This window comes from Leopardus geoffroyi, chromosome A1 (assembly GCF_018350155.1).
Source record: "Leopardus geoffroyi isolate Oge1 chromosome A1, O.geoffroyi_Oge1_pat1.0, whole genome shotgun sequence".
Classification (NCBI taxonomy): domain Eukaryota; kingdom Metazoa; phylum Chordata; class Mammalia; order Carnivora; family Felidae; genus Leopardus; species Leopardus geoffroyi.
Genome location: NC_059326.1, coordinates 161,762,157 through 162,050,514, shown reverse-complemented (window position 1 = coordinate 162,050,514; position 288,358 = coordinate 161,762,157). Strand labels below are relative to the sequence as shown.

Sequence of the window (288,358 nt, the reverse complement as noted above, 5' to 3'; positions counted from 1 at the left end):
TATTAACCTTGACGAGTTGCTGTGAGAATTAAACATAATGTATATTAAGCACCTAACAGATCTAACTCTTGGTATGTACTTGATGAATGGCACTAAAATTTCTTCATGCATTTAGTTTTTTGATTAGTTAAGTATATATTTAGGTATATATGCAAGTTCATTTATGTATTCCCTTATTCATCATGGATACATTTGTTTGACATAAAACATGGGAACAACAATAAAGAATACATGTATTTCTCACTACTACCTTTACAGTGATGTTTGCTTTTTGTTCTTCAAAGAAATCCCTAATGTCTAATGGAAATCTAAAAGGAAAATGGAAAAGAAAAAAATGAGCTTGTTAAAGATTACTCATCAAACACTGCATGAATGACAATCTCCCTGCTATAATTCTGGATGAAAGCTGATATAAGACTTCTTAAAATTAAATTATAAATGTGATTAAGCCAATGGTCATTATAAGAATATTAATTAAATCTGCCACTTTGGGCCACATGATCAAATTTTTCTTTAATAAGTTTCATAGGTCAAAACCTCTCAAATGAGCTAACCAGAAATTCTTGAGCAAGTGATCACATGAACACTCAAAGTCAATCAAGCAGTGCAATATGAAATTAAACTCCATATTTACACACACATCTTTTATTAGACATGTATTTACTCAAATTACAGAAAATAGTGAAAAGCTTTAATGAATCCATGCATGTTATCTCTGCTTAAAGAATACCTTCATGAATTTTTGTGGCAAGAATGCTGTTTTTCTGAGCTCAAGTAACTTCAAATTTTGGCAAGATGTTGTTGCTTACTACTAATCTTTCAATGTCTTGCTCATTGACTAAAGAAAATCACATTTTTACAGGTGCTTATCTAGTGAGTTGTGTATATATTAAACCTATACTCTGAGATAGTTGGGAAATATTGAAAAACAGAGATGTTAGTTGTATTAAGTGGATTCAGAGGGAAGGGTGCATGAACGTCCTAAAATATACTTTCATTTTTGAGGATTGTTTTTTTGTGTCACTTCATATTGTCTCCATTTCTATCCCATATCAGTTCATGCTTAACCTTATGACTAAATATAGTTTAAAAAATACAGTTTTAGTAATTCATCTGGAAAAAAATAGCACTATTTGGTAAATGAGTTAAAAGCTTAAGTTAAAGAATAAGCAAGTTTCATCGCATACATACTACACTCTCCGCTAGCTGAAGCCAAGGGGCTAAAACTATAGGTGAGAATAGCGGGTGCTCAGTTAATATTTTTTATTAATTAACATTTAATTAGTTGTCTTTCAAAATGTCATATTGATTACTTTTTTCTTTTTTGCATTATCAAAATGACAAATTCTGTGTTAAAGTGTTGAGGAAATGTTTAAAATAAGTTAAAAGTTCATCAAATAAAATATAAACTCTCAATATGTTGAAGATTTTTTTTACTCCAAGGTGCTCTGATTATAAGAATATTTAATTTCTTTTTTTTTAATTTTTTAAATGTTTATTTTTGAGACAGAGAAAGACGGATCATAGTGGGGGAGGGGCAGACAGAGAGGGAGACACAGAATTTGAAGCAGATCCAGGCTCTGAGCTGTTGGCACACAGCCTGATGCAGGGCTCAGGCTCACAAACCGTGAGATTATGACCTGAGCCAAAGTCAAACGCTTAATGGATTGAGCCACCCAGACATGTCTATTTAATTTCTTAATTTTAGAAGTTTGCATGGGTTTCAGTAATCACAATTTATAAAACATTAGTAAAAATAAGAAAAGTATAGAAAGAAGATTTGTAAGTAATTTTAGAGATCTTATGACTTTCAAATAAAAATTAACTTGATAATTTCTACCTTTTTTCTTCAGTTTTTAAATGTCTTAGGGCTTAATATTTTGAATCTTATAGACTCAACACCTAATATTTCTCCTTGGTTTTATACTGTCTCTGTTGTGGCCACCAGGGGATATCTGTATCTCCATATCTTTTTTTTTTTTTTTTTTCATGTTTATTTATTTTGAGAGAGAGAGAAGGAGAGTTAGTGGGGGCAGAGGCAGCAGGAGAGAGAGAATCCCAAGCAGACTCCAGGCTACTAGTGCAGAGCCTGACATGGGGTTCCATCTCATGAACCCTGAGATCATGACCTGAGCCAAAATCAGGAGTAGGATCCTTAACTGACTGAGTCACCCAGACACACCTATATCTCCATAGCTCTATAAGCATAGTGCCCAAAAAAAGCAGGGTAAGTCACTCTGGATAATAATCAGGGTGCAAATTATATTTAACAACAAATTCCAACAGCACAATTCATTTTTTGTGTTTTGTTGTTGTTTGTTTTTTTTTGTTTGTTTGTTTGTTTGTTTGTTTCTTTGGTTTTGTTTTTGCTACTTAAATTCCAAATTACATTTTAGGATAGAAATCTTGCTCAGTCACTATGGAATATTCTACCAAAATTCACTGATGAAATATTCATTCAAGCCTAAATCTTTGGGGAGCAGTGGCCTTTCTTAAATGCACTGAGGCTCCTTTAGCAGCAAAAGAAAGTCTAAGGACACCTCCAATGTACCATTATTAGTACACTTTCCTTCCATTGCTCAGCAATCAAGTTGAAGTTCTTAGACACTGATCTACCAGAGTAATCCTCAGTTTTAGATTTTTCTCTGTATTTTAGTCATAAGCACTTGTGAAGAACTAGGTGGTTCAAAACACCAAGTCTATAATGCTTTAGAAATCATGTTGGGAACCAAAGCAATTTTAAGAAAGAATTAAAATTGCATAAATTATAAAGCAGTATCAGTTCAGTCTTTTAGTAGGAAACTGGATCAGAACAGTAAAGGTTGGTTGATACTGGGATTTACTCCATGTATTTAAATAGTTTTACTTAGCAATTGAGTTCTATAAATATGCTTAGGTTAAGTTTACTAAACTATTTATGACAAGAAAAAGTTTTTTTTTAATTTTTTTTTTCAACGTTTATTTATTTTTGGGACAGAGAGAGACAGAGCATGAACGGGGGAGGGGCAGAGAGAGAGGGAGACACAGAATCGGAAACAGGCTCCAGGCTCTGAGCCATCAGCCCAGAGCCCGACACGGGGCTCGAACTCACGGACTGCGAGATCGTGACCTGGCTGAAGTCGGATGCTTAACCGACTGCGCCACCTAGGCTCCCCAAGAAAAAGTTTTCAAGTACTTTAGGAAATTATAAAGAGATAAATACAGCATATGAGATTCACTAATAAATACAATTACTTTGAAAATTATATTCAAATATTTTATAAATTATAGCTTTTAGAGTAATGGATTTTTATGGCTTGTTTTCAGTTATATTAACTATATTGTCTACCTTTACAATGTAATATATTTCATTTTACCAACTGATGGAATCATAATTCATTCATTTTATTTATGTGATGTGTACATTTGAAAATTATTTAAAAAGAAAAAAATAATTCATCATACAACACAAAGCAATATAAAAAATTATTACATTTGATTCAGTAGATTCCTAAGGAAATATGTTCATAGAATATATTATGTCTCTATCTAAGAATATAGCAGAAGATACCAATTATTTAACAGCAAAGCTTCTGTAGCTTACTCTGCAATTTATTAACCTATTGTTAGGAAGAGACTAGTTCTTTGATATTAATTCATGAAACTTAATTTGAATAATTCTTTTGCTAATTTATTCATAAAACAGAAAGATAATAATGATGAATTCTGCTTAGTGTTTTCCACGTGTCATTCAATACTTTGATGTACTTAAAAAGTAACTATGAAAATGGATACATATTCATTCAGGTTTTTGATCTCTTTAATACAGACATTTTCAGATCATTTTGAAAAAAACTTTAGAAAAATAACTGTGACTTTAGTCTACTTGGATTTTTCTAACTTAAAGTAAATTTAAAATAATATGTAACTATAAAAAGGCCTAAGAATTTCCCCTGAGAAATGAAGTAAAACTGTAGTTAAAACAAAAAAACTGTTAGACTTTGAAGAAAAGCCAAAAGTTTGTATTAGGGTGACCCAGTAAAGTACAGAGGTAATCAGAAATGACTTAAATCATCAAATAGGTGTATTTTTCTGCCATATTCCCATAAAACTCTCTAGATTTTTAACTGATTACTTAAAAGTGGGCAGTGGCCTCAGTTAGTGCATGTCATGTTTTGAGCAGCCTTCAAAATCAACCCAGGGTAAACCTCAAAGGAGTGACTTCTTTCTCTTTGATCTTTGTCTGTGGTACATATTTCACTCCTTTTGAACTACACATCTCATCACTCAGCTACATGGCTGCTATGGCAGTTCATGCACCAGGCCTTCAAGGAGATTGGCCAGTCAGTAAATTAAAACTAGCTGGCCCAAACCAACCTCTTCCTTGTTTTGTAAATAAAGTTTTATTAGATCATAGTCACACCCTTCTGTTTACATATGGTCTAAGGTTGTTTTTGTGCCACAACAGCAGAGTTGAGTAAGTACAACAGAACCTGTATGGCTTACAAATCATAAAACAAAACAAAAAAAACAAAAAAACTAATAACTGGTCCTTTGCAAAAACAGGTTTGCTAACCTCTGCTATACAGCACTGAGGAATAACTAATTATTGCTCTACAACAACATGATTTAATTTCAAAAACAATATTAACTAAACAGAGCTTGATATTGTGAGATTTCCTTTCCTTTCCTTTCCTTTCCTTTCCTTTCCTTTCCTTTCCTTTCCTTTCCTTAAAATTCAAAAAAAGAGGCAAATCTAATGGGTGGTGTTCCAGTCAGTTTGGGATTATTTTGGGGAGAGGGGGAAGGGTTAACTAGAGGCATATGAGCAACACTGTTAGTGTAATGAGAATATTCAACTTCTTGTTTTTGTTGGAAGTTACCTGAATGTGTTTACTTTTTTGAGTTGTGATTTGTGCATTTTCAGGTATGTATGCTGTACATTTCAATAAAAAGTTGAAAAGGAAAGGAAGTAAATCGCCATGGAAAGAGGACTTGAATCTATTCATGCCATTATACTTTTAAAGTGAGAATAAGTCCTAAGGGATAACCTGTATAGAAATTGGTAGCATCATGAACTTCATGAGTTGTTCTGTTTCAACTGCATGAGGGTAGTCCCATTTGTACATTGGTTTAAGTGGTCCATAGTAACATCAATGATCTCTGTCTTCTTCTATACAACGAGTACAATGGTTAGTACGGATGCAAAACCATTTTTAGCAAGAAGTACCCTCAGCTATATGTGGAAAATCTTTAGATGGGGATGTGCTCTGATTAAGAAATATCAAAGTTACCTGGCTTGCATTCATGACTTGGGTAACCAGGAAACACTGAACCCAGGCTTCAGGGAAAAAAAGAAAATAAACTAACAAAGGCTTCCACATTGTAACTGTCAGTCAAGCAAGAATGGAAAATCTGTGACGCAGGATTTACTCACAGGAGGAGTGACTAGACAAAATGTAGGTCCTGGAACTGGCCTATGACCTTAGAGAAAACGGTAAATACAAACTGTATAAGTAGATTCTGGAACCACTAGGAAAAGGCCAACATGTTAAATACAGAACCCACTGAACATACAGAGAAAAACAACTTCCCAAAGCAAATATTCACCAATTGAGGTCACTAGAAAATATTACAGTTGGGGGCAGAAGGCAAAGTGAAGAAATAGAAGTGCACAAAGGGAAAAGTCTTTTATAGCACACTTGTGAATACTCCTAAGAGCAAAATTGTATCTGCTAAGGGAACTGAACCAACTTTGACAATAATTTGCTTCAGTCATTATTATTAGTGTATTAGCGTCCTGTGTGTTAAGAGCAAAGGAATATTTCAAAATACATATTTCACTTCTGAAGATGTATGCTCATTTTAATATTTTAGTACACAGTAACTGAGGTAGCAACTAAGCTGTGGACAACTAGAGGAGAAAAATACATATCCACATGATAAAATCAGAAATATTTATAGCCCACTCAAATAGTTGTAGGAAATTTCAAAAACAATAGCTATGCACAAAAAGAATTAATTTTCTCCTACCAAAAGTAATTATGTATTTAAGTAATAATTTACTTAATAAATATATTACATTCTAATGTGTTCCAATTCCAACAGACAAAGCTGCATGGAAATAGCTAACTGCAGAAAAATGCCTGAATGAAGAGACAGACACATAGCACATTATAACAGTTCTTAAGTTTTCCCTGGCGTGACATCAAACATAAGGACTAAAATCAAAAAGATGTGCAACACCAACTGTTAGTGAGGTTGTAAAGCAAATGGAATCCTCATATATCACAGCTGGGAATGTGGAAAGGGCACTACACTTTGGAGAAGACTTTGGCAGTTTCTTTTGGATATGTATTTACACCGTACTCTGCAATTAATCCCCGTGAAAAAGCACGCTCATAAAAAGACTTGTATAAGTATATTCATAGAAGTATTATTCATGCTGCTAGGCACTAAACAAGCAAAGACAAAACAGAACAAAACATTACCAGGAGAATGGCCAGATGTGTATGGTTCAGCCATACAAAGAAATACTATTGACTGATATAGAAGAATGAATTTCTGATTAATGAACCTCACGACTGTAAGGCATAATTTTGGATGAAGGAAGCCAAACATGAGAAAACAAGTAAAATTAATTACTGGTGATAGAGGTTAGAAAGTTGCCACCACTGGGTACACCAGGGTGGCGAAAGTAACTCTAAAGATACATTGAGGAAATTCTGGAGTGATGCAAATAGTTTATATGTTGTTTTGCATGATAGATGGATGGGGGTATGAAACTGTCAATGTCACCAAACTGAACACAGGACCTGTGCATCTTATTGCTTGAAAATAGATCTTTATTGGAAAGTTTACTAAAGTTTGGAATACAAAGGCATTTTGTGATTTTTGAAAAATAATTTGGATCAGAAAAGTAATCTCACTGATTCTTGTATCCATGTTTATATATTTTAGGACTCTAAGGAGATACTTAGCTTTGGGCTTTATAGCTAATTTCTTTCCTTTTCCTTCAAAAAGGACAGCTATAGTGGAAACATAATTAAACCATTTCCTTGAAGTGAATTGACAAAGTAGACTTATTTTTCCTTGAGCTGATGGAGGATATATTATTTAACTTTACCTACTGTTGTTAGCTATTTTAAAGAAATATTGCCCTATTTTAGTGTTCAATGGTCTGTAAAGGTTTCAAGGTTGGGGAATAATAATTTTCTCAACCAAATTTAGTTTCTCAATATAATTTGGCCATATGCCAACATTATATCATTCAGGTACACTTTATTGGCAAATTGTTTTGATATATCTTTGTAATCTATTGGAAGAAAAAGCAGTGTTGCTTATGAACAGAGGCAGAAAGCTGTTTGTGTGGGATTGCTCCTTCCCGCCTCACTCACCATAGAATTTTATCAGCTGATAAATATTTTGAATTTCATTTAGCATATAACAGTCTGATGTAAATAAATGAGCCAAACAGATAATAGATTTTAGAGAGAGATTTTAAAAAGTAAAATCTAGTAAATCTAGATGAATTAGTGTTTTCTACACACAAAAAAATATATATTAATGACTACAAAAATTATGAAATACTATCAACCTTGACCTAACAGATCACTAATTCTAAATTGATGACAGTTGGGGTATGAAAAGACTTCAGGTGCTTTGACTATGGAACCTTAACTCTAAATTTTATTTTAATGTTTATTTATTTATTTTTGAGAGAGAGCTAGCACATGTGCATGCACATACCAGGGAGAGGCAGAGAAAGATAGAGACAGACAATCCCAAGCAGGGTCTGTGCTGTCTGTGCAGAGCCTGACCCAGGGCTCAAACTCACAAACCATGAGATCATGACCTGAGCTAAAATCAAGAGTCAGATGCTTAACCAACTGAGCCACCCATGTAAATTTTAGAGAAACACAGAGAGCTTTTGAAATACATGGATACATTGGTCTCACTCCACAATAACAATTTCAGGAAGTAGGACCAATCACACATATCCTGAAGTGGTTCTAATATGCAACCAGGTTGTAGAACCCCTGGTGGCTGTGAGGGCCTTTCAAGAATCAATTCTAAATCCAAGATAGGATAAAGGGAGCTATAATTGGGGTGCCTGGATAGCTCAGTCAGTTACATGTTGGAGTCTTTATTTCAGCTCAGGTCATGATCTGAGGGTTCCTGAAATCAAGCTGACAGCCAGGATCCTGCTTGGGATTCTCTGTCTCCTTTCTCTCTGCCTCTCCCTTTCTCACTCTCATTCTCTCTCTCTCTCTCTCTCTCTCTCTCTCTCTCTCAAAATAAATAAATAAACATTAAAAAAATAAAGTGATGGAGTGCCTGGGTGACTCAGTCGGTTGAGCGTCCAACTTCAGCTGAGGTCATGATTTCACAGTTCCTGAGTTGGAACCCTGCGTCGGGCTCTGTACTAATGGCTCAGAGCCTGGAGCCTGCTTCAGATTCTATGTCTCCCTCTCTCTCCGCCCCTGCGCTGCTTACATTCTGACTCTCTCAAAAATAAATAAACATTAAAAAAAATTAAAAAAATAAAGTGAGCTATGATAAAATTTGGATGCTGTAGTTGTTAATTCTAACATTTCTAAGTATTTTTTGATGACTCTTGGTCTTCTTGTTTTCCTCATATGCAAATCAAAGCATTGAACATATTGGTCATTGGATTTCTCCCCAGCTCTAAAATTCTTTCATGAAGTCTCTCTTGATGATCTCCCATGACAGGTGAGTACGTTTAGCTTCTTTCCAGACTTCCTGTCATTTGGTATTGACTTAGCTTATTATTATTATGTTACCTGTCCTTGGGAAAACAGTACCAGAAAACCAAAATTATCAGGTGTCAGTCCTTTCACATAGAATGCCTGGTTTCAATTTTTCTGTTCTTATTAACTGCAACAGAAATAAAATAAAATGTCTAAATATAATGAATGTGTTTCCAACAGTTACTATGTCTACACTACATCTTACTTAAGATTCTAACAGCTGAATCTGTGAAGGTTCCCCATTTTTATGTTTGGGGGCAGTAGTCACATTGAAGAATTAAATGCCAAGGTTATGCTTCTATATCCAAAAATATAATTTACTTTTATGTTTCCTGCTGTTTGCATCATTGATGGTAAACAATGGTCTTCAAAGACTAGAAACAAACAATATTACATATAGTCTGCTTGACCACATGATTGAGGGACAACTCTCCTAGTAGCTTTGCTGAGAAACTAGCTTTTATAAGTTTCAAGGGCATAGTCTCTCTCATGGAATAGACAATATCCAGAGAAAGACATTTACACACACATTTTCTGTATCACTGAAGCTAATGGTAAAAATGTCAAAAGTGGAGTCTTAGGAATGGACCAAGAGAGGGAAAGGATGAAGTAGCAACTGTGACAGGCAGCATCAGCAGCAAAATGGATAGACAGAAAGCAAGCTTGTTATAGTCTGAAAGCTAACAAGAGAAGCAAAAGCTAATCAAAACACTGTATTTGTGAGTATTTAAAAATCATAGTAAAAGACAGCCAGTAGGAGAAAAAGAAATGAGTCCAAAAGGATACAAAGAAAGATAATAATGTCTTAATAGAAATAAATATGGACATACAGCTACCAAAAAAAAAAAAAAGTCCAGAAGAGGACAGAAGGATGAAGGCATGGAAGGAAAAAAGGAAATGAAACACCAACTTTGCCATTTCTCACTAAAGAATATTCAGTTTAGCAATGTTGCCTCTACTCTTGTCAAAGAAATATCTTTTTCTTTTTTTATAATCCCCAATTTTATAACTCTATATATGATATTTTGCATGTGGGTTCTTTCCTTTTATTGCAGGATTCCACAATACCCGAGATTCACTGTCTCACCACTTTGAAGAAATGAAGAGGCCGACACAAAATGAGCAGTACGCAAAAGTCTATTAGAGTATAAGATCAGAAAGCAAGAATAATAGGAAAGCTCTCTTTACAGAGAGCGTCCTTGTTATAAGGTTCTGGTGACCCTCCCCTTTCCCTTCCCCCTTGTTCCTTCTCAGGTTCTACCCTTATTGACTTGATAGCTCTGGGTGCTGGGTTATCCATTCCTGACTGGCTCTTTTTCATTGTATGAGGGCTGGTCTATGGCCATACTTAGGTCTTTTGTCAAAGTCCTGAGGGAGACATGAGGGTGGAGTAGGTGGAGTCTGTTACATTCTTGAGAGGAACCTTACATCTGAGAGGGTTTGCTGTGGTCAGACACTCCCAGCATTGTTCTAAAATAGGTGTTTTTCCCCACTCAGGGACCTCAGGTCCCATCTTTCCCTCTCTTCCTACTGAATCCTATCTTCTCCTATCATACTTTGAAGGGTCATTGTTCACATGTAATGAAACAAATGCCAGGTAAAATAGAAGGCTTTATACTCTTGGGGGAAAAGTGTAATGAATATAAATGTGAACTCCCAACAAATGCTAAATTTAAACATTATAATCTTTAAGTGAACTTTTAGGTTAAAAATTGTGTTGATTTAAAGAGAAAGTATTGTTTGCATGTTTACTTTTGGTTTTCTTCTATACATTCATGCTTTCTCAGTGCTTTTTCCAGATGCTAGAGGTGAGACTGAAAGTTCCAACCCTCTAAGGACTCTAAAGGTGTGGTTGGTTCTTCTGGCCACCAGCCTGTACCCTCAGGTGAGTCCCAAAGTCACTCATTAACATAACAAAACACCTTTCTAGCTCTCATCACTTTTATGGCACTTTTATACAATAGAATTTTATGCAGCTATGAAACATCACATTAAAAAAATAATGGCCTAGGCCAATTGTTTACACTATAATATTATATAGAAATTGAGAATACAAATAATGATTCTATTAGTTGATATTAAAATGTTGAAACTTAGAAAAATATCAAAGGGAACACACTAACCTATTAATAGTTCCTGCCACCAGATAATGGGATTATATTTGATTTTTTACTATTCCCTACTCTTTTCTCTTTTTCAACAATGAACATATATTGCTTTTGTAATAAGAAAATAATTCACTTTATTTAAAATCCTCTGGTGATTAAAAAGCAATCTAAGCTTTACAAAAGGAACACATAGTTCACTTGTTCTTACTAAAAATAATCAAAAGAGGGCACTGGATTATATTCCCAAACTGTTTTTAGACAAAAATGTTAATGAAAGTCTCTTTATTTGTTTTTCTTAAAAAAGTGTCAGTTTCTATTCAATTAAAGAGCAAATGTAAAATACCCAAATTCAAGACAGTTTAGTATCGAGTAAAACTCCTCTTTTGTCTCATATATTATTCCTCTAGTCCCCAAGTGCTTTCTCCAGTTGAAGCTGCAAAATTGTCCTGGTATTTAAGATACCATCCAACTGGCAGGAACTTTTGATTATTACAACTATATTTTGTCATCTTTTGGTCTAGCGGATTCAATTATTTTTAGTTCATACATTTATTATATGCACATGATAAGCGCCTTAAACAGATTGTAGGTGATGATGGACTGAAAAATCAGCCCATCTTTTCTGTCTGGATAGAAGTGGTAGAATCATTTCACTGTGAGCTAGTGAAATTCATACAGTTAAGCCACAACATTTACTTAGCTCCTATGTGTCAACCGATGTTCCAATCAAAATAGGAAGATACTCGAGAAATGAATAATATTCTTTACAGGTTGTTTTAGCTATCGTTTGTAGAGTTCCTAACAGAAGATGACAGGAACTACACTAAATGATTTACAGAACTCTGAGTAAGTATTATCATCATTTTAGAGACTGGATTTTGGGGTTTAGAACTGGGTGATTACAAAGCTTGCGCAAGGTAACAAGAATAAACAGAACAAGCTGTTGGTCTGTTGGGATTAAAATCCTATGCCTTTAAGTTCTGTTGGGGTGAAGGATGCCATAAGAATAAATTTTATAAAAAGCTAAGAATGTAACAAAATCTTCAGTCTTTTTTAGTCTATTTTCAGAATTGATCTGTGACTCAGAATATGTTGGGCCTGTGGATACTTGCAAGGTTGTGTGAGTAAATGGTACTGAAGTTTGAGAAGGGGAATGGGACAATATAATGTAACTGTTTAGAGAAGAATTATAAAATCCTGGTCCTCACGTAACTATAGCGTGAACTTGAGAAAAATCAGTTTTCCTCCTCTGTTCTTCAGTTTACTCAATGGTAACAAAACAGTGAAAACAGCACATTTCTCATAAGGTTGTTCAGGGTTAAGTTAGATATCACAGTACTTAATCGAACATTTGGCAGATTGTGAACAGTAAATAAATGTAGCTCTTTGAGACATGAAGATTCTCTTCGATATGGAGAAGATAAATCCTATAGCTAAATCCTAAAGTTGCCACTATTTTTTTCGAATTATGGCAAAATATAAACAACATAAAATTTACCATTTTAACTGTATATATGTGATATTAAATATATTCACACTCTTGTGCAACCATTACTGCTATATATCTCAAGAAATTTCTAATCATTCCAAACTGAAACTCTGTGCCCATCAAACAATAACTCCCCATTTCCTCTCCCCTATCCCCTGATAAACTCTGTTCTACCTTCTGTTTCTATCTTACTATTCTAGGAATTATACAACACCTGTAAACACATATGTCTCTTCATATATTGGTAGGTAGGTAGATATTTATTCGGTTTACCTGTTTTATATGGACATTTCCACTAGAATGCAAGCCACTACAGTGGAAATATTTTGTCTATTATTTTATTAATAATTCTTTAGCTCCCCAAACGGTTTATGACATATAGTTGGTGCATAAGAAATATTAGTAAAACAAGAGAGTAAAGAATAGGTGTTAACCTTTCTTTTTATGTATGTTCCAAAGTTCCTTGGTAATAACCACTTTGTCTTTTCCTTTTTCCCCACCTTCACATCATTAAAATTAAATCCCTCTCGAAAGTAGAATTATTTAGAATAGTCACTATTATGAAAAAGTCAATACCCACTGTGGACAGCTCAAACCCTCATGCATTACTAGTAGGAGTAAAAATCACTCAAACATTTTGGAAAACTGCTTGATGCTGCCTACTAAAAGTAAATATATGCAGTACTAAGAACATCTATTTCATTTATACACACATAAACATTCACTTCTACCAAATAATCTATACAATAATTCTCATAGCAACATTATTCCCAGGGTGTGAAAACAGGAAATAACCTAAATGACATTACAGTGGAATGGATAAAGGGATGGTGGTATAGCTACATAACTGAATACTCTTCAGCAAGTAGAATGAACAAACTATAAACACATGTGGCAAAAGTATCATCACATAAAATAAGTCAGAGAAAGAAAGAGTGCTTACTAAATTTTTCTATATAAATGTTAACAGTAAGTAAAACTAATGTACGGTGTTAGAATTCAGGACAAAGTTTGCCCTTGGAAGGGTAGGCTGGGTAGTGACTGATACATGGTAGGTGAGGGCTTCTCATATTTTAGTAATGTAGTGTTTCTTTATCTGTATTTTGGTTACGTGGGAGTGTTGACTTTGTGGACATTCCACAAACTATCCATGTCAAAAAAAAAATATTTAACTTGTCTTTGCGTATATATCAATACAAATGTTTACATTAAAAAATGACAGATTTTACAAATTTCTTCATAACAAAAATGCCGTTGATGCTTAGGTGACCTAGTAAGTTCTACCATTATTTGATTTTGGTTTGATAATTCCATTCTATATTGTCACTTTCCCATCATCTAAGAAGGAGGCATTTTACGTTTCTTTCACATTTTTAGTTCTTGTCAACTTAAAGATTAGTCTAGATAACTAGTACTGCAGCCAAATTAAACAGTTATATAAAAACTGAACAAACTGAGGTATCTATGGAATACAAAAGCATCGTACGCTAAGAGAAATTTATAGATTAGATTTTTCTGAGACTGTTATATTTTTATTTTAGGCTATATTTTATTCAGACTATATCAGACTCTGCAGAATTGCATTGCTAACTTGAGATTTGGATAGCACATTTCCAATAATATAACTATATAAAAGGCACTAATATCAACAATTTCATACCTAATTATTATGCTTTTTGCTGAATACTTACATTTTCAGTAGTCATCATTGGAAAAGTAAATAAACACCATTATGCTGATTCTGTATTAATGACCGTACATAGTTGATAATTTAATAATAGATCAAGAGCAATTATCTTTCATGGTTGGGAGAGTTTTTTTATGCTTATTATATATGTTAAAGTATGAAATATAAGAGCCACTTTCAAAAATATGTTATTGGAAATATTTTATGTCCAGTAGTAATCTTTTAAATGACACTTTGTATACTTAACAAAGAGAATATGAATCTAGGAATACGATTTTTGTTTTGTTTTGTTTTTTAATTTTTTAACATTTATTTATTGTTGACAGACAGAGAGAGACAGAATACGACTAGGGGAGGGGCAGAGAGTGAGCAAGACACAGAATCTGAAGCAGGCTCCAGGCTCTGAGCTGTCAGCACAGAGCCCAACACAGGACTCAAAACCACAAACCGCGAGGTCATGACCTGAGCCAAAGTCGGACTCTTAACCGACTGAGTCACCCAGGTTCCCTAACATGCAGGTCTTCCTAAAAATCCATTTTAATAATTAAAGTTTTTCCCAATATTACAGAGTTCTGTTTTGGCAAAAATCAAATCAAGAGGCAATTCATGCATACTCAAAAATATCCATAAAAAGGACACACAGAATGAAAATCTTTTCTGTATATTAATAAGCATATTCAGAAATGATTATATTTTCAGATAGCATTTAACTTTCAAAGAGTTGAGTTAATTTCTTCAATTCCTTATTGTAAATTGCCTAATTTCCTCTGTTTTGTTTCACCAGTGGAGAAATTAGAATTGTTTAAGGTATAGAACACAAATTCATTGTTTGGATTTCCAAGCTTAGAGTGTGTTACATTAAAAAAGAAAAAAAATTAACCCAAATACAATCTTGTACCAAAATCATCATTTGAAGAGTAGAGTTTGATGAGCTTTAACAAATGTTCAGAGGCTTGTAAATGGCCTATAAATCAAGATAGGGAATATTTAATTCACCTGAAAAAGTTCTGAGGACACTTTGTAGTGATTTTTTTTTCACACACAGCCCTAGAACTTACCAACCATTACTTTGATTTTTATTCCTATAATTTGAACTTTACTAGAATGCCATATAAGTAGACACATACAGTATGTAGTCTCAGTGTCTGGATTTTCTATTTTGGATAATGATATTAGGTTTATACTTGGTGTTGCATGTACCTGCAGCCATTATTTATTACTGCTAAGTACTAAGCCATTACACTATGCCATTTATTACTGCAGAATACTATGCCACATTTTGTTCATCCATTTACCTGTTGATGGACATTTAGGTTCTTTGCAAGTTGGATATTATTAGTAATGCTGCTATAAATATTTGTGTACAGTCTCTGTGAATTTGTTTTCATTTCTCAGCCAAATGCTTAGGTGTGGAATTGCTGCGGAGGCATGATGATAAATGTAACAACAAGCTTTCTAGATGGCCGTGGGAGGAGAAAACTTTGATTTGTAGTATTTGCTGATTGCCATAGTGCAAATATTTCCATCATGACTAAAGTCACACTACAAACATTACAGCCTGAAGGCAAAGTTGAGAAGAGGTATGCACAGAAAGCTCTTGTGAGGCCAGTGTCAGCAAGGTCTAAAACGCCCATCATACAACTGCATATTTCAAAGAATTAACTGCATATTTAACTATAGGAAACTGCAAAGGGATGCCTGGGTGGCTCAGTCAGTTGAGCATCTGACTTCGGCTCAGGTCATGATCTTGCCGTCTGTGAGTTCAAGCCCTGGGTCGGGCTCTGTGCTGACAGTTCAGAGCCTGGAGCCTGCTTCAGATTCTGTCTCCCTTTCTCTCTCTATCTGTCCTTCCCCAACTTGTTTTCTGTCTCTTTCTCTCTCAAAAATAAATTAAAACATTTTAAAAAGTGCCAACAGGCCTTGGGAAAAACAAAAACAAAAACTGCCAAACTGTTAAATGAGTTGTCCATTTTTATATTTTCACCAGAATTATATTAGAATTCCATTAATACCTGGTCATACTTTTTAAATGTTAGTCATACTTTTTAAATGTTAGCCATTCTAGTATTGGTAATATCTCATGGTGATTTCAATTTGTCTTTGCCTGATGACTAATGATAGTGAGCATCTTTTCATGTGCCTATTAACCACTTGTATATCATCTTTGGTTCAATGTCTATTCATATTTTTTGCTCATTATTTACTCAAATTGTTTGTATTTTACTCCTGAGTTACAAAAATTCTTGTGGAGTGGTTCTAAACCTTAGTCAAAAACTAAGCCAAGACCAATTAATATAAAGCCAAAGCATAGAATCCCACCTGATTCCAGTCTTGATTGGCTGACTGACTAGTCTTTTGCAGATCCGTGAGTGAAATATAAATACTTGTTTATCCTTGTGATATTTGAAGTTGTTTATTACACAGGTTATTTTTGCAGCAACAAATTCTTCAAACAGGATTTGGTATCTACAAATGACATATTATAATAACCAAAAAATATTAGCTTTGCCACTGAGTGGGAGATAACAAGGAAACTGTTATAAGAAATTGCAAAATGGTTACTTATATTTGGTGAATGCATACATTTCATAGTAGTGAAACATTTGGTGAAAATATTACCTGTGATAACTTGGAAGGAATAAAAATGCATTTAATAAAGTTGAACCAGTGGGCAAAAAAGTTTTGAGGCAAATTATTGGGTGGGAGTTGACTTTCATTACCTGATTGTGTAGAACATTACAAGAAAAAAAAGAGCTCTGTTTTTGTAAATGTAATTAATATAAAATAGTTTATTCATTCCTCAAATGTCAGTATTAAAAATGAAAATGCTTCTCACCAATTAAACTTGCTGTCATGAAGACAGCTTTGGGACGAAGATGAAATCCAGTGTAGTGCCACAAAAGAAAGCCTCAGGGCAAAAGCCATGTTACGTGAATGCTTTAACCTTATTGTTAAAACGTTTGAAAGAATTATTTTACCACGTCATCAATTTTTTAAGCTTTTCAAAGAGACTCTAATAAAATTGAGAGTCTATGTACCCAAAGTACCTGCAATTACACACAGAAAATGGGGAGATAAAAAGAGAGAGAGATTAAAAAAAATTGTATGCATGCCTTCTGACAGAATTAACTGAAATCAAATGAGAAAACTGAATTGACAAAAGTGTTGCAGCTTAGAGTAATACCGGCTATAGTTAGAAAAAAATGAAAAATACATGAAAACAAACAAAACAAAATAAAACAAAACAAAACAAAAAACGCTTTAGGCCTCTATGGAAGGTAGCAGGTTAAGAAAGTTTCCAGCCTTACAAATAGGTGATTTCTCTAATATAATCTTCAAGTGTGGTCCACGAGGATAATATAAAAGCAAGTACCTCTTAGAGGGTAAAAGCAAGAGCTAAGAGAAATAGAATTGGGAACTACTATGATAGGAAAAGATAGGATTCAGTAGGCAGAGAGGGAAAGATTAGGACCTGAGGTGCCCAGGTGGGGAAAAACACATATGTTGAAACAATGCTGGGAGCAGCTGACCGCAGCAAACCCCCACAGGAATAAAGTTCATCTTAAGAATGTAACAGACCCCATTTACTTCCCCTCAGGTTCCCCTCAGGAATTTGACAAAAGATCTAACTAAAAATAAGAAATAGACCATCCCTCATACAATGGAAATGAGCCAATCAGGAGTGGACAACCACGAACCTAGAGCTACAAAGCCAACGAGGGTAGGGCTCAAGAAGGACAAGGGGGAAAGAGGGGTGGGGAGGAGTTCACAACCAGAACCTTATAGAACAAGGACCCCTGACTATAGTTGGTGGGCATTCACTTTCGAATGCCCTCTCTCTGTAAAGAGAGCTTTCATACTATTCTTCTTTTCTGATCTTATACTCTACTTTGCCTGCTGCTCATTTTGTGTCCACCTATTCATTCTTCAAAGAACCCCAGGTATTGAGGTAAAAAAAAATCCTGCAGCACTATTTCCAGGGAATGGAACTCAGGTTTACCTCTGGTATAAGGGATTCTCTCTATACTGTTTAATGAGATTTCAGAATTTGTAGGAAGCCATGGTTTCTGTGTACCTCTATTTCTCACATTTTGACTGAGAGTGTTTATTGTGTTTATCTTATTGGGTTCATCTGTTACCAATGTAAATTGGAAGTGTGGGGCCACATAACAACTTTTTGGTTCATAGGTCTCTAGACCAAGAAGAGCTTACAACACACTTACCACAGGTCACCATTTCTGTACGTGGAGCCTGAGAAATGACTGGATGAGATTTTAGTGGTAAGTTGGTAAAAGAGTAGTTTGCACGAAGAGAAATATATTTTTGAACAAAAAATGTAAGGGGAAAATGAATTTTTTTGTGCTAATGGAAATGTTCCATATCTTGATTGAGGTGGTAGTTACAAGGTATATATACCTTTGTCAAAACTTATCAGCTGTACTATTAATATATTTAATATAAATTATGTCTTAATAAAGCTATTTTTAAATGCATATTAAATACAAAAAATTAAGGATTTGGTAACTGGAAGAAAAATTAGAAAATATATAGAGAAATATACACACAGGAAGAATGGAAACTAAAGAAAAAGGCATAAAGATGTGTGTGGGACAGAGTGTGAAGATTTAACATATATGTTAGATACTGAATTGTGTCCCTAGGCTCCAAATTCATATGTTGAAGCCCTAACTTTAAGTGTCTTAGAATGTGACTGTATTTGGAGATAGGACCTATGAACAGGTAATTACATAAGAAATGAAGCCATTAGGATGGGCTCTAATCTAATCTGACTGCTGTCTCTCTAAAAAGAGAAGATTAGAACAAATAGGAAGAGACAGCAGGGATGGGTATACCCAGAGAAAAGGACATGTGAGGATACAGCAAAAAGGCAACCATCTGCAAGTCAAGGACAGAGGCATCAGCAGAAACCAAATTGGCCTTGATCTCAGATTATTAGCATCCAGAAGTGAGAGAAAATAAACTTTTGTTATTTGAGCTATCCAGTCTGTGGCATTTTGTTATGGTAGTCCTAGCAGACTAATACAATGTATGATTTAGAATCCTAGGGGAAAGGAAAAGAAAAATAAGCAGTCACAAAAATAAAAATGACGAACATCTGGCAAAACTCCTATAAACCAAAAGAAGAAAACAAATTATCAGGACCAAAATAAAGTACAAAATAAAGTACTACAGATACTCTAACAAATGTATTTTTTTTAAAGGATATCAAGGACTACTGACTTCAGAAAGTATGACAATTTGGACAAAAAACTAATCCAGGAAAACTATAATATAAGAAATTTGATCTAGGTGAATTATTTTAATATCTAAAAATTAAATCTATTTATTAAAACATACCCACAGAAAAAAAATTTAGGCCCTGATGGCTTACCTATGAGTTTCAAGCATTCATTTTTGTTTAAATTTAGTATTTGTTTATTTTTGTGCATTAGTGGGAGAGGGACAGAGAGACAGAGGGAGACACAGAGTCCAAAGCAGGCTCCAGGCTCTGAGCTGTCAGCAGAGCCCAATGCAGGGCTTGAACTTGTGAATTACCATATCATGACCTGAGCCAGGTCAGAGGCTTAACCCACTGAGACACTGAGGCACCCCTCTTTCAAATGTTTAAAGAAAACATATCAAGGTCACTGAAAACTCTTGCAGGAATTTAAATAAAGTAAGTATTTCCCAAATAATTTTATGAATCCAACATAATCTCGATATTTAAATAGGATTAAGATTAGAGCACCTGGGTGTTTCAGTTGGTTAGGCCTCCGACTTGGGCTCAGGTCATGATCTCATGGTTCATAGATTTGAGCCCTGCATTGGGCTCTGTGCTGAGAGTGCGGAGCCTGGAGCCTGCTTCAGATTCTGTGTCTTCCCCTCTCTTTCTGCACCTCTCTCACTTGTTCTTTCTCTTTCTCTCTCTCTCTCTCTCTCTCAAAAATAAATAAGCAAACATTAAAAAAATAGGATGATGATATACAAAGAAAACACTCAGGAACATAAATATAAATATTATATGGAAAATATTATCAAATCAATATTAGTAATAAATAAAAAATTATATTACACCAAGACTAAATTGGGCATAACCTCAAAATGCCGTTTGTTAAATATAAAAAAATTCAAACAATATATTTCAACATATTAATGCAAGGGAAGAAAAAAAACATATATATATAATCAAATTGATAAAATAATAAATAGCATGTAAAAGTTCAAATATGTTTACTGTGAAAATTTTACAAATCAGTAATCTGAAGAAATTTCCTTGATTTGATAACAGGAAACCTGAAGCTACCTTTTATTTATTTATTTATTTGTTTATTTTTAAATGTATTTATTTATTTATTTTGAGAGAGAGTGAGGGAGTGAGAGCAGGGGAGGGACAGAGAAAGAGGGGGAATCTCAAAGAGGCTCTCTGCTGTCAGTGCTGAGCCCATGTAGGGCTGGAACTCAAGAAATCAAGATCATGACCTGACCTGGAATCAATAATCCAATGCTCAACTGAGTAAGCCACCCAGGTGCCTGTACTGTATATTTAACAGTGAAATAATGAATGCTGAGACTGAAAAGGAGACAAAATCTTTTTTTTTTTTTTTTTTTTTTACATTATACTGGAAATCCTAGTGAGGGATCTCCTGCCTGGGGGAAAAATAAAGGAAACAAAAGAATAAGCATTATGATTAGAAAGGAGGAAAAGTTCTTAGTTTCTGAAGAGATTTTAAACATGGTAAATACAAAAGTATCTATACAATAATAAAAATTAAGAATTTAGCAGGATGGTGAATGAATCATTAATTTACTTCTATATAAGTACAAGAAAAATAAAATTGAAATAAACTGCAATAATCAGAAAACACTGTATTCTTTGGAATAAATTTGGCAAATATGTATACAATATTTATATTTAAAAACTACAAAATATTATTGAGAAAAATTAGGAAAGAACTAAATAATGGAGGAATGTACCAAATTTTTAAATTGAAAGATTTAGTATTATGGTGATATTAACTCTCTCCAAATTGATATTCAGATCCAATGCAATTCTAATCTAGATCTCAGAATATTTTTTTCATGGAAATTGATAAGTTAATTTAAACTGTATATGGAAACATGAAAGGCAAAAAAATGCCAAGACAGTCTTGAGGAAGGACAACATGGAGTACTTGCACTATCAAATAACAAAACCTACAGTAAAGAAAACTATACTATATATACATAACATATTATAGAACCAGCAATTTTATTCCTTGGTATATGTCCAAGAATAATGCATTTATTCAAAAATATTACATATCGAATTACTAAGAGCAGCACTATTAATAAGTGCAAAAGTATAGGGGCAGCTGGTATAGGCTCAGTCAGTTAAACCTCCATCTCTTCATAATTTCAGTTTCATGAATTCAAGCCCCATGTCAGGCTCTGTGCTGACAGTGTAGAACCTGCTTGGGATTCTCTCTCTCTCCCTCTCTCTGTGCCCCTGCCCCATTTGCATTATTTCTGTCTCTTTCAAAATAAATAAATAAAGTTAAAAAAGTAAGCGCAAAAATATAAGTTATCCAATATCTATCAACAATAGAAAGAAAAACACATTTTGGTGCATTCACAAAATGGAACACTATGCAGCAATGAAAAGGAATAAATTACAACTACATAAAACAATATGGATGAATCTCACAAACATAATGGTGAGTGAAAGAAACAAAACAGAAAAGAATCCTTAATTTACGATTCCACTTTGGTACATTTCATAGTCCACAACAGTGTTAGATATTAGGATAGTCAATTCTCTTGGGGTATAAGGGAGTGTGGTAATAATGTTTAGAAGGGGACACAAGAGGTGATTCAAGTAGCCCACATTCTTGTTCTTAATCTCAGTGTTAGCTACATAGCTCTTTTTTTCTTTTTAAAAGCTTGCCGATGTGCATATTTATGCAATGTGCACTTTCCATGTGTAAAGAAAAACACAAAGTAGTACATCTGGAAACAGACACAGGCAGAGATTTGTGGCATGACATTAATAGAAGTTTCTACATTACCACAGAGAAGATCTAAAAAATATTTGCTCCCAAGGTATCTAGAGCTTCAGTTTAAAGGGGACATCATCTATGGATTCATTTAGTGGATACATATGCGTTGATTTTTTTCACTGTATTTTACAAATGTTCACTATACATATGCAATTTAAGTGGATTATTCTATCATTTTATAATCTACTAGGCCTAAAGAATCTAATAATTAATGACCTAAGATAGAAATGTAAGATAGTAATTGAGCAAATAGAGAGAAAAGTTACCATAGAATTAAATTCGTCATTTGAATAAGTCTTGCCATGAAAAAGAATATTGCCAAATTCACAAATAGTTGCATAATTTTATTATATATGATAAACATATGCCAAAAACCCCATTAATAACTTATAAGATCATTGGAAATTAATATTCAGTAAGCTTTTGCATAGTGGGATTATTGAAAGATTTTAATTGCTTGGGTTGGCAGAGGGTGGGAAGATTATATATAGTTCTTCAAAAAAGCATAGATATGTATGAAGATTCTCAAAGACCTCTGTCAACTCTATGAATCTGTAATGTGATGCTTTGTTTTTGAAAACACCGGTGACAAATTATTCCCAACAAACCACTATACATAAATAGAAGTCTTGACTGTTAAGTAGCAAAACTGATTATGTTTGTCACTTGTATACTCTTTGCAATGTCATTTTTTATATCTTAAAAAGTCACATCCTAGCATTCTAACCATATCATTACATATTTTCTACTGAATTAACAAATTTTATTTTTTAAATATCAGATATTTGTATGTATATATATGCATGTATATATCTTTATTCCTTACATGTGTGTATATGTGTATCAGAGTACGATAATCTGTTAGTCATAAGTGAGTGATAGGATATCTAATTTTTTGTGATGTTTTAGTGAGAAATATGTAGTCTGAAATGTTTTCTATCAGCCACCAAACAGATATACAGAAAAACAGACACCCAAACAGAAAAAGAATTAAAAATAGTGTTTTGGTAACCTTGTGCTGGGTAACAAACTATCCCAACGCTCTATACCTTAAAAACAGCCATTTTATTTGTTTGTTCACAATTATATAAATTTGTCAGGGTTCCATGGAAATATCTTGTCTTTGTCTCACTTTGTACTAACAGGGGCGGCTCAAATGGAGTTGGAAGATCCACTTCCAAAATGAGTTCACCATATATTGGCAAGTTGGTTCTGTGTGATGGCTGAGACCTCACTTGGGACTTGGTCTGGGCTTCATTTCTTTTGCATAAGGCCCATAAATGTGTATAAATGAGCTCTTCACAGCATAGTGTTCCTTTATATTCATTACATGTTGACTGGTTTCTGATTGCAAGCAAAAGCAGAAGCTGCCAGACCTTCTTTCTTAAGACTTGGTTCAGAAACTGGTACAATGTTGCCTAAACAAGTCAGAGGGCCAGTCCTTATTCAAAGGGACAGTTGACACAATTATGTGAATATCAAGAAGCATGTCTCTTTAGGTGTCAATAAAGCAACAGTTTGTTGTAGACTGGGAAACAGCCCCTAATGATTCATGTTTCACTCATCTCCTTTCCAGTGTCCCAAAGTACCTACCATCCAATTATGGCATCAGATCAAGCTTGAAGCCTGTGATCTCAATCAGGTCTATGTATACAAATTAAGCTCGTCAGATAGATTACCTTGCACTAAAGGTCAGTAAATTTAAGAGACAAACACCTTCTAGAAATCCAAAATATAGTGCTGGTCCAATGGCAAGAACAACAAACTATGTATTTCTACTAAAAAGGACAGATAATAGAATGTATGTAGCAGTTTGGTCCATCACGATTCTGTAAAGCAATCTGTCACCAGTTTTTTGATTCAGGTCTGTTCCATTTCCAGAGAACTGTTCTTCAAGGTTCCCAGCTCTAACCTCTTAAAGAAATGACCCATGCTTCCACGTGAATAGCTTTCTGGGTTTTTTTGCCTATATAAATGTTTTTTGCCTATCTAGGTGATCTTAGGTTTGGCAATGCATTTACATGTGCATCATTAAAAGTGTGATTATGAGAGAAAAAAATAATGAATTGGCCTTTATTAAAATTTAAAATTTGTGCTCTGATAAACACTGTTAATAGAATGAAAAGACAAGCCCAGGGGTGGGAGAAAATATTTGAAAAACATGTATCTGATAAAGAACTTGTAGCAAAAATAGAAAAAAAATGCACTTAAAGCTTAACAATAATAAATCAACCAACTCATTTTAAAAAATGATGAAATATTTTAATGGACTCCTCACCAAACAAGATGTTCAGACAATAAATAGTCATATGAGAAGTGCTAAACATTTTTATTAATAGGGCATTACAAATTAAAACATTAGTGAGATACCACTATACTCCCAATTGAATGGCTAAAAGTAAAGAAACTGATCATACCAATTTCTGGTGAGGATATAGAACAATCTTTCTGGTCACAATAATAAAAGCATATAAATAAATAAATAAATAAATAAATAAATAAATAAATAAATATCAAGTCCCAAAGGAAAGCAACTAATTATCTGACAGAAGGTAAAATGCAGCATCTAAAACAAAATTTCTATCCTTACCTCCTCATATTATATGCACACATCAACTTGAAACAGACCATGAGTCTAAGTGTACAACCTAAAATAATAAAACTCCTAGAAGGAAACATAGAAAAAAAAATATGTGTAATCTTGAGAAATGCAAACATTTCTTAAGAGAACTCAATAAACATAGAACACAAATTCTCTGGGTTCCAGATATGTGGTTGAATAGTTCAAAGTAATGTATCAGTGACTACTTCTCTCACTCTTGTTGAAAAATTTTAGGATATCCTACTGTATTCAGGAATATCAGTGTCATGATTCAATATGGATCTATTTTCACACATTATGATGCATTGAATGGATCCTTTCAATCTAAAAATATATGTCCTTCAAATCTGGAAAACTTTCTTGATTTTTTTCTTTGATTAATTCTTTCCCTTCATTTTTTCTGTTCTTTCTAGAATTCCCACTAGTAGGGTATTTGACTTTGTGAATAATTCTCTTTTGCTACTCTTTCCTCTATTGTTTTCCTTTTCTTCATTTTCTATTTTTTGAGAGCTTTTCTCCAACTTTTCTTTTGAGTTATTTTTTCATACTAATTTACAAAATATATTTCATGTTGTCAGACTGTCTCCCCCCCCATACTATCTAGTTGTTTAATGGATGCAATCTTTTCCTATCTTCCTGAGAAAATAGTTAATTATTTTTTGATTTTTTTTTTCCTTTTCTCTGTATAGCCTGTGACCTTTCCCAGTTTTACCTTCTTACTGTTTGTTGTGGTTGCTTTTAGGTTGTCAGTGTTGGAGGTTTTTCTCAAATATTTAGTGGCCTTGATTTGTGCTCATATTACAATTACAGTACTCAGTGAGGTGCTTGGGTGACTCAGTTAAGTGTCCAACTTCAGCTCAGGTCATGATCTCACAGCTTGTGGGTGCGAGTCTGTCTGTGCTGACAGCTCAGAGCCTGGAGACCTACTTTGAACTGTCTCCCTCTCTCTGCCCCTCCCCCACTAACTCTCTCTCTCTCTCTCTCTCTCTCTCTCTCTCTCTCTCTCTCTTTCTAAAACATAAATAAACATCAAAAAGAATTTTTTAAATAAAATTACAGTACTTAAGTGTTATCTTAAATTCTCTGTGTATAATGAAGGGGAGCATAAGAGGTTGTGCAGGGAACCATATGCTTATTTGAGCAGGCCATTTCATGGGCAGTCTTCTAACATTAGTGCTCTTTCTTTTAGTGGTTGGAGCCCCCATGGAAGAATCCACACATTTCCTACTTGGATAATTTGTCAAACTACCAGGACTCTTTAGCTGCGGTGGAAGTGGGGCTTAAGCATTTGACACATACTTTCCTATAATTTCATTTTTTTGGTATGACAAGGCTGCCCTCAAAATTTTATGTTGTCTTCTGGAAAATGACCTTCTGTTTTACCCTTTCTAGTTAGTAACCAGAATTCTTCTGCAAACCATCTTCTGATATTTTCAATTAACAACTTGTCCTCTATTTTTTTTCCTTTCAAATTTATCCCTTTAATGTGTCTATTGTTATTTTTGTTGATACTGAAAGGAGTTGGTGTAAATATGTATATTCATTCCATCAATTTCAAGTAGAGACTTGAATATTCAAACCAGATATGAGAAAAAAACAGAAGAAGAAAACAGATGTGAGAAAATAAATAGAGGAATGGAAAAGGATAAAATTAAATTACATTTAGCAAAAATAAACTTATTTTTAAATCAAACGATAAATAGAAGCTTACTTCTAAGTAGAGGCACTTATTCCTGCAATTCATCAAGTGCTGAAGATGTTACAGTCATTTAGTGAGACAAAATTAAAAGGAAATTACTCAAGACAAGACAAATTCTAACAAATGATAAAACAGTTTTCACTCTTTACAAATGTCATGAGAATTTTTTTGATGTGGATCTATTTCTTTCAACAGTGATTTCCAAAAAGAAGTGCTGAAATCTTTTCTAACAACCAGAACAATCTGCAAATGTTAATATGCTTACTTTTGGGTATATTGAAAAGAAAATCAAAATGAAAATCTGCCCATACAAATCTGTTTTTTAAAAATGCCCAAAAGACCTTTAAAATTTTATAATTTGAGGTTTTTTAAAACATATTTACTGACCGGTATATTTTGATGCTGACATGTATAACGTATATATGCTATATTGATATTAATATATTAATTAATAATATATGATAGGTAATGTAACAGCAAGATATGGAGCTCTCAATACTCAATTTTGTGCATTCAGGAGAAAGACCACACAGTATGTCTATAATTACTATATTACTATAGAATAAGTAGACAACCAAAATGCATTGCTATTTGGAAGGCTATGTATTAATTCATAAAAATGAATTTTAACAATTTTAGTTCATTTTATATATTAATGATATATAGCATTTTAATTCTTACATTTTAATTAAAGTCAATAATGAGACTCAAACTTAATTAAATTATCTCTATTTCTAATATAATTAAATTCTACACTTTAGTAATAAAATTGTTTTCATTCTTCAATCCATAAAATATTTTCCCCCTCAGACCAGTGAATACAATCACTTTATAAAGGCAAAGGGAAATAATTATATATGATTACTATATATATAGAGAGAGAGAAATGGATTATATATACATATATATATAAATTCACCTAGCTTAGTAATTGAATTCAGAAATATTTACCTTATCATTTCTACCTGGAGGGATATATTTCCATGACTCAATAAAGAAAAAATCCTCAGTAGAGTACTGTTCTTAAAAATGTCCATGGAATGGAGAAGGATTTTTTTCCACTCCCATAGCCAATAAAAAAAAAAACAAAACAAAACAACGAAACAAAGGAAAGCAAACAAACCAAAAAACTATGCACAAACTTCTCTTAAGATTTATTTTTTTTACTAATTATTCCAACGTTTCAGTTATTCTAAGGATACTCTTCATTAGGATTATACTCAGTGTTTCTTGGGATCTCCACATGCTAATTGCTGCTCATTTCTTACAAACAATTGTTTTAAACAAGGGCCTCTGAATCAAGTCAAAAAAGGGACTAAGTTTGTATAAAAGCTATAGGAAATGGCATCGCTCAGAAGGGCCTAAAATCTCTGGCAACAAATGTATAAGATTTATTTTATGAGATTTAAACTAAGAAGGAAGTATAATGGGGTCTAAAGCAGAAGTTACAAGGTTATTAGAATATAAGACGAAATAACTTTAAACTTACTATGATATTGTTCACGTATCTAAAGAAAAGATTAAGTTATTGAGAAATCGACTGGAGTTGGTCAGAAAAAGAAGCACAAAGGAGGCTGAGTCAGCGCTCCTAAGCACTGTGTAGAGAGGCTGTGTACAGTCCTGTGCAGCAAACAGGACTTTAACTGAGAACATTTGGTTGTTGTAGCTTGCTGTCACTCTACATTAAAATTACCCTCACTAAATCCTCTTGTTCTGATTTTATGCTCACCACACTGTCAGCTGCAAGTAAAAGAAATTTAATTCAAACTATTTTTTTTTTTTTTTGCTTGTTTGTTTAAAAAAAGGGAAACAGAATATCTCACGTAACAGAAAATCTGAGTCATAGCCGTTAGGAACAGCTGGATCCAGCTGACTATTCTCTAACTGGCTCCCTTCAAGCAGCCTCTCATGTAGCAGCAAGAACACAGTTTTTGGTTTTGTTTTGTTTTTCTTTCTGTCTTATAAACACTGAGTAGAATGGCTAAGATCATTTCATTTTCCCATATTTCCATCAGAAATCCCAGGGCTTCATCTCATTTGCTTACTTTCAATCACATGCCCATCCTTGGATTCCATGGCTAGGACTAGCAGAAGAAGAGTAAAATATAAATGTATTATATCACAATGTAATCTTAAAGAAATTGATGCCCTTGTCAGTCTTATTATATCACTAAATTCCCAGCAACATAAAACACTGTTACATTAGAAGTACTCTATAAATATTTGTATAACAGCTGAAAAAAAACATTTTTTTTTTAGGTTTGAAAAGAAAGTTTAAATTTATTGTCCAAGCCGAGGTCAAAAACTCACTCCTGGATCTGGAAAATGGAATTGGTTGCTCTTATAATAACTTAATAAAAATTGCTTAAAGATTCAAAAAATTATTATGAAAGGCAAAAAAAAGTTCCAGTTTTATAGAAACGAAATAACAAAAAGTCCATTAAAGCAAGCACACCCTGGGGCGCCTGGCTGGCGCAGTCGGTTAAGCGTCCGACTTCAGCCAGGTCACGATCTCACGGTCCGTGAGTTCGAGCCCCGGTCAGGCTCTGGGCTGATGGCTCAGAGCCTGGAGCCTGTTTCCGATTCTGTGTCTCCCTTTCTCTCTGCCCCTCCCCCATTCATGCTCTATTTCTCTCTGTCCCCCAAAAAATAAATAAACATTGAAAAAAAAATTTTTTTTAAATTAAAAAAAAAAAAAAAAAAGCAAGCACACCCTATAGAAATTATAGTATGCAGAGAGAATGGACTGGTTACTGTCCATTACTTACATTTTTAAAATTATTTTCATTAAAGTGCAAAAAAAATCAAATTTTTTCTTTGTCAGCTGGCGCTTGAATAATCTGGAGTTAGGGACACCAACCCCCAGGCAGTCAAAATTCTAGGTATGACTTTTGGCTCCTCCAAAACTTAACTACTAACAGCCTAATGTTGACTGGAAGCTTTATTGATAACACAGTCGATTTAACAGATATTTTGTATAACTATTATATGCTGTATTCTTACAGTAAATGCTAGAGGAAAATATTTTTAAGAAAATGTTAGGGAAGAGAAATACATTTACAATATTGTACTGAAAAAATATCCTTGTATAAGGGGACCTGAGCAATTCATACTCATGTCATTTGAGGGTCAACTTTACATCACATAGTTATTTTTTAGATCGATTAAGCTTAAATCAGTTCCCAAGAACTCCGTTACCTAGGAATATATCAATGATCAAATATTTAGTCTATATTTCTTCTAACACAATTGAGACTCTCACACTGGACTACAATAAGCACACCAAGGATGTGCAATAATGACTAGGTAAAGACCAAAGTCACTAAGTGCTTTATAATTCAACATATATAAGGAAATAGGAGACATCTGAAAGAAGTTCGATATGAGTTCCAAAGAATTGTAGTAAGTTTTAAAAATTATTTATGCATTAATGCTGAAAATAAAATTGCCATTGAGACCAATTTCTCCTTTTGATTTAAACAATGTTCAAGTAGATTGCCTCAAGAAAGGAAGGAAAAACAAAAAAAGAAAATTAATTTTATAGTAATTATTTAGGTAAACATATGTGTCTTTATATATGTATTATACTAAATACAATTATACAGTAGAGTAGAAGCATTATGGATATCTTTAAAGCCCATATTGGAGCTTTATTTGTAAAGTTTAATGATGTTGTCAGTATAACCCCTAATGTGATGGTATTTAGAGGCAGAGATGTGGGGAGGTAATTAGGTTTAGATGAGGCCATGAGAACAGAAGAACTCTTTTTCTCTAGACACACACACACAAAGAAGAGGTCATGTGAACATACAGTTAGATGGTCGCCATCTACAATCTATAAAAGGGTCCTCACAAGAATCAAATCTGCCAGGAGCTTGGTCTGGGACTTCCCAGAATTCAGAATGGTGATAAGTAAATGTCTGTTAAGACAGACACTCTACAGTATTGTATTATTGCAACACCAGTAGACTAAAATGCTCATCAAGTGTGTTCAAGAAGCACATAGCTCTGATTGCTATAAGCACCCATTGGGAACCATAAGGGAAGACAGTCTCATGATAAGATTAACATATAAAAGAGGGGCACCTGGGTGGCTCAGTCAGTTTAGTTTCTGACTTTGGCTCATGACATGGCTCATGAGTTCGAGTCCCATGTCAGGCTCTGTGTTGACAGCTCAGAGCCTGGAGTCTGCTTCGGATTCTGTGTCCCTCTCTCTCTCTCTGCCCTTCCCTTGCTCATGGTCTGTCTCTCTCTCTCAAGAATAAATGAAACATTAAAAAAAATTTTTTTAAACATATAAACGAGAGAAAATTGAAATTATTGGGAAAAAAAGACATAGAAGTTCTGATTGAAACTTCCTGACATTTGTACCACTTTTAGACTTTATGTCACAAACTAATACATTCACATATTTTTAAGACATTTTTTATTAATTCTGTGAAATTCATTTCAGACTATCCCAGCCTAAGGACTTCTATCTCTCTACCAAAGCTCTCTTATGAATTTGTTTGCAACATTTTGCACTTACTTATTTAGATAATCTCAACATATGGGAACTTCCAAGGGTCATTGTTATCATGGTGGTTGATTTTTACAAAATCTTTTTAGTGGGAATTGCTATAATTTCCTGAAAGAACTTTTAATTCTCCTTCCATACAACTCAACAGAAGACATTAATTGTTGCTAGATATGCATCATTTTCTAGCATGCCTCCTCTAATACCATAATATTCTACTTGACTCTATTTTGTCACCTGGTAATTGGTTCTTTCACATCATTGTACAAATTCCAGTTTGGATCAGCTACTTATATTTTTGTTTTGTTTTGTTTATATTAACCAATCAGTTTATAACTCCTTTTAACTATAGCAATCTATACCTTTTGTTTCTGTTTTTAAAGGTTCCTAAAATTTTCTCCAGTCACACATTTCAAAATACATTTTGTGGAAGATTACTTTTAAAGATGTTTGAAAAAGTTACTCCCATGAGCCTCTACAATGTGACTTTGCCACATTTCTGTCAAGAAGACTAATCTACCTAACTTCCCCTTGAATTTGAAATGGTCTTTTGACTTTGTTCAATAACTGAATGTCATGACTGAAGTCATACTTTCTGGGTCTAGGCCTTAAGATAAACTTGTAGCTTCTCTATTTGACCTCTTGCAAGGCTACACTGAGAGTGTTGTGTAAGGAGAGCGGCTGGCCTGCTGGATAGTGACAGACCACATAAAGCAGGACCAATCCTGACCATTTGATAACCAGCATCAACTGCCAGACAGGTGCATGAGGCCATCAGAAACTCTTCAGTTAAGCTGACCCTCTGAAAAATTCAGTTAAACTGACCCTCTAAAACAGCCCAAAGAATCATCCAACTAATCCTCAGAATCATGAAAAAAAGCCAATTATTGTTATCCCAAGCCACAGCTGCTGATATCTGAAACAAAAATATTAAACACAAATATCACACCAACCCAAAAGACACATTGATATTTGTGAACCTAATGGGTTTAAATATGCATTTTCATATGAACATTTACTTAATTGTTAAAGGATAAAAAATTTTAAGTAAATAAGATATTTTTAAACATTCTATTTTTATTAGTATATATTAAATTTAAGTTACTCTAAATTAAATTCAGAAAAACAAGTAAAAAAGAATTGATAAATATCAGATAATTGAGTCTATTGTACATTTTTAAAAATACACTTTTATAAATTAATTTTTTACTAAAGCATACCCTATTTACAAAAAAAGCATACTGCTCAAAGACAATATATTTTAGAGCTATTTTTGATAATGTTAATTAATCTTTTGTTCTCAAGAGACCCTGAGATAGGCATAAGCTCTATTTATCCTTGTTTATTCTTTTTCTAGCAAAATAGTCCACATTGGGTTAATTAATTAAATATACTACAGTCAGTTTTCCCATAACTCTACGTATGGATGCCTAAAAATTACTGGTTATGAAAAATAGAGCAATAAAATAAACTGGAGTTTCAGGGTGGGTGGAGTAGTAACTTAATAAAAGTGGTAGCACAGTTTCATATACATTAAACCATTAAGTACTACATAAATACTACAATATAAATGTCACTTTGCCTTGAAAAAGACCTGAGGTGTAGTTGCAGAAGGGGCATCAGAAAGGATGAAGCTCCTGAGTTATTATGAAGTGGTGGAAGGAGAATCAGCTGAAATTGGACTGCAGGTTGTAGTACCAGCTGTGGATGGGTGGGGTTCATAGCACATGGAGAACTGAGATAGCTGGCAGATGGGTATTTGTGTCTATTGCTACGCTGTTGGGCTCAGTTTGTCGCAGTTTTCTGCGTCCATCTCATGTCTCTCACAGAGATATCACACATAAGCAAACATAAAATTTATTCTATGCTTAAATTGTTCCAAATACATCAATTGCATTGGAACAAGTTCCATTTTCAAAACAAAGATGAGTACCTTCAATTACTCATCTTTTGAAACTCTATTGGTTTATTTACTGAGTTTGGACAAAACTTCATTTCTTGTTTGTTTTGTTGTTGATGTTGTATTTTGTGTGTGTGTGTGTGTGTGTGTGTGTGTGTGTGTGTGTGCCTGTAACATATTTGAACTGTTATTTTCAATATTGAGTAAGATTCAGAATCTGCACTTCAAGAGTAGATTATAAATCCACTATCAATCCCTTCTTCAAATTAATGGAAACTTACTAAAAGAAAACTGTCTTGCTATTCCAGACTGTTTCAGATCATATAATTTTAATTTATCCTCTAGGGAACAAATCTTGGAAATAGAATAAAAGAAGATATACTAAATAAGAGGTAATTGTTGGAACTCATGTTCTAATACCCTCTGGAAATAAGAACCACAGCATCCTAAAAGGATCCTTTGTTAACTTGCTTTAATTATTTATCTGCAAATAGAAACCTTAGTCATTGTCTCAAGCTTCTAATTCTCTGAATGGCAGATTTGAAATGTCTGAAACTTACTGCATAAAATAAAGAGAGTCCAGGTTAAAAATCAGTTGATGTCAACTCTTCACTAGAAAATGGGTGATGAGAAGAGATTAAAGGAAGTCTTGACCATTTACTGTAGGCATCCAGTTTATAATTGCCCACTATTCTTTGAAAGGTGAATAGCAAACCAATTATTTTAATAAATTCATTTCAACAAATAAATAATGTTAAACATAATAAAGGTTTCATGAAACTTGATTCCTTCTATTCACAATTGTTAGTTCTTGCCAGAATCTAAAGGTAAATTATGAATATATACTGTCAGCACCCTCCACTGTTCGTAACAATTGATTGCAAAGAGCAATGAAGTTCTTCATGATAGATGCTTTAGAATTCAAATTTGTTCTGATATCTGGATAAAGAAAAGCAAATAAAACATCAAACAGCATCAATATTTTGTGTATATATGTTTTTTTAATTATTGCTTTATTTCAGGGTCATAGGCAAGAATTATAAGGCTCTAGCACTTTAACAGGTTTTCTCCCCCACTCAATTATCTAGCCTAATCAGCTGAAAGTTTGGTGTTTATCTACTCAAAGATTATGAATTCAATTCTCTAAAATAAAGGAATTTAGAACATACCAAAATATATCCAGTATTTCTTTCCTAAATATGATAGATGAAGTTTCAAATGGATAGCTGGTCTGGTATAGATTGAATGTCTGCGTCCCCCCCCCCACCCCCCCCGCCGACACACACCAGTTCAAGGCAGCCATGTTAGGGGATCTCCCAGAGCCCTGAAGACACCAATAAAGGAACACACTCCAGCAGCTCCAGGTTGTTCTGCATGTGAAAGAGCCTTTGCGAATGGCACTTCATTTCTTTATTTTGGAGAGACAGAGAAAGACCTAGCACAGGTGGGAGAGGGGCTGAGAGAGAATGAGATACAGAATCTGAAGCAGGCTCCAGGCTCTGAGCTGTCAGCACAGAGCCTGACACGGGGCTCAAACTCACAAACCGAGAGACCATGACCTGAGCCGAAGTCGGATATCCAATCGACTAAGCCATCTAGGTGCCCCACATTCTGCTCAGGTTGTGGTCCTATGGATGGAGCAGCAGCAGGAGCATGGCTCAGAAACCCCATGGCCCAGATGCTTGACTGGATGTCCAGCATGGCATCATGAGCATTCTTCAGTTTATCCTAAGTCTCACCTTAAATGTGGTCAGCGAAGCCTTCCTTCATCCCACAATCTTTTTACATCAGAACCTTTCTTTTTTAAGCATGTACCATACCAAATACAAGAGAGCAACAGTTAATTCTCCTTTGTTCATCACCTTATTACTGGCCCCAAAGAGTACCTAGAACAGTCACTATTTGTTGGATTAATAGAATGGGGTCACTAATTATTGAACAACTAGAAGGGAACACCCAGGATGATTTCTTAGTGATATCAGTCATTCTAAGATATAAATGACAATGGTTACTCATTATAGACTGAATTGTATCCCCCTAAATTCATATGTTGAAGCTCTAACCACTCCTCACCCTGTGTGACTAGAGCTCCCCATGGAGTTCTGATCTGATATAATTAGTATCCTTACAAGAAGAGACACCAAAGACTTTGCTCTCTCTGTGTCTCAACAGAAACACACATAAAGGAAAGGCCCTGTGAGCACACAGTGAGAGAAGGTGGCTATTTGCAAGTCAGGAAGAGAGACAGCTCTCAACAGAACGGAACCATACTGGTATGCTGATCTCAGACTTCTAGCCTTTAGAACTGAGAAGAAATAAATTTCTGTTGTTTAAGCTGCCTACACTATTTTGTTATGGCAGCCAAGCTAAGACATTGTCGTGTGTCAGTGGAAATCCTCTAGGCTCTAGCAGATAGTATTTTTAAGATGATTTGAAGAGATAAGTGATTTGAAGAGATTTTTATCTTTGGGAAAGTAGGTTAAGCTTCCTCACCTTTCAAATGATTTATAGGAGCATCATAAGGAAAAATAACACAAAATACCTGTAATGAAAATAAAAGAGCATAAAGCTTAATGAACTGCATTCAGCAGACATAAGAATTAGGTAAAGCCATTAATTTAATGAGAGATGTTAGTTCATAACCACCTAGTTACCTTTTATTCCCAAGATTAAAAGTGAAGTTGTTATGCATGTTTTCTCATTTTAGATACAGAATAATGTTGAATCTTAAAACTGTATTTGTCAGCTATCTGCTATGATTATTTTTTAAAAAGTAGTCAACATAGGAAATGTCAGATGTAATATTTTGTAAGTTTAAGTAAGATAAGCTAAATATAAATGATACTTGAAATGGGATTTATTTCTGAATAATTTTCTGGACTTAAAATAAATCAGCATGTTTGGTGTTTAAATTCTAATGAATTCAAGCATTTCTGATGAAAGTTATTACCTTGTGTTATTCCTCACTTCCTTGATCATACCCAGGTGACAAAAAGAAATTATAGGTGATGCTATGCATAAGTTTTTTTTTTTTTTTTGAGAGGAGAGCATAAGCGAGAGAGAGAGAAAGAGAGAGGGAGAGAGAGAATCCCAAGCAGTCTCTGCACTGCCAGCACAGAGCCCTATGTGGGGCTCCAACTCAAACCTGTGAGATCATGACCTGAGCAAATCAAGAGTCTGATGCTTAATCAACTGAGCCACCCCGGCACCTATCAGGTTCGTTCTTTCTTTCTTTCTTTCTTTCTTTCTTTCTTTCTTTCTTTCTTTCTTTCTTTCTTTCTATCTCTCTTTCTGTTTTTTTTTAACGTTTATTTTATTTTTTTTTTTTTGAGAGAGAGTGTGCAAGTGAACAGGGGAGGGGCAGAGAGAGGGAGAGAGATAATCCCAAGCAGGCTCTGAACTGTTAGCACAGAGCCCAATGTGAGGCTGGATCTTAAGAATCACGAGATCATGACCTGAGCCAAAATCAAGAGTCACACACTTAACTGACTGAGCCACCCAAGCACACCAATTTTTTTGTTTCTTAAGGCGCATTTGTAATACAAATTTGAGAAGGCAGGAATATATTACATTGCATGTGTGCAGTGCTTTGTTATAGGAATACATTCATCTTTAAGCACATTAAATGATTTTAGTTTTCATCAATTTATTAATCTTGCATTACGCAAAGATGATGTTATTAAACATTAACACCTAGAAAAAGGTTTAGAGTGCTATATCCAGTGGTGATATCTGATTTGTTTTGGGTCTCTTGCCCTTGATTAATCATTGGCCAGGTTGAAAAGTTAACTAACCTATAAAAAGGGTTTGTTCCTTTTTTTTTTCTTTTTTTTTTTTTTTTTGCCAGCATGTTACAGAGTCATTTTCTTGCCATCCTAACATGGCACCAAATAGTTCAACAATGTAATAGGAGTATATTCTAACCAAAAAAAAAAAAAAAAAAAAGGAAAAGAAAGAAAAAAACACACCTTGAAAGGATGTTAAAAGAAGGCAATATTCAATATATGTATGGACTAGAGTGAGGTATGTACAGGGACTAGTAGTGTGACCAGCCATCTGCTGTTGGTGAACTATCTCACTGCTTTTACCTAGTTTTCCTATTGCCTAATTGAGTAGAAATTTCAGATCAACCAAGCTTTTTAGTAGAATTTAATACAGTAGAAAATCACCTTATTTATTTTATCTTATTTTTTAATTTATTTTTGAAAAAACACTATTTTTTAAGTGATATGATACTGAAAGCAATTTTCACAACTTAGCTACTATTTCCAACTGAAGCGCCCCACTGATCAAATAATACATATTATCAATTCCGTAAAGAACATTTAAGTCACTTCTCTCAACTACCTTATTTCAATCCCTCAACTGTTTACTTTCCACCAGATGATACAGATGATACAGACAGACATAAATAGAGATAGAAATAGAGATAGAGATAGAGATAGAGATAGAGATAGAGATAGAGATAGAGATATATGCTTTTTCATCCAGTAATGCTTAGATTTCTCTCCCCTGCTATCAGATGTCTCCCTTACACACCTCAAATTATCTTTTAGTTTTATTACTTTCACATTTCGTTCATATATCTCTTCTTCCTTCTGACCTCTGGCCAAGGTCCTTAACAGAGCTGTGAACAAAATTATCTAAATATGCCATGTTGGATTAAGGCTACTTGCTACCAAAAGCAACTGTCATGCCAAGTTGGCTCACACCACAGAAGGTGTTAAAAAGCCACTGAATAAATCACAATTTTGCATTTATAAATAAGTTCCTTTCCTATTTTTTTCTTGTTAGTTATGTAATAATATTGACTCTCCTCTTAACTTCAAGAATTTCCCTCATTTAGTATGTGTTATGGCCTCTATTTGTCAGCATGTTGCCTACTTGACCACCCTTCACATCCATAGCTCTCAATTTTTCAAATTTCTATCCATAAATTCCCCCTGTGGCATCTGTTAAAATTCTGATTCAAGACACACTCCTAGTAATTCCTATAATTCTTATATACTCATTCTTTTCTGATTAATGCTTAGCAATTTTTACCTCAAGTACTTCAACTTGGTTCTTTGAATTAGGAATAAAGAGAAATCTTAATTCTATAATCTAATCTCAGGGGAAGATCTGCTTATGCAAAAGACAAAAGGGACAGTCATATATACTATATATTTTAGATCACTGAGTCTAATACATACACAATTTTATACGGTATGAGCATATTTTCTTAAAAAAACAATGTATAGAGAGTATATGGATAGAAACTGAAATTATGCCTCTGAATAGATGAAACAACATAAGTCTAATCTGAAATAGACAATGTAATCAGAATATATTATAGCAAGAAATGGGGAATGTTATTTCTATACAGGTTCTTCTCAATATTCAAGTAGACTTGCAGTATATTCCAGCAATAAAAAATTATTGGATATTATTCAAATACCAAAAATAAATATATAGAGTAGCCTCACGAAGTCAGTTCTATAAAGCTGCTGAGATATTAGGAAATTAAAATAGCTGTCATACACTGGGTGGGATAAAATATTGCACCTTCTTTCTTACTTGGTAAATGAGCAGGACAAATTTCATAAAATATTTCTTTACTTATGAGACCTTAGTTAGTGTTTTTTTCTGCATAGCCTCCTATTGCTCCATTATGTCTCTGACAATGTCCATTTAATTTGATGAGCATACTTTTTGTTCAATGCAAAAGAGCTGAAATAACCTAAAATTCCTAATCCTCCTGATGTGCTCTGAATTTACAAAAGTTTCTAAAGAAACAATGGATGAAGCCAGGGATATTCTGTGGAATTGAAACTGTCAAAATACAGAGTTGGAGTTTATTTGGCTATTGGAATAAAGGAATGGAGTACCACCATTGAAAAATATAATACATCCATCTATATATATCTGCCCCTTTTTGGAAACCTTACTGGGAATGAAAATGGAAGCATTACAATAACTGAGAAAAGAAACAGTGAAATGTAGATATAAAATTCATTCAATAACAGATGGTCAAGAGAATGATTATTGAACCCAATATGAGAAATAATGGTATCTATTATAATACTTAAAATACAACAGGCAGAGAGAAAATGACATAGTCTATTTTAAATTCCATAATTCACATAAGAGGAATTTTCTTTGCCATTTATAAAAGAAATAGGAGAAAGATTACAGTATATAAATAAGAGTTCTAGCAGCTATTCATTTAATTGTTTTTCAACAAATATTTATTAAGTATGCACTATGCATTTTAAACACAGAGAAGGCACAAAGGCTATAAACATGACTAGGATATAGTTCCACTTCTTGAAGAATTGAACTAATTTATGAAGAACAGAAAAGTAAAAAGGCAAATATAGATATAGATGTGAGATAAATATAGGTAGATAATTAGATAGATAGATAGATAGATAGATAGAACACACACATTGTCAAAATTAGATGTTGGAGGGACTCTTCCATTCAGACAGAGGGAACAGGGATCAGAAAGCCTTTTGCGGGTGATACTTAAACTAAATATTGAAGAATAAATAGATGCCAATGAGGACCATTCATTTGAGGTTGAGGCAAGTGCAAGGACAGAGAAATATCAAAAGCATGAAGCATTCATAAGTGAATAGTTCAATGAAGCCAGAATAGATTGCAAATGTCAGTAAAATAATTCTTGGCTTTTATCCTATCTCTCACCTTGAAACATTTACTTAGCTGTATTTGGCGTACTCATGTCCTTCTCTAGAAAATGATAAGGCTAAATAAACTTTTTAGAGGTTTTTCCATTTCCAACTTCTCACCATCTTATTCAATTTCAAAATGTTTGCAAAAAATTCTACCACAGAGTAAATACTGTCCCTTTAATGCTTATAAAAATATGTAATACATAAATGGCATATAATTATATGTAAATTAATATAAAATGTATATATTATATATTAACATATTAATCATATACAGAATATAAAAATATAATTCAAATATATTTGCATTTGTATATGTGCACTCACCTAGGTTAATACTAGGCAGAATTTTAAGGTCTATATATATTATCCTCAACATTCTTTCCCATGCTTTTCATTAATTTTTCTCCTCCTGACAAGAGCTTGATGTTTTTCAGGTGCCTCTTTCACAAAACTTCACTTTGATAGTACTAGCCCCAAATCCTGACCTAACTTTATTCCTTTCTATCATAACATACATGTCCTATAACCCAGTCTTTCAAATCATTGCTAAATTAGTAACTGATTCCTATCAACTTAGAGGAATCAAATTGATAAAGGTTCTTTGCCAAGTGACTTAACAAGGGATTTATGGAACAATTAATTTATTCAACTGCACATTTGCCAATAATGGAATAAGCTCCAGTCAGGGGTGATAGAAAATATTTAAAATGTCAAAGTCTTTCATGGGTTCTCTCTTATATTCCATGGAAACACCCATTTATCTAACTGAAAGGAAAGTCTTTACATACATAACATTAAGTTGACAGGGGAAATAAAGATCTGCATAAGTCAGATCATCAGAATATTGAGATAAAATATCTAAATTTTAGGAGCTCTGGGACCTAACGTAGGTTAGTTCACTTTTCAGATCCTCAGTTTATCTGAGGAGGAAATTCCAAATTGAGGTGGAAATTCCAAAACAAACTATAGATTTAATGTGAGAAATACATTAGGAAATGCATTTGAAAGCACCATACAAACTTATGGTACTATACAAATGAGACTTATTTTATTTTATTTTTTAAGTCACTTTTTTTTTTCAACGTTTATTTATTTTTTTTTGGGACAGAGAGAGACAGAGCATGAACGGGGGAGGGGCAGAGAGAGAGGGAGACACAGAATCAGAAACAGGCTCCAGGCTCTGAGCCATCAGCCCAGAGCCTGACGCGGGGCTCGAACTCACGGACCGCGAGATCGTGACCTGGCTGAAGTCGGACGCTTAACCGACTGCGCCACCCAGGCGCCCCTATTTTATTTTTTAATTCACAGAGAAAGAGAGAGAGAGAGAGAGAGAGAAAGAGAGAGCACCTCAGCAGAGGAGAAGAACAGAGGGCGATGGAGAGAGATTGAGAGAGAATTTTAAGCAGGGTCCACACTCAGTACAAAGCCTGATAAGAGGCTCAATCCCACTGACCCTTGGATGATGATCTGAGCCAAAATCAAGAGCCATATACTCACCTGATTAAGCCACAGGTGTCCCGTAGCTTATTTTCATATTTAGTAATACAGTACAACTGTATTAAAACTTAAAAATATAAGGGAATGTAGCACAGAGGCAATTGTATCTGACTGAGCCACCCAGGGGCCCTGATAGTAATGGGGTTTTAAAAAGAGTTGCATTAGTTTATGACCAATGTTATTATCTGTCAGAATATAAACTGAGATTACTACTAATAATTTTATTGAAGTTCAACTTTGATTCCTTATGTCACAGAATTAGTTATTTTTTAGTGATATATACTATATATTTTTTTAATTGTTATAAGCACACATTTTGGCTATTGATGAAATATAAGTAACTTAGTGGTTTTAGCCAGGAGAAATAAACCAATCTTCACAAATTAAAAACAAAAATCGTTGTAGTCATAAGAAAACAAAATAATAATTGTTCACTGGGCAGGAAGAGCAGAAAGGACAAGAGGTTTTTGTTTTTGTTTTTGTTTGGCTTGATTTTTTGTTTTTAGAAGCAGCAGTAAAAATTTTACCTAATAAAATATAAGACCTTTTGGCCTGGCATGCAGAGTTTAGAAGTTGTTATTCCATCTTAAGAAGTAAAAAGTTGAAGAAACTAGAAAATCAACAACTCTTCTTAGATCCATCACTGAAGTGAAGTTACAGGGAAAAACACTGTCCTCAAAATTGGAGGAAAACTGGCACATACTGAGAAGAATAACTTACTAGAGAAGAAACGCAGGAGTAAAAACCTTCATGGGAATTAGTGCTGGGGTCGGAAGCCTGAACTGTGATGGACAGTATACATTCTGAATACAAGTTCACTGTCAGTCAGGCACATGGATTATAAATATGGCTTAAGTTTTCATTTTATTAATGCAGTCATTCAATAACCAGTTTTAATTTTTTTTTAATTTTTTCAGTTCTTCTCCAGGTTTATTGATATAACTGACATATAACATTGCATATGTTTAATTTATACAATATAAATTATGATATATGTTGTAAAATAATTACCACCATAAATTTAGTTAACCTACATCCCATCACGAAGTTACAATTTTTTTCTTGTGGTGACTCTTAAGATCTATACTCTTAGCAACTTCCAAATGTACAAAACCATACTGTTAGCTACAGTCATCATGAATAACCAGTTGTTTTTAATGTTAATCAGATCTAATTATTTTTCTTTATGGCTAATGCTTTTACCATTTTATTTAAGAAATCCTGAACACAAGTTCACAAATATAGTCATATGTTTAAGAGGCCTTATGATTTTAGCTTTTACATTTAGAGTTATATTTTATCTGCCATCATTGTGGGTGTGTGTGTGTGTGACTTGAAGAAGAGATCAAAGTTTATTTTTGCAGTATGGGGTATCTAGCTGTTGCAGTAACATTTGTTGGGAAAAAAAACACCTTTCCTTCCCCCACAAAAATTGCATTGACACCTTTACTATATGCATTAGACCAATTTTGAACCTTTGCTTGGGTTTCAAAGATCTATATATTCATCCCTTTACCTGCTTCCCATTGTCATTTTTACAGTATCTTAAAAGAGGGTCTTAAAACCAGTTTCTGGGATTCAAACTAGTATCCCAACTTTCCATGTGTGTGGACACCATGGAGTCCAGGAAAACATCTTTCCACAGATTCTGACATTCATTTGTCTATCCCTGCTTTTATTCTCTGTCATATTTTTAAGAGTTATTCTTGAACTGTAACAGGAAAAATAAATTGAAATATATGAACATGGATTTACCCTTTCATTGCTGTTACTTGATCATCTCTCTGAGTATCATCGTTTAACTTCTTCAGGAGGTGTGCTGCCATTATTTTAGTTGTTATGGCAGAAATAGAAAAAGAGAGAATGGGTCAAATTTTAAATTTGATTACATAAAAAAAGAGATATTTGAATAGTCTCAAAAGTAATATTTAATGGAGAGAAGTATTATCTAAATGCTTTATGCTACTTAGCCCAGCAAGAACCAGGACTGGAAGTATAAAAGAGAAAATTATATTATAGTCACGATTAGGAGTCTGGTTTTAAAACATGCCTGCAAACTCCTTTATATTTGTCTATCAGATAGTGGAATTTATTTTTCTTCCACTTAAATATAGGCTAGCCTGTGTGAACCTCTGCTAATAAGTAGAATTAACAAAAGAGAAACTGTTTGACTGTTGATACTAGATTAGGAAAGGTCTAATTCTTTCTTTTAGGACATTCATGTTGGCAACCCAACCATGTTGCAAGGTGCCCATGCCACACAGAGAGGTCACGTGTCATATTACACTGTAGTACAAGCTTTGTTAATAATTTACAGCCAACATCGACCAGGAGATACGTGACGAATCAGGCTTCAGATCATTCCTGCATCCATCTTCTAGCATCCAGTAATTCCAACCTAATGCTGAAGGAAGCAAAATAAGCTGTATCCTCAAAGCCCTGCTCAAATTGAAGATCTGTGATTTTAAAAAAGCAAATGGGGCACCAGGGTGGCTCAGTCAGTTAAGCACCAGACTTCAGCTCGGGTCATGATCTCATGGTTTGTGGGTTTGAGCCCCACGTTGGGCTCTGTGTTGACAGGTCAGAGCCTGGAGCCTGCTTTGGATTCTGTGTCTCCCTCTATCTCTCCCCCCACTCCTGTTGTGCTCTGTCTCTCTATCCCTAAAAAAATAAGTAAACAGTTTTTAAAGATTTAAAAATAATTCCTCCAAACACTCAATATTGCACTAGTTTGCCTCACAGAAATACATACCCAGAATGAATTTAGTTACCAGGAGTGGTGCTATAATAGCGAAACACTTTGAATGGGAGAGAGTGGCTTAGGCCCAGGTGGTGGGAGAAAATAAAAGGACACTGAGAGTCACAGACACTGTGAACAGAGGCTTGGTGGCCCTTAAGAAGGATGTTATTGGGAGACAAAAGGAACATGAGAAAAATGTTATTGGAAGGTGGGAAGTTTAATGATAGTCACCTTTGTTAACATGAAAAATTAAAAAAAAAATGAACTTGATGATCTAATTAAGAATATTCCAGATAGAGTGTTAAAATTACCATCTGGTTTCTTCTAGTTGCTCACATTAAAACATAAAAGAAGACAGCATAAAGAAAACTTTTGTTTTTGTTTTTTTTTTTGTTTGTTTTTTTGCATAAAGGAATCAGAACTCTCAGGTTTTGGTTTGACAATAAAACCATTTGGCATTTACATACTCTGCAGTTAGCAAATGATTCTAAAAAATTAAAAATGTTTTTTGAGCTGATATCAAATTCAAGGCATTATCAGGAAAATACAGTCTACAGAAGATTCTCAGGGCAAGACCGTAAGTATATCACAGATATACTTATTGTGGTTTCAAATAGACAACAGTCCCTCTAAACATCTTACTGCCATGTTCCACTCATGTTCTTTATTACATAATAGAGCCTGTCCTCACAACCGTACAGGAAGCCAAAGATAGTGTTAAAGAATTAAACAAGGAGGCCGTTAGACAAGTGACTCTAACATCTTGGTAGCCTATATAAGCAAACGTAAGTCAGAGTCAATATGCTCAAATCCAAGAAAGTGAAAATTAAGAACAACCAATTGTAGCCAACAAGGCTGTCTCAAATAAGGCGACTGCTTACACTAGAACGAATCAAATAATTGCTTTGTTTTGCTTCTGTGTGTTCTCTATAGCAAACTTGTTCCTAGCTCTTGTCAGTGGAGCACCCCTAACAACTTTCTGTTGGGCAATGCCCAATTCAAATCAATGTTTGATTTGAATGTTTATTTTTTATGTTTTTTTAATATTTATTTATTTTTGGGAGACAGAGAGAGAGAGAGAGTGTGTGAGCAGGGGAGGGGCAGAGAGAGAGGGAGACACAGAATCCAAAGCAGATTTCAGGTTCCAAGCTGTCAGCACAGAGCTGGACTCAGGGCTCAAATTCAAGAGCCATGGAAACTCTAACCATTTTAATGCACCTCAGTTTACTTTTTAACAATAGGAATGAACTTATGTTGATGAGATTGGTGAGTGCAGCTTTTGTTTGCGGGAACAAATGCTATTGATACAGAAAACCTGCAAGAATTTTGAGAGAACATATTGGTGAAACATTACCAGCTTGAACTAAGACAGAGGCAAAACAAAATAGTCTATTGACCTTTAACTAGTATGGGCGTGGCACATGCTGAGAAAACTGTTCAACTCCAAATCCTAATCATTTCTTTTTTTTTTTCTAAAGATGTATTTATTTGGGGGAGCACACAGGTGGGGGAGGGGCAGAGAGAGGGGGACAGAGGATCTGAAGCAGACTCTACACTGACAGGCTGACAGCAATGAGCCTGATGTGGGGCTCAAGCCCACTAACCATGAGATATGACCGGAAAGGAAGTCAGATGCTCAACCCACTGAGCCACCCAGGTGCCCCATGCAAATACTAATCATTTCTAATGGAAAAGAAATGAGAATGCAGATAGTAGAATCAAGAACTTGAAGGTGCATCCAAGAGCCATCCAGAATCACTCCCAGGCCATAGAATTGAGCCCTAATCAAAAAGCATGCAGCATGGTCTTGGCTGGATTTTAAATTTGTTGTATGTATATAATCTGTGGGTGTTCCCCTTTTTGAATGGGATGGTCCATAATAGCCAATCCTAGGCCAACCTCACCATCTTAATATTATTTGGCCAGGGTTGGGGGGGAGCAGTGGCAGGAGGTGGTGGTGCTGCAAAGGAGTACATCATTTGTCTTTAAAGTTACCAGGTCTTCAGACACAGGGGCATTGTTTCTGGAGGGGCTGCACTGAAGGTATTGTACCTGAAAAGACTCATGTACATCTGGATAAATTTAGATGATGAAATGTTGAGCTTTAAGCTGAACATTATTCCATAATAAATGAGACTTTCCTGGGGTCATGAGAGATGGGTTAGTAAACTTCACATGTGGGAAGAATAGAAATAGATGATAGATTATGGCAAACTCATTGGCATTTCTCTCCATCAAAAGATGGATTCTAATTTCCCTTCTTTAAAATATGACCTGACCTGGGGTTCCTGGGTGGCTCAGTCGGTTGAGGGTCCGACTTTGGCTCAGGTCATGATCTCACAGTTCATGGGTTTGAGTCCCACATTGGGCTCTGTGCTGACAGCTCAGAGCCTGGAGCCTACTTCAGATTCTGTGTCTCCCTCTCTCTCTACCCCTGTCTCGCGTGTGCTCTCTCTTGCTCTCAAAAATAAAGAAATAAACATTAAAAAATTTTTTTAAAAATATGACCTGGCCTTAATGACTTATTTCTAATTAATCAATGTCATGTAAATGATGATTGATGAATTGCAAAGATAGTTTCAAAAAGGCAAAGCCACTTTTACCTTCCCATTTCCCTCTCAGAATATTTAAACTTTGTACACAGTCACCTAATTGAAAGGAATCCAGGACAATGTGGAGAGGGCAGGTGTAGATGCTTTGACTGGCATCCCCTCCACTTAATCCCAGGCTATAGTCAGGACCAATCACTAGTCATGTGATTCACTTAATATATCTATCTATCATTTTTCCTCTTAATTTCTCAGGCTATAGTCAGGACCAATCACTAGTCATGTGATTCACTTCATATATCTATCTGTCATTTTGGAGAAATGGAAACGATGGAACTCTGAAGGATTAACTACATATCTAGTTATCCAAAAGAATCATTTATAATGAAAGAAGAATATTTCAATCAAAAGATTATTTAAAATGGTAAAGACTCATTTCTCTACTAATAGAGCTCTGTGATGGCTCATAAAAGAGATCGGCTCAGCTCTTAAGGAAAGAAAATTTTCTTTTTCTGTATATATCTGAGTTCATTTCAGTAAACTGCAATCCCACTACAATTTTTGAATCCATATTTTAAATGTTCAGTGAAGAGTCACAAATACATTTTGCAAAAATAAGCCTGCCTATACCTTATGCTATTCAAGATTTTATAATTCATTAAACCAAAACTGTGTTATAATTGTGCAACATAAAGATTAAAGTTATGTCTTTAGTTAAATATATGTGCTCCATATTACTGAAATAAGGAATGAAAGGTTGAGGACATTTATAGATCTGAGGAATATAAACAGGCTATTAAGAACAGAATATTGGGGCGCCTGGGTGGCGCAGTTGGTTAAGCGTCCGACTTCAGCCAGGTCACGATCTCGCGGTCCGTGAGTTCGAGCCCCGCGTCAGGCTCTGGGCTGATGGCTCAGAGCCTGGAGCCTGTGTCCGATTCTGTGTCTCCTTCTCTCTCTGCCCCTCCCCCGTTCATGCTCTGTCTCTCTCTGTCCCAAAAATAAATAAACGTTGAAAAAAAAATTTTTTTTTTAAAAAGAACAGAATATTAACATGGAAATAAAGAATCCCTGTCTCTTCTGATGAAGTGAGGGAAATATCTAGAAGGATATAACAGCCTGTAACATAGAAATAAAAGTACTGAAAATGACTTCTTGTAAACCACTAAATAGTTTTCAAGCTCTTTGAGACTTGCCTTTTACTTCTTGTATATGTTAAAATAGTAGACAGCTTTCTGTTCCATTGGAAAAATATGAAGACTGCCATGCAAACTGCTGAAAACTCTTTCTTTTTAAATATCTTTCTCTTTGTCTTCCCTGCCTTTTACCTAATTTGTGGACCCTCATTCTCTTTCTCTGTTGCCGTTTTAAGTTTGTGTGGGAACAGGATAAAATATGTAGGGTAACTGGTATAACATGTACATTTAATCTCATTGTAAACTCACTTAAATTCTAAATGCCTAATGCCTTCTATTCCTATTTTTGTTGTTATTGATTGTTAATGAAAGGGTGATGGGTTTCAGGGATCCCTAAACAGTTGTACCCTATTGTTTGAAGAAAACTAAGTACATAAGTAGGGAAGATACTTGACTGGCTTTAAAAAGGATATTTAAATTTCAGATTATGAGGGAAATGAAAGCATTATCCTAAAGTGAACAAAATTTCACTGGCCCCCAAATGTCTAAGTGTTCCCTCTTCCCTCTGTGGGTTTCCCTGTGCTGCCTCCTCTTGCTTCCCTGTGTACTCAGAACTTGAATTATGGGGAATGTTACTAGGAATGCTATGAATTTCTTTACCATTATATAGTTCTTAGGAAGCATTGCATTTCAGATTCTCTAGATTCAGATTCTGTAAAGAAGAAAAGAACAATCAACAAAACTGCTGAACTTAAAAGAAAAAAAATGCTAATTAGTAAAGAGTTGTAAATGGGTTTGTTTACTTTAGGACCCTTGATTTCTTCCTGTTGTTCTTGAGTTTTCCCACTCTGATTTCTACATCCATCATATTTCATTTCTCTGAAATCAGCTTATGCGCTTAATGGTCCAGACTGGGCAATCAATGTTGATTGAAATCAACTTTCAAATTGATGCAAGAGGTCCACTGCTGCTCTAAGAACCAGCTGTGTAAATCTAAGAGAAAGAGAGCTGTCAGCTTTTTCCTTATGTATTTTTACATTTTCTTAAGCATACTGCTATTATAATGACCAAGTAAGCACTTATATCTAGAAAAGAAATCGTTGTTGTAAACACCAAAGGTTATACCTTCAAATCCCTCCACTCTTACATGATGTTAGACAAAAATAAAAATTACTGCTGGCTTGTTAGCAACCACTTAGAAACTATTTGATTTCTTGGATACAAGGATAGGGTGCATGTTGCTGTGGTGCTTATTGAGAATATGCTATTTCCAAGGTATACTCATGGAAAGAGTGCCTTTTGTGTTGCTATGGAAGAAGGGCCCTATTTTCAAAGTCATCCAACCTAGGGTACTTCTAATTACAACTTGATGTTGGTTTTACAGAGAGAAGGCTCACAGCAGGGCAAGGCGAGATTGTTTCATTTCTCTCCCAATGGGATATCTATGTTTGGCCTTCAGAATTGAAACCAGGGAGGCTGCATTATATGCTTTCACTTGGTTGCCCTGGGGTGAATATAAGACATCATCTTTTTCTGTGAGAGATTTTTATTTGCTCTGTGTGATTTCTTCTCCTTTACCTTGGCCTCCATGAAATCCCTCACTTTTTGCTACCCAAAACAGGTGACAAATCTCTTATTAAAATATAATCATTATTTGCCTCTGTAGTTTTAGTTCAATTTTTTAAAACATTGTTTTGGCTTTATGTCATACATTTTTTAATAGACTTTGTATTTTAGGGCAGTTTTAAGTTCATAGCAAAATTGAGCGGAAGGTGTAGAGATTTCCCATTGTCCTGGTTGTCCACATAGATGCAGGCTCTCCCACTGTCAAAATCCCCCACCAGAACAGTACCCTTGTTACATCTTATCAACCCATACTGGCATATCACCATCACCCAAAATCCATAGTTTACATTAGAGTTCTCTCCTGGTGTTGTATCTCTATGAGTTTTGATAAATGTATAATGACAAGTACCCAACATTATAATATTGTACAGAGTAGTTCCACTGCATAAAAATGTTTTATGCTCCACTAATTTATCCTTCTCTCCTCCCTAACACGTAGCAACCACTGATCCTTTTTCTTGTCTCAATAGTTTTGCCTTTTCCAAGATGTCATATATTTGGAGTCATACAGAAGGCTTTTCAGATTGCCTTCTTGAACTTGGTAATATGTATTTAATATTTACCCATGACCTTGCTCACATACCTCTTTATGCTGTTGCTGTCACAAATTACATCTTTATATATTACTTTCACATTATCATAGATTTATAACATTAGTTTATGTATTTATCATTTACATTATGTAGAAAATAAAGAAAACAGTTACAAACCAAAAACACAATAATACCAGACTTTATATTTATTATGTAGTTACATTTACCAGAGTTCTTTATTTCTTTATATGGCTTCAAATTAGTCTATTATCCTTTCGTTTAAGTCTGAAGGACAAACTTTAGCATTTCTTGTAGGACAGGTCTACTTGCAAGGAATTCCTTCAGCTTTTTTTTTTTTTTCTTTAATCTGGATGTCTTAATTTCATCTTCATTTTTGAAGGATAGTTTGGCATCATACAGAATTCTTGACAGTTCTTTTTCCTACTTTTCTTTCAACACTTTAAGCATTCCATCCCACTCCTTTCTAGCCTCCATGGCTTCTGATGAGAAATCTGCAATTAATCTTATTAAGGATTCCACCCACCCCCCACGCCCCATCCCCCACCCCGGTACATGATGAGTCACTGTTCTCACACTGCTTCTTCTTTTGTCCTTGACCGTCAATAATTTGATTATAATGTACCTTGGCATGGATCTCTTTGTATTTATCCTTTTTGGATTTCATTTAGCTTCCTGAAAGAATAGATACATGTCTTTGATCATATCTTAGTCATTTCTTGGAATATTCGTTCTACCCTACTCTTTCTCTTCTTTCCTTCGGGGATTGTGATTATGCTACTCTTGGTTTACTAACAGTATCTCACAAGTCTTTATTCATCATTTTTATATTTTCTTTCTGTTCCCAAGGCCAGATAATTTCAATTCACCATCATCAAGTCACTGATTCTTTCTTCTGTCTGCTCAAATTGGCTATTGAAATCCTCTAGTAGTGAATTTCATTTGTCAAACTTTTAAGGCCCAGAAATTCTATTTGGTTTGCTTTCTCTTTATTGATGTTCTCTATTTGATCATACATTTTCCTTCCGGTTGCCTATACATCTTTATCTAGGATCTCCTTAGCTCTTTGAACATATTTAAGACATTGATTTAACGTTTTTGTATAATAATTCTGATCTATCTTCCTTCAGGGACAGTTTCTTCTGTATATGGGCCATGTATTCTTCATTCTTCGTTATTCATATTTTTTGTTTAAACTAGAAATTTGAGTATTTTGATATGGAGACTCTAGAAATCATATTCTCCTCTTCTTCAGTGTTTGTTTTGTTGTTTGCTGTAGGCTATGGCTGTTTCCTTGTTAAGTAATTTTCATAAAGAATTTTTTTAATGTTTATGTATTTATTTTTCAGAGACAGCACGTGCACAAGTGGGTGGGGGGCAGAGAGACACAGAATGTGAAGCAGGTTACAGGCTTTGAACTGTCAATGCAGAGCTTGATGTGGGGCTCGAACCCACAACTGTGAGATCATGACCTGAGCCAAAGTTGGATTCTCAACTGACTGAGCCACCCAAGTGTCCCAATTTCATAAAATATTTTTGTAAAGTCTGTATTCATTTCAATGCATGGTCTCTGAAGTATCTATTCCTTTAGCTTTGTGTTCAGCCTGTGTTTTCACAGATCTTTTCTTGTACTTGAAGAGCTGAGACAGAGAGGAAAAGAGAGAGAGAACACATACACAAAAAGTTTGACAGAGATTTCTTTGAATACCTATTGCAAAATAAATGAAAGCAAAGGTAAGAGTTTTTGCAGATTGGCTTTTTGTTGGGACACTCCTTCAACACTTAGCCATGCTCATTAAACTCTGCCTTAGAGGCATCTGCATGGCTCAGTAGGTTAACCATCCAACTTCTGCTCAGGTCATGATGTCATGGCCTGTGGGTTTGAGCCCCGTGTTGAGTCCTGTGCTGATAGCTCAGAGACTGGAGCCTGCTTCACATTCTGTGTCTCCCTCTCTTTCTGTCCCTTACCCACTCACACTCTGTCTCTCTCTCTCAAAAATAAATAGACATTAAAAAAATTTTAAGAGGGGCGCCTGGGTGGCGCAGTCGGTTAAGCGTCCGACTTCAGCCAGGTCACGATCTCGCGGTCCGTGAGTTCGAGCCCCGCGTCAGGCTCTGGGCTGATGGCTCAGAGCCTGGAGCCTGTTTCTGATTCTGTGTCTCCCTCTCTCTCTGCCCCTCCCCCGTTCATGCTCTGTCTCTCTCTGTCCCAAAAATAAATAAACGTTGAAAAAAAATTTTTTTAAGAAAATAAAATTCTGCCTTAGTCTTCATTTTCCACTTGCATCGAGACTAGAGATCAGCTAGAGGTGAATGCTTCGGTTCGTCTAAGGGCTTTCTGCACATGTGTCTTATTTTCGTCACAATAATTAAAGTAGCATTTTAACTGTGAAAGAACTTGAACTTTTTTTTTTGACAGATCTTGAAGTCTGACTTTCTCTATATTAAAATTTATACTGAACAACCCAAGCAGATTTTAAATTAGTAAATGCTAAAACATCAACCAGTTTCATGATAATTCATGATTTGTATTGGTGTAATAATTAAACATACACTAATTCAAGAGAGTTTGTGGATCAATAGAAGAATGTGTAACACTCTTCTGTGTATAGGACTTGAGACTCCAAAAGTTTTTACTACACACTATTTAAAAACTGTATGAACTGTGTTAGTTTATAAAGATATAAAGATTATATCTTTAATCAAATGTACAGAGTTGTACTCATTTTAGTTACATAGTAGTCAATATAACAAACATCATGTTAACAAAGAATATTTTAATACTATTTCTGGAGAAATTAATGGGTCTACATTCTCACCAATATAAACTCCATACACACAGAAATGTAGGCATATTAAATACACACATTATTCAAGTACATTGCCCCACAAACTAGTAACAATTCAAGTATTTGCTCATTTTCTTTACAATTATTTTACTATTTAAAAGTTACATGAATCGGGACACTTGAGTGGCTCAGTTGGTTGGGCATCTGACTTCAGCTCAGGTCATGATCTCACAGTCCGTGAGTTTGAACCCTGTGTAGGGATCTGTGCTGACAGCTCAGACCCTGGAGCCTGTTTCAGATTCAGTGTCTCCCTCTCTCTCTGCCCCTCCCCAATTCACGCTCTATCTCTGTCTCTCTCAAAAATACTCATTAAAAAGTTTTTTTAAAAGTTACATGAATCAAAATACCAAATCCCTGAATATCATAAATGCAAAAATGCCAAATAAGTTACTTTCAAATAAGTTAAACCTGATGATTTTGAAAAGGCAGATATATTCATAATAGAGAGCACTTGTATTGCAACATTTAAACACAGGTAAGAATCAGCTAGTTGGTTTCTGTATGTTTGGCACTAAGGCATACTTATATTATACATATATGTGCATGTGTGTGTGTGTGTGTGTGTGTGTGTATACTGCATATATACTGTATTTATACAGTATATATACAGTAAAACCTTGGTATGCGAGCATAATTCATTCCAGAAACATGCTTGTAATCCATAGCACTTGTATATCAAAGAGAATTTCAAGAACCATTGACTCAGTTGTGATCATGTGACATTCGTTGTCACATACTACTCAGATTGCAAGACATCGTTCATTTATCAAGTTAAATTTTCTTAGAAATGTTTGCTCATCTTGCAGAACAGTGACAGAACAAGTTACTCATAATCCAAGGTTTATGAATATATATATATACACACAGTATATAAACTCAGGAGTGTTGTACTGGCAACATTTTGTTAAGATCACCAAGAAGCATAATAGTGCAATCATAATGTGTAGAAAGAAAAAAGAAAGAAGTCAAAAAGCAGAGAGAAAATACCTCCAATGTTTCTGATTACTTTACATCTATCTGGAGGAAAGACTCATTCCTGCCCTTATATTCCAGAAAGTAGCTCTCTGCTAATCTAATAACTCTTGTGGTTTTGGTTTAAGCCAGCTTCACTATCTTCTCTAATAGTAACTAAAGGAGTCTTAATAAGACAAAATACTTTTCAAAGTAATAAATTATGACTGGCCCGGGAAACTCTTGTTTATCTGTGTGCTCTGTGATTTGACCCTTATGTTTCTAGGACACTCTGTTCTTTCAAAGTAGGGAAAATTCACCTACTTTGAATGATCAACACTGAGATAATCTCAAATTTATTTCAGAAACTAAAAAAGGTTATGATCTAAAATAAAATAATAGCAAGACAACATATATTTTGAGTAGCTATAGAATTGCTGATGTGGGCTCAAAGGCTATTTAGTTTTTGCCATCCAATTCAGTAATAAAATGATGAGCCAAGGGAAAAGGAAAGCGATGGAAATATACTCTGAGTGCATATTTGCTATTACTCTTTCACTGACTTTACCTCATTAGTAAATCAAGATGAGTACTGTATTAGCTCAGCATCTAAAGGATGCATTCCTGTATATAATGTTTCAATTGCAAATCTTCTTGAGTTTTCTATGTTATCCCATAGGGCTACAAGATGACCAAGTAACTGGCAGGAAATTTTATACTCCTGTTATTGATCATAGTATGAAAAGAAAACAATAAAGACATCAATAATACATGATACCTGATGACATCTTTATATCATGGCTAATAAAGATGATTTGGAATAGCCCATTGACATTTTCTATGCCCAGAACCCAGAGTAAATATATAATTTAATCATGCTATATGAGTTGAGGGCATTTTCTTTTTTGAAATTGTGACATTATTCATGTTGCTAAAGATAAGGCCTGCCCTAGCTTTCAGATTTTAAAGCTTAGTTATTAAATTTGGCTTCAAGGTGAAGTGTGGGGAGGTAAATGGGAGTGATTGAGAGACTGCAGATGACAGTTTGGGTCTCTGATTACAGAACTGAAAGAAATCAAAATGTGGAGCCAAAGAAATATGGCAGTTGCACTTTGCAGGTAGTGAACTTTAATTGTAACCCCCACTATTTGGTGAAGTGGTTTTACTTAATTATTCAACAAATAAGTAGTCACTGGCAAAAAAAAAAAAAACAGCTTTTTTGACATTTATTTGATGAGTTTTTTATTAAGAGATATTTAGTTTTGTTTGTCAGGTATTTATTACACACTTGGTACTTGTCCAATATAGATTTCTGTGGTGACAAGAAACTATAAATATACAATCTATATTAAAAAAAAATACTGGCCTGCTCTATGACAGTGAATTTTTGCCTAGTGACATTCTATTCTTAAAGTCATCATTAAATAAAAGAATATTTTACACTGTTTCTTAAAATAAAAGGATATTTAAAGAAAGGAAAGCATCACAGGTAGAGAATTCTCAAATTTATGAAATAAAAATTTACATATATTCTATAAAAGTTCAGCATATGTTTAATACTATGAAGGTTCATTTTCTTATTGTGTAGCATACCTTGATGCAATCAAAAGTATAATAATAAATAAACTACATGAATACAGTAGTAATAGTATTACTATTACTGTTAGTAATTAGTATTACTAATACTATAACTATTAATAGTAGTAATAGTTAATAAATAAACTACATGAATACTCACAGAAAAATGTGGCAAAACATAAACACTCTAGATTGTTTTGGAAAAGCAATCCATTGAGATAAGATGAGAGAGATGATGAACAAATGAGGGCAAAATAGCTTTGTTTTAGTCTGTTTGGCTTTAGGGAGAGCTGAATAATAGGGGAAGATATCCTTAATTTGTATACCACACTAGAGAAAACCAGTTCTTCCTCCATGTTTCTCATTTACTCTCACACTACTGGCATATTCACAACATTTCTGGTGCCAGGTGTGTGTCCCCCACCCCAAGAAGCCTGAAACAGCAGCTGGGTTTCCTACACTTCAACTTAATTCCAACAATACCTTGGAGATACTGTCAGATCACACAGGTTAAGGACTCAGTCCCACAAGCCTGCCCCCCACTTCAGATATCAATCACACATAGTAGGTCTCCAGATTGCCCACAACTTCTCTCCAAGTTGTCTATAAATCAGAGGTTCCCATGACATCCTTCTCCCTGGATTCAATTAATTGTTAGAATAGTTCACAAAACTCAGACAAACACTTACTTACATTTAACTAGTTTAGTAAAGGATATGATAAAGGATAAATGAAGAGCCAGATGAAGAGAGATACGTTTATGGAGGTCTCATAATGTAGACATAATTGATCATTAACTTCATTCCCAGCCCCTCACTCTCCTCCAGAAAAGTGAGGGTGATGGAAGTTGACTATTCTAACTTCTAATTATGTCTTGGTCTTCAAGGAGGGTAGCCCCACCCTGTAGCCCATATAGTTACCTCACTAGAACAGAAGATACTCCTAGTGCTCTTATCCCTCAGGAATTTGCAAGCCTTGTGGAGCTCTGTGTCAGAAAGGGGTGGGGGCAGAGACCCATATATTATAATTTTAAATATACTATTACGCACATGCTAATGTATGATGGTAGTGATGGAGAGGTCAAGTAATTTGGTATTTTATAGCTTACAGAAGAATGTAAGAATATTCTTCATTTACCTAAAATATGTTTTAACTTAGATTATCAACAAAAGCTTAGCAATTCTTAAAATTCTAATTCAATCTCACTTCTGTTTCCCTGACAGCTTGACCCACAGAGAGCTCCTTTTCCTTTTAATTGTTCCTATTACTATTTGATGATTATCATATACTGTCTTATGCTGGAAACACCCTTCATGTGGTGCCTGGGTGGTTCAGTTGGTTAAGCATCCAACTTTGGCTCAGGTCATGATCATGGTTTGTGAGTTCAAGCCCTGTGTTCGTCTCTCTGCTATCAGATCAGAACCTGCTTTGGATCCTCAATCCCCCTCTCTCTCTGCCCCTCCCTTGCTCGTTCTCTCTCAAAAATAACATTACAAAAAATGCCCTTCATTGTTTTTATTCTATTGTCCCTACTTAATACAATGTGATATATCACCTCTGTGTAATCACGTGGTTTCACATTTATACCACACCTTGTGCCTTATATCTTGCACATCAAATAGTAATTGCTTTATGAATACATAAAATGATTGATTTCCTTGTTTTGACTAGTGAAGTTATGACTAGACAGATGAGTTCTGAAGTCTCTTTCCTCTTTAGGTTTCTAAGTTAATATAACTTCACAGGAAATCATTTATAAATTTTGATGAATGCTATTTATTCTAATTTCCTAGAGAAGCATTTAACCTTGAAATTAGCCTGAATTGTACACAAATAAACTATGAATTTTACATTTATTGCCAGATTGAATGAATATCCTGGGGATCAATTTGTGAATTTACATATACTCTTTGCTTTGGACTTCTTCCTTTATATCTGCTATATCTTTTACATAAATTTAGAAATGCTTCATCACCAAAACAAAACAAAACAACACGTTTCACACAGCAACGCATAGTAAACCTTTAATAAACATTATTTTATTATTACAAAAAAAGGAAAGAAGGAAGAAAAATAAGAATAAGATAGGAAGGAAGTAAAGATTGAATGAAGGTTAGATGAAAGGAAAGAAGGAAAGGAGGAAGTATTAAAGAAAAAAATTATTCATGATACTTGTTAAAGATGATAAGGCAGACTTTATTTAGGGGAGCTATCAGGATAGGTGTAGGGACCAATGTAATGTGCCTTGCAGTGAGGGAGAGAGTTTGGGCTCAATACTGAATACAACAAGGAAAAGTAGGAATTTATAGCCAAAGAATAGGAGTGTGTGTGCAATGGATAGAAAATTAAGTAAGAGAAAATATCATAAGTAAGGGAGGGATTCTAGCTAAACAGACCCACAGGATTCTTACTGAAGACAGGCCATGGTGTTTGGATATCCCCTGGGGGATGTTGGAGGATAGGGAATCTGATCATATATCAAGGACTATTAGCTTTCCAGGGTGGAGAATTCTGGTTAAACTAAGTTAGCAGGAATTTTGCTAAAATTGGACAGTACAGAAGTGAACACAGAAGTCCAAAACTTGATGGATAGTTGTTAAAGAGCTCAGAAGAGCCTGATTAGAATTTGGTCAAGGAAGAAGGAAGGAAGACAGATATGATTATGAAGCTTCTTTACAAATGGCATCCATGAGGTGTATAATCTTCCCAGAAGCAACAAGCTGCTTAAAGAAAAAGAGAAAAGTCTAAATTGGGCAATTTTAAATTTGAGGATATTTGTAGAACCATGATTTTGTGAATTTTGTTCTGCTAGCAGAAATTCCCAATGAACTTGCACCTGCAAAACTGCATACTGCAAAACACATTCAGCATGTCATTCTGTGTGCACAAAAGATCAGGTTACACATTTAAGAGGTTTTAGGGTTTAAAGATATTATCATTAACATTATAAGTGTCTTGAAAAGCGTAAAATCGGACTTGGAATTCTGGGAGTTAGAAAAGTACTGTACATTGTATGTTGCTTTTCTTGATAGGCTTTCTATCGGTTATTTCTATCAGCATACATGCACTCCAAAATTGAAAAAAATTTCAGAAATTAATATTTCCCACCAGAATATATCTTCTTTTTCTTAATATTAGACACTTATCTCTAAAAACTACACTAAGGACATTTCTGTGATCCTGAGATCTGTATTCTATAATAGCTCAAATACTTCGGGAGCAGGGAGCTATTACATTGTTGATTCTTTGCCAAGTTTCTTGGAAATATTAGCATATATAAACCCTAGCCTTAGGATTATAAATGGATTATATCCTCTGTTGTTTGCACTTTTATTTAACTCCCCCCACTAATAGGTCACTTTTCAGGCAAATAGCACTAAACCCACTGTAGGCATTATAATATAGTTTTGCCTTTCTCAAAGCTTGTGAAACCGGCCCAGCTGGCCTGAATATTTATGGAATATTACAACACCCCTCAGGATTTTAAATCTATTTTTTTCCTGATTTTCAGTAGCTAATATAATTATTTTTTGCATAGCAGAGGAAGATTAATAACAGATGTGCAGAATATTTTAAATACAGTAGTATCCAATATGTTTTTGCATATATGTATTTCCTTTTTGGCATATTTTCAAAAGTTCTTCCTTTCCATTGCACTAAAATTGATATTTCTATCTGTGAGATATATGATGATCATATGGCATTGTGTTATTTTATCCATTGATTCCTAGTATAAGTACTGTCAAAACTTAGCATAAAAAAACAGTGGAAACTCTGCCTTCCTGGGGCGCAGATGGAAATGAATTTTTATTATAAGGAAACAGGAAGACAAACTTTGCCTTTGGATTTCTATGACCATGTATAATATATGGAATTAGTAGGCAATTTGCCTTTATTATAAATGATAGTATGCTGAGTCACTGCCAGAATGGAAAGTGGTAAATTTTTGTTGCTAAGTTTGTCTTTGGTAAGAGCTAATCAAACAGAATTATGCTCCCATAGAAAGATTTCTGTTGCCTTCCAGTTTAATGTATTTTTTAAGTTTTCAGAGATTTTTTTTAAAACTAAGTTTTTAGGCTGATAATTTCTTAAAAGCAACTATTAAGGAGGAGAATATGTGAGAACCATACATTCTGTCCCAGCTTGACTTTGTGCTCACTCACCCTCTCTTAAAATAACCTAAATAACACACACACACACACACACACACACACACACACACACACACACAGGCTGAGGATAAGGGAAAATCTTTGATGGTGTATTGCACCTGAATAGGTGTCATGAGCTGAATCATGTCCCCTCACAATTCATTTGCTGAGGTCCTAACCCCCAGTTACTCACAATGTGACCTGATTTGAAGATCTTTTCAGAGGTCATTAGAATCTAAGGCCTCTTGTGGGTTCCTGGGCATAATTCCAACATGGGGTGTGGGGTGGGTTATACTAATATATATATATATATATATATATATATATATATATATATATATATACAGATTTATTTTATTTCTGCTCTACTTATATGTATATTATATATTTAAAAAAAACAAGAGTTCATACAGATAACTCTAACTCTCATCTAGCCCCACATGGTTCATTCTAGGCTTACTCCAGTTCTTTCACCCTCTCTCTCTCTCCCCCCTCTCTTTCTGCCTCTTTCTCTCTCTAGCTTATTTCTCTAAGAGTAAGAAACCTGGCTGCCATTATCTACATTTTACTTATTGTTCCACCCTGGTATATACACACATTGGTTTCTAAATGTCAGTACACATTATATGGGAAACTAACCTACCAACTAGAGTACAATGTGATGTATAGTTCTTTTAGTCATTTTCCTTACAGTATCCAAGCAAAACTGTTACCCAAAAATTACTTAGGTGAAATACTTTTTAGTTGAATTTGTTTCATAGAGTCTGAATTCAATCCTGATAACAATTATTTATTTATTTATTCTTGAGAGAGAGAGAGAGAGAGAGAGAGAGAGCATGCACATACATGTGAGTGAGGGAGGGACAAAGGGACATGGAGAGAGACAGAATCCCAAGCAGGCTCCACATCTAGCACAGAGCCTGATGCAGGGCTTGATCACATGACCATGAGATCATAACCTGAGATGAAATCAAGAGTCAAACACTTAACTGACTGAGCCACCCAGGTGCCCCGATTAGAATTTTTAATCAAAAAAGTTTGGGTCATTCAGGTCTCACATTTCTTTTTCTTTTTTTTTAAGAAATTTTCTTTTCTTTTCTTTTCTTTTCTTTTCTTTTCTTTTCTTTTTTTCTTTCTTTCTTTCTTTCTTTCTTTCTTTCTTTCTTTCTTTCTTTAGAAGGGGGGAGAGAGAGAGACAGAGAGACAGAGAGAGAGAGAGAGAGAGAGAGAGAGAGAGAGAAGGAGCACAAACACAGGAGGGGCAGAGAGAGAGAGAGAGAAGGAGAGAGAATCCCAAGCAGATTCCATGTTGTCAGCACAAAGCTGGATGTGGGGCTCGAACTCACAAACCATGAGATCATGACCTGAGCTGAAATCAAGAGTCAAGCTTTTCACAGACTGAGCTACCCAGATGCCCACTCAGGTCTCACATTTCAATACTGAGGTATCTTATTAGAAACAACTCTGTGGAAGAATGGAATGCTTTATATAATGTAGTTGCATGGACAATAAGGAGATAACGCCCTATCATTCAGAATCCCAGGAAATACCATGTTATGTTGTTGTTTCAATATAGCCACCATACTGATCTGCATTGTATTGCAGATGGTTGTATTGTATTGCAATGGGTTAATGACTTAGGAAAAAATAAAGCCTGCGAGTAAGATCTGGGTTTCTCAGTTGTAAGGAAAATGCACAAACCATAGCATCTGTAGTGACAATAAATAGCTTTTAGCTTTAAAATAATAAACGGTCTGGTTGTTTACATAATTTGGTATAAAGACATTTTCTCATGAAATAAACACCTAAACAGAAACCAAAGTGTGGTATGAAGTATGTAACACACAAAATATTCATATGCAGATCAAAATGTTCTAGTCTCTCTGGCAATTAGGTTGGTTCTGGCCAATAGATCTGGCCAATAGACTACAAGAGGAAGTGACTTGCGTCAACTAAAAACTAATATGCATCTTCTATTCCTACCTTCTCTGCCAATTACATTCAAGTTACAAGAAAAAGAAAGGCTATCTGAATTGCTTTAGACTTGATAAAAGTAAGAAATAAGCCTTTATTAATGCGGTTAGAAAAGCTAGTGTAATTCTACTATAAAAGATAATTGTGTGTTTCATTCCAGAATCATTCAAACAATTGCTTCAAATATTTTCATGGTTTGCTTATGGTATACAATGTGTTATCCCAGCCTGTTGTGTTGTCCAAGTGGATGATCAGTTAGTGATGTGTATGAGAACATTCTTTTTTTTAATGTTTATCCATTTTGAGAGAGAGGGAGCACAAGTGAGTGAGAGGCAGAGAGGGAGAGAGACAGAAGATTCAAAGAGTGCTCTGTCCTGACAGCAGCAATTCAGGGCTCAAACTCACGAATTGTGAGATCATGACTTGAGCCGAACTCGGACGCTTAACCCACTGAGCCATTCAGGCGCCCCTATATGAGAACATTCTTAAATGCCTCCTACTAACTGCCACTGGATTATGACATCTTTTTCAGTATTCCCTGTTCAGTTAAGTCTTGTGTCTCCAAAACTAGAGAGGTAGTTGTGTAACTGAAAGTCTTTAGACAGGCATTGGAGAGTGACAAATTTGACCTTGTGCTCTACACCAGCAATTACTTTTGATGTGTCTTTCGCCAAAGATTTAATCTTACTTGACAGTGCTTTTGAGGATTACAGGTAATAGATTTATAAAATTGCTGTCAGAGGGCAGGCACTCTGACCTCATAATTATTTTTTTATTATTATTTATTCTTGTTCTTATTCTTACTTTCATTCCTATATCTCACTTAGGATAAAACAGGAGGCTAGTATTTTCTCAGCACCAACTCATTCACTTTAGGCTGGGAGTTAACTTAGCACAATAAAAGATGTCATATGCATTTCTTCTATGGTAAAATGCTCAGTGGAGAACCAGTCTGATTAAGTCTGAGGATTGCAGGAATCTGGGGTACGTATAGGGATCAAGTGTTACAAAAAAATCAAGGGACTCATACAGCAAGGTATTAGCTAAATACTAATTACTATCATCTATTATTAGAGATTTATGTTGGCATTTATTTTTGTATATAGTTATTTGATTAATATAGCTCTGTAAATGTCTTTAACTTGTCCTCTTTCAAACTTAAAACAATCCAAGATCTATGGCAGGTAAACAAAGAGACTAGCTCTTCTGATTCCAGAACCAGATGCTTCCTTTGCATAATGATATTACTCTGGGGGAAAATATTACACAGATAGATATAGATCAGATATAGATATAGATGATATAGATATAGATAGATATAGATATAGATGATATAGATAGATAGATATAGATATAGACATAGATATAGATATAGATATAGATATAGATATAGATATAGATATGTATATATAGATAGATGGTTGGCCAAATACTTCTGTGTTGAAGGCCAGACATGAATTTCCCCACAGAGATACAGCAAGTTGGTATGTATACATCAATCAATTGATAGATCAATAGATAGATAAATAGTCACCTCCTGAAAATGTTTGCTGAAGGCCAGCGTACCCACATACCTAGTATATGGGATCTCAGTATTACTCAGGAAAAATGAATTTCTCACAGTTTACCTCGTCCTGCTGCTTTTTTTCCCACCAGGGATTTGTATCTAACTAATAAAATAAGCATGAACGTGCATGTCAAAGAGCTGCTTAAAGACATTGATCTGTATGAGGAAAGAGAGGATGTAAGAAATAACGGCATCAAGTTCTAACACAGAATGTTTGGAATCTGTGGGTTAAGCTAACAGTATCCACTTTTTTTTTTCCTGAAATGTTGGGTTTTTTATTTTTGTTTCTCAGAAAGATGGTTTTCAAGATGTGCAGTTCAGGGAAGGATTCTGTGTCTGTTTGAGGTAATAAGTAATGAAAGTACTGCTCTGTGTGTGGTGTGCAGCAATGCACGTGAAGGTATTTGTTATTTCATCAACATGAAGATCATGGGTCCAAGGATGTGGTAGGGAATAAGAAGGCATTGATTTTCATTTATGAGGTCAATTAACACAATGGGTTTTCTTCTAGCCTATTGTGTTGATGAATTAATTACCTCCTTCTCTGATACAGACATTTCATATTAGGCAGCATGATATGCTTAATGTTGGAGCCAGTCTACTCAGCTAGATGCCAATTTTCCATTTATGCCTTTTAACTGCTACACCAGTGAAATCATATCTTCATGTTGAGATTTCTTGCTGATGGAAACATAAGAATTTCTATGAACTAAAGCAAAATAAATACAAATAACCTATTAGGGCAATACTCTGTATTCTGTCAGCTCCCCTTTAGTGGAAGTGGTCAATGGTATGAACAATTAGAAAAGAGAAGTAAGTAGTTCAACCGTAATATGTTAAAAAGTACTGTGACTATCACTGGTGTGCACTTTAACATCAGAAGTAGCACGCCCCTTTTGGTAAGATTATCATTTATAGACTGGTTCAACATGAGACAATAGTTGAGAAGAGAAGGAAGAGAAAATGAGTTTATAATGAGAATGCCACATATGTTGGGCCAAGACCGGGGGCAGACCTGAGGGTGGAGATGCACCTACTGTAATAATGAGAACACAGTTAGTCACTACCCTTAGACACTCACGGAGACAAGCAGGTCACCAAATGACCTGACCTGGGTCAGGTATTACAGTAACAGGTGGGTTAAATGGGTGAAAGGACAATAATTGTCACACTAAAGGGGGCAAAGATTACTTATTTCAAACCATAGGAAAACATACCCATATGTCCAGATGTTTTTCACAAGATACCAGGAATATAGATTTTTATTCAAAACCTCCAAGTTAATGATTTTAAGTTATTATGAATTCCAAGGAAACTTTCCTGTGACCTTGTTTTGAACCAGTAGCTGCTAGTTTGCCACTTATATCAACTATGCTTGAGAGCTTTCTTCCCAGCCCCCCACAAATTTGTAGTTTCACCAACTTTGTATTTCCAAAATTTGTGTACTTAGTAATGCAGGCATAAGCTTACTGAGAGTTTAGGCAGCTGATATTTAAATCAAATCTACTGCCCAGAATATGCATTGCAATGAAAACTTTTCTAGTGGTGGGTATAATAAATTTGTAGAAGTGCGAATGCTTGTGAAGTAAGTAAAGGAATTGCTAAGGAGGTTCTGGCACTAAGCCTGCAGGCATGATTTTTGCAAAAGTCCTAGAGTGCCCTCTTTGACCTCATATTCATCAAAACCTTTGGAAACATACCTTATGAATGTCAAAGATCTGGTGTTACCAGATCCTTTAAGTGTCATTAAGATATTTGAGGTTATAATGGTTAGAAATGTGAGATGGGGGAAAACACTAAGTTCATAAAGATGCTCTGAAAATTGAAAAATAATGTCGTCTAAATCATGTTTGAATCCCTTGTAAAACCAAAGGTCTTAACAGAACTTTAAGACATTCCTATGCCAGTGTTTGTCTACCATCAGAGAATCTCTGCCATCCAATCATCCATCCTTTGTTCTGATTTCTATAAGGGCAGTCACATAGGCATTTAATGAAACATGCAAATTATGATTTATAAGCCTTTTTTTTGGAAGTCACATTATATAGTCCATCTCTTTAGAGCACAGTTAACTCTGGAATATAGATCTATGGATCTGTTTCTGTAACTTAGAAAAAATATGACTGGCATATAGAAAGGTTAGAATAAATATTAGTTAAGTTTATTATGCATACCCTCATTATCTATTGTAAGGATGTATTTGATTTGCTAATTTGTCCTTTATACAGCTTTTGAGTGTAATCAAAAGGTATGGGAAAACTAGCTAGTTAAATAGAGATTTAGCTGTTTTTGTTTTCCCTTTTTCTTTTTTCTTTTCTTTTTTTTTTTTTTACTTGCCATTAAAGTCCTTCCTGATTGGTAAGAAAACTTTACATCCATCTTCTTTAGCTTAAGAGTCTTTAGTGTAACCATGATTTATGATCTACAATGGAATAGTAGCCAATATCTGAAAACATCTGTACTTGAGCCATCTGTTTATGTCTAAATACCAGATGCTATATATGTTGAAAATTTATATTTACTGAAATTGCCTTAATACATGTACTTAGCCTGCTAACAACACTGCAGCTAACAAAAAACACAGACTAGAAATGTTTTTGAGTCATGGATAGATTAAATGAATCTCATCATGTCTCTCAAGACATTGAATATAATGCCCTAGTAGGTAATAGAGGAAATATAACAGAACTTTATCTAAGCACTTAAAAGGTTTGTGGCCGGTGAAAATAATTGGGTTCTGTGATTAGGTAAATGTTTCCTCAAAGAGAAAAACAGGGAAGACTCTGTATTACTAGTGGCCATAGAATTAATGAGAACCCTGATAAATATTTTCAATATATCTATAGGCATTCTGGGGTTGGGGGAAGATGCTGTATTAGACCCATTAAAAATTCAAAAATTATTTACCATGAAAATGACAATTAATATTTATATAAGAAAACAAAATAAATATTTAATTCCCCCTTCAAATTTTCTCACACATATTTGATCACAGAATTCACTTTCTCCCCTAGTTTCCTGGACAGCATCTTAAGCCATTGATCGCTAAAGTGTTGATCTCAGGGCATCTGTATCTTACCATTTAAATTTTGAATAAGTCTGTTTTACTGTCAGATTTGAAAAGCTCCTACATAGATGATGAAACTGGAGGGAAGGGGGCACCTGGGTGACTCAGTCAGCTAAGCATCTGACTCTTGATTTCGGTTCAGGTCATGGTCTCATGGTTCGTGAGATTGAGCCCCACATTGGGCTCCATGTGCTGACAGCATGGAGTCTGCTTGTGATTCTCTCTCTCCTTCTCCCTCTGCCCCTCCCTTGCTCATGCTCTCTCTCTCTCTCAGTCTGTCTCAAAACAAAACAAACAAACAAAAAGAAACTGGAGGGAGGAAAAGCAGAAACTATGGAACAAAGGCATATTTGATAATGTCTTCAGGCTTTACATTGTACATAAGAAAGTTAACTAACCTCTACACAAAAGACTTTGAGTTTGCAATATTCTCAGGAGAACTATCCGTCAAAATAGATTATTTCATGCATGTGTCATTGTTTAAAACTGGAGATTTACTTCTTTTACTTAGAGAGCTAGGTCCAATTAATCTATAACTCCCTTAGAAATGAATTCATTAGGTGTGCCTGGGTGGCTCAGTCAGTTAAATGTCTGACTTCGGCTCAGGTCATGATCTCACAGTTTGTGGGTTCAAGCCCCGCATCGGGCTCTGTGGTGACAGCTCAGAGCCTGGAGCCTGCTTCGGATTCTGTGTCTCCCTCTCTCTCTGCCCCTTCCCTGCTCACACACTCTTTCTCTCTCTTTCTCTCAAAAATAAAATAAGAACATAAATTAAAGAAAAATTTAAATAAAAAAAAGAAATGAACTGATTAACAAGTATTACACCTTAGGATGCCTCTGAGAAAAGCCTGGTGTCCTTAATAATATAATAAAGCAAATAAGCAGCAATAATTATGTATTATAAACTATATATATATATATATCATACATACATATGTACATATACACAATATATATAACACAAATACAGATATTTGTTGTTGTTGTTGTTATATATTGGAAGCAGGCAAAATTCATTTGTTCCAGTTTCATCTCTTGGATTTCATATAAATACAAAATTAATCTGTGTTACCTGAAGTGTAGCTTAACTTCTGCGAGACTCTGGCACAATAAACTATAAACCATGGCTCACCAAGTTGGTTGAACAACACTCTTCCTTCACTCACCTTACTCTGTGTTTATACAGGAATGTGTGTTATTATGATCATGTACACACTAACATTTTTCTATATACTCCAGGCTCAAGGGTTGTAATTGAATAGAATGAAAAACTGAGACAAAATACCCTGAAGAAATTTAGAAATATTCCATTTTAAAATAGAAAGAGCAAGAAACAAACTTGAAAATAATTTGATTTCAAGCCCGATGGATTAAAAATAAGGAAGGATAACAAATAAACCTGCTAACTCATGGATTGAACACTGTATTCAGAGAAGCCAGAGAAAACCACTACACTATGCATTTTCCTTAACTCTGACATCTTATCTCCTGCCAAGTCATTTCACTTCCAGTTGGATAGAGAATAAAATAGCATATGACCAGGAAAATGATTTTTTTTAGCCTTTCTTCAGTTGTGTAGCTGAGAAATAAAAAGTGCAAATATTTGAATTTTGTATCTTCAGAAATGGACTTTTTCCTAAGTGGAAAACTTATGAATAAAATTAAATACAAATTATTTTTAAATTGTCACAATAGATTTTTCTACTTATTAAAATAAACACAACTGGTGACATGAATGCTCAGTTCTGCTTTATGTAGCTATTTATTTTAGGAAAATAAAAATTCAAAACTCTACATTTCTTGATGTTATCACAGTGAATTTCCTTTCAATCATTAACAAATAAAGTGGAACTCTTAGCAATAATTCTGTCTTTTAGCTGTTTGTACTGTCACTATGATGGCAGCTGAATACACCATTTGTTTTCAGGAAAATGATGCCTTCCTTGCAACAAACTGGCTTAAAGCCTGCTTTCCTACTGTATTAATGTGTTTGTGTTTGTACAAAAATCTCCATTAATGTGGTTGCTTTCAATATTTCAAGTGTCAAACTTTAGACACTTATAAATTGACCAAAAATAAAAATATTTCACTATGTGAGTAGAACACAAATAATATAAAAATCTGATTTTAAAATACTGTATTCAGCATCAGATACAAGGTGCTGTTATTTATATATCAAAGCAGCACAGCTCTGAGATATTTCAGGGGAAATGACAGTGTCAGGGTGAGAAAAGTCTTACTCATATCAGAGAAGGAATATGTTACTCCAGATTTCAAAACCTATATGGCATTGTCATCAACAATTAAGTTATCAGCAAAACAATCTCAAATATTTAGTTGAGAAATGACAGATCTTCTTTGATTTAAATATATCTTTTGTAAAGAAATCAATTCCTTCAGAGGGCACAGGATATTGGCTCAACTGGTCAGGTACAAATATAAGAAATACTTTGATAATCAGTCCATTACACAGGCATGGGCACTTCCATGAGAACTCATTTTCTGTCCTTGTCTAACTTAGGCAATCTGTCAAAGTAGTTTAAAATTTTAATCATAGAATTTTTTTTAATAACTGAAAAATCCTCAAAGAGGTTCAACTCCAACCGATTAGAAAATTGTGGCAGAACATGAATAATGGTGGAGATTTTGCACTCTAACAGCATCTGGCAGGTTAGTGAAAGAAGTTTGGTACAGCAAGCAGTAGAGAAAGCTGACTCCTCCAAAAAATCCCAGTTTATTGCTGGGCCTTCCTATTAATAGTAAAGGGAAGAGTTTTTTTTTTTTTTTTTTTTTTTTTTTTTTATTGTTGGTGTTTGTTTGTTTTGGTTTGGTTTGGTTTGGTTGTTTATTTGTTTTTGTTTTTATTTAGAGCCCAGAGAGAGACAATCTCATTGGTGAAAAGAGAGAGTGAAGTAGTACTCATATTGTAGACCTTGGGTAAGTGTGTCAAGAATAAGTTAAAACACACACACACACACACACACACACACATCATAGTATCAACATCATTAAAACAACCCTGTCTAGTCAACGCTTCCATTTTTACACTTTGAGAATATTTTAGGGAAGCCAAGATTGTAATATTGCCCTTGTAGTACAAAACAAGAATGCATCTAGAACAACTATTTTTCTCTCTTTTCAAACTGGACCTGCATCCCTCATGACATACTATCTCCCTTATCCATTTGAAGGATTAAAGGGACAAATTAAACCATGTGTGTTTTATACATATAGAGATAGAGCTAGAGACAGGGAGAATATATCAGGCATAGAGAAGAGTTAAAGAAAAATCCCTAAAGTAGGAGTTAACTATAATAATTGAGGAAGAGATAGGAGGCTGATGTGTCCACAGTGAAAAGGAGTAGGAGTAGTCACAATTATGGTGCAGACATTATGAAAAACAACTCATGTCAGTATTTGCCTATTTTCATTACATATTCAGAATAGGGGTTTGCCTGATAGTCAAACATACAATATTTGGCCTCTGTGACAAAGCAACACTTCAAGTGGTGTCATCTGCAACATCACATAAGGAAAATATAACACAAAATGGAAAAGTTCCTATAAGAAAAATGTAGGTTTTGCATTTGACAGGGATCACCATTGGATAAAGGACTTTACTATGTTTGTCCTAAAATAAATTGTCATGAAGTTTCAAGCTACTTTCTGTCCTGCATCCAAATTTCTGCTGCATGGTATTGGCAATAAGTGAGCATGGTAGCACAGTTAACAATACATCTGTCAACGTCAATTTTAATGATTTTTTTTTTAAATTTTTTTTCAACGTTTTATTTATTTTTGGGACAGAGAGAGACAGAGCATGAACGGGGGAGGGGCAGAGAGAGAGGGAGACACAGAATCGGAAACAGGCTCCAGGCTCCGAGCCATCAGCCCAGAGCCCGACGCGGGGCTCAAACTCACGGACCGCGAGATCGTGACCTGGCTGAAGTCGGACGCTTAACCGACTGCGCCACCCAGGCGCCCCAATGATTTTTTTAAAAAATGTTTTACACAGCATGAAAAATTTACAAGAATATGAATGTTCTTGTAGAAGTGAGTTTGGATCTGTTTTATTTTGTAGGAATGATCTGGAATTTCTTCAGGTTGTAGTATTTTGTCCTCAACAATGTACCTGTGAGAATTGATCTGAAATGTTGCCCTTAGACATAAGACATTTAATTTAGTAAAGTAAAGGCCTTATGGAACCTTAAAAAGTGTTCCCTCTGCAGGACTCCTGGGTAGCTAAGTAGGTTAAGCACCTGACTCTTGATTTCAGCTCAGGTCATGACCTTAAGGTTCGAGACTTTGAGCCCCACATGGCGCTCTGAGCTGACAGATCAGAGCCTGCTTGGGATTCTCTCTCTCTCCCTCTTTCTGCCCCTTCCCCACTGTGCTCTCACTCCCTCTCTCTTTCTCTCTCTCTCACTTTCAAAATGAATAAGTAAACATTTCTAAAAAAAAGTGTTGGGGTGTCTCGGTGACTCGGTCAGTTAAGCGTCTGACTCTTGGTTTCAGCTCAGGTCATGATCTCAAGGTTTTGTGATTTCAAGTCCCACATTGCTTGGGATTCTTTCTCTCTCTCTGCCTCTCCCTCTGTCCCTCCTCCACTTGTACTGTCTCTGTCTCTCTCAAAAATAAACTTAAAAAATAATAAAAATAAATAAAAATAAAAATAGAGTGTTCCCTTTGCATCATCAAATTTTTCTTTGGTGTATTTAGGGCCTAAAATTTTTATCTTTCATTCTCCTAATGTCATTGCATCCAGACTCACAATAATCTCTGCTAATAAAGTTTCCTGAATTTTCATTTTATATGGTAAGAATTCCATTTCCCATCATAGCTTGCACATACTGTAAAGCAAAGCTTTTAATATTTTAGATTTTTTAGGACTCAATAACATAATATATGCATGCAAAATCTAAAACATAACCTATCTAATCTGTATATGAACTTCCTGGAAAAAAAATGGCCAATGAAATAAATTATTCTGCACACCTGAATTAATGAACATAGGGAAGTTAAGGTTAATAGTATTGTAGAAATAAAGCTATTGGTGTTTGGTTAAGCTATTAATACTCTGATATATTTAAATTAGCGATTTAAATCTACTGATTTCACTTTGAAACCAGATAAGAAACATTAAGAACAGAAGGTGGCAAGGCTGTCTTTGCAATATTTCCTGCCAATAAGTGCTTGTATTGCCCTTAGATTCTTTTCCACATAATATACGTAAAAAAGTTCAGATTTTCATGTTCAGGGCTGTAAGACATTGAAGTGACATTTTAACATCACTAGATCAATTATGTCAGTGTCACCATAACTTTTTTATTCTTTTATTTTTATTTTTTTAATTTAAATTTTAGTTAGTTAATAATTTAATTAGTTAATATACAGTGCAATGTTGGTTTTTGAAGTAGAATTCAGTGATTCATCACTTACATTCAATACCCAGTGCTCATCACAAGTACCCTCCTTAATACCAATCACCCATCTAGCCCATCTCTCACCTAACTCCCTCTATCAACCCCTCAATCTGTTCTCTATTGTTAAGAGACTCTTATGGTACATTTTTGTTCAAGGACCATCACCTCCCACCTCACTAATGTGTAGTGTATGTTGACAGGAGTTTTAGTCTGTTTTTCTTACTTTTATTTATTTTTATTTTTTATTTTACTTTATTTGTTTAAATTCAAGTTAGTTAATACATAGTTTCAGTGATCCATCACTTACATGTAACACCCAATGCTCATCCCAACAAGTGCCTTCCTTATTGCCCACCAACCATTTAGCCCATCCTCCACCTACCTCCCCTCCTGCAACCCTCAGTTTGTTCTCTGTATTTAAGAGTCTCTTAAACTCTTTGCCTCCCTGCTTTTATCTTATTTTTTTCCTTCCCTTCCCTTATGTTCATCTGTTTTGTTTCTTAAATCCTATATATGAGTGAAATCATATATTTGCCTTTCTTGGACTTATTTCGTATAGCATAATACACTCTAGTTCCACCCACATTGTTGCAAATGGCAAGATTTCATTCTTTCATTTTGTAATTCTAAGACATATATTTTCCAAGGTTTAAGCTATTAGAAACAAACAAACAAAATCTTATTTTAAGTATTGAAAATATTTGGCAGGGATGGCTTCATACTTGTGTTAGAATGACTTACCATGTGAACATTTTTCCTTAAAAACTTCTTAATGTTCATTTTGTAAACTTTGACAAAATGATACTTTTTAAATTAATGACTGTATTTATTTTGGGTAGCAAGATGGTGGATTCCTTCTAACTTAATAGGTATAAAATAGGTTTACCATGAAAATATTCTTGTGCCACTGGAACTTGTATTTTAGTATAATCAGAGAAAGGTTTCTAGCTTTACAATAGCTAAATAGGTGGTGTAAAATGATTTTAAAGAAGGCTACATGGAATTAAGTCCTAGATGGGTTATTAAATATTACAGCTAAAGTAAAGACACAGATGTTAATCCAAACAGTCTTTCTATTCATTCCAAAATAAAAAAAAATAAAGAGGAAAAAGTGACAAAAATTATAATGTAGTTTTCATTAAGCAGATAATTAGCCACTGCTTTCAAAGATAGGCAGTTCATTTTCCCTTGATGTTTGTTTAAAACCAAAATATTTCCTTATAAACTACTCAAAACGGCCATGCTTCCTATAAATTACTGATCGTTTCTTTAATGGCATTACACTTCAAGATAAAAATAAAATAAAATAAAAACTCCTGCTTCTTACATGAGATAGTTCTAAATATCTAAGTCTTAGAGAGAATGCCATCTTAATATTTGGATCTACATATGATTTATTTATTCTCCAATTTTGTTCACTCACTTCACCAATATCCTTCTCCTATTGCCACTGTTGGAAACAATTTTATACACTACCTAAAGCTATAATTTAAATTGAGTTATTACATAAATTTGTTTTGATATTGAAAAGTAAACAAAATTGATAAAGTTTGTCACCTCCCAGAAACTGTACATCTCTCTTACCCAAGAAGGCACCCAAGAAAAATCCAGACATACCACAATCAGATGATTATTAATGCCTAAGAATATCTGAAAGATTGAGGGAAAAACGTAAACAATGATTTATGTTTATAAGAGATGATTCTCATATCAATACATTGAAAGATTTGCAAAAAAAGGCTGTTTATAAAAACAGTTGTGAATTTGAGTTTGAATATCAAATATATTTTTTAATTTTTATGTATTTATAAAAGTAAAATGTCGACATGGGAAATGTGCAAAATTATTATCAGCCTTAAAAAGTAATAAGAATTAATTGCTATCTTGCCAGAGCATAACCTACTTTTAATAATATCTATTTTTTTTTACATTTATTTGAGAGACAGAGACAGAGCACTAGTCAGGGAGGGATAGAGACAGAGGGAGACACAGAATCTGAAGCAGGCTTCAGGCTCTGAGCTGTTAGCACAGAGCCCGATGTGGAGCTCGAACTCATGAACCATGAGATCATGACCAGAGCTCATGACCTGAGTCAGATGCCCAACTGACTGAGCCACCCAGGTGCCCCAAATTTAATATCTTTTTTATTCCACTTTATTAACATTTTCACTAATCTCTAATTTTAATAAAAATAGAATGATTTGGGGGGCGCCTGGGTGGCTCAGTCGGTTAAGCGTCCGACTTCGGCTCAGGTCACGATCTCACTGTTCGTGAGTTCGAGCCCCGCATCGGGCTCTGTGCTGACTGCTCAGAGCCTGGAGCCTGTTTCCGATTCTGTGTCTCCCTCTCTCTCTGACCCTCCCCCGTTCATGCTCTGTCTCTCCCTGTCTCATAAATAAAACGTTAAAAAAAATTTAAAAAAAAAAAAATAGAATGATTTGGAGGTGCCATATGCTGTGTAACATATATGTAATTATTATAACAATTTTATAGTATATATGATTATTTCCACTATTATATAGAAAAGGAGAGTGATATAAAGGGAGAGTAAATTACATAACCATGGTTACTGAGTTGTAAGAAGTTGAAGGCAGCTCTGAACCAAGATAAAAGTCTTTCTTTTTTTTTTTTTTTTTTTTTTTTTTTAAATTTTTTTTTTTTCAACGTTTATTTATTTTTGGGACAGAGAGAGACAGAGCATGAACGGGGGAGGGGCAGAGAGAGAGGGAGACACAGAATCGGAAACAGGCTCCAGGCTCTGAGCCATCAGCCCAGAGCCTGATGCGGGGCTCGAACTCACGGACTGCGAGATCGTGACCTGGCTGAAGTCGGACGCTTAACCGACTGCGCCACCCAGGCGCCCCTAAAAGTCTTTCTTTAAGAACAGTCTGATCACTTGTTCTGAGTCACAGGAACCTAACAAGAGCAAAAATAACTTTCAGAAGTACCCAGTGCTGGTCAGAATTAATAATTAGAAAATATGCCAATAAGATGGAAATTCTTAAAATAATGATAAAAACTTTAAAAAAAACAATGGCTTGCTTATGGCCATTTAAGAGTTTAGGGGGGCGCCTGGGTGGCTCAGTCGGTTGCACGTCCGACTTCAGCTCGGGTCATGATCTCATGGTCTGTGAGTTCGAGCCCCGCGTTGGGCTCTGTGCTGACAGCTCAGACCCTGGAGCCTGCTTCGGATTCTGTGTCTCCCTCTCTCTCTGCCCCTCTCCTACTCATGCTCTGTCTCTCTCTCTCTCTCTGTCAAGAATAAATAAACATTAAAAAAAATTTTTTTTAAAACAGTTTAGGTATAGCAGAGAAATATGTTTTCAACACAGAAAGAAATGGTAATTATGTGACATGACAGCGGTATTGGTGAATGGTCTAGTGATAATTATTTTGTACCTTAAACACATACAATGTTATATGTCAATTTTATCTTGATTAAGAAAAAGAAGAAAACAGCATACATTTCACAGTGTTTGGCATACTTTATTGCTCATCTTAGTTACCCTCTAAGTACTACTTTGTATAAAATATTTTTCAAACAAAATCCCAACTTGTCCTTTTACTGTATTGAAGAAAATATTTGATTCCAATAAATATCATACTTAATTTTACCTACTCTTTTCATCAATAGCTTTCACTCAGCCATGCTTAACTATGCCAAGGCTGTGTTCTCTGTTGTCTGCTCTGGTCAAGTCTCAAAAACTGTGCAGGTCTGCAGCAAAACCCCTTGTTACTATAAAAACATCCAGTTTTGAGGCTTATTTTCCACAAAGAAAGGAAACATTACTGTGTAAATGTGTATTGATACATCATGACATTATTTTTTCCAAGGACACTATGTTTCTGAAAAAATTCAAACTTTTCTTTTTAATGTTCAATGTTAACCACAGTATCAGTTCTTTATTTCCAGCAGTTAGAACATTTTGTAACTTCAACCCCCAATTTCATTGTTTTTCAAAATGTATTTTTATCTTTCTTTCATCCTGAAACAGCTATTCCCCAGCCCCCACATAGCTCCAGTAATTGGGTAGAATATCTTATTTAACCTGTTTCTCTTTGTGAATGTCTGCTTAAGCAATGTTACTTTCATCATTTCCTTTTAAAAGTGTCCTTTCTTTCTCTGGGTCTTTTCTGAATCTAAAAACACAAGAAAGCTTCTTGCTTTAGCTAACTAAATTTATAGTTGACGTCCTGAAGTTTTACTTCTTAGTTCTGCTGCAAGTGAAGGAAAATAATCATTGCATTTCATATTTGGATAGCACTCTGGGATTTCAAAATATTTTCAATGGCTCATTCAAAACAGTCTAGATAACTGTGTGTATTTATATCCTTTCTCTTATTGTTTTACCAATGTGATAAGTAAGACTCAGAAAGATAAAGTGACATTTGCATGACCTCATATACTAAAAGTGAGATATTATTACTCTTTCTCCAGTGTGCCTTCCCTCCAATCACATCTGACAGCTTTTATAAAAATACATAATACGAAAAGACTTTGATGTACTGAGATCAGATGCATGTCAAGGTTGCCTCCAACCACAAGATGATATAATTGCAACTGTGTCTAGAGAAAGTGAGACAAATATGCCAGGAATTATTATTATTTAAAGTATTTGTTTATACTTGGTCTTTCCTATTTCCCCCCTATACTCACTTCCTCTCCTTTTTTCTCACACAAGAGCCAGGGGATGGAACTATGAACATCAAGGGGGTCACATTCTGCACACTGCCTTTCTTTCATATGGAGACTTAGATGCTCAGTTTTAAATAACAGTCATAATGTTTTTGGTATTTTGATGAGAAAGTTTGTGGGAATTTGAGTCCCCTTTTCAATGGTGATTCTAACATCTATGGGGCACACTACACTGGACTCCAGAGCATGATTTCTCTGTTGGACTTAGATCTTAGAGCTTAGGTTATGTTCAGTAGTGTCCAACTGCTAGGAGATAGCAACTTAACACATTCGTAAAAGTTTAGAATTATAGAAAATTTGGCAAGGTGTAACTCTTCTCCTTTCTACATTTGAGAAAAAGGACATTTTGTTGGAATTCCACTGGGTACTATTAAAAAATTCAATTTTCCTGGGGTTTAGAGTAAGTCATTCTCAGAAGATTAGTAATAAGTAATACATTTTTGATGATATCTCCAAATTTATCAATATGTAGTGTAATATCATTGCTTGTGTATAGGGATTTATAGGTTTCATGGTGTTTTTTTTGAAATTTTTAGTTATTATATTTTCCATCTTTTAGTTTTATTTATATGAACATAGTAGATGACTAAACCAATAAGTTTTTGAGTGATCATAAACAGAAAACACAGACGGCAAAATTGACATAAAGCATAGATCTATTGTGAATTGAATGGCATTGGTCAAACTCCTTCAGAGTAAGGAATTTTGTTCCATTCCCTAGATGGCCAATGAAAGTTAAATCGTTACCAAAAAAGCAAATTCTAATGTCTTATATACAGTGCCAGCTCTCTACAAAAATACATTTTAGTGCCACAATTACAGTTTGATGATGCTTAAGAAATATCTACATTAACTTTTTAAAATCTGAGGAGAATTGATTCTGCAATAACTTGGAATTTTTATGTTAATAAAAATTTCCCAGATGTAACTTCACTCTAAGGCCATAAGCAGGTCATAGTTATGACTATATCTATAATTTTCTCTGTAGATTTTCCTAAAAGGACCACTGGGTAAGCCTATAAATAAGTGTATAACAAATTTAAATCTCCCTAATTAATACGTATATGCCAAAGGGATCACCTTGAGCTCAAATTTTAAAGAAAGCATGAGAAGTACATAATATAAAAGAAAGATTTAAAAAGTAGTTGTCATAACCGATCAGTAAATTGAAAAATGAGGTGACCATTTGTACCAATTTTATCAACAATGTTATAGTTCTTGATTATCACTATTGTGTGCTAACTGACCATGAGAGGTAAGCGGCATGGAAACTTCAGGCATATTCTAAATCTAGGTCAAAGAGACCTTGAAAAATCTGAAGCAAACAAAAAAGTGTACCAGGACATTGGTTTATAATTTACCTTTTCTGAGCAAATATCCAGATGATGTTTCAGTGTCTTTCTAAGGAGTAAGATAGGAATCATGAGATCAAAGCAAGCTTCCTCTAACTATCCTTTTGGCAAAGCAGAATGCAAACATTTAAGAAAAGACTGGATATGGTGACAATTACTAGTGTGTTCTTATTCTATCATACTTGACTAATTGGTGAACACTGTTACTGTCCTCAGATAAATTTATGAAACAAACTTGGAAATTTATTGCAGCAAGTTTTAAAAGGCTGAAAAACATTGAAAAAAAATAATAAATGGCCAGTACAAAACCAGACCATCCATAAATCCCTTATTATTCTATCACACAGGGCATTGTTATCTAGGTGTAATTAACAGGTTGGCCATGATTGAAGACCTCCTGCTAAGTCTCTTAACCAGCTGCCAAAGTAAACTTTCCTATATGAGAGTTCAGTTACGATTCTATCCCAGTTTGGTTTTTTGCTACTCTGTGATTTCAAAATTATCTCCTTCTACCTATTGACTTATGTTTCAGTCCTAACTACATTCCCATAAGTTTTCATATTCTGATAAAAAAAAAAAAAAACAGTGGTATGCCACTTCCAAGTATACTTAGTACTTATACATATATTAATTTAAATGCACTTTATTAATGTGGGTAGGGAAAGTATTATTGACATATCAGTTCCTTTTTATACTTGAACCAAATCCATGGAGAACAGATCTTGCCCATGAAATCACATAGCTGGTAAGTGGTAGAACTAAAACTCAAATCAATGGTTTCCAGGTCCAATTCTCATTTTCTTTTCATTGGTCTATTAATACCCCTAGCAAAAAAAAACAAAAAACAAAAAACAAAAAAAAAACAAAAAAACACGGGGTCGTTCTCTTGTACCTAGGCATATATAAAGAAATGTATTTCCATGGGGTGCTTCGGTGGCTCAGTTGGTTAAATGTCTGACTTTGGCTCAGGTCATGATCTCACAGTCCATGAGTTTGAGCCCCACGTCTGGCTCTGTGCTAAGAGGTTGGAGCTTGGAGCCCAGGTTCTGTGTGTCTCTCTCTCTCTGTGCCCCTCCCCTGCTCATGTTCTCTCTCTCTATCTGTCTCAAAAATAAATAAATATAAAAATTTAAAAACAAGAATTGTATTTCCTAAGATTCTAAAATAAGAATATTTCAATTTAAGAAAATGTTTTATTTTCCAGGATTTAACATTAAATTTTCATGAATGTAGGGAAAGAAAGCTTATACATTTAATATAATTGTCATTATTAACATAGATATTTTTAACTGCTCATGTAAAGCATAATTTAGTGCTGAACCCTAAAATAACTCTTCACATTATGGTCTATTCATTCTATTCTTTTTTTTTTTTTTTTTTTTTTTTGTAAGTAGGCTTTATACCCAGCACAGACTCCAATGTGGGGCTTGAACTCACGACCCTGAGATCAAGACCTGAGCTGAGATCAAGAGTCAGACACTTAACCGACTAAACCACCCAATACATTCATTTTATTAATGCAGCTAAATGATATTATTCCTTTGACATTTTTACCTAAGTAAATTATATATATATATATATATATATATATATATATATATATATATGGAAATAATAATAGGGCTGAAAAGAAACACCATTAAAGTCTTCAGATTCAGGGTCTTTTAGAGAAAGGAAAAATAAAGACCTCAAAGACAAGATAACTGAAAATGAAGTTGAAGTCGAAAAAATAAAATAAAATAAAAAAGGACAAATTAGCAGGTGGAACTACATGCGGTTTTGTCATCACTTACTGTGATTCGTACAGCTTCCCTGACCTTTGTGTCAGGAAAACAGCTGTTTTGGGTAGTCAGTCGACTATTCAGGATATAAACAAAGTACTGAGAAAAGGCAGAAATTGAAGCTTAGCCATTTTAAATTTCACTAAAGTTAGACACTCCCATTTCCCTATTGTCATTGCTTCCTAAGAGCCCAAATAAATCTGAATGGAAATGGTAATTAAGTTAAACAAAGAAAGCTGTACACACATATTGTACATAAATATTTCTGCTTGTGGCAAGGGTGGAAAGGTGGGAAAGTGGTGAGAGTTCCTTGAGTCTCCTAGGTTTATAAATTTGTTTTTGGACATATGTTGGAGAATTCTACGAATACTTTTGACCAATATGAAGGTGGTTGATAAAGGTGGCTTTCCTCCTCTTTATCAAAATCTAAAACAAGGTTAAATGGGTGACGGGTATTAAGGAAGGCACTTGTGATGAGCACTAGGTGTTGTATGTAAATACTGAATCCTTAAATTCTACACCTGAAACTAATATTACATTGTATGCTAACTAACTAGAATTTAAATAAAAACCTGAAAAAGAAAAAAGAAGTAAGATAAAATGAGATGAAGCATGGGAAGGGAATGGAGTAGGCAAGGGGCAGTCTGATAAGTTATATGACAAAGATTCAAGAAGATGAAAGGAGAAATTTTCTTTTTAACATTCTTCAGAGGACCACACAAATAAGCATTCTCATTAAAATATTTTCATATGGTTTGATTTTTCACAAACTTTTCCAGCTGTTCCATAGTCTCCTACAAGAATATGCTTGAGTAGCATAAGATGATAGATATCATTTACTTGAAAAGAATTCTATGTTATAAGTATTTTTATAAAAACTATAAAAAGTGATTCTATTTGAGCTAAGTCAAATATGAGTCTATATTTTCAAAAATACGTACAGTAATACATTAGGAAAATGTGCTGTTATGTGCTGAAAATTGCACCTGTAAAGATTTAGAACTTTAAGTGATATCTTACCATTCTAAATTTCTACATTTCTTGGAAATATAGCACAAGATATTCATAACAGATAATAGCTTAAAAATATTATTCCTTGATAGTAACATTGGGTCAAATTTTAGATTTTTGAAAACAATTGAAAACTACAGTTACGGTCAGACCATATAAAAAGAACATTAGAAATATACATTTGAACTGCATTATCGTTCATGCTTCATACCTAAAGCTAATAATTTTAAGCAATACTCAATCACCTAATTCTGGATGTATCTAAAGAAGTTAGAGGGGTTTTGTATTTTTTCTCAGACTTTCTTTTCTCTGTCAAAGACACAATAGCTTATAATTAGTTTTGTGGTTTTAGTCCTTAACAGTAGAGTCTGGAAATGCTTGTATCTCTACCATAAAAATTACTGGTGAAAGAAAAGCATTGAATGATAAACCTCTTCTCCCTGTATTCTTGATAACTCTTATAATCTATTCTATACTTTCCTCTTATTTCCTAGGGATATAGAGCTTTGTGACATTGCTTAAAGTATCTCCCCAAGCCTACATTTTTTTTCCTACTCTTTTGCAATGATTTATCTCTTCATTATAAAATGACTCTCACGTGCTTCTTAGTGCAGTGTTTAAATATTGTACACAAAATACACTTTTTGTAAAGAACATTAATAGGTGAAACAAATTGTTGATTCTTTTGTGAAATGAGTTTATAAAATATGAAGAAAGACTGAACAGATTTCCTGACTCCAGGTACCTCAGTGTATATAATATACTAATGAGGAATGTAACTTCCAAGAGAAAGGTACAACATACCAGTATGTGAATCATTCATTGAAATTTGCTGCGTAATTAAAAGCAGAAATAAGAAGCCTAGTCTTGGGATTTCTAGGCCACTATTTTGTTGTTGTTATTCTTTATACTCAGTTAACAGAATCAAGTACACTTTAAGTTCTGATTCGTTTTTCAGTTTTGCTGTGTTTTAATAGTCAGTATTTTAAGGGATTATTTCTTAGATTTTTTAAATAATTTTTTTAACGTTTATTATTGAGAGACAGAGAGAGACAGAGCATGAGCATGGGAGGGGCAAAGAGAGAGGGAGAAACAGAATCCGAAGCAGGCTCCAGGCTCCGAGCTGTCAGCACAGAGCCCGACACCGGGCTTGAACTCACAAACCGCAAGATCATGACCTGAACCAAAGTCGGAGGCCTAACCAACCAAGCCACCCAGGCGCCCTAGGATTACTTCTTAGATTTTATCAGTAACATCAAACAAAAGGTACTGAGTATTCCACAAGGTACAGGGTGCTGCCAAGCACCTTAGAAAATTTACATGACTTGGAGAAAATGTGGTTCTAATTATGTTTTGGTCAGATAAACTGTATGTGTAAAAACAAATAGGTACTATTATTAAAAAGGCTTAATTAGCTATTAATCAAAGACGAGAGGTTGAGATTATTTAATTCTACTGAGAAATGTACAGTGTTCTAGATAAATTCTACAAATGTAAAGAGACTTGAAACAACTTGTGTCTTCAAGGTAATCTAGTAAAAATACGAATTGTACGTAACATGACTTTAAGTTTTTTTTTTTTTTTCAACGTTTATTTATTTTTGGGACAGAGAGAGACAGAGCATGAACGGGGGAGGGGCAGAGAGAGAGGGAGACACAGAATCAGAAACAGGCTCCAGGCTCTGAGCCATCAGCCCAGAGCCTGACGCGGGGCTCGAACTCACGGACCACGAGATCGTGACCTGGCTGAAGTCGGACGCTTAACCGACTGCGCCACCCAGGCGCCCCAACATGACTTTAGGTTAAACAAATAGCTCCTGGCCCCAAAATGTAAATTTCATGATATATAGTTTTCAGCAGGATTTGTAAAAGGTTAGTAAACTGGACAACTCTAGAACTTATAAATTTATCTTTTTTTTTTTAAGGTTTATTTATTTTGAGGGGAGGAGAGGCAGAGAGGGAGGGAGAGAGGGAATTCCAAGCAGGATCCCCACTGTTAGCACAGAGCCCGAAGAGGGGCTCAATCTCACAAAACGTGAGATCATGATCTGGTCTGAGATCAACAGTTGGACATTTAACCAAATAAGGCACCCAGGCATCCCTACTGCTGTTAATATTGTGAAATTGCAACCTAACTACCCATTTCTGATGTATTATTTAAATTACTTTGAAAAACAGTTTGCTTCTTGAAAAGTTTACACAGGGAAGCTTTTGTTTTGTTTTGTTTTTAGTTTTTATTTAAATTCCAGTTAATTAACATATGGGCATATTAGCTTCAGGTGATTCAACACTTACATACAATACTGGTGTTCATCACAAGTGCACTACAGAGTTTTTCTTTTTTTAAAAACAATACATTGCAGTAGTGATCATCTATTTTGTTTTCAAAGTACAAGAAAATAAAATAAAATGGTAAAACATGATTTTTCGTATACTAGTTTATATTCCCTCACCAATTTCTATCTGTCAGTTGCATAAAGTAAGTTGTTATAGGCTACAACACTCCCTTTCTAGATCTCAGCCTGGGATTTTACCCCTAGGTGGAGCTCTGGTTTCTTGCTGAGCCAGGAATCACTACTATCTGATTTTCTGGGGACACCACAAAAGTAAAAATATCACCAGAATGATGAATAACTGAAGAGAAGCTGGTCTAAGGAACTTTAAGCTATTAACATTTTCATACAGTTACATCACTGCTACACTCTACTGATTATTATAAATACATTTCTAATTTAGTTCTCTTGTAGTTTTATACAAGACCTTTTACAGGGAAACTAATGGAAGAATATCTTGTCTGTAATTTTACACTCCAGCATACTCTATCGGAAAACATGAAAATATAAAAAAATGAGGGGCGCCTGGGTGGCTCAGTCGGCTAGGCGTCCGACTTCGGCTCAGGTCACGCGGCCAGTGAGTTCGAGCCCCGCGTCTGGCTCTGTGCTGACAGCTCAGAGCCTGGAGCCTGTTTCAGATTCTGTGTCTCCCTCTCTCTCTGACCCACCCTGTTCATGCTCTATCTCTCTCTGTCTCAAAAATAAATAAACGTTAAAAAAATTAAAAAAAAATGAAAATGGCATTCTAAAAAAAACTAAGTATGATATAAGTGAAAACTGAATAAAGAAACATATCTGAAATTGAATCTAACATTGAATGTTGGTTGTATGTATTATTTCTTGTGTATGTGTATTATTGCTATTAACATTAAAATGATCTGTGATGGGGCACCTGGGTGGCGCAGTCGGTTAAGCCTCCGACTTCAGCGGGGTCACGATCTCGCGGTCCGTGGGTTCGAGCCCCGCGTCAGGCTCTGGGCTGATGGCTCAGAGCCTGGAGCCTGTTTCCGATTCTGTGTCTCCCTCTCTCTCTGCCCCTCCCCCGTTCATGCTCTGTCTCTCTCTGTCCCAAAAATAAATAAACGTTGAAGAAAAAAATATTAAAAAAAAAAAAAATGATCTGTGACTATTTCGTAGGAGATATATTAGAATAATTACTTGATATACCTATACTATATTAAGTTCATATAGATTTATTATGTCAGATAATGGATATATTAGATATAGGTTATATATATATTAAATAGTTATATATGGATATATATTCTAGATATGTATATTTTAAAAAGTAAATTAGAGATAGATTAAAATAAAATATTTTTGTGTTGTTATTTGACTACATTAAAAGAAAATCAGTGTATTAGGATCTTGATGCTATAACAGTAGTCAAAAGATAAGCATCAGCATCACCTGGCAGACTTTGAGAAATGCAGAATGCCCACCTCAGACCTACTGAATTGAACAATTGAACTGCAATTGAACAATCCCCACGTGACGTTTGTAGATTAAATATTTTCTCAGCTTTTTTGAGGTGTTACCAGCAAAAAAATTTACCAAAGCCCAGTCTATCAGTTCTTTTTTACATATAAAGTTTGTGTCATTTTGATCAATGTAATAATTACTTATCTGTCTAAAAATTATATTTGCTACTGAGCTACTTATATTATTTCTAGTTCTTTCGTATTGATACAGTCCAATTTACTACTAGCTGTGTGTAATTAAGGCACATTTTTCTAGTATATTCTACCAGAATATGGCTCACTGATAACAAGCTTAGTCTTGTTTATTGAATATTCCCAGTGAAATAACCAGGAACAAGAATGAAACTAGGCTGGGAGAGTGGCAGATCTGAGAATAGCAAAACAGAATAATAAAATAATCAGAAAAAAATGATTCACAAAAAGATTTAGGGTACTAATCTTGGAGAGTCCTTGAACTGATGAACATATATGCACATCCATCTTATTTAATGCCTACCACCTCATCAGTATGTGAATGAGACTTCCTGAAAGAGTTAAGGTGGTTCACAAAAACATGTAACACAGAGGAGTTAGTAGAGATTTCAGGGGATTAGGTAATTTCTGGCAAATCAAATAAATGACTACTCTCATTTACATGTTCATTCATATTATTCCATCATTGCACAACTATTTTTATCGCTGTAGTATCAATCACCTTGACGGTTACCAAAGATTCAAAAATGACAGGTGTAGGGAGGGCTCTGCTACTAAAGGTATTATTGTCTTAAAAGGGTACATCTTTTTAAGACAAACATGATTTAAAATTTTTTGAAAATGGACATTTTGAGAGTGGAGAAATAGGTGGTTATGACATTTTACAGGAAAAGAAGAGAAAAAAATTGCATTATACAAGAGCACTTTAGATGGCCCTATGTACTGTGGCCCATGTTCTGAATAGTTTGGTTGAATGGATAAGTCATGGGTCTGTCCTTCAAAGAAGCGTGAAACAAAACATGGCTATTCCTTTGTTCAGTCAAATATTACTGAAAAATATAATCAAAATGTGAACCTTATTCTGATCATGAAATAAAGAGGAGTCTATAGTATAAGTCCATTTTCTCACAGCTATGCAACTTCAAGTAAAGTTAATATTTGACTATGTATGGTGTGTTGTTGATCATCTGAAATTCAGCCCAAGCTTCATGTGAAGATACAAAAAAAGTCAAATCCTCTCACAGAGTCTGAAGGTGATAGGGTTACAATTTTGGTTTTAGAGAGAAGAAATACTGATCCACCAAAAATGCAACTCTTGCAAAATTCCACATTAATTTTTTCCATGTTCAAACTATGCATGGTTGTGATGTTCAGACAATTTACAATCCACAATTATAGATGCTGGCTCAGAGCAGGGTAAAAGGAAGTTAGGGATGGTCAATATCTATTTTGGAATTTCAACATTCCTATGAAGCAAGTAAGTAGTCCTTTGAAGTCCTATCTGTAAACTTTCCAAAATTAATACTTTTGAGTTTAACTCTCAGTGTGTTTCATATAGAGTTGGCAGTTTTTAATATTGTAATGGCTTGTACATTTAAAACACAATCAACATCTTATTATACTTTCTAAGTACTAAATTATCCTTTTCATTAGATTTAGCCCATATGTTAAAACAAAGTCATTGCACATATGAATAATAAAATTACAGAGTGATTTCTAACTTAAATTTGTACCACAGATATTTCCCACTCCTTGAGTGCTTATTTTTTAGCCTCTTAATATATTTAAATTATCTTGGTATAAAGCATTATTCATATTAGTAATGTCATATGTCTCAATAAATGAGGACACATCAAATGAAATGTATCTCTCTAAAGAAAATTTATAGAAAGGTAATAATTATTTAAAACCGCTTTATCGTGACTGTATCAGATCAGTCAGAGTTCATCTAGAGACTAGTAGGAGATATCACAGGATTTGTTACAGAGAATTGGTTTACACAGTTGAGAAAGTTAGTTAAGAGAACTTTGTAAGGCCGTTGTCTCAGCATCAGATAAGGAAGCTTGAAATACACAGGACACGCAATAAGGAAAGAAAAATTACTAAGGACTGGAACCCACTGGCAGTAGCTGGCACTCAAGGATGGACTAAAATCTGTGTCCCTTATTATTGCCTTTACCCAGAGTGACAAGCTTATTCTGAAGAAATCACTGTCCAGAGTCTTTTACCATAAAACTAAACATATACATGGCCGAGTAGTTAGAGAAAGTAAAAGAGGATCTAGGTAAGAGAGTGATTGCAGGCCCACTGCTGCTTCATGTCAACAAAGTGAATCAGCAAATACACAAAGTGCATGTGTGCACATAGATGGGTGCTCCATGAAATAAAATTAAATAGCTATTGCTCCCTTTATCCTCCAAATCTAACAATGTGTCCAACCCCCCAAATGGAAACATATAAGAAATGCATTCTGGGAAATGTAGTTCAGTCTAGCCGATTTGATGTATTTCAAAGTTATCACAGTGATTCTGACATTTAACAAATTTGTATGGCCTACGGCAAAGTAATAGTTTCTACAAACAATGATCTGTTCTATTGATTAATGTTCCATCTATGGTTCATGTAATTAGCCAAGCCTAGTTATGACTCTGATAGTATCCTTATCACTGATTCTACGGGGTGGGGGGGTGGGGAGGGGAAGGAACCAAAAAAAAAAAAAAAAAGGAAATATAAGAAAAAGAATTATGTTCATGTCTCATGACAATTATTTTTCTGAAAATTATATTTGGAAAGAATTCCTGGTTTTCATAATAAAAGTAACATTAAAATACATGTGATTAATTTAATTACTTGTTTATAACTCATGATTCAAGAATAATCATTTTCCCTTTATTATTCAAAATATTTTAAAATTAAATTTGTTATTTAGAGATAATTGTCGAGTCACATGCATTTTTAAGAAATACTAACAGATCCCATATACACCTGACCTAGCTTCCCCCAAATTCTCATCTTCCAAAACTATTGTAAAATATCACAGTCGGAATATTTAACATTGATAGTGTCCACATACAGAACATTCACATCACCAAAAGGACCCCTCAGTTTACTTCTTTATAGCTACATTTACTTCCCTTTCACCCTCACCCCCTTCTTAACCCTTGGCAACCACTAATCTGTTCCCCTTTTCTATAATTTTGTTATATTAATAATGCTGTATAAATGGAATATAGGGTATATAGTTTGGAGGGCTTAGATTTTGTCACTCAGAGTAAATCTTTGGAGATTCATCCAGGTTATTCTGTTTATCATTAGTTTGTTCCTTTGAATTGGTGAGTAGTATTCAATGATATAAATGCAAAACAGCTTAACCCCACAAAAGACATCTACATTGTTTCCTGTTCAGGCTATTAAAAATAAAGTTGCTATAAAAATTCCTCTATAGCTTTTTTTGGTGTGTGATTTATTTCTCTTCTTTAAATGTCCAGAACTGCAATTCCTAGGTTTTGAAAGTTCGACATTTCATTTTTACATGTTTGTTTGTTTAAAGAAAATGCTAAACTGTTTTCCAGAATGGTTGTACCATTTTACATTCCCATTTCCACCAGCACTGTATCCAGGTTTCTGAATCCTTGCTAATGTTTGGTGTTATCATGATTTTTTTTATTATTTTAGCTGTTCTCATGGGTGTGTAGTGATATCTCACTGTTTTTAATCTGCATTTCCCCAGTGGTTATACATACATTTAGAACCATGACAAACAGAGTTCTAACTCTTACTTCAACCTTCCAATGTAATTTGGAGAACTCAGATTATAAGAGAAACCTATTGCTTACCTATATTTTTGCTTACCATGATATTTTTTCCTTCATGATGGTCCCAGTTTCCTTCTTTCAGTGTTACCTTTTACTTAGAGAACTTCCTTTAACTATTATATCAGTACACGTCTGCTCCTCACAAATTATCTTAGTTTTCCTAATTTTTGGAGCATATTGATTTTCCCCTCATTCCTGAAGGACATTTTTGCTAGGTACAGGATTCTGGCTTGGCAATTCTTTTGTTGCAGCACATGAAAAGTATTTGTCACTTTCACCATAGTTTCTGATGAGAAATCTGCTTTCATTCTTACTGTTTTTCCCTATATATAACCTGTCTTTTTTCTCTACTTTCAATATTTTTTCTTTCTGTCTAGTTTCCAGAATTTTAATTGTAATCTGTCTTAGCATGGATGCCTTTGATTTTATCCAAAGATTTCCTGGATTTTAACTATAGGTTTATGTCTCTTGCCAAATTGGGGAAGTTTTTATATTTTTTTTTTCTTGAAGTACATTCATAGCCCTGCCCTCTTTCTCTTCTACCAAGACTCTCATTATATAACTGTTAGATCTTCTGTTACAGGCCAGAAGGTTTCTGCAGCTTTTGTTAATTTTCTTTTCAGTTTAATTTTTCTGTTTTCAGATTGTATAATTTCTATCATTTCACCTTATAATTCAGTGATTCTTTCACCTGCCTCCTATATTCTTCTGTCAAGTCCATTCACTGAGAATTTAGTTTTTTTTAATTTTACTTTACAGTTATAAAATTCTCACTTGGGTACTCTTTATCTCTTCTATTTCTTTGTTGAGATTTTGTATTTCTTTGATGAGGCTTTCTTTTCTTTTTTTATTTGTTACAGGTATTTTCTTTTTTTCTTTTTTTAATGTTCATTTTTGAGAGACAGAGAAAGAAAGAGAGAGAGAGAGAGAGAGAGTGAGTGGGGGAGGGGTAGAAAGGAAGACACAGAATCAGAAGCAGACTCCAGGCTCTGAGCTGTCAGCACCGAGCCCAAGGCAGGGCTCAAACTCAACAGTCATGAGATCCTGATCTGAGTCTATGTCAGACACTTAACCAACTGAGCCACCCAGGCACCCCAGTTTCAGGGATTTCTAAAATTGCTCATTGAAAGTTTTAAAAAATCATAGCTATTTTAAATCTGTCAGATAAAGAGTGAATCTCTGTCATCTCCGTGTTGGCATATGTTGATTGCCTTTTTTTTTCCCATACAGTTTGAGATAGTCCAGGTTCTTAGTATGAAGAATTAATTTTTATGGACTTTCCTCTTACAAGAATCTGGATATAATATCTTTCTGGACATTTTCTTTTTATGATGTGAAACTACGCATCTTATATAACCCTTTGCTTAAGCTGGCTCTGAGTTTTGGCTCTATTACCTCATAACTTCCAGGTGGATATAGAAGTCCAGTTTCCTCATTTGACCTCTGTTGACACCCAAGGCAGGAGCTCCTTGTTACCTCTGGGAGGCGACTGGGGTTCTGAGTCCTAATGTGGTCTCCACTGACACTGTGGTGAGTGTGGCCTCATTATTCTTGTGTGATGGTGAAAGCCCAGCTTTCCATTGGGTCCCTGTTGAGAATACTCCAGAGGAAGAGGGGAGGGGTCATTCACTGATGCTATGTTGGGGTGGAAGTTTAGGTTCCCCACAGGGTCTCTACTGACACTATGTTGGAGAAGGGCTTTGTTAACCAGGTAGCTGGGATACGTTTCAGACTTCTAGTTGACTTTCTCCACTTTACCCCAAAGGAAATGTTGGGGTACTTCAGTACAGCTTCCCAAGGGTGAAAATTTATTGTCATGGATGGAGATGGTATCACAGTATATTCTATGGTATTTGGCTAAAATAGAGGCATTCTTGTCTAAAAGTTTTCTGTCTTGCTAGGCTGTCCCCTTTTCAGCCCTACTCAAGAGAGCAGGCTTGTTGAGGGTATTTTTTTGGCAGTACCTTTTGGTTTTCTGGGGTTTCCAGCTTCTTCAGGTTCAAGTATGAGATATATGAGGCCAAAACAAAATCCACAGGACTCACCATCATGTCATTTCTGGGTCTTGACTTCATTCAGTCTGCCTCTTCTCCCCATGTTTTAGATTCTCCTTACATTTAAGTATAATGTCTGGTGTATTTAGTTATGCTTTTTGGAAGAAATAGTAAAAAGTATGTCTTCTCTATTTTTCCATATTCTAATATGCTTTTAGACCAAGATAATCAAATTTAAACTGTCCCATTAAAAATATAATTTGGTAAGAAATGCATTCAAAAGGTATATGTATATAGCTTGGTCTTAATTCCTAACAGTAATTTGCCTTCTTCCCTTACGTTCACCCTCTTCCTTTATTCTTCAGACTGTCCACTTACCAGATTCTCTTCCCAAGTGGTTTATGGTTTATGACTAGATTCAGCCACTGGGAACCTTGATAAGAGGTCAGGGAAAGGAAAACCAGACTTACATATGCCCCTACCTCTCTCTCTGTTATTTGGATCAGTGGCTTCTTCTCATTTGTGGTTTCCAATGACTGCTATAACACACCTCCTTGTGTGATCCAAGCTTCTTCACTAGATAACCTCTTCCACTATATTTCCAACCTCCTTTGAGCCCAGACTTCTGGATACTTGTGACAACATAGTCTCCCTGTGTCCCTCCAGCCTAAAAGTAGTATTGATTTCTTACTGTTGCTCATCTCTGGGTTGTTTTAACGTGTGTGTGTCTGTGTGTGTGTGTGTGTGACTTCTTATTTTCTCCATCACCTATGTAATCAATTTGCTGTATTAAATACCCTTAAATTAAAATACCTATATTGGTTTGTGTATTTTTATTGGAAACTGACTTATACATTCCTTTAAGTGTTTTCTACACCCCTACTATTCACTTTTTTAGGACAAATAATGATTAAGAACCTTATTTAATTTATTATCTATTTTCTGTCCTTCCTACAGTAATACTATGCTACTAAGCCAGTGAATGCAACTAATGTTTTTTGTGTCAATTTTATGTTGACATTCTATATATTTTCTCTGTTTGAAACATTTGAGCAAATTAAAAAAAAGGCTTTTTTCCTTGCTGTCTCATGAATTTGCAAAGCTTTCAAAACAATAGCCATATAACAATCTCTCTTGTCATAAGCAAATTTTTGCCTAAAATTGATCATAGTTTTCTCTTTTTCATTATTTGTATATTCTTATACAAATTATACAAATATATTCTTCATTGTATATTTTTGTTTTTAATAAGCTTGAATTATTTTTCATTAAGTAAAGATCACAATTTAAATAAAAGAGCAATCAAACAATAGATATGTTATTTCTTGAAAATACATGCACCTTTATAAAGGTAGGAGCCACACTTTATGTACTTATCAGCTGATGTTTCCAACGGCATTGACAGTAATGTGAAACCATCTTTACATGCCCACTTGCAATTGTGCATAGTTAATATGAGTTCACATTTTAAACTACCAGAAAGAAGCTCAAACAAAGCTGTGACCAAAATAATGATTCTTAGCAAAGAAAGAAAACAAAGTGAATAAAAGCAGATATTAGCTCAATTAACATGCAGTTGTGCCACATACTGAAACACATGTACTATAGAATACTGAATTAGATTTTTAATGAATAAAATAAAAGCAAGAGTATTCAGAGAAGACTCAATAACCCCTGAGTTCCATAATATTGCTAATTTTAACATTTTATTAGAAAGGATTTTTCATAAAAAAGAGAAAAATTGTATATACTACCAAGTACAACAAAACCAGCTATAAATATCTTGAAATATTTTCCTTATTTGATACAAGTTTCTTCTTTAAAAAGAATATGTTAGAGAATAAGAAACTAATATTTTCATGTATCAAAAACTTATGGTATCTATACAGTTTTCTCATAATGTATTTGTTCTAAGAGAGATTTTCTTATGAAGTTTTCTGTTTATTCTCTGTTTACCCCTGCCCCACCACCTTCTCTCTTGACCAAGGACAGGAATAAGATATGTAAAATAAACCTTACTCCTCCTGTTTTGTTCAGGAAAAAAATTTGGAAAATGTGTTAACAGAGTGGCTGAAATTTTATGATTTTTATCAAGTCCTATCTGTTAATAAAATTTTGATCAGCTCAGAGAAAGTTGTTCTTTTTGATAATTAGTGGCCTGTGTGTTTCTTCACATCCCTGGTTTCCCACTTTAAAGCACCTTATTCCCTTTTTTATTCTTGACTTGTTCATCTTCCCACAAACCTCAAGATGGAAACCTGTTAACCAAAACCCATGTGATGCCAACCTCTCTAGAAATGTATGTAGGTCACAATTCTGAAGCCAATAGTCTGGGGAAGCTACCTTAACTGTCTCATAAAATAAATTTTGAGAAATATTTTTTCTTACTCTAAAGCAATTTCTATTTAACTTCATACAAGCATCATGTAGGAAAAATAGCATGTGCCACTTCTCTCTCTCTCTCTCTCTCTCTCTCAGGGAAATTAGATGAAAATGACAAAGAAAGGCAGTATAAATACAATCACAGAAGGTGAGTGATATAATATTTAAGAAACTCATAGTTGGGGCGCCTGGGTGGCGCAGTCGGTTAAGCGTCCGACTTCAGCCAGGTCACGATCTCGCGGTCCGTGAGTTCGAGCCCCGCGTCAGGCTCTGGGCTGACGGCTCAGAGCCTGGAGCCTGTTTCCGATTCTGTGTCTCCCTCTCTCTCTGCCCCTCCCCCGTTCATGCTCTGTCTCTCTCTGTCCCAAAAATAAATAAACGTTGAAAAAAAAAAATTAAAAGAAACTCATAGTTGACAAAGCAGATATAAATACCCAAACCATCTGACAAGAGAGCCTACAGTGTCTAACATCTGCTATGTTAAAAAATTTTGTAAGTTGTTTCCAATCCCCTTTTCATATGAGCTATTTCCAACAATTTATTATTTTTTTTTATTTTATGTTTTCTACATTGACCACTTTGAACTGAAGATCTTCATAAAGTAAAAGATGAATGGTTATAAGTGATTAAATGTTGTGATGATATAGTGCTGTAGTACCTATTTTTGTAGACTCCTTGAAGTGAACATGCCAAGCTTTCATCAGTAAACATAGTACCATCATCATTGTGATAAGAAGCACCTGCTAATTTACCAAAATAATATAATTCAAACTTAAATCAGTTGCTGCGTTAACAGAAACCAAATATCTATTTTAAAGTTTTCTGTCAAATTGAAACAGTTTGTTCATACACATACACGCATACACACATGCTTGTGTTATACATACCCACAAACTGAGCCCTGTGGTTCAGTGTCTTTTTTCTCATTACAGAAAATGTGCACATTCCCTACCATCTGATTTTTCCATAATATAATATTAGTTAAAATTTTAGGTGTTTATTTTGTTTACATCATTCATCTTTCAAATCATAATAATCTTAAATGATATTTTGGGGCACCTTGGTGGCTCAGTCAGTTAAGTGTCAACTTCAGCTCAGGTCATGATCTCACGGTTCATGGTTTCAAGCCCTGTGTGAGTCTCTGTGCTGACAGCTCAGAGCCTGGAGCCTGCTTCAGATTCTGTGTCTCCCCTCTCTGCTTCTTCCCCATTCATGCTCTCTCTCTCTCTCTCTCAAATAAATAAATAAATATTTTAAAATATTAAAAAATAATGTTAAATATTTTAATTATAAACACCTATCAATAGATAAAATCTAAAATTTTTATTATTAAATTTTAACCGCTACAAATATTTAAAAAATGGAAAATTGAGATTAACATCAAAGGTTTTGAAAGTCATGACACTTTATTATCTGTGTGCAACCACGAATTAAAAAAAAAAAAGCCTGTTTGGCATTTTAATAGAATTAAAAGACCTAAAACCCTCAAACTTTATTTTTGGGACAGAGAGAGACAGAGCATGAACGGGGGAGGGGCAGAGAGAGAGGGAGACACAGAATCGGAAACAGGCTCCAGGCTCTGAGCCATCAGCCCAGAGCCCGACGCGGGGCTCGAACTCACGGACCGCGAGATCGTGACCTGGCTGAAGTCGGACGCTTAACCGACTGCACCACCCAGGCGCCCCAAAACCCTCAAACTTTATATATAAATCTCAATAAACTGTGAACTGAATTACAAGTCAAATTCTAAGTGTATACAACTCTCATAAATTGGTAATCTCAATAATGAAAAGTTTGTATTGGGGGGATAAGTTCACTTAAAATTATTGATTGAAACTATACATTCTCCCTTATTCCATTATTTTCCCATTATACTTATAGTGGATCATAAAAGAACCTAATATCTTAAAAATTGCATTGTTCAAAATCACCATAAAATAATCATTTAGTGTAATTTAGAAAAATATGTTCTCTCAATGGCATCAAATGAATGTTTAAGTTACTTTATTTTCACTTATTTGGTCCTTCAAAAAACACAAATGTTTAAAAGAATAAACAAATCTTTTCTGTAAAGTGCAATGTTTATAGTAAAATCACTCCAAAGAACTATAGTTCATGAATTTTCCTTCAAACTCTTCAAAGTGAAGGAAAATATAAATTATACACATAGAAGGAAATATTGGATAAAAATGGATACATTTGTTAAAGTTAAGACAAAATCTTGAAATTTTTCAAACTAACAGGAAATTTACCAAAAAAGTCACTATTTAAACTAATTTACTTTCATTTACTCAGAATAGTACCTCTGTCTTGATTAGCTTTGTTTGGTCTTACTAAAATGAAAGCCTTTTCCTAAAACTAGCCTAATTTCCATGAATGTAATGAATATTCATTCCAATTATTACATCTAAGTTGAATGCGGTTTATTTTCTAAAAACACAAGCCATTTGTTCACACACACACACACACACACACACACACACATATATATATATATATATATATATATAATTGTATTTACTTATCTAAGAATATTTTCCTGCTTACTCTATTTAGTTTATTTATTACCTGTCATAATGATATCCTGGAACTCATGAAAATCACACATCTGTTTTGTTTTTTTTTATTGTTTTTCAATGCATCCATTTACTGAGTGCCAGAGTATTGAATAAGATATCTAACAAAAAAATATGAGGCACCTGGGTGGCTCAGTTGGTTAAGCATCTGACTCTTGATTTCAACTCAGGTCATGATCTCATGGTTCGTGAGTTTGAATCTCACATCGGGTTCTATGCTGACAGTGCAGAGCCTGCTTGGGATTCTCTCAATCCCTCTTTCTGCCCCTCCCCTGCTTGTGCTCTCTCTCTCTCTCTCAAAAATAAATAACTACACTTAAAAAATATCTAACAAAAAAGAATTTTTATGGAAACAAAAAAACTGATCAAAGGATTCTATACTTTCAATTCTCATATCACAGCGATGACTGTGCCCCTTTTGTCTGTCACAATTTCTTTACTGCTATTATTTGGTGCAGGTATTTCATATACATTTACATACATACATACATATACTATTTTATCCTTACACTAATACAGTTTCATAAACATGTTATAAACATTAAAGTTTGAGAAGATTGAGGCTCAGCAAATTCAAATGGAAAGTATGTAGTAAATCAAGGATATAAGTCCAGGTTTGGCCAACTCTACACACACACACACACACACACACACACACACACACACACGCATTATTTCTGTGATATATACAATATATATCCTTCAGGATTAAGCTCAAGAAACAGAAACTATCTTAGGTGTTTCAATACAAACCGGTTAGTAACAATAATTGAGACTTAATATCACTGGACATGATGGAGAAGTAAGGGGCATTTTGTGTTAATTTCAATGCAGTAGTAAACTAGCAGGGAGAAACTGCTAGTGCTATTAGTACTACAGACACAACTATCACCCACTTGTGGAGCTGGTGACTATACTCTGGAATATGGAAACTGGCCATTGTTCAACTTTTATATACAACCTTGTGTGCCAGCTGACACAGGAACAGTCTCACCTTTCTTTCAACTTCCACCTCTAAAACAATAAATCTCATTGGCAGAAACTATATTAAGAATCAGAACCCTAGACTCAAAAGACTTTGGGAAATATAGTTAATTTTATAAACCCAGTGAAATCTAGGAGAACACAGGAATGGATGGCAATGTGGATTCAATGGAATTGAATTGGAATGGTCCTTATTGAGCACAATATGTTATATATTTTCTCAGATGACTTTCCTAGTCCTAGAGAACAGCAAACACAAGTGTAACATCAATTCTGGTACCCAATTAGATGTTCAATTTACTTTATTGAAATAATTGAAAATAAACATTAGGTCTGTATAACATTAAGAGAATTTGAGACTGGCTTATATACTGTGTGTTTGGTTCAAGGTTCTTTTTGTTGCATGCTGAAACATGGGAGAAAATGATCTTAATATATGCCAAAAAAAAAAAAAAAACAAAAAATTAAAAAAGGAAGAAGACATCTAAATCTTTAGTGCACTTCAGATATTTAAATATAGCACTTATTTCTTTTTGAGGAAAAGCTGATTTTTAGTTAGTTGAATAGAGTTTTAAAAGGGAATAATCAATTGGAATTGGGAGACATAAGAAACTTTATCCAAATTTGTTACTTATAATTAGACAATGTTTTAATACCCTCTCCATTTTGCAGCACTACTATAGTTGTTATCTGGGAATGTAGCAATAATTCTTTTTCTATTCTAGGATGTGTCTCATTTTTTGACTACTTGATCATGTATAATCTATATAATTTTGGAGTCCATTTAAACGATTGGTACAAAACATGAAAAGTCAAGTGGTATGAAGAAAATTTTACCCAGAAAGATACCCAGAAAGAAAAGGTAATTTATAAATGAAGAATAAACAGCTTGAAATTCGATTTTTCATCTGCAGCACTGGAGGCTAAAATACAAAGCAACACCGGGTCAAAACTACTAAGAAAATAAGATTGCCACCCAATCCTATACTCTGCCAAACTACTGTTCAACTATCTGAGCTAAAAAAATTCAGACTGTGTTACTCATATACCCAATCTTAGGAATATACTTGAAAAAGTACTATCGTTAAAATGTAAATAATTCAAAAAGAAGATCTTATTACAGAGAAAATGAATCAAGTAAAAAGAGAAAAGAATGTAACCATTCTAGAGTTATGAATCTTGGGTTATACATTAAATCTAAATGTCTGATAGCAATTACCATTGGAAATGTAAGAAACAAAATATATTCTTGCAAGAAAAAAAGTTTTTAGAACTAGATGAAATCATATTTTAAATATGGGGGTTACTTATTCAGATAATTAGTGATGAGAAGAAGTTATTGGTGATTCTAGTCTAATGGATATCTATTTATTGATTCTCTACATAATATCCATGATAACAACTTGGATTTCCTTTGGAGAATTATCCTAACCCTGCACATACAGGCTTGTTGGCATTGACAATCAAAATACAACATATCTTTTCATGGCCAACTGATAGGCTCCTGATGCAAAAGTACCAATCACTATTTTCTTGGAAATTATATTTTGAACAAAGTTTTAAAATATTTGACAATAATCTAACAGTGTGATGGGATGCCTGGGTGGCTCAGTTAGCTAGGCATCTGACTTCAGCTCAGGTCATGATCTCACTGTCCGTGGGTTTGAGCCCCACGTAGGGCTCTGTGCTGACAGCTCAGAGCCTGAAGTCTACTTCGGATTCTGTGTCTCCCTCTCTCTCTGCCCTCCCCTGTTTGTGCTCTGTCTCTCTCTCAAAAATAAATAAACATTAAAAAAAAAACTAAAAAATAATTTAGCATTCTGAAAATACCATAAAGATATTACCCACTTGGGCCAACTTCCAAAATCCCAGAGCCATTGTTTCTGCTGCCTACTTATTTAACTTCCTCATTCTCCCTTTGATTGTGTGGACAATCCTATGATCATTCAGGGAATTATTTTTTCTGCTTAAATTAACCAGAATTGGTTGTAGTTGTTGCAAGAGAAACAATATGCTAATTAACTTATTATGATAGAAAAATATTAGAACACTCAGTGAACAATTATGCATATTATAAATACAAAACAATTTTGAGGGAAATATTAACATTTCCCTGATATCTAATGTTTGAAAGGTTTCGAACAGATACATGTATCCAAGATTGACACGGAAAATTTTCATGATTTTTTTAAACATTTATTTTTGAGAGACAGAAAGAGATAGAGTGTGAGTGGGCAAGGGGTAGAGAGAGGGAGACACAGAATCTGAAGTAGGCACCAGGCTCTGAGCTGTCAGCACAGAGCCTGACACGGGAACTCTTAACTAGGAGATCATGACCCAAGCTGAAGTTGGATGCCCAAAGGACTGAGTCACCCAGGTGCCCCTTCATGATTTTTTAAAGCTGTATCAAATTATTAAGGATTATCATGAAAGTTTTTTTAAAGTAACTAATGTATGTTTTAAACTATGCATATAAGGACAATATTAATTTTTATTATTTTTCAAGTAATTTGCGTAAATGAGACCCAACCAATGCACAGCAAGCTAAGCAAAAATACAATTAAATATTTCTAGCTAAAAGAATGGGTAGGGATAATAATGGTAACTATGTGATGTTGTTGGAGATGTTAGTTAACACTATGGTGGTAATCATATTTCAATATATAAAGGTATTAAATTTTAAAAAAAAGGTTAGGGAAATACTCTTAAACATTTAGTTAATTTACTTAATTTCAATTTCAGGATTTAAAATAAGTATAAGACAGCCACCAGGCATTTGCTGATACTTAGTTGTGATCATTGTATTATAACCCAGTGGTTAAGACCATGGACTTTGGGGTTAAATATCTCCAAGATTGATTATTAGCTCTCTGTTTCACCTCTGTAAATTTCAGTAAATAACATAAGTTCCATAATATCCATTTTTCTCTTCTGAATGCAAAATAATTATAGGCATAAAAATAGACTTGTGCAACTTAGATGAGTTATGTGTATATAAAGGCCTCAGCACAATTCCTGGCATTTAGAAATTTAAAAAATAATAATAATAAACATATAACAAAACTATTGCTATGGGGACTGCTTTGTTGCTATTGTTTAGAGAAAGTACAGACATCTAATTTGATCCTTCTTTGAAAATTATGTCAAAATAAGAAAAGTCTACAAAGCCAATATAGGTTTAATGACATGATATAACTATAATGTTTATGCTAAATTTCCCAATTTATTTGCAAATTGATTTAAAAATGTTCTTTTCACTAGTACGTATTTAAATAAGAACTTCTTTATGAAACCTGAAGCAAAGGTAGAGCATAACTGTGAAGGTATAAGAATTATTCCTGTAAAGCAGTTTGAAACAAAAATAACAAAACAAACTTGTTTTCAACAAAGAATCAGAGATGGGTTTATAAGAGACCTCACCCTCCTGTACAAGGTGTACTTGGTGTAACTTATTGGTAATAAAGCAGCTATTTATAAAATGTACTATACCAAAACAGGTTAGAAAGGAATATAAATACCATCATATCCAGTCCAAACACAGACGAATTTTGTTACTATCAGGAGGAATAATGTGGAATAATGCTAAACATTACAGCCATGGTCCATCATTGCTGGAAAAGAAAAATCACCTCTGTTTTTTAATCCACCAATGGCTATATTAGTAACCACAGGAACTTTTAGTGAAGTATAGTTCCAGAAAAAAGATTCCTATGCATAACCACAAAAGTCATTTATCCACTAAATTACACTGAAATGTAAAATATAGATAGCAGTTTCTAGATGGCTTAAAGTTTGTGTTTTCATCACCATAAATTTCATTAGTATCAATCATAATGGACAATAGGTTGGAAATGATGCCTAAGTATGTTTGATCTAAATCCAGAAAATTCAAAAACAATGACCAGAGATCAGAGTTCCAAGGTCAATGTTTTTGTAAAAAAAATATTATTTTTGAAATGAATCCACTCTTTTCACAACAGGAAAATGTTGGTCAAACTTGAAATAATGATCCACAGCAGTCTAATTTCTCAGGATCCTAATTTCTGGTTCTTTAGATTCAATATTACTATGATAATTTTAAAATGAGAAAGGAGTGAAAATATTAAGGACAGGATGATAACCTTCAGAATTCATTAATTTTCAAAATATTGTTATAAGGCTTATTTAGCAGACTAAAGAAAACTGCAATGATTTTAATAAAAGGGAGCAGAAAGTGATACAACAGAGTAAATTGAGCATGAACTGAGTTTTCTATGACTGAGTTGGTCACATGTAAAAGCATAGTTTCAAAGCAAACCAAGGGCTCTCATAAAAATCTGGGGAACATAACCATGCTAGAATTAAAAAGTAGCACAAAACTTCTGAGAGAAGCATTATTTATGCTACATTATTTATGTTACAAAACTTCTGAGAGAAGCATTATTTATGTTACAGTTTCCTTTATTCAAATAAACTATGAATTGAAAATCCCTCGACACCAATGACAGCCACCAGGGTTCTATGAAGCATACTGTGGAAACGTGGAAAAATTAGGGGGAAAAAAATCAAAACTCATACAAACCTGCGTTACATCTGTGGCATTTGGAGGGAAAATGGTGTAGACATTCAAGCTAGAGCCCAAGAGATTTATATCCAAATCTTGGCTTTATCATGAGCAAGGTGTCCAACCTAAGTGACTTGTTACTCATTAAGAAAATAATAATAATAAAAAATAAAAGTGTTCAGTATCATCTAGTTTCAAGGGTTATTGTGACAATTAGTGATAATGTCTATGAAGTGCCTACTACAGTACCTGAGTATAGTAGTTGTTCAAAAAAATGGCAACTTTTGTTATTTAAACCTCCAAAAGTACAGATTTTTTTGAATTGTTTATTATCTATTTTTAGTAAGGTTGCATATGTCATGTGTATACATATATAGATTATAAATATCAGGTATATACCAAATATAGGTATATACACATAAATTACAAAGCCATGCTAAAAAACTTGTTCACTCATTTTGCTGATTTCACAATGTCCTAAGATGGAGGACTTTCATAAGTAATTCCTAAAATATATCTCACTGCTCTTCATTTATGGCCATTCATCTACTGCCTTTTTGTCATTCACACTTTCAACAAGAAGTACATGGGCAAAGTGTCATTTTTTCCCAACATGTTTTCAGAGGACCCAAAGAAGTTTGATAATATGAATAGCTCTTAAATGTTCAAGAGTTATTTAACTCAGAACCTGTTTGGAAAATGGCCAGTATGAGTATTTGTTCAATTTATAACTCTTTCTTATATTCTATTTTCACTGAAGCTCTTAGAGTTCTGAATATTTTGTACATAAATAAAGAGTGATACTTTATGAACAAAAAGATAAAGTTCATTTTTTATAGCATTTTTAACTTGTCCCCCAAAAGGAAGATTCCAAAGGAAGAAAAACTGTTAATGTAAAAGGAAACTGTCCATTCACTTAAAACAGAAAATGTAAACCTCTCAAAATTACCCTCACTCCAGGACCAGGACCATTTAGCTTGCCTACACAACATGGAAGAGTTCTGATGTTTTAAAATCAAACATTTAAAAATCATCAGCTTCCCCTTCAGGTGGTTTTCAACTATTACTTTAAGATGTAAATCTAGTATAAATCTGCCATCGATTCTGCATGGTTTATTGATGCCCTCAAACAAAGCATGATGTCTGTCTATCTATTTATCTATCTATCTATCTATCTATCTATCTAACGAGTCTAGTAATCCCAGCACAAAATTAAATGAATTACTTTGTCTGGTTTATTCTTACTGAAATAATCATCTTCTTTTTCTGTACTATTAGGTTAATATGCCATAATAAAATATTTGCATATGGTTTAAAATAAAGCTAAGAAATGTATAGTTTCTGGGATACACCTAAAATTCATATATAAAGTACAGACATTTTCCCTGTCTTTTAGCAACATCCAATCTCTGTGATTTCTCAAATATTATTTAGAGTGATCTCCAGCTACAGAGCTTATTAAGGCTAATTTCCTCTTCCTTTGCGAGCAACAATAGGTAAAAGATAAGAAACAATATTTTCAGACATTGTACATCAGAGAGAGAAAATAATAGAAGGAAGCTCTTAGTAAAAAGAAAGAAGGAAGCTCTTTGTCACCCAGCTTTCTGCTTGAAGACAGTTCTAGACCACGGTGCAAGGAGGATAATCCCAAGTAAAGCTTGTGACTACTGCTGAGTTGAAGAAGAGACTATAGAGTTTGAAGAGGTGAAGCAGCTGGAAGTTGCAGGGGAGAGAATTCGAAATGGGGTAGACATGAGTAAGAGAAACTTGAAGAATCTACATATAGACACAATTCAGTGATACAACCATCCATCTCAAAGAAGAGCAAGAAGGAAATAATAAGGAACTCAACAGGGAAAAAATGAAATAAACAAAAAAGAAGGGAAAATTGCAAGAGACTAATATAGATTTTAAAAAAAGCTATAGAGTTGATAAATTTCTAACTAGATTAATCAAGATAAATTAACAATATAATGAATGAATGAGGAGACATCACTATAGATTCTACAAACATTAAATTTAAAGAAATACTGTGAACAATTTCATTCTAACAAATTTCACAAAATTTAAAAATTTCTTGAAAAACAAATTACCAAAGTACAAAGTTCCAAAACAATTACAAGAATAAATAGAAAACAAGAAGAGTGCCGTGTCTATTAAAAATAATACTAATTCATAGTATAAAAACCTTCCTACAGAGAAATCTTCAGGCTCAGACGGCTTTCCTGGTAAATTACAGGAAACAATACCAATCCCATGCAAATTACTTCAGATACAAGAAGAGAAAGGAATACTTCCTCAGTAATTGGACAATTGAAAAGACTCATGAAGTTGCATAGGGTACACTCATGTAATGTTTTAATAAAGATATGGGGGTGTTTGGGTGGTTCAGTTGGTTAAATCAGAGTCTTGATTTGTGATCATGTCATGATCTCATGGTTTGTGAGATCGAGCCCCACGTCAGGTTCTGTGCTGACAGAGCAGAGCCTGCTTGGGGTTCTCTCTCTGCCCCTCCCCTGCTTGCACATGTGTGTATGTGCATGTGTGCATACACACATTCTCTCTCTTTCTTTCTCTCAAAATAAATAAATAAACTTTGAAAAGAGGTAAAAGACATGCTAAGGGGGTGGGCGGGATAGGTAAAATAAGTGAATGGGATTAAGAGGTACAAACTTCTAGTTATAAAATAAATAAGGGGATAAAAACTGAGGGTATCTGGAGGGGAGATTGGTGGGGGGAATTGATTAAATAGGTGATGGGCATTAAGGAGGACAGTTTTAGGGGATAAGCACCGGGCACCATATGTAAGAGATGAACCAGTGGGTTTTACTCCTGAAACCAATACTATAGTGTATGTTTACTTACTTGAGTTTAAATAATAAAAAAGGAAGAAAAGTACAGCACAGAGAACATAGTCAATAATAGCATAATAATGTCATATGGTGACAGATGATAACTAGACTTATCATGGTGAGCACTGTATTATGTAGAGAGTTGTTAAATCACTGTGTTGTGCACCTGAAACTAGTATAACATCATATGTCAAGTATACTTCAATTAAAAAAGAGAGAGAGAGAGAGAGAGACATGGTAAACAGAAGGAAGAGCTCACAAGCAATATTAGTGAGATCTAGACTTCCAGGCACAGTGCCCTTCTTTCTCAGTCACACAAGAAAGATAGCTTCATCTTCAGAGTTTGAATCACCAAATATATGTGAAACACCTTAGTTTAAGGGGATCCATAGTCTCCTTCAAAGAGCTTTTATATACCCTCCATTCACATAACTAAAACCAGGTGCATGGTAAGACTCACCAGCAGGTAGTCTCGTGAAATAAACTATGTATGAAATACCAATCTGTTAAATGATGATAAAAAGGTATAAATTGTCCCTGATCTATTTCAGACTCTAACACAGGAGTATATTAATCATTTAATAGTATATTTCTTTCAAGTTTCATCAAGGGTTAACTCTATGACTTCAGGTTACCCAAGAGATAAGTACAAGTTGTAGCAAGCAAGATGAGATGAAGTATGCATGTGTACAATTGGCTAACTCATTTTATGAGGCTAGCATTACTCCAATATCCTAGCCAGTTAAATATATTACAAAGAAAATAACCACATATCAGTACCCTTCAAGAGCACAAATGGAAAAATCATTAATCAAATTTCATCTAGTTGAGTCTAGTAAAATACAATCAGTATAAAAATCAGAACCAAGTGACATCTATCCTAGAAATACAAGGATCAAATACATTTGAAAATAAATTAATGTGGGGCGCCTGGGTGGCGTAGTCGGTTAAGCGTCCGACTTCAGCCAGGTCACGATCTCGCGGTCCGTGAGTTCGAGCCCCGCGTCAGGCTCTGGGCTGACGGCTCAGAGCCTGGAGCCTGTTTCCGATTCTGTGTCTCCCTCTCTCTCTGCCCCTCCCCCGTTCATGCTCTGTCTCTCTCTGTCCCAAAAATAAATAAACGTTGAAAAAAAAATTTAAAAAAAAAGAAAATAAATTAATGAATTCATTATATAAACAGCATAAATGAAAAACAAAAAGAAAAGATTTTAAATTTTGATCAAAACTATACCTAAGTAGATGCAGAAAAATAATTTGAAAAATCTCAGTACCAATTTATAAAAAGAAAATTGAAATCTCACCATATTAGAAATAACAAGGAATTCCCTTATTGTGATTAAGAGCATCAAAGAAAAATCTAGATATAACATCATACTTACTGATAAAATAACAAATATTTTCCACCTTATATCTGAAGAAAAGCAATAATATTGACATTCAGAAATAATAGAAGTAAAATCAATGAATCACTGAATCACTGTTAATCACTGAATCACTAAATAGTAAAAAGTCTAACAAGAGCATCCTGTCATTGTGATCTACCTGTTTGGTTCCTTATAAAACATTAGGCAATCCGCCAGTTCTAGAGGTCATAATGGACCACACCAAATTTTGGATTTGAATTTAAACAAGGCAGGTTTTGCATCACGCGCTGTCATCCTTGTTCATTGTAAACTTGTAAATCTTAAATGCTTTGTGAAATACTTCTAAAGAAAAGGAGAAACAGAAGTAAAGATACCATCAAATGTCCAAATATCAGCAATAGTACCTTTTTCCATTTTCTATTTTCTTCAGTCAATTTTCTCTAACTGTATAACTCTTATTTGTAGATGTGGGTTTTAGGTATAGGATAAGAGAGTAATTGTTAAAATATGAATGGTTTATTTTAATATCACTTATTTTTTTACTTAAGAAATCAAAGCCCATTTTTAACATCTTGGTTACATTTCCAATAATGACCTTTAATTATAAAGGAAACTGAATATTGCTTATCTCTCTCCCAAAATAAAAAAATGATGTTTGAAAGCAATGCATTTTTTAGCATTTGAAAAGTATGTTAAATAACATTTCCTGGACAATATCTGTGATTGTGTACATTTTCACTTTGTTCTTTCACTGTACACTGAACATTTTAGATGGAGAAGGGAATGACAATGAATTGAATCTTCTAGAATCTCTCTTGTGGCTTTGAAATTTACAATGTTTAATGTGTCCACCAAGGTCAGCCAACCCTAGCTATCATGAATTACATTTGTATTTATGCTTAGTTGTTAAACGGTCTCTTGGAGTTAATATCTGTTAACCCCAAATAAGCTTCCTGCATTTAGTTATCCAATAGATTAATCATATTTGTGTTATGAAATAAAGTTTTTTTACTTTTTTAATGTTTATTTATTTTTGAGACAGAGAGAGACACAGCATAAGCAGGGAAGGGGCAGAGAGAGAGGGAGACACAGAATATGAAGCAGGCTCCAGGCTCTGAGCTGTCAGCACAGAGCCCGACACGAGGCTCGAACTCACGAACTGTGAGATCGTGAACTGAGCCGAAGTCAGATGCTTAACTGACTGAGCCACCCAGGCGCCCCAAGTTTTTTTTACTTTTTCTGCAGTGAAAATTCTGTCTCCTTAGACATAGAAGAGTACTATAGGTTTGCCTTTTATATTGACACTAATCTCTGTATGTATTAATTTTTTTTTAATTCTTTGGGAAAAAAATCCTATGAAGACCAACATTTTCTTTGCAAGTTTGGTGGAGTGAATGCCTACCCAAATAAAAAGTACTTGCACAGGACATTGTAATAAACAGCCATGCATATGTGCTATGTGCTACATTGTCTTATAAGTGAGCCAGTTGTGAGTAATTAAATGCCAATGACCTAAGAATACAAAAACTAAAAATGATTATTTTCTTTGTTTTAATTTTCTTTTTTTTATTTTTTAACATTTACATTCAAATTAGTTAGCATATAGTGCAACAATGATTTCAGGAGGAGATTCCTTAATGCCCCTTACCCATTTAGCCCATCCCCCTTCCCACAACCCCTCCAGTAACCCTCAGTTTGTTCTACATATTTATGAGTCTCTTCTGTTTTGTCCCCCTCCCTGTGTTTATATTATTTTTGTTTTCCTTCCCTTATGTTCATCTGTTTTGTCTCTTAAAGTCCTCATATGAGTGAAGTCATGATTTTTGTCTCTCTAATTTCACTTAGCATAATACCCTCCAGTTCCATCCACATAGTTGCAAATGGCAAGATTTCACTCTTTTTGATTGCTGAGTAATACTCCATTGTGTATGTGTGTATATATATATATATATATATATATATATATATATATCACATCTTCTTTATCCATTCATCCATCGATAGACATTTGGGTTCTTTCCATACTTTGGCTATTGTTGATAGTGCTGCTATAAACACGGGGGTGCATGTGTCCCTTCGAAACAGAACACCTGTATCCCATGGATAAATACCTAGTAGTGCAATTGCTGGGATGTAGGGTAGTTCTATTTTTAGTGTTTTGAGGAACCTCCATACTGTTTTCCAGAGTGGCTGCACCAGCGTGCATTCCCACCAACAATGCAAAAAAAGACCCTCTTTCCCCGCATCCTTGCCAACATCTGTTGTTGCCTGAGTTGTTAATGTTAGCCATTCTGACAGGTATGAGGTGATATCTCATTGTGGTTTTGATTTGTATTTCTCTGGTGATGAGTGATGTTGAACATTTTTTCATGTGTAGGTTGGCCATCTGGATGTCTTCCTTGGAGAAGTGTCTATTCATGTCTTTTACCCACTTTTTCACTGGATTATTTGGGTTTTTTTGGGTGCTGAGTTTGATTAGTTCTAAAATTTGTACAGAACCAGAAAAGACCCTGAATAGGCAAAGCAATCTTGAAAGAGAAAACCATGCAGGAGGCATCACAATCCCAGACTTCAAGCTATACTACAAAGCTGTAATCATCAAGACAATATGATACTGGCACAAGAAGACTCAGATCAATGGAACAGAACAGAGAACCCAGAAATGGACCCACAGACATACGGCCAACTAATCTTTGACAAAGCAGGAAAGAATATCCAATGGAATAAAGACAGTATCTTCAGTAAGTGGTGCTGGGAAAACTGGACAGCGACATGCAGAAGAATGAACTTGGACTACTTTCTACACCATACACAAAAATAAACTCAAAATGGATTAAAGAACTAAATGTAAGACAGGAAGCCATCAAAATCCTTGAAGAGAAAGCAGGCAAAAACCTCTTTGACCTTGGCCGCAGCAACTTCTTACTCAACACATCTCCGGAGGCAAGGGAAACAAAAGCAAAAATGAACTACAGGGACCTCATCAAAATAAAAAGCTTCTGCACAGCGAAGGAAACAATCAGCAAAACTAAAAGACAACCGACAGAATGGGAGAAGATATTTGCAAATGACATATCAGATAAAGAGTTAGTGTCCAAAATCTATGAAAATGATTATTTTCATATGAAAGATTCTTATCTATGTGTATATTGTGTATATTGAATAAGTTCTTTTGAACTGAGATTTTCTTTTATTTTAACAACTTAATATTTACTTTTAATTTTAGATCAACCAATGATAGGATGGGTATGGTGGATATGGTTTTAAATTTTCATTTTCAATAGCCTTTATTTATTATTTCTACTTTCTATAGACAGATAAGTTACAAATTCATAAAAAGTAGACAATAATCACATAAGAGGCAGAGGACTCATTCAATGTTGGGCCTAAAAGTCTCAGAAGCACATTCCACATTCAATGAGATAATATATTTGAATGGGATGCTTGATTGATAAGCTCTTTTTGTTTTTTTTAATTAATTAATTTATTTATTTATTTTGAGAGAGAGAGGGAGAGAACAAGCGGGAGAGGGGCACAGAGAGAGGGAGAGAGAAAAAATTGCAAGCAGGCTTCACATTGTGAGTGCAGAGCCTGATGAGGAGCTTGACTTCATGGACTGTGAGATCATGACCTGAGCCAAAATCAGGAGTTGGACACTTAACTGACTAAGCCACCCAGGTGCTCTTAAGTTCACAATATTCTTTAAAATATTATCTCTCTTTCCCGCAAACATGTTTACATGAAAAATACTGACAAGTACATCAAGACTCTTGGTTTAAATACTATTTTTTGTGTGTGTTCTTTATACAATCACTAATATTTTTTTATGCCATTGCCCTGATCTATAAAAGGACTATGCTGAATGATAACACCTTACACACAGGGCATTGGTACAGCTGTTTACTACCTTTGTAGAATAGTTTCACTGAAATGATTTCTTGGCAGTGCTCTTGGTGGTGGTATTTGGGAGTGGAGTGTAGGAAATTTGTAAATTAAAGAATATAATACTAATCTACTTTCTTTGAAAAGAGTATTGCAGAAAAATAAATCAATGCAAATTTTTTTTTTTCTTAATAAAGGTATAGGGTGAAACTTCGAAGTAGAAGCCATCCTATGACATAAATTTGTGAGTAAAAGTACAATTAAATTGTAAACAAAACTGAAGAATAAATTTGGATAATAAAATTAAAATATTTATATTTATCTAATTTTTAATTAACATATAAAAATCAATAAAAGCTACATACAATGATCCAACCAGCATTAAGGTTTGTAGTAATTGTATTTAAACTGAGCATATTAAAATATAAAATTGTATTAAACATCAGTGCAATAAGAATAGATCTTTGAACATTCCTTCCGTTTGACATTTTGTGTATATATGTGTGTGTGTGTGTATGTGTGTACACACACACATATATATACTCTCACAAGGCTGTTTCTTTATAGCATGAAATGCAGATTTAGAAAATTATAGAATTTGATTACTTATCCTAATAGTTTAAAACACCATTTTGTATAAAACATATTCAAAAGTTTTAATTAGTTGACGATTTAGACTAACTGAACTTAATTGTCAAGTTATCACAGTTTGTTTAAGAACATGGAGAATGACTATAAAGATCTTTTAAATGTAAATAGAATGGTATAATTGATTGCAATTTCATAAAAATATTAAGTATCTTCTTGCTTATGTGTTTAGCCATACTGCCTTCTTCCAAAAAGGTTTTAAAATGGCTTATTAATTATATATAAAGATGAAAGTAAGTCAGAAATTGTGTGAATGCAAAAAACATTTAAGCACTTTTATTTTTATCATTTAAGTACTTCTAACCTCACTGTGAAATTGTAGAACTTATTCTCCAGGGCCAACTGAACTAAACTATTAACAAAATTTGAAGCTGTGTTTTTATTGTTAGAATACAGTTTGCTTTTATTAAAATTCTAAGTGATTTGTAAATAATGTTTATTCCTATAATATCATACAATTTCTGGGGTGTGTTAAATGCTTTTATGTGATTTGTGCCTCTAGCCAGTTAGGAGATAGAAAGAGAGTGAGGCAGAGAGACAGAGAGACAGAGAGAGAGATAAAATAAGAAAGGATAAATTTAATAGTGACATTAATGTGAACTATTCTTTAGAGGATTTATGTCAAGTCTTGAAGACCATTTAGTCATGTAATAGTGCTATTTATTAAAAGTAATTCAGTAACCTAAAAGAGTCTGCTGAATTATAAGTCAATAACTGTGCAAGACATATTTGTTTCTTTATAGCATTTGTGTGCTTATTTATTCATTTAATTTTTTGGTAAAAACAAAAAAACAGAAAAGTATTACCTGGAATTGATATATTTAGATGTTTTATAAACTATAACTAATTGCCAAATGACAGAAATTGAAAAAAAAACACTATTCTTGGATCATAAATAATGATTATTTGTATATGTTTTCCCTAAGACAGTTTGCTCCTCAGCCAATTGCTTCTATGTACCCAGAATCCCTGAACTATCTTTCGTTAATGAGTTTCTCAGCCTTTTTTTTTTTTTTTTTTTTTTTTTTTTTTTTTTTGTAGCAGCAAGCATTTTGCACTGATACAAAATAGCAAGTCCAAACTGGGAAGGGCAAAGTAGGTACATTCACAATTCACAACAACTCTGAAGCCTAACTTTCTACCTCCCTATTTATCTCTGTCACTGGAATTCAAAAACTGCTGTGTTGGTTAGGAAAGGCCAAGAAGAATTATCTACTGATTTATATCATCTGTACTGGTAATAACCTGAGAAATAATGCTACAAAAAGCTTAGATAAGTAAGAGAAGGCTGGATATCCCTTCTCAGTAATGAATAATCTATAAGCTCACATCCTTCTGAATCATGAGATGCTTATCAAGCAATACTGCCTCAGACACTGTTGAGCCCAGCATACACCAGCCCTCAGACAGATGAGATCTAATTGGAGTGCCTTTAGCTAACCTCTTCCACTGACTCTCCACACTTCATAGACAGTGCTTGGAAACAAACACACAGCACAGAAAAGCAATCACATATGCAGTCAGAAAGAACTTTAATGTTATTCAAGGTAGCATGAGCATATGTTCTGGTTTATCTACTTTTATCTGTTATTGCAAAATCCCATCTTGTTTGCCATTGTCCTAGACAAATGTATGATTTAGCAACTACTCAAAACAATATGATTTTTGGAAATATCTTTATTTCCTTTGAATATGATGACATTTATTGAAATGTATGTAGGGAAACTATATGACTTATATTTAAACAAATCAAACAGATATTCTGTATCCGAGAGGATAATCCTTCAAAATTATCATATAGTAAGATTGCGTTGATCATGAGATTCAGGTCAAATGATAACTAAATATGTAATGATATGCCTGTTGCTCAAAGCTTGTTAGGACTTTTTTTCATATTTCTCATATCTTAAAAATTCCCCTAAAACATTAACTATAAAAGCAAAAGTATTATTATATAACAAATGAAAAATTTCTCATTAACCAAAGACAATGTAAGTAAAAGTAACAAGTTTATGAAGAAATTATCAAATGACAAGTACACTTTCCTGAAATTATTGAATAATAACAAGTGCTAGTGGAATATAGAGAAATGGAAACATTTACTGACAGTAAGAGCATAAATCTGTGCAACTCTTTTAGAGAGATTTCTGGGTTTTCTTTTTATGAAATTAAGTGTGTGTATCAAGGCTTAGTTCAAGATATAATCCCCAATGGCTTCCCGAATATGTTACTTGTTTGTGGTGGCAAAAGTTGAAGAAAGCTGAGCTATCATAAAGACAATTAATAATAAAATTCAGTATGTCTGTATGCAGTGATGCTATATAGTATATGCTTAAAAACAAAACTGTGATTAAAAAATCAGAAAATGTTTTAGCATGATTTGAAGTAAATAACATTGCAAAGCAAACTAACATATTTTTCAAGTATATTCTTAACTAAAGATATATTTTAAATATATTAGCAAGATTCCTCCTGTGTGGTATGGGAGAGAATATTATTTTGTGCTTCTAAAACCCATCAGATATGCTTGTCATAGCAAGATTCGCCAAAGTGACTCAACAAGGCAATATACACCCTACAGAGCCTACCCTAAGGAGTGTGCATGACTCTGTCACTTTTTGTGTGCAGATAATAGAACTCTGAGTTTCATTTTATAACAAAATAATAATGGCTGCAAAATATCCAAACAACACAGAAATAAAAAAAAAATAAAAACTAAGTATCAAAACAAAATGACCATTAATTTCTAAGTATATTAGCCTTCAGATACATAATAATTCAAACCAAAAGGTGAACGCTCCACATATTTGTCACACCAGTTGGCTGTTACTTCTTCCTAAAGCAATATACATTTTATTCTGCATGGCCTTTTAAACAGTTATATAATGTTTCCTTTTATAAAAATCGTGACATGAAAATAACAATTGAACATGAAAGTTTTAGTTTTTGTGTTTTGTTTTCATTTGAGTTTAAAGTTTTTCTTTGTTGGCTGTGTTATAATTATAAAGAACTTTGTATTTAGCTTAAGGTTGTGGATTTTTAAATTCTCAATGAGCGTTTAAACATTGAAGGATGCTCTGTACTTGGCTTATCCCCTCATAGAGAATGCTTTGATATCACGTTTGGGGAAAAAAAAGGTATACAATGATAATTTTCCTTTTTAAAGACGCCATGGGACACTTAAGAAATCCCACAAATTTATCATCTTAGAGCTATGTAGGTCAGACATATGGTGAAGTTCTCACTAGGCTAAAATCAAAGTATCAAAAGGGCTGTATTCCTTTCTGGAAGACCCAGGGGATAATCCATTTCCTTGTTTATTTACCTTGCTGGAAGATTTTAGTCCCTTGCCACTGTAGGACTGAAGTCCTTTCCCCTGCTGGCTGTGAGCTGAGAGTCATTCCCAGGTTTTAGATGCCACAGGTGTTTCTTAGTGGGCAGTCCCCTTCTTCCATCTCCAAAACCAGCTACAGTGCATTGAGTCTCTCGTGCTTCAAATCTCTCTCACCTTTTCTACCATCCCACCTCTTTGACTCTTCTACTTTCCTCTTATGCTTTCAAGGGCCTTATAACCATGTAAAACCCACCAAAATTATCTAGGATAATCTCTATATTTTAAGGTTAGCATATCAACAATCTTAACTCCGTCTGCAACTTTCACTCCCTTTTTGCCTAGGAACATAATCACAGGCATCACACTAGGGGATGAATCATGGGGACCAGAATCCTGCCTCCACACCTGCTTAGCATCACCCCAGTGATTTACTTTGTGCTTCCTGTCCCTGAATTTTTGGTCTTTATGGAAATAGAAGCTGTTATTTTCTAAAGAGAGAATGTTTTCTGCAGATTTACAGCAAGATTCCCATAAGCTATGATTCCTACGAGGTCACTTTGGAATCCTGTGCAAAGAAATCAGCAGGCAAGAAGAGGAGTCACTGTCTCTGCAGGGATAGTTGCCATGATGGGAGCAGATAGGGCTGCTGTTGCACAGTGACAGCAAGGGAAATATCTCCCAGGGTACATTCTTTTACCTCCTTGCCCAAAAGGATCATAAACGGGTAAGTACAACGGGCTTAGTATTAGCATGTCATTGGCTCAGACACGTGAGGGATGAAAATCTGATCACAGGACAGGCACACCTAGCAGAGTCGCTAGGCGAGGATATAAAGAGTCACAATGCGTTTGATGCAGCAAAATTGTCTTAGATTGGGAACTTTTTTAAAAAGCTAAAAACTGAAAGGATAATTGAAACTATTTTTAAGGTAGACTTAGAGCATCAACATGTACCCAGCAATATTTTTAATAAAAATTAATATTAAACTAAATTATAAGGATAATTAATGATATATAAAGATACTCTCTCAATACATTCTGGGAAACTGGATGGTGTACAAGTAATAAAAATGAAAATAAATAGGCAAAATGCCTAGTCTGGAAAAAATATTTGAAGCAATACTGAGGAATTAAGAATAGTTCTATAAATGAGGGGCTGATAAATAACGAAAACACTAGTGGCTATCAATACCAATGGAAGAGAGACACAGACACAGACACATACACACACAAACACACTTTTTTGTGCAATGTTCATAAGAAAACCCATTGATAAAAATCAGAGAAAATCTTGCTGCAACAGACACAAGCTGCTGACACCAATAACAGAAGAGCATAACTAAAATGAGCTAAGATAAATTATTTTGTATTTGTTATGCGGAAATGGTTATATCATCTTTCTCTTTCAGTGATTTATTTGCTGGATAAAAGTGGTATGCAAACCTTTCACTAAAATTGAAAACATCAGAGTCATTGGGGAGATGATATACCACCATAAGTCCTCACATATAGGAAAATAATATAAATAATTCAGAACAGTTTTGGAAGAAAAAAAAATCTGAAACAAATGATCAGCTATGGTCATCAATTAATAATCTGCTTACAAAAAGTATGCTATTTTATTTCAAAATTACAGGTTTACTTAGATTGCAGTAGTCTTATCCTCACTTTGTAAGAAGGGAAAATGCATTTAATGGGTTGGACTTTCTTCATTAACACTTGTCTGGGTTTCAATATATTATAAATATAGGCTGAAATGTGTACAACATGATGTTATACTAAGCTCACAGACTACAGAAACTGACTGCCTCAGTGTGAGCCCTGAACGCTAGTGCTGGGTTTGCTGGAGTTTCTTTCTTTTGAGAGGTAAGGAAGAATAAAGAGGAAGGAACAAGAGAAGCTTTGGAATGAGAGCAATGGTGGATATATACACTAAGCATTGATCTTTCTTCTCTTTTTTTTGAGAAATATGAATTAAGAATGTAAGTTTTTGAAAGTTACTTTGGACAATAAGACTGCATTGTGTTGACACCAACACCACTCTAGACTCAACCAGAATGACTGTAGCTTCAGGATTCTAACTCATACACTTTCATGCATACATACTCAGGGAAGAGAGATTGGGAGAGACAGAAAGAGAAAGAGAGAGACAGAGAGATAGTACATGTTATACAGCATATACTTAATATAGTATACATAAAGTCCCTATCACTAATGGTAAATAAATGTATTCAAAGCTGGAAAATAAAGGGATATAAGACAAAATTAGGATTTTGTATAATAAAACAGAGGGAAATTTTTTTAACTTAAGTTTCCAAGATTGGCTTTAATTCCCAAAATGATAGTTTTGTTTGGAAATTACTAGGTTAAGTTTCTTCTTTATGGGGAAAATAAAGATTCGATAGATACATAGGTATTATTTCTGTTACATGGAAATAAATACAATTAAATTTTTGCACCTCTGAGTTTGTGTTACTGTAATTCATTATGAGATGTACACTATGGCATGTAAAGGGAAGTCATCTAAGCTTCAAAAGGGTTATATTGCAAAGCATAACCTGACTACAAAACAAAACAAAACAAAACCCTATGTATAAAGATAAATTATCTGAAAGTCTGAGTAGGTAATAGAACAAAACATGTTAATAGTGAAGGAATACTCATTCTAAAAGAGTTATTTGAGGTTGTAAGTTTGCTGACTTTGGGCAAATTGGAAGAAACAGTACTTTGAGGGGAGAGCCGGACTGGGGGAGAAGTTCCACAGCAGACATTCAGGATGGCTTAGAGTTCTAGGAACCAGACTGCAGAGCCACATGGAGTCTACAAGAGCAGAAACTTAGGCAGCACTCACATCCCTCTCAGATCTGGATAACTCAGCACATAAAGGTTTTTACTATAAATTATAGCCTGAAGGATCAAAGGTCATTTTTCCAACTCCAAAATAGAAAATAGCATGATACATAGTAAAAAATTGAAAATCAAAGTGTATGTTCATACAAGAAGTGAACTTGCATTTTTCCCTATCCTTCAGGGCTCTTGAGGAAGTAGGTGTAGGGAGATTATACCCATACACTTTTTATAGATTCCAGGGTAAAGAAAAGCAATATCTTAAATGCCATGTGAAACCTGAGGAAACAAAACTAAGACAAAAGCAAATAAAGCAAAAATGAAGAAACAAAAGAAACCTTCATTCTCTGCACATGGCCACCACCATTTTCTTTTGAATCTGAAATGGCCTGAGAGAATACCTCCAAGTATTCTGCATCCCCAAGACTTGAAGCTGAGAGTAGAAACGTAGGTATAAAAAGGCCTCTCTATTGAATAAAGGTAATGGCACTAACCTGGCAAACAGAGAGCAAACATGAGGGCAATTCAACAGTTGGCATGTAAGTTCCTGCCCACCTTTACTCACCTTCCAAACCCAGAAGAGAGAGGGGGAGAATAATGGAAGACAAGGGAAAACTCTTAATTGGCTGATTACCTAACCACTGGAATAGAGAGAGGGGAGAAAGAGGACAGCAGAGACAGAGAAAACTGCTTTTACCTGAAGTTGGTACTAATTTTCTAATAAAAGCAGAAATTGGGACCCAGTATCTAAGCATATTTATGAAACCTAAAATGTTACTTTGGCAATTTGTGTCCATAGACCATGAACTTTGTACCTGCTCTACCAGTGAAGACATCTCAATACAATAATGACCAGGGCACCTGGGTGGCTCAGTCGGTTAAGCGGCCGACTTCAGCTCAGGTCATGATCTCGCGGTCCGTGAGTTCAAGCCCCGCGTCGGGCTCTGTGCTGACAGCTCAGAGCCTGAAGCCTGTTTCATATTCTGTGTCTCCCTCTCTCTGACCCTCCCCCGTTCATGCTTTGTCTCTCTCTGTCTCAAAAATAAGTAAACGTTAAAAAAATTTTTAAAAAATACAATAATGACCATCTTATAATAGAAAATTAGTACCATTATATGACAGTGGTACTAAAAAGTTGTTTCTCATGTTCTCAAAATGCTTGAGAAAGAGAAAATGCTAAGGAAATATATATTTCCTAAAAGACGGAGAAAAATAAATAGTTCTCCATGAGAATTTAAATATTGGAATAGGGTAACTCGTGAGATGGGTGAAATGTCATCCATGTTGGCTTGAGTGAAAGGAAAGGGGAAAAAAATGAATACAATAGCTACTACCCGGACTGCAATTATCAACCTTTTAGAAAGAGAGGGATTAAACTGGATGATTTCTCAAAGTACGATCTAGGGCTGTCATTCTATCATTCTATGGCTCTTTGATGTCAGAATGCAATTCAGAGCTTTTGAAGTATATTAGAAAACCCAGTGTAACTTGCTGTCTCCTGGGCCACAAGCCAACCCGAGTCTTATGAAAGAAAGTGTCAAGGATGGCATTCACTAAGGATGCAAAAATCACCCTAAGAAACAGATGAAAGAGGGAATACGATAGTGAAGGATGCATTAGGAAAGAAAGCAACTTGTAAAGATGTAAGAAACTCAGGCAGAAACGACCAGAATTAAGATGACATATATAAAGTGTAGTGCTTATCTGGTTTTATCCATTTAGGATACCTGAATTTTGAATGTTAATAGACAAGTATGTTGCAGAAATACCACAGGAAATTATAGAATTATGACTAGAGGAATTTCTTAAAACAGAGTGCTGTGAACAAAAAAGCTTTACTCAAAAACCTAAAATCCTAGAAATTGCGTGTGTGTGTGTGTGTGTGTGTGTGTGTGTGTGCGTGCGTGTGCATGCATGCGCTGAGAACTCTGAAGATCTAACTTTTAGCAAGTTACATGTACACAATAGATAATTAGTTATACCTTCCACAGTGTACACTAGATCTCTAGAATTTACCCATTTTATAAGTAAGTTTGTACCTTATAACCAACATCTCCTCATGTCTCCCACCCCCTATCCCCTGGTAACTAACTTTCTACTCTCTGTTTCTCTAAGTTCAAGTTTTTTTAGAGCCCACATGTAAGTGATATCATGTAATATTTGCCTTTTTGTGTCTGGTTTATTTCACTTAGCATAATGTCCCCTAAGTTCATCCACACTATCAGAAATGCCAGGATTTCCTTCTTTTCAAAGCCTGAATAATATTTAAATTTAGCTAGCAGGCTTCAAGAACTGTGGGGATATCAGACAAGACTGGCTGAGGCTGTGAGGGGTTTGAACATTAAGGAGTGAGTGAGTAATAGGTAAGGAGCCCTACATTTCATCTCATTAAGGAGGGAAGAAATGTTAACCCATGTTACTCCCCATAAAATCTCTATTATAATCTTTTCTAAAACTCATCTTTCATTTTCTTGCCCTAGATAACATAATGGCTCATTCCATCCACTCATTCAGGTCTTAGCTCAGATTCCTACTCCTTCTTTCTTCCTCCTATTTATCTCAAACTCCAGCCAGCATTACCTATTACTTTCCTTGACTTTATCTTTATCCTTAACACTTATCATCAGTAATGAAGTAGATTTTTTTCTTATTTATTTATTTATTTATTTATTTATTTATTTATTTATTTTTAATCCACATGTTTTGCTACTCTGTTTCGAGCATCAGAACAGTGCTAGAAAAATATTGTACAAATTTAGTGTTTCTTTAATTGAATTCAATTAAATTATCCCAACTCTGCTGATCCTTTTCCTTTTATGAGTCATTACCACTAAATAGCCTTTGAAATAAAAAAAAAGTTCACTTTAAGTAGAATCCACATCAGTGTATTTCCACAGAGACTTTGCTTCCCTATGAGATGTTCTCCAATATACTGACTTACAGCTTTACCTATTTTCCACAGAAATAGTGTCTGTCTGTCTGCTTGCTTAGACCACAGGTCTCTCATTCCTGAAATGCCCTACTTACTTCAGGGTCCTTTGCCATGTTAACTATGAGGGTAAGAGAAAAGACATTTCTCTCAATTGGAATTTGAACAAAAATACGCTGAATAGGCTCCCCTTCATATATAGGTCCTTAATACTTCCTGTGTAATTCCAGGAAATATTCACTGGAAGCAATTTTGTATAATTAATTTGATGTGTTCCCTGAAAAATAAGCCCAAGGACAATGATGTGCATGTAGGAAGTGCATCAGGCCATATTCTCAGGAACTATTATCTATGAGGGCTACATGAAGCAGGATTAGGAAGACAAAAAGGAAGAATTGGATACAGTAGGAACAGTAGCATCAGACAACTCCACAGTTGATCTGAGATGGGGATGGACTTTCAGAGAACCCCTAAATCAAGGCACAGCAACTAGCCCTCTGTTGTTTTACATTAGCCATTGTTAGAAGCTGATCACTCCTGGGAAGGGACCATGGAGACTTGGGGGGCTCAACTCCCTTCAAACAAAGCATTTCTGGGAGAAGCACTCATCTGCCAATCATTATCATGCAACATTCCTAGTTTCTAATGGAATGAAGGTCTCACGGGGGCACATCCAGCATCCACCACAAACTTCATGCTCATTTTTGGGATTAACATACGAGATGAGAAATAAAGAAATTACAGGATTCATTTCTTGTAGGTAAATAGAAGAATGGGTATAAAATGGAGCAGATGGGTCTAGGAGTTATAATAATTATAATATATAGTATCATCTTATTATTAGACCTAGGAGATAATGATTGGTTAATATTTTTGCCTGATTTTAGAAAAAAAGCCAAAGCTTTTTTCTGTTGAAATGAGCAACTATTATTATGGCCTGTATTAAATAATTAACAAATAGATTTGTCTTCAAAAAAATCATTAATGAAAAAAATTTGCAGGTATTATTGTCTTATTTTAATACTCATATATACTCATAATGAAAATTTAAAATATTTTAGAAGCATAAAAAGAAAAATGAGAACACATAATCCCACTACCCAGATGTTACCATTCAGTTATAATTCTTTCAAGGTGTTAAGTAGTCAGTCAGTCTCTCTCTCTCTCTCTCTCTCTCTCTCTCTTCATCTCATTTTCTACATATTCTCATTTACATATTACATTCATCTACACTATTTTTATCATAAAGTCCTCATTATTCTATAACAACTGAATTTTATTTAATGTATTATGAACATTTTACTAACTTCAAATATTCTTATAAAATACTTAACTATTGGTTACACATTATTTTATTACACATATGCATTTTATTTTGTGTATTTCACTAGGGTACCATAATTCATTTAACCAATGAACTACTGCTTTTGATATAGACAGATAACACTTTAAACTCTTTCATTTTATCTTAAGCCTTGGGCAGGCTTTCCTTAAACCCACTTACTGCAGAATATATGACAACATATTTTACACGACATGTTTATATTTCCTCAATATGTTCCTCAGCATGTAAGGAGGCTTTGAGGCAGAATATATCTTTGAAGGTAATTAACACACAAAAATGTTGAGCCTCTTAAACATATGATTATTTGTGTTTATACTTTGTTGAATCCAATTTTTATTATTAGAGAAACTCAGCAATTACTATAAACTTCCCTAAGAGAGAATATGGTCTTCTTCATTTTTCATTCACATAACTGAAGATTATTAGATATAAAGTTCCTTTTGCTTTATTTAAATACTTCCTTTAATAATAAATGCACAATATTAATTCAATATTTAACTCTTTATAGCTTGTCAGCACCAGGTATTACTGTTGAAGGCACATTATGAGGGGGTGATTAAAGAAATTGGTGATGCACTAGATAGGAATTTTTAACATTCTCTTACAATAAACTCATTTTGTGTAGTAATAAGCTTTGTCATTACAAACGAAATGCACCACCTGGTACAATTAGCCTTATGCCTCTTATTTTTTAGTACATCTCAGAACTGTAGTACAATGTTATAATTTGTGTTGTTAAAGCTCTAACAAAATGCTAGAATTTGATTCAAAAATGTCTTTCATACCAAGGTCTGGTGTCATTCAATATATCAGACTCCAGATAGGTGCCATGAACTTTATAAAGACAGCATAATGTTGAAAAAAATCATGACAAAAGTTTAAATATAGGTAGCTAAACTTTCACGTAACAGTACCTGACTCATGTAATCCAATGAAAATTAGAATGTCATATCAACTACCCAAAGCAATCTACATATTTAATGCAATTTCTATCAAAATACAAGCAGCATTTTTCACAGAACTAGAACAAACAATCCGAAGATTTGCATGGAACCACAAAAGACCTCAAGTAGCGAAAGCAATCTTGAAAAGAAAAACAAAACTGGAGGTATCACAATTACAGGTTTCAAGTTATATTACAAAGTAGTAATAATTAAAATAGTATGGTACATTATGAAAATAGACACATAGGTCAATGGAATAGAACGCAAAACCAAGAAATAGACCCACAGCTACGTGGACAATTAGTTTTCAACAAAGGAGGAATAAATATACAATGGGAAAAAAATAGTATATTTTCAAAAAATAGTATTGGGAAAACTGGACAGCCACATGCAAAAGAATGAAACTGGGCCACTTTGTTTCACCATACACAGAAATAAACTCAGAATGGATTAAATAACTAACTGTGAGACTTGAAACCATAAAAATCCTTGAAGAGAGCACACACAGTAATTTCTCCAACATCGGCCTAGCAACATTTTTCTAGATCTGTCTCCTGAGGTAAGGGAAAATGCCAAAATACACTACTGAGACTAATCAAAAGAAAAAGTGTCTGCACAGTGAAGGAAACAATCAATGAGATTAAAAGGCAAAACACAAAATTGGAGAACATATTTGCAAATGATATATCTGAAGAAGAGTTAGTATTCAAAATATATAAAGAACTTATAAAATTCAACAGCTAAAAACTAAATAACCCAATTAAAAAATGAGCAGACGACATGAATAGACATTTCTCCAAAGATGACATACAGATGGCCAATAGACACATAAAAAGACGTGTCTGATAATGTGCTCAACATCACACGTTGTCAGATAAGTGCAAATCAAAACTACAATGAAATATCACCTCACACCTATGAAAGTGGCTAAAACCAAAAACATAAACAACAGGAGCTCAGGGATGTGAAGAAAAAGGAAACCTGATGCATTGTTGGTGGGGATGAAAACTGGTCCTGACACTGTGGGAAAGGGTGTGGAGATTTCCCAAAAACTTAAAAATAGAACTACCCCCACTACAGGGTATTTACCCAAAGAGTACAAAAACACTAATTCAAAGGGATACATGTACCCCTGTGTTTATTGCAGCATTATATGCAATAGCCAAACAATGGAAGCAGCCCAAGTGTCCATGGATAGATGAATGGATAAAGAAGATGTGGTATATATACACAATGGAATGTTATTTAGCCATAAAAAAGAATGAAATCTTTCTATTTGCAACAACATGGATAGAGCTAGAGAATATAATGCTAAGCAAAATAAGTCAGTCAGAGAAAGACAAATATATTATGATCTTGCTCATGTGTAGAATTTAAGAAACCAAACAAACAAGGAAAGGCAAAAGAGAGAAATAGAGAGAGAGAGAGAGAGAGAGAGAGAGAGAGACAAACCAAGAAAGAGAGGCCCTTAACGACAGAGAACAAACCAATGGTTACCATAGGGGATGCGGATTACGGAATGAGAGGAATAGGGGATGAGGATTAAGGAGTGCACTTATCATGATGAAAAAATAAATAAAATAATAAAAAGAATGTTATATTAAAATGTAAATTGAATACAATTAATCAAGTAAGTGTATTAAGCGATCTAAAGGTAATATTGTATAATAATATCCAGCCAAAGCATACAGATTATCCTTCCAACATACCATGGAAATCTAAAAGGAATAGGCATGGACTTATTGATTCAGTTGAGAAATCTTTCTCAATAGGATGAATATAGCACTGCAGCCACTAAATTTAGGACAATGATGATTCCAATAAAACAAACATCAAAAAATACATACAGTAAATCTCTCAATTGTGAGGCAAATTCTAAGGGTATTTCATTCTCCATCTTCCAAATTTCATTAAAATCACTATGGAACACATACATGATAATAAAAATCACAAAAGCCCTTAAGTCTAAAGATAAAAAGAGGAACAAAATAGTATTTCTTGATATATGCTACATTAGAAGCCAACTTAGGCAGTGCTTTCAAAGTAGGTAGATGTAACTCTTTCAGGAAAGACTGGGAGATGGGTCATTTTGCCTGCTCCCTCCATACTGAGCTGGCAGGAGGCAAGGCAGGGTATAGTATGTCTGCTGAGAGTGCCTTTGTGCTCACTAGCAACTGCTCCTTTGTGTGCCATAGTCTTGTAGGTCTCATGAACCCTAGCCTAACTAAAGCTGGGATTTGGGAGTTCCTTACCAAAAAATGTGTCTTCAGTCTTTCCTACCTGTTTTTGATGTTTGTGTTTTCTCATTCAGCTGAGTGTCTACAGAAGAAGGGAGCTCTGAATCTTCCCACGGTGCAATCAATCTTGGTTTCAACAACAACAAAAAATTGATTCAGTGACAGGCATTGTAAACTTTAAATTGTTGATTACTGGGGCTCCTGGGTGGCTCAGTCAGTTAAGCTTTGGAGTCCTGATTTTGGTTCAGATCATGATCTCATGATTAATAGTTCAGAGTCCCACTGTCAGGCTCTACACTGACATCAAGAAGCCTGCTTAGGATTCTCTCTCTCCTTGCCCTTCCCTGCTCACCCTTTTTTGCTCACTCTCTCAAAATAAATAAATACACTTAAAAAAATAAAAATAAATTTTCAATTACTGAATTTTGTTGTCTGACTTTTAACAATGTTGGACTTTGTTCTGACAGGCTGTTGAGTTGCAGGAAAGTCCTATTGATCAGGTGTGCTTACAGGAGGAATCAACAAACTTTCTGTAAAAGGTGAGACAGTATCTGTTTTAAGTTGTGCAGGCTAAATGGTTTCTATCTCAACTAATCAACTTTGTTGTTGTAGCACAAAAACTGCCATAGATAATATATAAATAAGTGAGAAGAGCTGTGTTCCGAAAAAAAACTTTATTTGCAAAATCAGGCAGTGGGTCAGATTTGGTTCTTAGTTTGCTTACCTCTAGTCTAGAGTAACCTATTCTAGGGATGTAGTTCAGCACAATTACTAAACCATGGCCTTGCATCTCTACAATGTTCCTTGTATTTAATAAGGTTTCTTCACTGTGGTTGCTGGGTTTTTGAAGGGTCTATGGCCCTTTTTGAGGTACAGAAATTGTTTGGCTTACAGTTACCTGTAAATTATTCTTTCCCCTAGAAATTTTTCTTTGCCTACTCTCATGGTGTTTAAGCTTACACAAGTAGATTGGTATTGAGCCTAAGACTCCAAAGGATCCTTATGCAGATTTCCAGAGCTTTCTCTGAGTAACTCCCTCTTCACTGGCAATCTGCTTCCAATATTCCAGCCAGCATGGCTTCTCCAAACTTTAAACTAGGTAATTTGTGTTAGTCCTCCATGCTCTAGGATTTTAAAAATTGCCTGTAAGGAGAAAGCCACACTTATTGACAACAGTTAACTCTTGTTTCTCTCCTCTCACAGTCCTGTGTTGTCTGAAACCCATGGTCTGAAAACAAATGTTTTGTTGAGTTTTCTAGCTGTTCATGGAGGGAAGTAAGACCTTACCTGGAAGCATAAGTCCTCTATGTAGTTTTTATGAAGAAGCTTTTTATTGAAAAACTCGTTACCTATGCACATTCTTTCTGAGGAACACTTCCGGACATTTCTGAGGAAAAAAATACAAAATAGATAAATTACTATTTTTGTCTAAAATCTATAAGAAGTTAAAGGACTGTATCAGTTTCCCAGTGTGTTAGGATGGCAGAGTCCTACTTTTGAAGTATACCTTAGCAACACTGTATAGCCAAAAATGCTCTTATACATTGAGTGTGTATGTTGCTTGTTTGGAGAATCAAAACCACAACTATGTAAAAAAAATTAAAGTTTAAGGTTTCATTGCATATTCTTACTGATTCTACTGGCTATAAAGGTATTCAGTGGGAAAATCTGAAAGAAAAGTCAAGCTTTAATAGTGACTTTAGGAGTTTTTTGCCCTATCTAGCTATTCTATATCTAATATTGTCACTTTTTTTCCTAAAACAGGTGATATTAATATTTATAGTCATTTTAAACTCTATCTCTTTTCCTTCCCCATTTGCTATTGCTGGTATTTTGGGATTTCAAATATTAAATAACCTGCTTTCATTGTCACTATCTTAAGAAAGATGGCTGGTGTGTAGTCATAAACCCTCTCTGGCAATGCAGTTAGTGATACAGTCTCTCCATTAAGCCAGCTCTGCTCTCCAAGCAGAGAGAATTTAATGACCTAGATATAACCACCAGGAGAAGCAAATAATGCAATCCTGGTTAACTTTCTGAAATATACTTTTATCTAACTTGAACTGCCAAATTTTATATGATAGCTGTGTTAGGGTTCTCTAGAGAAACAGAACTAATAAAGTATACATGTAGAGAGAGAAATGGGGGGGCAGAGAGATATTTAATATAAAAATTGGTTCACACAATTATAGAGACTATAAAATTATAGAGACTATTTCAGAGGCCAAAATCTGCAGTGTGAACTAGCAGGCGCAAGACACAGAAGAACCAATGATACAGATGAAGTCTAAAGGCAGTTTGCTAAAGAATTTCTTCTTCCTCAGGAAGGTTGATCTTTTTGTTCTATTCAGGCCTTCAACTGATTTCATGAGGCCCACCCACTTAACAGAGAGCAATCTGATTTCCCCAAAGTTCATCAATTGAAATGTTCATTTATCCACAAACACCCTCCAAGTTGACACAATACCATGTACATTAATCCCTTACACCTTATTAAAATACTGACAAAAAGACAGGCAACTTAAAATAAATGTTTGATAAACTAACAAAGACATTCTCATTTTATAGGATGTAATGAAGAGGAGGGGGTGGAGGTTATAGAAAATCCATTAGAAGGGAATCACTGAAAAGCTGATGTAAAGGAAAACAGTAGTGCTTTTCTTTTTCTTTTCTTTTCTTTTTTTTGTATTCTGTTATTAAATCTCTATGTGTTTACTGTTGTCCCAGAGGCCTTACATATTAGTGGCACATAAAGATAGCTATGAAAACTCATGAGCGCTAATGATTTCAGACACTTCAAAGAATCATGTGTAAAAACCCTACAATTAGTGTGACAATTAATAAGCAGTTTTAATCATACCAGGGTAAGAGATTTTTCAACCTTAGCCTTCGGTGTTAACATTCCCAAAGAGAAAGCAGTATTATACACAGCAAAAATTAAATAATTAAACTTTGGTAAAGGTGTTCCTATTCTGACTCCCAATCAAGCAGAATCAGATATATATGTAAATCTGTAGATATATATTTAGGGTTTTCTGGGGGTCATTTTCTGAACCTCTCTTATTGGTCCCAAGGCAAGAGTTAAAGTAATTTGTGAGGAATTCTCCCCAGCTAGATTACTGTCTATTTTATCCCTGGATACTTAAAATGTGTAAAATTCCTACACTTTCTTGATTCTTATCCTCTACCCTCAAAGCTTTATCCACTGATTGGGAAAATTTTTGTTCAGCTATGCAATCATACTGGGTGAAATGGAAAATAAAGAAGCAGAATCTTGGGCCTTTTGTGTCAAACATAGCACTCTTCCAAGTGCTCAGAGTTAATCGAGCCACCCCCATTTTCACAAGGTTCTAAAACATTCATTCAAAAACTGTCTCTCTTCAATCTATAAAAAAATAATAAAATGGCTCCTAATTCACTTGCATTTTTATATCTTCATTCTTTCAAATAACCTGTCAAATATCTTTAAAGCTCTCATACCACATCTTATTTTTATATTTGGAAACAATACAAAGACCTACGTAAACATTAGAGTGAATAGATCATGTTAGAGTAATATCAATTAGATCCATTTTCATTAATCATATATTCAAATGTGTGCATTCAGGCTTTATATATGAATTTTCCCATGGCAATATGAAAACATTTAGGTAAGTGTTGCTGAACATTACATGCAACAGTGTGATCATTCATGAACATTTATATGAATCTTTCATTGCCCATCCAAATAAATGCCACATTGAGCATTCAATATGTTTGAATGTGCAATATCTTACAAAAAAATAATAATCTTTCTTCAAACCATAATGTTATACATTATCTTACTATGGGGCTTTTACTATTGTATTAGAGTGTGATTCTGCACATATTATCTTTGGGATTTTATGCTATGAGCCATGGGATGCTCCTATACAGTGATGCTTGGATCATTGGACCTGAGCTTTATTATCTTACTGCGAAGAGAAAATAGACAAGAGGTGCTTGCCACTTACATCACTGTCTCTTATTTTGATTGTTTCATTTAGATAGTAAATCTCAGTGGCATTAAAGGTGATCTTGAAGTTAAATATTGTAAAGGAATTCCAAAATTAACAATAGGCTGCTTTAAACTACAAGATGAACAAAATCCACTTAAAACTGTATTTATTTTTTTCTTCACTTCTATTTTACTTTAAACCTCCAAGAATTAATTAAACAGCCCATTTCTCTAAAGCCTACAAAGACACTAGGCTTGCTGAAGTCAGCCATAGTAAGCATCAGAAAAAAGCTGTATTTCTGCTATAAATTCCTGGATTTCTTGTAAGAAATAAATTCTTATTCTTACAGAAATGTTAAATAACAAAAACACGTGTAACTTTAAACAGTGTCACCTACGTGAATATTAATTACATGTACAGAAAAAAACTAATGAAACTTGAACCAACTTACTCAATACTCCCAGAAATTACAGTAAAAATGGGAAGGAAAAAAGGCTCTAAAATTATTTTAAATGCAAAATCAAAGAAGCAGTGACTAACCAACACAATGTCCTTTTCAACCACTTTCTGTAGCATATAATGTGATGGGCAACTCAGAGTTCTCCCTAGGATTGAGAAACACAGGGAAGAGGCCAAGATGGTGGAACAGCAAGGAAGCTTTTTTTGTGTATCTTGTCCCTGAAATACAGCCAGATCAACACTAAACCTGGACATCTAGAAAACTGACTTGAGGATTAACACAACAATCTTCACAACTTGAACCACAGAACTCAGCAGGTACATGGCACAGAGAGGTTAACTGGGGGAGAGAGAAGCCACGGAGGGCAAGGAGCTGTTTTTTGTTTGGGGAGAGAGGATGGAGACAGGGAGGGAGTATGGGAAAGCATCCTCCCCGCTCAGAAGCAGCTGGAGAGAAAAGAAAGAGTATGCAAGGGACTGAACAAAAAAAAGGGAGAAAGGAGAAAGGAAAGGGTTTAAATTCCATTAAGACTCTAGAAACAGGTGGAGTGCAGAGACTGAAACTCCACAGCTCGTTACCTGGTGGTGCTCTAATGGGAAGGGCAAATCCCCAGAAGCAGGGAGCGAGGCCCAAGGGGTCCATGGGCCACATGGGGAGAGGCAGTTTCCCTGCTGGGAGGACATTTGGTAGAGGCTATGTGGCCACCCCACAGGCAAAGGTCCCAGTGGACCCTGGAGAACAACCACATTTGCTGGTGCTGGAACATGGATGTTAAGGGGGAAGGCTGGTGCCAGATACGTGTTGTGACTTACCATAATCCCTAAAACACTGCTGCTATAAGATTGTGGGAAATTTTTCCAGGGGTGTGAGGGGGTGTAGCACCTAGCCACGGTCTCTGAGCATTGACAGCAGCACTGTCCTGGGAATGCTCCTGGGGGCAGACGGGCACCTGGCCATTGCTCAGTGAGACCCTACCCCAGAAGGTCTGAGCAGATCAAAGCCACAGTCCCTCAGAAGTGAGGGGTTGGGAAACAGCCCCATTTGAGAGAAAACACAGGAGGGAGGTGCCACCTGGCAGCCTGATGGCTTGGTCACAGTGTAGAAGCAGGGAGTGGACGGAAGCCAGAGAAAAAGGAGGGGTGCTTGATTTCCAGTCATGGAGAGCACAGAGTTGTGATACCAGAGACTGGGTAGCTGGGAGACACCATGTTCACCCCTCCACGCATGTGCATGCACTCCTAAACTTGCGTCAGCAATCTACTCCAGTAAGCTAAGCAGTGCCATCTAGTGGAAAACCCTGCCCAACAGGGCCAACCATGCTCTTGACAAACTCATTTATGCATCTGCTTAGTTTACAGACTATCAAGTGCTTCAAGCTTGACTTCTATGGGAAACCAGATGTAATTTCAATCATAATTCCTGTTCACTGGTCTTTTATTAAATTTTTTCTTCTTTTTCTTTTCTTTTAATTTATTGAATACAGAAAAAGAAAAAAATATTTTTCTTTTCATTTTTTATTAAGAATAATTTTCTTTAATTTTCTTCTACTACATTTTTTTTGTTTTTGTAAGTTTTTCAAATTCTACTTTACTTCCATCATTCCATTTTGTTCTATTTCATTTTTTCAATTTTTCAAACGTCTTCCTTTTTTCCTTTTTTTTCTTTTCTTATCACTCCCTTTTTTCTCTAATCTATCAAGATCCTTTCAACAACCAGACCAAAACACACCTAGGACCTAGATCATTGGTGTGATATTTTTGTGTGGTTGCTTTTAAGTTTTTAATTTTAAATTTTTTACCTTATTAATTCTTTTCTTCCTTCAAAATGACGAAAAAAGGAATGCACCCCAAAAGAAAAAACAGGAATAAATGACAGTCAGGGCTTAATCAACAAAGATACAAGCAAGATGTCTGAACCAGAATTTAGAATCATGATAAAAAGAATACTAGCTGGGGTTGAATATAGATTAGAATTCCTTTCTGTGGAGATAAAAGAAGTAAAAACTAGTCAGGGGGAAATAAAAAAGGCTATACTGAGCTGCAATCTCGAATGGATGCCACGGGTGCAAAGATGGATGAGGCAGAGCAGTGAATCAGTGATATAGAGGACAAAGTTATGGAGAATAATGAAGCAGAAAAAATAGAGGGAGACTTATGCAAAAGAGCACGATTTAAGAATTAGAGAAATCAGTGACTCATTAAAAAGGAACAACATTAGAATCATAGGGGTCCCAGAAGATGAAGAGAGAGAAAAAGGGGTAGAAGTGTTATGTGAGCAAATCATATTGGAAAACTTTCCAAACCTGGGGAAAGACACAGACACCACAATCCAGGAAGCACAGAGGACTCCCATTAGATTCAACAACAACCAACCATCCATAGGATATATTCAATGCACTGAATCAGAAAAATACGCAGCCAGGAATTCTTTATCCAGCAAGGCTGTCATTCAAACTAGAATGAGAGATTAAAAGTTTCCCCAGACAAACAAAAATTAAAAGAGTTAAGAAATTCTAAGGGGGACTCTCTGAGGGGAGAAAACACAAAGAAAAAAAAAGAGACCAAGCAGCAAAGACTAGAAAGGACCAGAGAACAACATCAGAAACTCCAACTCTCCAGGTGACATAATGGCAATAAATTCATATCTTTTAGTACTCATTCTGAACATCACTGGAATAAATGCCCAAATTAAAAGACATAGGGTAACAGAATGGATAAGAAAACAAGATTCCTCTATATGCTGTTTACAAGAGACCCACTTTAGACCTAAAAAAAAAATTCAGATTGAAAGTAAGGGGTTGGAGAAACATCTATCTTGCTAATGGTCGACAAAAGAAAGCCAGAGTAGCCATACTTATATAAGACAATCTAGACTTTAAAATAAAAAAAAAAAACCTCTAACAAGAGATGAATAAGGGCATTATATCATAATTAAAGGGTCTATCCACCAAGAAGACCTAACAATTGTAAACATTCATGCTCCAAATATGGAGTGCCCAAATATATAAATCAATTAATCACAAACATAAAGACACTCATTGATAATAATACCATAATAGTAGGGGACTACAACACCCCACATACAACAATGGACAGATCATCTAAACAGAAAATCAACAAGGAAACAATGGCTTTGAATGACACACTGGACCAGATGAACTTAACGGATACACTCAGACATTTCATCCTAAACCAGCAGAATACACATTCTTCTCTAGTGCACATGGGATGTTCTTCAGAATAGATCACATACTGGGACACAAAATCAGCCCTCAACAAGTACAAAAAGATCAAGATCATACTGTGCTTATTTTCAGACCACAATGCTATGAAACTTGAAATCAACCACAAGAAAAAATTTGGAAAGGTAACAAATACTTGGAGACTAAAGACCATCCTACTAAATAATGAATGGGCGAACCAAGAAGTTAAAGAGGAAATTGAAAAGTACATGAAAGCCAATGAAAATAAAACACCACAGCCCAAAACCTCTGGGACGCAATAAAGACGGTCCTAAGAGGAAAGTATATAGCAATCCAGGCCTTCCTAAAGAAGGAAGAAATGTCTCAGACACACAACCTAACCTTACGCCTTAAAAAGCTGGTAAAAGAACAGCAAATAAAACCCAAAACCAGCAGAAGACAGGAAATAATAAAGATTAGAGCAAAAAGAAATGCTATCAAAACCAAAAAAAAAAAACAAAACAAAACCAAAAAACCAAAACAGTAGAACAGATCAATGAAACCAGAAGCTGGTTCTTTGAAAGAAATAACAAAATTGATAAACTCATAGCAAGTTTTATCAAAAAGAAAAAGGAAAGGACTAAAATAAGTAAAATCAAGAATGAAAGAGGAGAGATCACAACCAATACAGCAGAAATAAAACAGTAAGAGAATATTATGAGTAATTGTCCGTCAATAAAATGGGCAATCTGGAAGAAATGGACAAATTCCTACAGACATATAAACTACCAAAACTGAAACAGGAAGAAATAGAAAATTGAACAGACCCATAACCAGTAAAGAAATTGACTTAGAAATAAAAAATGTCCCAAAAAAACAAGAGTCCAGGGCCAGATGGCTTTCCAGGGGATTCTACCAAACATTTAAAGAAGAGTTAATGTCTATTCTCTTGAAGCTTTTCCAAAAAAATAGAAATGGAAGGAAAACTTCCAAACTCTTTCTATGAAGCCCACATTACCTTGATTCCAAAACCAGACAAAGACCCACTAAAAAGGAGAACTATAGACCAATTTCCCTGATGAACATGGATGCAAAAATCTTCAACAAGATATTAGCCAACTGGATCCAACAATACATTAAAAAAATTATTCACCACAACAAAGTGGGATTTATACCTGGGATGCAGGGCTGGTTCAATATCCGCAAAACAATTAACATGATTCATCACATCAATAAAAGAAAGGACAAGAACCATATGATCCTCTCAATAAATGCAGAGAAAGCATTTGACAAAATACAGCATCCTTTCTTGATAAAAACCCTCAAGAAAGTAGGGACAGAAGGAGCATACCTCAAGATCATAAAAGCCATATACGAGTGACCCAATGCTAATATCATCCTCAATGGGGAAAAACTGAGAGCTTTCCCCCTAAGGTCAGGAACACGACAGGGATGTCCACTCTCACTACTGTTATTTAACGCAGTAAAGGAAGTCTTAGCCTCCATAATAAGACAACAGAAAGAAATAAAAGGCATCTATATTGGCCAGGAGGAGGTGAAACTTTCACTCTTTGCAGATGACATGATACTCTATATGGAAAACCCAAAAGATTCCACCAAAACACTGCTAAAACTGATCAATAAATTCAGCAACGTCGCAAGATATATGATCAATGCAGAGAAATTGGTTACATTCCTATACATCAATAATGAAGAAACAGAAAGAGAAATCAAGAAATTGATCCCATTTACAATTACATGAAAAACCATAAAATGCCTAGGAATAAACCTAACCAAAGAGGTGAAAAATCTAAACACTGAAAACTATAGAAAGGTTATGAAAGAAATTGAAGAAGACACAAAAATATGGAAAAATATTCCATGCTCCTGGATTGGAAGGAAAAATATTGTTAAAATGTCAATACTACCCAAAGCAATCTACATATTCAATGCAATCCTTATCAAAATAACACAATACTTCACAGAGCTAGAACAAACGATCCTAAAATTTGTATGGAACCAGAAAAGACACCAAATAGCCAAAGAATCTTGAAAAAGAAAACCAAAGCTGGAGGCATCACAATCCCGGACTTCAAGCTGTTTTACAAAGCTGTAATCATCAAGACAGTAAAGTACTGGCACAAAAACGGACACTGAGATCAATGGAACAGAATACAGAACCCAGAAATGGACCCACAAACGTATGGCCAACTAATCTTTGACAAAGCAGGAAAGAATAAACAATGAATAAAGGCATTCTCCTCAGCAAGTGGTGCTGGGAAAACTGGACAGTGACATGCAGAAAAATGAACCTGGACCACTTTCTTACACCATATACAAAAAAAAAAAAAAAAAAAAAAAACTCAAAATGGATTGAAAGACCTAAATGTAAGACAGGAAGCCATCAAAATCCTTGAGGAGAGAGCAAGCAAAAACTCTTTCATCTTGGTCGCAGCAACTTCTTACTTAACACGTCTCCAGGGGCAAGGGAAACAAAAACAAAAATGAACTATTGGGACCTCATCAAAATAAAAATCTTCCACACCGCAAAGGAAACAATCACAAAACTAAAAGGCAACTGACAGAATGGCAAAAAATATTTGCAAGCAACATATCAGATAAAGGGTTAGTATCCAAAATCTATAAAGAACTTATCAAACTCAACACCCAAAAAATAAATAATCCAGTGAAGAAATAGGCAAAAGACATGAATAGACACTTCTCCAAAGAAGACATCCAGATGGCCAACTGACACATGAAAAAATGCTCAACATCACTCATCATCAGGGAAATGCAAATCAAAACCACAATGAGATCCCACCTCACACCTGTCAGAATGGCTAGCATTAACAACTCAGGCAACAACAGAGGTAGGCAAGGATGCAGAGAAAGAGGATCTCTTTTGCACTGCTGGTGGGAATGCAAACTGGTGCAGCCACTCTGGAAAACAGTATGGAGTTTCCTTAAAAAATCAAAATAGAACTACCCTACGACTGAGCAATCGCACTACTAGGTATTTATCCAAGGGAAACAGGTATGCTGTTTCAAAGGGGCACATGCACCCTAATGTTTCTAGCAACACTATCAACAATAGCCAAAGTAAGGAAAGAGCCCAAGTGTCCACTGATGGGTGAATGGAATAAGCAGATGTGGTGTACACACACACACGCACACACACACACACAATTGAATATTACTCGGCAATCAAAAAGAATGAAATCTTGCCATTTGCAACTACATGGATGAAACTAGAGGGTATTATGCTAAGCAAAATTAGTCAGTCAGAGAAAGACAAATATCATATGACAGCACTCATATGAGGACTTTAAGATACAAAACAGATGAACATAAGGGGAGGGAAGCAAAAATAATATAAAAATGGGGGGAGCAAAACATAAGAGACTCTTAAATATGTAGAACAAAGAGAGGGTTGCTGGAGAGGTTTTGGGAGGGGGGATAGGCTAAATGAGTAAGGGGCATTAAGGAATCTACTCCTGAAATCATTGTTGCACTATATGCACTAACTTGAGTGTAAATTTAAAAATAAATACATAACTTAAAAAATTAAAAAAAAACTTTAAAATTATAAAAAAGAATAAAAGCATATAGATTAAGAAAAAAAAAAAGGATTGAGACACCAATTCTCCCACATTTTGAGAATGCCAGTAGCTGACTCATTCTAGAAATTCCCTTTAGCTGAAGAAAGTATCTATACTTAGATCATATCCCATCCCAAAGTAGAAATCTACCCATTGTCAAAACAGGAGTATATAGTCATGGCTGCTTCATAGAAAGGCAAAGCCACTGCTAAGGGGCATCCCAACTCCCCTGCTTCCCAGGACACCATATAAATTCATCCATGTAACTGCTTTGAAGTTCTGTTTCTTTCTTTGTCCAATTCTAGGGCCTTTACTCCTACAAAATGCTGATATTGAAGGTACAGACCAAAACACTTCGCACATGGAAATCTCCATCTGAGTCTGTTTTCCATAAATCCTGACTTAAGACAATTAGTGTCAGTCATAGTCTAAGTATATAGTTTTAATATGGGACCATGAAGCTGAATACTATGTGAACAAATTGGCAAGGAGGACTTCATAACTGGCAGTAGGTGGAGCTCTTCAATTATACCAGTGCATTTGTTAAAACACCTGTGGTAAACTGGTTTGGTATGCTGGTGCAAATGAATGTACTCACAAATGCAGTATCTCAGGATTTTGAGTAGCTGAGGGAAGTATTAAAAGGAAATTACATCAGACATCTCCTACTGAGTGACTTTGATGCATCAAAAAAGACCAATAGAAGGCTGTGGGTGATGAATCACCAATTGGAGGTGAAGTGTGAAATTCAGAGGGCCCCTATGGCAGCTCACTAAAGATACTCTTATCTCATGGAACTGGAGTCAGGAAAAAAAAACCCTGAGAATTTGGCCCAGGAATTAATTATAATACATCAGAGAGCCTTCCAGAGAAGGTTGAACTGTCAGTTTTTCCAACAAAGGATGTTCCAGTGATAGATTCTTGGTTGAAAAGAGTGAGACCCTTTAGGTTTGAGTTGGGAACATCTGGGTTGCTGAATTCATAAACAATAGCTCCAGATCCCTTGAATCCTCTGGCATTTCTAAAAAGGGCTGGTATGCCTTCACTGCTTGAAAATGATGCAGTGATCACTGCCTCATGGGACATCATGAATACCCCTCAGCACCTGGCTGTAGCTCCTCATTTAGCCTCTAAACTGGGAAAGTGTGAGGCATGCTAAGAGAGATAAGGGACTACAGACCCCAAAGGAACCTGAGGTCACTTCCCAATAAACTTCTAGTGGGTTCTGCAGGACCTAGCCAATATACATTTGAAAGAGTTGGGAAAATATGTTTGGTACTACATCCTGAGAGTCCTACATCAAAAAAGGTAGAACATGAAATTGGATAAGGAATTGTTAGTTTAATTGATAAGGAAGAACTATCCCATTATAAAGGATTTGAGACTTTGACAAAGACCTCAGAAAACAGTACTAATACACTGTCAAGATGATTCTTGGAAGCTTAGAGAAAATGATAGCCAATAATAAGTAAAGTAGAAAAGCCAAAACTGCCATGGCAGACATGAAAAAAAGGAATTTAAAAAATTCACAAAAGTGACCAAGCTACTGGATATACTATGTAAGGCTAGACAACTTAGAACTGCATTCTAAGGTAAAACCTGGAATACACCCCAATTATAAAAACAATAGTAACACACTAGTAAAAGAAACACCATCATCCTTGAGACAATCAATGGCAACTGTCTTCTGTTGGTAGGGCTCATAGCATTTATAATAATAAGTGCTATTATAGAACTGTGTTCTCAGAAGGTAAGAGGGATGATAGAATCTAGAAAATATAGAGGTCAAAGGCAGCATCTAACCATCAGAAGCAAATTGGGTGCAATTGTTATAATGAGTGACAAAATTGGAGTTGCTGTCATGTGTACTCCTAGAGAGTTATGGAAATGGTTACCTTTCAGGCAATGTGAAATAATACAAATGGTACCAGGATTAATCCAAGATTTGGAACTGGCTCATTTGCTACCCAGTAGGCAAAGAAGATGCAATCTTGAAAGGAAGGTAGGACATTAGTGCAAAGTGTGGCCCAACTCCTAGTAATTTCACTAGTGGTGACCTGGAAAGATGTTCCAGTGGGTGAGAACACCTTTGCAGGTGTGATGGTATACATGTTAGAGGCAGGAGGATTAAATGTGGAATTCATGTGACATACTTGGATACTTCCTGTACTCCATCCCTCTAATGTAAGTGTGAAGAGACACATGCAGCAACCTTGTCCCAGGAAGATTATGATTACCACGGAGTCAGAGCACTCATGAATGAAGGTTTGGGTCAAACCACTAAGTAAGCTACTAAGACCTTCAAAGATGATAGCTGAGGGTTAGAGAAGGAGAGAGAGACAATGAGTATTAAGATATAGCCCTGTGACCATCTGCAGTGACAGGGGCTATATATTTTTTAATTAACTACTGCCTTCTAAGATTCCTCTCAGAAAGAGAGGCCCTTGAGAATCCTACAAGAAGCGCTTCTCCAACATGTGTAGAGAAGCGACTCTGGAGCAGGGAGTAGGTGGGGATAGGTAGTGACAAGAGCCATGAAAATGTACTGTTGACACATCCTGCTTCAGAAAGCATAAATGATAGAAGACCCCAGATACTACACTGTGAATTTACAACCCCATTCCTGCCAAGGCCACACTTCCTACGGGCTACTACCAACTAATTACTAATTAGGGCAGAAATATTCATGCCCTCTAATGGGAAATTTTGTTTCAAGGATTCTCCATACACTTGACTGAAACCCTCATAGTTGTACTAAAGGCTGAGATTTCATTTCCTATTCGGCCCTTTTCCCTTTCCGCCTTCCTTCAGAGGTGTAACATCGCACAAATTTGATGGTTCTCCCTGCCTCCTCTGGCTGCTTGCTTGTATTCCTTCCTCCACTATATCTTGCAAGTCTAATCCTGCCTTGTCTTCTGCTTCTTAGATGAAATGAACTAACACTATGTGATCTCTTATAGATGGGAAATGCTTAGGGCTAGTCTCATGTTCTCACTAAGTTCTGAATGTATTCCATGTTCTGGATTGAAATGCAGGAATTTAAAAGCAAAACAGAACAGAGTTTGCTGAACTGCAGAGAAGATACTTGTGTTCTAGACCTGCAAATCAGCTGGAATTTCAGGACAAGTAACAGAAGAGGTAGAAATATGCAAAGCAGTAGCCCCAGAATTCTACATGTGGTTTCCCACACATTCAGCATGAGGACAGAACTGTGCATGTACTCAGGGGGTCTTAAAAAGACCCAACAGAAGGTAATTAACTGCTGCAGGATAAGACCTAATGGAGATACCAGAGGTCATGTGAGGGTGAGAGATTTTGGAGTTATAACACATCCAAGGCTTCCTATAATAAATTATCTATCCCCACTAGCTGCTCTACAATAAAAAGAAAGAAGATATGCAAAACATGTAACCCCACAGTTAAGCAAAAAGGGCACATAGAAACATAGCCCAGTATAAGCCAGATACAGAAATTATAAAAAAAGAATTTAAAACAGTTAAAGCAAATATGACAAAGGTATTACAGAGAAAATTGGACATGATAAAGGAGCAGATGGGGACTCTGAGAACTGCTATGAAAATCTATAAAAGTGAACCAAATGGAAGCACAAATATACAAATATCTGAAATGAAAAATTTAATGAGCAAACTTAGTGGGAGGTTAGATATAGCATGAGAAAATGTTAGTGAATTTGAACACAGTCCAATAGAAATGATCAAACCTAAAGAATAAAGAGGGAAAAAAAGTTGGGAGAAAAATATAAAACAGGCTCAGTGGCCAGTGTTAAAATAGCAATTGATATGATACATGTCATTAGTGTTTCAGAGGAGAGGAAAGAAGAAAATGGGTCAGAAAAAGAGTTCAGTTGAAGAATGATGGCCCAAACTTTGCTAAACTATGTGAAAAACGTCAGCCTATGATCCAGAAAGCTTGTTAAACAACTCCTACATACATAATAATCAGACAGCTGGAAATTAAAGATAAGAAACAAAATGCTGGAGAAAGATTAAAAGACACATACTTATGTAGGAACAAATATAGGAATCACAGCTGCCTTCTCATTAAAAAGATAGAGAGAGAGGGAAATAAATACAATGAAATAACATCTGTAAAGTGCTGGAACAAGAACAATAAATATTATCCCATAGGTGTTCTATATCAAGCAAAAGTGTCCTTCCAAAAGTTGGGTGAAAAGAACATGTTCCCAGCAGACCTGAATTACAGAGGATATTAATGGAAGTGTGTAGGTAGAAGAAAAACAATGCCAAATGGAAATTCATATTTGCATAAAATACTAAAGAGGATGGTAAACATATGGATAAATATAAACAAATATTTTAAGTTTGTACTATCTTAAAATTTTTAAATGTCTACCAATTGAAGCAAAAACAATAACAGTGTATTGTGTGGTTTATTATATATTCAAAGGGACACTATATGACAAAAGCACAGTGGTAATAAATAGAAGTATATACTTGTAATTTTCTTACATTTTTTTTTTTATTTTTTTTTTTTAATTTTTTTTTTCAACGTTTATTTATTTTGGGGACAGAGAGAGACAGAGCATGAACGGGGGAGGGGCAGAGAGAGAGGGAGACACAGAATCGGAAACAGGCTCCAGGCTCTGAGCCATCAGCCCAGAGCCCGACGCGGGGCTCGAACTCACGGACCGCGAGATCGTGACCTGGCTGAAGTCGGACGCTTAACCGACTGCGCCACCCAGGCGCCCCAATAATTTTCTTACATTTTAATGAACTGTCATAATATGCTTTATGAATGAACATTTCTAACTCTTAATCCTCTTCATGGAGATAAAAAGTACAACATAGGAAATATACTCTATAATATTATAATAATGTGACTATACTTATCAGGGTGAGCACTGAGTAATGTATAGAATTGTCAAATCATTATGTTGTATACCTGAGACTAGTATAATATTGTATGCAAACTGTACTTCAAAAAAATGAACATTCAAACATGCATAGCAACCATTCTATGAAAGTAATAAATAGAAATATGTCTAAATATATAAATAAAATGAAATGGTAAAAATGTTGGAATAATCTAAAAGAGGGTGGGAAAGACAGGAAAGAAAGAAAAGAAGCACAATAATTAATCAAGTAGAAAAGTAGTATCAAATTAATATACCTAAACCAAAGTGTATTCAAAATTGGTTAAAATTAAACAGACTTTTAAAAAATTAGACTAAAAACTCTAAATGAAATGAAAAATTATAAAATTTGATTTAAAAAATATCAAGGCTTAATTATAGGCTGTCAATAATTTCTCCTTAAATATAAAGGCAAAGATAAGTTGAAAGCAAAAGAAGAAAAAGGGTAGAATTTACACAAAGGATACAAGAGTGCTGATGCATAGGGGCATTTGTACCCCAATGTTTATAGCAGCACTTTCAACAATAGCCAAATTATGGAAAGAGCCTAAATGTCCATCAATTGATGAATGGATAAAGAAGTTGTAGTTTATATATACAATGGAATATTACTTGGCAATGAGAAAGAATGAAATATGGCCTTTTGTAGCAACGTGGATGGAGTTGGAGAGTGTTATGCTAAGTGAAATAAGTCCTACAAAAAAGACAGATACCATATGTTTTCACTCTTATGTGGATCCTGAGAAACTTAACAGAAGACCATGGAGGAGGGGAAGGGGAGAAAGAAAGTTACAGAGAGGGAAGGAGGCAAAACATAAGAGACTCTTAAAAATTGAGAACAAATTCAGGTTTGATGGAGGGTGGGAGGGAGGGGAATGTGGGTGATGGGCATTGAGGAGGACACCTGTTGGGATAAGCACTGGGTGTTGTATGGAAACCAATTTGACAATAAATTTCATATTAAAAAAAAGGATGAAAAGGTATATGATAATGCAAATTATCAATAAACAAAATATTGAAAACTCTCAAAACAAAGTCATGAAAGAGAAGCTACTAATGGTTTTATATAACCATTCCCATGGAGCTTAAGAATAGGATAAACTCATCCACAGTGAGATAAATGATAAAGAATCATTGCATATGGTAGGCAGAGAAAGTAAAAAAGTACAGAAGGCATTTCTGAGCTGATGGGAATGATCTATGCTTGGACCAGAGTGCCAGTCATAACTTATGGATTTTACCATACTCATCAAATTGCCCCCTTAAGAAGAGTACATTTCAATGAATGTAAATTATATCAATAAAATTAAAATGACTCTCCCCACAGTCCACATTAGACAATGAGAAAGAGTAACTAAACTCATTGTTACGCTTTTGTGAACACCTCTATTCAGCTAATTGTTCCTTTGTTTACTTCTTTCTCCCCTGATCAGATATTTTGGGTTGTTGGCTTGATATTTCAGAGTTTTTACATCTGCCTTTCAAATGTAAACATTATTAACTTATTGAGGTGATACAGTTAAGGGAAAACTGTCTCCAAGATTGAGATTCAGGAATATGTGTGTGTCATGTTTGTTCTCTGGAATTATAGTGGAGTACACCCTCTAAATTTTTAGAGTGGAGTTAGTAATGGTTGCCTCCTGAGAGAATTTTTAAAATTAAAGAGCAGAGACACAGTTGTTATATGAAGAAGACCCGATAGCTACATAGCCATGAAGACATAAATGTAACCTGACTATGGATTAATAATACTAAAGAATAAATATGCCAATCATAAAGGGTAAAGAGTAAACCAGAAATAGTACAGAAAAGAAACCTGAGCTATAAGTTTTGCAGCTCCTACCCAATCACAGTCCTATGGAAAGAGAGCTTTGTCCATCAGGCTTCAAATACACTTAGTTCATTGGCAAAACCATTCCTAGGCTGGGATGAATAAAATAAGCTATTAGCTATTAATAATGTGAGCCTGCCCTTTGACACATGGAACAAAATCATATATTTGAGTCAGTAAATTTGGTGGTCAGACACTGGATCATGAAAGTTTTACCATAGAATTGCTATTATGTGAGGGTTTTAGGAGTATGGACTAGTTAACTTTTCTAACAGTACTATTCCCATTGCTTCACCTGTTTTTATTTTCTATGATTTTTACAGAAAGATCTTGACATTTATTCTTTCTTTAAATCTCCTCTCCCTTTGGACCCTGCAGATTGTCAGCATTTGGATGTCTATCCGTGGCAGATAACATGTCTATCTGCCCAGTACAGATTTATCTCCTAATGATTATTTTCCTAACGGATCTATTATAACGTTTTATCTTGTGTTAAGATCTCAGTGCTACATTCCAGTGGTAGGATTTATTTTAGGTGCTAAATTCTTGCTTTTTTTTCCTGGTAAGGGCCTTACCTCGCCTAATTTATGAACATGGGGCACACAGAGACCTCCTGAAGGATATGCCATGGTACTATCTCATTGATTTGGGGTTTGCCTACAGTACAAGCTTTAGCCAAAGGAATGTGAGGGAACATAACATACAGAAACTTTAGGAGGCATCAAGAGTTCTTCTTTTTTGGATGTCCCAAATAAGGCACACTTTTTGAGGCTGGAATCTGGAATGAGAAGACATGTAACAGAGCCATAGAACTTGACCACAGCCACTGACACCTATTATGAAAAAGAAATAAGTGTGTGTTATAGTAAACCACTGTGATTTGGGGAGGGTCACTTGTTATTAATAAAGCTAACTAGTAAAATTCATATACTGGATTAGGAGATAATCAAAATGAAATACTGTAACAGCAAACTTGAATTGCTAATTTGAAGCCATTTTAGAGGTTGTGTCAAGTAAGGGTGAAAAATATACTGTTTAAACAAAAATAAAAATAAGATTAAGGTTACTTGAAATTCACATTGATATAAAATAAGAAAAAAATCTTAAATAAGAAGGTATCTGAGATCTAGAGTTACTAAAAAAATATTATTTCTTTGCCTTTTGGTTATAACAATTTAAGATTAAGTAACTAGCTAGTCTTCTCATCACTTCATGATCACTTTTGAGCCTTTGAGGAGAGATCACTCCTTCTCCAGCAAGCACTCACAAGAGAAGTCTATTTTTCTTTGGCATGTCAAGTAAGTCACTGTCAGTAAAGAAAAACTATCCCTTTTGGTTCCCCTTTACATATACAAACAATCTCTCCATTTATGTCATCAGTGTTATCTTCATCGCCTCCTGTTGTCATCTACAGACCACCTATTCACTGTCATTAATTAATGGCCTGCTCAATTTGTGTAATCCACACTTAACTCCTATTATTCTTAGTGACTTCCAATAGTCACACAGACAATTTATCTAAAACCCTAGACTTTCTGCACTTCTTGTTTTTCTCATCTCTAGCAAAATTTGGTTTCACTTCAATTCAATCTCCCATTAGTCTCCCATTCCCGTAATAATTTTGCATCCTGCACCATCATTAACGTATTTTCCCCCAAATCCAAGTTGTAAGTAACTCACTCTCTTAGTACTACCTATCACCTTTCCAGCTTACTTTCTCTGGCAGCCCCTTAAATTTAGTATATTGTATTGAAATTTCATCCCACAGGGTTGTAGACTTTATCTTAATGCATCTGTCCTCTTATGTTTTCCCTTCCCTTTTTTCCATATTAGATTATCATCTTAGTTCATCATTATTTTCATTAGTTTTTAAGTACAGTAATTACAAGTCTTATTTTCTCTCCTTCTGCCGTACTTGTTCGCAAAACCTCAGCCCTGGTTGAATTCAAGTATGTATTTCTGTTTTCTAAAGCCTGTATAACTCAACTCAGCTGAAAATAGTCATTGTAACCACACTGAGAAGTCTCTGTTTAAATTCATGAGGTCAAGCCTTAAATAGACAAGCAGCACTACCTAAAAGTAATATTACATGTTCTAAATAAGTTTGCTTTCCCAGACTTTGGTATAAATAATTCAGAAATTTGCTTTCAACAAATACCTTATTATACAGTATCTTCCATTTTGCTTAGTTTATTATGCATGATATAATGGCTTCCATTGTATTCTTTATTTTCTGACATTTCTGCCTAGCCATTCACTACTTCTTGCCCTTTGTACTTGCTATTCTCTCAGCCTACAACGCTCTTACCCAGTTCATAGCTCCCTCTTATTCCACAAGTCTCACTTCAAATGTCACCTCCTCAGAGAGCCCTTCTCTGACCATCTTGTTCAAAGAACAGCTCCTTTATTACCCTGTTATATCACCTTGTTGCTCCTTCACAGCACTAATCACAATATGTAATTACCTCATTTTTTTTCTTTTTCTTTCCTTTTGTCATATCTTTCTGCATGTAGAAATTAAACTTCTCAAATGGAGGAGGAGTTTGTCTGTGCTATATTCTGCTGTATCTTCAGTGCCAAGTATAATGTCTGGCAAATAGTATGTACTCAAGGAATATTTTTTGTCTAATGAGTAAATGAGTATGAGAGAAGCAAAATATCCCACCCCAAAATATACTACTTTGACATATTATTTTAAATTAAAGTTATTTAAAAAACAGCGGGTATAAGAAGGACACTCTAAGCTCCTTTGTTCAGCTGAAAGCAAGAAACAAAAGGTACCCTACCTGTATCAGGAGTTAGAAGGCAACTTTATCATCAGAGTTAGGGACAGCAAGGAATATTCCAAGCTCAAAATTCTTTGTGTTGCCAATTCATCACAAATTTATTTTTTCATTGCCTAAAAGGTATAAAAGGTTCCAGCTTTGGTCATTTCTTTTAGCCTCATATATTTATGAATATATATATATATATATATATATATATATATATATATAATTAAATTTGTTTTTCTCCCATTAATCTATCATAGGTCTTTAATTATTAGACCAGTCAAAGAACCTAGAAGGGAAGAAAAGGTTTTTTTCCTCTACAAATCAATACCCTATACAAATCACTTCATAACACATTAACTGTTTTTTTAATATGTAAAGTAAGAAGATAATAGTAATAAATGGCTTTCAAAGTCTCCTGTGGGCTTCTGGTTCCCTCTTTAACCCCTTACCTATAGGTTGGGAATAAGTGTACCATGAAATTAAGTGAGTAGTTGAATTTACTCATTTGAAGCGTGTTTTTACATGTGAGCTACCATTTGTCATCAGAGAACCCATGATATAAGGCTAGTTCTGAGGCTTCCTATGGGTAAATTCATCTTCAGAGGGATTTCAACATCCATGGATAAGAATCACCAACTTCCCAAACACCTCTGCTCACCTCAACAGACATATGACAAGTGTCTATAATACCAAGGACACACATTCAAAATCTTCATGGGTTCTAGGTTAGTCCCGAAAGGAATTCTACACACCAGAAATGTTATTTTAAAAAAATGTATAATAATCCATTCACCCCTGACAATTCCCTATAAGTTCACTTCTCTGTCAAAAAAATTATAAGTGAATAAATCCCACCTACTTTCTTCATATCTCCATCTAACACATGCAGTCAAAGGTAGTTTTGCATTCAGGTCATACAAGAGGTGTAAAATGAGGTACAGGTCAGATGTGAATTAGACTCATTATTATTTCTTTATTCCCATAGGCTCCCTCCAATAAATATGTATTGATTCATTCTCCCAGAACAACTTTTTCCTGCTGACAGAGTAGGCAGGCATCCGTAGACTCAGCAATCAAAATTTTAGCTCATAAAGGCTTTGTTTATCAAAATTATCAATATTTCAATCCATTAAACAGGTAAATCATAAAATGTGTACCCTTTAACAGAATTATTTACTTGAAGTATTACAAATTCAAATATATGTAGGGACCAAGTAGATAAATGAATAAAAAATTCTGGAATAAAATAAATTAAAGGGAGAGATGAAACTACCTAACTCTACTTAATTGTTACTACCAGAGTAGGTGAGTTTGGTATTAACAGGTTTTATGGTATTTTTGAAAAAAAATTTAAAATATTGGTGACTCGCTGTGTGTATGTTTGTGTGTATTTTATTTTTTAAAAAAAGTTTTAAGTTTATTTATTTATTTTGAGAAAGATAGAGAAAGTAAAAGCTGGGAAGGGCCAAAGAAAGAGGGAGAGAGAGAGAATCCCAAGCAGGCTCTACTCTGACAGCACAGAGCCCGACACAGGGCTCAAACCCACAAACCGTGAGATGATGATCTGAGCCAAGACCAAGAGTCAGATGCTTAACCAACTGAGCCACCCAGGAGCCCTTGTGTGTGTTTAATTTTAATCCATTTTGCAAGAAAACAAACGTCTTCTGTGGGCTTTACCAGTTAATAATGCTTACTAGTTTACCAGTTGAAATGACCTCAATAGTATTTTTCTTTAGAATCTTCAAATAATAAACATTAATGAATCATTTAAAATGACTGCTTCACAAATTTCAATTTACATAGGACTGTTCCATGTTATAATTATGTACACTGAAACAATATTTTCCAGAGATACTCATTATATACTATTATAACTATAAAAGCAATTACAGAGATGTGTGTGTATGTGTGTGTATGTGTATATATACACATATACTAATAATTTTTCAACCTTGAACAATTTATACTGCTTTTTCTCCTTTGCTTTTATTATGGTGAATTTAAAATTATATAAAAGGAAGGTGAATTGCATTCAAGAAGAACTAAGTGGGCAATTGCACTGGGAAATATAAGAAAAGAAAAATAATAAGACAGGAGGAAGAAATTCTATCTAAATCAGATACAAGAGAGGCATTTAGAAAGTTCACAAAAATTAAGGAAATTATAACCTTAAACAACAAACTCTCTAAATAGCAACATAGAAAATTATCTAGTAAGTGATCACTATTCAATGGAAAAGCAGTTTGGGGTAGTATTTAGCCTGATAGTTACTCTCTTCTTACCATTCAGTCCCTCCCCTCACCACTGGGAGAACACACAAAAAAATATTGCCATGTTATCATGTAGATCAACAAAGATTTCCCAAAACATGTGTAGGATAGTGTGTCTCTTTATTTTGACATTTCATGGGTCTGTGCAATACAAAAAAGTAGCAAGAGCTAGTATTATAGAACTAAAGGGGTTAAGAGTCTATAAACAATTAAAATGTTGGTTGTGAGCAAGTGAAATACCCATTCCAAACTGGGGTATATTTGACTAGTAGCAGTTAAAAGATGTTTTACAGAACATTGCAAATGAATATTATAAATTAAATAATATTTGACTAATAGTACTTAAGAATTGTATCTTCTAAGGACATTCACATTTAAATAGAGATCAAGTACTAAATGCAAAGGATAATAAAGTACCATGGGTTAGATAATGGGGAAGAACTGAGAATGGTTATGATGGGATTTATCCTGTTCCAGAAATTATACTAGATTCAAAATTGTATCTTGGATTTAAAGTCAAGGTCACCCTTCTGTTGTTAGCTTATTATATTTGATTATTAAGGATGAAAACAAAAGTAACAGAAGGCTGATGAATATACATATAGAAAAAATCTGTGTAGCTTTTATGGATATTTACATAGGCAAAATAAATTAATTTAGAATAATTCTTTAAATTAGATATCACCCCCCCCCCAAATAAAAGAGATTGGGCTGTCTAGTGGTGAAAAGCTGACTTTTCTCATTAATACACTTCTTGCTTTTCCTGATCATTGATTTATAGGTAAAAGGCTTTATATGAACAATTCTTAGTGTATTTTAAGATCATTAACAAGAACTTCAACCAGCCCATCTGTGACGATTTTATGTACCAACTTGATTAGGCCATGGTACCCATGGTACTCGTTTTTTGGTCAAAAACTGGTCTAGATCTTTTATGTTACCATAAATGAAGGTGTTTTTGTTTGTTTGTTTGTTTGTTTGTTTTTTAGCAACATTTAAATCAGTATAAGTAAAGCAGATTATCCTCCATAATATGGGTGGTCTTCATCCAATAAACTGAAGGCTTTAAGAAAAAACAGACTGAGTTTCCCCAAGCAAAAGGGATGTCTGCCTTCACATGTCTTCAAACTTTAGCTGCAGCATCAACTCTTCCCTCTTCCCAAGTCTCAAGACTACCAGCTTACTCTAAAGATTTGGGAATTGCCAGCCTCCACCATCACATGATCAATTCCTTAAAATAATCTCTTTCTCCCAGTATAGACACACGTGTTATTGGTTCTGTTTCTCTGGAGATTATTGACTAATCCACCAATATTGCCATTATTAAAATGTCATGGGTTCTAATAGCAAGAAATAATTGGAATTTGAGATGAAAAAAACAAACATTCAGAAATACGTCAAATTCTGAATCAAAGAGTGAAAAAAGAAATGAGCCAAGGAAGAAGTAAATAAATGAAGAGATAATCCATGTTCACAGAAAGGAAGACTCAATATTGTCAAGATGTCAATTCTTCCCAACTTGCTCTCCAGATTCGATCCAATTCCAATCAAAATCCTGGCAAGTTAGTTTGAGGATATTGACAGAGTGATTCTAAAATTTATTTGGAGAGAGAAAAGACTCACAGTATTAGAGGACAACAAAGACAGAGGATCGACATTTTGAGACTTCAAAACTTACTACATAGCTACAATAATCAAGACAATGTGAAACTGGTGAAAGTATAGACTAATAGATCAGTGCAACAGATAGAGTGCTCAGAAATAGACACATGCAAGTATAGTCAACTGATCTTTGAGAAAGGAGCAAAGATACCACAGTGCAGAAAACATGGTCTTTTCAGAAAAGAGTGCTGAAACAACTAGACATCCACATGCAAAAAAAAAAAAAAAAAAAAAAATCTAGACATATACCCTACACTCTTCACAAAACTTAACGCAGAAGTTAACAGGCCTAAAATAAAATGGTAAACTATAAAATTCCAGAGGATAAAACATGAAAAAATCTAGATGACCTTGAGTCTGATGAAGACTTTTTAGATCAATGTAGGAAATCATCGATAAAATGGACTTAATCAAAATTTAAAATTTCCTCTCTATGAAACACACTGTTGAGATAATGAGAAACAAGCCATGAAGTGGAAGAAAATATTTGCAAAAAAATATGTGATAAAGGACAGTTATCCAAAATATACAAAGAACTTTTAAATTAAGCAGTAAGAACAACCCAATTTTAAAATGGACAAAAGATCTGAACAGACATCTCACCAAAGAATATATACAGATGGCAAATGGACATATGAAAAGATGTTTCACATCATACCTCATCAAGAAAATACAAATTAAAACAATAATGAGATACCACTATATACCTATTAGGATGCCCCAAATCCAAAAAAAAAAAAAAAAAAAAAAAAACCAAACAAACAAAAAACCTGAAAATACTAAATGCTTGCGAAGATGTTGAGCAACACAAAACACAAACTCTCATTCCTTGCTGGTGGGATGGAAGATAGTACAGCCACTTGGAAGACAATTTAGCACTAAGAACAAGTTTCTTATAAAGTGAACCATAGTCTTACCATCTATCTTATCAGCAACTGTACTCTTTGGTATTTACCCAAACTGCACATGGATGTTTATAGCAACTTTATTCATGATTTCACAAAGTTGGAAACAGCCGACATGTCCTCCAGCAGGTATTTAAGTAAATAAACTGTGATATACCCAAACAATGGAATTTTACTCTCTTAAAAAACAAAAACAAAAACAAAAACAAACTTTCAAGCCATGAAAAAAATATGGAGGAATCTTTAAAGAATATCATTAAGTGAATGAAACCAATATGAAAGGGCTTTCTGTATAATTCCAACTATATGACTTGTAGAAAAGGCAAAACTATGTACACAGTAAAAATCAGTGGTTGCCTAGGGCTGGGGGAGCAGGCATGAATAGCCAGGGCACAGAGGATCTTTAGGGCAGTGAAAACTGTATGATACTATAATGGTGGATACAGGTCATTATACATAATACATCGGTAAAAGCCCGTGGAACGTACAAGACCAAGAGTGAACTCTAATGTAAACTATGGAGTCTGGATGACAATGATGTCAGTGTAGCTTCATTGATTTTAACAAATGTACTGCTCTGGTGTGGGACGTTAATAGTGGAGGAAGTTGTGCATATTTGGAGGGGAGGGCATATGAGAAGTCTCTGTACTTTCTGGTCAATAGTGTTGTGAACCTAAAACTACTCTAAAAAATATCTGACTGAAGCATGCCATAGGCTATTATACTATGATACTGCATGTATTTACCCATTTCTTTCCAGCTAAAGCAGAGGGCACAGCCAGCAATTAAAACATGATTCACATTAAGTTAAAGGATAAAGTAGCATTTTAAAGCCAGCTGCCATTACTTGCATTATTTATTCATCAGGTGCTGTGTAATTGCAGAATTGTGCTGAATAAAGACAAATGTGTTCCCTTCATTGAAGAACTTACAGTCCAAAGATAGAAGGGAAATTTAGAAACATCTTTAACGTCTCAGGATCATCAAATGGGGCATGTTAATGGAAGGAGTTGAGTCCAACAGACTCTTATGTGGATAAGACTTCTTACTCAATATTTATGTTTATGGTTCTTGTACCTAATAGCATATTGAGAAGAATCAGACTATCCTCAGTTTGGCCTAAGTGTTGGCCTATGTGTTTTTTTTTAACCTGGTAAATTGTTATGGATGTATATTTCATGAATCTAATCATATTAAACAAATGACACTAAATTACACTCTAAAACCAAAATTGTTCAACTATGGGAAAGAGGAATCTCTTGAGTGTCACTAAAACTATTATCAGTCATTCAGAAGTGTTCACCTCAATATAAAAGGTGTTATGCTTAATGAATACAGAAATAGCAGCATTATACAACTGGAGAGTTCTTTTTTTTCCCTCCTCTCAATGTTTACATTTTCTTATGTGTTCCAGTAACTAGTTCTTTGTGTTCTTTTGTTTCACTCTTGGTGGGTTTACTTTGTTTTGTTTGGGTCAAAAGAACAGTTTCCCCTAATTTAACTTGGGGCATAATACATAAATTAAACCCACTTTCCTCTTGAAGATATTCTTGTTGCAACTTCCCTATTAGAGAAGACAGTTTGATAATGTGAAGCTATAGAATATTACAATCACACTAAAACCTTATGTCACTATTCTCCTTTCCCACTCCGTGTTCTAACAGTACTGAACTACTTCAAAGTTCCCCAAAGTACTGGCATTTTATTCTCTGAAGTGCACAAAATCTTGCTTTGTTTGCAGTGTTGTATCCTCCCTCTGCCTGGCTTGCCCTGGTAGATGTGCAAACCCCACTTTATGTGTGCCCTCTTCCAGGAAGCTCACTTTCCTTGCTCCCAACAACTCCATCCACTCCCAACCACTCCATCTGCTGCTCCCCTGCAGCTTATCCAGATAGGAGATACTTAAAATGCTGGCATTAGTCCATGGTGCCACATGGCAACTTAATTCTTTTACAATCTGACCTCCTCTGAGTGAATGAATTCCCTCCCTCCTTAGATGCTATATTTTATTCAACTGTGTCCCCATGTCCTCACAGATTTCCTGGACCATATTAACTGATCCAAAATATGTTGGACAAATTTTATTAAGTGATGCATATTACTCCATTCCCATCAGCGAGCGTTTTGAGTCCAAAACATATTTGTTTACTGTTTAGAAACCAAATGTTAACCTAAAGAATTTAATTAATTAACCTATAGGATCCTAACCATGCACTGCCCACTCCCTCTCTGCCCCAATTCCCTTTTAACTTAAATAAGAAGCTGTTTTATTCTTGCAGTTTCTGCTAGTTGAGAAGTCAGTGTGATACAGATGCTAGCGGGATTTGCCTAGACATCAATAAACTCCAAAGGCTCCCGGCGGGCCACTTGTAGTGTCAATAAAGACTCATAATTACTTGCTCCTTTGAGCATTTTAGACCCAACCCCTTAGTTCACTCTGCTGCAAATAAGAGGCTTGAGAACCGAGAGGCTCTTAACTTCTTAAACCTTAGGCGAAGAATGGCAAACATTGGCAGGTACCTCAGAATTTTAAGCAAAGGTGCTGGCTGCTATAGTTGTTATTTTAAGCTGCTAGGGGACTAGTAACTCAGAACTCCCCTTCTTGCTCAGCTCCCCCCAAGGACTGGTGGTGGGCCTCACCATTTCCGGGCTTGGGGAGGTATAAGCCCCAGGGGCCAAGAGTGGAAGGCAGTTGGAGCCACTGCACAACCCTAAGGAACAAGTGATTCAATTGAGAGAGGCTGTGGGGTGGAGAGAGGAGAAAGCGGAGAACTTGGAACCTTTTCTTACAGATGGGATAAATCCTGGCTTCCGGGCAAGATCTCACACTAGGGGTGCCTCCCGACCCATCCATCCCACTAGCCATGAGGCAAAACCAAACCAAGGCATGGATACAACTAGAACAGCAAGCTTCTCTCTTGGTGAGGGTGAGGCCAAAGAACAGTGAAGGAAGTACTCAGACTCACGGTTAACTAGGACTCCAAAGTGCCCCTTCCACACAATACAACAGAAGTAAGGAAAACAGTAGGAGGGAGGAGAGAGTGTAAATCAGAGGCTAAACACACATCACTGAAATTTTTGAGGAAGAACGTGCCCTTCCTTCTTTCCTTTCTTCCTATCCTCCTACCTTTCCCCCTTCTTTCTCCTATGTCTGGGTGTACTTGCATTTAAAGGATGTCCTTGGTGGCTGCTTTCTCGCAAAATTCTGTTTCTCCGCAGTGAAGTTTAAGGCGGATTGGAGTTTCCTTGACTCCTGCGTGAGGAGTTTCCAAATGGCAGTGAAAAAGCGTCACATAAATATCCATAAAGCGCCTAATGACACCTCTGTCATGTTTCCCTCAAGATCCTAAATCGGGGTGGTCATCCACCACCCACCCTGAGTGGGCGATCGGCTAATTGGTTCATGTGTGTATGGGTACTTTCCAGATCGACCTGTGCACCGAATACTAAACGTCCTCCTCCTCCCTTCCTCGATTCACTCTTCTCGGGAGGGCGTGTGTATGCGCGTTCGCGTGTGTGTGTCCGCGTGTGTATGTTTAGGAAAGGCTCTTGGATGAAGCTACTACCCCCTTGCAACCCACTCCCCCCCCCCCCCCCGCCCTGCTCAGGACGAAGCATCTCTCAAGCAAGATGCGTCTCTAATCTGTCCCAGGCTGAGGTGTCCTCTCCCCGCTGATAAGGACAGACTATCTCTGCGCTCGTCCAGGGAGCTGATACGTAGGTTTCCCAGGAGGGCGACCTGACTTCCTTCTGGCACGCTGCGTTCTCCCCGGGTTGTGTGACTTGCTGTTGCTTGCGTGCGCGGGTGTGTGTGTGTGTGTGTGTGTGTGTGTGTGTGTGTGTGTACACGGCTGTGAGCTTGTGAGCTTCCTCTCCCGGCACTGTGCAGGCAGCGCCGGCGACGTTACTCTCCAAGCAGCCGACAGCAACGCGAGGCAACCGCAGCCTCCGCCCCCTCAGTCTGGTGATTGGCTGGTTTTGCTCATCATTTCCCTGCTAGGGAAAGGGAAGGGCCAGTGACGCCCCCGAACCCAGCTGCAGAAGCGGCCGCCACCTCCGATGCACAAGGTGTCTCATCTGAGAAGAAACCTGAGCCCCAGGGAGGAGGCGCGGAGCGACCGGGGCAGGGCTGGCGCGAACCAGGAGGCAGAGCGCTGGGCAGCGCTCAAGGACCAGCGGGAGCTCGGCCGCAGAGGACCCTTGCGACCCGCTCCTGAGATCCCGGCTCCACACTCTCCTCGAATTTTACAGATTTCCCCCGGCGACTGTATCTCCCCAAAACGGAGCCTTTATCCCAAGAGAAGGTGAGGGAGCTGGGGCAACCAGGACTTTCCCGGGCACCCAAGATGCGCTCCATTAGGAAGAGGTGGACGATCTGCACGATAAGTCTGCTCCTGATCTTTTATAAGACAAAAGAAATAGCAAGAACTGAGGAGCACCAGGAGACGCAACTCATCGGGTAAATGCAAAGCTTCATTTCAGGATATAACAATAACAATAATAGTAATAATAATAATAATAATAAAGTCAAGCCATAAATGAAATGTGAATATAGACGGGAGAGTGAGGGTTGGGAGAGTGTGTGTGTTCATAATGAGCTTTTGTGCGTTTAGTCTCATGAATTAAATAACAAAGGCTGTTGTTGAGGTGTGTGTGCTTCTCCCCGGCGTGCTCTCAGTAGGAGTTCAACTTGCCCTGTGTGGTGATGGTGGCAGTTGTGTTCGCGCCGGGGCTCGCACGCCCAGGGAGAAGTCACTGCAGAAGTGTCAACAAAGAACGTGTGCCTTTGTCCTTTTAATCCCTGGGCAGAACTCAGGAGAGGTGGCTTTATTTCCGATGTGGCTGTCCTTCTTTTTCTGCCCATCACTCTAAGGAGATACTGGAGACAGCCTGGCTTCCTCAAAGACTGAAGTTAAAGCCCAGAAAGCAGGAGATGTGTCTCCACTGATTCTTTACTCTTCTTTTCGTTGGGTAGATCTGTGTATCGTTTGAATTAGAAACTCCAGTACAACCAAGAATTCTTCCCTATTTGCTCTTCTGTGGCAAAACGCATGGGCGTCATGGTTACAGTTTTAGCAACTGGGTACTGTAGATTCTCACAGACTATATTTCTGCTATTTCTTTAGTTTGTCTAAATGAGTTCAGAAGCTTCCCCCACCCCAGTAAGTTCTCTAAATATCACACTTCCTTCCTCCCTTCCCCTGGCTTCTGTTTCTTTGAAGTTTACCCAGGAGGTGGCTGCAACTTTGTGTTGCTTACATATCTTGGAAGCGTTTTCTGAGGATGTGAACCTGGTTGTCAACTCTGTTCAAAGTCCTGTTTCGGAAATCCTCCCTTATCCGGAGGCGTCCGCTATCGGAAACTCCACGCTGGCAGAGATGCCAGCCTGATTTTTATGTTCCCTGACAGTTATTAAAACGAAGATAGAGTCTTTGCGTGTGTGTGCGTGCGTGTGTGTGTGTGTGTGTGTGGACTGCTAAAAGGTGCACGCACGCGCGCGCGCACACACACACACACACACACACACACACACAAACTTCATGCACTCCATTTAATATTCCTGCTCCTCCCTAAGTAATGAGTGTTTAAGTGAGCAAGATTCAGGCTTATACTTACAGAAAGAATCTTCTGTTCGATCGGAAACTAAGATAGCAGAAGTACAGTCGAAAGGGACTGGAAGGGAATGAGAAAGCTGACGGGCTGGATGGTCGTTATGCATCACAAATCTGTAAAAGGTCTATTCTGGGGAAGAAAAGAAAAGCCGAACTATATGAGGTCGTTTACATAGGGAGTGGGTGGGTTGAAAACGCCGCCTAGCTCAATTGTCAGGAAAGCAGGACTTTGGGCGGGGACGTGGGCATCTCGGGCAGGCTTGTGCTTCCCAGGCAGACAAAGGGGTCTTAGGGAAGGTGATAAACGGCGCGCGGGGGAGAGGTGGAGAGGCGGAGGCTGGGCGTGGGGGGGTCGAGGCTCTTTGTTCCCTTCCGGGCTGGTGGGCTCCGAACAGACGCGTGAGCCCAGACAAAGCCGCCAAGCCTCGCCAGGACTCTGAGAGTTCAGGCCCTCGGCTCGCTGACGAGCAGGAGGAGGAGGACGCGTGAGGCGAGAAGAAGCGCCTCGTGCTGCCCAGGCGCCCTCTCCGGGCCTCCCTAAACCGCCGCCAGAATGGGGGAGCGCACCCCGAGTCCCTCCGAGGGAAATGACCGACCTGGGACACTCCACATTTCCCGGGCAGCATTCCTCCTTGGCCCTTTCCTGGGCGCCGCCGGCCAGTGGACACCGCACAGGACGCCGACGAGGGGCAGGGGGCGCAGGTAGGGGCGCCGCGCTTAGGCTAGCCCGGCTGGGTTTCGCGGGCCCCCTCTTGGGGCGGAGCTGCGGTCGCTCCCCTGCTGCTCCGAGAAAGCGCGAGGCGAGCGCGTGAGTTAATCAAACAGGAAGCGAGGTACGCACCGGTATTCTCCCCTCCTCCGCGAGAGCTGGCAGCGGGGGTGCAAGAATGAGTGGGGAGGCAGGGGAAAGCCTTTAATGCAGGAAGCCGGTCTCCTCTTGGGAAAAAAAAAAAAAATCACTTTTACGGCTCAGTCGGCAACCGGACTCCTCCTCCTTAATTAAAACCCGCAATTACGGCGGTGCGGGGGCAGGGCTGAGAGGCGGGCGCCGGCGCCGCGCCTGCACTCGTGCCCTGCAGCGCCCCGGCCGCGGCGGCCGCTGCCCTGACGCCCTAGAGTTGGCGCTGCCGGGAGAATGCGGGCACAGCCAGTCCCGCTGAGCGCTCTTGCCCTTCTCCGTCAAGATGAAACGTTCGGTGGAAAAGCTTGTGATAACTAGCTCATGATTTCGTTTTAACTTCCCAACAGTGCTTCTAGTGGAGGAGTTGACTCACCCAACGATCTAATGATCTCTGTGACTCTATTTCTAACCTAAGCCACTTACAGGGTCTATTTTTAAGATGAGTGAACTAGAGTGGAGATTTAGCCCAGAGCCCCGACTGGTATTCAAAAGTCAGGTTAACGGGCAGTCTGCCCTTTGGGAGGCACTGCGTGACTTTGAGAGTGGGCAGTACATTCAATTAAGGGCCTTTCCTAATCCTTGTACCTTAGGGAACCACCCCTCACCACCAAGAAAACACCCTCGTATTTAGCTTCCCTGCTACCATTTGCAATACGCAGACCTTTTCTTTATTAAACGCCCCTCTTTCTTACCTGGAGGTCCCATCTGGAGTCAGCGCAGCGTTGTTCTTACATACAACATTAAGCGGTCATTCCATGCAGAAGGAAAGAGAACACCAGCACAACTTTCCTGCCTACCATCCACGTTCTCATATCCCCAGAGGAATACTAGAAGCATGGATTTTATAATGAATTCTTTGAGAATAGGTCAAGTAATTATTGGAAATTTAACCTTTCATGCAAACAAAACATATCAATTGCCTGGTATGATGAGTAGTTAGTAAAGTTTAACTCAAAAGGCATGGGGCTATAAAGTGGTTTATTCTTGACGGACATTTTTTTTTTTTTTTAATGGGAAAAATGGCACTTAGTTCACAATTGGCCCCTGATTTCACTTGCTTTCTGTGATTTGGAGGTATAATTGGAAATGTGTTAACTTAAGGGTCCTACAGGTAAAAACATGTGGGTGTGCTCATTTAATAAGATAATGTATTTGAAAGAGTGGCATACACTTTAATATCATACAAATACTTGTTTTGATTGTGACTTCTTAAAATTTCCACATACTGTGTTCCTAGTTGACCGCAAATGACACTAACTTAATTTTCTTATCATCTAGAGATTTCCTTTTGGCCCATGTATGTTAGACTGTCTCACTAAATGATCGCCCACCCATATTAATAATGAAACATGATAATATTGACAGTGGAAATAAGCATTCATAGAATATTACCATTGTCAGCAAAGTTGGTTCCAGTTAGTTCTAGGGTAGAACACACTAATAAATCAAGAAACCCAGAATCTGCACTTTACGTGTTTTATTTGGAATTCTACTAAAATCTTAAGCAGTAGGTAAGGTAATACATCTCATCTTTATTTTTAGTTGTCTGATGCTTAGGGAATGAAAACACAAAATTGCCTGCTGTTTTTATTCAGGCTTACTTTTGTGTAAGTTCTTTTCTTTTGAATGACTTTTATAATTTTGTATTAAGGAGGAAATTTAACCTAATCTGTGGGGAGCACATTTACTCAAAAGCCAAGTTATGAGGACTTTTCAGTAGGGTTGAATGAAGGTCTTTTGGGACCTAATCTCAAAAAACAAAAAAAAAAAATTAATCATATTTGTCATATACTGCAGAGTTAATAGAATAAGTTGTAGTGATGCCTGGCAACTCATATTTTGAAGAGAAAAATATTTGTAAAAACTGGTGACATAACTAATGATCAGTTTCCATTACTACTTTCATATAGATGATCTTGTAAGTAGGTTTTTCTTAGCTCAATATAAGCAGGAATACTTTATAATATCTGTTGCTTTATGCTGCATTATTTCCTTAATGTGTTTTGTGATTTTTCTCTTTAGAGGTATATGTTGAATCTTCCTGAACATAGCCCTATGCAAAAGATATTATCAGTGTGCTGTTTAGTAATCATGTTTGATTTGGAATGAAACACTAGTAGAGGGTAGCAACATCCTTCATGCCTTGCATTGAAGGAAAAGCCTTTTTAAGACAGAATACTACCAAGGTCACAAATGAAACATCCCTTGGGACCCATCTAACTTTGTACAAAGAGATTTGCTCCAGAGCCTCAGATTGCACTAAGCCTAGGCTTCTTACACAGAAATTCCATCGACCTCAAGAAGAAGTGGGACTGGTTGTAGCTATTTTCATTTAAAGTTCTTTCCAGGAATAAAGCTGAATTTTGGCTTATCACCAGTTCAATGAAAACTATTCAAAGAGCAGAGCAATGTGGTTGTATTTCATTAGTATAAAACTGATTTAAACTTTTAAATTACTTTTTTTTTAATCCTACAGGTTCTGAAAAAGACTCCATACAACTAAGTACATCACAGCAATTATTTTGCCATGCAAAATGTACCTTTAGCTACTACATCACAGCAATTATTTTGCCATGCAAAATGTACCTTTAGCTACATGTCAATGAAACAATCTTCCACAGATATTTAAAAATGCCTACCCATTTATATATTTTTACTTCTCCTATGAAGGTTTATCGGGGATAAAAACAATTGTTATAATTATAGCACTCTCTGGTTAGAAAAAGATGATATTAACAAGCCAGTTAATGAGAGGAAGAGTGGCAAAAAATCCCTAGCCTTAAAAATGGTGAGAGTTTGTGCCCATATTCTTGAAGGTATACATCCTAAAGTGTGAAGGTTAACTTCTGTATATATCCATATTCTCATTCAAATACAGTTATTATCGTTAAACATAAAACATAAAAATTGACTTCTGGGCCTTTGAGTAGTAAATTGCACCCCATGTTTCCTAGCATCTTTTTAAATTTTTTTAAAGTTTATTTATTTATTTTGAGAGAGACAGAGAGCAAGAGGGGGAGGGGCAAAGATAGAGAATCCCAAGCAGCTCCACACCATCAGCACAGAGCCCAATGCGGACTTAATCCCACGAACTGTGAGATCATGACCTGAGCCAAAACCAAGACTCAGATGCTTAACCAGCTAAGCCACCCAGTCACCCCTATTTCCTAGTATCTTAAATGACCTCTATAAAATGATTATTGTTAGCCATGAATAGGCATGCAAGTGCATCATTTTCATCAGCAGCAGAGTTTAAAATAATTGATTTTTATAGAATTCTAAATTTCACAGGGAGTAGTTGCATGTGATACTTTGAGTTACTTCAGACTGGAACTACATGTTTAAAAAAGAATGCAAACCAAAATACCAAACTATAAGCCTCTAATTACAGAATTCATCTAACAGCTGTTACACAGGCAATGTTTCCATTGATAGTAGGAGAGGATTGCCTACTAATAAATACAGATTTAGATTTTTTGACTGAACAAATAATCGCCTTTTTAACTATATTTTTGAGATTAAAAAAAAAGTAAAAGGTAACGTGTAAAGAAATGAATGCAGATACTGAAAGGGCTATACAATAAACAGGTAGCATTTTGTTTCTCTGAGTCTCAGTTTATAGCTAGCTATAAAGTGCCATGAAAATAGTCTTTTGAATAATAAACTCATTCTGTTTTAACTGTTCTAATGACACAAATACTATCACGGGTATCTGTCACTATCAGCACGACCATGAGCACCTACTGTGCCACATTATGTACTTGCCTGACAATATTGACCGAAAGGGGTAGCACAGTTGTTTTGTGTGTGTGTGTGTGTGTGTGTGTGTGTGTGTGTGTGTGTGTATGTGTGTGCGTGTGTGTATAATGTAATAGAAAGTATCAGTAAAAATGGCTAGTGAATAAGTTTTCTTTCTCCTTATTATAATCCCTGTCTCCCTACCACCAACAATTATCAGGAAAGTGTCTCATTGTTGAGATGATTTGAGACTCAATGTAATTTTAGAAATTAGCACGTCAATAATGCTTTATAAATTACTTTCACATACAGACTCCCACTGTCACAAATTCATTGCATATTAGATAATGTTATTGCAGTTTTCAAGATCAAGCAAGGCCGCTGTGGCCTAGAAAGAGAATATTGTCCAAGGACATATAGGCTAGCAAGTGAAAGAATCACCAACATGTCCAGATCACCTGGTATTCCAAGGTCTTCTTACTCCAAAAAAAATTTCTTTCCATTGTGTCTATATGCCTTCTGTGGAAACAAAATTACAATCTTGAGAGTCACAATTATACAGATGCAGGAGAATTGGCCAAACTTCCTGTTTCTATTGTCTAAACACAACAGGGAGGGGTGACAGAGTTTGAAACAAATTTTTTTTTCTTTAAACACCACAAAAGCCTTTATAGGCAAACTGTTTTTATTTCAAAAAGAATAAGTGTAAATGATTACCCTGACAAAGTCATATTCTCTTAATTCTTGTAGTACCATTCAGCAATGTCATATTTCTAACATGTAGAAAAAAGTTGTATCGACAATTTGTTACCAGTAATCTAAGTCAAATTATGTATTATGCTGCTTAGATAAAATGTTTCTTACTTTCACATAACTGGCATTTTTGTTTTGTTTCAGAGATGGTGAACTGTGTTTGAGTCGATCACTTGTCAATAGTTCTGATAAAATCATTCGAAAGGCTGGCTCTTCAATCTTCCAGCACTCTGTAGAAGGTTGGAAAATCAATTCCTCTTTGGTGCTGGAAATAAGGTGGGTTTCTTTAATAAGCCATAATAAATTTCACATCATGTTCTTGAATACATTGGGCTTGGCAAACTTATATTGAATGCTTGATTTATAGTTTAAGTATGAATACTTTAATAAAAGAGTGAACCAGCTCTACTTAATGTTGATCAATGAAGGATATGAAGCCATAAAACTGAAATCATTATGCAGTCAGAAATTTAAGGATGAATGTGTGAGTTTTGAATATACTGTCTCTATTCTAATGGAATAAAATATTCAACAGAATACTAATATTTAATAGGCTTTTCTTTTTTTTATTCTATTAGTCAGAGTGGACATATATTTTGAAACCTACCTTTAACTTCCTTATAAGTTTTCTCCTATCTTGTGTTTTTGCACACTGGATGAAAGGACAGCCTATTCAATTCCTATTTTGCTGACTATTATAAGTAAATTTGCTTTACCCTATGAATACATGTTTCTATGTGAGCCCCTATAATAAGAGTCTCAATGATTATATCCTAAATTGGCAAAAGTCAGAAAGTACATTTTCTAGAGTACTGGTTTATTCTTTACTCTTTATTCTTTATAAGATTTTGGCATTTTACCTGAAACAAGCTCATGAAATCAATCTCAGTGCCTGCATATATCTATTATATCTTATTTTCTTCTAGTATAATCCTATCACTAATAAGAAGTTTAGGGCCAGACCTTCCTAAGCATGGAGGAAGCAAGCAGATCATGTTTCTTTACAACTACATAGCTATATTGGTTGGTATGTTTAAATCAGAGCATTTCAGTAAATCAAACTTGTTTTAAAAGTTTCAAAGAAATATCCTTTACATGATAAAATAATTGCATTTTTATATTGGCAAAATGCTAATTATTCAATGATTGGATATTCCTGCACAGATTTTGTAAGACTAGGTTAGTGGTTAAGAGGATAAGCCATTGATCTGTTTGTTGGGTTTCTATCTACTTGCTTCTTGGATCATACCAACATATAATATAGATTATGACCAACTTGAAGGAAGAGTCTACTACACTCATCTGTAGAGTATGCATAACAATTCTTAAAATGAGTTGTAGCAAAGACACTACATGTTGAAATATACTTGGAAGATTGTCTGGAAATTTGTTTAAAAGATGGGTGCCAGGGAAATGTAGGATCATTAGACTACTTTGCTTGAAGCTTTGGAAGTATAAGGAGAGGGAAACAGAAATCAAATCACGGCAATATCAAATAGTATATGCTTGGTTGCTTTTAGTTTAGGGGAAGTTTTGTATATTTGTGGGCAGAGAATAAGAATGAGGAGATGAGTAGAATCTGATGACAGTTTATAAATTGGTGTCTTCTGGGTATAATATGGTCAGCAAGCAAGATTTATTTCAACTGTATAAATAAAAACCCACAAAACCAATATTAAAATTAGGAGATTCCTTATAAAAGCACAGATTTTCGTATACTCTTGAGAAAAGGAAAAATTGGATGACTCTGGGCCTGTATTCCTCCTGAGAACTAGTTATCTGAGGCCGACTATAGCCATGATCTCTGCAGTTCAACATTTTTACACCTGGGGTTCATTTCTTTATTGATACATATCTAGTATCTTCCTCACTATCTCACACCCCTATACACACATTTAAATTAAAAACCCTGAAAGAGATAATTATATGAGGAAAAAGCAACAGAATATGGGACTACATAGGGTCATGAATACAGGTGTGTTTTACTTTAGAACAGAATAAGGATTACTACTTCTTGGAAGTAGATTGGGAAAACAGAAATATGGGTGATTTAAAAAGGAAATATTTAATCTATAGGTGTCTCAAAAAGAACTCTCAAACTGAAAGATTGGGCAAGAAGGGGGCCAATTAGGTAAGGATATACAGATCAAGTAAAGAAAAGTAGTGGAAGAAAGTAAAGTAAAATACGAAATTTTAATAGTTTAATGTATCTAAGTATGCTAAATAACATATCAGATAAGGTAAAGTCTAATAAGTAAATTCAATAAGTAATTAGCAATAGTTTAATTAATGTATGTGGCCATGCCTTTCTAGTATCTATACAAAAATGAATACTATAGATCCCCATGAAGATACAGAGATACATTTTGCCATTTTTAAGATATTCAAACTAAGGGTATTAACCATAAATTGAGTGAAGAAATTCATTATTATAATTTTACAGTTTAATGAAGATTGTGTTCATATCTTTGAAGGTGATTAATCTGTTTTCAGTTATAACAGATGATAATATGTATGAAATGTTAGTACTCTTTTCATATGATTCTCCGTAACAGATAAAGAAGTAAACAATAAAACATTGAGCAAATATTGAATAATACATACAAAGTTGTCACTTCCTTACAAGGAAATAATCTGTAAAACCATTATTGTACAACATGCAAACAGTTCATAAAAATTATAATTGCCTATAGTAGTAGTAACTAGTGAGTATTAATCAGTTTGACACCTGTAATAAAAAATTCAGACTATGAAAATGTCTGATTGTTAGCTGAGTTTTTATTTTTCTTAAGTCGTACAAGAAACTAACCATAAACTATTTTGGATTATTAAATTTTTTTATTTCTTCCCTGCATGTGTAACATTTATGAAGAACCATATTACTTGGTGTATGTGAGTGGGTATGGACATATTTTACAAATGTTTTTAAAATTCTACTTTGAAGTTTTGATTAGGATATTACAACTAATCATTTTTGATCTTACATGATTAAACCATGCTTACAAATCTTTCTAACTTTAAAAATCTCATTACATTTATAATGCTCTTGTGACATTCCTAATAAATTATTTATCTATTTGCATTAACATGTGAAGCAGTCACTAAAGATAAATTGTTTTTCCCTACATTAGTAGACATGATTTTCTTTCTTATTACTAATTTTTCCAGCCATATATATATATTCTGCTACTTTCATAAGCACATCAAGAATTGATTTATATGTGTTCATCAAACAACTGTACCTCTGGGGAGTTTTCTAAGAGAGATGGCTCCACCTTCATTGTACTTTGAAAATTCATCAATATTTAGAAGAGTTTATACATTCCACAGCTAATTTCACAATTAAAATAATTACTGGTTAAGGACTTGATTTCATTGGTAGTTGTTTGCTCTTTGTTAGTGTAAGCGAAGAAATGATACATTTAGGATACATCAGGTGTTTGTGAGTAAATCCATAAACATTGTACTGAGAGATTATTTGATCGTGTCCGACACTGATGACTTGACCTTTTTTTACATCTTTGGGTTGTTTTTTTTTCCCTCATTTTTCATAAGTTAAATAGAAACCTAAAGAATTACAATACCAAATGTGGACACATAGAGAGGTACAAGGTCAGCAACTTATCGGGAAAGATTAAAAACATCATGAATAGTTTGAAATAATATTTTCAACTCTTAGCATTGTCATGCATCAAAGTTTTTAAAAAGGTCAAGCTTGCAGGTTAACTAAACATAATTGCACATTTATGTATGCTTACCTATCAAAAATAATTCACTGTTGCATGCATTCATTTACTTTAGAGCAAAGTCCACATAAAATTCTTCTACATACTTTGTTCAGTAAGTAACCAGAGGAGCACATTTTGGGTCACACAGCTTGTTTGTTGCTCAAACTTCAAAGCTAGTTCTGTCCAACTGGTACCAGATCTCTTATTATGAAAACAATTTGTAGGGGGCTCTATTTTCATACTAAAAATGTAGTCTTTATGGAATACACATAGTGGAGGGTTCTTTTGCTCCAAAATAATAAAATATATTATTCATCCATATTGCTAAATGCTGTGCCAAATAATCAAATGACCATCTGAGGTGTAAATTAAGCTATAAAAATGCTTTTCTTCAAGCATTTTGAGACAATTTTGCCTGGCTGTGGAGGATTTTTCTTTGATGCTAGAATATCTTTCTGTATCAGTTGGGACCCTAAGCTCAGAAGTCCTATAACAAGCTAATTATGTTCTTTCAGTGCTTTGAAAAACATTGCCTTGTGAAAATAATCTTTGAGACAAAAATTTGTGTGTTCTCTCTGCATTTTTGTAGGCATAATGAAACACTTGGCATTTCTTAAACCTTTTAATTTTTTTAATAAACCACATTAGTAACAAGTGATTCAATTCAGTGATTTTTGGTTAAAGTCAAAAGTTTACAAAAACTGATTCTTTTTATAACCTAATTTGCTTCTCAACTTGTGATGCGTTCCAGCTGTAAGATTTGTCTTAACAATACTCTCTGATGGAGTCAACAGTGTCATTTAGATTAAATTTTAGTTGCCACAGCACGTATGCTTGTTGTTGACAAGAAACCTACAGAGAAGAAAGAGTGGCACCTGGTGATAGGTTAGCTATATTTAACATTACACAAGTGAAAACAATGTTTAGTAAATTAACTCTCTGGAACTCTGCAGCTGCTATTTCAAGTGTTGTGTGTTGTTGAAAGGGAAGTTCTAGTTGAAAATTCAGTTGAAAAGTTTCTGTATAGAATCTATTCCTGTCAGTTTAACAGTCTCAACCAGCCTTTCAGTTTAACCCAGGATTGCCTAACAAAACATAATCTTTATGACTAAGATTTTTAGTCTCACTGAAAGTGAAACATATTTTCAGACTCAGTTATCCTTATCATCAAAACAGTTACTGAATTTAGGTTTTTGCTTCAAAAGTTACATCATGGCCACAAAACGACAGTTGAAGACCTGTCAGGAATCTTTTCTGTTGTTGCTCTTTTCAGTCACACACAGAAAACATGACCCCTTGCTTTAAGTATCTGGTAATAACTTGACCACATATTAAGAAAAAGTATTAGGAATCATTTGTCTCTCTCATGCTGAAATCATTTTGTTGAATCTGCTGTTTTCATGCATGTCAATTATCTGAGCAAAAGCATGTGTGTTCTTGGTGATAAAGTGTTGTTTCAGTTCAGCATAAGAATTTTTCATGTTTCCAATGGCATTTAGTTAATTATACTTAGGCATTAGTGTTTTTTTTCTTTTTCTTCAGAGATTTACAGTCTGAATAACAACTAGATTTAGCAAATCTACAGAACTTTTTATAGTCCATTACATCTATAATCTAAAAAAAAAAAAAAATGCCTATAGCTTGCTAGAGAGAAAGACATAACCTTTCCATAGTGTTTGCAAAAAAAAAAAAAAGTTATTAAGCATTGAAGTCACAATATTATTCACTCATAATAATTATTTTCAATTTTTCTTGGATCCTACACCAGGAGTCTGCGCTAAAATAATGTTCCATGCATAGATGTAAGCCCTAAAATAGAAAAGTTTAGTTCAATATTAGAAAAAGGACATACTGCAGACATTCAAGGTTTCCTTTCCCCCTTTTTCCAGTTTAAAAAAAGCAAATAAGGACACTGGGGTGGACCAGTCGTTTACCTCCCACTCTTGATTTCGGGTTGGTTCATGATCTCACGGTTAGTGAGTTGGATCCCCACATTGGGCTCTGTGCTATTGCACGGAGCCTGCTTGGGATTCTGTCTTCCCTCTCTCTCTCTGTGCCTTGTGTGCATGCTCTGTCTCTCTCTTTCAAAATAAATAAGTAAACATGGGGCGCCTGGGTAACTCAGTCTGTTAAGTGTTGTACTTTGGCTCCGATTGTACTTTGGCTCAGGTCACATCTCGCAATTCATGGTTTTCAGCCTCCGCATCAGGGTCTGTACTGACAGCACAGAGCCTGCTTCAGATTCCCTCTCTGCCCCTCACTTCCTCCCTCTCCCTCTCTCTCTCTCTCAAAAATAAATAAACATTAAGAAAAAGAAAATAAATAAACATTAAAAAAATAAAATGAATAAAAAGACAAATACTATACTAACAAAATAAACAATTGTTCAGCCTATACAAGAGCATTGGAAGAACACATAGTATTATCTGCATTTAATAATTATGTCATGTATCTCAAGTGTTAGACAATGTGTTATCTTTTGAAATTTCTCTGAACTCTTATTGTTCGTTTTTAATATCAATTTTCCCTAAGAGTGAACAAATTAAAGATGTTCTATTATACTGAGGAATGTAAAAGACCTGTGTTTAAAATATTTTGCAGTGCTCGGGGTTGGGCTGGCTGGAAACGCGTATTGAGCTTTTCTGTGTATGTAGCAAACTGTGTCCAAATACAGTAGCTTTGTGCCCTGAAAAAAAAAATAAAGAATAAAACCTTTTGCTGCGAAGTCTCTCTAACACAGCAACGGTGCTGTTAATTGGAAAGTCCCCATCAGTTGACAAGAACGTAAGTGGTAACTTTTTTCTTGAGTAAAGGGATTTTGCTTTTTGGATTTCCCAGTTAAAGAGTCTTCTTTCAAATCTTGTCCTCTGGTCTATTTACCTCACATTTGCAAACACTTCACCACTTGTGAGTTACATCTTCAAATATCTACAACAACCCCTTTAAATTATGTTCAAAGGAAAATGATAATCTAGTTTGGTGATTTGACCACATCCGTGCAGTTTTTATTTTAGAGCCAGCCTTGTCATTTTCACAGGAAATGAGAATTTTTTTTTTTGAAATACAGGTGTTAGGTATTACTAAAACTTTTCTCTAAACAAACAAATGTCAGTAAGTATGTACAAAAGTTTCTATGGATTGCTGTTCTTGGTGATAGTTAACTTTTGTGAAGAATTATATGTTCTTAACATAATGAAAGACTTCTTAATTTTCTGTAATTCATATACCCTATAGTTGCTGATTTCACTAGCAATTGTCTTCACATATAATCTGTACTTAGTTAAGATGAACTGTTATGGTGCTTGATAGCATTTTTATTAATTTTTAAATTTCATTTATAGGGCATTTATAAAGGTTTTTCCTGTATAAATTCTAATTATGAACCTGATATTCTGATTGGAGCAAAAATTCAAAAAATATTTTCTTTTCCAGAGAATTAATGGTTATATCCCTTGTGTATCAAACCTGGCCAAAGTTTTCAGTCAACTGGTTTTCTAATAAGACATTAAACTGGCACCTATTTAAAGCAAACCAAAGTAAAACAAAAAGGAAGATTTGAGTTAGTTATTTTTCATCCCTCCTTGCTATTCATGCTTCTGGCTTGTGTGATACGGAGAATTGCCCTTTTGGTTGAGTAGTGGGAGGAGGTCACATTGTGCTCAGTAATAAAATTTACAAATGTGTTAGAGCTTAAACCGTAACAGCACTAAAGGAAAACATGTCTGTCATATCTTAAATGTTATTATAATGGCATTGTTTTTAGCACTCTGAGAATACAAGCTTATAATAAGAGCACTTCAGTAAATTATATCCAACTTCCAATCTTGGAGAGAGTTTCTCAGATTGCTTCTGGCTGGTATATGTTTGGTAGCTTGAGGATTAAGTGATCTCAGACGTCTGTAGGCAGGCTTATCATTTCTTTAGAAATATAATTCCCTCAAAAACATACTAGACTCCTGGGCCATTTCCTTATAGTTAATTCCTTGTATAAATAACCACACCCAGAGATTTCTTCTGAACAGTTCAGCCTCTGACTCTCCTCTAATTATTCTAGCTTCACCATCCTTTCCCTCAATTTCCCTCCCAAGTCATTTGAATCTATAAATTTGGTGGGAAGGCAATGACCCTTGCTCCTGGGATGGCTCTGATTTATAGTTGTGTCTTTTGATAATTGGGGTATTTGAGACATTTTGGAGGTCCCAATTACCAAACTCTCACAGTTTACATACAGGTCATTGCCATTTCCATCTCAGCTTGTCACTTGGCTGACTTTGTCTTAGTGCCTTGCTAAAAGGAGCAACCAACATAAAACAACATGAAACACTTTTTAACCATTTTTCCAAGAGCACCAGGCTTATTAGATATAGGATATAACTCCCAGATTACCGCAGATAAGAGTTTTGATTATATCAAAAGCCAGCTATACCTTTATTTTTTTATCGTCTAACTTAGCATATACATATTTGTTTATACAGCACCTTTGAATCTGTTATAAATTTCTTTATTTGGTATGGAATAGGCTAAGCTTCCATAATACAAAAGAGAAACCTTAAAATACAGTGGATCAGGGGCGCCTGCGTGGCGCAGTTGGTTAAGCATCCGACTTCAGCCAGGTCACGATCTCGCGGTCCGTGAGTTCGAGCCCCGAGTCAGGCTCTGGGCTGATGGCTCAGAGCCTGGAGCCTGTTTCTGATTCTGTGTCTCCCTCTCTCTCTGCCCCTCCCCCGTTCATGCTCTGTCTCTCTCTGTCCCAAAAATAAATAAACGTTGAAAAAAAAAATTAAAAAAAAATACAGTGGATCAAACAAGTTGAGATTTTATTTCTCTCTTGTATAGCCACGCACATGATCCACCCGTATCCCATGTAAGAAAACTAACTCACATGACCAAACCCATCTGCACTTGGGTTTGTAAACTTGGAAATGTTTTAGCTGAGGATTCTTATGCCTGAGCAAAACTTAGAAAATTCAAATAATAAAAGCAAGATAGCAAGGAAGATCACTAAGGAACTATTAGCTATCTCTGCTATGCATAGTGAGGTATTTTATCTATCCATTTTTTTCCCTCTAATGTACCCATCTTTCTTCCTGGATTCTTGAAAGAAAACTTTCATACAGTGTAGTTTTAACCCTTCTACAAATAATTATAATATATACATGATTTGAGTTAATGTATAGGTTTATTGGGAAGTTTAATCCTTTTAATAGAGTTAAGTAAGGTATAATTCCAAACCATTTTAAGTTATTTCTATTTACCTTAACTACAGAACACGAAACAAAACAATATGACTATAGAAAATTAACTAAAGCTAGCAGAATATCTAGTTAGGCAAAGTCAAGTCACAGTATTTTTGTTTTATTTAATAAAATTTTCTTTTTGGCCTTTTTCAAATTTTTATTTAAATTCTAGTTAACATATAGTGTAATATAGGTTTCAGGAATAGAATTTAGTGATTCATCACTTACATGCAACACCCAGTACTCATCCCAACAAGTGGCCTCCTTAATACCCATCACCCATTTAGCTAATCCCCCACCTACCTTTATTCCAGCAACCCTCAGTTTGTTTTCTGTAGTTAAAAAAGGGCCTCTTATGGTTTACCTCCCTCTCTTTTCTTGTTTCCATCCCCCCATGTTCATCTGTTTTGTTTCTTAAATTCCACCAATGAGTGAAATCATATGGTACTTGTCTTTCTTTGACTGACTTGCTTCACTTAGCATAATACACTGTAGCTCCAATCACATTGTTGCCAATGGCAAGATTTCATTCTTTTTGATGGCTGAGTAATATTCCATTGCATATAAGTGCCACATCTTCATTATCCATTCATCAATTGAGGGACATTTGAGCTCTTTCCATAATTTGGCTATTGTTGATAATGCTGCTATGGACATTGGGGTACATGTGTCCCTTCAAATTAGTATTTTTGTATCCTTTAGGTAAAACCTAGTTGTGCAATTGCTGGATTATAGGGTAGTTGTATTTTTAACTTTCTGAGGAAACTCCCTTTTGTTTCCCAGAGTGTCTGCAGCAGAATAAATTATTTTTTCTATATCTTTTGATAGATGGGGACCTTTTTTCACTCTATAAATAGATGTGTATACTATATGTATTTGACAAATCATTGAGAATGTATGTGCAAATCATTTTTAAAGGACAAATTCAATTTCAATAGAATTCACTTATTTGGTTGCTTTAATTACCACCTGACAATTTAAGATTAGCAATTTACCAATTTATATTTTATTACCTGTTACTTTGTGCATATCGCCAGTTCTCGGCTATGTTGTCATTAATGGAAAACTTTGTATTTCACATATAGGAAGAACATTCTTCGTTTCCTAGATGCAGAACGAGATGTCTCAGTGGTCAAGAGCAGTTTTAAGCCTGGTGATGTCATACACTATGTACTCGACAGGCGTCGGACACTAAATATTTCTCAGGATCTTCACAGCCTCCTACCTGAAGTGTCACCAATGAAAAATCGCAGATTTAAGACCTGTGCAGTTGTTGGAAATTCTGGCATTCTGCTCGATAGTGAATGTGGAAAGGAGATTGATAGTCACAACTTTGTAATAAGGTGAGCTTTCTTTTGTTCCTAAAGATTGTAATTTCTTCAAAGATGTTTTACTAAGGAATAGAAAACTGACAGAAGAGTGTAAGTCTAGTATCAATATTAAGGATTATTAAAAAATCAAACAAATATTTATGTATGCTATGTTTTTCTGCATAGTTTCCAAATTTACATTTACCCTGGAAAATGAAGTTAAAATTATTGTGTCATTGAAAGAAAAGGTGATCTTATTGCAGCAGTATCACACCAGCTTTTTTTTTGCCAGTTGACAATTTTATTAGATTTAATACACAGAAACTGACTTTTATTAATCGTTTTCCTTGATATCAATTAATTTAATGTTAATTAATTAATTCACTAATATAAATAATAGTTAATTATTGGTTAATTAGTCGTTAATTTTATAATCCTTTTTATATATAAGAAATTATATTTATTTATTCATAAAGATTATGAACATCTATGTAATGATGTAATAGATGTAAGTAATTTTACCCTTATAATGACAATTATTTAGCAGATTCTAAGAACATAAGTTTATAAAGCAAATTTTCAAAAAGTACATAAGCAAGGTTACATTTGATATCTTTCACCAAATTGCCTTCATTACAGTACTCTATATATTTGTGTATGTTAGTATGCTTTAGTTTTTGAGTTTTCTCACATAATTAAACATCCCTGTTTTTCATTGATGGTGAGCAGATGTTTGATGAGTCATGTGTTTGGTTAACCTTAGGTGAAACAAACAGCCATAGAAATGGGATTGTGATGACGTCATAGGTACTGGTTTTTAATTTCCAGTTCATGCATCTGAACATATTTGTTGGCTTGTTTTAGTTCTTCAGAAAAAATTTTCTGAATGAATGAAGTATGTATGTTTAAATATGAAATAGCTCAATGTCAACATAGGAAAGCATACCAATTTGCTATGTTGAAAACCTAAAGTTATGCTGGAATTCAGCCTGTTAAAGTATAGATTTTGAAGATAAAAGTATAGATATTTCTTTGAAATATAGCCTTAAAAATAAATATAATTATAGAAGTATTAATCATAAATTGGCAGCAATGTTTTCATAAAGTAATAATGGCCATGAAAAATCATAATAGCACACTATCAGGTGAATACATTTCATAACAATGAATAGAACTACAAACATTTTACTTTATTATCTTTTTCTCAATTGGATGCATGGTCAAAGATTGATTGGATTGAGGGGGAGAAAAAACTCTGTCAACATGTAGATATACAAACAAAAATATATCCAAAGAGGAGGTAAAAAAAAAATTTAATAAGGGAAAGAAAAATTGGAAATTTAAATTGGGAAAGAAAAAGGGAAATTTAAATTGGAAGTGGAGGTAATGAGCTCCAACCACTGAAGTCTGTGAGAAGTATGGTTGTGAAGAAGAAACTAAGGCTTCTAGAATTTCTAAAGAGACTGAAAATCAGAGGACAGGAATAATAAAGAAGTAAAGATTTATAGCATAAGTGGAAATTGTTGCAATATAAAGAGAAGAATTTTCAAGTTTGGTTAATACTGGAGGAATACAGGATCACCTGTGACTGAAATCCTTGTTCTTACATCCCTCTAAGCTTTAGCACTGGGATCTATATAACTTATTAGGTTCAGCCTCACCTTTGATTGAAATTAAGACTGTTGTCTTAACACCTCTGCCAGTTCATATAATTGCCACTTCTTTCTTATAGTGAAAATGATTGAGTATTCTATCAACTTTGAAGTCTATAGTACAGTATTGTTCACTATAATCATGGTGCTGTGCATTGTATCTCCAGAACTTTATTATCTCCTTGTTGCAAGTCACTTATGATTTTGAGCATTTGCAAATGGGGGAGTGATTTTAGGAACAGAACTTCATGAGGTTAATTATACTTTTCTGAGCTATGATTATTTTAATATTTATTTATTTATATATTTATTTTTGAGAGAGAGAGAGAGAGAGAGAGGCACAGGGAGAGAGAAAGAGCGAGAGAGAGAGAGAGAGAGAGAGAGAATCTTTTTTTTTTATTTTTTAAGATTTTTTTTTTTAATTTTTTTTTTCTCAACGTTTATTTATTTTTGGGACAGAGAGAGACAGAGCATGAACGGGGGAGGGGCAGAGAGAGAGGGAGACACAGAATCGGAAACAGGCTCCAGGCTCTGAGCCATCAGCCCAGAGCCCTACGCGGGGCTCGAACTCACGGACCGCAAGATCGTGACCTGGCTGAAGTCGGACGCTTAACCAACTGCGCCACCCAGGCGCCCCGAGAGAGAGAGAGAATCTTAAGCAGGCTCCACTCTCAGCATGGAGCCCGATGTGGGGCTCAATCTCAGGACCCTGAGATCATGACCTGAGTTGAATTCTTTTTTTTTTTTTTTTTTAATTTTTTTTTTCAACGTTTATTTATTTTTGGGACAGAGAGAGACAGAGCATGAACGGGGGAGGGGCAGAGAGAGAGGGAGACACGGAATCGGAAACAGGCTCCAGGCTCTGAGCCATCAGCCCAGAGCCTGACTCGGGGCTCGAACTCACGGACCACGAGATCGTGACCTGGCTGAAGTCGGACGCTCAACCGACTGCGCCACCCAGGCGCCCCTTTTTTCCTTTTTTTTTTTTTTTTTTAATTTGACCTGAGTTGAATTCAAGAGTCAGATGTTTAACCAACTGAGCTGCCCAGGTGCCTCGCTATTTTATTTTTAAAACTTATTTTACAAGAGCAAAATAATGACCAATTCTATAAGCTTATAACTGTGTTATGGAGTTACCAAGAAGTGTAAAAAATTAGGATAATGATTTTAATGAAGGCATGAAAATTATCACTATAATTATTTTTATTTTCTTCTCCTACCCCGAAGTTCTTACTAGTTTCCAAAAATAGAAGTTGGAATATTCTAGATAATAGTATGTACTAGGGCAATGCAGCCCTGGATTAGGTTTCTGGTTTCATAAGGAAAACTTTAGCCAAAGTCCACTTATGATTGGAAAGAAATAATCTCTGCAGGAAAACAATCTTGGTTGTGTAATAGCTGTTTGGAGAATTCATTCCTTTGAGTCTCATGGACGCAATAGTTTTCAATGACATATCACTAAACCAAACTTCAATCTTTCCTAAAGCTCTTGCCTTTCTCATGGAGTTCTGCTACATCATCTATGTGCCAAATACCTTTTCCTTCTCTGAGTATGTGTGTGTCTTTTTTTTTTTTTTACTGTACATATGTTTCTTTTACTCTAGAATACCACAAAGGACTTTTGCTTTAAAACTCAATGGGAGACTCATTCCTTGAATTAGTTTTCTATCCATATCAAGCTGGTTGAAGTTGTTACAAATTTTGGTAACAATCTTTAGAATCTTTCAAATATCTCACCTTCCTAGATACCTACTGCACATATATCTGCATATCTACAGATGGTGTTGGTCATTTGATTGCACGCATAGCCTGTGTTCCCAGGTTGTGTATTTGTTTCCCACTTTTCCTGTTAGTAAGTTTGTTAAGAGAGAGATAAATTATGCCTGGTCTGCTTGCAGAGAGCACTAATTAGTTCAGTGACTCCTCAAAGATCACATACATAGAAGTATTATGTTCAACTTAACCTCAAGCTTTATAAACCAAATATTATTTTTAGATAAAATCTTCACTTGACATTAATTAAATTTTAAGCTTCACTTTTAGTTTTTTTCAGAAAGACTTTAAAGAAATAAAATGCTTTTTTTTTTTGTTTAATGATGTATAAGTGTATTATTATATGGCAACAGGAATCTCTTGTTCTAAGCTGTTGTCCTATTGGGGAGAGGAGGGTATATGGTGCATACACGTGGCATCATTGACCTGTGAAGTATAATTTTGGAGAATATTATTTTTTATTATTTTATTTTATTATTATTATTTTTTAACGTGTATTCATTTTTGAGAGACAGAGGTAGAGCGCAAGTTGGGGAGGGGCAGAGAGAGAGGGAGACACAGCATCCAAAGCAAGCTCCAGGCTCTGAGCGGTCAGCACAGAGCCCGATGTGGAGCTCGAACCCAGCACCCATGAGATCATGACCTGAACCAAAGTCAGCCGCTCAACCGACCTGAGCCACCCAGGTACCCCAGAAAATGTTATTTTTAATACCTCACATAAGTATTTTAAAATTAGCCTGTGAAAAGTGACCATTTGTATGTTTGCCCGTATAGTGGTAGTTGTACATAAATACAAAGACACACACATTGTCATGCCTTTCTTGTCTTAAAAGAAATATTCCCTTAAACAAAACAAAACAAAACAAAACAAAACAAAACAAAACAACAACAACAACAAAAAAACCCAAAATACTCCCTTAGTGGAAGTTTGTATCATCACTTAACTAATTAAATTAAATGATGGTTTCAGTGGGATATTACACAAAGTAAAAGCCCTCGTCTATGTGATGCTTCAAGTAAAAAAAAAAAAAAAAAAAAAAAAAAAAAAGGAAAATCAATTAAAGCCTAGTTTGGATTCCCTAATGACTGACTAGATATGGAATTTATGTGTAAAATCTATGTCTCATATTTACATGTACTTAAATAACAGGAAAATGCACTTAAATAACAGAGTCCACATATAAATGATATCATACAGTATTTGTGTTTCTCTTATTTCACTTGGTATAATACCTTCAATTTCAATCCACGTTGTCACAAATGGCAGGAAAGGAAATATTTTAATATTATTCATTACATCTACTTCTTCAGATCTAAGCATTTTGAATACTCTGGATTTGTTATCTTGAAACCATAAGAAACTATGACTTTCTCTTATGTGCCTCTGCATCCATAGAGTTGGCACAGACCAGGATCTATACAAAAGAATTCTATGGGATGTATGATTTTATCTCCAATATTTTCTTTTCCTTTCTGGGATAACTCTTCTTCTCTTCAAATAAAATCTATATCTATGGCATTTTTAAGTGAAGAGAAGTATAATTTTAGGCTTAATGATAGCTTTGTTTTATTAATTAATAAAAAGACATTCCAAATATTCAGTGGGCTACTGTTACACTGCTAACATCATTTTAAAAGATGTCTGTAGACAAAAGAAGGAAAAATATATGTGATTTTAAAATTGTGAAACACTCCTTTGTACCAGTATTTATAGAACCAGTAAATTTAGAGGTTTCCACAAATAATTCTCTAAAATTCTTCTCCATCCAGGTGCCACATTAACTATAATTCTACTCATCGAAACACATTTGTTTGGTATGATGCTAATTGTCATGTAAAATGAAAATGTGTTAAAAAGTAAACTGTAATTATTTTCTCAAAAGTATCAGTAACTTACTACATTAGTTTATTCATACAACAAACCTGTTGTGGCCAACCATGCCACTCAGGCCAGTCATGAGTGGAGCACAGTTATAGAAATGATTACCTATACATTCCTTCTTGAATTCCTTCTGTGTGGGGTCAGAAATAATCCCTGAAATGAGACATCTCTAAACACACATGGTAAATTTAAAATATTTGTCTGTGGTCAGCTCCATTAGTTCAAGTTGTGCAGAACAATACAACATATTTGAAAGAGAATAAGGTATGCTTCCTATACTGAATGAGACTGTTCAAACTCAGAATTTTGTGTGAAGTCTTTGAAATATTGAAATATTCCATAAGAATTCTAGATAGGTGACTAACCTTTAGATATCACATACAATACATTATAAGAACATATCACAGAGCATTACAAGGCATTAGTATAGTGCCACAAACTGTCTCACAGCCCAACATACACTAAACAGAACATACCAAACAGCTACACAACTTACAGAAATAACCAAGCCTTCAGTAGACTCAATCACTTTCACAAGATATGGAACAATATTCAACTCAGTCTAAAGGGCATGGTGACTTCTACCATAGTTACACTGTAAGGTAGTTGGACCCACTTTTAGACTTTATGTACAATCTATGGAACAATCCTAATAATACTTTCTCTGAGCCAAATTCAATTTTGATAGCTCTTTAATATCACATGAAGAAGAATAATGATATCACTAGAACCTTCATCATTAAGTTTAAAAAACTGGTAAGCATTAAATAAATTATCCTAATGATATTAATTTTTTATATTTTTTCTTTGGGTGGCCTGACATATGCTAAATATTGGAGAGAGAATCAACACTGCACAGGAAAACCATTGCCCAGTATAGAATTCAGGAGTATAAGCTGAGTTCATTGTAGATGATATTGAAAGAAGGTATATGCTTTCTATGCTTTTGTTTTTTTAATTTAGAAGCTGAGATCATTGTATAAAGTATTTATCTTTACTTAAAGTATTACAATTTACCTACTCACAGAGCCCACAGAGTGATAGAATTGCCTCTACAAAATCTCTGCCCCGTTCATTCCACACATACATATCTAAAAGTATGCTGTAAAATTTCAAGAATTTCAAGAATTAGAAGACAGTATGTATCATTTTATATCATCATAGGCAAAGGAAAACAGGTTTATAAAGCTACTTTTACACAATCTGTTTAAAAGTGTCTTTTAAGTCTTTTTTTTAACTTCATGTAGTTGTAAAATTATTATAACATTGTATATTTTAAAGTATACAACTATTTAGTGGTGAAAATTGCTTTGGATTTTGCAATATTTAAAGTTCTTTTAAATTTTCCTTCAGTTATTTTTTTAAGTTTTTCACATAATTTACACCCATGTGAACTTACAAAACAGTACATTCTAATATTTGTCTTTACTCAAGAATTCCATGAGCTTAGTAATAGTAGTTTTCTGATGACAACAGAAATTTCAGATAATTCTTAATATTGATACTGAGAGATGGTGCAGAACAAATCCTCACTCCATCTACCCTATTCTCACCTCACCTAGGTGTGGGAAAGCGATGGTGTATTCTTTCCTTTTCCTTCAATATCTGGGGATTGAAGGAAATGTCAGGCAACCTGTCCCTACTGGGTTTTTATAGAAGGGAGACTGTGTCCAGTCTGATGAAATAAATATGGTCTGCTCTGTACCACTTTGACATCATGTGGAAGACTCTGAGAGAGGAGTAAATTAACAGTTGCAAACAGCAACTGATATTTTTGACCATCATATGCTGCTTTTCACTGTGCTTAAACAGAGATGCTAGGAATAGCAAGTAAGAGTGAAGTGATTAAGAAATGGTTAACTGAGGGCTGTAAAACACCTTTTGTTCTGTTCAGGCTAGTTGGAATTTCAAATTTAATTTTGTTTATTTATTCCTTTCCTTGTACCTCTTTTTTCTCCATTTTATACTGCCCCCATCTTCCCTCCAGTCTAGACAACTGTCTTGTATTTGCTCAGTTTCTCCTTTGTTAATCATCATCCTTGGTTCCTGACATGCTCAACCAACTCTCTCCTAATTTCCTCTTGGTTCATTTTTTTCCTTAAAATATAAAATCAGCAATGAGAGGTCAGTTAAAATTATCTATCTATCTATCTATCTATCTATCTATCTATCTATCTACCTATCTACCTACCTACCTACATATATTTATATATACATATTTATATAAGTAAATCCTTGCTGTTCAAATTGTACTTCTGAACTACCAATGCTGTCATCACCTGGAAGCTTGTTAGAAATACAGAATTTCAAAATTTGCAGCAGACCTGTTGAGTCAGAATGTGCATTTGGTCACAGTGCTCAGGTGGTTCTTATGTGCTTTAAGGTTTGAGATGTATTGGACATCTCAGTATATGTAGACACTAAGCTCTAGGTAAGCTGGAACTCCCAATATGTCTAATTTATTTAGCCTGTATCTTCAGGATCTAGCACCAAAATTGATATACTGAAGTATATGCTATATATTTATTGGATGAAAAAATTAATGTTGGACTTAAGAAAAATACAGTTTGTGTTCATGTATTGTTGTCTTAGAGCTCATACAACACTGGATTTCAAAATTAGTATGTTAAGAGGAGTCATATATAAGTAAAGGTCATTGAAACACTTACAATTAAGAAGAAAATACAGAAATATGAAGGGTAGTATAGTGAAATATCCTAGATGTCAAAAAGCTGGGTTCCTGCTAATAGAAGCATAATATTAAACAAATGTCTAATTTTTCCACTGTTCAGTGATAATAATAATATATGCCTATCATTTCAAAGTGTTTTTATAGTGTCAGCTGGGAAATATAGTAAAGAAATGCATAAACTATAAAAATAATTAATGATGAATGATACTAAACACATCATGTTTTTTTTTTTTAATTTTTTTTTCAACGTTTATTTATTTTTGGGACAGAGAGAGACAGAGGATGAACGGGGGAGGGGCAGAGAGAGAGGGAGACACAGAATCGGAAACAGACTCCAGGCTCTGAGCCATCAGCCCAGAGCCCGACACGGGGCTCGAACTCACGGACCGCGAGATCGTGACCTGGCTGAAGTCGGACGCTTAACCGACTGCGCCACCCAGGCTCCCCAAAACACATCATGTTTAAGTGTTGTAGTTGAAAATTAAATTTGTCAGTGCATTTCCCAATAGACATGGGCATTGACTAGAAATGAAAATTCTCATTGTCTGATATATACAAGAAGATAAACTTTCTCCAAATTCATCAAATATGTATATAGTTGACACTGAATAACATAAATATGAAAGGCAAAGACACAGACAGGAACACTTCTTAGATAGGAGCATCTGTAAAATCTGAGTACATAATATTAGAAATAATTGTAGTGAAGATACATATTTCTTCAGGAAACTGAGGCAATCAGATAAAAATGTTTTACTTTATGATGATCTAGTTCCCTAAAGGAAGGGATAATATGTCTTTAAAAAAGAAGAAGATGGAGGAATTTATTCCCCTTGACTGATACAATGCATTTTCATAACTTAGTCAGTTCTTGATTCTCCACTAGTGGGTAATTTATGGCAAACTGTAAATCATCCTCTTGCCCTTCTATGCATGTAACTCTTACAGCAAAATAGACTCTTTTCTGGGAGAGAAAAATATTTCTGCTTTTCTCAATGTTCATGAAAATGGCCTTAATTCTTTCCCCTCCACCTTCACAAAGAATATGTTGGTCCTTAACTCAAATGTGTTAACTGCAAACAGCTAAGTTTCTGGTAATGAGTCAGGTCCAAGGCATTGGAAAGACTTAAAAACATTTTTTTTTTTTTTTTTATCAGGAGTGCCTGGGTGACTTAGTCAGTTGAGAGTCTGACTTTGGCTTGGGTCATGATTTGGTGGTTCGTGTGTTGAAGCCTCACATTGGACTCTGTGCTGACATCACATAATTTACTCCAGCTCAGAGCCTGGAGCCTACTTCAGATTCTGTCTCCCTCTCTCTCTGCCCCTCCCCACTCATGCTCTGTCTCTGTCTCTCTCTCAAAAATAAATAAACTTTAAAACATTCTTTTTGATTAAAATAACCACTTTATATATATTTTATATTTTAGGGATATTTCCATTGCATATGCAATATTTACTCCATATATTTCCTACCATATTTTTACTTAATATTTTATTCATATTTTGGATCTTGAAATTTTATAGTTTTTATAAAACTAATTATCTTTATGATTTCTATTGATTTAATCATACAATTCATGTTCTGGGTAGAAAGCAGAATTCCCATTTTATATAATTATTTACGAATTTTAAAATTTAACTTAAAACCAAATATGGACTTCATTATGGATTGTGATCTGAGGTGAAAGTCTGAGTTTTTTTTTTTTTTTCCTAACGACATCATTCCTTGTATAAAAAGACTTTATGTAGAAGAGATCATTTTTTTTAATGGAAATGACAATGATTAACTATTTTAAGTTTTAGAAATTTGACTTACAATGCATATCCCATTTTCTAAAAACACATTATTATAAACAGATACAATTTCTCATCTATCAGTCTGGCAAGGACTTTTAAAAGTCTTCATATTCAGTGCTAAGTTGTGTTGATACTGGAACTCCTGTGAAATGCTTTCAAGTACATAAATTGATACAATTATTTGAAAAAATCAGCTTGATAATGTCTACCAAAACTTACGAATAGTGTATTCCTTTATTTACTATTTGCAGTTGTAGGAATCTATCCAAACATAAACAATTGCTTAAGTATCAAGGAATTGTATAACATGTATGCATGAAAAAAGCATAAGTCAATCATGGTACATCTAGATGATTTGTCGTTCAACAAATGGAAAACAGGAATCTAAGGCAAAGAGACCAGTAAGCATAAAGACAAATACTTTCCATGATCTTCGGTTAGGTAGAGGTTTTTGGGCCCATTGAACTATTAGGTTCAAAATGAGAAACAATGTGGAAGAGGAAATTGTCCAGGTATGTTGGGCTTACAAGATGAAGGATCATTATACCCTATTAAGGATCTATATAGCATCCTGTAGTTCAAGAAAGTTCCTTAGAGTTTGTTGGTTTGTTTCTTCTTGTGTGGGTTTTATTGTTGTAAGCAGAAGTGGGATATACTTTGAGGTATATAAGCATAGCATATTTACAGATCAAAGGACCATGATAATAAATAAATCAGAGATAAAAACAGGAAGAGAACTGAATAAGGAAGTTACTAGAGGAGGCAAAATGTGATTAAATCCAACTCATAGGACAGAGAAAGTTGATATAATTCATATTAATATAAAATGTTGTGGAGATTATCATTTCCTGATATGAGTTGAGCATTAGCAAATGGACAGTTTATCAGTCCTTCTATAGATTTTCAAAATATGGCTTCAGTTTTGGGTTTAAAGTATTTGTTATTTTTCAACTAGCAAACTCATCTGTAATAGACATAGGCCCAAAATATCTACTCCAAAATCAAATACAACCTTTCAGCACCTATTGTTTCAAGTGATGCATAGCATAGCTTTGATCTTTCTTATAATTTATTCATTAACACCTTCATTTTTTTATCTGCCTACTTAACAGGAAGTGGAGATACAAAAATGGGGAGTAAGTCTCTAAGTTTGAGGTGATTACAGTCTAGCATAGGAAATAAAGTAATGATCAAAAATGTGCACATTGCTTTATGAGAGTTATACAGAGAAGTAAGCACTTGTGGTGAGGCAGAGAGGAGACATAAGCTGATGGTCAAGGATGATTTCCTGAGGGAAGTAGCACTTGAGTTGACTGAGAAGGTTAATATAGAAAGGAGAAAAAGGAGAGTGAGACCAAGTCCCAACTGGATCCATGATGCACAGACGGACCTGAGTGTGGAAGAAAGTGGCATTTCCAGGCCTGTGGGGGCATTTCAGCATGCTAGAATAGAAGTTTGTATGGGTCAATGGAAGCAGGTGAGGCTGGAGAAGGAGGCTGAGAGACAGGTAACACAGGGTCCCTGGTGCCTTGCTAAGGAGCTTGGACTTCATTTTGCAGGTAGTCTGTAAAGCCACTCAGTAGAGGAATGACGTGGCCAGCTTAAATTACAGGAAGATTTCTAGGTAATAGATAAAATAGAGAGGGATAAAAATGATACGACTAAGCCTAAAAGGTAGAGATAATGAGGGCAAAGTAAGATAGTGACAGTGGAGCTAGAGTGGAAGGCAAATTAAGAAAATAAAGGAATGATATGAACTGTATACTAAATGGAAAGGAAAATGATAATAAATATGAATGTGCTATGTTTTAAAATGTGACATTTTTTTGGATGACAAAAAATGAATCTTTAAGAAACTAAACTGATTCCTATTGGTCCCTCTGAGTTACTTAGGCTTAGGTTGACAAACTGTTTTTCCATAGGAAAAAAAAGAGTTTGAGTGACTTTCCTGAGTACACACAGTAAGGGAAGGAAGCAACAATAGAGCTTTTTCCTCTCCTACTCAAAGCTTAATATTTTATTTTTAAATTAAGATTGGAAACACTTATATTTTTTAATTAGAAATAACAGTTTGTGCTGTACTAGATCAAGAGGTCTTCAGTTGTATGTTTACTCTGAGACATGAAAACCAGTGACAGATTGTTTTTATTAGGGTAAATTTCAAATTTTGATAACTTATCATGAAAAAAAAAGAATGAGGAATGCCCTTTTAATGTCTGATATTTCCACAAGGCACCAGCCATTCTTCAAAGTAGGCTAACAAAACAAATCCAACAACAAATAAAACCTCACACACACGAAATGGTAACTATTGAGATGATGGATATTTTAGTATTAGTAATCTTTGTTTTGGCAGTTATTTATATATATATATATATATATATATATATACACACACACACACATATATTTGTATGTATATATATATATATATATATACACACACATATATACATACATATATATACATATTTGTATGTATATATATATATATATATATACACACACACATATATTTGTATGTATATAATCTTTATTTTGGCAGTTATTTCTATATATATATATATATATATATATATATATATATACACATATATTTGTATGTATATAATCATCATGTTGTATACCTTCAACCTACACAATATTATATGCCAACTATATCTCAATAAGGTGGGAAAAACAATTTAAAAAATCACAGAAATACAAAAGAAACACCAATCTGAATTTATAGTGTTGAGCAGTTTCTCCATTTATGATCTATGGACCATTTTGTGGGGCATTCCCTTTTCTAAATTTTTTTGTTTATTTTTGAGAGAGAGAGGGAGAGAGAGACAGAGAGACAGAGTGTGAGCAGGGGAGGGGCAGAGAGAGAGGGAGACAGAATCCGAAGCAGACTCCAGTCTCTGAGCTGTCAGCATGGAGACTGATGTGGGGCTCGAACCCACAAACAATGAGATCATGATCTGAGTGGAAGTCAGATGCTTCACCTACTGAGCCACCCAGGTGGCCCTTTGAATTATTTTGAGAGAGAGAGAGAGAGAGAGAGAGATTGGGGGAGAGGCAGAGAGAGAGAGGGGGAGAGAGAATCCCAAGCAAGCTCCACACTGTCAGTGCAAAGCCAATGCAGGGCTCATACTGGTCAACTGCAAGATCATGACCTGAGCCAAGATATAGTCAGATGATTAACTGACTGAGCCACCCAGGAACCATAGAAATTCCTTTATTTTAGTATCTATTTAGTGTGTGCAAAAAGTATCCCAAAATATCCTAAGGCCAGATAAATGAGGGGGAAACTGAAGACCTTTTCTCTCAAGAGAGTTAACACCTTCATCAATGAGATAAATCTTTAAATCAGATAGATCTGATTTCAAGTCCTAGCCTTTCCATTTAATATACATATTCAGTCTCCAATGATCTATTTACTTCTGTAAGCCATGGTTTCTTCACATTTAATGTAAAGAAAATCATCCTTATCTTCTATTTTTTGTGGGTATAGAAGTAGAATGAGATAATGTGTGAACTTGACTGATATAAATTCAAGTACAAATTATTTATTCAGTAAATGTAAATCTTTCTTCTGATGGTTTAGGATTAATGTATTTGTAGTATATTCATGATGTGAAAATTATATCTGTGACCTAGGTACACAGAAGATGTAAATATTTGCAGTTAAATGGTCATTGTTGCTAAGCAGTACATTTTCTCCATTGAAGTATAATTGAAATAATAGTCATTCGAGAGTTCAGAAACCTGGATCCTCCTGCTGGCATCAGCATTAAATATAGCTGTGTGACTTTGAACAAGTAATGTAAATCACTTTGGGTTTTAGGTTTCCAATATACCAAATGAGTCAGTTGAACTAGATGGTCTCATAAATTTCTTTCTGGCTCTGACACTCTATGACTTTATTTTCTTATGATTCAATAGACACCTTTGGAATAGGTTCTGTCAACTTGCACTGTTGTTTCAATTTTTTTTTCCTTATGGTTTCCATGTTTTATGAATAAATTTGCTTCTCATCAGTCAATTTGTGGAAATAATATTGTCCACTTAATATTGAATCCTGTAATCTGGCTTTTGTTTCCTTTGGTCCAGGAGTGTTGCCTTTCTTCCTGATGTAGTCAAGCAAATGTTAGACTCAAAATTGAGAGAAGAGTATCATTTCTTAGGCAAAGAAAAACAAAACTAATTTTTAATGATTCATACAGGTTTTGGTAAATATGATAAGGTCAAGGCCTTGGGAAGTCATGGTACACAGAAAATAAATAAAGAAGAACTAGTAAATACAAGTATCATCAAAAGGGAGAGAAGTTGTTTTACATCAACATCATTTAGTATAGTTTTGGGGAAAGGACCCTGACATTTTTCTAAGAGATCAGACCTCCCACTTCCCATATCTACTTTACTGGCATCCACCAAAATTCTGAGAACTACAGAATGTAGTCTTTTCAGTATGTTGTTTGACTTAGGCCATTACTGGAAATATTTTTTTCTTAGAATATTGGCAGTCAGTATGGTACCAAATGTTAACAGTGACTATCTTTTAGAGGGAAACTTAAAAGTGTTTTACATTTGAGTTAGCTTAACTTCTGTTTTTGGTAGTGATAGTGTGTGTGTGTGTGTGTGTGTGTGTGTGTGTGTGTGTGTGTGTGTATGCATTTCCCCATGCAGTGAATGCAAATACTGTTTTAAAATTGGGAACAAAACCAATTTTACTTTTAAAAAGAAGGTTAAAGTGGGTGATGGACATTGAGGAGGGCACTTGTTGGGATGAGCACTGGGTGTTGTATGGAAACCAATTTGACAATAAATTATATTTTAAAAAAGTGGTTAAAAATCTGGAGATAGATGAGAAAGATTATATCCTGGCAATCTGAAGGGTTGGGCTCAGTTGTAATAGTACCTGAGTGATTTTGAGCATAAAAAAAGGCTAGAGGGGCGTCTGGGTGGCTCAGTGGGTTGAGCGTCCGACTTCAGCCTAGGTCATGATCTCTCAGTCTGTGAGTTCGAGCCCTGCGTCGGTCTCTGTGCTGGCAGCTCAGAGCCTGGAGTCTGCTTCGGATTCTGTGTCTCCCTCTCTCTCTGCCCCTCCCCCGCTCATGCTCTGTCTCTCTCTTTGTCAAAAATAAACAATAATAAACATTAAAAAAATTTTTTTAATGTTTATTTATTATTGAGAGAGACAGAGACAGGATGTGAGTGGGTTAGGGGCAGAGAGAGAGGGAGACACAGAATCTGAAGCAGGCTCCAGGCTCCGAGCTGTCAGCACAGAGACCCACGCGGGGCTTGCACTCATGAGCTGTGAGATCATGACCTGAGCTGAAGTAGGACGCTCAACCCCCTGAGCCATCCAGGTGCCCCTAAATATTAATAAACATTAAAAAAATAAAATAAAATAAATAAAATAAGGCTAGAGTTAGGGCTAGGGTAACTTATAGAGTTTTGTAGCCTATAGTTTTGTGTATTTTCTCATTAGTGACAAGCATTGTGTGTGTGTGTGTGCGCGCGTGTGTGAGGGGCGGAGGGAGACGGGGGGGTGGCGCGGGGGACAATGTGTTTTGGATAATCAAAATCATTTGAAACTTTGGTATTGTGCACTAAATTTTAGGTTTGTAGTTTTGTTGTTGTTTTGTTTTATTTACTTCAGTTTCATTTTGGGCCAACTTATTTATTTATTTGAAGTATAGTAGACACATAATGTTAGATTACTTTCAGGTGTTCAACATAGTGATTCAACAAGTTTATACATTATGCCATGCTCACAAGTGTAGCTACTGTTTGTTGAATTTGTAGTGTTTTATATTCAAAGTTGGGTTTAAATCCCAGATCTGAAGCTCTGTAAACTGAAGCTTTCTCCCCCCTCTTTTTTAAAACATGATTATAGATAACTCAATTATGTGAATGTTCTTTAAGATTTGAACAACTTATATATAGCATCTGGCAAAAGGTTATAACTAGTAGTTGTTATTATATTTAATGAATTGTGCAGATGATCAGACTGAAGAAATTGGTCTTGAGTCAAAAGTATGGTGATCTCATAAATAATTGAGAATGATTTTTCTACTGTGATCCATAACTTGTTCAGGAAAGAAGTTCAAAATTAGAGTCCCATAATTTTTTGAGTAATGGTATAATCTTTTGCATAAATATATGGCTCTTAATTGTCATTATTTCAAAAAATAGAAACATGTATTTAAAGTTTAAAAGTAAAAGCAGTCATTCTATGAATTTGTTGTCACATAATGTCAACAAGTATTATTTCATTCAACAAATAATTATCAAGCAGCCACTATATGCCAAATCCTGAGAGACTGCAGTAGATATTAGGGAAATAAAGATAAATTACATGGTCTAATCTGTTTGGAGTTTGCAGTCCAATGGAGAAGATAGACATGGAGAGGAATAAAAAAATAGTAAAGTAGCAATAGTAATAGAGCTAGGAACAAAGTATTGCTGCCAGTGAGACAGAAGGAATTAATTATAAAAATGAATGAAACTAAGTTTTAAGACAGTTCTATTTGGAACAGGAAAAATAATTTCCTTTCCAAGAATATTGTATTTTTATGGTTATAATTGTCCTTAATCTTTGTTTTCATCATCTTATCAAAGTATCGTGTGAATGTGCTTTTCATGCTTTTTATGATCAAGATCACTGATAATCATCCTTAATTTTTTAACATGTATATATGTATGCCTTGCCCTTCACTTTAATTTTTCAAATGCCCCAAGCATGATTTTCTATATGTATCTTAAGAAAACTATTGGGGCGCCTGGGTGGCTCAGTCGGTTGGGCGTCCGACTTCAGCCCAGGTCATGATCTCATGGTTCGTTGGTTCAAGCCCTGCGTCAGACTCTGTGCTGACAGCTCAGAGCCTGGAGCCTGCTTTGAATTCTGTGTCTCCCTCTCTCTCTGCCCCTTCCCTCCTCATGGTCTGCCTTTCTCTGTCTCTCAAAAATAAATAAACATTTGGGTGCCTGGGTGGCTCAGTGGATTGGGAGACCAACTTCGGCTCATGTCATGATCTCGCAGTTTGTGAGTTTGAGCTCTGCATCGGGCTCAGTGCTGACAGCTCAGAGCCTGGAGCCTACTTCGGATTCTGTGTCTCCCCCTTCTCTCTAACCCTCCCCTGCTCATGCTCTGTGTCTTTCTGTCTCTCAATAATAAATAAACATTAAAAACATTTTTAAAATAAATAAATATTGAAAAAATTAAAAAAATAAAACTACTAATATTTGGAATACTTAATTTGGTGCCTTTTATATTTACAATATTTTTGATCTATTCTTTAGTTACCTGATAAGGATATTTCTAAGTCTTTGTCAATTTTAATGCATAATAGGCTTTTAAGCTTATCTCAATATTTTATGTGGAGTTCAATAAAAAAACAGAACACTATCCGGGTAAGAGAGAAGTGGGAGTTTCATTTTTACAAACCACCAACTGAAACTTGTTATATTTTAATAAAATAAAGGGGGTGGGGTCCTAACAATTGGAAGAATGCTAAACACTGGTAGTTTCTTGTTTCCACTTACCATCCCTATGTACTAATTCTTCTTACGGGTAAATTCAGACTTATGGGTATTTTGAAACATCAGAGTGAAAACATTTTATCCGTCTTTAGAGCTTCTCCTGTCTTCCTAACTTGTTTTGAATGAATTGCTCTGCTTGCTGAAAACACTAGTTACCTAAACTAGATACATCAGTGGAACAGGTCACATTTCTTGTTTCGGTTTAAATAATTCCAACTTAAAAGGATGATTTTTTCCCACTATTGGTCTATTTTAGTTAGCACAGTTTCTGACAGTTAAACATTTTAACACTTTCAGTTAAAACAAAGCTGCCAGCTTAACACATATTTATTGGTACCTCACCCTTTGTTTTCCTGAGCTCACTTCTCTAAACACATTTTATCAAATGTCTAATGGGACATCTGTAACATGTTTAACAGAACTAACAGGTTAAAAATAAAAATTGAAGCAACTGTACAGGTATCAGAAGGTTTGATGCAGAGCTCACAAGACACCCTGAGGGCCCAATCCAGGTAGTAGATTTGTTTTCTTTGGCATGTACCATCAGAAGCCCAGAAGAGCCTGTCCCCTTTAAATGAGGAAACATACTCAAGCAAAACTGCCCATTTTCCAAAGTTATGTTAACCTCTGACCCAGTTCTGCATGTTTTCAGGACATGGTTTAGAGCGTCAGCCGTGCTATTAGAAGACTGAGATATCAAATAGCTGTACACAGGTTCTCAGTTCACATACACAAGATACACAGAGTAACATTATTATTATGGTTAGCTCTACTAATTTCATTAAAGATATCAACACTGTATACACAAGTAAATATGATAACTTTTCAAATGTGGTTGAATAAAGGTACTAGTAAATATTTTAGAACAGTAGAGGGGCAGTGATTTGTTCTGCCAAAGAAATACTTGCAATGGATATTAACCTTTGACTTGTAAGAACAAACACAACTTTTTTGGATTAGAGGCTAGAGTGTATTGGAGAGGGAGGTCATTTCAGGAGGAGACCTCATCATAAATAAAGGGACATAGACAGAAAAGATATATATGGAGTAGTCTGAAGCCTTATCTCAGATTTAAGATAAGCAATGGGCTTATAGAAATAAAATTCTGAAAAGTAAGGGTAGGGACAATGTATGAAAGCCCTGGACTGATATCAGCAAAGAATTTTTGGTTAGGATAAAAATGTGATCAAAGGTGCATTTCAGTAAGATGATAACATCCTTGAAACAGAATAATAAAGTTGGAGTCTTTGTGTTAAAAAACTGGAGAGCAATGTTTTTCAATTCTGTTTAATAAAGATGCAAAGTAAGAAATACAACTTACATCATGATATACTCCTACTACCGCTTCCATGGCTGTTACTACATAGGCCACACACACACACACACACACACACACACACACAAACCTTCAACAAATTTTCATAAAATTATGTGCAAGAAACACTGTCATTTTCTAATATTTTCATTCTCTTCTTTCACATTCTTTAAAAATGATGATCAGTGACCCCAAATATAATTCATGATCCACCACTGGGTCTAGCTAGTAGTTTAAAAAATAATTAATTAACAAATTATTGCAACAAAAGTCCAAAGAAACATGGTGGTGACTAAGCTGAGAAAATATCAATAGGAATAGAGAAGAAAGAATATATTAAAGAGAGATTTTCTTTTTTTTTTTTATGTTTATTTTTGAGAGAGAGAGAGAGAGAGAGAGAGAGAGAATGCGAGTGGGGGAGGAACAGAGATAGAAGGAGACACAGAATCCAAAGCAGACACCAGGCTCTGAGCTGTCAGCACAGAGTCCGACGTTGGGCTCAAACTCCCAAACCATAAGATCATGACCTGAGCCAAAGTCAAACACTTAACTGACTGAGCCACCCATGCACCCCTATTCAGGAGAGATTTTCTGAGAGGAACTTTCTGAATCAGATATGGAGGACGAAAGAAATATGGAGATCAAGGCCTTTCTGCCAAGTCAAAATGTGATTTTCTACTAAAACAGACTATAAGGAAGTTCTACTTAGAATAAATATGATTTAATGAATGTGAAGTTGCCTTGGCCTACTTTGTTATATCAGAAAATAAAACATTCATTTTTATTCACTCATAATATGACAATTTTTCTGAATACTTGATTGGTACCAGAATGCCTAAATCCTCTTAGCATACTACCAGCTGTCTTTCCAGGGCCTAGTGTGGAATAAATCATATATACTAAGTTAGAAATTATTTTTCAACCCTTGGTTGTACTTTCAAAAAAATGAAAAAATATATTCATAACTTATAATGACAAATCAAATTGTTTTTCTTTTCTTAAACAAGAAAACTAAATGTCAAAGCTATGTTGTTGTGACAAGTTTGATAGTATAATCACTAAAAGTTAGCAAACTCAGATGTGTTTCCCACAGCCTCTGTAATGACCATAGTGTACATTGTTTATTAACACCGTGAATTACAATGAGAAGAAGTTACAGTTTTTCTGCCTTGGTTTTCTGGTTTGGGTGATTAAAATATCAACTATAATATTTCGTGAATCCCGTTTCCTTCTTTGTAATGCACAGCGTAACTTTTAAAGACATACATTTCACGCTTAATCAGTTCTTCCATCTTTAAAACAGTAGTAACTGCTTAGCGACCATTGACCAATAGGGTGGTCCAGTCCCCTGATTATGACAAGAGTACCTGAAAATATATTCTAAGTATTCTTGCTTGGTTTCCCACTCCCGTGTCTTAAACATTCCCCAGTCATGAATTTTTACCCAAGATAATGAACAGGGAATTTCTCAACAATGGCCAGCATTTTCTCTTTACACCGTCTTCAGAAAAATAAAAATGATGTTTTTTAATTACAAAGGAAGCATTTTGAGGGTATGCTTAGGATTCATTCTATATGCAATTCCAAGAAGTAACATTTACAGTAATTCAAATAAATATGATTCTTGCTACCCTATATACATTACATATTTACTTTTGTGAAAAAACAATCACATGCAAATTCTTAATTGTGATAAAGGCTGACATTAATAAATCATTTTTAAATTCCTTTAAAATCTGTGTCGTATAATGGCAAGTTTTTAACAATGCTCAGGAGGTTTATGAACTTTTATAAATATATTGTCAGGCCCCAGATAGAGGACAGCAGTTAAAATTCTTTCCTTCTAAACTACTTATTGCACATTACTGTGCATTGACAACCAGAGGCTGTGAGAGTTTATTTTTTAATTGAGGAAAATATATTTGTAAGTCATTGCCCTTCTGATACCTTACTTTCCCTTTTTAATTCTCTTATAGTTCCTTTTATCACTCCTCCAGTTTTTTCCTCTTTTCTTGAAAAATAGGTGATGATCTGTAAGTATTCATACTACTCAAAGTTAAGCAGGCTCCAAGAAGAATGATCAATGTCAGAGATTGATTAAAAATGTGGAATCAGAGTGAAAAGCTTTGACTGTCACCATGCTTCCTGATTTCCCAGACTCTTGTCTATTCATATGCTAGATTTCATGGTGAGAGTCTAGGCAGAGGCCCATTGAGTCAAAATACCTTTGTAAGCTGAAGTCTTCGAGTGAGTCTATACTTTTTAGGCCTTATTTTTATTTTTATTTTTTTTTTCCACTGGAATAGGCCTTATTTTTAAACCAATGCTTTATATAAGAGGAGATATTTGTATTTTATATTACATTTAAATTTGTTAACGTTACTAATAGCCTTCTAGTATTCTCTATATTGTTGTGAGATCTTTTCAGTATCCTTTCATTATTTTAAAATCCAGGAAATTTTTCCTTCCAACAATACCTCTTGTTCATATTAGTTTTTCATAATGAGAACACTTTTTTATAAGAAAGAAGTCCCCAGAAGAGAAAGAAACTGAACATCTAAACAGTTCAGTGTATTTCTTTCAAAATTAAACTCATTGAGTAGACTGTACATCTCATTCTCTCCTGAGACAATTTCCTTATTTTACAGAAGAGAATGTAATCCACTAATGTTAACATAGAGTCTCAACTTGAATTTTAGTCTTGTGCTTTTAAATGGCACCACTGGGGGTGCCTGGGTGGCTCAGTCAGTTGAATGTCTGACCCTTGATTTCGGGTCAGGTCATGATCTCATGGGTTTGTGGGTTTGAGCCCCGTGCTGTGAGTGCAGAGTTTGCTTGGGATTCTCATTCTCACCCTCTCTCTCTGTTACTCCCTCAAAATAAATAAACTTTAAAAATAAATAAATAAATAAATAAATAAATGTATGTCACCACCAGCCTGCTGCCTTCTTTTCTTCCTTCCTTTTATTCCTTCCTTCCTCCCTCCCTCCCTTTCCTTCCTTAGTCTCTGTATATATACTTTTTTAAAGCTTACTGACTTATTGTTTTAAGAGAGAGAGAGTGAGAGAGAGCAAGAGCAACCGAAGGGTAGAGAGAGAGAATCCTGAGCAGGCTCTGCACAGTCAATGCAGAGCTCCATGAGGGGCTGGAACCCACGAATTGTGAGATCATGATCTGAGCCAAAGTTGGATGCCTAACTCACTGAGCCACCCGGATGCCCTTCTACTTTTAATTGCCTCACCTTTCTTCCATAATCTGCATATTTTTCCCCTTCACATTCCTTTTCATGTTTACTTTCTTTGATTGTTTTTCAGAGGAACACAGCTGTTTATATATCCCTGCCAAGGAGTAATCTCCACATGCCTGGGTAGTTATCTTCTCCCATCCAAGATCCCACCTTTGGTGAGGAGTGTTTACAGAAGAGTGAGGAAGGATGTAACTTTCTCACTTCCTTTAGCCAACCAGACCTTCAGATCAGATGTGTGAATCAGTGAAGTTACTGGGATGATCAAAGATACAGCTCTATCACATTCAGGTGCAACTGAACTTGTGACAAAGATATCTAAATTCGTTTGTCTAGTTCTTCCTTTTCATACACAGGACTTAATTGATGCACAATGTTTCAGAGCTTAAAACCTGCCTTACTCTTTACAAGCTTTGTAAATTTATACAACTTACAACGACTCAGTTACTTCATCAATGGAGAAACATAATGATAGTGCCTGTCTTATGAAATTATTATGAGGAAAACAGCAAAAAAAGGCAAATAGAACAATTTCTAGCACACAATCAATGCTAAATAAAACTTAGCTATTAATCTTCTTGCTGTAGTAATAAAAGACCTTCACTACTTTATTTAAGAATTGTGTCAAAGTCCTAACTGTAGAACTTTATTCTAGTTTTTCCTGCATATATGTGTCCTATTCTCTTAAGTACACTTAGCCATGTTTATGAGCTTGAATAGTTTTCATATTGCCTATGAAGTTAGATTTGTTTTGTCTAATATTCAAGTCATTTTTAATCAACCACTGAGTCAACCATTTACATCCTAATTAGTTTCTTTTTGGAGGGGGGAGGGGGAAGAGTGGCTCGACTCCAGCCAAAATGGTTTATCACATGTGCTATCAGTCAATCTTTTCTCCCCACACTGTTGTTCAGTAAGTTTTTTCTATCTACATGCTCTTTAATTTGCCTGCATGCATTCCTTTTATCTCTCATAATAGGTTGCAAAAGGGAAGGGCATATAAAAAATGATTACCATAAGCTAATATTTATTACCAATTCTAAGCAAACAATTCTAAGATGAAATTCAGATATTTTGTTTCAATTTTCTCATAGCATTTTAATCAGTGTTAATAGCATCATTTATAGAAAAGGTTGGATCTCAGAGAGTTTGAGTAACTTGCCCAAGGCCATGCAGGTTGGGATGTGAACACCAATGCCCACATAACTACTCTTAAAAAGATGGCTGAGGGGGTCGCCTGGGTGGCTCATTCAGTTAAGTGTCCAATTTTGGCTCAGGTCATAATCTCACGACTTGTGAGTTGAAGCCCGTCGTTGGGCTCTATGCTGACAGCTCAGGGCCTGGAGCCTGCTTTGGATTCTGTGTCTCCCTCTCTCTCTGCCCCTCCCCAGCTTCTCTCTCTCTCTCCCTCTCTCTCTCTGTCTCTGTCTCTCTCTCTGTCTCTCTCTGTGTGTCTCTCTCAGAAATAAATAAACAAAAAAAAAAAAGATGATTGAGGGCAGAAACTAAGCCAAATACTTTTTATTCATAAAGTTTAAGCCAAAATTGCATACATACTGGATGCATATTTAATATATTATTTGATTTAAGCACAATATATCCATTCATTAACATTCCTTCCATACCCTTCAGTCCCCAAAAAACTAAGTTACTAAATCGTATCTATGCAGTTGAAGCAACTTTGCCTAATGACTCCATTTTGGATTTGGCAGAAGTGTGGGAATAATATAGCCTAACGTAATTCTCGGTATCAATTTTTTTGAAATGTTATTTATTTTTGAGAGAGAGAGAGAGAGAAAGAGACAAAGTGCGAGCTGGGAGGGGAACAGAGAGAGGGAGACACAGAATCTGAAGCAGGCTCCAGGCTCCAAGCTGTCAGCACAGAGTCTGATGCGGGGCTTGAACCCACGAACTGTGAGATCATGACCTGAGCTGAAGTCAGGCAATTGAACAATCGAGCCACCCAGGTGCTCTCATTTTTGTATTTTAGAATGAGTTTGATTTTTTTTTTAATTCTGTGATTTCCCTGGAAATAATATGGCACTGTTTTTCCCACCCTTGCCAGTAATGTAAACAAATCTGGGTTTGTGAAAACATTTCCTCTTCTGGTTTGTCACTTAGTTATTTTCACGACATAAGTGTCATTTGTTTTTATTTCTGTCAAACTGAGGATTCCATTAATTGTTATCTGATCAAGCATAAAATGTGATATGTGTATGTGTGATTGTGTATTTCTGTGTGCATCCATCACACTGAAACACAAATCTTCAACATGATGTTTCATCTCTATTTCTTACACTTTGTTTACTACAATAATGGTATGCAACATATAAATTAACTGTTAATCCTATGATTCAAATTTCAAAATGTCATATCAGTTCGATACCTAATTATTTTATCGACATTCTGAAAATCCTCTCCTTCAAGAGATGTGAAATATAAATATTATTCTTATGGTTGAGATACTTAAAACGCTTTGCTTTTAAGCATTTTGTTTTGGCTGAATGGACTTGTATAATATGCTTAAGTCCTGGGAGTCTGCACTTTCTCCTATAGGAAGGTTGGGATGAAGGATGAATATATTGACATTTTCTCTGATTCTGAAAGGAATCACATGTATAAATAGTGTCAATTAAAACCGCCATCCTGAATCATTCTAAGACAGTTGTGCTTTTCTTTTATATGCACTATGTCCTTGGACATGTTTCTTAACCATTTTGTCCTTAGTTTCTCATCTCTGAAGTAGAGCTAATATTATTCCTTACCATAAAATATTGCAAAAATTATTGGCTTTAGGTCTTTTCAGGGCTTACTAGAGTCACTCAACAAAGTCAGCAAGACTGACTGATAGGTTGCATGTTTTAGCTTCCTCTAGCCATTTGGAGAGGTTAACCACAAAACCTAAAAAAAAAAAAAAAAAAAAGAAAAGAAAAGAAAGAAAGAAATAGGTATCAGAGATTCTTTGTTCTCTTGGCTCTTCAACTCAAAAGCAGGATGGGAGCGGATATGAACCATAAGCTTCCTTTGAGGGCAGAAAAGAGAAGAGGTTATCTCACATTTCATAGTCTGTTGACAAACATGGTTCCCTTGGTAATGATAGTTTGGGTTGAGATATTTCAGTGTTGATACCTAGAAACACACACAATGGGACTGGCCAAGAGAGCAAAAAAGATGTTAATCATGTGTTTGGAACTTGTTTGAACATTAAATGGTAAAAAAGAATACAATTTGGTCTATAATCCACTCATTGTTGCTTTCTGCTCATTAATCTATGTTATTCATTTAAAGAAGTGATTAGCAACCTCCTGTATCACAGCACACACTGTTTTACTCTAGTAAATACTCTAGCTTTAGTAAATACTCTAGCTTTAGTAAATACTCTAGCTAGTATTACTAGCTAGAATTATGCTAGCTAGTTCTATAGCTAGCATAAGTGTATAACAACCCATGGGATGAATAAACGCACAGCTAAATGAATGAACCTTATCTTATGGGTATTACTAACAATAATGGTCAAGATTATTTTTTGGCCAGATTATATAATTTGAAAATAGCACAAGTAGTAAAATAGCTGGGAAAAGAGTTCTGAGTATTTGAATATAGTATAGTATTTGAAAAATGAACTCTCAAGACAAATCTGCTGAGCTGTTGAAAGGGGGAACTTCTAGTTGCTTAGACTATTGAGCTATTACTTAAAGGACATGCAGAGAATATTGACAAATTAAAAGACATGTTCCTAGGGAATTCTGTGATCCTGAGGTGTTACACATGAAATAAGAGTTTTTTCCTTAAAAAATTAAATGAGTTAAAATTAAAATTAATTTAAAACATTTTCTATAGCATTGAAAGAAATGAAAGTATTTTCAGTTCTATATAAAAGGAATGTTGAGAGGCAATCACATCTGGTGTGAGGTCAAGAAGAAATTTCAGAGGTCTAGAGTACACATTCCTGCAGGTTTTTAATGATGGAAAATAAACACAAATAAATTTAAAATTGGGTAGCTTAGAGTATACAGGGAGTTTGGCCAACATACCTAATTCTGAATACCTGTTTTCATGTTTTTGATATGTCAAAAATAGTCAGGTAGTACACAAAATTTAATCTGGTTAAAGAAATAGAGTTTGAGTGTATTAATATTCTTATGTACTCAGTAGTTTTGACTCACAGAAATCCTTCATTTAAAAATTGACCACTGATCAGTTTTATGAGATTAAGAATTAAATGAAAAATAATGTGTTAATTCATAAATGCTTGCTACACATTCTGGATACTTTTGAGTATTATAATCCCTCAGAAGATTTTAGAAAAAAGAAAGATGAAGAATGTTTGATTGCAGATCTATTCATAATCTTGCTCAGTCAGCAGTATTGCTACTAGTAACACTATGCAGTTCACAACAAGTCTACTGAATTGCGGGAGTGCAACACAGCTGGTTGGTTATTTTGGGTTTTATAATGCTTGCCCCGATTATGTGGCATTCAGCTAATTATATGACTAAATATCTGACTCAACCACAGAGTAGTTAATTTACTGACCACATGTGGACACGATGTTAGTCTTTCCTTCCAGTGAAAAATCAGACATAGTCACTCCCAGGAAAATGAATATACTGGACTCCTAGAGCTAACGTAGATTATATTTTATGATGTGTCCTTCTGTTGTGCTATTTTCAGTGCTTCTATTTCCATCCCTCACAAGCCTGGTTACACTGTGCTTAGGTAATAAAACCTTTACAATAGAGTTCATGTGAATCAATTACTCCTTCATCTCCTCCTGCCTTTTTAGTGAACAGTACAATCAGTTAGCATTCCTTGCATCATATACATTGGCTGGTCTCCTAGATCAACCCTATTCTCAAAAAATATTCTTATTCTCTAAGTTTACTTTTGCTTCCTACTGGAAAGTACCTGTTTTTCAACACCCAACATCACTGATGAATCTATTAGTTCTTAAAAGACACATGGCCGTACGGTTATGTTTAAGAAACATGCTGAGTCAATTCTAAAATCCTAAAAAAAAAATGTTGGCCAACATGGGACTAGGAATATTTAATTTTTTTATATTTATGTATTTATTTTGAGAGAGAGAGAAAGACAGAGCACAAGCAAGGGAGGGGCAGACAGAGAGGGAGAGAGATTCCAGAGCAGGCTCTGCACTGCCGGCACAGCCCAATGTGGGGCTCGATCCCATGAACTCTGAGATCATGACCTGAGCTGAAATCAAGAGTCAGGCGCTTAACCACCTGAGCCACCCAGATGCTCCAGTATGGGTGTTTTTAAATCTGTGATAAGAAAAAATAATGTAAATCATAAAGTAATTAAGTGACATTTTTCCCCTGAAAAGAGAATGCAGTAGAATGTTATTTTTGTTTTCTCTAACTGGGTTGGCTCTGGTAATTTTAACAATTATAGAAAAAATGAAGTGGAGATGTTGTTTTTCTACAGTAGAAATCCTCTGAAAAGAATAGCTGAGGAATTTGATGGGGAAGACATATTATGTTAACTGTAACATTAACAAGCATTGTCTATTTTTACCTGAGGAAGGAGAAGTATCTGTAATACTGACGTTCAGAATGCATGTTCCCTGCAGTATTCAAATTCATCTTGCAATCAACTTGGTTAGAATTTTAACTATTTTTAAAGTTGGTATGAAACACAGTTTAGGACTTGAAAAATAATCATGTCCTCAACCTACAGTGAGTTCCACAGTAAGATGTCCATTTTGGCTTCTGTTCACGTGTAGCTATTCCTTTCATAATATTCTTCATAATATTATGATGGCATCCATAATATTCTTACTGTGATGGGAATGAATAATATCTAATCTCATATAGTGCATGGATCATGGCTAAAGACAAATAAATATGACACACTGTAGTGGGTATAATTAAATATATATAACTTGAAAAAAATATTTTCTAAACAATATGATGCGTTATTTTTTATTTGTTTTCTCTGAGGAGCTCATCCTAAATAATACAGACTTTGCTGAATTGTGTGAGTTGTTCCTTATGGTAGCTAAATGTTGTCAGAGATCTAGCAAGTAATAAGATATATTAATTAAGAGAGATAAGAAAAGGAAGGATATACAAGCCAGTATTTTTAATAGCAGAGCAAACACTTCACCCTTTAATTAAATGTGACTTGTTTGAGAATTAAATTAAAGTGGCAAAGAGCACAAGGAAGGGAAATGTGAGAAATTTTCATAATGCAGTATAACCCACAAAAGTACAGAAAGAGGAAATCAGTTTATTTCCCCTTTTCTTTAAAGGCTGATATTAGGGAAGAAAAATAAAAGAAGAAATTGCGTGTATGTACTGTGTGTGTGTTTTCTTGAAGGGGTAGATTGAATAGATTCAAATGATTTTTTTATAAATTATCAAACTATTACTTGTTAAATATCTAACTTTTCACGTACAAATTAACGTTTTTTAGAAAATGAAAAACATTTTAAAACTATTTTTAAGTCAAGTATCCAAACACCTATGTGATAGGATCAAAGAAGCATCAAAATTTGATTGAAGACAAAATTCAAGGTGCTTTTCAAAGCTTTCTTGCGATGTAAGAATAAAATCAGGTGCAGGCACTTTGTGAGACCGTGGAGCTTCAGTGGGGAGAACAGGACATGGAATTCTGTCCCTCCTCCACAAAGTATATGCGGCCTGATAGCAGGGAAAAAATGTGCATTTTGATGATGTGCTCAAAAGGAACAGAAAGATATTTGATAATAAGGGATTTTCTGAATTGTTTAATATCCCAAAAAGGCATATTAAATGTCATAATTCCACTTTTCTTACACTTCTTTCCCATTTAGGGCTGTAGAGGGCAATTAAGAATATGGTTGTGGAAAATGCTATAGCAAATTGTACTTTTACTGGACCTCAGGATACAGAAAAGCCACCTTCACTTAATTATGTTTATAAAGTTATTAAAATGACCTAAGTTTGACAAGTGGTGTGGAATTAGAATATCAAGTCTAATGTGTGTTTTACTTACTTAGAGAACAGCATGTGGTTTTAGGTTGCCTACTGCACGGCAGCTGAGCTTTTGTGAATTTACCATCATAAATTCAACTATTAGGAATTCATATCATGTGGTTTTATGAAGATAGCAACAAAGAATATTCTTAGACAACAGGCCGAATTAATATCAATGACAGTTTGAGCCCTATACTAGGAGAGCACATCCTTATTGAAGATAATATTCCTGAATATGTGATAACTTACTGAAAATATAATTTTATCAGGCAGATTATCTTATTTTTCTAACATGGTAGGAAAAAAAAATGCTTGTTCCCCATTCTTCTTTTTATGTACACTGTTTTATGAGTTACTATTTCATATTAATTTTTCATTTGTCCATTAATTTTTTTCCTCTTCAGGTGTAATCTAGCCCCTGTGGTGGAGTTTGCTGCAGATGTGGGAACTAAATCAGATTTTATTACCATGAATCCATCAGTTGTACAAAGAGCATTTGGAGGCTTTCGGAATGAGAGTGACAGAGAAAAATTTGTGCATAGACTTTCCATGCTGAATGACAGTGTCCTTTGGATCCCTGCTTTCATGGTCAAAGGAGGAGAGAAGCACGTGGAGTGGGTTAATGCATTAATCCTTAAGAACAAACTGAAAGTGCGAACTGCCTATCCATCATTGAGACTTATTCATGCTGTCAGAGGGTAAGTGTCTGGAAAGGACCAGTCTGTCCTTGGCACAATGGAACACATAACTAAACATTTTCCCTAGACAGGAGGGAGCTTCAGGAAAAGCTTCCAATGGATACATGTTTCTCCTTTTTTATGATGGGTACGCTACTCAGCAACTTGCATTTTGTTTATGTGCTATGTTATCTTAAAGCTCATTCTCTTTCTTAAAAAAGGCAAATATTTGAACTTAGCATTTATTTATGTCTAGTCATGAGCATACTACTGGGTTTTATGTTTTGCCATGTTAAAGAGTAATAAGAATTCGTGGTAAAGTTGATGAATTTGGGGTAAGAAAACTACCAACAGAAGTGCTAAATGGCTACTGGGCAATATTGTGGAAGCATAAATGTTAGATATATTTAAGGAGCAATTAAGTCCCTTCTGTAGTTAAGAGGTCTACTAGAGATAGAGAAGGCTGGATGAGATAACATGCCCTGATGCTTCCCCCCAAAAGCCATAGATTCCAATTTTATGAATTAAGTTAACATTTCCCTTTTATTAATACAAGCTCAGATGTAAAACCAAGAAATAGACTTTATATAAAAGTGGCAAGTGGCCAAAAGGCCAAGTTCAGTCATGCACACATATAAATGTGTAAAATATATAACACAAAGATAAGCAGTAATGTGTATTTATTGAATATCTACTGAATGCCAGATATTGGAGATAGAAAAATGAAGAAGTCTGATTACTTCTTTAAAGGAATGCATAGGCTTTATAGCAGAAACAGATGTATATATACAACTGGCTAGTACATAAACGAATGGTAAGAGGGTATATTGTCAGGAGTGTAGAGTTTGTTTCGCATGTTAGCAAAGAACACTTATAACATTTCAACCAGACATAAAAAACAGAATAGCTATTTATCAGGGATAAAAAGAGAAAGAGAGAAACAGGATAGAGACAGAGAGAGAGAGAGGGTAACAGAGAAAAACAAACAGAAGGAAATGTTATTGCATTATTAGAGTGAACCGAGACAATGATGTAATTAAGAACAAGGTAAACTTGAGGAATAATGGAGTCCAGTGTAAAGCATTGGAATACAAGGTTGGAAAAATAACTTGTGATTTGATTGGGAAAAGAATCAGTTTTATTTTAAAGCACAGTTATATGTGTGAATTTAGGAGAGTAAGTCTTGTAACAGACTCTGAATTGGCAAGAAGAGGTGCTAGGAGTATGAAGACCAATTAGACTTTTTTGATTAATATACTCGCAAGATGATAAAAATGTGGGGCAGAATTAGTGGCCATGGGAGGGAAGGGCAAGTTCAAGGGACCAATTAAATACAATGGATAGAAGTTCTAAAAAAAAAAAAAAAAAGTTTCCAAACCCAGAATTAAAAATAGTTTGCTTCATATACTGTAATTGGGACTGGGCTAAGGTGTTTTCATTTTGTTTTGTTATTGTGATACTTTCCTTCCAGGATTTACCTACTGTTTCCTTGTTTAAGGCTCGAGACAGTTTCTTGGATTGTGTTATTCTTCACACAATTAAATTGCATTCTTATAACTAAACCATGGTTATTCAACATTCACTCTTTTGATGTTTGACATGAAGCTTCAACAAAGTAAGATAAAATACATTCATTTGGAGGATAGGTGTTTTTTTTAATTACAAAGATTCCTGGTAATTACAGTTTGACTCTGAAGGAAAAAAAAAAAGTATTTTTAACAGGATAACTTTATAAAGCATTGTGCTAAGAACACATCTTATTTTTTGATATGTTAATGTTGAGTATCATTTGAGTGTGAGAAAATATTAAAGATAACACTGTCTTATTGTCTTATCTTAAACACACACGAAGACACATACACTCTGACACACACATAGAAATATTCATACACACTCCAGTGATAGCTTATTAAGATCCAAAAACAAATGTTTTGAAGTAAGTACTCTTTGATTATAGGAAACTAATAAAATTTAAGATTACTCTGAATTAGTACCATTTTAATAGACTATTTTCAGAGCAGTTTTAGGTTCACAGCAAAATTGAGAGGGTGGTACAGAGACTTCCCATATACTCCCTGCCCCCACACATGCATAGCCCCACTATCAACATCTTGTACCAGGGCCGTACATTGGTTACAACTGATGAACCTACATGGACACAACATTATCACCCAAAGTCCATAGTTTACACTGCAGTTCACTCTTAGTTTGTACATTCTGTGGGTTTTGACAAATGGGTAATAACGTGTATCCTCCATTATAGTATCATACGGAGTAGTTTTACTCACCTAAAAGTCCTATTCATCCATTCCTCCCCATTAATTCATGGTAAGAACATTTTTGTTTGCTTTTGTTTGTTTTTACTGTGTCTATAGTTTTGCTTTTTCTTGAATGTCATATAGTAGGAATCATATAGTAAGCCTTTTCAGATTGGCTTCTTGTGCTTAGCAATAAGCGTGTAAAATTCCTCCATGTCTTTTCATGGCTTGACAGATCATTCTCTTTAGTGATGAACAATCTTGCATTGTCTGGATGTACCAGTTTATTCATTCACTTGTTGCTTCCAAGTTTTGACATTTATGAATAAAGCTGTTGTACACATTTGTGTGCAGGTTTTGGGGTGGACATAATTGTCAACTCATTTGGGTAAATACCAAGGAGTATTATTGCTGGATCTTATGATAGGGGTATGTTGAGTTTTGTGAGAAATTGCCAAACTGTCTTCCAAACTGGTTGTACCATTTTATATTCTCCACAGTAATGAATGAGAATTCCTGTTCCTCCACATCCTCACAGCTGTGCTTTCAGTGTTCTGGATTTGGGCCATTCTAATCGTTAGCGTATTGATATTTCATTGTTGTTTTAGTTTGCATTTCTCTGATGACATAATGATGTGGGGCATCTTTTAATATGCGTATTTGTGGTCTTTATCTCTTTTTCAGTGAGAGGTGTATTGAGGTGTTGGGCCCATATTTTAGTCAGGTTGTTGGTTTTCTTATTGCTGAGTTTAAGAGGTTTTTGTATATTTTGGATAACGCTCCTTGACCAAGTAGGTCTTTGCAAATATTTGCTCCCAATCTGTGGCTTGTCTTTTCATTCTTTTGACAAGTGTCAAAAGAGCATAAGTTTTTATTTTTAATGAAGACCAGCTTATCAATTATTTCTTTCATGGATCATGCCTTTGGTGATATATCGAAAAAGTCATTGCCAAACTCAAAGTTGTCTTGATTTTCTTCTATGTTATCTTCTAAGAATTATATAGATTTGCATTTCACATTTAGATCTATCATCCGTTTTGAGTTATTTTTTGTGACGGGTATAAGGTCTGTGCCTAGATTCTTTTCTTTATATGTGGTTGTCTAGTTATTCTAGCACCATCTGTTGAAAAGATTATCTTTGGGGAGCCTGTGGGGTATATATTGAAGGGCAGGAGTGAAGTTTGGTTGCATGCACAGCCTGGGTCCTCCCAGCAATTTCCAGTGCAAGATGGTGCCAGGAGAATCTTAAAAAAAAAAAAAAAAAAAAAAAAAGACTATCTTTGCTCTGTTATATTATCTTTGCTTCTTTCCAAAACATTAGTTGACTATATGCTGTCCTGATTTTGCTAGCTTTATGGTAAATCTTGAAGTTAGGGAGTGTCAGTCCTCTGACTTTCTTTTTCCCCATTAATATTGTGTTGACTATTCTGGTCTTTTGTCTCTCCATATAAACTTTGCAATTAATATTTTGTTCCCTAAATTCTATTGTATATTTCTTCATTCACTCTAAGTGGCAAAGCACAAAATAAGAGGTATGGTTGAAATGGAGCATTTTCAATAAATTAGAATCTAAATGGAATTGTACATGATTAATAGCTGTGGCACATAAGCTTTTTACAGACTTTTAAAATTTATTTATTTATTTTGGGAGAGATTGAGAGGATGAGCAGTGAAGGGGCAGACAGAAAGGGAGAGAGAGAGAGAATCCCAAACAGGCTCTGTGCGGCAGCGTGCGGCTTAAACTCATGAACCCGTGAGATCATGACTTGAGCCAAAACCAAGAGTCGGAGGCTTTACTGACTGAGCTACCCACGTGCCCCTTTTAACAGATTTTTTTTTAATATATAAAGTGCAGGGGGGAGCCTGGGTGGCTCAGTGGTTAAGTGTTTAACTGCAGCTCAGGTCATGATCTCACGGTTCATGAGTTCAAGCCCCATGTTGGGCTCTGTGCTGACAGCTCAGAGCCTGGAGCCTGTTTCGGATTCTGTGTCTCCCTCTCTCTCTGCCCCTCCAGCAATCATGCTCTGTATCTTTCTCTCTCTCAAAAATAAATAAACATTAAAAAATATATAGAAAGTGCAGAACCTTTTAATAACTAGTTCATCAATACTCATGTTTTGTTTTATCCACATTCCTTCCATAACGATTATAAACTATTTCACCTAAGCATTTTATTCCAAAGATTAACAAGGCCAAACTTCTGACCACTGGTGAAGTTAATGGTATACTTTCTTTAGATTACTATGCTTTAGATGTTTTTCACAAGAATTGTTTTGAATTTTCCATGAAAAACTCACCTTGCTACTGTACTACTCATCCATCTATGTGCTCCCCCTTCAGATGTCAAACGATTGAGTTCTAAACTGTGACCCAGGATATAAAGAAGTAGTTCTAGAGGTGCCTTTCACTCTTCAAATCCCATTGGAAATTTGTACAGGTGGTATATGTGAAAGGTGACTTCATTTATGGAATTAATGAAATGAACCCATTAATGCATGCAATGTAGCATTTCAACATAATGTTTATACTCTGCAAAGCTACTGAAACTCTGGAAGAAAATAAGGAAGTGTGAATACTGATGAAACAGATTCACATGATATGAAAGCATGAGCAAACTCCCCAAAGATCTGTTCTTTAAGTATCTGTTTTACATGTCTCTGAAACACTGTGGTTAATAAAGTTCAGGAAAATAGTTTAGAGAATTTCATAGCCTCTGTTGATTCCTGGAGTTTGTTGTCTCTCATAAAAAGTTTAGAACACCTAATAAAAGTACGCAGTTTAGTGTGCATGTAATCACTGTGTATGCAAAGGGCCTTCCAAGCACTGCAATTACAAGTAGAGAGTTTAAGTGATTTGGAAAGCAAAAGGTTCCTGAACACAATGAGAATCATTTAGATAGTTTTCATATTGTCAAGCATCATTATTTAAACTTTTTCCTCGCTGAAAATTATGATGGCTTACCAACTTCAAACGTCTATTCAATTGTAGGGATTTTTTTATAAAGCCCCAAAAATATAACCTCAATCATAAAACTCAAAGAGATTCTTAGATTATGTTTTAATGAATGGTCATTCTTCCCAAGCCATATTAAATAAAATGTAAGGACAAAAGGATAGCTAGATTATAATTTTAAAACAATCTTACAAAATAATGAAAGGGTAATCTAATGGGGACAAATAAAAGATATATTTACAAATTTAAGAGAATACCTGAATGCATTAAACTGGTGTGGAGTTGCAAGCTTTTCTCTGGTATTTCTTCAAAAGCTACACATGACTACATATTTTTATAATTATTTTGCAGTTTTCCTTATGAAAGAGGAATAGTTTTCATAAGACTTTAAGAATGAAGAGGGGATTTTGAAACTTTAAAATGACTTGCTGAAACTTTAAAAATGTGACAAGATATAAAAAATTCAAGGTTCTATTACATTTATAATAAAATTGTCAATGTACAACACATAATATACTGAAACAAACATTTAACCCATGGACTAGTTTAAGATACAATTTTAAATTATTATATGACATATCAAAATATATTTTTATAAAATATTTAGTGTTAGTCAAAAAAGTCCTATTTTTATAATTACTATAATTTGATGCACAATAGCCAAGTGCTGTTTTATACAGTGGGATGGTTATACTTTATTTTCTCATTTATTAACATGGTAAAAACAAATCAGCATGAAAAAGTAAACTCTCAGTTCCACTACCAAGTGCTATAGATAATTTTAAGTTCATTTATTTATTTTTGAGAGAGAGAGAGAGAGAATGAGAGAGAGTGGGAGAAGAGCAGAGACAGAGAGAGAGAGAGAGGTAGAGAGGGAGAGAGGGAGAGAGAGAGAGAGAGAGAGAATCCCAAGCAGGTTTCACACTGTCAGTGCCAAGAACTACGAGATCATGACCTGAGCTAAATAAAATCAAGAGTCGAATGCTTAACCGACTGGGCCACCTGTGCACCTCTGATAGTTTTTTAAGAATTCTCCAAGAAAAGGAGCACCTGGGTGGCTCAGTTGGTTGAGCATCCGACTTCGGCTCAGGTCATGATCTTGCGGTTGGTGAGTTCGAGCCCCGCGTCAGACTCCGTGCTGACAGCTTGGAGCCTGGAGCCTGCTTCAGATTCTGTGTGTCCCCTCCCCCCGCCCCCAGCACCCCGTCTCTCTCTGCCCGCTCCATCGGTGCTTGTGCTCTGTCTCTGTCTTTCAAAAATGAATAAACATAAAAATGTTTTTTTTTTAAAAAAAGAATTCTCCAAGGAAAGAGATTAGATAGATAAATAAGTGTATATTAAAATTATATTTTATATGCATAAAAATGTTATATACAAATTTCCAGTTCTTGCTTAGAATGATATATAGTCTTCTGCCTCTTTTTTTTTTTTTTTTTTTTGAAGTTTTTACTTTAGGGAGTTTGTTCCTTGGGATCTTATCTCTATTCTCTGATATCTTAATTATAATTCTCTTACCTCTATTCAGATATTTATATTTAAGAGCATAATTGATTTAAACTTTAGGTTTTTTGGGGGGCGCTGGGGTGGCTCAGTTGGTTAGAATATCTGACTTCAGCTCAGGTCATGATCTCATGGCTCCTGTGTTAGGCTTTGTACTGACAGCTCAGAGCCTGGAATCTGCTTCGAATTCTGTCTCCATCTCTCTCTGCCCCTCCCCACTCATGCTCTGTCTCTCTCTCAAATATAAATAAACATTAAAAAAAAAACCTTTAGATTTGTTGCAATCATTCTGGAAAATATATTCAAACATTTATATTTGAATCATTTGCCTCTGACAATTATTATGAAGCATTAAAGGATTTAAGTCAAAATTTAAATATTCAAGTCCAAATTATTTTATGAATTTATATCATCCATTAGTTTATTGTTTCAGTTCTACTACAACAAAAAAAATGTTTGTCCTATTTTGTCATCATACCCTAATTATTTGTTTTAATATCAATATTCATATAATAGAGACTATACTCTCTTTAAGTTGATAAAGATACTTTGTATTAATCAAGATAAACACTTAGATTAAGGACTAGTTAATATTGAGATTAATAAAAGTTGATAATGTTCTATGTGTTACCTTCATAGTTGGTAATTCTAAAGTTATCCAACAATTTGTAAACATCTTCACCAAAATGATTAAGGGAAAGATAAATTCAGTTCATGTAGATTTTTAAAAATTTTTATGAGTTCTATCTATGATATCTGTTTTTTTATCTTTTAGTGGAGAATATATATGCTACCCTTATAGATAACAAATCTTCCAAATGTTTCTTATTTAAAGGATAATTTAAAAACTACAAAAGAAATGTACAAGTGTGAGTAAAATTGACTAATGAATGCATTAAAATAGCTTGGAATTAAGAACTTTCATTTGAAATTCTTGGTATACCCTATGACCTATAGCAGAGTTTCTCAAATTAGAGTTAATAGCTGTATTTTGCAGGTTCTGAAAAAATAGTCTTATTCTTTTGAAAACTTGTCTCTACATTGATCCAAACTGAGAATACTGGCTTAGAGAATTTTCAAGAATTATTTAGGAGTTTAATATACAAGAAAGGTCAAAATAAAAGTATTCTGTCCACGGACAAGACGACTTCTATCCTTCAGACTCAGATTTGTATCTTTTAAAATGTGGGAAGTGACATAAATAACCATTTAGGTTCTTTTGAGTGCTGAGTTTCACTGGTCCTGTGCTTTAACTTTTGTTGCTTAAGTGAATATTCAAAACAACACAATACACATTTGTACTTAATATTTACAAACATCCTCAGAAATGTCATCTATTAACCTAAATAAAAAGCTTTGTTTAACTTAATCAACATAATAATTGAGGTAGCTTACTATAATATTCCTGCTTCAAAGTCATTTCTCTTGGAATTTAAATATTCTTTATATTTTTCAAGACCATAATTAAGCTAACCCACCCCCATGTAAATGTTTCTTGTTGCTGGTAAAAGACACACACACACACACAAACATGTACACACACATATACACACAAATATGTGTAAGTGTGTGTATATAGATGAATATAGATATAGATATAGATGGTATAGTTATAGATGATATAGATATAGATATAGAAGATATAGGGATATATGTTTGTTAGGGAGCCATTTATCCTATTGAATTTGTTCTTTCTTTAAATTTTGAAAATTATTAACCTGTTTAAAAAGCATAGCTCTTGGGGCACCTGGGTGGCTTGGTCGGTTAAGTGTCCAACTTCGGCTAAGGTCATGATCTCGCAGTTCATGAGTTCAAGCCCCGCGTCGGGCTCTGTGCTGACAGCTCAGAGCCTGGAGCCTGTTTCGGATTCTGTGTCTTCCTCTCTCTCTCTGACCCTCCCCCGTTCATGCTCTGTCTCTCTCTGTCTCAAAAATAAATAAACGTTTAAAAAAAATAAAAAGCATAGCTCTTTCTATAAATTCAAATTATGTAAAATTACTTCTGGAGTAGTGTTTATATATTGCATACAGGAAAAATAAAAATAATATATACTGCTACATATACACACAACATATAACAATATTTAATATACTATTAATATTTTGTATACACTTAACACAGTATGTGATATACAATATAATACACTATTTTGAGCAATTATATAACATATGATATACTAATAGTATCCCATGCAAGTTGTTTGTTGGACTTTTTGCATGTCAGACAGTACCAATACACTTTCCTTATAATGATACATTCATATGCAACTTGTCATCACTTAGGATTTTGAAAAATTGATTTTGTCATGCTTAACATATGGCAAAAGTTTCCCACTTTATATTTATTGTGTTGGCATTTGTTGTGCTATCTTGAATTTATTCTTAGTAATTTCATCTTGTGTTGGGAGGATAAGTATTCTTTTACACTATTACTGGAAGTGACTAACTTTTGAATTATTTCCTCTTATTCTGAATATAATAAATTAATCTGCATACTTCATAAGCAGTACTCTTATTTCTTCATTTTTGTCATTAAATGAAATGAAGTTTAACAATGGGATATCACTTAATATACCCTCTTAAGTTTCCTGGGATTTTGCTGGATCATTTAGGTTTTCTTTTGGTAGGCAACCCATAAACTAGCAGGTTGTGAGTACTTCATTCACAATTTAATGATCAGGGTCATAATTTCTAGCGTGTGCATTTAAATGTAGGAAGGAATAACAAGACTTGCAGAAATCAAATCAAGTGACATGTCTTTTCTGTGTAGCTGATGTTCTAAATTTTTCATTAGTCAAGCATATCTTTCTATTAAAAGAAAAGCAGCACACAGTTATATGTTACAATGTATGATATTTTTCCTTAAATTTTTTTATTTGAATATAGTTGATACACAATGTTAACATTAGTTTCTATGTACAACATAGTGATTCCACTTCCCTATACATTATGCTGTGCTTACCACAAGTGTAGCTACCACCTGTCACCATACAACACTATTAGAATATCACTGATTAGGGGCACCTGGGTGTATCAGTCAGTTAAGCTTCGACTTTGGCTCAGGTCATGATGTCACGGTTGATGAGTTTGAGCCCTGTATCCAGCCTGTTGCACAGAGCCCACTTGGGATCCTCTGTCCTCCTCTCTCTCTGCCCCTTCCCCGCTCATGCGCGCGCTCTCTCTCTCCCTTTCAAAAATAAATAAACATCAAAAAAAAAAAAAAGAATATCATCAACTGTATTCCCTATGCTATGCTTTTTGTTCCCATGAACATTCCATAATGGGAAGCCTGTATTTTCTACTCCCCTTCACCCATTTTGTCCATCCACCCACCTCCTTCCTCTCTGGTACCATTAGTTTGTTCTCTCTATTTATAGGTCTAATTCTGCTTTTTGTTTGTTTGTTTATTCAGTTGTTTTTCTTAGATTCTGCATATGAGCGAATCATATGATATTTGTCTTTCTTAGTCTGAGTTATTTCACTTAGCCTACTACTCTCTAGGTTTACCCATGTTGCAAATGGCACAGTATCATCCTTTCAATGTCTGTATAATATTCCACTGTATATAGAACAATGTATGAGTTTTTAAATTTTTATTTATCTTTTTATTTTTTCTTTCAAGATTTTATCTAAATTCAAGTTAGTTAACATATAGAATGTATGATTTTTTAATGTGATTCCTAACAAATTAAATGGTTTTATCTTCACACATCTTTTAGCATCACTTTTTTTCCAATTTTAAGACTGACACAAAAATACCACTGCTCAGATTTTAGTTACTACACTCATTTTTCAGACATGAAAATCTTTCAATTTTAAATGAATCTAAAGATAAAAGGCTAATTAAAATTAGGGTGATCTTCTGCAGGCTAAATTCATGTAAATGACATGAGCTTTCAGAATTTGAATCAGACCAGGCTCCCAAAGGAGTTCCCAGTAAAAATAGAGACTGAAATAGACCATTGGTAGGAAACATGAGTTCATCACTGTTATTCAAATGGATTGTTTTGGAATATTGAACCAACTCAAAGTCACACAAGGAAAAGTAATTTTAAGAAACAACTGAAGATCGTGACATTCACTCCAAATGTTTTCTGAAAATGGCTTGTTTTAAATTTAATCTTATGCCAAAAACATTTCCAAATGGTTTCTATTTTGACCAATGAGCAACACAGCTGTAATATTTATTTAAAAAAAAAAAACTGCATCTTTAATGTTTTTGATTAGCTAAACACTGCATACTGGGTATTTTAAACCTCATGATATTTCCATGATGAAATGTTTCTTTCTTTGCTGGGAATGCGGATGTTTGCCCTTCTGGAACTGCAGTGTTTCCTGAAATCATAATCCAGTTACCCTTGTGTTAAAGTATTGTTTCCTAGCAGCTCATGTCATTTATATTTCATTGTGGAATGTGAAAATATAAATGGCTTGTATCTGAGAAATGATTCACAGGTAAATGGTTCACAAAGGAACCTGTGGGAAGCAGAGCTTCTAGGCTGCCCTTGGCCAACATATTTCTCTCTCATTGAGACTAAAAGGTTCTGCAAAGTATCTAGAATGGCTTTTGAGGAGTGGGGAAGCCTTCATGGCGGTCAGTGACAATGACCCATCCTGGTTTTTTCCCCTTGGTATGCATTTTTTTTTCTTTTCTCCTCCTGGATCATTTCCATTCTTTCTTCACTCTTGTCCCTTATTCAGAGATTGACCTGGGAGTCCTTTCTCTGTATTTTCTTTACAAAGGATGTGTGCCTCTAAACAGTAATCAAAATGTATTTTATTGTTCCCTTTGTTCTCTATGTTATAAATTTCATAAGTGCAAATACTTATTTATCTATCTCTTCATATAACTAAGAGAAAGGATGAAAGCCTATATTCATTATGATGGGGGTTGGGGCACAGGTGCAGAGGAATAGAAAATTGAGTCATGAAAAAGGGCAAAGTTGTTCTGTAGAAAGACTTTGAAGTTTGAATCAGGGTTAGTTCTTTAGAGCAATCAAAGAAGCAGGGCAGCAGGCTGGATGGAGGAAGCAATTTTTTAATCAATCTGGGTATCACTGGAAATCCTATTTACCATGCAGCTTATTTTGAAGCAGAGGGAAACCCTGCCAATAAGGAAGGCTTGAATCTCCATAGAGATAGCTTGTTTTCCCAGCAATGTATTAATTAATCAACTGGTATATGTGAAGAACCAACTTGTGCCCAGTACCCACATAATTGTAAATCAATGCTTACTAAATTGTACCTCCTAAGGTATTGTTAGAATAAAACTGTTAGACTAAGTTCTGATTAAAAAGTAAATGAACCAAAATAATGAAGTGAGACACTTGGAAACATCTAGAATGAACATCTATAAATTCATCCTGAAAAACTAAGAAAGTTGCCCTAATTCTATAATTTCATAACTTAGTGTCTCTTGATTATTACCTTGAGCATTATCTTTCAAAATCTATATATATATATATATATATATATATATATATATATATATATATATGATTTTGTAACGGATTGATTTATTATAGTGTTTTCTAGAAGAAAAAAGGCTATTTTAAATACTTTAGCCAGAGAAATAAATTGATTTTCATCATTTTTAAATTCCAAGACTGAAATTTAGTATTCAGAACAAATGTTTATACTGCTATATTTAAGAGCTACAGGAAAAATTCATAAATTTATTTCATAGGTTATAGTCAGTACATGCTTTTGGTTGTTTATTCCCTTTCTACTTTCAAACCCCAATCCTGTAATGAGTGGTAGAAACTATATAAATTACCTTAGAAATTCCCTTGTTTCTCTGACCTTTCAGGAAAGAAAAGAGGAACACTCATCAATATGCAAACTATGTATTGAATTATTCTGCATAAAGCTATTCTAATTTAAGTCCAGGTGACTGGAACTTTATTCCATTCCAAGATTTCTTATATACACTAAAATAATTGTCAATTTAAGATAAAAAGCAAATATATAATAATGTTTAAACAGTGAGCATGACTAGATACTGAGTTTGCCAAGGAAGGTTATTGAATCAACTACTCCATAAATCTTTAAAAAATTTATAGTTTCTTATTTCCTTAGAATAATTTAGATGTGGTTTATCTTGAACTCCTTCAACCTACTTGATTAGGTGTTTGCATATGATTGATCATTGTCAGTCAGCTAACCCTAGCTCCTAACATTTTTTAGTAGATTATCACAGTCTCAGCTGCAACTTCCAAATCATGGCTTAGATATTTGAAATGCCAGCTGGTACCAAGATGCCAGTAATATATGAGAAGACAATAAGACAAAAGACTTGATGCTTTGGATTCTGTGTCTTCCTCTCTCTCTGCCCCTCCCCCATTCAGTTTCTGTCTCTCTGTCTCTCAAAAATGAATAAACGCTTAAAAAATAAAGGAAAAAGACTTGGGGCTTGAGCACTAGACTTTTCATGTAGGAAAAAAAGTTATTGACATATCTATTGCATATTTCAAAGGCACTTTTGGCAAGGGATCAAGGGAAGGGTCATCTCTCCTTTTTTTCTCTTCTCATCATTCTTACCCCCCAAGTATTTAAAAATCTGGGTGAATGAGTAAACATATTGTACCGGAATAAGGGATTGATTTTAAAATATTTTTTAAAGTCCTTTTAAAAATTCCTTCTAGTTATGGGTTTATATAAAAACCAAGAATTGGAAAGCATGTTAGCCAGGAGCAGGCTAGAAACTCTATTTTCTATGTCTGGGATTGATGTCTAGTAAATAAAACATTTACATGTTCACAATCCATGGATGAAATAAGTCAAGGAAAATATTCAGAGAAACAAGAGAAGAAGGAAAAATTATGGAGTCCCAGTAAAAACCAGTATTCAGTGGTAGGAAGGTAAATCACACTGCAGAGGTCAGTCTGATAACTCTACCAGCTTGCACTCACTGAGGTGCATCCCAAACAGCCAGACCTATTTTCTGTCCCCCAGTAATACGCTGAATGATGTTCCTTTTTATGCATTAGTGAGTGAGTGCACTCTCCCTTCAAGATAGGGCTTGTGGTTCAATATGGTTTTCTGAAGACTGTATTTAAACTCAATATATTTGTTGACAACTGTGGGAAATATTGTTCAACAGCTTATTTTGAGAACCAATAAAATCACATTATATAAGCTGTAAATTCTTACACTTGTTTTCAGTGTTCATTGTCACAATCATTTCCTCCAAATGATATTATGCTGGTACTGCCACTTCAGGGGCCTAAGTGAAAGTAAAATCCTAAAATATTTTCTCAGTTATTTTTCTTTTAATTTATTTTGAGAAAGAGAGAATGAGTAGGGGAGGGGCAGAGAGAGAGGGAGAGAGAGAGAATAAAAAGAAGGGTCTGTGCTGTCGGCGCAGAGCCAGACCAGGACTCCATCTCATGAACTGTGAGATCATGAGTGAGCTGAAATAAAGAGTCAGATACTTAACCAACTGAGCCACCTAGGCACCTCAGTATTTTCTCAGTTCTTAAGAAAAGATAATTTCTATCATATCTTAAGAACCTTAGCCTTCGGCATATTGTACACCTAAAACTAAGGTAACACTGTATGTTAACTATACTGGAATTAAAATTAAAAACTTGATTTAAAAAAAAAAAGGCAACACACACACACACACACACACAACTTTAGCCTTCTGATACACCATTGTTACTCCTTGTCAGTAAGTTAGGGTCCTGTGTAAATGGTAGAAGTTTTGTACATGCTATGAAGGCTTTCTCATCCTTTGAAAGACGTTACGTCTATATAGTTTGAACAGATTTTAGTTTCAATAAGAAATAACCACCTACACTTCAAATACTCAGGAGAGAGAGGATAAAGTAGCTTAGATAAACATTAAGGTATATATAACTGATAGCCAATTCTTAACTAATGGTAAATAAGTTGTTGGGAATAAAGAAAAGTAATCATAAAGGCCCAAAGAATAGACGTGGGAAATCTGGGGAGTGAGAAGTGGAAAAGCCGTGGGTGCAGCAGTACTGCTGATTTTTTCCTCCTGTTGCTCCTTACTTTGCATCTTTATCCAGCTGGATCATGAAGTTAGGCACTGCAGTCAAGGTCAGCACCAAAAATTGTGACAAGTCACTGCTCTTTTATTGGGTAAATGCCTGCTTGTTTTCACATGAGTTTGCAGCCCAAGAGCTCATTCCCTGATTAAGGTTTTTCTGGACAAAATGTCAGTCAAATGCTAGTGTATGAAGAACTCAGTTATAATCACTCCATTCTATCCTGCCTCCACTTTTATCCTCCAAACCATCATCCAATGACCATGTTGATGGTCAAATGGAATGCCTTGCAGAGAGAATGGGCTGGCGGTTGCTATCATTAATTTCTTACCAAAAACAAATTGCTTTTGTTTCGGGCAGCATAACATTTTCATTCTCAACACTAAATTGTTGTCATGAAAAAAGTATGGTTCATATTGCTTGCCTCATTCTCTCATTACTCATTTGAAGCATGCTCTTGAAGAAAATACTGTCCTTTGAATTCACTCTAGGGATAGTAAAAGCAATGGAAGAATCCATTTGTCCTTCTGTAAAAAAATAAAGTCATAAAGTGATAGTGTAATAAAGAAATTAGGAATTCTTAGGTACCTAGCTTGTATAGATTCCATTGAATGAATTATATAGACTCAGCTTCCTTGGTCTTTATAACATTTCAGGGCAATTTGCCAAAATTAATTAAGCTGTAGTACCAAGTAACTGAGTTCAGATATCCAATGATAGTTGTGCCAGTTAAAAACTTGAATGAAATTTAATAGCTAAAACAATCATGTGACATCTAGATAACCTTTACATAATCTAAAATGCAAGGGACTCTATATTACACAGTTAATATCTTTGATAATTTGGTTTAATAGTAACTCGTTTTTTGCTCTTCCTTTCCCCCAGTGGATCTTACTCAAAGTAAAATTATTACCCGCAGCTACTTATGATTTTGCATTTTATTCCATTGATCTTACTCCTCTCAGTAGAACTCCATACACTTTCTGCAGAAATTATTTTATAGCCACATATAAAATTTTCACAATGTGACAAGCTGATCTTACATTAAAATATATGTTTTTCGGTAGTGCTTGAGAAAATTGCAGTCTTATAAATGTTTGACAGTAATCATTTTAAAATAATAAAAATTAAGGAAGCAATGTCGGGGTAGGATGTGGGCACCTTCCCCAAACTCTTTGTTTTTGCTTATTGATAGTCATCACATAAAAAAAATAAAAGAACTTGATTCTTTGTATAATCCATATGTGTTGTAGTCAATCCATCTGTAGGTTCCCATTAATAAAAGTCACTACTAGGAAGAATCAGTGCTACTAAACATATTTTGTAGTTTATTCAGCTGGCAAATATTTTCTCTGTTTCTTTTTTGCCTAGACCAGATGCCTACAACAAAATTGCTGTCAGTTTCAAAACTAGTAAGCTGATTATTTTACAGAAAATAATAAACGCAGAATATGTTTCATACAAATATTGTAGTAATACACAAAGCATGGTAGTCCTATTCGACAGAATAAAAAATCAGATTCAGAATTTTGCATTAAAAAGTTTGTTTTGAAGCAGCATAATACTTTAAATCACATAACTCCACATTTGGAAAAAAGTGAATAGATAGTGTTTCTGCACATTTGCTCTCAGGAATATTTATATGGCCAGGGCTGGGCTACATCTGGGGCTGCAAAGAAGATATCTAAGCATGGGCTCCCCCAAGGGAGGAAATCCCCACTTTCATAGTCCAGGGTTTTATGTAAGGAAGGGACAAGGTAATTTGGGAATGTAATTTGGCAAGTGCTTGGAATACCTTCAGTGGGATGTGAGTGGGATCACTGAGTAGAAATGCACAGAAGAGTTTCCAAGCAGGATTAAAAGTCAACTGAGAGTATATACCAATAATTCACAGTATTGCCTACTTACAAGTTGTATCAGAGTTACCTACTGCAAAATAGTCCTCTTTTGAAAGACCTAAACATAATGATACCTATACCTACAGCTTGATTAAAAAAAGAATGGTAACAGAGTCCTGATTTACAAAGAGCTTCAGGATCCAAACAATGCTTCTACATGCTAAAATTTATTCTAGAAAGGGATGGAAGATGATAAAAGGAAACAGTTATACAACTACTGAAATGAGTAACCTGTTTAGAAATAATTCAAAGTGATAGAACAAAATTATGTTCAAATAGATTTATAAATCTCTCCTCTTTCTCCACCATGATATATGATGGGTTTGACATTTCCCTTATTCCATTTTTCTCATTTAACTTGGTGTGCAAAGGAACTAAGTCCTTGGATTTCTCACTGTGTGTGACACACTGAATATGACAATGAGGAGGCATACTGTGACTGCAAATAGATTAGGTGGGGGGGTGGGGTTTACAAGAATAAACAGGAAGAAGCAATTATGAAAGAGAATGGTGACACGCTGGACAAACTTTCTTCATTTTTTGTTGTTGTTTTTTTTTGTTTTGTTTTGTTTTTGGGGTTTTTTTTTTTTGATCTCTGTAATTGGAAAACTTTGGAGATTTGTTTTCTTATGTCCTTAAGAAACTAAGGACAAGACTGTTACAAGAGCAAATGAGGCTGACCCTCAACAAAGAGATCCAGAGACAATAAAGCTATTCTACAGGACACTTCTCTGACTGGCTGGGAGATGATGGAAGCATGAGGTTTCCTCTCTAGCAGTTAGAGTGTTAGGAAATAACTTTGCATTGCCCAAACATTGTGACTCATGATGACATGAACTGCTTGGGGAATTTGACATTCCTCCTCAATGCTCTGGACCTTTTAACACTTAGGTTTGACTGGGGACTTTCTAACCAAGCTGTTCTGATGGTGATATTACAGAACATTTTCATAACTTGTGCTTTTCTTCCATTACAGTAACACATTGAAAGATGTTTTATAGTGTCTTTGAAAATCCCCTGTCTTTACCTCTAAATTTGCCATGTATTTATTTATGTTCATCAAGCTGTTTCTTTAAAGATACCACTCAGGTCCTCCCTAAAATAAAAATATTTGGAAATGTTGAAAAAGGTGTGAAGAAATTCATAACTGCTTAGAAAAACCTAAACCCATTAGAAAAACATTGAAAATTCTCATTTCATGCATCAATTTTTTTTTGTGTCTCACTGATAAAATCATAATAACATAATATATAAGTAAGGGATCAGGAATATTTAAAACATATTTTAGTTGCAGGAAAATATTTAAATGATATGATTGTCATAAAAGTATATAAATATATTCCATTGTGTGTGTGTGTGTATATATATATATATATATATATATATATCCACTCATTAGTCAGTGGACAGGGAGGTGAGTGGGGGATGGGGGAAATAGATGATGGGTATTAAGGAAGGCACTTGTGATGAGCACCAGGTGTTGTATGGAAGTGTCGAATCACTATATTGTACACCTGAAACTAATATTGCACTGTGTATTAACTAGCTGGAATTTAAATAAAAACTTGGACAAAAAAGTATATAAATATATTATCCATAGCTAATTAACATGTATTAATTTTAGTGACCGTTTGATGTAAACTAGATAAACCTCTTCTTTTACAGAGCAAGGTATTGAGGCCCAGAGTCCCATCTAGTAAGATACTCAGTAGCAAGCCAGAATCACTGATTCTAGGAGCAGCTCACTTTCCACCATTATCTCCATAGAAGAGCATAGCTTTATATTATTATAACAGTTTTTGCGCTATTTTATAATTCCTTTTTGATGTATTGGTTTTCAATGTTATATATACCTATTAATTTATATAGCCTTGTACTTTGCCAAAATGGTATTCAGAAAGTGAATGCATTCCTATTTATATAACTTACCACATATCTTGAGCTGTTTCTGGCTTGTGTTTCCTGGCCAGAGATAAAAAGATTATTTTTCACAAACAAGAAGAGGAAACACTTAAATAAACTGCCTATCTAGCTAAGGATTTTTATCCCAAACTTTAGACATAAGTTTTTAAGTAATTCTAAAATAGAATTCCATTTATTATTCAACTCAAAAAGAGATAACACAATTCCTATAGCTGAGTTCTGAGCATTTCATTATATTTAAGTTCATTTATCTACTCAGGCTTTCAGCTGACATCTGCAGAGCAAAATCAAGATCTCTTCTAGAAAATTGATTGATGGTGTGCCATATTATTTGTGAATCTCATGCCATCTAAATTTGAATTATTTTATTTTAAATGAAATTTGAAAGCCATTAAAGAACCTTAAAATATGTAGTTGGCTAGAGAACAATTGAAATTTGTATCAAAACTGAGTATCAATTCTTGAGCATTCTAAGTTGGTGAAAGTTTAGAGGAATAAATAATGTTTTTAGAGAAAACTTTGTCAACATGGCTTAGTTTTTCTGGGGAGTTTAGTGTGGACAGCACAGCATCAGAATCAGAATGTTGCTGCTTCACAATTTGCTGAAATTGCCTAGTAATTATTTTTTCTATTGTACATATTTATTATTGTATACAAAGCAAATATGCGTAAGGATATACCTGAGAAAAGTTCCAGAGAATACATTCTAAGTGGCTACAATGTTGATGACTTACACTTCAGTCTCTGGACTTAAGTCTTCATATTAAGTCTTTATTTTAAATTTGGATTGAACAAATTGCCTTCTTACAGATACATAACCAAGTGACTTGCAATACTTTGACTTTTAACTCAATATTTAATTTAACAGATTATTTTACTCTGGTGCTCCCTGTTACTAACTCCTTCGGTTATTAATGTTTGGACTAGAATGAGAAAAGTACGATTTAGATATTCTTTCCGGCCAAAACACATTTTTAAAATATGTTGTTTATGGTGTTTCTTTGGCACTTATTTATTTGTAGGCATGTGTATGTAGTATGTGTAATATTACATTGGTCTTTATTAAATTCCCTGATTTCTTTCACTTCTCTTCTAGAAACACCCTATTGCTATTTCTGTTCCCTTTCCTGATTAGAGAATAGGGGTAGCAAATTGATGACTAACAATTGATTTCAGTCCACTGACCTGTTTAACACCACAGATACTTAAAAATGAAGTCTGTTGCCAACGTTTTATAGCCATGAGCTTTCAAATAAAACTTTCATTTTTTGTTGATTCTTTAAAAAATAGGAAGATCTGGCAATATCGGACCTTTATAGCCTCATGATAACTATGAGCCACAGCTGAGTTGTTCTGTCTTCTATTGTCTAGGCATTGTTGTCCAGTTCTTCACAATCTACATAACCCTTTGTCTCTTCCATTCTGACAATGAGCCTGACTTACTGATCATAGTTTTCTGCTTTATTCATCTCTCAACCATTTGTTTCATTACTCTACATTTTGGGAGGAGAATGAGATACAAACATACATGGTAATTGATTCAGATAGTATTAGAACTGGAGAAGACTTTGCATGTCATCTACTCAAAGATCTCATTAAAAATAATGACATTAAAGAATATTTGGAGGGTGCCTGGGTGGCTCAGTTGATTAAGCGTCCGACTTTGGCTCAGGTCATGATCTCGCGGTTTGTGAATTCGGGCCCCACATCGGCCTTTGTGCTGACATCTCGGAGCCTACAGCCTGCTTTGAATTCTGTGTCTTCCTCTCTCTCTGCCCCTCCCCTGCTCATACTCTGTCTCTCTCTGTCTCTCAAAAATAAATAAATGTTAAAAAAAAAAAGAAGAATATTTAGGCAGGTTAAGTGACATCCTAAGACTCTAAGCAACCTGTCTCAAACATACATCTTTTGATACCAAATGTTATGCTCTTTTCACTAGTTCAAGAAATTGATTCCGAAATAGTTGTAGAAAATTACACAGTATTTCACTGATGCAGATTCTTTCCAAGCAGTGTGTGTGCTAATAACTTTTTAAGAATCAGCTCTCTGGGGAAACAAACAAAACTGGAGTATAGTATAAATACTCCCACCATGTCCAATTTCAAGCTAATGATGAGATGTCAGCCAATTTATAAAATTCAAGAAGATTTAACAATGGCCTTGGTGAATCAGTAAGAACCAGCTCCAGCCCGCCAGACTAAGTATGTGATTCAAAGAAATTCTTGTGTATATTATAGAAAAATTCAAGCTATTAACATACAGGCTATTAACAAAATCTTTACTATCACACTGTCAGAAATGTCTGTCTCATTTATTAGAATATTCTCTTTTTGTTATATCTACTATTGCAGTTTAGATTGGCTAATGCAAATGCACTAACAAGAGTGATATACATAAAAGCAAAATCAATAACTTTTATTTACTATACTAATAAAAATAAGCAGACATAGCGTATATTTTATATAATAATCCCTAATGTGAAGTCTCTAAATGTTATTGACTACAGAAAAATACTCGACTTCTTTGCCCTGGAATTGAGTTTGGCCTGGCTAAATGCTTTTGAATAGCTTTCAGATTTTATGATATTTGTCAGAAATGAATATTTGTGTCCATTATTTTTGTCTTACACATTCATCTTTTTTTTCTTAAATGTAAGAACTGCTAATCTCATTAATAATAGTTATGATACAGCAAAATTCTTATATTCTAATTTCTGTATTATAAATCCTTAAAACCTTTTTTTCAGGAGTTAAAATTTTCCATTTTATTAGAAACTTAGTGGATTGCTATTGACTCTCACAGATAAGAAACATGTTTACTTATGGGGCACCTGCATATCTCAGTTGGTTAAACGTCTAACTCTTGATTTTGGTTTAGGTGACGATTTCACCATTCATGATTTCAAGTCCTGCATTGGACAACAAGGAGCCTGCTTGGGATTCCCTCTCTCTCTGCCCTTGCCCCGCTTGTGCGTTCTCTCTCTCTCTCTCTCAAAAATAAATAAACTTAAAAAAATGAAACATGTTTATTTACATAATTGGAAAATTTTGATTTCCTAACTACTTAACCCAAAATCCAAATTATATTAGGAAAAATGATAATAACTTATCTGAGAAAGCAAAATTATATTAAGTCATTTGCTTTGGTAATAACTAAACATACACAAAGAAAAATATGTATGTGTCTATTCCAGTTAATGAATATCTAATTTTATATCTAATTTCAGAACTCTAATGCAATATTTTATTGAACTAATTGAATTAATTATTAATACAGAGTAAGATTCATTTCTTTTTTTAATGTTTATTATTTTGAGAGAGAGATAGAGCTCTTGTATGCATGAAAGAGAGTGGGGGAGGGGCAGAGGGAAGAGAGAGAGAATCCCAAGCAGGCTCCTTGCTATCAGCACTGAGCCCGATGTGGGGCTGGAGCTCAAGAACTGTGAGATCATTACCTGAGCTGAAATCAAGAGTCGGATGCTCAATGCCACCCAGGTGGCCCAATTAATATTCATTTCTATACAGAAAAACAAAACAAAACAAAACAAAACAAAAACTCATATGGGTGAAAAGTAGCAGTTCAGAGTTTTAGAAAAAAAATTCACTTCACTTGTGACATGTTATTGTAACTCTCAGGTATCTATTTCAGACATGTTTTAAGAAACTGAAATATTGTTTCTTCCTCATTCCAAAATAAAAAGTATCTCATTAGTAAAGAATTAGAAACTTTTACAATACATAAGACATCGTTCATCATTATTCTCTAGCAGTTTTAATCCTATAATTGAAGAGAATGATTTTGTCAAGAAAACTGACTTTGGAGAGCTGTTTTTGGCAAGATAAAATAATGGATGTTTCATCTAAAATCTCTTAAATTCCTTCCCATAGTTGAACACAGTTCTACTACAACCATTACATCTGAAATATGCAAGAAAAAGAGTTGCCCAGAGCCACAGAATTATTAAATGTTATAGATGGTGAATCTGTGTCATTTGTTTCCATTATTTTTCTTTTCTGGTTGAAAGAAGCAATAAGGAAACAGGCAAATGTAACATCTGATTTAGGGAAAGGGAGGAAGGATAAGATTTGGAGATAAACGTTCAAATACTAGTGAAAGGTTGCTGATGCTCACAGGACCTGGGAACCCTACTTACTTTATTTATTGTCTACAAAAGACTGGCAAAATGGAAGTGTGTGTGTGTGTGTGTGTGTGTGTGTGTGTGTGTGTGTGTGTTGCACTGGGAGAATCACTTGGAACAGTTGTTGAATTCTATCCTTTATTATTTATTAGTTTTTCACCTAAAACATAAAGTAAATTATCCCTTTACTCAATAGTTTGGAGAGGGTTAGGACTTTGAGTTTGGGGTGAGTGTATGGAAAATAACATCAGAGGGGCATCTGGGTGGTTCAGTAGGTTGAGTGTCCGACTTCAGCTCAGGTCATGATCTCATGGCTTGTGAGTTTGAGCCCCATATCAGGCTCTGTGCTGACAGCTCAGAGCCCGGAGCCTGCTTAGAATTATGTATCTCCCTCTCTCTCTGCCCCTTCCCTGCTTGTGCTCTGTCTCTCTCACTCTCTCAAAAACAAACATTTAATTTTTTTTTTAAATAACAGCAGAGAAAAGTAAAATCACCTGTGTTCTCATATTCTAAAATGATCCTCAAGACAGAATTTAGGAATAGAAATGGGTGCATGAGACTAAGCTATGTATTGCTGATTATTTAATGTGTTTTACTGAAATTTAAAGAGAAAGTGCTGTATGGAAAATAAAGCTACAGGAATCTATCTAGCCAGCTAGCTAGCAATCTAGCTATTTACCTATCTACCTATCATTTGTTATTTGTTTTTTGGTTTCCTTCTTTGTAAAAGAAGCACCTCTGACAGCTATGATAACTCAGAATGTGAAAGTGGAAAGTAGAGCTAATAATAAAAAATAGTTTCTTATTTCCTTCAGCTTTATTGTGTGTGTGTGTGTGTGTGTGTGTGTGTGTGTGTCTATGTGTGTTTTAGCACTAATGAGAAAATTCCCTAGACTTCTTTAGAGTGCCTATGAGTAAAGTCAATAGTGATAATAACTGGCATGGGAGTATTTTTACCTGGAATTGGAAGGTAAATCTCAAAAGTGTTTCATTTAAATGTTAGCACAGAGCAGTTTTCTCTGATGGATTTTATTCTTTCCTAAGCATCAGTGTTATTTCTGCCAAATCTAGGTAAAGATAGAATCCGGAGATGATAGAATACTTTTCTAGCATTTTTTTCTAATTGTGTGTAGTTCAAGTTGATTGACTAAATTAGTTTTTATTTCTAAAAATTATTTGTCCCCCTCAGATATAAGGAATGATAACTGACTTGGCAAGTGGAAGTCAACATGGAATTTAACACTTGCCATGGAAAACTGGAAGTTGTTTAATCCTGGGTGACATGTAGTAAGGAGTACCATATATTTAACTGAGAAAAACATGGTAACCTTCTTTGTTAGATTTTAGAAGTGTTTCTATTTCTGTTTTTTTAACTAGTTAATGTAACACAACTAATAACTAATCTCAGAATAATACCCAAAAAAGTTATAAAATGGAATGTTGGAACCTCAGTCACATTTTACTTTTTAGTAATTTAAAGATTTGATATTAATGTAATGCCAACTAAAAATGGCATGGCGAAATTAATAGCATTACTGAGATTCAGGGCAACCTAATTTTTCAGGCACATTCTCTGGAGGGAGATAGGTTAATTCCCAGTTCCACAGCTTACAACACGGTGACTTTGGGCCAATTCATTATTCTCATGATGCTTCAGGTTTCTAACCTGTAAAATGGGGTTATTAAGAGTAAGTACCTCATAGGCCTGATGAGAAGATCACTTGGATTATATGTAAAGCATATAGAACAGTGCCCAGTACTTTGTAAGTGCTAAATAAGGCTTAGCACTAACTAATGCATCACTGAAAAAACAGGTTCAATAAATTACCCTGTGGGTAATTAAGAAAAGCTCATTTCTGGGGCGCCTGGGTGGCGCAGTCGGTTAAGCGTCCGACTTCAGCCAGGTCACGATCTCGCAGTCCGTGAGTTCGAGCCCCGCGTCAGGCTCTGGGCTGATGGCTCAGAGCCTGGAGCCTGTTTCCGATTCTGTGTCTCCCTCTCTCTCTGCCCCTCCCCCGTTCATGCTCTGTCTCTCTCTGTCCCAAAAATAAATAAAAAATTGAAAAAAAAAATTAAAAAAGAAAAGAAAAGCTCATTTCTTTCTTCAGGTATTCCCATCTCTCTAGGCACCCCTCATTCCCCACCTTTCTGTTGGTTTATTTACATTAATAGTGATTGCTCCTAATAAAATACATTGAATTATTCAAAACTTTGGCTAGAAAAACCTATCGCAGACCCAGTAATTACATCTTATATGTTGCCCTGGTATCAGAAAGTACTCTACTCCAGATATTCAAGTTTATCTTTCTCTCAATTTGGTTTGAAGTAAACTGATGTTTATCATTCCATTCTGGTGAATAATAATAATGGATGAATATTTCTAATGCATCTACCAAAGGGGAAATACCTCCATTCCAAACTTGGCAGATATATCAACTCTGTATCAGTTGTTGGTAAATCTCTATTGTCTTTTACTATGTTATTTCTGAAAGGCTAATTGGCAAACATAGTGCCGTAACAACTTTTTCTGTTCTAAACTTAATTTTAAACTTTGCACAAGTGACAAGTAGAGCTTCTGATGCAAAATCTAGTATGAATGAATATGAAACTTATTTCCACCACTAGTAATATCAATATACCATAAGTAAATCATCCGGTGTTTACTTTCTATAACACTGTATGTGTTCCAGTTTCAGGTGGGCACATTTGTTGGGACTAGAAAAAAAAGGATTTGAGAAAATCAATGCTTTTTCCACATATTTTCCCACATAATTTGGTTATGTTTGAAAAAAAATAGCAATATCTTTCAAAATAGCAAACCATGCTTGTCTGTCAGAAGATCTAACATTTCCACAAACAACTGACTAACTCCGCATATGGTAATCTCTGGGGTGTTTTCTGATACCAACAAGCAATTCTCTGGGCACCAGCTGGTTGTCCAACAATTCAATTCAATTTTCACACAATCTACATGGATTTAGCTTTAGATCCCACAAGTTCAAGGGCTCAGGCCCATATACCTACCCTCCACTTCAGACACAATCCCAGGTCCCCAGCCACCTGCATTTCCAACAGACTGGCTATAAATCAAGGGTTCCCACAACTGCTTCCTCAGGTTTGATAATTTACTAGAACTCACACAAGTTAGGAAAGTGCTTTACTTACTATTACCATTTTATCATAAGGAGTATAACTTAGGAAATGCCAAATGGAAGGGAGGTATATGGCAAGGTATGATGGAGGTGGAAAAATATGGAAAGGACATGGCTAGGAGCTTCCAGCACCTTGGTGTATATACATCAACCAGGAAGCTCTCTGACTTTCCTTGTTCAAGAGATTTTATAACCCAATCTCTAGTCCTCCCTTTCTGGAGGTCAGGAGTGGGGCTGACAGTCCCCACCCTCTAATAGTTGTCCTTAATCACCAGCCTTAGTCACCCCACATTAAGTCACCTCATTAGCATAAAGTCAGGTGAAAGTGAAAGGGACTCTTTATGAGTAACAAAAGACACTCCCATCACTCAGAAAATCTCAAGGGTTTTAGGAGCTCCTAGCCAGGGACTGGAAACAAAGACTAAATATACTTCTTATTATATCACATAACTGAGAGAAATGTTACTTTGTTGAGATAATGAAATGACCACTTGTTAAAACATCTAAACTTATGGGTGTCTTTAGAATTTGGATTGAGAACTTTGTGTACAAATTGAGAAGACCAAATTAGGGTCATGTCTAGGATGTAAAAATGCTACAGCTATAAATTCAATAGTATAAATTGAAAGACTTCTTCCCATTTCTCTCATGTTTTATGGCTTTGAAAAAAATTAATCCAAAGAGGATGCATCAATTTCATCATCATAACAACTTGAGAATGAGAACAAAATATAAAATTAAATTAAATTAAAAAGGCAGAAAAAATATTCTTTAAGCATTCAGAAATTCAAAGCCATCAACTTAAAATAAATCACACAGTAATCTCTGGCAGCAACTATGTCCCCATAGGATACCAAATTGCAGGCATTGTCACAAATAAGGATATTTTTTTTATATGAGATAGATAAGCATGAAGTTACTGCATTTAATATCCAAGTAAAGTTTTAAGAAGTGCTAAGTCCTAAGCCCTTCTACCCTTTTTCATGCCCCACAAACTAACAATTGTTCCTTTTGTCACTATGGGATTTCATGTCCTATTTCTTTTTATTATTTTTCCATTTTTTGACTTTTCTAATTTTATTAAAAATAGACCGCAATAGTATATCCACATACACATAATATATATTAAAATATTTAGATCATGTTTTACCGGCAGCTGCATTATTATTATGTTAGTACTTACATGGTTAAGATGATTTCCTAAACTTCAGCTTTCTATAATTCTTTCATGTATTCATTTAATAGGCTATGTGCCAGGTGCTTTGCTAGGTCCGGGGTGCAAATATGGGTTAAATAGACACAATTATCACCTTCACTTGGATGATTATATCACCACCAGAAAGTTGGAGTCTGGTATAACAAGTGCTATATTGTGTGTGTGTTTGGCTGGGGCACGGAGGGGTCACTTCTAGAAGTGAGAATGGGAGACTGATTAAAAGAAAAAGACCTTCTGGGGAAATTGATGTTTTACAGTTCATGCCAGGAATAAGGAGGAAGTGTCTCAGGCAGAGAAAATGACACATATAAATACATGCCTTTGTGCAATCATTTTGTTATCTAATATTAGCTGACACTCACGTAGCACTTACTGTGTGGCAATCATTATTACAAGTGATTTTCGCACTAAGTAAACAACTCTGTTAGCTAGTTCCTTTTTTACTTCCATTCTAAAAATGAGGAAACTGAGGAAGTAACTAGTTAGGTAACTTGCTAAAGTCTACACAAATGGTAAAGAGCAAAGCCAGAATCAAAGCCAAGAAACTTGATTCCATAATCTGTACTTTTCATTTTATGATTGACATACAATAAAGAAAATTTTTAATTTTTTATACTAGGTATTCTTTTTGTGTGTCTTTTTTTTTTTTGATGCATGTATTGAAATTTTAGTTAATATATAGTGCAATATTGGTTTCAGGAGTAAAATTCAATGATTCATCACTTACATACAACACCCCGTGCTCATCACAACAAGTGCCCTCCTCAGTGCCCGTCTCCCACCCACCTTCCTCCCTCAGCCCTCAGTTTGTTCTCTATCGTTAAGAGTCTCTTGTGATACTATATGATTCCACTCATATGTGGAATTTAAGAAACAAAACAGATGAACATATGGGAAGGGGAGGAGAAAGAGAAGTAAGTATTCATTTGGGAGCCCAATAAAACCAGTAAAATTATTTTAAAGACCAACTTACAATAGCTGAAATAATACAAATCAACAAGTAGACTGTCTCATTTATCATGAATCAGAATTTTATGACAGACTAGGAATTCACTTCACTTTGACAAAGATTTATTGTTTTTCTCTACATGCAAAGTTCTCTGCTAGGACCTGGGGACATAAAGATCAATTAGTTTATTAATCTCTGTCCTCCATGGCTTCTCAATTTTGCCTCAAGGTTATATGTTAACCAATAAGAGTATATAAAACCTAAGACAAATACAACCAAGCAGATTTCTGAATGATATGAGAACAGAGAATTTACCTTATTTGCCTCTGGATTCATAGCATAGTAGCAACACCTAATTAAATATAGAATGAATAAATATGATGATGTGCTATAAAGGGAAGAATTACTTGCATCAGGGTAAATCATTAGATATTTCATTTAAAGAAGGCATCTGGGGCCCTGAATAATGGGTAAGATTTCCTTGATATAAGGTGGTATAGTTGAAACTTGCTTGACAAATGGAGGAGAGGATGAACAAAATCATTAGAGTGGAAAACTAGAGAACTGAGTAAAACCATTAAGAGAATTATCTAAACAGTTTGACTCTGTAAGATTCCAAAAAGTCTTGATTGATGTAACAAGGAGCTTTATTCTTTTGAAAGAGGACAATAAGAAGTTTGTGAGCAAGAAATGAAAGACTACAGTGTACTTTCTTAAAATTAGTGTTGTATTGGGTAACTGGAAACTATAAGCGTATTGTAGAAGCTAGTTTGTTAAACTGTGTGAAAATTAATGATGATCTAAAGTACACTAAAAAAGCAAGAAGAGAAAGCAGCAGAAAGATTTGGGAGTTAGCTAAAGGTGTACTGAATTTTTAGGATGCTGCAATACATGTTAGTGCACTAACCTATATTAACTGAAAGACAGTCACACTTTGAAAATAACAATTTCCTTCACTTCATTGATGAGAACAGCAAATCTTTCTTATTATTACAGTTGCTGGGGTCCAAAGCATGTTTGAAAAGGAAACATCTGTGATACTGAAATATCTTCAATAAGGAAACATCTGTGATACTGAAATATCCTCAATATTTTTTAAGAATTGGAAAGGCTTCCCTCAGGCATATGTCCCAGATATACAGTGCTGCATTTTAGGTATACTTGCAAAAACTGTGGTGCCCCGACATAGCCCCAAAAGAAAAAACTCGTTTCTGTAGAGTTAAGCAAAAAAACAAAAAAAAACAAAAAAACAAAAAACAAAACCAAAAAACAAAAAGAAAGAAAGAAAGAAAGAAAGAAAGAAAGAAAGAAAGAAGGGACTGATTCATATCAAAGCTCTTATTTTAAATATAAATGAATGCAACACATTTAATTTATCCAAATATGAAGTCTTTGTTATTTATATTAAGTATCTACTTAGAAAAATAGTGTTTACATGAAAATAGATTCTGTTTAGAACTCATAGATAAATTCTAAGACTTTGCCAGAATTAAAATTATTTTTTTATTTATTTAAAAAATTGTTTAATGTTTATTGATTTTCGAGAGAGAGGCAGAACATGAATGGGTGAGGGGCAGAGAGAGACAGACGGAGACAGACTCTGAAGAAGGCTCCAGGCTCTGAGCTGTCATCACAGAGCCCAACGAGGGGCTTGAACTCACAAATCACAAGATCATGACCTGATCCAGGTTGACGCTCAACCAACTGAGCACCCAGGTGCCACCAGAATCATTATTCTACACAAAGTATAGTTCTAGATTCTGAGAGACTCAAATATTTTTCACTTACATGTATAGGTTCCTATCACATCTGAATTTCTATGTCACCCATCATTCCCCACTCCAAAAGAAAAACAAATGTAGAAAAGTTAAATCAAGGGTCAGATGTGAAGAATTTTAAAAATAAAATGATTTGTAGGGCACCTGGGTGGCTATGTCAGTTAAATGTCTGACTCTTTGTTTCGGCTCAGGTCATGGTCTCACAGTTCCTGAATATGAGCCGCGCATCAAGCTCTCTGCTATCAGTGCAGAGCCTGCTTTGGATCCTTTGTCTCCTCTCTCTGTCCCTTCCCTGCTTGTGCACGCTTTCTCTCTTTCTTAAAAATAAACACTTAGGGGCGCCTGGGTGGCGCAGTCGGTTAAGTGTCCGGCTTCAGCCAGGTCACGATCTCGCGGTCCGTGAGTCCGAGCCCCGCGTCAGGCTCTGGGCTGATGGCTCAGAGCCTGGAGCCTGTTTCTGATTCTGTGTCTCCCTTTCTCTCTGCCCCTCCCCTGTTCATGCTCTGTCTCTCTCTGTCCCCAAAATAAATAAACGTTGAAAAAAAAAAATAAACACTTAAAATAATTTGTGTGGGGCCCCCTTAGTGATGACCAGGCCTTACTCATCTAGGAGCACTTTATCCAGCTAAGAACTAGAGTCTGACTATGATGGAAGCTTAGGTAGTAGAGCAGAAATAGTGGAAAATGAAGGAAAGGTAAATGTGATGAAGCTGAAGGGAGATGAGTGGATATGCTGCAGATCTGGGTGTCTGCATGGGGGGAGTGGAATAACAATAACAGTAACTCCATTGACTGAGCATTTACCTTCTCATTTATCTTCATAAAAAATAGATTTTATAAGCCTCTTTTTAAGATGAGAACAATTGAGGCTCAGAAAGTAAGAACTTGTTCAAAAATCCAGGTAGGAAATTGTAGAATTGAAAAGTGCTTTATTTCATAAGATATAATCCTAGTATTTCTATAGTCAGATTTTGGAACTTTTCCTAATCTGACACCACCAAGGTATAATATACATCTCCTTACTTCACTTATAAACAGCTCATGGGGTGTTCAGTTACAGGGTAGAGGTTATCACTTTCTCCAGGATGGTAAACTGTATCTGGTGAGTAGTAGTCCCTCAAAACTAAGTGGTTGCTGGAGGACCGGAGCATTAAATGAAGAAAAGAGGGAAATCTTTCCAAAATTAATTTACACAGATACATATAATTATATAATGTAAATAATGATCCACTGATAAAAACCAGCAACTTCAGTTTCAACTCATATTATTGTCAGCAGAAACTTAGAGCAAGTCCTATATGTATTCACAGTAGGATTTATTTTATTTTATTTTATTTTTTCAATGTTTATTTATTTTGGGGACAGAGAGAGACAGAGCATGAACGGGGGAGGGTCAGAGAGAGAGGGAGACACAGAATCGGAAACAGGCTCCAGGCTCTGAGCTATCAGCCCAGAGCCTGACGTGGGGCTTGAACCCATGGACCGCTAGATCGTGACCTGGCTGAAGTCGGACGCTTAACCGACTGCGCCACCCAGGCGCCCCCAGTAGGATTTATTTTAAGAAACTATGGGTCTAAATTTTAAGAAGTAATGTATTGGTTGTATTATATTTTAGCAATTTGTTATTGAAACACTGAAGTTAGAGTTAACCTAATTAACATAATAAAATCACAACCTAAGTAAAAACAATGAAAAGTATTTAGATTTGAAGTCTATGTAAGTATGACTGTATAAATAGATATGACTATTTACTTAATCCTCTGTGGAAATAATTTGTACCTTTTTTTTGAGATTAATTTGGTTGTATTTGCACACATAATACTTTCTATATGTCTCTGCTAACACAAGCACACAGACAAATATAATGCAGCCATTCAAAAGGATAACTGGCTAAATAACACATTGATTTGCCATGTTATTCTGGATGAAGTGTCCTTGACTGCTTGCCTAAACTCACAAGCATTATTACCATATATTATCATCCAGAGATATTGGAAGACATAAAATAGGTCTCCTGAGAGTTTGAAAGGGTATCCTGAATTAAGGAAAATAAAATCTTTGTTTTATATAGATATTTGCTGCATAAGCACAGTTTCCAACTTAGAAATTGATTGAGATACAAAAATGTGGTTTCTTATTGCCTGCTGCTTTTAGAGATTTTATTAATTGGGGATTTTTGCAATAAATATATATTGATCAATTTCTATGTGTCAGATCTAGTGTTAATTGGTAGAGATACATTGGTAAATACCACCCTGATTGACACAGAGTTTTCACTGTAGCAGGGGAACCTTGATTAGATAAATTATTTGTATTAAAATTGGGTAAGTAGTACAAAGGAAAAATGGGTGAAAAATAGGGAAGATTTCCCTGAGCAAGCGATAATAAGCTAATACTCTCTCGTTCGCTGTTTTATTCAGTAATAAATAGTATAGTGCTATGTGTGAGGCATTATTTGCAGCACTTTACAAATATTAACTTATTTAATCTCTATAACAATCCTATAAAGTGAATATTATTCCCATTTTACTGACGATGAAGCGAGATACAACGCAGTTAAATATCTTCTTCAAGCTCACCCAGTAAGGGTTAAGGTAAAATTTCTAATCTATGAAAGGAAAAAGACAAAGGAGAGGTCATCAGGCCTAAAGATAATTGTTTTGAAGAGAGGGACAGTGCTAGGAAAGAGTCCTTGATTCACAAAACTCTCAGGAGCTCACCTGGTTCTTTTGTTCACTGGGATCCTTTTGGTAATTATCCTGAGAAGATGGAGCATGGCAGGGCTTTGGGGTGGGTTCACTGATATTTCTACGTGCAGGGTAGTCACATTTCATGAGGAAAGATCTGTGATTTGGTAATAGTCCTGTACTTACACATCCCTATTCCCACACTATCCACCGGAGGATCACAGCACTGTGTCTGGGCTCAAATATTTCTGCATCAGAATTCATAGACATTTCATAGTAGGCCACCTGACAGGGCCTTGTTCTTTTCCTGACTGTAACAATTAAGCAAATGAAACTTCTTCTCAGTCTCAAACTTGCTAAGAACATTTCCCAGGAATCTGGGTCTTTGAAAAAGCTGAACTCCTCCTTGTTCAATCAGAGAGCATTATTAACTGAAGGCCTTGCCCTCTTTTGACTTGAATCAACACCTGTGGACTAAGGATCTCCCACGCCCCATGCGATCTGCTGATCCTCCTGTATTAGAATTTTAGAGCTTTCCACCTAGATTTTCCACAGGCAAACTGCAAATTTAATCCTGAAACATGGCCTTAGATGTCTCTAGAGTCTTGCAAGTGAGAAAATCTACAGCACAATCTATGCTTTTGGCCTGAGAGAAATCTTTTTGCAAAGATGTGCTTAGAAATCTTAAACTCAACCTATATTCCCATCTAACACACAAAAAATTTTATTCTATTATAAGCCACTTTCAGAGAGGTTTTCAAAGAGGTATTGCTTTTTGAGATCTCAGGAAGAAAACCTGGAGCTTCAAGCCTGCAGAAGGAAGAGCAGAGGATTGCTCTCTCAGGTGCTCTGGGTGAATGCCCTGAAATCTGCTGGCCTGGCACAAACAAGAGACTCTGAAAAGCCGAGGGAAATATTCCTCACGTCAGGACATATCAATTTATCACCCATCAGCTCGTTAGGGTTTTGCACAATGGTTGGTTTATGCAGGCCCCAGTTGGTAATGAACTCACAAAGTGAAAACTCACCTCTGGAGGGAAGCAAGTGCTCATCCGGGACAGGTAATTCACCCTCCGGTGAACAGGAGTGGACTCATGTTTTGTTGTTACAGTCACAGCTTTGCTCTGACTGGCAAGATGTCTCAGAACTGTAAGTTAAGGGGCCTGATTTTTCACTTTGGTTTATATATCTGTATATACATAGATAAATGGATGTAGATAGAGATTCCGTTTGAGACTCGAACCACTTAACCGGTGTTTATAACAGTGTGCATGGTGCTTATGCTGCCCATGGCATCAGGGAAGAGCGTTGCAATGGGACACAGAAAATCTGTGATCTTCAAAGGCACTTCACATGGTCCTCATAGTGTCACAGAGATTGCTACCACGAATGTCACTGCTATTTAGAGAGCCATGAGAGTGACATTGGTACATCCTGGACTTCTTAGAATGGCGTGTAGCCTCACGTGCAGCTTGTCACTGATTAAATACAGAGCCCACCCACTGTGAGAAAACTCTCTGGCATCCCAGCTGCCATTCAAAATGTGAAATCCAGGATGTGACCTGTCAAAATGAGCCACTTCAGCATATTGTGGCAATGCAGCTGTCACTGAAATACATAAGTCTTCAGAGAAAAGCATTCCGACTGTTTCCAAGGTGGAATGCATACAAATGTACAGCTCTGGTCACATTTGGATGTGACTTTTTCAACAGGATCCTCTACACTTAATAAGCAGGTGAGTGAAAGTGACCCCAGTACCTCTTCTCATCTTTGATTGCTAAGCATTTTCTGGAAGCAAACTGGTTCATTATTTCTCTTGGTCTGTTTTTGAGAGAGGTAGGAAATATTTGGAAGTCGTACACATTTAAATTAGGCATTGATGTACTGAAAATTCATCTAGATTCCCCAAAATATTTCAATGGAATGTCTGAAAAAGAGACAGTTCTATAACCCAGATTTCAAAGAAGTATTTTATATTTATTACTCGATACTGAACTTATCCTATTCTACATTTTTATAAATTTATAGCATTAACACGGAAGTTTATAATAAAATTTGAAAACCTCTAACTTGTTCCATTAATGTCAAGAGAAGCTCAGTAAGATTAGTGATGATATAAAAATTTTCCAAATAAGGAATTAACACATATGGTCCCTCAGGTGTGCCCAAATCGGTGGCAGTTAATCAATTTTAGAGCAAATTTATTTTCTTGTAAGTTTACTATTTAAAGTTTCTGAAAAGTAGGAAACAGGGTCAAGTAACAAATTAATGATTGATTGGATGTGGTATGTTCTTGATAAAACTGGCTGAAATAAGTTTCATAACAAAAATGCCTCATCCTAGGGTTTTATTAGGGATTGTACAGATCCACATTGTCAACCAACAGACTTCCTTCTAACAGCAAAAGGAGATGTGAGAAATATTTGATTCAACTAACACTACAGTCATAAAAGTCTTGCCATCTCAAACGATTTTTTATTTTAAGGCAATATTGTGAACTATGCATTCTGATATTTAGGTAGTTGTAACATATCTATGATTTGTTCATGTATATATACATTTGCATAGCAAACTAGCGATATACATTTACATATGCATCGTATGTGCTTATTTACATGTGTATTCTACATATCGGTATATTATATAAAATGGTACATATAATATGCAACATAAACTATATGTATTATATAGTCATACTTAGTATATAATATCTAGAGAGTCACTTTTTTAAAATTTATTTATTTTAAGTAATCTCCACCCCCAATGTGGGGTTCAAACTCACGACCCCAAAATCAAGAGTCACATGCTCTTCCAGCCGAGCCAGCTGGTTGCTCAGAGATTTACTTTTTAAATTAGAACAAAATATCCTATTTCCTAATCATAACCTGTAATAATTTGTTTCACTTATCTCAGAAACTCTTGATTCCAACAATTCATTAATTTATTTTACAAGTATGTTCACGCTTACTGTGTAAAATTGAGTAGATTAATGTTTCTAGTTTGTATATATAGAAATTTAGAACTTGTCTATTGCAAAGTACCTGAAAGCCATCACTGAACCATGAGGTAACCTTGAGACTTTCACACATTTCATTTCTCCATTGCACTGAGACAGATATTTTTTTCCCAAACACCTATCATATTCCCCAGATGGTTTAGACATCATCCCTGGAAGATTGTGAATAATGTTTTAGGTTGAACAGATGTAAGCAATTTGTAATTTTTCCCCTTTCTGAACCAGCTTTGTTTTGATGAATCAACTGGAAATTGAAACTTATGTAGAAGTCCTGTCTGAAAAGGAGCAGTGTTTTCCCACAGTGGAATATGTAGTCAGCTCTTAAGTGTGGGCAAAAGACCAGGAACAAGGAAACTGGCCAAAATGTGTAACAATAAAAACCGGAAGATCATCACTTAGCATTGTAGTGTAGTTTCAATTTCTTTAGTCTAGAGCACCACATATAAAAAATAGTTCTAGGTCATTACAAACCAACTCAATTTCCATAAACTTTTGAAGAGATGGTATTTAACTAGTATATGTATCAGGTTGCCTGTGTTTGTCTCTGGTCAGAAAACTCTACAGAAAACTAATTTGGGAAATGGAGAACACGATTAAATGTTAAGAGAGAAGGGAATAAGCTAAACTTCTGGCAAGGATTTGTTTACTCTGCCAAATTATATTTTATATAAATTATACAGATTACAATTATATTTTTGACCTTAATATAGTCAACCTAAATTGAGCCTTACTGGAAATTCAGTTTTAGGGAGAACACTCTACAAGGTATAAATTAGTTAAATACTCTTTTATTAAAAAAAAGATGATAAAAAAATCTACCTATGACAGCTAAATTTTAATTCTACAGCTATAGGTTGCACATTTATTTATATACTGATATTCCACTTTTAAATTATTTTCCTTACCATAACCAGTTGTCAGACCTAAAGGACCACTTAATGCCTGGAGTTCAGTCACTGCTGTGCACCTTCCAGAGCCTCTCTCTGACCTGGTAATTCTTGCTGTGGGAAGAACAATCATAGTGAATATTTTTTGCTTTCTTTAAATTGACGTTTATGAGACAAACTAATTGGCAATTGGTCTGGATTAGATAACTGAATTCTTAAGTACTTCAGAATTTGGAAACTCCATATGCTACAGACAGAATATAATAACCAAAATGTGAACTTTGAAAGACAGCCATCAATGTTCTTATTTGTATGCTTATTACTACATTTCAACATTACCAACTGAGAAAGCTTAATGTTAATATTATAAAAATTTTTTAGGTAGAATTAATAGACCATTCTTAAAGCTATTTTAAACCTTGCCCCTTTTGAAAACTGCCAAATCTCATGTCCTTCTTTAGTTATATTTGGAATTTCAAAATAAACAGTATGACTTAAACCCAATCAAAACAATTGTAACATTTATTATAGCTCTTCTACATCCACACCACTCCAGAAATCCACCTGTTTCCCCATTTGCAGTGAAATAATCACTGGCTTTAATAAGCTAGTTAAGGATCTTATCAGGTCTCACATGTAGGCAGCCATTTCCAGGAACTCATTTGGTATATTTTCTTATTTAATTAAGGAACTCTACAGGATGGCCTACATTGGCGCTCTCTCTCTCTCTCTCTCTCTCTCTCTCTCTCTTAGATTCTATAATTAAATGTTGCTTGGATATATAGCTTTTTCCCTAAACTCCTGAGTTTGCTTTTATATACAACTGATAAGCCAAAGATGAAAGGCTTGTTTTCATGCCAATACAAAATGAAGGACCCTCAGGACTGCTCTAACAGAGTGTCCATGAATTTTAATGATTTGCAGCTTTTTGGTGTAGCATTTCATTTACCCTCTTTATTTGAAAGTATGAATGTTATGATAGCAACTGAGACATTTTAGAGGTATTTTATTAGTTAAGCAATACCATTAGAGATTCAGTGTGAACTTTTTTTTTCAGTTTATTTATTTATTTTGAGAGGGAGGGGGAGAATGGGAGTGTGAGTGGGGGAGGGGGGGAGAGAGAGAGAGAGAGAGAGAGAGAGAGAGAGAGAGAGAGAATATCCCAAGCAGGCTCTGCAATACGGGGCTCCATTCCAGGAACCATGAGATAATGCCTGAGCTGAAATCAAGAGTGGAACACATAACCAACTGAGCCACCCAGGTGCACCAGTGTGAACTTTTTTAATATTTGAAACTTAATCCATGGGGTGGCTGGGTGGCTCAATCAGTTAGACATCCGACTTTGGCTCAGGTCATGATCTTACAGTTCCTGAGTTCAAGCCGAGGGTCTGGCTCTGTGAAGACAGCTCAGAACCTGGAGACTGTTTGGTATTCTGTGTCTCCCTCTCGCTCTGTCCCTCCCCTGCTCATACTCTGTCTCTCTCTCTCTGAAAAATAAAAAAAAGAAAATTAAAATTAAAAAAATTTTAAAAATATTTAAACTTAATCCTTTTATTCCAAAATTTAAATGTAATTTATTCTCCAGTAGTGCATACTTCTTTTCTGAACCTATATATTCTCCATATTTCATCTCTTGCTTTCTGTATTCTTTCATATATTGTGCGTGAAGGAGGTTTTTAAATGAAATTGGAGTCAGCATTCAAAACAATATTACATGAATGTACTAACACAAAGAGAAACAGATGGTCAAGAATACTGTACACATGCTTTGTAAACCAACTCCCACAGATTGCCTGTCTTCAGATTTTTTTTTTTCCCAAGTAGAATCAATCATCAGACAAGTGATTTCAGATTCTTTATTATGGAAATATTCCTCTTGAGCACCAACAACAAAAACAAAAAGCCATTTCAATTACATTTCCATGTTAAAGAAAGTTATGTTTCACCCTCTTGATAAATTTATTGTTATGAAATCTGAGCTAATTATCTCTATCAACTTATATTGTCATTCAAAGAGTCAGGAAAAAAGTTTCCTGACTCTCATTCCTGAAATTCTATTATATCAGTAAAACGAAAATAAAACAAATCACATAAAATAAATGGTTGTCTTAGGCAGTGCCTCTAAACTTCTGTGAATTTCATGATTGCTATATTCATTTAAACTGCATAGTTCACATTCTAGATGGAAACCTTATGATCATTTCTCCCTGCTTGTTAAAATTTATCAAATTTAAAAGAAGTAACTATTAGGCTTTTTGTTTTGTTTTGTTTTGTTTTGTTAGATGATTTGGCCCTAGTATATAATGCAGGCAATAATCCATCAAGTTCTTTAAAAAAAAAAAAAAAAAAAAAAAAAACAAGAACTAAACTAAACTCAAATTCACTAGTTGAGTGAATATTCTATAGGTATGTGCATAGGTACTGTGTCTGACTTTCTTAATATGCATCAACATGATATACATGCATTTGTACATAAAATTCATAATTTATAGTGAACTGTTATTTGTATGAGATCATCCAATTTCTCCAATATTCCAGAAGGTAAGATGTTTTGCCTCAAATTTACAGATCAGGAAACTGAAACACAGATAATCAGATATTAAGGGTGGAGGGATTCTCACCTGAACTAACTGAATAGGATTCTTGCTAAACACTAGAATCATTAAGGAGGAACACAGAAGGCCAAAGGAGAGGCCTACTTGAAAAGAGAGCTCAGAGAAGCATAACTCAATTTGGTTGAGACAAGAAGCTTCTAGCTAAGAGTACAATTGCTACATATATGATAACTTCATATTTAACCTTTTGAGGATCTTGCAGACTGTTTTCCAAAGGGTCTATACCACTTTACTCTCATTTACAGGCACCAACAATGTATGAGTGTCCAATTCCATAATATCCTTGACAATACTTACTATTATTTGTCTTTTTTATTATAACCACCCTAGTTGGTATGAAAAAGTATCTCATTGTCGTTTTGACTCACATTTCTGTGATAGCTAATGATGTTGTCCATCCATATTGGTCATTTGTATATCTTCTTTAGAAAAATACCTATGCCTTTGCTCATTTTAAAATTTAGGGGTTTTTTTGTTTTGTTTTGTTTTTGTATTTTTATTATTGACTCATAGGAGTTTATTAATTTTGATGCAAGTCTCTTATCAGATATCTGATTCACAAATATTCTCTTCCATGAGTTTTTCACTATTTTGATGGTATCTTTTGGGCACAAAAATTTATAATTTTGATGAAATCCAATTTAATTTTTCTTTGGTTGCTATCTGAAAAAAAGCTTTGCCTAAGGTCATCGTACTTTATTCCTGTATTTCCTTCTAAGAGTTTTAGAGTTTTAATTCTTGGATTGAGGTCTATGATCTATTTTGAGTTCTTCTTTTCATATGGTATGATGAAGGCGTACAACTTCATTCTTTCAACAGTGCACATCTCAGTTAAAGTACAGTTAGTTACACAGTAGCTTGATTTTGTAGTACTGTTTTCACTTTTATACTTTTCCATTGCAAAGAATAGCATATTGCATAATGTAGTTGTCTTTACGGCTGTATTTGATTGTTTTATTTCCTCAGAAGTGCAAGAACATTGTTTTGTTTTGTTTTTATTTTTACTAGTGGACTTTCATTTAACAACTAGTTTATAAATGTGATTTATAAATTAAATTATTCTACTTAAAAATGTATTGAAGGGATTGGCATTCAGTGAGGCTGAAAGAGAGTAAAAGGAGGAAAATTAGCATTGACTCCATCAGATTGGAGTTTCATCAAAAAGAGATGGCATCTGGAGGGAAAAATACACAAGCCTTTATTAATATTTTGACTTAATGAAAACATTATGTACCACCTATAGCCCTTCAAAGTTTCAGGGATAGGAATATAAAATTTCCCCTAATTAATCTGGTGGAGGAGAATTACAACGGTAGTATTTCTAGTGAAGGCAGTTCTGGAATATAATGCAGACCCCAAAGCCTGCATCACTGGTGTTGCCTTGGTGATATTCTTTTATGGGGCTTTTCCCTCAGCTGGAAGCCCCTTTATCAACTTATATGCTCATAGAAAGCTGTTTATTGAGTGATAAATTTATGTCACGGACAAAGCAATTGTCTAAATGGGCAGTCCCTTCACTATTGCACACTTTATGGCAGGAATAAATATAGAGAATAATGATCTACATTTGACTAACCTCCCCACATGTGATTATTTTGATACTTGCTGGGAAAGCTTTAAAGAACTTCTTAGAACTTGCTTATGGCTATCTTGATTCTGTTCCTTCACTGGGCTTTGAGAAGTCTGATCTTTGGCTGATGTTTAGTTTGTATACTTAGCTAGCAAGCATTTGACATTATCGAATGGATTATGGATCACATTAGTTATAGTTTTGACCGCTCTTGAAATAGATTTTAGCACAATCCCTATTTGGAAGGTTAATGTAACCTGACTTATTGATGAAAACTGGGCATACCCATTTGTAAATTGTCCAAATCAAGCTAAAATAAGAACATCAGACCATTAGAAGAGTTGTTTACATTTTATCATAGTAAAAGGGACTTTTATTAGGAAGTTGTCTTATGTTACCTAGGGAATGTGGAAATACAATCTCTAAGTGCCTTCTTGGAAGTTGTTTATGTAGAGAAAAAATTTCCATGAATAAAATACTGCTATCATTTTTATCTTTCAATATCTAACCCATTTTTGATATGCTTTAAGATTACCTACTCCCACTTGCTTTTAATTATTTTTTTTCTTTTCTTGTAGGACCCCATGTCCTATGATAAATGATTTCATTGTTTCCTTTTCATATTAATAGGAAAAATGAAAAGTTTCCATAATTTTTGCTTTTCAAAAAGCAATGTGATCTCATAAGGAGGATCCTACATAAGGCTGTTTAGCATTAACCTTATTTAACTCCTTCATCATCTTTCAAAAGACCATCCCCCTTCTGTTTCCAGTATTTCACCTTTGGATGCCACTACTTCCTCATTCTGCAAGTTCAGATTATAAATTTCAGTTTGTCTTTCAGACTTCAATTGTGTTAAAAAAGAAGGTCATTAAAACCTGTGGCTTTACATCTACTTTTTTTTTTTTTTTTTTTTTTTTGGCACAGCCCCCATGCACCAATTCAAGTTTTTAAGCATTATCTTTGAGAAATTCCAAAATATATTATCTTTAATAACTTCTTTTAAAAGATTTTAAGTACTCTTTTTTTAGACTTTTTAAAGACTTTAAGTACATCCAATGTGGGGCTCAAACTCAAAACCCTGAGATCAAGAATCACATGCTCCACCAACTAAGCCAGCCAGGAACCCCCATCTTTTATATATTTAATATAGAATTAATCTGTATATTATAATTGTTTTTCAAATTCTCCTTCACCAAAATCAGATCAACATGTGATATAGTTTTGTAGTGATCCATTTAAATTCTAGTTGCATTTCTTTCGTGGTGAATAAAGTCTAAAGGATCCCCTTTGTTTATTTTTAATTTTTCTCACGTCTCAGCAAGATTCCATTTTCTTGGACACTATTCTCCCATTAGCTTTATCTCTGAAATTGTGATGGATAATTTTATAATTTTTAAATAATCAAAAAACAATTTATTAATTTTTATGTAGAGAAAAATTTTCGACCTCTAGATACGAGTAATATAGGGAACTAGAAATGATATTAAAGTTTTTAACAGGGTGATTTTATCAAAGGGCTCTATAACATTATTGAAGAGATGAGCTGCATGTGATATCAGATTACACATTATAAAAGTTGGAGTAGTTAATCACCACAAGCAAAACATAGACTCCAGCTACAAATAGATTAACTCTCATGCTCCTCAATCTGAATTCAGAAATTGTGACCTTTTAAAAATGAGAGTTTTAGATGTAGTAGGAACCATATTAAAAATCTCATTTTATTGTTGACTAAACTGAAGCTGAATAAATTTAAGTTGTTTGCCCAAGATCATGTAGTTAGTTTAAGGTAAAGCAAAGCCAGCACTCCAACTTTTCCAGTGCTTTTCCCACTATTAAATATTGTTACTCCGAGATTGCCAAACCATGAGTATGTTCCATTTTATTAACACTACAAATCTCTAAAACACCAGCAAGAATAAATTAAATATGCACTCATTAAGTATCTGCTGTATATCCAGGACGGTGCTGAATATTATATTTAAGAGATAAAAATAGAAGACTCATTCATCTCTGTTTTCATCATATAATAATGTTAAATTTCTCTATTATCTTACATTATTGAATGCAAATTAGGGGCACCTGGGTGGCTCAGTCAGTTAAGCAGTCTGACTTGATTTTGGCTCAGGTTATGATCTCATGGTTGGTGAGTTTGAGCCCTGCATCAGGCTCTGCGCTGACAGTGCAGATCCTGCTTGAGATTCTCTCTCCCTCTCTCTCTGCCCCGCCCCCCCCCCACTCCTGCTCGCTGTCTCCCTCCCTCTCTCTCTCTCTCAAAATAAGTAAGTAAATTTTTTTTTAAAAAGATGCAACCTATACCCTCATCTTCTCTCTTTACAAGTGAGGTATAAATAAATAATTACCTGGAAATTTTTCTAAGGTAAGCTTCCTTAATGTTGAATTTTTTTGTGCAGACCTTATGGGGAGACAGGTCAGGAAGAATATTTTCTATGTGTTCTCCAGCCAGTGGTATACTGGAGCTAGCTGATACTGGCTGGCAAGAGTGGATTGTGTTCCCAACTCAGTGTTCACTGATGTCAGGTCAGTAGCTTGAAATCAACTGTGATGGGAGTATTTACACCACAGAAATTGGCAAAGGCAACTCTTTCTCAGCAACTCTTTCCCCCTGGTTAGTGACTGCTGGCTGTTAAACGATTACCAGCACACCATGTATAGCATATTGACTGAGCAAAATCAGACAAATTATTTACTTCCTGAGCTTTTCACTGCACCTTCTGCACAGTAGAAATGATAACATATACTGCAGCATATATAACAGGATTTTATGAGCAGCATGTGAAAGTACTTTAAAACTCTGAGTATAAAATATAATTACTAACATTACAATAACAAGAGTTATATGTTCACTGATAAAATATAAGACACTTGGCAAAACCAATATAATAAGAGGAGATCTTGAGTTTTGTATCACTATCTGTGCTCAACCAGACTACACATGTGGCCAGGTAAAAAGAGGGCTGAAATTCAGAATTAAGGTCAAAGCCTGATTCTTGTGTTGGACACCAAATAACATAAATAGGAACCAAATAGAATATAGAGATTATTGGGCCTAAATTAGTATCCCTATTCCTTTTTCCATGCCATGAAAACTCTATGCCTCTGATAAGTCAGGTTTATGAAGGTCAGTATAATAATGTAGAGCTCTGCATGCAAAGGGCACCTAGAAAAAATACTGACAAACTGACCCATTGAGGTTATGAATTCCTGCATTTTAATAACACATCAAAATACTTTAAGAAGCTTATTCATATCTACATGGAAATCCCTACCCTTTGATACAATGTCATTGCCTTTGACATTTGCAGTGTGGTTAAGTAAGTTATATATTGAAACTACAAAATCGTCTTCTGACGTGGAACACTTTTGAGAGTGTTCATGGGAAAAGTGGGTCCTATATACTGGTCAGCTCTTATTTGCCTTTGAAAGAAACAAAAAAGCCAAAAAAGCTACATGTGTAAAATACATCACCATTGACACCAGACTATTAATCACCAAAACACCATACAGAACTTTATTTTTTCCCATATGAACCCTATGTTGAAAATGTTCTGGGGAATTACTGTTCCAAGCTGAATTCTCTTGAGAAGCTAAAGAATCCCATTCATTTTTAGTTTAAATTGTAATCACCATAGCCAGATAGGGGTGGTTTAAAACCCAGTCTGTCACCTACAATCTCCATGACCTTAAACTGGTTATTTAACCTGTGAAGCCTCGATATCCCCATCTGTGAAATAACATCCATTCATGGGTTTGTGATGAGGATTAAAGGAGAAAAACAACATAGGTAGAGTACTTAACATGGTCTCTGGTCCTTTATACACTCTCAATTAATTAGTGTTACCATTGCTACCTTTTATGCCACTGCTTATGTCTATATTCCTGACTTTATTCCTAGCTTGCCTAAGAACTTGAAATATGCTTCATATCAAGGTAGATTTAAGCATCTATTACTTTTTCTTTCAATGGAATAACATAAGGATTAATTATGGTGGACTGAATTATTCTCTGTGAGTATAGTGCTGGAAGTTTTTTGTTGTTGTTATTTGTGGGTTTTTTGTGTGTTGTTTTGTTTTTCTTTTCTTTTAAGAAATGATCATCCACCCTGCTTTTATAGAAAGATGGGCTATTTCATAATCTTAAGAGGTATTATGAACTTAACCAAAACAGCTTTAAAACAAAATTAAGTTTTCTATACTTTAAAAAGTAAATTCACATGCTGGAGCATATTGCAGACTGGGAATATGATGGAAGGATAATTTGAACAGTTGAAAAAAAACAGCAGAGATATGCCATTTCAATATGCCAAGGATGATTGCTTTAAGTGTTATATTAGCCAGCCTATACACATGTACTTTTTCTAAGAATGAACCAACATATTAACAAGTATGAAGGACAGAATATTCAAAAACTCATATACAATATCCAGATATTATTAAAAATTAGTTTGGAGACATGGAGTACAGAATTGGGGCAATGCCAACATCTTCTGCAAAGATGAATTATGGAAGGCTAATTTTTAAATTTTTTTAATGTTTATTTATTTTTGAGAGAGAGAAACAGAGCATGAGCAGGGGAGGGGCAGAGTGAGAGGGAGACACAGAATCAGAAGCTGGCTCCAGGCTCTGAGCTGTCAGCACAGAGCCCAACACAGGGCTCGAACTCACCAACTGTGAGATCATGACCTGAGCCGAAGTCAGACACTCAACCGACTGAACCACCCAGGCACCCCTGGAAAGATAATTTTTAAACAATATCTCAAATTTCTGTAGACATTTCAGACCCAGAAGCCATATTATTTACCCTTAACAGAATCTTTCTGGGAAACAAGCACAAAGCTCAGTTGTGGGAAGACAAATATGAGAGGAGAAGTAGTGTGAACAAGCACCTCATGCTATATACTTCAATATTGCGTTCCAGATAAAAGAATCACTGGGCTCATGAATGGAAACTTTGCATATAATATAACATTAAAACTGGAACAGTGGGATTCCATACTTTATATTCTAGGATATTTTAATATATATATTATATCATATATAATATATATGATCTATATTTTATGCATATTTTATTATATATTTTTATATTCTATTTTATATTTATATAGAAATTTCCATGTTTTTGATTTTTGAAAGAATAATATCTTAAGAGGAAAAAATACCTATTACTTCTAAACTTCTACACTTTTTTGTTTAAATATAAACGCTAATTAATATTCCTTGTTTGCCAAAATGTTGAGTGTGAACTGTCATGAGTGTATCAAATGTGGAATGCTGTTGAAGATAAGGTTTTTTTCTTTTATTTAGAAAATGTTGGCTGCCTGAAATAATATATTTTGGCTTATCAGGTGATCATTACCCAATTGTAATATGAGATAAAAATCTAACCTATTGCTGGCTTTAATGTCAAAACTACTATAAGTACTCTCTTTGCTTTTCAGTCTATTGACACCTGAAAAAAGCGAAAGAGAACAGACTGAGGAGCAGGTAGCACAGCAGGACCAAGAGTGTTTCACACAGTTTCAGGCAGGGTGCAGTTTCATGGAGACAGAAGATGGGAAACACCAATGGCATCTTACAGATGAAGGAAACTCCAAAGCCACACAGTCAAATGCTTTTGTTTCTCAACTAAGGAAACATGCCCACTGAGGTTAAATGACATGACCACAGGGAACGTATAGTTACAGAAGGCATCAAGAGAGAAGTGTGAGTTGGAATAGAGTGGGTTTTTCTGGAAGATGTTAAAATTCAACTAGTATTACTTACTATGTGTCAAGCTTTCTGCTATGATTTCCACACATACTATCTCTCTTACATTATCATGACAACCTTACAGGCTTAATATTATTAACCAAGGCCCAAGGAAGAGAAGTAGTAGCTTGCCCAAGGACTCAGGCATTGATATATGATATCACAGATTCATACGCACTTCTTGTGACACAGATTTGGTGGATAGAGACATTGCAACTGCTAAGTTTGTTTGAAATAAGAACAATGGATATGTTGGAGGGAGAGTAGGTAAGACACCTGGCTTAGCAAGAACTGAGCTTCCATGGTGAGAAGTAGTGAGACCTATGGAGGCTACTGCATGTATAAAAAGTTAGAAATGTTCAGGGCACCTGCATGGCTCAGTTGGTTAAGCGTCTGACTCAGTTTTGGTTCAGGTCATGATTTCATGGTTAATGGGAATGAGACCCATGTGGGACTCTGCTCTGTCAGCTTGAGATTCTCTCTTTCCCCCTCTGGCTCTGCCCCTCCCCCACTTGCTCTCCCTCTCTCTCTCAAAATAAATAAACTTAAAAAAATAAAAACTTAGAAATGTTCAATAAAATCCAGGGTGAGTTTGTTTCATACAACAAGACAGAGTATTACAACATTAAAGCAGAAAGGGAGAGAAGGAGGAAAGGAGAGAGGGAATTAATAGTATCTGAAATAAAACTTAGCCTAGCTGGTGAAAAAATATTCTATGTATGTCTATGAATGATATATTAAGACTAAAACAGTCAGAGAAATAAGAGGATGCAGCACATTATAACAGTAGTTATCTGCATGTAGTTGACTTATAAGTAATATTTTATTCCTCATTTTTTTCTTCATATTTTCTACAGGGAAGCTGCATTGATTTTGTGATGAAAAATATCAATTTCTATAAAAAGAAATACATACAGAGAAACTAGATTATTTGCTGAATTGAAAATATTGCCAAATTTGAAATTACAAGAGAAATGAATTTGAGATAAAAATTAGAACAGCTTATCCTGAATTAGAATATAAATAGTTCATTATTTTATAAATGCATTATTTTTAGTTCAATATCTTCCTAATTAGGATTTAAAATTTAAGTTAACATTGTATTTTTGATTAACTCTTTATAAGAAATTTGTGGTCTTTAAATGTCAGCTTGTACATAAGTAGATAATGTGCGATATGGATTTTAAAATTGTTCTCTGGATTTTGGCTTGTAAAGTTGGCAGATATTATCTAACTGATTGTGCTAATAGAGTTTAAAAAGAATATCCATTTTTGTCCTCTTCACATATGGAATGTGCTCCTGGGCAAATACTGAATATCGGTAATTTATGTTGGCCTATAGAACGTCAGGCCCAACATTAGATTTATAATAAGTGCATAGGAAATTCCTACTGACTATATTTGGATCGGCTCCTGTGTTTTTTAATTTCACAGAATGTTATTAACTGTGGCCTTAGTTCTCAACTGCTTGAAGGTTTTGTTTCAACTTATCTGTTACATGTTGATACCATTTAGTAAGTTCTGTTTGATAAATGGCATTTATTTTGTTCTTTTCCTCCAAAAATATCCTGAAAATGGGTAGTTAATTTTCTTTGAAATTATTCAAATTGTTTCAAGCCAAACATCAGACAGATTTAGAATTTCTAAAGCAAAGTGTATTTACACCAGTGTTTGAACTGCATGGATAAAAGTAACAAGTTTCTAGAGCCTCTCTACCCATTACTTTCAAATAGGATGCTTTGTGATCTGAGTTTAGTTTTCAAAACACAATTTTTATTAATATTAATTAATTAATATTCTAGGTATATCTTTCCTATTCCAAAATTTACAAATTTACTTCCTCCATAAAAACCTCACTGAAGTCACATCACGTACTTGAGAATTGTCCCCAAAATTACATGTTTCTATTGTTTTCTTCTGGATGTACTAATGTCTCCACTGTGCTCTTTTGCCTGCTAGCTTTTAGATGTCAGGCGTTTGAGGGTAAGGAGATGACTTCACTGATTTTCTGTTGTGGTATCACATGGGGTGCCCTGGATCAAAAAAGGTTGAGTTACTATGTGTCTGTGATACTATTTTAAACATTTAGGCCAATAATTTTGCCATCAGCGTTTTTTTTTTTCCCCCTAACACTATAATTGCTTATTTGTATTACATAAAAAAGTTGCTTTGGTATTTTGTCTATGAATGATCAGAGTTGAATGAATATTCAGGAAATCTTTCCAGAATTAGAAAATGCAAAGTGTTTATTTATAATGTGTTCTTGAAGTCACACATAATGTGACCTTGGAGTCCCATATAAATACTATGGCATTATACTATTTCCTGATAGCTTTTTTTTTTCTCACTTTAGAAATAACATAATTCAGCACAAACTTCATGTTGTCAGACTATTCCTAATCATTGACATTCATTGGTGGAAATAATCATTTTTTGACTGAGTTTGAACTTGCTTCACCTGTTTTAAAAATTTATAAATAAATGCATTTTTTAAAACTAACCAACTTCATCAACTGACATCTGTAATCACACACAGATCACATTACAAAATTTTCCAATAAGAATCATTCTATGCTAGAACATCTGCTTTCTCAAAGCTGAGACAGCTTTGGTCTCTATCAGTCTCTTCAAAACCTTCAAACCATAGTTTAACTAAACTTCTCACACGGAATCAATATCTGGGTTTCTTCATGATGTCAACAATGCATGCGCTATGGTTTTCGTTCATTAGCTACCTTTGTGTTATGAGAAAATTCTTATATAATCTTCTTTGAAGACTCCTTCCAAATGTTCTTTACTGAGAATAGGCTTTCTTTTTTTTTTTTTTTTATTTTTTTTTCAACGTTTATTTATTTTTGGGACAGAGAGAGATAGAGCATGAACGGGGGAGGGGCAGAGAGAGAGGGAGACACAGAATCAGAAACAGGCTCCAGGCTCTGAGCCATCAGCCCCAGAGCCTGACGTGGGGCCCGAACTCACGGACCGCGAGATCGTGACCTGGCTGAAGTCGGACGCTTAACCGACTGCGCCACCCAGGCGCCCCCAGAATAGGCTTTCTTAAAAAACTTTTGTTACAAAAGATCTATAGTGCATTTCATATGGCTCAAAACATTTAGCACGTGGCCTTTACCCAATTAGAAAACTAAAAGATGTGAAAGGTCAATCCTAGTTCAGAGAGGGAGAAATGAAGGGGAAAAAAAGAGGAACAATAATGGATAAGTATCTTTTCCCTGTTTTGGATGTTTGTAGGGAGGCTTAAAAGTCCAATATTTCTTGACCAGCATTCAGTAGTCTAGATGTATTTGATGTCCCCTGGAAAACGTCATAAATTAGTAAAAAAAAAAAAAAAAAAAAGACAAAGGAAAGAATACTGTGTAAATCCAAGGCAAGTGTTTAAACACAGCAATGACCAAAATTTTATATAATCTTGCCCTTACATTTGGATGGCAGGGTATATATTTCCCCAAATAAGAGACAATAGTAAAAACAAAAATTAAAAAAAAAAGAATTATTAACTTTATTTTATTTATAATTGGACAACCTTGAAAGTTATAGAAAATCTATACCCTTCCTCTTTTAGCTGTTTCCACATGAGATAATGAATATGCCAAGAAATACTGGAAACCCCCTTCTTTGCCAGGGGTGATGATTAACTTGTGAATTTGCATGCTTTTCAGGTGAACAAAGTTTGACAACAATGATGGATCTGAACATTTTGGAGTATTTTATCACCTTTGAAAATGAATAGTATAAAATACCTATCAGCATTAAATTTATTTTACCTATTTAACAAAGTGTTAAACTGAATAAGTGGTGAACTGTTTATGTTCATATGTTATTTGTTTTATGTCGTCGTTCTGTGGGTTGAGGCAACATTTTTAATTAGCTTTAGTAAAATGGGATTTGGACAATTGAAATGAAATAAGTCAGTATAATGCAAGTGAAGCATTTGTTTGGATTTTTAATTGAAATATCAGAGATTTTGAAAAACCCAGGGGCAAAGTTTCAAATTTTCTTTTTCTAGGAGAATTACTCAATCTCTGCCCAATTACTGTGTCTTTTATAGTCATATTTAACACTTTCAGAGAAGATTCTATTCTGTATATTGTGTATTTGGTGCTAATTCATTTTGAATATGAGATTCTACAGTAATATTTACATACTTTCTAGGTCCCCTGTTTATTTATATGACATCAAAAATAAGGAAATAAAGGATAAGAGAAAATAATATAAAGAGATTAAATTTCTAAATGCTTAAATATTTCTTCAGGAATCTTTTGATTGTTATTCATAAGGATACTTTTCAAATTTGATTTACTTTAATTACACATAGTATACTTTGCTGTAGGGTATGTTGTGTGTTCCTCTAAATTCTTCTCTTCTGTGTGTGTGTGTGTGTTTTCTTTTCCAGTTACTGGCTGACAAACAAAGTTCCCATCAAAAGACCCAGCACAGGTCTCCTCATGTATACACTTGCCACAAGATTCTGTGATGAAATTCACCTGTATGGATTCTGGCCATTCCCTAAGGATTTGAATGGAAAAGCCGTCAAATATCATTACTACGATGACTTAAAATATAGGTACTTTTCCAATGCAAGTCCTCACAGAATGCCATTAGAATTCAAAACATTGAATGTGCTACATAATAGAGGAGCCCTGAAACTAACAACAGGAAAGTGTGTAAAGCAATAAAGCACATTTGAAAACATACAAACAAACTGAATATGCACTTCTTTTCTGAAGATGCTTCCTAAGATTTGAAAATAGGATCCAGAACAAGACTGAGTTTCAGTATCCACCAATTATCTGAAAGGTGATAAAGGACATTTATGAGAAATCCGCTACCAGCTGATGAAATACCTGCAAAGTGCTCTAAAAAACATATTTCGACTTCAAGGGTCCTAGTAAGTGCCACTTCCACTAAGAACACAGTTTGAATGTATAATCAGTAGTGTTTACAAGATCCAACAATGCACTTGTCATTAGTTAATGAGGCAAATATGTTCATCACTGTTGGGCTGCCACGGCAACGCCAAGCACATTAGAAGAGTAACCCAGCCCTGGGGATTAAATCATCCTTGTCAGAAGAAATCAAGATGGAAATAGTTGGAGCAGTGAAATCCATAAGATTAAACAACTCAAGTAAATGCCTTCAGTCAGGACTCTGAGTCTGATCATGAATTTTATGTTTTTGTTTTTGTTTTTGTCTTCTGGAATCTCTTTTGGTTTGGGTATTGGGTGCTTAGAAATCCTTTCTGAGATAAAGATGAATGAGATAAATAACCTTCAAGAAATCATTTTTAAAGTTCTTATATTTTTAAAGAGCAATCACACAATGACTTTGTAAAAACGTTTTATTTTGCACAACTCTAAACCTCCAGAGTTTTTCCCGTGGTGTAGAAGGTACCAGCTAAACTGTGCCACTCAGTAATCTTGAGCCATTCTAAAGGAAAGATGTTCAATGTCATCTGAGATGGTAAAATTAGCAGGAAAAAAAAGTACTTTTGGTACCAAAGATTATACTGATGTTTCTACACAACAAACCATTCTCCTTTCATGAAAATAATATATTAATATATTATGATGCTACTAATACAGAAGTTGTCTTTAAATATGTTGAATTTTTCAAACTCAAACTTTATTTTTATTTGAAGAAGACTTCCATAACTTTTACATTTCATAATAATTTTCTGGAAGCATTTTGCCCTTTAGGATAAATGTCAGACTGATAGGGCTGAAATCTGACTTCCAGTTCTTTGATATTCCCCTTATTACTCAAATGGAAAGATTGGCATTCTCTTTACATTACTGTTAAGTTTTCTTAGTGCAGAAATAACGTGATTAATAGAATGCTGTTTCCAAAACAGGGATGATTACTTTTAAGAGGTTTAATAATGAAACTGTGTCAGCATTTTGCACTTCAAGTGAATGAAATTGACCAATATTTTCTCTGTGGTTAAATTTATTCACAGTACTACATTAATGTGTTTTCAAAGAAGCACATGAAATTGTTAATAAAGTGATTCAAAAAGTTTTAACATGTGATAGAATTGACCAATGGGCCAGTTTTCTGTTAATTTCTACTTCAGCAGCAGGTAATTCTGACAGTGAATTATTTAGAAAGCAGGAGTGCTGTGTTCCCACTTCTACTCTTGGATTGAAACCCTTAGATGACCTCTTGTTTCTTAGGGAAGGCAGTGTAAGAAAAGAAGAAATAGTGTGGGGAACATGTATGTTTTGTTTCTTAGGGAAGACAGTCTGAAAAAAGAAAAAATAGCATGGAGATTATATATATATATATATATATATATATATATATATATATAATCATAGAAAAGGATGTCCGCAGTAGTACAGTTCTTAATATATTAATAATACATGGTATTATTTTTAAAAATATAAGAGAACCTTGGGTTTCAAAATCCTATTTTTTAGAATTCATGTGTCTCTAAGAAAACAAAATAGAATGCATAAAGGAGATACATAGCTAAAAATGCTATGAACATGATGCACTTTTATCATTAACCTCTTATTACCTAATGGAAATCTTAAAAGAATTAGGCACATGTTTTGAATGTAAAGTTGAAAAGTCTGATTTATGTAACAAATCCAAAGTAGGTGATTTATAGAACCTTAATTTTTACTATTTGTGGGTAAGTTGTTGGAGTAGTCTTTAATTTGAATTCGATAGAAAATTTGAAGTCACAAGTAAATTCTGGTAGGTACTATCCATCTCAGAGCTCATTAAAAGTATGTCTTACAAAGCAGCAGCAAGGAACCTTGCCATTTTTACTGCATTCTCAACAAATGTATTTCAACAATTTTAAGGCCACAGCAAAAGCATCCAGCCACTCATCGTTTTGTGCATTAATGTTTATCTCATAGATGCATTGAGTAGTGCCTTTTTAGCTTTGCATTGCTTTGTTACCCTATACTTTGTGTTCTCTAAATAAATTGCCCAGTTCTGAAAATGTTCAGCATATAAAAAGGGCTTCAGTATCGACTGAGACTACTTTTGTTCATCTCAGGGAACTTTCAATACTCAAGAATGAATTCAATTAAAGGTATTTAGTGTTCAAAGAAAACAAACTGTACAAGACCATTTCATTCCCTATTGTATACCTTTCCATTCACCCCACCACCTCCACAATCTACTGTGGCCTTCTTACAGGGATAAGGCAAGGAGATCACTAATAGCAAGAAGAAGAAGAATTCCGTTTAACCAATAAGGGCCAAAAGGGATCATGATAAAATAAAATTATACATATGTACTTGAAACATCTGAGTTTTTTTTTTTCTTTTGAGACTATCTGTCATATGTTCACAGCTTTAATTTTTTGTTTCTTTTTCACAATTTACCCCTGTACCTGGCAATGCTCAGGCAGCTGATTGTGAAAGATTCTTGTCCTTTAGAGAACATGGTTGTTACTGTGCTGTTGACATGAATAGGTCATGGAAACATTTTCACCATTACCCAGCCTGTTCTATACTTAATATTATGTTGCTCGAATAAAAAAAAAAAAAAAAAAAAGAATCAGTAACAGATTTTCCGGGCAAATCGTGATTCTGCCCATGGGACTGATGAAATTACTGTGGAAGTTTTTGAGTCTCAAAGAAGGTGCTGGGCATTCAAATGTCTTTCTGTATTGTATATCATATGAAATGTATATCAATCGCTAATGGGAATTTCTACATATATGCTTACATAAGAAATTTATTTAAATAATGCTATGGGTAGTGTACATACCAACTAGTTATCAAACTTCTCCACAGGAAGAGGGTGAACAAAGTAATTTATTTCTAATTGAGCCAGTTAGTCATAATGCACACAATGTGGTATTTGGTTCATAAGAGTTGTTTTCACGTGCTTATTGTTGGGGGTATCTATAATTGTGGAAGAGGTGTAGGAAGAGTTATGTATTGTTAGTTGTTACCTCTACAAGTTTGAAAGTTTCCTCATTAGACCTTATCAAGTTACCAATGTTTTGAAAATTGAGTGAGAGAGGGTTATTGTGCATATCTGACAAAAGAAAATCCAAATAAAGCCCACCTAGAAATAGATATTTTATTATATATGTGCTATAGATATATCTATATAGTACAAATAGACATGTGTGATGCATATATACAATGTTATATATGTGTGTCTGTGTTATATACACAGAGTCTGTAATATACACGCACTAGATTTGTGTTATGCTAACATCTTCAGAGGCTGTGCTGTTAAGCACTCTGGAGATAAGACCACTTTAGAATAAAGAAGTTCTTTTGAGACTTCAGTTACTAACCTGAAGAGGGATCTACTTTATAACTGAATTCTATTGTTCATACTTAGAGTGTCAATAAGGGTCTAGTATGGCCAAATCTTAAAAAAAGAAAAAAAAAAGAAAAATTAAAAAATAAAAAAGTTTTGAAGCTGGCAATGTATTTGACTTAGACTTTTCAGATTGTGGCTCCAGGCCCTGTGTCTCCATTTAAGTAGCACCTTTTAATAAATACTGTTTCTTTGTGTAGGCAAAAAGCACAAGTGTTTCAAATGTATATAGCAGGAGAAAAAAAAAAAAGAGTTTACAGAGATAGCAGTGCTGCACAGGATAATTGCTACTGAGTATTTCTTAAATCATTTGTGGAATTGAAAGATGAGATTTATTCTGTCAAGTTCATTCTGTTCAACACTGTTTCCTATTGTTTATGTATAGCAATTGGGTGTAATTGTTTTATCATTTGTAAAATTGTAAAATAAATTAAATCCCCCCCTTTTTTTTTCCAATTTTTCTCTTATCTCTTACATTTAAGCCCTCGGTTCCACTTTATCTGTCATTATAAGGAACAGGGGTTTTGGGGTTTTTTTGTTTTTATTTTTATTATTTTTGTATATAAGAAAGTGCATGAGTGGGGGAGAGGGGCAAAGGGGGAGAGAGACAGAGAGACAGAGAGAGAGAGAGCGCGCATCCCAAATAGGCTCCACGGCCAGAGGCAAGCCTGACATGTGGGTGCAATCCCACAACCCTGGGATCATGACCTGAACTGAAATCAAGAGTTGGATGCTTAACTGACTGGGCCACCTAGGTGCTCCTCATGAGGTCCCTTTTATACCATTCTGCACTTGTAAAGCATTTGCTAGAGAACCATTAACAATGGATAATGAATATAGACCTTATTTGTATTTACATGATTACTTTTTATTTATAAGGATCCATATGTTGTGGGTAATCCTTATTGATTCTTGGGATAAAATAAGGCCTGATGTGAAGCTGTAAGATGGATATGGCAATATTTCAGTTTTACAGATGAGATTGAGAGGTTATGTGATTTGCTGAGGGTCACACAGCTTAGAAGTGAAAGAACCAGGATTTGAATCCAAGTGGCCTGACTTCAGTGTCCACATTCTTACCCATCACATTTTGATGCTGCCTCTTTTTATTTAACGAAATTATTATTTAATGAACACAAATCAAAAGCATAAGTAAGTATATGGGAGGGGTATATAATTTAGACGTTGGGACTGTCTGATAAACTATCCCTGTCCCAAGATAGAGCAATCATCCTCTGTGTCTTCCAAGTCAGTAGCTCTCTCCTAGATGGTGCTGGTTAAACATTGCCAATTCTTGGTCCAAACTCTTCCTATATTTTTTTCATGCAAGTTTGATTACTTTTATGTTAGAATCTGACTTTATGTATCACAAAATCTACTACATTACAGCTATATAAAACTCTCATTATGAGATTCCTATGCAAACATTTGATTGAATTTGGGTGTTTCATTCATCTCTATTAGCAACTACTGAAATATCTTAAGGTTGAAGTTCTGCAGATGGCAAAGTTCATGCATTTCCCATATTTTAAAAACTTTTTTACTAGTGTCCTCTTTATAAGAATAGGAGTTAATTAGACTCCAAATTAAGGGGGCAGCTTAATGATTTCCCCTATTCACTAATTTCAATATGCACAAGCCCATGAAAGAAAAACAATCTTGGATGTAAGAATAAAACTGTTTGATTCATTCTTTTTTTTTTTTAACATTTATTTCTTTATTTTGAGGGAGAGAGAAAGAGACAGACAGACAGACAGCATGGGTGAGGGAGGGGCAGAAGAGAGGAGAAAGAGAATCCCAAACAGGCTCCATGCTGTCATCACAGAGCCAGACCCTGGGCTGGATCTTACGAACCGTGAGATCATGACCTGAGCCGAAATCAAGAGTCAATGCTTAACCACTGAGTCACCCAGGAACCCCAATGTTTGATTCATTCTTAAAACATATATCTCAGTTACTTAGTTGCTTAGTTTCTGAAACTTCAATAAACAAGTTATGTGAAATAATTGAATGCCAATATAGAGCTCATGCTCTCTCTCTCTCTCTCTTTTTTTTTTTTTTTTTTTTTTTTTTTTACTTTTTTGTTTCCAGATTGCTGATTTCTGACTCAATTACCAAAGCAGAAGTTCTCAAGTAAACACAGAGAATACTAGTCCAGGACATGTTCCACAAAAATATGGTCTTTGGATAAGAATTTTGTGTGTCTCTCCCTTGGAGATTGAGAAAATATATCAACATAGTAAAGGATCTGAGAAATCTTACAATAAAGAAAGGAATTTCTATGCGAAAAGACACTGGTAATTTTACATATAACTTCTATTAAGCGTGAAATTATGTTCTACACAACACACTTTGGATAATACTTCAGAACGTAACAAACAGCGCAGAAAAGAAAACATGTAACAGCAGGCAGAAAGGTTGATAATTAATTTATTCAGTGTTCTTTTTCTCATAGATCAAAATATTATCTAATAATATTTTCAAATATAAAAATATTTGAAACATATTCTACAAAGTTTCTATATTAATTTTTACATTAACAATTATTCTTCTTTTTCCCTAAAATATTAATCAGATCATGGCTACATTTTTTTTTTAATTTTTTTTTTCAACGTTTATTTATTTTTGGGACAGAGAGAGACAGAGCATGAACGGGGGAGGGGCAGAGAGAGAGGGAGACACAGAATCGGAAACAAGCTCCAGGCTCTGAGCCATCAGCCCAGAGCCTGACGCGGGGCTCGAACTCCCGGACCGCGAGATCGTGACCTGGCTGAAGTCGGACGCTTAACCAACTGTGCCACCCAGGCGCCCCATGGCTACATTTTTTAAGAGCAGTCTCAGACCTAACTTTATTGCTCATTCTGGGCAATGGGAACAAATTAGTTAGCATGAAGGCATTAACAGCACAAGAAGAAACAAATGCTATGAGGTGCTAATTTGCATTTTCTAGAAACACTCAGTGTATTATAGTAAGCTCTCTGCTGTCTGTCCGGCCCAACTTCCCTACCTCTACCCTCCCAACACCACACAGATGCGCTGTCTATGAGCACATCTGTCAGTGCTGCCAAAATGGAAACATACTCAGTTGGTAGCAGATGTTTCCCAGGAAAGATCGTTCGCTGGAGTTGTTTCACTGTGGGTTCCATGTTAGTTTTCTCCATGATTGGGCATAGGGTCATTGTGTTCAAATAGATCATTTGTCTCTCAGATACAGAACAATAAAGGTAGATGCAAGCTCACCTGTTTGGCATTTACCATGTGCACATAAATAGAAATGTTTCTTAAGTCTCTGCCAAGAAGTCAAATTAAAATATATATATGGGCCTTTAATGTACTCTAAGTCCTTATTTGCTGAGCTCTGCAAAGCTAAAACATAGGTTTAGGTAAAAGAAAACTAAGTATTCTCAGCTTTTCTATGGCCATCACTGTAATGCAATCTTGAGGATTGTTATAATAATTGCCTGTATTCATAGTTCTTAGTGCTACTTTTTATCAATATCCTAGGCATTCGTTTATGTGGCAATTTAATTTTGTAGACACTGATGACATGTTTTTCTTATGTGAGTTTATAAACTCATTTGATATGTATGTATTTGCAAATCTTCATGGTAGGTAAAATCTAAAAATACTTCATCTTATAATGGTTACGCTTATTCAAAATTTATGAAGTAATACTACTTATTAGGCACTCTACTAAACATGAGGTTTCCTTGGAAGAGACATACAAGAAAATAAGTAATCAGATCCTTCGGTAACAACTATTCTATTTCTAGAGTTCCCACAGAGTTCAGGAAGCATAAAGGAGGCCAGGCAGAGGACACAGGCTACATGGGGCATGGTTTATAGTCAGGTGGTAAAATCAAGACAAGCAATACTCCACTAACAAAGAACTAAAGAACACAAACTAGCTGCATTTTCCTTTTTTTTTTTCTTTTTTCTTTTCTTTTCTTTTTTTTTTTTTTAGTAATCTGAACAGTAGTGTCTGAGAAACTATTATCCCATAAAATGGAATTCAATTCCTGCTTATGGACATTATATCATTTTCACCCCCACTCTTAACCAGAATCATTTAAAAATTTTTTTGGGGCGCCTGGGTGGCTTAGTCGGTTAAGCGTCCGACTTCAGCTCAGGTCACGATCTCACGGACTGTGAGTTTGAGCCCCACGTCGGCTCTGGGCTGATGGCTCAGAGCCTGGAGCCTGCTTCCGGTTCTGTGTCTCCCTCTCTCTCTGCCCCTCCCCCGTTCATGCTCTGTCTCTCTCTGTCTCAAAAATAAATAAACGTTAAAAAAAATTAAAAAAAAAATTTTAATGTATATTTTTAAGAGAGTGTGTGAGCAGGGGAGGGGCAGAGAGAAGGAGACACAGAATCCAAAGCAGGCTCCAGGCTCTGAGCTATCAGCACAGAGCCCGACGGGGGGCTCGAACCCACAAACTGTGAGATCATGACCTGAGCCCAAGTCAGATGCTTAACCAACTGAGCCACCTAGGTGCCCCCTAACCAGAACCATTTTTGAATTATAAGTTTAAATAAAACTGAAGTCCTCCCTAAACCAAATACCTACTACCAAGGCCAAATAACTGCAGATCTACTGAAATTATCCACTGAATAAGATTCTCCACTTCCAAATATCTCTGTTAATATTAATATCTACTTTGTTTCCAGCTAGATGGAATGCACCATAAAAAAAAAAAGTCTTGTACTTATCTCCAAGTAATGATTTTTAACAATGATTTATTTTTATCACTTTGATACGTTTCTAAATTATCATGACTTTTAAGTTTGATTTTGGGATGGTCAAAGAATTTGAAAATATACCTGGTCAAACTTTCCAAGATACAGAACGTGAGCCTTCTTTTATTACCTCTCATTCAGTGACCACACCCTCACTTTGCTTCATGGGCTTCTGTTTTTATGTCCTTATCTAAAATGTGTTTCTGAGGATTTTTCTTCAGTCTTCTTCTTCCTTTAATTGTTTTTCCGCCTCACTTGTAAATTTTATTGTTCCTGGAGACAGGAAGGCAGGTTGCCCTCACCCCGTACAGAGAGTGTCCCATGTTCTCACTTCTTCCTGGTGCAGTTGATGGGGAGCTTTGTGTGCCAAGAGAAGGGGAAGGCCCAAGCTTGGGCCAGACACTGACAGACACCACACAGGCCAAGAGCAGGGGGAAGGAGTCCAGGCAGCTGGGGGCCAGGACCTGGTGAATCAGCAAGTTCAGCAGGTTGTAGTCTGCGAAGGACATCTGGTTGCCCGAGATGAAGGCCTGGCCCCCCTGGTTCTGGGACAGTGGGATCTCAAAAAGCTTCATGTGCTCTGGTCATGCCTTTATATACTTCTCCTTGCCTGCCTTGTAGTTGTGTAGATAAAGACAAGGTATTTGCAGCAATGATCCTCCACATTGTCTTTCACCACATACACCAGAGTCATCTCCCACTGGTCTTTCTCATAGAGCCCAAGGGAGCAGCTTTCAGATGGTATTGGATTGGTTCAGGATAAGATCTCCATCCTGAAACTCAGGAAGCTGCCCATACAAACTGGAGGCCTTGAGTGAGTCCTGCAGCCAGGCTTCCTTGGTCACCACTTCTTTCTACCAGCTCTGGCCCTGGCCAGCCAGCAGCATGCCAGTAGCAGAACTCTTCTGTTCTCTTTTTCTTTTTTTTAACTATCTATCTATCTATCTATCTATCTATCTATCTATCTATCTATTTTTGAGATAGAGAGATAGAGAATTCCAAGCAGGCTCTACACTGTCAGCACAGAGCCCTATATAGGGGGTGGGGTGGGGTTTGAACTCACCAACCATGAGACCATGACCTGAGCCAAAATCAAGACTCATTCATATAACCAAATGAGCCACCCAGGCATCCCTTTTCCCTCTTCTTTTATCTCTACACCTCTAGATATCTTACCTATTCTGATGCTTTCTAAACTGGCACATGTATGGATATGTGGGGATAACAAATTTAAAGAATCTATTCAGAGAAAAAATATGCATATCCATGTCATACTCATAATATAGGTTCCCTTTAAAACACAGTTCAAAGTGGTTTTAATGCAAATAGTGTATTGGGAACATGTTCCCAGGGAGTGGAAGTGAGGAAACAGGGTGCCAGAGACAGAATGCTTGTGTCCCTCCAAAATCCATATGTTGAAATCTAATCCTCAATGTAATGGTATTTGGAGGTGGGGACTTTGGGAAGTGATTATGTCATGAGGGTGGAGCCATCATGAATGGGATTAGTCCTTATAGAAGAAGGGCCCCAGAATGCTTCCTGACCTTCTACATCATGTGATTACATAACAAGAAGATGGCTGTCTTTGAACCAGGAGGCAGGCCCTCAGCAGACACCCAATCTGGCGGTGCTTTGTTCTTGGATATCTCACCCTCCAGAACTATGAAAAGTAAAGATGAAAAGTTTATTATTCATAAGCCACATAGTCTATTATATTTTGTTATAGCAGACTGAATAGAGTAAGACATAGGGAAAGCATAACAGGAAAGATGAGAACTATATAAAGATGTGTTTTCAAATTGTTTCTGTGGAGACTGAGTGCTCAGTCCCACCTGGACTGAGGTGGAAATTTAGAAGCATCTCAAAATTCAAGTAATGTAAAGAAGCAATTATGCATCAGACTCTATCCTCCATTGAGAGTTTCTCCATGAGTGATAAACTTCCTGAACTTTTGGTTAGCATAAGTGAATTATCAGGTAGCTCCCACAGATGTCCCAAGGCATGTGCCAGAAAAGCACCCAAGCAGTATGCAAGAAGCAATGCATGCTTAATATTAGGCACAATCTGTGCAGTATTGTTTGCTAAATCAATTACTAGCATGAGACATGAGGCAGGGAAGAAATGAGGCAGTGCACAAGGTATTTAATCTAATGTACCACTTGTATAGGCTGGTAACCTCCATTAATTCCAATCCATAACCAATCCAAATTGTCAGATGGCTATAAGCTTTACAGAAGAGGACTAATTTGGCAACTTTAGTCCTATCATTTGTAAACCATTCCAAATCATAATTGGTATTCATCATCTCCTTCTTAGAATTCCCTCTCTTCAGCTAATGTGGGTTTCTTGTCTAAGAGGTGACCCAAATCTTCAAGGAGTTTGAGCACTTCGTTGACTTATCCATGGTGGACTCTGATTGCTGCAATTTTCCACTCAGATTTATTTCTGAGGACTGAAGCAACAAGAGACACCCCGTGAATCTTCTGGGTCCCAGACATACCTCCTCCTTCCCCATTGTATAGCACCAAATCTATCTCTTTGTCAAGTTTAGGGTCAATTTCCCCTGCCAAAATCATAACTCATTGGCATGAGCAGCCCAACTCAATGAGGTAGTAATCTTAGCTTCAGGTTCAGTGGGATCTTTATTGTGTCTGCTGGAAGAGACATTCCCACATTAGAAATCAAGACTTCTCATCTAACAGAGTCTGAATTGTGAATACCAGAAACAAAGATTTCTAAAATAGACTGACAGGAGTAATAGGAAAAGGAATAGGAAAAGTGCCAATGGTACTTTTATTACTTGATAACAAGACTGGAAGTCTAGATGTTAGGGACACAACATTATATATTGGTCATTAGTTTAATGGATATTACACATCTTAAAAGATAAAATACCAAAACTGCATGGTGTCTTAGCTCTGAGCTGTCATTTTACGGAGGAGTTAAGAGGTCCTTCTATTATCACATTAACACTTTATGATGATACAGTGTGGAGTAAAACAAGTAGAGTCAGTGGTAATGGAAATGCATGCATTACCTCACCTTGTTTGCCATAAAATTGGCTTGTTAGTGCAAGGAAATTTTGATGATCCTATTCTAATGAATTAGGAGTTTTTTAAGACCCTGGATGATAAGGTTGGTGAAGTACTGAATGTAGGAAAGCAAATCCATGCCCAGAATTATGTTAATTCTGCTAAGTTTAAATTATTGTCTCCTCTTGAAGGATCTAATTTGAAAGGGTCCAATAACTTCACCATGTATCATTTCAATATGCCTTCAAATTGCTCAACTTGAGTGTGTACCATATTTAGGGCCCACATTGGTTGCTACCATTGATAGGTTGTACATTCAGCAGTGGCAATAGTTACTCAGCTTTAGTGAGAAGGAACCCACACTGTTGGGCCCATGCATAGTTCCATCTCAGCCACCACAGACAACTTGTTCATGGGTGCATTGTACAAACACTGTACTGGCTGAGAAATGAGTTGACGCTCATCAGTAGGATGGGTCATCTTGTCCACCTAGTAGTTGACATATTCTTCTGTGACAGAGGTTTTTTTGTCTCTGTCAAACATGAGACACACAATAATCTAAATCTATCTGAAAGTAATACTCCAGACTTCCTTTTTTTCTATGTTCTGATCTTTGTCCTTCTAGGTTCCTATTCAACTAGTTAAATCATGTGTCACTTTGATACAGAATGAATGACCAAGCGTACTACTCCCAACTCTGCTCACCGGGAGGGTTCCCTCTTACCACTGTCCTGTAGGACCACGCTCGGATTGTGCTGAAGTACAGCAGATGTACATTTTCAGAATCCACTAAAGCTGACTCATCAGAGAATTAGACCTGAATTTTCCCTCTCTGTCAGTTGGTCCAAGGGAACCCCCTAGGAAGCCATAGATGTGAGCTGAGGGATAAACAACAGTTCAACAGAAATAATTGATATGGAATTCTGTGCCATAAGTATAACTTATGCACCCTAGACTGACTTAGGTTTTATCCTGGATCATTTGGTGAATCAAAATAGTATACTGGTATCATATAACAGGTATAGGGGAAATAGCAGTTTTAAGAAAAAAATAGGATTAAATGACTATTGTTAAACATCATAACTGATACTCTAGAAAAATACAACAAATGGCTATTGCTAATTAACAGTCAACTAAAAAGATAAAGAAAGGGACCCCCTGAGAGTTCACACAGATGTATTCTTCCTCTGAGGAGGGAAAAAGAGAAAGCTGAGGACTAATCCAAAACTTATTATGTGAATAGCCCAGCTCCAAAAGCAGGTAAAACTCTCAAACAAGGAAGCTTGTTTTTTTTTTAATTTTTAAAATGTTTTTATTTATTTTTGAGGCAGAGAGAGACAGAGCATGAGCAGGGGAGGGGCAGAGCGAGGGAGACACAGAATCTGAAGCAGGCTCCAGCCTCTGAGCTGTCAGCACAGAGCCAGACGCGGGGCTTGAACTCACCAAATGCGAGATCATGAGCTGAGCCAAAGCTGGACGCCTAATTGACTGAGCCACCCAGGTGCCCCTCAAGGAAGCTTGTTTTATCAAAAAGGGAGCCATGTTTGGGGAAGAAATTTCAGGGACACATAGAGAGACACATCCCCAAATACTGAACTCATAGCTGTCAAAGTGTTCAATAGCAACATAAGGCTAATGACTATTGACTTGGGTAGCAGGGCTCAAGACTGTTCTTCTTTAACAGTTTGGGGCAGAGGGAACTTTCATAGTCAATAATCAGTGGTGTCTACGCAGGAAGAAGCTCAGGGCTACAGACAAAAAGCGCTGGTCTAGTCCTGGCTCTCTCACTTATTTGCTCTGAAATCTCTAATTTTCAAATTATCTGTTAACTAGAGAGTGTAATACCCTCATAGAGTCTGACACATAGATATGCTAAGATGTGATGACTGACAAAAATTAGTTAAATGGGGGCGCCTGGGTGGCTCAGTCGGTTAAGCGGCCAACTTCAGCTCAGGTCACGATCTCGCGGTCTGTGAGTTCGAGCCCCGCATTGGGCTCTGGGCTGATGGCTCAGAGCCTGGAGCCTGCTTCCGATTCTGTGTCTCCCTCTCTCTCTGCCCCTCCCCCGTTCATGCTCTGTCTCTCTCTATCTCAAAAATAAATAAACGTTAAAAAAAAATTTTAAAAAAATTAATTAAATAGGAGAAGGATTTGTGATATACTATACACTGAAGGTACTTGATAGGAAGAAATATTGTAAAAAACCTATTTTATCATAACAAAATATACAAACCTTAACATATATATTAACATATGTTCATAGCAAAATAGAATATAGAACCCTTGATTTTCCATGGTAAATTTATATGTTTATACTATTAAATAATGTATAGTTTATTATGCATGGTTTAAACTTAATAAAAGTAGAATTATACTTTTATGTATCATTTTACCACTGGGTTTTTCTCTTAGTATGATATGGCCTAAATTGGTGTTGATACATATAGCACTATTTGATTCATTTTCACTACTATTTAGTATTCTGTTACGTGAACGCAAATTTTAAAATCCCGTCTGTTGGAGTATTCAGATGAAAGAATAATTTTCAGACAACATCCTGCCTCCAGCTTCCCAGATGCAGTGCCGAAGCTTCTCTGCATGTGTCAAGATGCACTCTATGTGCACACCTGTACGTCTCAGGTCACAAAGTTCTCTTAATTACAGGTTGATCCTCCAGGTAAACATTTTCCTTGCAACAAACATTTAATTCCACTTCACTCCAAAGGAAACAGGGTATTTCAAGGACAAGATGCACTCAGGGTGGCTAGGACCCTGACTGTATTAAATGATAGCTATTACAGATTTCAGTGTAGTTTTCTATTACTCTTGGCTTATCAACCCTTCAGGAACTTGTATCTTTTTGTTTCTTTAATCACATTTCTTGACACTTAAATTTTATGACCCAAATAGTATGTTCTAGCCATACTAAAACTTTTTAGCACCATCATTTTCCTATTTCCTCTGGTTTACTCCTCCTAGCTAGAACACCCTTCCTGACACCCACTACATATTAGCTGGCTAGAATCTATTTATCATTTGGGTCCCAGCTCAAACATCAATTCATATTTCCTATATCAAAGCACTGTCCAAACTTTATTATTATTACATATTTAACTTTATATCTACTTTTGCAAACTGATGACAGCTTGGGGACAGAGATTGTACTGTACCAGTTCTGTTATGACTAGGGTGCCTTTCATAGTATCCAACACATAGTACGTCCGTGATACTTTTAATGCACAAATTATTTAACTACTATATTTAACTGAATCCAAGGCAAACATATTTTAATATTCTAACAAGTCTAAAGTCAGAGTGCTACTTAGCATTTAGTGTTTATAGCGTAATTGGAAGATTTGTTTTGTTTTAATTTCACCTAAAGTAACAGAGTCTTACAGTTGAGGATATATTTGATTTTACAAAAAGATGGTAATTAATGACGAAAATTCATGGAGTTTGAAATTATCTTCCCAATGTAGCGTTTGACGTTTAATAAATGATAAGTGTACTAGAGATGTGCAAATGAGTTAGTTATTAGCCATCAATTAGTGTTGACCAGATCTTTTCTGTCTCATTTGTATTCTCAAGAGAAGTCGCTTAACTGTTTCCTTCATGCTGCATTAGCTTGTTCTTATTCCACAAATTGCTACAATGCAAAATTTGATCTGCAGGATCTCAAAATACTTTGTTGATAGGCATTATATATTAATATCATCTGGTTGTCCACAATGAAAATCTTTACAGCTTGAGAAAGAAACCTGTTAGCTCTAGCCAGGCAAGAAGTACATTCTTTACAGAGCTTAACCCTTAAAATGTAAAGTATGCTTCCATATATAATCAAAAATAGAAACACTAGTATGTAGTAAAACAATTGTTACAAAGTAAACAATTTTGGGTTTATCCATTTTTAAAATCAATTATCAAATTCTTTTCTTTTAATTTTTTTAACGTTTATTTATTATTGAGAGACAGAGAGAGACAGAGCATGAGCAGGGGAGGGGCAGAGAGAGGAAGAGACACAGAATCCGAAGCAGGCTCCAGGCTCTGAGCTGTCAGCACAAAGCCCATTATGGGGCTTGAACTCACGAACCATGAGATCATGACCTGAGCCGAAGTCGGATGCCTAACCAACTAAGCCACCTGGGTGCCCCTTATCAAATTCTTAAAAACAAAACAAAACAAAACAAAAACTGTGTTCCTATCATGCTGGCTGTTTTCCTAGTGAGTAATCTAGCATTGGCCAAAAACTTCAGGCCACAAACACCTGTCCTTTCTGTGTGAAAGGACAAAAGATGTTCCACCATGTATTTAAATCTAAACTCCTTCTTTTTCATCACCAAGTAGAACTCCATTATATATATATAATGTGGTGTATATATAAACCACATGTTCTTTATTCATTCATTGATAGAACTCAAGGGCATTAGGCTAAGCAAAATAAGTCAGAGAAAGAAAGATATCATATGATTTCACTCATATGCAGAATTTAAGAAACACAACAGATGAACATAGGGGAAGGGAAGGAAAAATAAGATATAAACACAAAGGGAGGCAAAGCACAGGAGACTCTTAAATACAGAGAACAAACTGAGGGTTGCTGGAGGGAGGTGGGGGATGGGTTAAGTGGGTGATGGGCATTAAGGAGGACACTTTCTAAGATGAGCACTTAGTGTCATATGTGAGAGATGAATCACTGGGTTCTACTCCTGAAGCCAAGACTACACTGTATTTAACCAACTTGAATTAAAAAAAAAAATAATGTAAACTCCTTTATTTGCAGTTATGAGTAAAAAAAAAAAATAGAAACCACCTGCCAATTACACAGAATGCCTGTCTTTTCATCTCAAGGGGAGGTGTTATGGACAACTTTTTAGGTACAAAACCACTTGCCCATACTGACTTTGTAGATGTTCTAGGACACAGGGCCCTTAGTAATGCCTTGTTCTAAAATCTAGACTTCCAGGGCTCAGTGGGCAGGAAGTCTGGTTTTCTTATTCTGAGCTACTGCTGCCAAGCTAGCGCTCCCTTCCCTTGGCCTCCAGACTTTTCTGAACAGTCAGACACCAGGTGTTGAGTCCTAATTCTGGCTTTAAGAAGAAAGTTCGGACTCACAAACATTAGCTCCTGCTCTCTTCTTTACTCTGCCCTTGTGATCAGGTGACCTCACTGCAGAGCCTGTTTTGGGATTTTCAGGATGATCATGAGTATGAGAAATATATCTCGGCCTCCTGAGTCTAATTTAGACCTGATCTTTGTTGATTTTATTTCAATGCCTGTATCAAATATTCATACGATTAGAGGTTTGACATTATGGACAGTTACATGACAAAATACAGTAAGATCCTCCTTCCTGACTCAGGGAAAATGTGGAAGTCATGGGGATTAACCTTGTTTTGAATGCATGCTCTGGAAGACTAACATTCGAATGAATCTTGATGCCAAAATAAAATGCAGGTATCCAAGTAGTGGAAATTCCCATCCCCTCCCATCTCATTTAGACATAAAGTCAGTCCTACAAGTGTGTTCCCTCCACACCTGGATACTTCTATGGCTCACTTTCTCTTCATCTTCTGTTCTTTTCCTAAATATCACAGTCTCAGTGGGCCTTTTTTATTAAATTATATTAAATTTATACCTATTTCACTTTCCTGCCTTATTTTTTACCCCAAACACTCTTCACTATTTGATACCTATACATTACTTACTTTTCACTTACTCTCTACTTCTCTTTCTAGAATATTAAGTTTGGGAAGGCAGAAGGTCCTGCTTCTATTATTCACTTTTCTCAGCATTTAAAACTGTATGGCACATAGCAGGTGCTCAAACAGAAGTTTTTGAGGGGGGGATTTTTCTTAATGTTTATTTATTTTTGAAAGAGAAAGAGTATGCACTCACGTGAGCAGGAAAGGGACAGACAGAGAGGGGGACAGAGGATCTGAAGCAGGTTCTGTGCTGACAGCAAAGAGCCTGATGTGGGGCTCAAACTCACAAGAGCCGTGAGATCATAACCTGAGCTATGCTTATATGCTTAACTGACTGAACCACTTAGGTGCCCTGGGGAAGACACATTTTAAAAATATTTGAAGATTTAGAGTTACCATGGACACTCAGGTCCATAATTTTGATTGCCAAAAAAGAGACTGAAGTGGGAAAATATCCTATGTCTAATTCAACAAACTCATTATTTATGACTAAAATTCATAACTTTATATATAGGAATTCAGTATAACATTGGATGCTCATTTTTAAAAAGTATCGAAAGCTGCAAATTTTAAAATATTGAGCTCACCTTTCACACTTTCCTAAGTTTATTATGCCATAATGATAATGATAAATCCAAGTTATCATTCATTCACTTGTTCACTCTTTTAATATACGGTTGTAAAGTGCCTCCTCTCTGTCAAACATTTTCAACAATCTCATGGTACCACTGGTCACTTTGATTTATCATAGGTCACCTTATCAAACAAAACAACAACAAACAGTAGACAGAGACTTTCTCATTTTGGTTACACAACTTTGCTATGCAAATAAGACAAAATAAAGTTTGTTTACCATAGCAGTACCTATTTCATCTTCATTCATAATGTCAGATATGCACTTCTAAGTGTATCTAAAACATAGGAGTTTTCTAACTTTTTTTTTAAATAGGACTCCTACTAAAGAAAGAACATAGGTATGCTTCTCAGACTGGGGGACAGTGTGCTGCACTTCCCATCAATTTACACATATGTAAAAACCTGTGCCCACATGAATGGTTTCGGTTATGTTTCTTTTCTAATTTTAATTTTGTTATTCTGGATTATAAGTTTCACTAGGAAAATATCTTCATATATTTTCAACTAATACGGTTAAAGTAAACTTTTTCAACCAGATCCAGTTATGAACATAATTTTCATAGCACAAATGAATAAAGTTAGTGTATCTTAGGGAAAACTAAAGTAAGAGGAAGAAATGAAACATTTCTTTTTCATTTTTTACCCCAAGAAACCTCCTTTCTTCACACAATGCTTGGTTTCAGGGAGGCTCCAGTACGTTTTGAGGGAGGGTCTGCCAATTTCAGATGAGTAGAGGAGTTTAAATTTAATCAAGTGTGTTTAGCAAGGCTAAACAGTTTGTTTCCCTGACTGGATGTCAAGTAGTTCTGTGGCTCATTAAAAAAGGAAGACAGGTTTTTTCCTGCCTTCTCCTCTAGGGTTTTGATGGTTTCCTGTCTCACATTCAGGTCCTTTATCCATTTTGAGTTTGTTTTTGTGAATGGTATAAGAAAGTGGTCTAGTTTCATTCTTCTGCATGTTGCTGTCCAGTTCTCCCAGCACCATTTGTTAAAGAGACTGTCTTTTTTCCATTGGATGTTCTTTCCTGCTTTGTCAAAGATGAGTTGGCCATACTTTTGTGGGTCTAGTTCTGGGGTTTCTATTCTATTCCATTGGTCTATGTGTCTGTTTTTGTGCCAATACCATGTTGTCTTGATGATTACAGCTTTGTAGTAGGGGCTAAAATCTGGGATTATGATGCCTCCCACTTTGGTCTTCTTCTTCAATATTGCTTTGGCTATTCGGGGTCTTTTGTGGTTCCATACAAATTTTAGGATTGCTTGTTCTAGCTTAAAGAAGAATGCTGGTGCAATTTTGATTGGGATTGCATTGAATGTGCAGATAGCTTTGGGTAGTATTGATATTTTAACAATATTTATTCTTCCAATCCATGAGCACGGAATGTTTTTCCATTTCTTTATATCTTCTTCAATTTCCTTCATAAGCTTTCTATAGTTTTCAGCATACAGATCTTTTACATCTTTGGTTAGGTTTATTCAATTTTATGCTTCTTGGTGCAATTGTGAATGGGATCAGTTTCTTTATTTGTCTTTCTGTTGCTTCATTATTAGTGTATAAGAATGCAACTGATTCCTGTACATTGATTTTGTATCCTGCAACTTTGCTGAATTAATGTATCAGTTCTAGCAGACTTTTGGTAGAAAAAACCTCTCTGACCTCAGCCGCAGCAATTTCTTACTTGACACATCCCCAAGGGCAAAGGAATTAAAAGCAAAAATGAACTATTGGGACTTCATGAAGATAAAAAGCTTCTGCACAGCAAAGGAAACAATCAACAAAACTAAAAGGCAACCAATGGAATGGGAAAAGATATTTGCAAATGACATATCAGACAATGGGCTAGTATCCAAAATCTGTAAAGAGCTCACCAAACTCCACACCCAAAAAACAAATAACCCAGTGAAGAAATGGGCAGAAGACATGAATAGACACTTCTCTAAAGAAGACATCCAGATGGCCAACAGGCACATGAAAAGATGCTCAACGTTGCTCCTCATCAGGGAAATACAAATCAAAACCACACTCAGATATCACCTCACGTCAGTCAGAGTGGCTAAAATGAACAAATCAGGAGACTATAGATGCTGGAGAGGATGTGGAGAAACGGGAACCCTCTTGCACTGTTGGTGGGAATGCAAAGTGGTGCAGCCACTCTGGAAAACAGTGTGGAGGTTCCTCAAAAAATTAAAAATAGACCTACCCTATGACCCAGCAATAGCACTGCTAGGAATTTACCCAAGGGATATAGGAGTACTGATACATAGGGGCACGTTTACCCCAATGTTTATAGCAGCACTGTCAACAATAGCCAAAATATGGAAAAAGCCTAAATGTCCATCAGCTGACGAATGGATAAAGAAATTGTGGTTTATATACACAATGGAATACTACGTGGCAATGAGAAAGAATGAAATATGGCCCTTTGTAGCAACGTGGATGGAACTGGAGAGTGTTAAGTGAAATAAGCCATACAGAGAAAGACAGATACCATATGTTTTCACTCTTATGTGGATCTTGAGAAACTTAACAGAAGTCTATAGGGGAGGGGAAGAAAAAAAAAGAGGTTAGAGAGGGAGAGAGCCAAAGCATAAGAGACTCTTAAAAACTGAGAACAAACTGAGGTTTGATGAGGGGTGGGGTGGGGGGGTGGGGGGGTGATGGGTATTGAGGAGGGCACCTTTGGGGATGAGCACTGGGTGTTGTATGGAAACCAATTTGACAATAAATTTCACATTAAAAAAATAATAATAAAATAAATAAATAAATAAATAAATAAATAAATAAATAAATAAGGAAGATACAGGGTGCCTGGGTGGCTCAGTTGGTTAGGTGTTTGACTTCCACTCAGGTCATGGTCTTGCAGTTTGTGGGTTTGAGCCCCACATTGGGCTCTGTGCTGACAGCTCACAGCCTGGAGCCTGCTTTGGATTCTGTGTCTCCTTCTCTGCCCTTACCCCCTCTCTCTCTCAAAAACAAATAAACATTAAAAAATAAAACAAAAAAGGAAGACATGAGTAGGGTAGGAGTAGATTTTATTATAAATACACAAGTGTCAGACAAGCATATCTATATAGAAAACATATTTGTTTCATCAAAGTACAAAATTCCTTAAAATGTTAAGCAGCATACAATTTCATTGAGACTTTTATTCAGGAGTAATAGATATAAAAGTACTTAACCAAATCAGTTCCTCAAGTTCGTTTTGTCATTTGCACATGGGATTCATTCATAGTAAGGTGATTGTGCAGTAATTACATAAAATGTAAAACCTTCCATTTAGATAGATAGATATATGGAATTTTAATTACTACCAGCTAGACTGAGATGCTTCTCCGGTTCAGGGAGTTAAGAAATCAGTGGGATGCTATTTATGTTCTTCAGAACATACGATGCAATCGTGTTTTTCTATTATCTATTGCTCTTGGAAGCAATTAGTTCCAGGAGCTATGCAGTTTGTGGAAAAAATTAAAATGCTCCCACCTATTCCTAATTAAGAGAATTCTTTGTCATGTTGAGTGTATTTAGGCATAAAATTACAATCATTTGACATTAAATTCTCATTACTATATTCCCCCAGAGTGATTTTTCCACAGATACTTGTTGAAATGCTGACTGATAACAATCTCCTTTAAATGCCATTCCCTTGCCTACTTTTTCTTATTGCCTCTGCTTTCATTTCTCCCATTCCCAACACCCAACCTCTTCTCTTCCCTTGCCTACTTTTCCTGATTTCCTCTGCTTTCATTTCTCCCAACACCAACACCCAACCTCTCTCTTCTCTGTTATGAACTTTGAAATCCATGCAAGAAGAAAGTGAAAACACAAAGAAGCACAGAATTATTTCCCCACTGGCTTATGTAAGTTGAAAAACTATGACAAAAAAAAAGTTGGTGAAATCACTCTCACACTAGACAGATTTCTGAGAGTCCCATTCAGGAGTCAGGAAGCCGCAAGGGCAGCAGGAACCAGCAGGTGCATCGCTGTGTGGTAAAGGGTCTGGGCAGTTAACTAGGCAGCTGCCCTGTGAGGCGACCCCGCAGCGGGAATGTGTGAAAGGACCCAGTGGGATGGACCTGCCCAGCCTCCAACCTGCAGTTCAGGTGGGCATTGAAGCCTATAAGTGCAGCAGAAGGCCTCCAGAGCGGCTGAGGCCAGCTGCCTGACAATGTCCTGAGAACTTGCTTCTTTCTGCTGGAGACAATTGCTCCTGAACTTTTCTGCCCTTTGCTCTCGGAAAAGCTGACATGCACAAGCCTGGACAACGGAGTCTAAAAGGAGGTATGCTAGCTTCATTGTCTCTTTTAAAAGTCCCTTCTGAAGGAAGTCAGTCCACAATATCATTGTAGTTCCCTCTAGGACTGTACTGCGAGGTCAGCACTGCAAACGAGTCCTGCCTCGGAGACTCGAGAAAAAGATAAGAATATTTGACTTCCAACCTCCTGGTGATTTTCATTAAAAGATAAATCTACCTCAATCTATTTTGAGCCTGGGTTTTTATAACACAATAATAAAAGGGGCAGTGTGAAAAAGACTTTATTTTATCTACCACATTTTTCCAACTGCTCGTTCTCAGTCTATAAATGCATTTAGCAAGTCTAAAGGCAATTGGAAAGCGTGTAGCGTGTGGTAGGTTTGCAGGCAGGCGAAATATTGCTCAATTGAGATAGAAAATTCAAGATCCAACTCTCCCAGAGAGCTTTTTTGTTCATTTCTGAGAAGAAAGCAAAAGTCAACTTATTCTCCATCTGGGTCCCTTCATGTGAAGTGACAACATGATCAAGAGCAGCATTGTGTGAAAACACAATAAGCAGCAGAATGTCACCTACCATTTCAAAGCTATACTTCATTGTACCTGAGGATCTGAGATCCTGAATAGGTGATTCAGTAAGGAGAACCCACCCTTGATGGGGAAGTGTCTCTGAGCATACTGTTCAGTGATGCTTTGGGGGGTAGACTAGTTCTTGCAGGAGGTCTTTCTGCTGCAAGGAGTCAGGTCAGATAGGATATAATCATATGGGAATGGTGTGATTCTGATGGGATAACCAATGGGCCACCCATCCTCTGGGATCACCTATAAAAACTCACAGGATTTAAAAAATAACTTATTTCTCAGGGCGCCTGGGTGGCTCAGTTGGTTAAGTTTCTGACATCTGCTCTGGTCATGATCTCATGGTTCGTGAGTTCATCCCTGCGTTGGGCTCTGTGCTGACAGCTCAGAGCCTGGAGCCTGCTTAGGATTCTGTGTCTCCCTCTCTCTGCCCTACCCCTGCTCACAGTCTGTGTCTCTGTCTCCCTCTCTCAAAAATAAATAAACAGTAAAAAAAAATTTTTTTAATAAAAAATTATTTGTTTCTAAAATTTTAAAAGACATGGGGTGCCTGGGTGGCTCAGTTAATTGTCCGACTTCAGTTCAGGTCATGATCTCATGGTTCATGAGTTCAAGCCCTGTGTCGGGCTCTGTGCTGACAGCTCAGAACCTGGAGCATGCTTGAGATTCTGTGTCTCCCTCTCTCTCTGCTCCTCCCCAGCTCACGCTCTGTCTGTCTCTCTCAAAAATAAATAAACACTAAAAAAATTTTTTAAAGATGTTAACATGTAGGTAATGTGAACGAGGATTAAAATAATGTGCAGTAAGATATTAGATTCCAATTAAATAAATCTTTGTTGTTACGGTCATGGTATCAATATCTCTTCAATATGGATAGCCTCAAAGGCAGTGATTAACATTTTGTTTCAGGCCTAAGGGGCCTACCTGCCTTGTCATTTTGGTTTCACATAATGTTCCTCTATTTTCCACGAATTTTGAACTATTTTTTCCTTTCCACTTTCCTTGTTCCACGACTTCAATACTCAAAAAGCAAAAGACATTTTCTCAGTACTCATTTATACAGTAAGTTCTTAATAAGCTTTAAATAACAAGTCTATTAGACGCTTATTATTTTTAAGAGGATAGATTTTCTCTAAATGGCCACTCTTGGTGGTACTCAGTGCCAGAATCTTGTGGTCCAGGCCACAGGGAAGAGCATCAGAGTGTTTCTATTAAAGCTATGGCAGGAAGTGAGGCCATGACAGGCTAAATCTTACACAACAGGGACATAGCAAGTCAAATTGATAGCTGATATCAAATTTAAAAAATTGTAGTTAGCATTTCTGCGGTGTTAGTGATTTCACAGACCAACACCACAGAAATAAAAATGATTATAAGAGAATATTATGAAAAACCACATGCCAACAAACTGGACAACATAGAAGAAATAGATAAGTTCTTACAAATATATAAACTACCAAAACTGAAATAGGAAGAAATAGAAAAACTGAAAAGACCAATAACCAACAAAGAAATTGAATCAATAATTAAAAAAAAAAAAAAACCTCCCAAAAAACAAAGTCCAGGGCTAGATGACTTCACAGGTGAATCCTACCAAACATTTAAAGAAGAGTTAACACTCATTCTTCTCAAATTATTACAAAAAAAAAAAAAAAATAGAAAAGAAAGGAAAACTTCCAAGTTCATTCTATGAGGCCAGCATTACCTTGATTCCCAAACTAGATAAAGACTGCACTAAAAGAGAACTACAGGCTAGTATCCCTGATGAACATGGATGCAAAAGTTCTCAATAAAATACTAGCAAACCAGATCCAAAAATACATTAAAAGAGTCATTCACCATGATCAAGTGGGATTTATTCCTGGACTGCAGGGGTGGTTGAATATTTGCAAATCAACCAATGTAATACATCACATTAATAAAAGAAAGGATAAGAACCATATGATAATTTTAATAGATGCAGAAAAAACATTTGACAAAGTACAACATCCATTCATGGTAAAAACCCTCAACAAAGTAGGTTTACAGGGAACATACTCAGTATAAAAAAGGCCATATATAAAAAACCCACAGCTAATATCCTCAATGGGGAAACTGAGAGCTTTTCCTCTATAATCAGGAACAATACAAGGATGTCCACTCTCGCCACTGTTATTCAACATAGTACTAGAAGTCCTAGCAACAGCATTCAGACAACAAAAAGAAATAAAACGCATCCAATTGGGCAAGGAAGAAGTCAAACTTTTATCATTCAAAAACGACAAGATATTGTATGTAGAAAACCCTACATTTTCCACCAAAAAAATGCCAGAAAAGATACATGAATTCAGCAGAGTTGTATGATATAAAATCAACATAAAGAAATCTGTTGTATTTCTATGCACCAATAATGAAACTTCAGAAAGAGAAATAAAGGAAAAAATTCTATCTACAATTGCACCCAAAACAATAAGATACCTATGAATAAACCTAACCAAAGAGGTGAAAGACCTATGTTCTGAACTATACAACACTGATGACAGAAACCAAACATGACACAAAGAAATGAAAAGACATTCTATGCTCATAGATTAGAAGAACCAATATTGTTAAAATGTTTATACTACCCAAAGCAATATACAGATTTAATGCCATCTCTATCAAAATACCACCAGCATTTTTCACAGAACTATAACAAACAATCCTAAAATTTGTTTGAAACCACAAAAGACCCTGAATAGTGAAAGCAACCATGAAAAAGAAAAACAAAGCTGGAGGAATCACAAGTCTGGACCTCAAGCTATATTACAAAGCTGTAGTGATCAAAACAATATGATACTGGAACAAAAACTGACACATAGATCAAAGGAAAAGAATAGAAAACTCAGAAGTGAACCTATTACTATACACTCAATTAATCTTCAACAAAGCTGGACAAAATAGTCGCCCCCCAAAAAGACTCTTTTCAACAAATGGTGCTGGAAAAACTGGACAGCAACATGCAGAAGAATGAAACTGGACCACTTTCTTACACCATACACAAAAATAAATTCAAAATGGATGGAAGACCTAAATATGAGACAGGAAACCATAAAAATACTAGAGGAGAGCAGAGGCAGTAACTTCTTTGATACTGGCCATAGCAACTTCTTTATATATGTCTCCTGAGACAAAAATAAACTATTGGAACTTCATTAAGATAAAAAGTTTCTGTATAGCAAAGGAGAAAAATCAGCAAAACTAAAAGGCAGCCTAAAGAATGGGAGAAGATATTTGCAAATGACATATCTGATAAAGGGGTGAGCACTGGGTGTTGTATGGAAACCAATTTGACAATAAATTATATATATAAAATAAAGTAAATGACACAGGCCTATAAAAAATCTATAAAGAATTTACCAAACTAACACCCCAAAAATGAATAATCCAATTAAAAATTAGCAGAAAGCATGAATAGACATCTTTTCCAAAGGAGATATACAGATGGCCAACAGACATATGAGAAGAGGCTTCATATCACTCATCATCAGAGAAATACAAATCAAAACTACTATAAGATGTCACCTCACACCTGTCAGAATGGCACACAAGAAATAACAGGTGTTAGTGAGGATGTGGAAAAAGGGAAACCCTCTTGTCCTGTTGGTGGCAATGCAAACTGGTGCAGCCACTCTGGAAAACAGTATGGACAGTCCTGAAAAAGTTAAAAATAGAAATACCCTACAATCTAGCAATTGCACTACTAGGTATTTATTCAAATATAAATATACATTGTACTATTACTCAGCCATCAAGAAGAATGAAATCTTGCCATTTGCAACAACATGATAGAGCTAGAGAGTATTATGCTAAGCAAAATAAGTCAGTCAGAGAAAGACAAATGCCATATGATTCACTCATATGTGTAATTTAAGATATGAAATAAACAAACAAAGGGGGGGAAAAGAGGGAGGCAGGCCAAGAAACAGACTTTTAACTATAGAGCACACACCGATGGTTACTGGAGGAGTGGGGAACACACTTGTGATGAGCACAGGGTGATGTATGGAAGTGTTGAATCACTATGTCGTACAACTGAAACTAATATTACACTGTGTGTTAACTAACTTGAATTTAAATAAAAACTTAAAAAAATGTAATTTGCAGAAATCTACCTCTCCATGGAGAAGACCATTGAGATGAGAGGATTATATTCATTTTTTGTTTCCAAATCTGAATCAATTTTAGACTTGCTGAATATCAGCCACATGCAGGATGCCCTGACTGTGGTCAGGCCACAGTCCTCAGCTCTTTTCTTGCCATTACCCTCCCCTTGTCAGGCACCTCCTCACTCCCATAGTGGCAGTGGTCCCTTTACACTAGCACCTTTCAGCGAGCTTTCAACCCAGACTGTCTCCTGCTTCCAAATTCAGATAGACAAGCAGCTTATTGGTCAGTTTAACCTACTTAAGCTAAACATTTCCCCCCGTTTCTACCCATTTTACTCTTCTGAGTTTCCCACCTTAACAAGTGGTATCATCATCCACTTAGTTACTAAGGCCAAAACGTAGTCATCTATTTCCTACAAATAACCAAATATTATTACTTCTAATGGCTAAATACCTCTTGAATACAGAGATTTCTTTCCAATCCCTTTGCTGATATAATATTCTGAGATACTACAATATTACTAAAAGTAGTTTGTGCTGGTCTCCATGCCTCTATTACTCCATTTGCACACAGAAGCTGATTCAGAGACAAAACCAATGATATCCACCCCTTGTTTGTAAAGCCATCAACCTTCTGACAAATTCAAGACTCCTTAACCTCTGTTTCAAAGCCCTCCTTTTTTTGCCCCATGTACCTTCCCCATCTCACTCAGAAATCCATGCACCAATCTCTGAGATTTAATCCTAAACAGAGACAAAAGTTCAGTCTCACTTCCACATACTATTTCTCTTTCTACATGTCAATCCTCATTCCCTTAATTTGACATAGTCTTGCTCATCATTTAAAACTCAGTTTATTTTTTTTCAATTTTTATTTAAATTCTGCTTAGTTAAAATATAGTGTAATATTGCTTTCAAGAATAGAATTTACTGATTCATCAATTACATATAACAGTCAGTGTTCAATACCCCAAGTGTCCTTCTTAATTCCCATCACCCATTTAGCTCATCCCTCACCCACTTCTCCTCCATCAACCCTGTTTGTTCTCTATAGTTAAGAGTCCCTTATTGTTTGCTTCCCTCTCTTTTTCCCCCACCCCATGTTCATGTTTTGTTCCTTAAATTCCACATATGAGTGAAATCATATGGTATCTGTCTTACTCTGTCTGACTTATTTCACTTAGCATAATACACTCCATTTCCATCCAAGTCATTGCAAATGGCAAGACTTCATTCGTGTGTGGGTGTGTATACACCCCCCACACACACACACGCACCCCACCTCTTCTTTATCCATTCATCAGTTGATAGACATTGGGGCTCTTTCCATACTTTAGCTACTGTTGAGAGTGCTGCTATAAACATCAGGATGCATGTGCCCCTTTGAATCAGTATTTTTGTATCCTTTGGGTAAATACCTAATAGTGAAATTTCTGGATTGTGCGATAGTTCCATTTTTAACTTTTTGAGGAAACTCCATCGTGTTTTCCAGAGTGGCTGTACCAGTTTGTGTTCCCACCAAGAGTTAAGAGGATGCCTCTATCTCCACAACTTTGCCAACATCTGTTGTTGCCTATGTTGTTACTCTCAGTCATTCTGAAAGGTGTGAGGTGATATCTCACCATTATTTTGATTTGTATTTCCCTGAGGATGAGTGATGTTGAGTGTCTGTTAACGATCTGAATGTCTCCTTTGGAAAAATACCTATTCATGTCTTCAGCTCATTACTTAACTGGCTTATTTGGTCTTTTGGGTGTTGAGTTTGATAAGTTCTTTATAGATTTTAGATACCAACCCTTTATCAGGTATGTCATTCACAAATATCTTCTCCCATTCTGTAGGCTGCCTTTTAGTTTTGTTGATTTTTTCTTTTACTGTACAGAACTTTTTATCTTGATGAAGTTCCAATCGTCCATTTTTGCTTGTCTTTCCCTTGCCTCCAGAGATGTGTCTAATAAGAAGTTGCTAATGCCGAGGTCAAAGAGGTTGCTGACTGTGTTTTCCTCAAGGATTTTGATAGTTTCTGTCTCACATTTCAGTCTTCCATCCATTTTGAATTTATTTTTGAGTAGGGTGTAAGGAAGTGGTCCAGTTTCATTCTTCTGCATGTTGCTGTTCAGTTTTCCCAAACCCATTTGCTGAAAGACTGTCTTTTCTCCATTGAATATTCTGTCTTGCTTTGTTGAAGATTATTAATTTATCATGTAGTGTGGGTCCATTTCTGGGTTTTCTATTCTGTTCCACTGATCCAAATGTCTATTTTTGCGCCAGTACTCTACTGTCTTCATGACTATCACTTTGTAACATAGCTTGAAGTTTGGGATTGTAATGACTCCAGCTGTTTTTCTTTTTCAAGATTGCTTTGGCTGAGCATGGTTTTTTTGTGGTTCCATACAAATTTTAGGAGTGTTTGTTATAGTTCCATGAAGAATGCTGGTGGTATTTTAATAAGGATGGTCTTAAATCTGTAGATTGCTTTGGGTAGTATAAACATTTAACAATATTTGTGCTTCCAATTCATAAGCATGGAATGTTTTTCCATTTGTTTGTGTCATTTTCAATTGATTTCATAAGTGTTCTATAGTTTTCAGCATACAGGTCTTTTACCTCTTCGCTTTGGTTAGGTTTTCCTAGGTATCATATTATTTTTCGTATAATTGTAAATGGAATTGATTCCTTGATTTCTCTTTATGCTGCTTCATTAATGGTGTACAGAAATACAACAGATTTCTGTATTTTATTTTATATCCTATGACTTTACTGAATTTGTGTATCAGTTCTAGAATTTTTTTGGTGAAGTCTTTAGGGTTTCCTATATAGAGTATCATGTAATTTTTGAATAATGAAAATTTGACTTCTTCCTTGACATTTTAGATGCCTTGTTTTTCTCTTTGTTGTCTGATTGCTGAGATTAGAACTTCCAGTACTATGTTAAATAATGATGGTGAGAGAGGACAGCACTTGTCTTGTTCCTGACCGTAGAGGGAAATCTCTCAATTTTTCCCATTGAGGATGATATTAGCTGTGGTATATGGCTTTTGTGACTTTGAGGTACATTCCCTCCTTCCCTACTTGTTGAGAGTTTTTGCCAAGAAAGGATACTGTATTTTGTCCAATGCTTTTTCTGCAAGTATTGAGAGGATGATATGGTTCTTATCCTTTCTTCTATTAATGTGATATATGACCTTGATTGATTTGTGAATATTGAACCACCCATGCAGTCCAGGAATAAATCCCACTTAATCGTGCTGTTTAATGTACTGTTGGATTCCACTTGCTAGCATTTTGTTGATAATTTTCGCATCCATGTTTATAAGGGATATAAGCCTATAGATGATATTTTTTTTCTTAAAAAAATTAATGTCTATTTATTTCAGAGAGAGAGACAGACAGACAGAGCATGAGCAGTGGATGGGTAGAGAGAGAGGGAAACACAGAATCCGAATCAGGCTCCAGGTTCTGAGCTGTCAGCACAGAGCCTGACATGGGTCTCGAACACACAAACTGTAAGATCATGACCTGAGTCAAATTGGATGCTTAACCAACTGAGCCACCCATCCACCCCATATTCTCTTTTTTAGTGTGGTTTTTGTCTGTTTGGAATCAAGGTAATGCTGGCCTTTTAAAACTCACTTTAAATATCACTCTCACTTTCTATCTCCTATAATACAAGCCTTTAGTGTATTTTTTTGAGCTAATAGTAGGCAATTAACACAAAACCCACTTTTTTTTCTATGAAAACCATAGCCAATTACAACTTTTAAATCATCCCTACATTATTTTTTAAGATAAAGGAACATAATTTCTCTTACTCTGTGCTAGGTATACTTCCAAGGATTATACATAAACACCTTTATGTAGTCATTTTTTGTCTTTAGTGTTAATATCATCTCATTTTGCTGATGAGGAATCTCCGGCTACATTAGTGATGAGTGAAGCCGGAACTCAAAGTTAGGAAATTTGGCTTCTGTGGTCACACTAGTTCACGAGTTAGTTGTGCTTATGCAAACAAGCCTTCTTACAAAATAGCTTAAAGGAAAGGACAGTAGTTGGGGCTGCAAAAGCCAAGGTCTCTGAGAGACAAATGACTGTAGGAGGTTGATAATCAGCAAAAACTCATAGATGATGATTAAGCGGGAACCCTGCCTGCTAGGTTACCAGGAGCCCAGACTGGGTCTTGATCTCTGAGGTGGCCTTGGCTTCCCATTCCAACTTTTAGGTGTCCTGGGTTAAGATTGGTTATAGCAGTACACATTACTTTTGCCATGGGAGTTTAGCAACTTCTCAGCAGTACTGGCCATGTCTGAGGGGCATTGTTAATATGGCTAGAACCAGATTCCCTACAGACACCAAGGAGTCCACTCCCCCTAACCTTCACCCTGACACTCACTTTCAATCAAGAAATGGCCTTCTTTGAGCCGCTTCTCCTCCAAAATAACAAACTAAAGTATAAAAGAAACATAAATGCATTAATAACACCTGGCCAAGACAGAATTACTGACAACTCCAGGCAAACATATCTCCCAAATACACTGACCAATTTAGATATATTAGTGATGCATATACATAGCCCAGACACGTAGATCACTTTGGACAGACAGACAATAATGACAGACAGACAGCATAAGCATACCAACTGTTTTGGACACACTGACTACTTTTTTTTTTTTTTTTTTTTTGTAATATAACATAATATCTGGTCTTGAAGCATGGATTGTTTGGCCATCAAGCCTATGCTGAACTTCCTAGACAGATTCAAAGTTCCAGATATATCAACTATTTGGGGCTAGTATATACCCCCTACCTGGGCTTAGCACCTAGATTGACACCATTCACTCTGTCCCAGCTGCCCATGGGCAATGGGTTCAGGAGGAGGAGCTTAGGTCATTCAGAATATCTAGGAGGCAATAGCATACCTTCGTATTTTCTCCAAGTTAAACAGTTGTGGTTTTTCTTGAACATTTGAGCCATTGAAGCCCACTACTTTCTAATTAATCTCAGAAAATCTATGTCTATTACCTCACAAATATAAACACCTATTTACGTAATCACTTCCAAACCGAGTCTGTGAATTCCTCTACTGCTAAACACATCATCTATCTGAACTTTATATTTAAAGGGTGAGAGCCCCTTGGTGGTTTCGTCGGTTAAACCTCTGATTCTTTTCTTTTTCTTTTTTTAAATGTTTATTTTTGAGAGAGAAAGAGACAGACAGAGAGAGACAGAGAGAGAGAGAGAGAGAGAATAAGTGGGGGAGGGGCAGAGAGATGGGGGGCAGAGAATCTGAAGTGGGCTCTCTGCTGACAGCAGTGAGCCCAATGTGGGGCTCAAACTCACAAACCTGTGAGTTCACGATCTGAGCCTAAGTCAGTCACTCAATTGACTGAGCCACCCAGGTGCCCCTAAGTCTCTGATCCTTGATTTTAGCCGAGGTCATGATCTCAGTTCATGAATTCTGAGCCCCATGTTGGGCTCTGTGCTAACAGCATGGAGCCTGCTTGGGATTCTCTCTTTATCCCACTCTTTGCCCCTCCCCTGCTCATGCTCACTCGTTCTCTCAAAATATATAAATAAACCTTTAAAATATATTTAAAGGGTGTATAAAAACTGGCTGCAGCTTTGGGTAATTTTACAAGGATATTCCTTTGAAAGAAAATATTTATATATTCCAAAACCTAAATATCTTGAACAACTATGTTACATTTTCAAGATTCCAATAACTAGACTCATAAAGTCTTATATCTAATGAAAACTATTAACAGTGTTAAAAAATAGAGTATATTCATAGCTTGTTAATAATTATTAATATCTGTTGAAACAGAATATTTTATGCTGGAGGCAGGTATTTATTTGCTAAATCTGGTATGTCAGCACTGTATTCCTAGGTCTTCATGTTTTACCAGGTATATAATCAACAAAAACATTTGTTAATGAATGAATCAAGCAACCGTTCCAATCTCAAGGAGTTTCTATACCAGATAGGATTATGAAAGAATGGAAATACACAGTAATGTCATATTAGTAACACTAATATGTTAGAGAAAAGTCTGAACATTGAAGGAAGTGGTACTGCAGATAAGAATGGATTTTAAGTCACATAACCTGATTTCAAAGCCTTGCTCTATTAGAAACTAATTAGGTGACTTTGGGCACATCATTTCTCTTTTTGAGCTTTAGATTTCACATTTGTGAGATGGATATAATCAAAGCTTATAACTTGCCATCACACTGCTACTTTAAAAACTAAAATAAAATTTGAGGGCTAGTGGGAATCATGAAAGGGTTTGAAGAAAAATTGGGCTATAAGCTGAGATTTTAAGAATGGGTACAATTTAAGATAAATGAAGAAAAAGGAAATAACCTGTTTTTTTTTTTTTTGGAACTGACTCTCGATTCTAGCTGTAGTGAAGAAGACAGAGTCGAGAAGAAAAGTGCTTATGTGGAAGAAATAGGTGCTCTGTGTAATATGGAGAAAGATGACTGCAGCTTTGAATAAATCAACAGTGAGGATCTGACCATCTTACATATGGGGGTGAATCAAGGATAACTGCCATGTTTCTGGTTTGTGAAACAAGATGAAGAGTCATCAAATTCACTGAGGCAAAGAAAACGAGAAAAGGACCAGATTGGGAGAGCGGTAAATCAAAAGTTCTGTGCACAAAATGTTGCATTGCTACAGCTTTTTGACATTAACATGGAGCTATTAAAGAATCTGTTGAGTGTATTGGATGTATTGATCTGGAGATAAAGGTTTTAATTAGAGAGGTGATTGGTATTCAGGAGAAAAATATGGAAGCAAATGCACCAAAGAAGGGATATTCCCCAAGTGCTGTGTGATCAGAAAGTGCTGGATGCCAGAAATATTACATAGGAAGCATATATGCAGTTTATGGATGGTGAGCTGAGATAGCAACTAAAACCTAAGAGAGGTCTGCTGCTAAAAAAAATGGGTTAAATTTTTTTCATTTGGTCATAATATTTGAAGCCATAAGAGTATATGAAAAGCTTGAGGGAGAAAGCATAGAAAGAGAATGGAAACTTGGCAGAAGGCCCCATTTATGTGGCAGAAGGGAAAAGAGGAGCTGAAACAGGAAATGAAGAAGGCATGAGTCAGTGGGAGAAAACACTAAGTACAACTTCACAGGAATTGAAGGAAGAAAGTTTTAAGAAAGGGCCTGTGAACAGTTACATGAGAAACCAAGGAGAAGAGACATGCCCCATGAAATTGGCAATTTTATCATGACTGAAGGTATGATGGAGGCTGCATTCAAATTGCTAGGGATTTTTAAAATCTATAGATACTTCTTAAAAATATTCAGATTGTTTTCTGAAGGATCTAGAATCTTTCTAAAAGTCAATATTTCTTTGTTTCTGGATTCAACATGAGAACATCAGAAAAACAAAATATTTTTTTTTATTTTTGCCATTATGATGTATACAGGAAAATATATTATAAACCTATATGATATTAGTGATATATATTAACAATTCTCTGAATTACATCAAGACTAATATCTCAATTTTTGGCTGAATATTCTAAAGCTAAAGGAATATCAAGTGACTTGTCATATTCATTCCAGTAAATCAGAGACAAAATGGGCCTATCATTTTACACGAATAGCACTTGGAATGTTTTCTAATTTGTCTAAAAGAACATGTTCATTTTTAGAGCATTTTCCCACAATTTATTTTTAAATAAATTATAACAAAGAAAAACTGTGATTTGTTAAGTATAATAACATGTAAAAAATTGCTTCCAAACTTATTAAAAGCATCCTTCTCTCCTTTAAATCAATGCTGACACAGGATTCAGAGATAAAGTTCTTTTTTGTATTAAGGTACTATGTGACTCAGAACAAACACTTTCTCATTCAGTATCCCCTATATGAGTATAATATTTCACAGCCATGTATATATATCTGTATGTACAGATATATATACAGATATATATTTAAAATATATATATGTATATATATATAAGTGTGTGTATAAAAAGATGTGTATATATGCAGGTTTTTAAATATATGATATATGTATACATGTTTATATATGTGTATATATATGTGTATATATATGTGTGTATATATATGTGTGTGTGTATATATATATATATATATATATATATATATTTATAAAATTGTATCCATGCAGAATTTTTTTTTTAATTATTTAAGCCATAGGGTAGAGTTGTGGTAGAGAAAAGCCTGTAGTTCATTACTCAGGCCACTACATCTACAAAAAAAGTAACAAAGGTATGAACATGAAAAGAAAATATGTCACATGACTTGGCCTAATTTCCTTGACCTAATTTCCTTATTCCTAAGCTTGTCTCTGAATGGATAGTTGCCTAAAAAAAAAAAGAAAAAGAAAAAGAAAAAAAAGGAAGATTTCCTTCCACACTGGAAATTTTTTTGCAGTGTTTTAGAAGAACAAAACTTCTTCTAGCTTAAAAAGAATTTTCTCTTTTTGCTTTTTTTTTTTAGTTTATTTATTTATTTTGAGAGAGAGAGAAGAAGCGTGAGACGGGTAAAGGCAGAGAGAGAGGGAGAGAGATAGGATCCCAAGCAGGCTCCACAGTGTCAATGCAGAGCCTGATGTGGGGCTCAATCCCACGCTTAACCAACTGAGCCACTCAGGAACCCCAAAAAAGAATTCTCTTTGAAGTTTGGGGAACCTGGGTGACTCAATCTGTCGAGAATCTGACTTTTGATTCTTGATATCAGCTCAGGTCATGATCTCGTCGTTGTGATCTTGTGGTCATGAGATTGAGCTCTGTGTTGGGCTCTGCACTGACAGTGTGGAGTGTGTTTGAGATTTTCTCTCCCTCCTCTCTGTTCCTCCCCCACTCATGCATGCACTTGCTCTCTCTTTCTCTCTCTCTCTCAAAATAAATGAACTTAAAAAAAAAAGAATTCTCTATGAATGTAGACAATGATTCAAACATTAAACATGTCCATGTTCATAAGTATTTGTAAGTAAATACAGTAGTCCCCTCTTCTCTGTGGTTTCTTTTCCTCAGTCTCTTTGACCCTGGGTTAACCACAGTGTGAAAGCAGATCACCAAGGGTCAATGGTATCCTAATGCTATGTCATAGTAGCTACATCATTCACCCCACCTCATCTCACTTCATCACTTGTAGTCTCACACCATCACAAGAAGAAGGGTGAATACAGTACAGTATTTTGTGTGAGAGAAGATGTGCATATAACTTTTATTATAGTATATTGTTATAATTGTTCTATTATTAGTTATTGCTGTTAATATCTTACTGTGCCTAATTTATAAATTAAACTTCATCATAGGTATGTATAGATAAGAAAAAACAAAGTATATATAAGGTTCAATACTATTAGGCATCTACCGGGAGTCTTAGAACATAAACTCCATATATAAGGGGGGACTACTGTATCAAATCCTCAGACTTTATCAGCCTGTGGCCTCTACCTTAGCCCACATTGTTACTCTGTATGCTTCAAGAACACATGGAAGTGATCCTACTGAAGGACTTACTTGAAGTGACTTCAACTCAGTACTTGAGTTCATTGCTATAAGTAGCTAAGCATTTGACTTCTGGATCTTGCAGTATTACTTGCTTTGTTAAAAACCACTTTGAAAATTTTAAGATTTTTTTAGTATGAAATTTACTGGCAAATTGGTTTCCATACAACACCCAGTGCTCATCCCAACAGGTGCCCTCCTCAATACCCATCACCCACCCTACCCTCCCTCCCACCGCCCATCAACCCTCAGTTTGTTCTCAGTTTTTAAGAGTCTCTTATGGTTTAGCTCCCTCTCTCTCTAACTTTTTTTTTTCCTTCCCCTCCCCCATGGTCTTCTGTTAAGTTTCTCAGGACCCACATAAGAGTGAAAACAAAAATTTTAAGATTAATAATATATATATATATATATAGATAGATAGATAGATAGATAGATAGATAGATAATATTATGTCTGTTGTAAAAAAGCAGTAATTTTTATGCTGATTTTTTGGGTCACCTTTACCTTACAGCTCTATTAAATCTTCTGTTCACCTAATTTCTCTGAAAGTCAGTAATTTTTTTGTTATATTATCTCTCTTGGTTACTCCTCTTTTCCATCTTACTTTCTTTTGCAAACAACTGCCATCCTGACCCCTTACCTCACCACCATGTACATTCCCTAAAATTTGATTAGCTGTGACCTCTATTTAATTCTCAGAAACTTCTCTTATCATGTCTTTTGTCTAAGAGACAAAGTAGCCAACGATAACATTAGAAAAACTTCTCACGTGTTCCACCTTTTTATAATAAAATGTTCTACTATTGATTTCTAACATATTCTTGCAAACACAAAAGAAATTATTTTATCACTGTGGTACAAGTTGCTTCTTTTCTAGGGCAGAATTCACAGCCACTAGACTGGAACTTGAGGAGTCTTTGTCCCTTGTTTGGCTCCATCCCCCAGCCCCACCCTAATCTCAGAAGGCCAAGCCTGATATTATTGTCTATCTAGTAAGCCATGAGAATAGAAGTGCATATTTTGTCAAGGCCACTTAAAAAAAAAGTCTCTCTTGGGGCGCCTGGGTGGCTCAGTCAGTTAAGTGTCCAACTCTTGATTTCAGTTCATGTCATGATCTCATGGTTCGTGGGATCGAGTCCCAGACTCATCTCTGTGCTGACAGTGCAGAGCCTGCTTGGGATTCTCTCTCTCCCTGTCTCTGACCCTCACCTGCTCTCTCTCACTCACTCTCCCTCTCTCTCTCTCTCTCAAAATAAATAAATATATGTTTTTTTAATTCTATCTTGGGGTCAGTGCAGTTCAAATTTGTGGCTGACGTTTTTTCTACTAGCCTCCAATTTTCCCTCAATGTGTTTTGTACTCTTTAAACTGTATGAGTTGTAAAGTGTAAGAGAAATAAGAAGAAATGGTATTCTGTAAAGATGGCAAAACAGGTAAGTGTATCATCACCCCTAAGAGTTGGTCTTAGCATTAATGGATCTTAAAAAGGTCTGGACACTTGTAAATGATGGAGCCATACATGGCAATAAAGAGAAGGCATGACCCTCAGAATCCCTCCTGTCAGCAAGACACTGAGTGAGATGGCAGATGGAAATGGCCCTTCATTGCCTCCCCACTTGCACTGCAGTGCCTTGGTGAGAATAGACTTGCCAAATCACTTCAGGAGAGTCATTTAATTTCATACTGATCAAATTTTACAGGTCTTTGATTCAAATTATTCCACGTTGTCAGCTGCAAGACTTCATCAGGAATGAATTTGTTCTGCTTGGAATCCTTAGTTAATATTCAAGGAAGACCTCTGTGATTAGCCAAATCAAAACCTCGTAGCAGTAGCCAAAGCCATGTTCAGACCCAATCTCTGCAGCTTACTTTTCTAACAAAACATTATCTTCCCATTAATCGAGAGCTAAAACCATCATTTCATTTTTTTCACTTTCAGTAAATAATTGAACTGTCAGCACAATGCAGAATCTGGAGAAGAGCAGAGCCACTTTCCTACTTTCCACAGGTGAGGGGGGTGCCTCTCTTCCAAAGCCACTCCCATCATCTCCCAGGTTCTCTCAACCTAGCTCTGTGCTCTGCAGGACATAAGTGAGGCCTTTAGAATCCTTTCTGCCAAGGGGAGATGTTGAACGATGCAACTGAAATTTCTGTGAAATATCCCAACAGAAGCACACCAGGGAAGTCTCCGCCTGATCAGACAAAGGCATTTCTACCATACTTAGCAGCCAGACTCTGCTTTAGGTTAATTGCCCTGCTTTATTGCAGTAAGCTCATTTCTCAGAGTCTCTAAGAGCCATAGCTTCTCTCCACTATGTAAAATCCTGGGCATATTTCCCAAGGTCTTGATGGAGATTCTAAA

General features: G+C 35.3%; 1 protein-coding gene, 1 long non-coding RNA gene and 1 pseudogene across 2 annotated transcripts; 1 reads left to right on the top strand and 2 right to left on the bottom strand.

Moving 5' to 3' along the window:
* Positions 1–47,293: 47,293 nt before the first annotated feature.
* Positions 47,294–155,487, bottom strand: LOC123608945. The gene is made up of 7 exons (XR_006717531.1): positions 154,186–155,487; positions 143,153–143,265; positions 141,071–141,199; positions 123,712–123,811; positions 122,468–122,550; positions 48,190–48,379; positions 47,294–48,098 (listed from the first exon to the last, which is right to left on the bottom strand). It is a non-coding gene; the product is annotated as an uncharacterized LOC123608945 (long non-coding RNA).
* Positions 151,796–251,162, top strand: ST8SIA4 (ST8 alpha-N-acetyl-neuraminide alpha-2,8-sialyltransferase 4). Its single transcript, XM_045499420.1, is given in 7 exon segments — positions 151,796–152,156; positions 152,158–152,244; positions 152,246–152,436; positions 159,126–159,257; positions 169,032–169,289; positions 198,523–198,816; positions 249,534–251,162. Coding segments are annotated over 7 exon segments (1,365 nt in total). The 5' UTR covers positions 151,796–152,036; the 3' UTR covers positions 249,817–251,162.
* Positions 251,163–258,423: 7,261 nt separating this feature from the next.
* On the bottom strand, positions 258,424–259,059 carry LOC123580952 (annotated as a pseudogene).
* Between the last annotated feature and the right edge of the window lie 29,299 nt (positions 259,060–288,358).